This window comes from Canis lupus, chromosome 6 (genome assembly GCF_048164855.1).
Source record: "Canis lupus baileyi chromosome 6, mCanLup2.hap1, whole genome shotgun sequence".
NCBI classification, from domain to species: domain Eukaryota; kingdom Metazoa; phylum Chordata; class Mammalia; order Carnivora; family Canidae; genus Canis; species Canis lupus.
Window position 1 is genome coordinate 60,630,403 of NC_132843.1, and position 209,754 is coordinate 60,840,156.

At 41.6% G+C, this 209,754-nt stretch overlaps 4 protein-coding genes, 1 long non-coding RNA gene and 1 pseudogene across 20 annotated transcripts; 4 read left to right on the top strand and 2 right to left on the bottom strand.

Moving 5' to 3' along the window:
- Nucleotides 1-5,359: 5,359 nt before the first annotated feature.
- Nucleotides 5,360-17,283, bottom strand: LOC140635743 (large ribosomal subunit protein eL31-like). Of its 2 annotated transcripts, none has more exons than XR_012033083.1 (2): nt 17,042-17,283; nt 5,360-6,418 (listed from the first exon to the last, which is right to left on the bottom strand). XR_012033083.1 is itself a non-coding variant. In XM_072830826.1 (2 exons), the coding sequence occupies exon 2, from the start codon at nt 12,187-12,189 to the stop codon at nt 11,815-11,817; it is 375 nt and encodes a 124-aa protein (XP_072686927.1). In that variant the 5' UTR covers nt 12,190-16,272; nt 17,042-17,183; the 3' UTR covers nt 10,422-11,814. The 2 variants fall into 2 exon arrangements, 1 of the variants encoding a protein (XP_072686927.1); XM_072830826.1 differs by lacking the exon at nt 5,360-6,418 and adding an exon at nt 10,422-16,272 and having other exon boundaries at nt 17,042-17,183.
- Nucleotides 17,264-58,121, top strand: FAM20B (FAM20B glycosaminoglycan xylosylkinase). Of its 5 annotated transcripts, none has more exons than XM_072830819.1 (8): nt 17,264-17,302; nt 30,567-31,076; nt 36,304-36,390; nt 39,707-39,816; nt 49,342-49,513; nt 49,924-50,115; nt 51,822-51,881; nt 54,237-58,121. In XM_072830819.1, exons 2-8 carry the CDS (start codon nt 30,700-30,702, stop codon nt 54,466-54,468), a joined length of 1,230 nt encoding a protein of 409 aa, XP_072686920.1. In that variant the 5' UTR covers nt 17,264-17,302; nt 30,567-30,699; the 3' UTR covers nt 54,469-58,121. The 5 variants fall into 5 exon arrangements, with proteins under 5 accessions (XP_072686920.1, XP_072686918.1, XP_072686922.1 ...); XM_072830817.1 differs by lacking the exon at nt 17,264-17,302 and adding an exon at nt 17,407-17,539; XM_072830818.1 differs by lacking the exon at nt 17,264-17,302 and adding an exon at nt 18,147-18,285.
- A 3,201-nt stretch (nt 58,122-61,322) lies between these two features.
- On the top strand, nt 61,323-74,094 carry TOR3A (torsin family 3 member A). 3 transcript variants are annotated; one of them, XM_072830822.1, is made up of 6 exons: nt 61,323-61,601; nt 62,422-62,535; nt 63,151-63,416; nt 65,186-65,364; nt 72,611-72,735; nt 73,217-74,094. In XM_072830822.1, the coding sequence occupies exons 1-6, from the start codon at nt 61,343-61,345 to the stop codon at nt 73,465-73,467; spliced, it is 1,194 nt and encodes a 397-aa protein (XP_072686923.1). In that variant the 5' UTR covers nt 61,323-61,342; the 3' UTR covers nt 73,468-74,094. The 3 variants fall into 3 exon arrangements, with proteins under 3 accessions (XP_072686923.1, XP_072686924.1, XP_072686925.1); XM_072830823.1 differs by having other exon boundaries at nt 73,221-73,398; XM_072830824.1 differs by lacking the exons at nt 72,611-72,735; nt 73,217-74,094 and adding an exon at nt 69,833-71,651.
- Nucleotides 74,095-76,394: 2,300 nt separating this feature from the next.
- Nucleotides 76,395-191,617, bottom strand: ABL2 (ABL proto-oncogene 2, non-receptor tyrosine kinase). 9 transcript variants are annotated; one of them, XM_072830813.1, is made up of 13 exons: nt 191,203-191,617; nt 106,246-106,308; nt 104,895-105,065; nt 99,450-99,745; nt 96,340-96,612; nt 95,177-95,261; nt 93,684-93,861; nt 92,873-93,057; nt 90,848-91,000; nt 89,494-89,583; nt 86,627-86,800; nt 85,850-86,083; nt 76,395-85,540 (listed from the first exon to the last, which is right to left on the bottom strand). In XM_072830813.1, exons 1-13 carry the CDS (start codon nt 191,357-191,359, stop codon nt 84,360-84,362), a joined length of 3,240 nt encoding a protein of 1,079 aa, XP_072686914.1. In that variant the 5' UTR covers nt 191,360-191,617; the 3' UTR covers nt 76,395-84,359. The 9 variants fall into 9 exon arrangements, with proteins under 9 accessions (XP_072686914.1, XP_072686915.1, XP_072686909.1 ...); XM_072830814.1 differs by lacking the exon at nt 191,203-191,617 and adding an exon at nt 111,512-111,681; XM_072830808.1 differs by having other exon boundaries at nt 76,395-86,083.
- Nucleotides 112,986-113,502, top strand: LOC140635744 (cytochrome c oxidase subunit 6C-like; annotated as a pseudogene).
- A 126-nt stretch (nt 191,618-191,743) lies between the features above and the next one.
- LOC140635745 (uncharacterized) lies at nt 191,744-204,647 on the top strand. Its single transcript, XR_012033084.1, has 3 exons — nt 191,744-192,064; nt 199,508-199,541; nt 200,812-204,647. It is a non-coding gene; the product is annotated as an uncharacterized lncRNA (long non-coding RNA).
- Nucleotides 204,648-209,754: the final 5,107 nt, after the last annotated feature.

Consider the following 209,754-nt stretch of genomic DNA (forward strand, 5'->3'; position numbering starts at 1 on the left):
TCAGGTCGTGATCCCAGGGCCTTTTGAGGAGCCTATTTCTCCCTCCGCCTATGTCTCTGCCTCTCTCTGTGTGTTTCTCATGAATAAATAAATAAAATCTTTTATAAATAAATACAGACAGATGGACAGACTTGTCTTTGTAGAACCCTGAGTATCGACACAGCTAATGAGCCACTCTCCCGAACTCCATTTCCTACACCCACCTGCTCAGACCCAATGCTCTGTAATACTTGGTGATCTCACGGGAACCCCCCCCCCCCAAGCAGCAGGGGACAGGAGAAGAGCATCACCTCAGTTTTCTGGCTTGAACAACGGGGTGAGTGGGGATGCCATTCCAAAGCACAAGAAACACAGTGGGAAGAGCAAGCTCAAAGAAAACATGGCAAGTTCACGCATGGAGACTGTTACTGTTCACTAGATGGTCCTCCTTTACCGTGGGTGATGGCAAACCTAGAAGGAGCTTACTCAGGTCCATGACAGGGAGCAAGATTCCATGACTCATCACCTTCAGAGGCAGGATCAGAGACCGGAGCCACACACAGATACACAGAAGGGTGGGTCCAAGAGTCAAGAGAGACAGAGTTTAGGGAAATTAGGATGCATTGTGGCAAGCTTAAAACTTCTGAAGTGGACGCAAGAAAGGCACTAGAGAAGAAGACACCCAGATGGTAAACAGACATGCAAGAAGACGCTCAACATCACTCATCATCAAGGAAATGCAAATCAAAACCACAATCAGATATCACAGCACATCTGCAGAATGGCTAGGATCAAAAAGGCAAGAAATAGGGGCACCTGGTGGGGCTCAGTTGGTGAAGTGTCTGCCTTCGGCTCAGGTCATGATCTCAGGATCCGGGATCAAGCCCTGCATTCGGCTCCCTGCTCAGTGGGAAGTCTGCTTTTCCCTCTGCCTCTGCCCCTACTTGTTCTCTCTCTCTCAATAAATAAATAAAATCTTTCTTTAAAAAAGAGAAAAAAATAACAAGTGTTGATGAAGATGTGGAGAAAAAGCAATGCTCAGGCATTGTTGGTGGGATTATAAATTGGTATAGTCATGTGGGAAAGAGTATGCAAGTTCCTTAAAATATTAAAAATAGAAATACCATATGATCCATTCATTCTACTACTGGATATTTACCTTCCAAAAAAGAAAAAAATGTTAATTTAAAAAGGTATATATACCCCTATGTTTATTGCAGCATTATTTACAAAAGCTGACATATGGAAACAGTCTAAATGTCCATTGAACAACGAATGGATTAAGTTGTGTACACACACACACACACACACTCACACTGAAATGTTACTCAGCCATAAAAAAGAGATCTTTCTTTTCTATTTGTGACAACATGGGTGTAACTAGAAGGTATTAAGTGAAATAAGTCAGAGAAAGGCAAATACCACATGATTTCACTTATGTGTAGAATCTAAAAAACAAAACAAATGAATAAACAAATAAACAAAAAGCAAAAACAGACCCATAAACACAGAGACAAACTGATAGCTGCCAGAGGTGGGGGAGAGCTGAGGGTTGGGCAAAATGGGTGAAGAGGTGCAGGAGATACAGGCTTCTAGTTATGGAATAAGTAAGTCACAGGGATGAAAGGTACAGTAAAGGGAATATAGTCCATAATCCTGTAATAGTGTCATATGGTGACAGATGGCAGCTACACTTGTGGGGAGCACAGCATAATGTAGAGACCTGTCAAATCACTACTTTGTACACCTGAAACTAATGTAACATTCTGTGTCAACTATAATTCATTTTCAAAATGTATGTAGTAGGTAAGTCATACACAAAGAAAGTGAAGTCCTTTGACAGCACATCTTTGTCCAGGAATGGCAAAACTTACACACTTAATGATCTCATGTTCAGAAGCTGACTAGCTTCCACTAAACCATGCATTTTTTGAGGACAGTCCCAACATCTTACCCACAACTGTACAACAAGCCCCAGCACGTCTACTTCAGAGCAGGTGCTGAGTCAACGTATGAAACATTAGTGAATGACATGAACGCACTTGCAGTGATATTGACTTGAGCTCCACCTCCAGGCTAGAATGACTGGAGGCTTTACCTTGCAGCCCTCATCTGCTTGGGTGAGGCCTATCAGATATGGGCCTGGTACCCGCCTCACAAGCTACTTCTTTCTCTCTTGGTGCTCCCTCTTGGGGTCTCTGGTCCTCATTTGCTCTCATTCTTCTCTGGACTTCTCTGCTGCTTGCTCTGCTAGCTCCCAGCCACATTTCCTCACTCCACATCCAGGTCTATGGACTTCAAATTTAGGAGTAGTGAGATTGGTGCCCTTTGAACCATGTTCATTCATTAAACAAATATCTATTGAGCCCCCCAAAATGTACGAAGCACTGTTCTGTCAAGCATTGAGAATATAGCAGTAAACAAAACAGATAAGTTCCTGACATCATACAGTTCATATTCCGATGGGAAAATGCTGTATTATTGCTAAACAAATGAACATGCCCAAAACTTTCTGAAACCTCTGGGTGCATCCTTAAAGGCAATCATCTACTCCCTCACCAACAATGTTAAATGGGTAAAGCCTGATCCTTGTGAACTGCTATGACAAAGACCACCACAACCATGGCCGACATTTGGCAGAGCTGGGATTTGAACCCAAGCAGTCTGGAGGTGGCACTCATGGATTTGCCTTTCTGCTACACTTCCCAGGGACAGGAAAGGAAAATTATCTCATCAAGAGATAATGTGCAATGTTGAAATGGTGAAAGAAAGACTTTGGGGTCAGGGGTAAGTAAGAAGGCATGATTTCCCTCCATTCTAAACCACTGGTGCACATGCGTGTGGGTATGGGTGTGGTATGGGGTGTACAGAAGCACAGATGCACACATGTTCCTTGAGCCTTACACCCAGAACTCATGGCCCAGAACTCATGGGCAACCCCATCTCCTTCTCCATGGCTTTGGCTAATCCTTCCTAAAGTTGGGAAGAGAGTAGGGCACTCAGGTGACTGGCTGGTGAACATGTCATTGAAACTAGTCTGCTCAGTGACATTTGTAGGGCTAATGTTAGTTACTTGAAGCAACTACCATATTCCTTCTATAATAATTTAAGATGCTATTTTTACTAATGAAAACCAACACGGAGTATTTACTATGCTGGGCCTCCTTTAAATATGAATTATGTATTATCTTTAGAAAAGGCCAACCTGGCTTTAAAAGGTTCAAGAGAGCCTGCTAAGTCCTTATTCCAACCTATTTAGCTACATTACTTATGCTAAATTTAGAAATTAAATTACAATTTCAAGGCCATTGCCCATTGGTAAGTGGAATTGCTAGATGATATTTAATACAGGTGAGGTTGGCCATCCCACAACTTTTGCATGGCAGAGAGAAGAGAACCAAGAAGATTAGTACCAGGGGAGTAGCTTCTGAAATAGCTCCAGCTACCTACCTTTCCCTGAACCCTATCCCCACCTTCAGGAATCCTATGTAGATGGAACTGGGTTGGTGTTCTGACACACTGTCCCATTAGTTGTCACAAATGAAATGTTTAAAAACCATGAGTCCCACCAGAACGGCTAAAGATTGAAAGTTGACCATAGTAAGAGGAGCAATAGGAACTCTCATGAACTGCTGCTGATCAAAGCGTAAATTAGGACAGCCACTTTGACAACTCTTTGGCAAAAGAGTGAACACATGGGCAGCCCCGGTGGTGCAGCAGTTTCCTGGAGACCCAGGATTGAGTCCCACACCGGGCTCCTTGCATGGAGCCTGCTTCTCCCTCTGCCTGTGTCTCTGCCTCTCTCTCTCTCTCTCTCTCTCTGTCGCTCATGAATAAATAAATAAAATCTTTAAAAAAAAAAGAGTGAACACATGTACATTTTATGAGCTAGCAACTCTATACCTAAGTATAGATCTATATGAAGTTCATGATTATGTGCATCAAAAGACATATACAAGAAGGTTCATAGCAGCACTTTTTGTAAGAACCCAACTGGAAATAACCCAAATATCCTACTACAGAAGGATAACAACTCTGTGGTGTAGTCACTCGATGGAGTGCTCTATAGCAAGCAGAATAACTGGTCTACAACCACATGCAATTATGTGGATGGCTTAGTCAATATAATGTTGAGCGAAAAGGTTAGAGAGAAGAGAAATACAACTGCATGATTCCATTTATATATCCCTGCATATAAAGTTCAAAAACAGGCAAAATTCATCTATGCTGTTAAAAGCCAGGATAGTGGTTACCTTTGAGAAAGACCAAACATAGATTGGGAGAGGGCAGGTAGGGGTTCCTGGGATCCTGGAATGTTCTATTTCTTGACCCAAGTGGTTGTTACCAGGGTGTGTTCACTTTGTGCTAATTTATTTATCCATAAGCTTAGAATTTTTAAACTTTTCTGTAAACATACTTCATTTCAATAAAAGCTTTAATGATTAGACTATATTCCTAAAAAGACAGATGATGTACATATAACTTACATAGTCAGATAGGATCACAGGCCCAGGGGTATAAGCAAGTGAAGTCTTCTGGCTGTCCCATAAGTCCCCTTGGAGAGACTGCTGGAGGACCCAGATGTTACAACTCCCTCAGAGGTGTCTCACTGCATTAAAGAAGCAGTTATGTCGCTGGGCAGAAACCTGTCTCATTCTGCCAATCAAAAAGTCTTTACTCAATAAAGAGCCTGGCCAGTTGTGAAAAGCAGTCAGCCCTGTGATCCAGGAGGAAAGGCCAGTCCCTTCCCAAATCCCAATCTCCTAATATTTACCAAACACTGGGAGGACCTTTGAGGTGGGAAGGCCAACTATACAGAAACTTCCAGGCCATGCAAGTTTTCAGAGGACAGCTCCTCTCTCTTTTCTTCCCATTCACACCCAAAAAAGCATCATTTGCCCCTGGTCCAATGTCAGTTTTCTCTCTGAGGTGATCACTAGCTAAGTTTAGATACTTCATACAGCTTCCATTCTCCTGCAAAGAAGTGTCAACACAGATAACTTAATTTTTAAAATAGACAAAAGATTTAAACAGGCACCTCACAAAGGAGGATATCCAAATGGCCAATAAACATATTAAGATGTTCAGTATCTTTAGTCATCAGGGTAATTAGAATTAAAACCACAATGAGATCCTGCTATCTTTTTTCCAGAATGTCTAAAATGAAGGCCTGACGATGCCAACTGTTGGGATGCAGACCACTCTTCCACATTCCTGCTGAGACTACAAACAGGTCCAGCCTTTGGAATACAGTTTGGCACTTTCTGCTGATACTAGACTTACACAGTCATTCTACTCTTGGGTATATACCCAATGGAAATGAGCGGTATCCACCAGAAACACAGAAACATATAGATAAGAATATTCAGAGGAGCTTTATTTCTACCAGCCAAAAACTGGATCCAACCCAAGTATCTATCATAGGAGAGTGAATAAATTATTTGAGGCATATTCCTATAATGTAACATTACTCAGCAATACAAAAAAGCCTGAGATGCTGCACTACACATGAATCCGGCGAATTTCACATTATGTTCAGTGAAGTGAAGGCAGACACAAGATTATACCGTATGATTCCAAGTAAATGCAGTTCTCAAACAAGCAGCACTAATCTATGGGGATAGAAGTCAGGATAGCAATTCCTTTGTGGGACTAGGGGGTATTTACAGGGAGGAGGTGCTAGAAATGTTCCACATCTTCACCTGAGTAGTTGCATGGATGTAACTGTATATCTAGTTTTACAGAGAAGGTGGCACATAAGCTATGCTTCAATGAAAATATGAAAGAAAGAAAAAACAAAGGAAGATAAGTAGAAAAGAAGGGATGATTGAAAGAAGGATCATCTGAACTCGGCCCTCTCAATTGCAAATGGTACAGCCACTTTGGAATATAGGCAAATTCTTTTTTAAAAAAAATATTTATTTTATTTGAGAGAGAAAGAGAGATTGAGAGAGCACAAGCAGGGGGAGGAGCAGAAGGAGAAGCAGACTCCCCACTGAGCAGGGAGCCCGACATGGGGCTCAACCCCAGGCCCCTGGGATCATGACCTGAGCCAAAGGCAGATGCTTTTAACCATCTAAGCCACCCAGGTGCCCCCACAGGCAAATTCTTAAGAAGTTAAACTTTCACCTCTCATGTGACCCAACAACTCACTTTTGGTATCTATCCTAGAGAAATGTGAATTTATGTCACATTATACCCTACATGTGAATGTTTATAGCAGCATTATCCACAACTGCCAAAAACTGGAGACAATGAACTATCTTTCAATGATGAGTGAGCGAACCATTCCATCCATACAATGAAATGCTTCCGCAACGCAGAGAAATGGGTTCCTGATGCTTGCAGCAACGTGGGTGAATCTCCAATGCTTTCTGCTGAGTGAAAGAAAATCCAGCTTCAAAGGCTGCATACTACATGATTCCATTCACAGGACATTCTGGAAAAGACAAAAATGTAGGAACAGAGAATAGGTCAGTAGTAGCAGAATTCAGGACTAGGGGAGAGGTCTGAATACAAAAGGGGCAGCATGAGAGAAATCTTTGGTGTGTGGGAAGTGATCTGTATCCTGCTGGAGGTAGTAGGTACGAGAATCTGCATGTGTCTAAAAAATGCATAGACTCTACACCAAAAAAAAAAAAGTGACTTTGACTCTATGCAAATTCAAAATGTTCATAAAAGCCCAAATAGACAGGGAAAGCCCACAGCAAAGCTCTGCCCTCTCCTCATGGACCCTGGCCTTCACTCCAAGCTCAGAGAAGGGGGCAGAGGCCTTCCAGGACTGGGCCGGTGCCTGACTCCGAGCAGCCTGTCAGGAGCTTACTTTCCCCTCCCACTCTTCCTGCGATTCGGGAATGATCACTGTTCTCTGAAATGCCATCAGCCTCCCGCCCGCCCCGGTGCCTTGGCTTTTTAATTCTTAGTCCTCACCACTCAGGCACAGCTAAACTGCCTCCATGGCTCCCTAAGGGAGAATTTGTCCTCTGAGATCATGGGGAATGCAGAGTCCTCTTGGAGGCACGGAGGAAAACTAGATGCATCTTACTCACAGTGCAGGCCTCCTCCCCGCTTCTGGGCCCAGGACGTGAGCTGTTACTGATGCACACGGAGAGGCCCGCAGGGCAGGGCCTGCAGGCTCAGTTAGCCTTGGCCGTACGCCCTCAAGCGCATTCCCTCCTGGAAAAACCCAGGCCAGGCCTCCCCTGACCACCATGCCCTCCTTCCATCTCCCAGGGACATTTCCTTGATTCAGCAAAGAGTTGCCGCTTCCTGGGCATTAGGACAGTGAACAGGATGAATAAGGACCCCACCCCGGAGGAGCTTGCATTCCCCTGGGCGATGCTGCTGCTAACTAGGGACACATGCACTGGAGTTTCAGAGGAACTCAGGGGCGGGGCTGGAGGGCGCCAGGATGGTAGTGGAGGCCTTGCCGGGAGATGCCTTGGAAGCCCCTGCTCCCTGGGTGCTCCTGAGCACTTTGCATTCTCCTCCTCTCCTTGGGAGGCCTGCCAGTCTTAGCAAATCGAATTATTGCCTGGGACATACTTATACCAAAGGCCCGTGATTTGTTGATCTGAAATTCAGATTTAAGCGGCTGCCCTGTATTTTATCAGGCTACCCAATGTCTAGGGGTTTATACCCTCAGGATCCAGCACTGGGGCTAGGGGTTTATACCCTCAGGATCCAACACTGGGTTATTGAGTACTCAATAAACAATGAAAGAATGATCCAGTAAATGGATTCATGAGCAGCACTCATTTCCCTTTGTTGCACTTTTTATTTGCATAGTAACTCCTCGGGACAAGGTAATGTCCTCCCCTGGGCCTGGCTACAAGCAGCCTAAGGGGTGGCTTAGGGGGGTTGTAACTACCTCCCACAATCTCCACCAAAGCCTCCTCTACTTCTCCACAGAATAATAAGACAAACATTTTTAAATGCGATGACAGAGGTAATATGGAAAACTAACATTTTTTTCAATCTTAGGCCCATGAAAGCATCTTTGGAAATCTTTGCTATATTTATTAGTGTGTAGTGTGTGATGTAAGAAGACACTGTTCCATGCAGTTCCCTGGCTACCTGCTTCCAACCAAAGCTTAATCTCAACAGCGGAGGGGCTCAGGGGAGCCCCTTTGGTTGGCACAAATAGCTTGCGGGTAGGTGCTTGTCATATGAATGGGCAGCAGGAACAGACCTTCTTGTGATTCTGGGTGTATAGGTCTGTCTCCCCACCCAACTGGTGGCCTTCATCATTGCCAGGCCCAGCATGTGGCAGCGGCTCAGGAAATGTGGGTTGGAAGGCTGGCTATCAAGAGCAATACCTGAGAGCTGACATTAAAGCTTCCACCTCCGTGTGCTTCCACAGGGGAAGGTTTCTTCAGAAGCAAACTCCATATTGCCCTCTGGAGGTCAGCAATTAAGGCCCAGCCTGAGCCCCGGATACAAGCAGCAGAGCAAAGGTGTGGTCTAACTGTCCAGAAGGTTCTATGAATAAGCCCAGTCTTCACTCACACTTCATGAAAGGAGCACTGTCCCAGAGCAGCCTCAGCCCCTGTTGGTTTCAACTCAGAAGGAGAGTGTTGTTGCTGGAGCCTCTTTTGAGTTTTAAAAAGGACAAGGAAAGGCACTGTATAAAGTGTTTTTACTTCTGACTTTTTTCTTCACTACTCCAAACTGTTGGACGTTGAAAATGCAAGCATATACTTGTGAATTGCTAGTCTGTGTTTGTGTATGGAGGAGGGTAGAGACTTGAAGGGACAAAATTATTTTTGTTTTCCTTGTAAGTCTCTCCATAACTCAGCTTTCCAACTGAGCATTCTACATTTATTTCTGTGTAATTATGTCATTATCTGGTGCGTTTTATAACTGGAGATGTTGAAAGCTGCTTGCTCTCCCCCCACATTATGTGCTCAAGTCAGAAGGGCCAAGATGGCGGCCCAGAGCCCACACAGAAGCCCGCCACCCGTGCAAGACCATCCCAGATAGACACCCTGACTTAGCTGGGAGAATGAGCACGGAAACGATGCATGTGATAGTGTCAAAGACTAACTCTAGACATTGAATTAATTATCAACACACTGTTTACTTGTGTATGAGGGAAGCCAGTAATTGATTTGTTTCATGTATTGAAGGCAAAATTACGAGTTAAATGAGAAATAGAGGAGAAAGGGGAGAAGGAAAAACCAAAAGCAAGTTGAAAATGATGAACTTTGCCTTTTCTTGGGTAAGGCAGCTAACTATGAAGGTGCTCAGGATGTTCTGTCTTTGGTAGCTGGATGGGCCATCAGAGAAAATTCTAGTTGTTTATGGATTCTGTAGAGCTCCGGGGAGTGTAACTGTGCCGTGTACGTGACAAGCTGCCTCTGTCTTGTCTGTCAGAGTCCTGGGTGAGCACCTCCACCTCTGTTATGCTCCACGACCCTCATAAAAATTTCTCGGTGACAAATGCCAACAGCCTAAATATCCAACAAAGGGAAACCTGCTAAATAAATTACAGAATATCCTCAGGAGGGAATGCCAAAGACGTTTTAAAATATCATGGTAATTTAAGGAAATACTGTAGTAAAAGAATATGTAATAATGTGGGAAACTGTTCGTGATATACTGATAAGTTAAAAATTAAAAATAGACTTCAAAAGAATATATACAAGGAGTTTTAGGTAAAGATGGCACAATAAACAGACATGTGTGCTCCTTTGGTCCCTCCCGAAACCCTACTAAAACAACAATAAAAGGATTTTTTCCTAGCTATAATAAGCTCTCTGTTAGAACCATAGCAGAGATATTAATAAACATAGATTCTGTACAAAGGATAAAAAATAAATGAAAATTTGCTTTAAAGCAAGACCTAAGAAACATAAACGTGGGCCTATAAGGACAGCCTCAAAGGGTATCTTAAAAAATATACACCTGTGGGGTGCCTGTGTGGCTCAGTTGGCTAGGCATCTGACTTCAACTCTGATCATGATTTCAGGGTCCTGGGATCAAGCCCTGGGTCAAGCTCCCTGCTCAGCGGGGAGCCTCCTTCTCCCTCTCCCTCGGCTATTCCCCCTGCTTGTGCTCTTTGGCTCTCTCTATCAAATAAATAAATAAAATCTTAAAAAAAATACTCTTGCAAAGACGGTGAGGAAGAAATAGACAAAAATGACAAAATCTGGAAGCATGTGGATGAGTGATCCACATTGCAGGGTCCAGGGAGATGCCCAACATGATGTTGACGGGCAGACCAGGTAAAAAGGACAAAAAAGTGGTGTGGGAATGAGTCCAAGGAAAGATTTCTTAAGGTGAAGCTTAGAATAATTAATATGTGTGGTTTACAAGGAGGAGATATAGTTTACTGGCTGATATATTTGGATTGAAATAATAATAGTAGAGAAAACTAAGAAAAATGAAAAACTATATATCATGATATATCATGTTTTTAAAGACTTTATTTACTTATTCATGAGAGACACACAAAGAGAGAGGCAGAGACCCAGGCAGAGGAAGGAGCAGGCTCCTTGCCAAGAGCCTGATGTGGGACTCCATCCAGATCCTGGATCCCAGGATCACACCCTGAGCCTAAGGCAGACGCTCAACCGCTGAGCCACCCAGGCGTCCCAAAACTATGTATCATTAACTCAAAAAAACAAAACAAAACCAAAAGCAAAACCAGTAGCACAAGCAGAAGAGGGCTCTATCCATCAGAATCCAATCAGAGTAGAAACTAGACAGTAATTTGAACAGAGAAAGTTTAATACAAAGATTTATTAACTGTAACAGTGGGTTGGAGTAAGGAGGGGTTGGCTCATAAAAAAGTAAACAGAACTCTACAGAATACAAGAGAAGCAGCTATAAGGGGCAGCCGCCACCCTATCTAGCTGAGTTAGAGCACCAGGGCAGCCTCTCCTGTCCCAAGGCTGTGATCCAGACCCGGCTGCAGTAGGCATAGTTGGGGTTCACAGAGTAGCAGCAGACAAGTCATGGCAGTGCTGCAATGGAGGACTTGCTAGAAATTGCTAAACTTGCTCAAAACCCACCCTCTGGGCTGTTAGCAAAAGCCACGTATGTGGCCATCAGGAGGGGGAGGGGTACTGGGTGAAGCAGCTGGCCCCTGGGCTCTTCAGTAGTCTGCCCAGCTGAGTGGATCACACCAGAACCCGGGAAGAGATCTCCCCAGCTTGAAGTGCCTCGCCAGCGCCCTCTACTGACAAAGTTCAACATGATGCCATCAGCCAAAGAAAAATACATACAAGGTCTGATCTGCTTTTCTTAAGAGTGGGCAACGAAGGGTGGCTTGGAGCTGAGAGGCCATAAATGGATAACGGGCACAAAAATCTTCTTGAGATTGTTGTGAGAATAAAATGAGATATGTGTGGCCCTTAGCACAGGGCTTGGCAAACAAAATGACTTCTCAGTTAACGATAGTTACTATACTGGGTGATTCATTGGCTGTTAGCAAAGAAGCCATTCAGTATATTTTTGGGCAGTCAAATGGGTTGTCAAAGAAATAACTTCAGTTGTTTTTGGATCATCCAGAAAACCTCAGAAGTTCAACTGAGAGGTATATATGGCAGTTAATACCACTAGTGTATTGAGGTATGGATTGGAGTGGGAGAGCCCCAGATGAGAACACCCACTAGCAGAGTAAGCAACAGTCTAGGAAAGAAATGAGGAAAGCCTGGACAAGCGGTGGCAGAGGTAATGACAAGGAGGGAACATACATGCCACTCCCAAAGGAGACACAAATGCTCTGCCCCAGTGGGGGTGGGTGACCCACACGTCAGAAGATGGTTGGCTTGCCTTTTTTTTTTCTTTTTTTTTTTTTGCAGTTTTATACCTTTATTTGACAATCAGCGATTAGTTCTCATCCACATTAACAGTCTGTAGATTTTTGAAAGTGGTGACAGGTACGTAGGTAACCAGCGTGTAGAGCTTCTTTGGTGAATCTTCATCCTTGTTACGTTTTCTGGACAACCGCACACGGATACGGTATGGAACATTCCTTATTCCTTTGGCCCAAACAGCTTTGTTGAGCCTGGTGTCAATGTGGACATCTGGAGTTCCCATCTCCTTCATGGCAAATTTCTGGATCTCTTTGAGTGCCCGAGGGGCACGCTTCTTGAAACCCACTCCATGGATACGTTTGTGAATGTTGATGGTGTATTCTCTGGTCACTACCTCGTTGATGGCAGAACGGCCCTTCTTCTCACCACCCTTCTTTGTGGGAGCCATTCTGCCGGGCCCTAGTTGGAAAGGAAGCTGGCTTGCCCTTGTAGAGTGCCTTAGCAGAAAATTCTGAGCTGCACGTAACAGAAACTCTGACTAGCCATTGCCTAAACACTCAAGTTGGAAGTAGACAGTTTTAGGTTCGGTTAATTCAGTGGCTCAGAAAGCATTCAGGTGGCAAGAATGTGGAGCTATTGCCACTCATACACTGCTGATACGGGTATATATTGGTTCCACCTTTTGGAAAACTGGCACTTTCTATTAATGTTGAACATAAGCAGACCCAATGACCTAGCACCTCCAGTTGTCAGTAAACCCAAGCATTCTTCATGGAAGAAAGAATGCTCATGGCAACACCATTTGTAACAGACAAAATCTGGAAACAATTCACATCCCCATCAAGAGTAAAAATAGAGAAATAAATTGTAACATTCTCCCAATGGAATCTTTAGCAATAAGGATGAATCATCTATAACTCTACAACATGGATGGCAGTGAGGTGTTGGCTCCTTTCTCCCTGGGTTCATAGTTCTACTGTGTTAAATATCTTGTCCTCCCCTGTTCTGAGCCACCTGTCTGTGCCATGAACATCCATCTTCTAGGATAGGGTCACAAGCTGCAGGCATGAACACCAGATTTCCTCTATCCATGTGATTTATTTGGCCTGCCCTGTATTTAAGATTTATATATTCTTAAATGTAAATGCCTATGAAAGAGGGACCAGATTCTCCTTGTCATGTTCCCTCAACACTTCTGGTTGTCTCACACCTCAGCCCACTCCCCTCATTTCCCTCCCTGCATGGCAACCACGGGATTCTGAATGTTTAATCTCCACTGGAAGGAGAGATGCAGGGGGTCTGGTCCACCAAGGTGCAGCATCTTGACCACTCAAGTCATTGGCTTCCCAGTCACATCTTTCTCACCCTCACGCACTACATAGCAGGGGTTTGGAGAGAAATGACTGGTTTCCTATGGAATACCTTCTGAAACACCAATCTCAAAATAAACACCTACTCAAAAATAAAAACTAACTGCCTGAATATTAGGTCGAATCATACGAAATTGCCAATATTCAACTGGGTTTGCCCTACAAAGATGACCATTTCACACAACTCAACATGATGCTGGCTTAGTCCTGGGAGAACAGCTATCCTCAGCATGGGTTGGAAATGAGAATAAGCTAGGAGCTTTGTCAAAAGATGAAAACGTCCTAGGCTGTGGCGATAATTGCCCAACTCTGTAAATATACTAAAAACCACTGGATTGTCCAATTTAAACAGGTGAGTTTTATGGTACATAAGCTATATCTCAATAAAGCTGCTTTAAAAAAATACTAGGATGGAAAGAAATAACTGAATGATTTGCACCACTTTCAGATGTACGTATCCCGAACAATCCTTTAGCAGAGTGGCGGGGGGCATGCGGGGAGTTGCCTTATAATGCTGACCCTGGAGCATAAGAGGTTCGCTCAGATGGCATTGACTGGTTAAGTGGGCAGCCCCACTGCTCTGAGCAAGGGCTGGACTAGGAGTGGTTCTGTAGAGCAGGTGGCAAAGTGAGAGAAAGGAGTTTGCCCAGCTGGGAAAGAAATGCTGACCCAGCAGTCCACAGAGAGCCCTGTGCAAAGAACAATCCTGCCCTGAGGCAGCAGAGGCAGAGCACAGGCTCCTGCTCCTGTTCCTGCTCCAGGGAGGGACAAATGTGCTCTTTCATTCTAATCCTCTCGTCTCCCTCTCCTGGCTCCTTGGAATGGCCAGAACTTTTCTCCAGCTTCCTTCAACTTTCTTGATGTATTAACTTCATTCGTTTCTGTAGGATCTGTCATTGTGGGTGCATTCTCTTAAAAGGAGTGTGTGTGTTCATATTCTATTGGTGCTGGTGTATATGGGCACCTTCAGACAATACTCCCCTCATACCTTGGGATTGTTGAACTGTCATTTGAGTCCTGGGGCTTGACAAATTGGCAGAGACCTGGAAATTCTGAAGCAGGTTAAGGAAAACACAATGATAAAGAGGCCAAGAAAGAAACCTCTGGTGCTTCTCACTTCCCATGTCTACAGGACCTGTTCTAAAACTTCTTTTTCAGGTGCGGAGTGCTCACCATGGGCCACATACACTGTCAGTGCTAAGGAAGATACATATGTGAATTAAACACTGCCCTAAAGGGTTTACAATCCAGGGGAAGGGGTCAGACATATCCCCAAAGATATCAATCCAAACCATACTGCAAAAGAGGCAGAAAGTACTGAATCTTAGAAGACCAGGAGTCCATGGACAGTGGCAAAGGTCAGGAAAGTCTTCACGGGCAAATGGTATTTGAGAATACATGACATTTTCACAAGTGGAGACAGGGGTGGGGTGAGGTGGGAGCCCCAGAGGAAGAATCCGTTTGATTACAACCATGGGCACAGAAAAGGGGATGTTCTCAGAGCAAGTGGGTCCTTCAGGGTGGAAGGTAAAAAGTTAGTAGAACATGGGCCTGGAAATGCCAAGTAGAGGAGTTACTATTGAATTCTGCAGGCTGTGGACAAGCCACTGGAGGATTCTTCACTGGGCTACTAACCAAGATTCCTCTACTGAGGACATATGTGCACCACCCGGGGCTGGAGGGGGACAGCCAAATTCCTGCTGTGATTTCAACTCAATGCATTTCAGCACATCAGTGCAGAGAAAGCACTCCATGGAAGGAAATAAAGACGAAATAAAGTCAGTTTGTGTCTTTAAGAGCTTGCAGTTTGGGGACAGGGAAGAGAGAGGCAAGGGGTGGGGAGATTAGCCAAGGAGACCTAGAACTACCTCCCAAGTTCTGAAAGAAGCATCACAGAAGCTTTGGCAAAGTCTCAGACCTTCCGAATGAGGGCTCTTTCTGGGCTTTTGCTCTATTTCTCAAGACTAGATTGTCAGCTTCTCCAGGATGAGAACCAGGCTTTCTTTGGCCCTCCCATAGGCTGGGTCCAGCTCAGTGTCTGGCACTTGGCAGACATTTAGTGAAGGATGGGAGGAAGGAAGCATTCTCCTGTTCTGTATCATTGACTGAGGATGTCTGCCTTTAAGCCCACGAGGCATGACCTAACTTTGGTTCACACGGGCTGTCTCTTTTCCCGCCCATATTTTGCTCACCTTGATCCCCCTTTGCTGGCAATGCCAGCCCACACTGTCTTCCTGGACCCTACTTCTCTCAGTGATCACAGAGTGCATGCTGTGTTATTTAAGTCGGCCGTATCCTTTGCAGCTGCTTCCTGTGTGCCAGTCACGTCAACTGTTTGAAGGCAGAGTCCCCGTCCTAAATGACTGCATCCCCCAAAGCACCTAGAATATATCAACCAGCTGGGAAACAAGGCCCATTCCAGAAAGAAAGGGCAGAAATGAACATCGTGGAGTGTCAGGACTCTGCTGGTGCTGTGCACGCACTCACAGAGAGCCTGAATAATGTGGCAAACTGGCAAAATGGGGCAGAAATTTTGCTGTCTGAAAGCACAAAGGCCCTGAATCCCCTGCTTGCCATCTAGGAAGACAGAAGAGGAGAGAGAGTGTCTGTCCTGTAGCATATGGGGTGGATGGAGGGATCTGATGGATAGGAAATTAAGCACTGGAGCAGGTTGTCCAGGGAGGCCCTGAATCCATCCTCCTCCATGTCCTCAGTGCCAGAAGGGACCTCTCACCCCAGAAGCAGAAGCTGCATGAGCCTTCTCCTGAGAAGTACAGCTGGACAGTCTACCTTCACTACCTTCATTGGAGTTCCAGGCAAGAAAGGAGGAGAGTCCTTTCAGGTAAAGTATCTTAGAGGAACTGTTGCTTTGTGCTTTTGGTTTATGATGGCAGTCAGACCACTGTTCCTCTGCAGAGAAATTCGGTAGCTCTCCTAACAATCCAGCTTGTTTTCCTAAGAATTATGTATGCCATGGTCAGAAAATGATCCCCAAGACCTTTCAACTACATCCAGTAAAGAGCTGATACAACTTCTTCTGTTTCTGACTGTGTACCCCTTGCAGTGACTGTTCGGTGCGCAGGGGCTGCCTCCCCAAGCAGACGGTCTCGGACTGGTGTCAAGCCCAATTATTTCTCTAGGCTCTTCTGGTGGTAAGTGCTCTGTAAATACATGCATGAATAATAACTCATGTTATACAATAATGCGAAAGTACTTTCCCCACACATTTCCTAATTTGGACCTCACAACGACCTTGTGAAATAGGTACTATGATTACCTCTCATGTTCCAGATAAGGAGAGGTACTCTGAGTGGTTAGGGGACACACCCAATATGACGCAGCCAGAAAGGAGGCATTCTGTCCACTACACCCTATTGCTTAAATGAACTAAGTAGCCTGAACAAAGTGTCAGCTTGGTCTTTCGCCCCGCCCCCCACAATCGTACCCCACAAAGCAACCTACATTATATTTCAGACATAGACTAAGTGCAAGCTTAGTACGTGGCGGAAAAATGAGAGGGTGCCTTACGCACTGGATGATCTGTAGGCAGTCAATGGAAAGGAAGCAACTTAAGGGGAGAATCTGTCATGCAAACCATTTACAGGGAGTCTACTGGGTGTGGGGCATCGGAGACAGGGACAGACTGCCCTGCCTTCATGGGGCTTACAGTCCCATGCAAGAGACAGTAAACGACTAAGCAGTTTTGCTAAATGCTCCCAACTGTAGCAGGGAATTTGCTCTGGTCCCAGGGAAGGGCGACTAGTGCGCGCTGTAGGAGGGCTGGCCTCTTGAGCAAGGGCGACACACTGACAGGCAGAAGCGTCACTGGAGGCAAACTGAATGGGCACAAGGAGTAGGGAAATTGCTTCTCACAAGCAGAACTGGACCTAAAGGACCCCAACTCTCCAGTCCCGCTGCCTGGTCTCCTACCTGCTTACGAAAGTCAGATGAGGGAAAGCAAAGGCAAGAGAGAAGTCGGAGGTCAGCTTCTGCAGGCGGGGCGGGCGTCAGGGAGGAGGCGGAGAGACGGGAGCCGGCGCCGAGGGAGTTAAGCGGGGCCGGCCCGGGGCGGGAAGGGTTAAGGGGGGCCGTCCGGAGCGAGCCCGGTAGCCCCGCCCACCAGAGGGCGGGGGCGGGGCCTCGCGGAGTGAGCCCTGGGATTGGCCGCGGGGAAGGCGTTACGCTAGGACGGTACCAACAGTCGCGCGCCGCGGAGGCGGGGGGGGTGGGTGTGGGACCGGCGGCTCTGCGCGGGGAGAGGGGCCAGGGAATGGCCGGGCCGGGGGTGGGCGGGAGCCGCAGCGGCGGCGGCGGCTGGGGGCGGTGAGCGCGGCGTGGGGCTGCCCCTCCCCGGAGGCGGCGGGGGCGGCCGGGCCGCGCCGCACCGCACCGCGCGGGCGGCCATGGAGCGAGCCTAGGGCCCGGCAGGTGAGCGGCGTGGGGGCGGGGAGGGCGCGCGACCCCCGCCCCCGGCGCGGCGGGCGGGAAAGTGCGGGCGGGGCGCGGTGCGTGGCGCGCGCCCGGCGGGGGCCGCCTGGGGGCGGGGCGCCTCCCCGGGGGGCCGGGCGCCGGTGCCCGAGCGGCCCCCGAGCGGCCCCCGAGCGGTCCCCGAGCGGGCGGGTCCCGGGCCGGGCCTGGCCGCTGCCCCGGACGCCGGCCCGGGCCGCGCGCCCCGCCTCGCCGGCCCCGGGGCGGGCTCCTGTGGGCGGGCGCGGCCTCACCTGGGGCGCCGCGAGCCGCCGGGGGTGCTCCCGGCGGCCACCCCGGGCGCCCGGCGCCGTCCCCGGAGGCGACTGGCCCCGGTGCCGCCCTCGCGCCCCGCCGAGCGCCCGCGGCGGCGGCGGCCCGGGGAGGATCGCGCGGCGGCGGGCCCACCTCGTGGCGGGGACGGGCGAGCGGCCGCCAGGCCCGAGGCGGGAGGCGCGGTGGAGCCGGCGGCCCCTCGGGGTCGAGCACCCCGCGCTCGCGGCCGGGCACAACTTCAGGAAGGGACGCGGTAGTCCCAAGTGGGTTGCGCTTGAGATTTCATTTCCGGGTGTGATGGCCCCGCGATTCACAGCGACCCGAGACGTCGCCGTTCCTGAGGAACGTGAGCAGTTGTCGGGCTGCGCCCTTGCCTGGGCTCTGATGAGAGTTTCCTTCTGCCCAGGCTTCTGTTGCCAGCTAGTCCTCCGGTAGGAAGCCGCGGGGCTGGAAGCATGTTGGAGGGAAAGTGGAGAGGACGGGGCAGGAGTGGTGCTTACGGGGTTTTAGCCCTTTAAAGGGCTATGCCCTCGCTTGGTTGGGTGAGGAGTTTATAATTTGGGAACATTAGAGACGCTTGATGCTGCGACTCATGGTTGGCTCGGGCCGGGCCGGTGTCCGGTGTCCGCGTCCTCCCGGCTCAGCCAGTTTCCCTCTGGAGATTTGACTTGTCACCTTGAAAAGAGGGAACAGGAATGTGGGATCTTTTATTTAGCTTTTAAATGGTAGGACCTGATGCGTTTGTGATCTGGGGATGAAGATTGATGTTTGCTAGCTATTCCCATCCTCCTGGTGTTATAAATTAATGCATAAATTCCATCGAGGTTAATTTTAAAAAATTGAAAGAAAGACCTCAGTGTGCTGACTCCTTGAGTTTATGCAGGACCTTTGAGTGAAGCCTTAGAGCACTTCCACATACATTATTTATCATCAAGACATGGCTTTGGGACGCCGAGGTACAGCTGCTAAAGATGCTAAATTATTCCCCTAGACTCAGAGCCAACCTAAGGGAGATTTAAAATTAATGTTCTGTGTTTAGTTACTAACTTTCCTGAAATCTGTGAAGTTGTTGGACTTTGGTCCCCAGAAGCATACAGTGGAATCGAATCACTCAAGAGGAGGGGCTTCCACGTTTGAAAGGACTTACCAAGGGAGAATAAAAAGGCAGGAGCAAGTAATTCAGATTCTCAGCCTCACTCAAAATAAAGTGCAGTGACAGAATGGATGTGGCAAAAGATCAAATCTTGGAGCCCACAGCTTTTCAGTGTGGCTGGTGAGAATGTGTTGTGGATTTGGTCTGTTGTTTCTCTGAAGCCAGTAGGAAACTAGCTACGATTCGGTTAAAGAGTGAAAACTGGAAAACACATGCCCTACTCTTCTTTCTGGGTACTTTGAATTAGGGAGCAAACAAATAAATCACCGTTTGTATCGTCTAATCCTTTACATCCTAGAATTCTTTTATGTTGTATTGATAACTCTGGCTTTTAAGTCCATTCTCTTCTTTTCCATATGTAAACTCCAGCTCTCTCACATAGCCTAAAAGCTTTTGCTTACGGTCTTTTCCGAATTTTGAATTTTTAAATGAAATATGTTTGTTTGTTTACTTGCAGGGCAGACGTCAGCTTCGTACACTTTGACCATCATTTCCCTGTTGTAAAGCCCTGAAGCCAGATACCTCGGCTCTTGAATTGATAACTTTTTAAAATAGCAACCACCGTGGTTGCCTCTTGATTGGTGCAGTCTCATAATAGAGGCAGAGGCTCCTCTCTCTATTCTGTGGCCATGGTTGCAAACAATAAAACGGAGACAGTCTTCTGAACCTGATGTCAGGTCACCCTGGGACTAAGTGCCCTGTGGTTTTGTAGATTGAGGTAGGAAGTATACCAACAACAAGGTGCTGCAGTATGTTGTAACAGTATGATAATTGGCATACTTTTCTCTCTACACCTAAACTGCATAGTGCATAGTAGGTGTGCAGGAATTATTTGGTGGCTGAGCAAATGAATGGAAAACAGTATCAAAGAAGAGGAAATATTCTAGTGCATAAATTGGTTAGTTCCTCTTTTCATTAAGAAAAAAAGGGCAATAAACATGTTGCAGATTATTGTTGAAAGTTGCTGTGAAGATGGGTATCTGTAAAGGGTGTTACTTACTGGAGCTGCCTTGAGATTTGATTCTGTGATGATATTTTAGCCACTTGCATTCTAGGAGCAGCCTTTGGTCCTCTGGTCAGGCACAGCTTCACTGACTTGGCTCCTGCAGCCTTTTCTGGCTATACTCATTGAGCAGTTGGATTGGTGGTCAAAATTTTTGCCTTAATAAAAGAACTGGAGCTCTTGGCAATGGCCATGCCATTATCATTGACCCTGATGGTCCATCTTCTCATCCCTTACACGGCAGGATGGGAAAGGAGAGCTGTCCCTCCCTGAAGTGCTTGTCCAGCAGCTCCTCATTCCAAACCTCTGTATCTCAACCTCTTTTCCTTACTTGAGCTGTGTCTGTAACGCCCAAGAACTAATGAGTTCATTAACACAGACCTGGGGTACAGGAAACCTTCTTTTGCAATTGAAACTAGCTTCTGACCAACTTAAAATGTCAACATGACTGCTAGAGTCCTCTCAGAGAAATGTTAAGATCTCACTTGTGATTTTGTCTTTCCTATTCAAAAGCAGAAGAGAAAAGAAAGGCCTAGCTGCAGGCCTTGATGAGTCTTAGGAGTGCATCTGTCATCCCAATAGGAGACAAGAAATGGAGCCTGATGGAGAAAAGAGAGCTTTGGGGTGTGTGTGTGTGTGTGTGTGTGTGTGTGTGTGTGTGTGTAGGTTTGTACATGGAGGGGAAGATGTTACTTTGGGTACATGATAAAGGTCAAAGGATATGAAATTATGAAGTGTATCAGAACTACATATAGGGCAGTGCTTCATTTATCTTGTTTTTAAGGAATAAGGTGTTAACGTGTGGGAATTCTTGTTTTGGCTCTAGCCATTGTGGAAAAAATTCCACTGTATATTAGGTGCTTTGTTTGCTTTTTAAACAGTGTAGTTTCACCTTTTATTGCCCTGAGCTTGTGGTACTAGTATCCATTACTGACCGTGTTGGAACAGGGCTTTGAAGTGACCGAAATACACAGGTTGTGTGCCACCCCCTCTGCTTTTTGAATTCTGGAATCTGCTTTTAATAGTCTGTCTCTTCTTCCAGAGGTGGGAAAGCTGCACTTTTGCTGTTGTTAGTGTCCCTGCTGCCGTGTGTTAAATTGGCAGCTTCTGATCTTCTGTGGGGCAGCCCGGAGAACTCTGCTTTCTGGTTGAATGTGAAACAGCTAACAGGGCTGACCAAGGGACTGCCACTCTTCTCCATTAGTGGGTGAACTGTGGGACTACTATTTAGGCTGCCCAAGACCTTTTTTTTTTTTGGCTGCCTTATCCGTGGTTTATATAGCAGACTTGCACTCTTGTCTAGGTACATTTATGTTCCTGTGGGTCCTCTTTGTAGAAAAGAGAAAATGGTATGGAGGTACTAGTGTCAGTTCTCATTTTAGAAAGCATCGCCAGTAATACTTGAAGATCTGGTTCCAGCCCTGTCTTGTGTCATTCTTTGGCAATGTCTTGGACCATCTCCAATCTTTCTCTTAGCATTTGCATATCATCTTTACTCCCAGTCCCAACCAATGGCAGGAACAAGGTTGGCAGTAGCAGTTGCCTTGAAAGGTGGAAGCAGGATGTATAGAGGCAGCAATTTAAAATTGGATGTATAAAATTGGTACATATATTTGGTATTTCTGCATGTTTTACTGTGCTATATATCTGAATTCATTACAGGACTTAGTTTCTCTTTGTCTGTAACCATCTTTAGACCAAGGAGCTGAAGAAATTTTTATAACCTTTAAGGCTTCTTTCCCTTGCTCTTCACTCCTTTTATTCAATAGGCATTTATCGAGTACCTCTCCAGCATCCTGCACTGTGCCAGCCTATGTGGAAGTACAAAGAGAGTAAAAGATATTCCCTGTCCTCGAGGAACTCACAAAATAGTAGAGACAGGCATGCCCAGTGTGTGTATTTATATTCATATTATAACAAAAGGATCATGCCTGGAGCCACTGAGCCTCAAATTCAGTCCAGACCTGCCTAGGGGTTCTGCTGTTGCTGTTTCTAGAGTGATCTGTGGCCTGTCAGCTTGACATACCTGGAATATAAGGTTAATAATGTGAGGTATTACTGTTGCATAAAGCTAATATACCTTTCCAAAAACTAGTGAACTGAAATGTAAAGATGGAAAATGGGAAAATCTGGAGGAAAATTTTATATTCTTTGAAATTCCGTGTTTCCATGCTATATGAGTATTAAATTCTATAATATAGTTTTAAGTGGTGGTTATATAGTGACATTTGAGCAGTGAAAGACCTAGAACTTGGGAAGGTTCATTTTACCTGTCCCGTTTGAAACAGAATGCAGATTCTTAGGCATTTCCACAGACTTTCTAGATCAGTGAACACAGCTTATGTTGGTTTTTTAGAACAAACTTCACTAGCAGTATGAGCTAAGGATTTTTTCTTTTCATTTTTCAAGAATAGGGTTAGAGAGCTGCCCTAAATCAAGGCTTAAGTGGAACAGGTTGTAGGAATTAAATTTTTTCTGAGGGAGCAAACAGTCCTTTTTTTTTTTTTTAATTTATTTGAGAGAGAGAGTGAGAGCATGAGTGGGGAGTGAGGGACAGGGGGAGAGAGAAGCAGACTCCCTGCTGAGCAGGGAGCCCGATTTGGGGCTCCATCCCAGGACCCTGACTGAGATCATGACCTGAACTAAAGGCAGACACTTAACCAACTGAGCCACCCAGGCATTCCAGGAGCAGATATTCTTTATTGCCCATTTCATTTTTGCTCTCAACCCCCAGAAGAAGGCTACTTTAATACCTTATTAATGCCTAGTAATCATTTTAGTTGGCTTTCTTCAAGAGAAACTGTTAGAGGATTTTGCATAGGGGATAGTGAGTTTACAAATAAATCTTTAAGTGGAAGTGAAAACAGCAAGGAAAAATGTAATACTCGGAGTAATTTGGACTATATGGGAATTCGATTTTCTATACCTGTAGCTTTAAGTTACTCTTAGTGGTTATCGTAAGAGCTTTAGAACGGGGGCACCTGGTTGGCTCAGTAGGTTAAGCAGCTGACTCTTGGTTTTGACTTAGATCATTACCTCAGGGTCATGGGATTGGGCCCCACATCAGCTCTGTGCTGAGGAGGGAGTCTGCTTTGAAGATTCTCTCTCCCTCAACCCCTTGAACGCGCAAGCTTTCTCTCTCTAAATAAATCTATCTTAGAATTTTAGGACATGCAAAGCTGTCATCTTTAAAAGAGCTAGGGATTCCTGGGTGGCTCAGCAGTTGGGTGGCTGCCTTCGGCTCAGGTCGAAATCCTGGGATCCTGGATCGAGTCCCGCATCGGGCTCCTGTAAAGAGCCTGCTTCTCCCTTTGCCTATGTCTCTGCCTCTCTCTCTGTGTCTCTCATGAAAAAATAAATCTTTTAAGAGAGCTAATTTTCCGACTGAAGAAATGCCTTGTGAAGGCATTTTATTTCAGCCTTTGTCGTAGAATAGAAGAATTTCATGCTTTCCATCATCAAACATGGTAGAATTGAACTTTGTAGAGAAGAGAAATAGATTGGTCCGATTAGTGACCTAGCCTCCCAGTGTTCCACTTCACACGATACCCACTTTGAAGATACCTACTTGCTGATAGTCTTAGCTCCTTTTCCACTTGAGACAAGGATTTGGTTCAGGAATAGAAGACCACTGGAACTCTCTAGAATGTGACTTGTGACTTCAGCCCCTCATTCTGCACCCCCAGAAGACTGCATCACTAGGGAGGGTTATTTTCTTTATCTTTCTCCTTTCAGGTCATTATCTTTGGGTTTTTGACCAGATAGTAATGACTAACAAGTGATCACTACAGGTTGTCCAGGCACTGATTTTCACACAGTATATGTGGTAGTGTCATTCATTTTTAGCAACTCTGTGAGTTAGGGAATAGTGTTCTTATTTCACTTTTCATATGAAAAAACTAAGGGCCAGAGAGGTTAGACGTTAACTCACTTTCCCAAGTCCCACAGTAGCCGGTAGAGCAGGCATTCTGAATCCAGAGCACACCCTCCTAACCCTTCTGCCTCAGAAGAGTTTACATTTAGAATAAGCAGGAGAATTAAGAAATTTCTTTTTTTTTTATTTTAATTCCAATGTAGTTAATATACAGTGTTATATTAGTTGCAGGTATACAATATAGTGATTCTACAATTCCATACATTACTTAGTGCTTGCTCATCTTGATAAGTGTACTCTTAATCCCCTTCACCTATTTCACCTATACCCCACCTACCTCCCCTCTGGTAACCATCAGTTTGTTCTGTATAGTTAAGAGTCTCCTTTTTTGATTTGTCTCTTTTTCCCCCCATTGTTCATTTGTTTCTTAAATTCCATGTATGAATGAAATCATATGGTATTTTTTTTAAGAAGCTGCTGCTTAAGCAGAAAATTGGCAGAGAAAACTATACATAGATACTGATGAATATTATGTGGTTTTATTATTTATTTTTGTTGAAGACTCCAATTTGAAGATGAAAAAGAACATGCTCTTGTGGTAGGCAGTGGGTGGCAGTGCAGGAATGGGCTGGTGTTCTGGGGAAACTCAGGATTTGTTCAGGTAATAAATACTTGATGCTCTTTGGTATTGGTGGTTTTGACTTCCTGTGTAGAAAGAAGCATACAGTGCTAAGTGGAAAGATTCCTGAATGCTCTTGATTTTACTTAGAATTGCCAGTAACCATCAGGATAAACTGCATTTACTTCTAGGGGACAGTGAATAATGTTGCATAATGCTCTGATGTCACTACCAAATGAAAAACAAAAGGGCATTATATCAGACTTTGCCCAGGGTGAAAGTATATCTCTCTCTTTCTTTCTCTTTCTTTCTTTCTTTCCTTCTTTTCTTTCTTTTTTGGTACTAAAAGGTTGTGATTTTTCTATTATTTATGCTTTGGCTTGAAGTACAAATGCTAGGTTTTATAAACTGGGCATGTGTAATTGTGTGAAGGTGTGAAGTTAGCCTTGATTGTTCTTTTTTTTTTTTTTTCTTTTTTTTTTTAAATTAATTTATTTATTTATGATAGTCACAGAGAGAGAGAGAGAGAGGCAGAGGGAGAAGCAGGCTCCATGCACCGGGAGCCCGACATGGGATTCGATCCCGGGTCTCCAAGATCGCGCCCTGGGCCAAAGGCAGGCGCCAAACCGCTGCGCCACCCAGGGATCCCCTAGCCTTGATTGTTCTAAAGTATGTAAATAGATTTTAGTAAATGATCCAGGTGAGAGTCTTCTTTTTTTTCTTGTGCTACCTTAAAGAGCCCTTCATTATGTATCTTTCTAAGCATCTACAACGAAGACAAAATGAGTAGAAATGGTGTGTAACTTCCATAATGAGTTTATTGCTCTGTAGAAGGCATTAATAATCATTTACAAATATGATCTAACAATTTATCCAATATTTATTTATATTTAATGGTTAATTTAATGTTTCCTTTCTTCCTAAGAGAATTGTTTTTGTCACATGATTTATTTCCCTATGTCTTCTCCCTCAATATTTTTTTTGTCTCCAAAGTAGTTAATAAGGACAGAATAGATGAGAAAATGTTGGATTTTATAAGCCACCCCAAAATTTAGGGACTTAAAATAGTGATTTGTTATTTCTTACAATGTTGCAGGTCAGCTGGGCTCAGCCTATTGGTTCTTCTGCCCACATGGTTTATAGCCTGGGATCACATGTGTGATCCCATTCAACTGGGACCTCAGGTGGATCTGGAATGGCTTCACTTCTGTGTCTGGCACCTCCCCTGGAGTGGCCAGAATAGCTAGGGGCTGGCCAGGCCCCTCTCTCCATCATTCAGTAGTTTAGCCCAAGCTGCTTTACATAGTGGCTAGGTCCCAATTGGAAGCTGCTAGGTCTTTTAAGAATTAGGCCCAGGCTGGGCACACAGTCATTTCCACTGCATTCTGTTGGCCACAGCAAGTTACAGAGGCAGCCCAGGTTCTGGGGGAGAAAAAATAGACACTACTTCTTGATGGGAGGAATTGTTGGTATCTGTCTTTGTAGATAATCAAGCAAAAACTCTTAAGTAAATTCAGGTCTTACCTCTTCTTAGACTCATCAGACCTTCAGAGCTTTGCTGAAACCAACAGTTACTAAAAGGAGAAGTTTATAAAATGATCCTACTCAGGATCAAGGGCAGGGAGGTTATGTGAGTAAATATGATTATATACTAGTTTAATAATAAAGTCTACCTGCTGTGCCTGAAATCTCCTTTGTTGATAGCCTTCTGCATGAAATGGTCATACTGAACATTTTCCCTGTGGTACTATACTCACAGACATGTTACATTCCATTTATGTGGAAAGAACTTGATTTGGCCACTGAACTGAAAACCCAAGAAAGGATTAGTCCTGAAGCTTTCACAGTTACTCTGTGCAAAGGTTGGGATTTCTTCTCCATGACCTGAGGAAAACTAGTGTGAGGATGTCAGTTGATGAAAGGGAGATTCGAAGGGGTACTATTCCCAACAAGACCTGGAACCTCACTCGTGGCTTGTGAGAGTCCCTAGTAAGGTAGTAGGTGAGGGGCCAGGTGTTCTCATGTCCCTCAGCAGCCACATACATTGTATTTCATCACACAGTGACTTAGACCCATGCACCAACATGGTTTTCAGTAGAGTTCCTCCAGGACTGAATGGAGGACCTCATACTAAGACCTCACTTTTGTTCTGTGGCATCTCTCTCTTCTCCCTAAGCAGCTTAATAGTCATAAGTTTGTCCTTATAACTGTCAGATGTGTAGGTTGGTGTGTGTGTGTGTGTGTGTGTGTGTGTGTATGTGGGAGTGAGTGTGTGTGAAGAATGACAGCAAATAGCAAGCCTCATTGAACTGATGGAGCTGCGGGTGAAACCGGGGTTCAGGAAGAAGATTCCTCATAAAGGTCTACCTTCCAGAACTCCAGTTAGAGAGCTCATGCCAGCTTTTAGTGTGAAGACTACCCTTTGCATTGCCTTTTTTTTTTTTTTTTTTTGGTACTTAACATTTTTGAGTTATGTTATTGCCTTGAGTCTGTTTGTTCTTTGAGGTGGGCTCTGTTCCACATAATAGAACCATTAAAATAAATGACCATAATATAAACTGGACAGCGTTACAGTGTTGGAAGCATTTATGGGAGGAAGTGAAGGTATGAAATAGAGCAGGCAGGCTCCTCTGGGAGTGCAAGTGAAGTTTTCATTAGTAATTTGGAATATACCCAGTGATCTTGCTTTAATTTCCTTAGTATCTGAAATGGGGTATCTTAGAAACCTTCAGTTTGCACAATGTATAGCACCCATACTGTTGTTTCCAACAAGACAAGGGGATGACACTGTGGAAATCCCATCCTGGGTATCCTTCCTTCTCAGGCCCACAGGAATAAAGAGGATTGTTGTAAAGAGTAAGAAATGCACTCGCTAGAGGATGATATGATTCTGTATCATGCATTTCATACATTTTTCTGGAACAGGAGAGACTTTCCAGTAGAAATTCTACTATCTCTACTTTGTGGGTTTCTTAAATCTCTCTGCTTGCCTGTGGGCCGAAGGAATAGCAGCTTTTTAGCTAAAAGAAGACCTCTTTCTGAAGTGTCTGTGTTTCTCCAGAAAACGAAACTATACTCTGAACTAAACCGAGAAGTTAGAGCACCTGTAGAGAACTAGATTGCCAAACAAAGGAAGAAAGCTGATAAAGGAGAGCCAACACGAAGGTGCCACATGCTCAGGTGATACTGCATACTGAAGGAAGTTAACACCAGAGTCCCAAGGTATTGGTAGTGGTTTGTTCAGTTTAGGTGCATAAAGCCTCTCCCCTTAACTATATGAGGTACTATAGGGATCGTGAAGACAGTTGAGATCTCCAAGGAGCCAAGTTTCTGAGAGGGTAGTTGGAAACTATGGTACGAGAAGACACTGGGCAGGGCAGCATGTAGTTAAATGCTGGTCTAAAGGAAGAAGGTTACTGTCAGTTGTGAAGAGGGACCAGAAGTGGCTTTGGAAATGGCCCTTGAAAGTTGGATTAGGCTTTAAACAGGAGAAGATGGGGGAAAAAAGGGTAAGAGCAAGAGGAATTTTGAGGGAGGCCCCACATGGGGAATGATGGGGCAGAGGTCAGCCCCACACGAGCGTGGTCATGGTCCATTTGGTTGGAAGGTGAGAAGAGTGATGCGTAGTGAAGCCGACTCGCTGAAGCCATTTAGGGTAGGGCTTTAATGTCATGCTAAGGGATCTGTAGAAATGAGAAGTGGTGAGTAATCAGAACAGTGAGTGTGGTGCATCATCTAGTTTGCATCGGAGAACCTGGTGGCCCAGAAGGCAGTTCTTGCAGTGATTGAATAGATTAAGTTGGTGGCTGTGGGCATGAAGAGCAGTGGTTAGAGAGCTAGGCCAAATTGCTGTATTCCTTGTTCTATCAGGATAGGGTGACTAATCGCAAACACAAGAACTCCCTTAGCCTCTTGCAACCTGTGCTCAGACCTAACCTACCAGAGGTAAATGGTGAAATAAAGTAATAGTTGAACTCTTCAGTTCACCTCACAAAAACTCCTATCCTAGTTGAGTGGATGCATTGTTTGCAGCCCCAAATTGAGGAATGTTCTCCAGAGACCTATTCAAAAGGTAATGAGATTTCAGAACTTAAAAGCAAAGACTGCAGACTCGGACAATTCATTTTGTCTGAATTTTGGAGCTGCTAGAACTTCTATTGCATTAGTGATTTCAAAAAACAAAACAAAAGCATTGAACACCTCAATAGCCCTAGCATTTATGGTAAGTGTTTGGATCTGATATGTTTATATAGCATGAGGGAGGAATTTCTTTATGATAGATGAAGTGGGCAGCAGCATTAGAAGTTTAGGGGTTGACCAGACTTCAGTCCTGAAGAATGTGGTATGGGGGAAGGAAGGCCGCCCCGCTTACCCCTCTGTGCCACAGTCATCCCAGTCCTGTCACTCATTGCAGTCAGAGGTGCTGAGAAAGGGATCGCTGGCGCAGCGAGATTTCCACGTTACCTTCTGTCACTACAGCCACGACATGTCCCAGAGAACAGACCATTGAAGGAGTTGTGTGGTTTAGGTCGTGTAGGGACTAACAGAAACTTCTGAAATCTGCTCTCCTGGCACCACCCTTACTGGTAATCACCCAGACCTATTGTACTGAGTTTCACACTAAACTTGGTACTATCACAGTTACATTGTGGGTGCAGTTGAATACCGTTGCTTCAGGTTAAAGTGTTGTGTACTCCCTGGGGGAGGATGATGATGACACAAAACAGGTGGCTGGAGATCATCAGAATTTGAATTCGACTCTCACTTTCCACTTCTCCGTGAAAACGAACGGGGAGAGGAGTGGTTAATCACGGACAGTGAACTGCTCAGCAGTAGGCTCACCACGAGGTGTTGCCCTTGGAGCACACTGTCACCCTGGTAGCTGTTTGGAAGTGTTCCCGGCTGCTGTTAGGAGAGCAGTCTCCAGTTGGGGTGGGAGTCCACCCTGTCTTTTATATTGGTGTTACTTCTTTGATTAATGGTTTGGGTTGTTAAATGAATTGGAGAGTGAAGCCCCTCCCTGTCATCTTCCTGTCACCTTTGTCTCAGACTAGTGCTGTGCTGTCGGTAGGCACACAGCAGAGCAGGCTCGTTCATGTTTTTAAATGGCCTATGGACTGGCAAGCAACCTGTCGGCATGCAAATGAGTCTGAACTGTATGTTCTTGACACCCTTGCAAACATCTTGTGTTGGGAGTCTGTTAGCTTGAGAATGGACCAGACTGTGGTCAGCTCCACACTGGAAGCAGGGCTGCTTTATGTCCGTGACATCAGTATCTTTGTTGCGTGCCTGCCCAGTCCAGACTCTGGAGTGTTGCTATAGTACCAGGTTCCATTAGTTTTCTCATCATGTTCTACTAATAGGCAGATGGTATAGGGATGTGTTTTTCCTTTACTTAATTTATCCAGATTTGATTATCCCTATTTTACAGGGATTTTAATTTTGAAAAATAATTAGTGGAAGACTGATTAAATAGAGATACGTGTCTGGGTATTGTATTTAAATATGCGAGCAACAGATACGGCATTTCCAGGGTTGCTGGGGATTGGGATTTGGAGGAGTTATTGCTGTCCTCTGTATCCTCTTTGGCATTTTTAGGAGTTCCTGACTTACAGCATGTCATAAAACTTACATTTAGAGAAGATAAGGACTGGAAAGTTTCCAAATACTAGTGGTTTTGGATGTTCAAAAGTCCTTTATGAAAGGCAAAAATGAAAGTTAAGGAGTTATGTATCTCTTAGTGTTGCTTTTGTTGTGCTTTTTCTTGTTGTTTTGGTGTTTTGGAATTTGTAGCCAGTCTAGTGGCTCCTAGATGACTCTGCACCCTATTCAAACAGGAGTATTTGCTTTAAAATCTACATTGTACCTGGTTCTTACCTATGAAGTCCTTCCCCACACCAGTTAGGTTTAAATTCTCAAGCATAGGATTAGCAAGAATAGGTCTTCTCAAGCATAGGATTAGCAAGAATCAAAGAGTGAGTAATGTGTCTGAGGCTTACAAAAGATTCAGGAGTGGAAGGACAGAATTTCTGACTGAATTTTGCTTTGTACTTGGGCTTGCAGGAATTGTGGGAGGCGCTCCAGTGAAGAAATGGACCAGTGCACATAATCATGGCATCTCCCTGCTAACCATCATCACCTGCTCTCCTTGATAAGTGAGAGAGAGTGGGTTAGGGGAGAAGGAAAAGAGGTCAACATGAAGCTAAAGCAGCGAGTCGTGCTGTTAGCAATCCTTCTTGTCATCTTTATCTTCACCAAAGTTTTCCTGATTGACAACTTAGACACATCAGCTGCAAACCGAGAGGACCAGCGGGCTTTTCACAGAATGATGGCCGGCTTGCGGGTGGAGCTGGTGCCCAAGCTGGACCACACCTTGCAGTCTCCCTGGGAGATCGCAGCCCAGTGGGTGGTTCCCCGGGAAGTGTACCCGGAAGAGACACCAGAGCTGGGGGCAATCATGCACGCCATGGCCACCAAAAAAATTATTAAAGCTGACGTGGGTTATAAAGGGACACAGCTGAAAGCCTTACTCATACTTGAAGGAGGACAGAAAGTTGTTTTCAAGCCTAAGCGGTAAGTCTTCATCTTGGAAGTTCTCTGTGCTTGTCGGTTGATTCACATAATGTGGGATTTCTCTAAGACTGCTCATCTCCTGCTCTTGGTAGTCTCTTCAATAGAATGAAGAGGGTAGACCACTGGATCTCTGAAGTATTTTCTAGCTCTTAATGTTGTATGATTCTTTGAGTAGGGGAGATTTACAGGAACAGGTTTTGGTTGTGGAGAAGACTGAATGTTTTATACTTTGAGCTCTCCTTGATTTCTAAATTTATCAAATATGTGCTGTGTGCCAGATGTCAGAGATATAAGATAAGCTGGTTAGGAAATAGGCGACTTGTGACCAAAGTGTCCCATTAGAGGCTGGATAACCAACCACAGGTTAGGATGCAGTAGAGTAGGAGTTACCAGAGCTGGAGTGGGTTAGGACAGGGCTTAAGTCCCTTTTAAGTACTGAAGCTATGATTCTTTCACATGGGTTTTGTTTCAATTAATCTTTATTTCCCGGAGCAGTTCTAGGTTTACAGAAGAACCAAGAGGAAAGTATAGAGAGTTCCCCCCACCCCACCACACACACACATGCCTACCCCCAGTGTCCCCATTATTTACATCTTCTATTAGTATAGGATATTTATTACAGTTGATGAGCCAGTATTAATTTAGTAACTAAAGTCCATTGTTTGCAGTAAGGTTCACACTGTGTGTGGTACATTCTGTGGATTTTAATAAACATATAATCTCAAGTATCCACCATTAAAGTATCCTACAGAACAGCTTCCCTGCCCTAAAAATCCCATGTTGCACTTACCTAGCCTTCTATCTCTCCTCCAAGTCCCTAGCAAAGATCAAGTCCCTACTGATCTTTTTACTGTCTCCATAGTTTTGCCTTCTCTAAATGCTATATAATTGGACTCATGTCTTTGTAGTCTTTTAAGATCGGCTTCTCTCACTTAGCAATATGCATTTAAGTTTCTTCCATGTCTTTTTGTGGATTGAGGTTCATTTCTTTTTATTACTGAATAACACTCCATTGTCTGGATATACCACATTTTGTTTATCCATCTACCTACTGAGGGACATCTTGGTTGCGTCTACACTTTGGCATTTTTGAATAAAGCTGCTATAGACGCCATGTGCACGTGTTTTGTAGATGGAAGTTTTCAGCTCATTTGGTTAAATACCAAGGAGTATGATTGCTGGATCGTATGGTAAGGGTATATTTAATTTCGTAAGAAACTGCCAAACTGTCTTCCAAAGTAGCTGTACTATTTTACATTCCCACCAGCACTACTGTTACTCTACATCCTCATCAGCATTTGGTGTTGCCGGTGTTTGGGATTTTAGCCATTCTGATAGGTGTGTAGTGATGCCTCATTGTTGTTTTATGTGTTTAAAGGAGAGAGCTGAGCCATTTTAGTTACCTCAGTCCAAAATCTGAGAAAGTGAGCTGAATCGTATGTTGTTAGACAGTGATCCCTTGGGGTCTTCTCTAAGGCTCTACAGAAATAATTTGTGTAGCAGTTGTATAGTATGATTTTTTTTAAGTTTTCTGTGAGTATATGAATTTGAAATAGGTTAACATGATGGTGATTCATATTCTCTTGCCAGGAATTAGTTACTAGTGGATTTTCTCAAAGTTGGTAATATCTAAAATTTTCTGTGTACTCAATATTTTTTTCATTCCTTAAAAGAGCTTTTTGAGAGAATTACAACACACACCTTTGGGTCTCTTGCCAGGGTGGGAAAGAAATACGGAGTAAAGATGTACAGAATTCAGCTGTGACAAGACCAGTTAATTTAGCTGTCTTCATGACCCTACCATCAGTAGATGATGGGCAGCCAGAGAGCAAAACTGTTGGAATCCCAGAAAGGGAAGAAGTCTGCATTTGCCTGGAACAGGGAGGTGTGATGTATGGAAGATATGGAAATTAGGAAAGTTAAAAATACAGTATGCTTTTGGAGAATAAAAAGGTCTGATTGGCAGGTAATGTGGAAAAAGTATGGTTATGGGGGCCTTACGAGGCATTTTCCATTGGATACACATCTCTCACCAGGCACCACACTAAGTACTTTTGTCTCTGTCAGTGCTTTCAGCCTGCATCACAGCTGTGGGCAGTTACACTTCTTATTTCTAGAGCAAGAAACCGAGGCTGCAGGAGAGTCACTTACTCAACAAGGTCACCCAGCCAGAACTGGTGTTTGGATCTGAGTTGGATCCGAGTGGCTGGTGTTCCGCCCACACACGTAATTACCTTCAGCTTGCTTGCTTTCCTGTAAGTGTGATAACATGGAGCACCCATCATCAGAAATAGAGAGCTGAGTTTTGAAATGTAGTCCTTGACCTCTTGGTTTGTGGCCTGGGCCATCAGCAGTGTTGATGGAAAGGCAGGCTAAAAACAAAAATGAAATTCGTGTACAGAGATGAGTTGTGGGTGTTTCATGCTGACGTGAGAGGATGTCCCATCCACGACCATTGTCTGTACGGCGGGGGGAGTCAGGGGTAAGATGGGCCAGCAGGAGGTGTTAGAAGGCAGGTATCCTGGCACTTTGCAGGTAGGCCCAGGGTATGCAGACCAAGTAGGAAGCGGGGAGAGGGGAGGCCCAGCTGTGACTAGGGGAGGGGGAGCAGATAACTGCACAAACTAACCTAGTCATTGTTGCTTCAACTCCTATCTCTTACCACCTCTGCAGCTATCCCCTTACCTTCCTCTCCCACACCCTCCTGAGGGGCCACTTTCATTCCTCCTCCAAACGCCCATTTCAGCACCATGTTCCCAGCTTTAAGACATCCAGGGACCTCCCGTTGCTCTCAGGACAAAACCCAGCCTCCACAGCCTAATGGTCAACCCGTGGCAGTCTGGTCCTCCTCTCTATACCCTGTTCTCTATCCCCATCACACTGGTCCCTCCCAGCTCCAGGGGACTGCCCCCACCCCATGAGCGGCTGGGTCCCCAGGGTAGGGAGCATATGCCAACCTGCACTAGTTATACCTGGCACTGTGGGGGGCTGCGGAGGGTGGGTGCACCTGTAGGTGCTTGGAGAAATTGCCTCTAGTCCCGGGCCGCCCAGTAGATTGCTCTGCTGACCCTGGGGGCCCCGTGGCTATTTAGTCCTAGTGTAAGCACAAATTAATGTCCTTGGTCAGACTCTGATGCCCTTCACCAGAAGGATGGGAGTGATTTATTGGCAGTAACTGTATGAATTTTGCTGCTCTGTCAGTGACTGAAGATGGATCACTCTCTGCTGAGAGGAGGCTCTGCACCCCTGCTGCTAAGGCGACACACGCACCCTTTTTTACGAGCCACTTGTGGTTTCCGCACTTCCGGAGCCTGGTTGGCCATGTCCTCCTGTCAGAGATAGGAGACGCGTGTGGTGGATGGGATTTATAGGAAGACGGTGATGCTTTTATTTGCACATTTTGCCTTACATTAGAAAAGTGGTGGGTTGTTTTTTTTTTTTTTTTTCAGTGTAGCTATTTGCATTCTGGAAGTAGATGGGCTTTCATAGGCAGAGCCTACAGTTCTGGTAGGAAGGCAGCAAGATGGCAGGGGAGGTCTGGGAGTGAGAAGTGAGTAGTCATCCTAGGAAGTCCTGGAAGGGACCTTGGAGATTGTCCGGGCCAGCTGCTCCTTTGATGGGGGAGACACAGAGTTCAGACTTGCCACATTTCACAAAGCCCATGGGGGAGCCAGGGAGTCAGGCCTCCAGACTGCACCAGCTCTTTGATTCTTACTCCTTCCCCTCTTTTCCTCCCTTTCCTTCCAGGTCACCCCCAATGCCCTCTAGCCCTCTAGGGTTTAACATTTCACTCTGAGGTGCCTTTTGAGGTATTAGAAAGTTCTCTAGCATTTCACTGGAAGGAATGGACTGCACACCGCACATATGTCCCTGTGGCTCCGCTGGAGCCCCAACAAAGAAAGTATTCCGGGACTGCCCCCCAGATTTACAGACAGCCTACAGCTGTGGTGAAGAGAGAAGTGCTTGACTAGTATCCACTTTTATTGCAGTTCTATTTGAAAATTGAGACTTTACTGGGGAGGCAGCCAGTGTTAGGTAGTCTGAATAATGCTTTGACGCTAGAAATGAAAAACGTTTGAGTATATTGACCATACTAAGAAGATACTGGCCTCCAACCCAGCGGTGACTCACGGCTATCTTCTGACAGAAGTGTTCCATCACTTTGCCTTGAAAATGTGTTTTGTGGGCATGGTTTGTTTCACTTTATACTCCAAGGTCATTTACGTTGAAGCTCACGGCCTTTGATAATACCGTCTCCCACTTCCCTGATCCAGGTGTCCCCAGCAGAGCAGCTCCTCTTTCCTCCAGTTTTGTTCATTGCTATTTTACACTTGCCTGTAAAACCTAATAGGTCTTTTGATTTGGGAAATGCAGGTAAACTGTAGAGGTCATAGGCGATTTAGTGTCTCTTTCTTTCCAATTAACTGTTAAATGGTACTTAGTGATTGGTAGAAAGAAATATGCCAGTTTTTATTATCCTTTGTTTATGTTATACATGTGATGTAAAATCATGAGTGGACTCAAAGAGATCTTAGAAATTGCCTCCTAGTTCAGCCCCTCATATGTTGTAGATGAAGAATCTTAAGACCCAGAGAATGGTTTTCTTCAAGGTTACCCTGACAGGTAATGACAGAACTGTATACCTAGCTCTCACACTGGTCCGGTATTCCTGCCACTACATCATCATAAATGTAGACAGAGGGAAAGAGGGTGGTTATTCAAATAGCTTTTTACAAATGTGCCTTTGCCTACTCATTAACAAACACTGAGGCATATCAAGATCGTTTTTTTCCCTTCTCTTATAAGCGTTGCCATAGCCATTCTGGTATAAACAGACATTTTAATTGTATGTTTTCCTTCATTTCTTTAGTTCAGTCTAATAAAAATGTTAGTAAACATTTATTAAGCACCAACTATAGGCTTAACATCATGGTAGAGATACAGAGATAGAAAATGACCTTAGAGTTTTGCTTAGACGACATTGAAAGTCTTTTAGAGGGGTAGAAATAACAGCTTGCATGTTTTATTCAGAATGATTGCCGATAGAGCAATCTAGTTTTCTTCTCCACTTCCTCTTCACCCCATCTGCTAGGAATTCATCCAAATCCACAACCGTTCTCAGGTTTGACAGTGGAGGTAGAGTCAGGTTTGCTAGTTTCTGTTGTGTTATCAGCTCTGGTGCCGATATAATTCATGTCTACATCTGTGCTTCCCATTCACTCTGCAGGTATAACCGAGACTATGTGGTAGAAGGGGAGCCATATGCTGGTTATGATAGACACAATGCAGAGGTAGCAGCCTTTCATTTGGACAGGTATGTCATTACAGAGGATTGCGTTTGTTTCCTTTTAAAAATATCTTCGAGAGGGCTTATGGGCTAAGGGAGCAACACTTATAACTTTGACTTGGTACCTACTTGAGAAAGCTGATTGACAGATTCCATGAAATTTGCATGAGTCCTTTGTAATCTGGGTGGTATTGGGAATACCAGAGTAGATATCTTCACTCTTTAAGATCATTTCATTCTGGTATGCCCTCTGCCATCATGCACGAAGATGTTCTTGGTAAATAAAATGGCAGGATGAAAACCAGAGTTGGAACTCAAGTCTCTGAATTGATCATTAATTGGGCCTGACAATATTGTTTTTTGTTTGTTTTGCTTTATTTTTGTTTTAAGTGATACTTATCCCCATATGCTAGAAGCATATAGCATGACATATATAGTGAATTTTAGTGTTCTTCATACAAAATATGCTTGGTTTCAGTAACCAGAATAATTCCAAAAGAAAAGCCTAAATAAATTGAACTGTATAAGCTAATTGGAAAATTAGTATTTTTTCAGCAAGTGACTAGTTGGGAGCCTGCTAACTGAACTGTCTGGTAGCTCACTTGCTCTTCTGAATAGGTCTTTCATCAGGGCATATTGACAGACTTTAAAAGAAATATTCACAATATTTGTTAAATGAATATAGAAGAAAATAAAGGTGAATTTTTGTCTCTTTCTGGATTAGGAAGGATTTTCCAGGCATAAAAGCAACAATTGAAAAGTTGCAAAGGAAAAGCTATTCAGTAGACTCAGCTAAATACAGTTAACTCCTATGTCAGTAAACAAAAAAAAAAAACCAAAAAAAACAAACTTAAAAGCAAACTAGGAGAAAATACTTGAATCTAATATAATCCAAGCATTAACAACCTTAATATATGAATGTACAAATCTATATATATGCTAAAACTTTAATAGAAAATGATCTAAGGTCAAGGTTGACTAAATAGAAATTATCATTCGTTAGTAAATATGACGGAGGTTCATCCTTACCAGTAACAGCAACAAAAAATCCAGTTGAAACAATGGGATACAATTTTCTTCTGCTGAAAATGGCCAGAATTTTTTTTAAAAAGTACTTTATTTGCAGGAATGCATTGAAATTCTCATGGAGCTTGTTGCATGGTTAATCGGTTCAGTCTTTCTTTTTAAGAACTCTGGCATTATGTATCGGAAACCTGAATGCTCTTAACCCTTTGGATGAGTAACTACCTTTTACACAAATATTTAAGATCTTTCTAGGAAAGTATTTCTAAGAAGTACCCTGGAGAAATAATGAAATTCAAAGTTACATATATCCAGGATCTTAGCTATGCATTTTTAGTAGTGAAAACTTAGTAGCAGTCTAAATATCCAGTGATAATGGAAAAGGTTAAATAAATGTTTGTTCACAATACCATGAATTTTCTCTGCCTCTTTTAAGACTTGGCAGTAGAGAATTGGGTAAATCCTGCTCCTCACTTAAACACATGCTAAAATCAGTCTTTCCAAGACCCCATTTGTTTCCCGGTTTTCTTAATTCTGAAACCCTATCTCCTTGCTGATAGACACCAGAAAGGTATGAAGATCATTTTCCATGTCTATACCAATATTTCATATTATCCAGCACACTAATTTGTGTTCATCTAATATATGTAAAATGATACCTCATTGTTAGTTATTTTTGTTTTTCCCCAGTGATTAGCAAAATTTAACATCTCCTTATCGTTTCACAGCACAACACCCATTCATTAATTTGAAGTAGTCTTTGTACAGAAATCACTACCTTTGATGTTAATTAAATATACTGTTTGAATTCATGACTTGTGCTTTGGCAGTGTTGTGTTCAAAAGTCCCTCCCTACCTCAAAGTCTGAAAGTTACTTTCTAGCCTGTCCCCCTACCCATTCTATTAAATGTCCTCCACCCTCACCCCACCCCAGCCAGGCTCAGGTGGCCCTATGACATGGCCTTTTAGCACTACACTGGCTGCTGTTCTTTGGCCTGGTGGTGGTCCATAAGCAGAAAAAGGAATTCCCAACTCTCTTTCCCATCCATGGCTCCTGAAACTTTTCTGCTCTGGGGTGCTGTTTCTCTATTACAATAGAATTTTAACCACCTTCTCTGGCCTCAGGAGAGAGGTTCTCTCACTTTTTTGTTATTTTGACACATCTGTTGATCTGCTTGCTTTTGTGGCTTTTCAAAGATTGAATTTAAGACAGTCAGCAGCCCTGAACAATGGATTATTTGTTTCTTCAGCATTTTTAAAGGTTTTATCATGACGTGAGAAAAAGCTCATAATATAACAATGAGTGAAAAGCAGGATACAAAACTTTGTATAGCATAATCTCAGTTGTGTGTCTATACACAAGAGCATGTATGTGTTTCTACGTATGTGTAAAGGAAAAAATTCTCCTAGGCCAAATGTCAGTAGTTATTTCTGGGCTGTGGAATTACGGATAATCTTTATTTTCTTCATCCTAACTTTTATGTATGTTCCAAATCCTGCCCCTCCAACCTTTCTTCAGTGAGATATATATATTTTTTAACCAGGAAATTTCATTTTTTAAAAAATGATTTTGCTCAGCCATAAGGTACTTTTAGACCATTCGAAGTATCTTTAAGTATGTCTGTATTTAGTTGTCCTGTGGGTTTATCCTTTTAGATTAATCTGTATAGTTTTCTACCAAAATGCTGTTTTATCTAAAGCTTTGAACCTATGTATGGTTCAAAGCCCATTTTTTTAATGCTTTGTTAAAATATACTTAAAAGTTTTTTTTAAGCCCATTAAGCCCATATTTTAATGCTTTGTTAAAATTTACTTAAAAGTTTTAAGTATTTTTTTAACAAAAAATGCATTAAAAAGTTTTTGTAAGCCCTTAAGCCCATTTTTAATGCTTTGTTAAAATTTACTTAAAAGTTTTATTATGAAAAATTTCTAACAAATTAGAATAAATGAACCCATATACCCATTCCCCAGATTGAGCAATTCATATTTTGTCAGATTTGCCCTATCCTTTTTCCTGAAGTGCAAAATAAAATAAACTACATACATCTTGATAGTAAACTCATAAATATATGTACCTTTAAAATATATTTACCTACAAGGGCGCCAGGCTGGCTCAGTCAATAGAGCGGGCAACTCTTGATCTCAGGGTTTTGAGTTCAAACCCCATGGCGGGGGTAGAGATAACTTTTAAAAAAATAAAATCTTTAAAATACATAAAAATATACATATACCTGCCAATCAACAGTATCTTTTCTAAGACTACTTCATAAAATACACCCCCAAAGATTTTTCTCTTCTGTTCTTCAACCTCCCAAACCAGGATTCTGGGTTTCCGCCGAGCCCCCTTGGTGGTTGGCAGATTTGTTAATCTACGGACAGAAATCAAGCCTGTTGCCACGGAGCAGCTCTTGAGCACCTTCCTAACAGTAGGTAAGATTATAGAGGACATTTAAATAGGGGAAGAGTTAATAAGTTAAGTGGGACATCATTGAGCAAGCTGGTTTGTGATTTATAAGAATTGAAGAACTCGAGAATACAAAAGCAAATCAGGCCACTTGTCCTCAGGCTACAGGGGAAATGGATCTAATGGTAGATGGCCAGAAAGTGAAAGTTTTCCTTTATGTGTACTTGGTTGTGTCTGTGAAGTTAGGAAGTGAGGTAATTTGCTGATAGCCTAAGTAGGTAATAACTTTATTTTCTTTTGCTTGATCTTGAAGTAAATTTCAAACTCAGAATTTGGCCTAAATCTGTGGTGTGTTTATCATTGACTTGGTGTTTTTTTTCACATACATGTACTTTCTTGGGAACTGTCTCCCTAGAATTGAGGAAACCATAAGGCAGCTCTGAAAGAGGGTCAGAAATGCCCTTGTATGGTTGCGTTCGGACCTGGAAGATCACCACTGCCTTCTGCTACCCTGCAAAGGGGCAGCCTATGACTCAGTGTGCATGGACATGGCTCTGGTTCCTTTGGCCTCTGGCCTCTGTTCTCTCACTCTCAGATAAGGCTGCTGAGCTAAAATTCATACTCTTGTTCTTGTGGGCACAGTGAAAATGGGAAGATTTTAGAGTTGCTGTGGTCTCTTGTCCCAGCCTCATCACATTGACATTCTCAGTGACACAGTGCTCTGCATTACAACTGTTGAAACAGACATTGCCAGATGAATGTCACCTTGCTTTGCTAGAATGAATGGATTTATATTTGAAATGAGGTGAAATTGAATATTTAAAGGCCCTGTGACAGAATCATCATTCAGAATTTAAACCTACAAGGCTAAGGCTAAGGCTGTTCTTACAAATAACCCAGTGTCACTGATTTGTTTCATGTGTTTTCTAATCACTTTTGCTTGTCCAATTTTATGCTCAGGCAAACGTGAATTCCTGAAGGATGAGAGGAGGTCAAGAAGAATAGGCCAGAGTCTCTGCTCTCTGGAGACTCTTAGAAGGTTAACTCTCATACATGGTGCCAGGTGTGGGGGAGGGAGAGGCCAGGAAAAGGTTTGTAGAGGAGGTTATTAGCAACTATACTGAGTATTGAAGAATCAGTAAGAACTACACCCAGGTAGCAAAGAAGACGCTCATGAGGCAAAATGATAGGAAGTAATGATGGGAATGAGGGTCTAAAGACCTGAAAATACACAGGATTGGTACAGGAGTGAGCTTCTGGATACACCTTGCAGCACAGGGCAATGTCTTAGGGGGAGCTGTCATAATAAGACATCATGGACTATGTGACTTAAACAGTAGAGATTTATTTCTCACAGTTCTGGAGGCTGGAAGTCCGAGATCAGGGTACTAGCATGGTTGGATTCTGGTCAGAGCCCTCTTCCTGGTTTTTAATGAGCCATTATCTTGCTGTGTTTGTCTCACAGCGGAGAGAATGAGAGAGGAATTGTCGCTTCTGTCTCTTCTTAGAAGGGCACGAATCCTATCATGAAGGCTCCTCCCAAAAGTTCCACCTACAGATACCACTGTACCACAGTACATAGATACCACTACACTGAGGATCAGGGGCTCAACATAGGAATTTGGGGGTACATAAACATTCAGGCAGGTAGAGGGGTTGCACTGGAGATAGGTTTTAAATAATCAGCTGACCTTAGCACAATTTTTAAAAATATGTTATTAGATAACTTGACATAATAACTAAATCCTGTGTAACCCTTGCAACTTGACAAAGCACTTTCACACAGTTACCTTATTTTGCTCCTCTTGACAAAAGAGTACAGTAAGTAAGGGAGATTTACCCACATTTTATACTGAGAAAGAGACTTAGAATTCAAGGGCTTTCCTGAGTCACATAGCTACTGACTGTTAAGCCAGGATTCAAACCTGGATTTTCAGATTTTCAAATATTTCATCTGCTTATATTCTTAGACATTATTTCAAAAAAAATTTATTTCACTTCTGTGTGGTAGGCTCTGAACTACGTGCTGAATATCCAGAGATGAATGACACCTCCTTGCCTTCCAGGAGTTTCATCTGATGGGGAAGCCAGACATGTATAGGGTGCCCATGACAGCGTGGAAGGGAAGAGGGATGCAAGGGTTATGGTTCCTTTAGTGAAGGTGGTGTTTCATCCAGGTCTTAAAAGGAGAATAGCAATCCCCCAGGGAGGTACAGTGGGAAAGAATGACCTAGGTGTTTAGACTCTTAACCTTTTTAATATTATAGACTCTTGGCATGCTAGAGAAGCTTAGAGATCTTGTCTCACAATAACATTTTTTTTTTCACAATAACATTTTTAAATAGATTAATTCGAATACATAGACTTATAAATGAAACCAATAATACTGAAATCTAGTTTTGTTATAAAAAATTTGAAAAAGCGGGATGCCTGAGTGGCTTAGCAGTTAAGCTCCTGCCTTTGGCCCAGGGCACGATCCTGGAGTCCTGGGATCAAGCCCCATATTAAGCTCCCTGCGTGGAGCCTGCCTCTCTCTCTGTGTCTCTCATGAATAAATAAACAAAATTCTTTTTAAAAAATTGAAAAAGGACGTTTGCAATATACTAGCATGAGCTTTGTTATTATTTAACATGTTAAATAACAAGATCTAGCAGTAATCTAGTAACTGATAATTTCAGGCTGTGAGTATAAATGATACTTTTTGCAGTGTCTGCTAACATATGAAAGTCTGTGATTTCTTCTGGTGAAAAATCACAGGTAATGCTAATACCACCATGGTTTGCTTCCAGCTATCATAATTGAAGGAATGCTGTTTCAGATCAAAGTTAATAAAAATAAAGGGGTGCCTGGGTGGCTCATTTGGTTAAACATCTAACTCTTGGTTTCAGCTCAGATCATGATCTCAGGGTCATGAGGTTGAGCCCCAAGCTCAGCATGGAGTCTGCGTAAGACTCTTTGCTCCCCACCCCCCCCACCCCCGCCAACACGCATGCTGCGTGCACTCTCCCTCTCAAATAAGTAAGTCTTTAAAAAGTTAATAAAAATGTAATTTTGTTCCCATCCAGTGTACAGGTTCTCGTTGACCCTGTTTCAGGTGGAGGACAGCTTGGAGACAGGGTTGAGGAGAAAAGCCTGTGGGAAGCTCAGGGGACTGTGTAGTTCAGCTGAAGTAAAGGGAGGTGTGGGGCTGGTGAGGGAGGAAGACACGTGGTCAGGACAGTGTCACCAACGGGACTCGTGCACAAAGCTTAGAAATGGAGACTTGCTCCTCAGACACTGGGAGGCCATTAAAAGAGCTGGTGCGTGGGAAAACCAGATTGGAATTTTGGGAAACCAGCCACAGCAGCAGCAGCATCATGGAGGATGTACTGGGAAGGGGGTGAGGTGAGAGCCGAGAGCCTGTGGTGGCGGCTGCACTCACTGCATGTGCAGTAGGAGCCACAACTCAAGCAAAGACTGGAAAGGAAGTGTTAAGAGACACTCAGGAATTAGAATGGAACAAATTTGATGAACATTTGGGCTGAGTGGGACAATTGAGAGAGAAGGAAAAAATAAAGAATGATTCTCCAGTTCCTAGATTGGATGACTCAGTGTATAACAAAGCTGTTAGCTGTCTTAGGAATGTATGAAAGGGGACAGACTCAAGGAAGTGAAGAGGAGGAAGATAATGAATCAAATTTTGGATATTTTGTTTCCTTATGTGAAATAATAAGAGATATATATATTTCTTATGTGCCTGGCACAGAGCTTCCAAAACCCTGGTAAATTCCTAAGCCATAAGAACACAAGAGTATCTCTTGTTCTAATAAGGTGACTCTGAGTGGGCTGATCAGCAGAAAGACACGCCATAATTAGAAGGTTGCAATTTACAGCTCTGTACCCCCTCATTCTCCAGAGATGGGGGAGGGGTTGAGAATAGAGTTAATATTTAATCATACCTACATGAAAAAGCCTCCCTAAAAATCCCAATAGTATGGGGTTTAGAAGTTCCCAGGTTGGTGAACCAGGACACTTCCATATGCCATTGACCAGGCCCCAAACTCCCATGAGGACAGAAGCTCCTTTGTTGGGAACTTCACTCTGTGTATCTCTTCGTTGGGCTTTCAACATGTATTCTTTGTAATAAACTAGTAATCTAGTGAGTAAACTGGTTTCCTGAGTCCTGTGAGCCTCCCCAGCATTTTTTTTTTATTGAGGTATGATTAACATACACATTTTTATTAGTCTCAGGTATACATCATAATGACTTCAATTTTTATATATTGTGAAATGATCACCACAATGTCTAGGTTAACATCCATCACCATACATAGTTGGGGATTTTTTTTTTCTTGTGATGAGAACTTATAATATTTATTCACTTAGCAGCTTTCATTATAGTAGTATTAACTATAGGGGCCATGTTATACTTTACATCTCCGGGACTTACTTATCTTACAACTGGAAGTTTGTGCCTTTTGACCCCTTCATCCATTTTGCCCACCTCTGGCACCCACCAGTCCGTTCTGTGTATCTACAAACTTGGTTTTGGATTGCTTTTGTGTTTTGTTTTTAGATTCTACATATGAGTGAGATCACATGGTATTTGTCTTTCTCTGTCTGATTTGTTTCATTTATTAAAATGCCCTCAAAGTCCATCCAAGTTGTTGCAAATGGCAAGATTTCATTCTTTTTTAGTGGCTAAATAATATTCCATTGTGCATATATAGTACATTTTCTTCATCCATCAGTGGACGTTTGGGTTGTTTCCATTATCTTGGCTGTTGTAAATAATGCTGCAGTGAACATGGAGGTGCAGATATCTTTTGAAGTTAGTGTTTTTTTCCCCCAGATACTCAGAACTAGGATTGCAGGATCATATGGTAGTTCCATTTTTTAATTTTTTGAGAAACTTCCATAGTGTTTACCATAGTGGCTATACCAATTCACATTCCCACCAATGATACACAGGGTTCCCTTTTCTGCATATCCTCACCAACAGTTTTTATTTGTCTTTCTGATGGTATCTCATTGTGGTTTTGACTTGCATTTCTCTGATGACCAGTAATGTGGAACATCTTTCATGTACCTACTGGCCGCTTGTATGTCTTCTTTGGAAATGTCTCTTCAGATCTTTTGCTCTTTTTTTTTTTTTAAGATAGCTATATTTATTTATTTGAGAGAGAGAGGAAGCATGAGCAGAGAGGACGGGAAGAGGGAGAAGGAAAAGCAGACTCTGCTGAGCAGGGAGCTCAACTCGGGCCTGGATCCCAGGGGCCTGGGATCATGACCTGAACCAAAGGCAGACACTTAACCATCTGAGCCACCTAAGCATGCTTTCTTTTTTTTTTTTTTTTAAGATTTTGTTTCTTAGAGCCTGTGAGCACACAAGCAGGAGCAGACAGAGATGGAGAAGCAGACTTCTCATGGAGCAGGGAGCCTGATGCAGAGCTCAGTCTCAGAACCCTGGGGTCAGGGCAGCCTGGGTGGCTCAGCGGTTTAGTGCTGCCTTTGGCCTGTGGCCTGGTCCAGGAGACCCAGGATCAGGTCCCACATCGGGCTTCCTGCATGGAGCCTGCTTCTCTCTCTGCCTCTCTCTCTCTCTCTCTCTCTCTTTCTGTGTGTCTCATGAATAAATAAATAAAATATTTTAAAAAAAAGAAGAAGAAGAAGAACCCTGGGATCATGGCCTGAGTCAGCCACTTAACTGACTGAGCCACCCAAGCACCCTGCTTCTGCTTATATTTTTTAATCAGATTGTTTTCTGCTTTTGAGTTGTATGAATTCTTTATATATTATGGATATTAGCCCCTTTTCATTTTGTTGATAATTTCCTTTGCTGTGCAGAAGCTTTTTACTTTGATATAATACCACTTGTTCATTTTTGCTTTTGGTGTCACATCCAAAAAGTCATACATAATCCAGACCAATGTCAGAGAGCTTACTGCCTCTGTGTTTTTCTAGGAGTTTTATGGTTTCCTGTCTTCCATTCACTTTTGAGTTAATGTTTGTGCGTGGTATGAGGTAGTGTTTCAGTTTCATTCTTCTGCATATGGCTATCCAGTGTTCCTAACAGCATTTATTGAAGAGACTGTCCTTTCCACACTGTATATTCTTTTGCCCTAGCAAATGAATCAAACCCCAAGATGGGGCTCCTGAAAAGCTCTAATTTATAAGCCAGCCAGTCAGAAGCGCAGGTGACAACCCAGACTTGCAACTGGCATCTGATTTGGAGTGCAGTCTTATGGGACTGAGCCTCTCACCTGTGAAATCTGATGCTGTCTCTGGGTAGAAAGTGTCACAATTGAGTTGAACTGTAGGATACCCAGCTGGTATCTAAGAATTGCACTTCTACACAGTGGAATTGAGTACAGAATCAATGTTGGTCTGAATCTTACCTTGACAGGAACATCCAGGAGTAAATGTTGGCTAGTCATTTTGGTACTTAAGACTTTAGTTTACAGTTTAGGGAAGAAGTGTGGGCTGGAGGTATAGACGTGATCATTATAGGTGGTAGTTTGTCTAAGGAGAACATAGAGACCAAGGTGATAAGAAAACCAGTTATAAAAGTCATAAAATCCAGGAAATAATAAAGGATTCAGAGCCTAGGTTAATGGCAGGAAACAGAGATATTGAAGTCTGGAAAGATAGGTTGGCCAGGTTAAATAAAATAGCCAGCATTGATTGGTCTCTAACATTGTGTAAGGCTTTGTGCTGAGCATTACCATGGATTATCTCACTTACTCCTCACAACTCAAAGGTAGGAGACTAGTATCCATTTTACAGAAAAAGCTTAGAGAGATTAAATTACATGCCCAAAGTCTTATGCCTGATAACTATTGATAGTCTTTATTTTAACTCCAGAAACTTGACCCTACTTCCCACTCAACCAATACACCATACTCTATTCACTTATGAAGGTTTCCTACCAAAGCAGTGTTTTGGTTTGTTTTTTAATCATTTTTTTATTTAACTCTGCCATTTTATAAAACATGTCACAGTGTACATTCTTCTACATCTTATTCTCTTACCTAATATATCTTGGAAATCCATCTATTATCACATAAGAGCTTCTTCATTCTTTTGTTGTTTTACCAGCTGCAAAGGGCTACATCATATGGATCTACCATAATTCATTTAACCAGACCTTTATTGGACATGTAAGTTCCAATACCTTTTTTTTTTTTTTTTTACCATCAGTGTTGCCCAGAATTAATGTGTACCTATGTTACTTCATATGTAATCAAATATATCCAGAAGTGAAAGTGCTGGGCCAAAGGGCACATGCACTTTTTACGTAGATTTCGAACCAGTTTACATTCCCCAAAATGATGTGTGAGAATACCCCTCTTCCACTAGTGTCACCAACAGTGTGTCACCAAACTTTTGTCTATTTCACATGCAGCAATTTTTTTATTAAAGAGCCATTTGTATTTTCTTTTGCCTGTGTTTGTGTATCCTTTATTCATTTTCAGCTCTGCCACTGGTCTTCTCAATTTATAAGAGCTCATACACAGGGAGGATAGTCCTTTTTGATGTAAGTTACAGAGATGGTCCAGAGTCCCCTGGATTCCTTAATTGTTAACACTTTTGAACCATTTGAGAATAGTGTGCAGACATGAATACTACATCAGTGAATGTAGAGGAGCCTCTCTTCTACAACCACGTTCAGTCATCAACAGCAAGAGACGAACATTGGTGCAGCATCTGCCCCATAGACCCTATTCAGATTTGCCACTTGCCCCTGTAATGTCCTGTATTAAGTCAAGAGTTCAGTCTAGGATCCCAGTTGGGTTACTTGTCATGTCATTTTAGCCTCTGTTGGTCTGGAACAAATCCTCACTCTCCTTATTTTTTTGACCGTGACACTTGGTAAGAGTACAGGTCAGTTACTTTATAGAGTATCTCTTCATTTGAGTTTGTCTGACATTTCCTCATGACTTAAAAATGTTGGCAGGAATGCCAGAGCAGTACTGTTGTCATCTTCTGGGTACATCCTATCAGGAGGCACATGACGTAGATATATTGGTGTGTTCCCATTATTGATGATGTTAACTTTTATCCCATGATTAAGATGGTAGGTATCTGCAAGATTTCTTCAGTGTTGAATTAATAAGTATTTTATTAATTGAGTACTTTGTAGTGAGATAGTCTAGAACTATGTAAATATTCCACCTTCATCAAACTTTACCCTGCCAGTTTTAGCATTCATTGATAGCTCTTGCCTAAATCAATTACTACTGTGATAGTTGTCAAGTCGTTATTTGCTAATTTTATCATTCCTTCTAGACTTTATAGTTGCCTTTCTGTTAAAGGGGAAAACTCTCCACTGTGACCCACATTTACTTAGTTATTTGTTTGTTTATATCATATAAACTCTCAGACTCTTGATTTACTTGGAGTTATGATTTGCTATTATTTATTTTGATGCTCAAACTGTCCCAGATTTGACTAGCGGGAACTCGCACAAACTGTCTTATATGTCATTTGGAGTGTCCCCATCATTCTCTCAGTGCTTCCTTACATGTGGCATAGCATTATGACCCAGGCTCATCTTGTACTTTCTCTGACCAAGCCCTAGAGTCACCTGTTTCTCCAAAGAGCCCTGGGTTCTTTTAATATAGTAGTAAAATGATCATTAGAAACTAATATGTGAAAAAAAAAATAGAAACTAATATGTGGGGCAGCCCAGGTGGTTCAGTGGTTTAGCACCGCCTTTGGCCCAGGGCGTGATCCTGGAGACCTGGGATCGAGTCCCGCATCAGGCTCTCTGCATGGAGCCTGCTTCTCCCTCTGCCTATGTCTCTGCCATTCTCTCTCTCATGAATAAAGAAATAAAATCTTTAAAAAAAAAAAAAAAAAGAAACTAATATGTGAGTGCTAGGTGTGTACTACCATTACTACCTGATTGCCATTGTTTCCAGGCTCCCTTTAGGGACAGAGGTAGGATAGCTGTATACACACACACACACACACACACACACACACACACACCTGTATCTTTTTCTATATCTCTGTTCAGACTAGTAGCTCCAGTTCTAAATCAATACCATAATATTTATTCTGGCTTTCTCTCTTTATGTTAATCTCCCTTCTCCATCTGTGAGAAACCTGGTTCCCATTATCCTCAGTGTGTTTATTTACATGCTTGATACCCTACCCCCACCCCCAAGCACCCAAATTCCCAGCCCATAGTCTGCTCCATATAGGTCCACTCTCCCTCCTCTGGGCACCCTGGCCAGTGTCAGCCCTGACAGAAGAGGAGAGGGCATGACTTTACTTAAAGTGAATTCAGAAAGATCTCCATGACACCACTTTACTCCTGGGAGAGGGACTGGGTAGCAGGGACAAAGTGCAAGGATACTTTCATAGATATCCCCTTCGTGCCTTTTGACATTTTTTTCACCATGTCCTTTTTTATTACCTGTATAGAAAATAAATGGATGTTTAAATATTCAGGATCATTGTTTTCACAGTATCTGTTCAACTTAGCTGCTCCTTTCTACATCATTAGGGAGTACGTAGAGTCTTCTTTTTGCCTTAAGTGTATTTGGCTCCTTTCTCTCCTGTAGGAAATAATACTTGTTTCTACGGGAAGTGTTATTACTGCCGGGAAACAGAGCCAGCTTGTGCTGATGGAGACACGATGGAAGGATCTGTCACACTTTGGCTCCCAGATGTGTGGCCTCTGCAGAAACACCGACACCCATGGGGCAGGACTTACCGAGAGGGCAAACTGGCCAGGTAATTGCTTCTGTGGGCTCCGCCTTGTTCTGTCCCAGGCCTAGCCAGCTGCCAAGCCTGAGTAGGAGCCAGAGGCTTTGTCCACAGAGTTAGGGGTTTGGGGCAAACCTGTCAGGCATGAACGTCTCTGTGTTTAAAACAGAGCCAGGTACAGGGGTGCCTGGAGGGTGCAATCAGTTAAGCCTCCAACTCTCAGTTTCCACTCAGGTCATGATCTCAGGATTGTGAAATTGAGCTCCACGTCAGGCTCTCTGCTGACTGTGGAGTCTCTCTCCCTCTGCCCCCCTCTCCTGCTTGCATTTTCTCTCCCTCTCTCTCTCTCTCACTCTGAAAACAAAACAAAACAAAAAACAGCGCCAAGCACAGTGCTGGCACTCACTCAGTAACCCTGTGGTGCTCCTTGCCTTCAGGTGGGAGTACGATGAGAGCTACTGCGATGCTGTGAAGAAAACATCCCCATATGATTCTGGACCCCGCCTCTTGGATATCATTGACACCGCTGTTTTTGATTACCTGATTGGCAATGCTGACCGCCATCACTATGAGAGTTTTCAAGATGATGAAGGCGCTAGTATGCTCATCCTTCTTGATAATGCCAAAAGGTAGGACCACAGGACTATCCTTGTCAGTTAGGGCTTTCTGTGTATACAAGGAGGACGTTTTCTAGGGTATCCCGGGAAACATTGAGAACACAGTTGACAGAAGGTGTCCTTCCCGTTTCTGGTAAGGGTCTTTGCTTTTGGCGCCCATGCTTCCATCCCATTCAGGGTTCATATGCCCTCCAGCCTCAGGGATCTGAGGATTTTAAAAAACGAAGTGGGTTTTTTTTCCCAAGGAGTCAAAGACTCCGTGATTCTCAACACAGACAGCTGGATATGCCAAAGTCGTCTTTGATGTGTTGCTACTTGTGTCATCCTTCCTTGACTATGATGTTTAGAACCTTGAGAGATACATATTTAATAAAACATGAAATTTAATTCCTGTTAAATTGATTCTATCCAAAGGTTCATGCAATTTAAAAAACTAATTTGTTTGATAGGATGTTTTGCTATGTTTATGGCATTGAGGCCCAGACTTATTGCAATCATGAGAAGAGAAGTTCCTTTTGATATAAAAAAGCAAGTTACTTTTATCTTAAGACAATCTTCCTTATTTTGAATAAATGGATGGTCCCTAATTTTTTTAAGCGTGACCTTTTTGAAGAGTATATTACATTTCCAGTTTGCCCTTTGCATTCTCTGAGGCACCCAATTCAGTACCATACTTAGTTACATTTAATTGTTTGCTAAATAGAATACTTCCTTGGAGCCCAGAACTGTCCAGGCTCTAGGTCACTACCACTAACGTTGGTTGCTGAAAGTAAGTTGGGACCTGGGTCCTTCGCAAAGAATGCCTGAGTGGCCCTTGCTGATGGCACCATCGTATTATACTGAGCTCCCTGTGCCTCGTGCTCTGGGAAAGGGGCAGACACCTGCAAAAACGCAGGAAGAGTTTTCAAGATGATGAAGGCGCTAGGAGAGGTACAGTGTTGCACATGTTCCTGAAAAATCTTTACCTTGACTTACAAAAATGAACTTTTTTGTTTAACAATCATGTGCACTGTCTTTGCCACTTATTGCTTGAGGGCCTGCACTGTACCCAGGGCTCCCAGACCTTCCAGCTATGAAGGTGAGCTTCCAGGAGAGGAGTAGAAAGTGGAGCTTTTTCCCAGTGCAGTTCTCCTTGTGTAACTCTGAATTACGGCTAAGATCACTTTTACATATGCTTTGAATCAGTGTTTTCTCAGCCCCTGTGAGCCGTTTATCCAGTTTGAATCTAGCCACATACTTCGTTGATGGAATAGGATATTCCTACTCTTTTCTGATTGGTGATTTTGAAGTAGAACAAGGGTAACTTCTTGTCACGAGGGACGACCATCTGTGTGTGTTTGTGGAAACCAAGTTAATATCCTGCATTTCTCTTCCCCTCTGCCTCAGAAAACCTTCAGGTCTTCGGGTCCCCCCCTTTAGTCCATGGGCTCCACACTGTGTTATGTGGTTATGCTTCATCACCTTGCTGTAGCTGGCGGGAGACTGGAGCCTTGTAAATGAGGGCATTTGTTGTTTGATATCGCTGTACAGACTGTTGGGAACCTTGTGTCTAATCAGTCATGCCCCGTTTATTTTTAATTTAAGCGATTTGAGCCGTGGGAGCATGAAATTATCTAGGATCACATTTGGGTCTTCTTAGAGAATTTGCTTGTGCTTTGATGCTAAGAAGGCAACTGATGCCACTAACTAATTCACTAAGTTTTAATGTAATTTTTCAGCTTTGGGAACCCATCACTGGATGAGAGAAGCATCCTTGCCCCCCTCTATCAGTGTTGCATGTAAGTTATGCACATCAAATACATTTTCCTGTATCATTTTCCTTTCCAGGCTCAAGTAACAGTATATCCGTTTCCTTGCCCTTAAAACTTCCTAATACCTGAGCAAGTGCTTTTCACACGTTTCCAACCTAGAACCCCTGGAGTTCAAAATTCATTTCAAATATTGTACAAATAGAAATTTTCAGTCTTATTCAGTAATACATGTTCATGTTTGTTCTAATATGAGAATACAGTCCTATCCCCTCACCACCAGAAATCTGGTACAGTCTGCAGTCCCTGGCATCTTGTACTGTGTTTCTTGAGGTCTGAAGTCCTCTTGTTCCCCAACACACACCACCTGTGGTTTGTATATCTCAATTTGAAGTTGTGTAAACCAAAATAAGACTTTTTCATAGGCATTTAGTAATTTATCTTTTTAAAATCTGTCTTAGAAAATAAATGAAAAGGTAAATCAAAATGAGATAAAAACCAGGCTCCAAAGATTTCCCTCTCAGAGCAGTATTGCTCATGTAAATCTGGAGGAGGAGCATTAAGAATTAGCTGCTTGCACCTCACTCAGCTCAGCTACACAGCTACGGGAATCCAGGAGCACCACTCCTACTGGTTAACCACCAGAGACACTCAGATCCCATATGACTGCCCCTCCTGGCAACTGGACTGTTTCTCTTCTCTTCTTTTTTTTTTAATAGCAGCAGTACAGAATTGTGCAGAAATGTTGACTGAAGCAACCCTTAATTGTTCTCGTTAATAGGAGGCAGTGGTATGGCAAATCCAAAACCATGTCTTTGAAAGAAGATGTTTTTATGGTAATGGTCAGTGTTATCAATCTGATCCAGTCAGAAGATAGAAAAGATGTGGTAGGTTAAATGGGAAAGTTTAGTATAAAGAAGCTCTGGTGTGAGAGTAACTATAAAAGGAATCTTTTTAGGGCCAACGGAGAGTACCCAAGGAAGGACAAACTTGGAAGCAAGCCCTCTGATTGCAAGACTAGGGTTTGGACCTCAGTGGAGAAGGATAGTTCAGTCCACCGGACAGCAGAGAAGTTGGCTGGTTTGCAGGCACGGGGCGAGCAGGAAGCAGCCATCTGGGGTGCAGGTTCAGGCGATGAATTACAACTGGAGTCCTGGTGTAACAGAGGGGTGGGACTGCTCAGGAGAAACAGTCTGGGCTGCAGACAAGGCACATTTGTGGGCCTGCAAAGGGTGCCAGCAAGGGCAGGTGGCCCTTGGGGCTCAGGTTTCCATGTCAGGAGGGCCTGCTTATTCTGGGAATGTGGCCAGGGCACAGCGCTCTTTGATGATACCCTCTCCCCAGCTACTGACCCACTTGTGCAGCAGCCAGAAGGGTCTGGAGAGCCTCTTCCTTCTGCAGTATTACCCAGTGACCTTCCACTGAGAAAGCTTGATGGGAGAGATGCTTCGAGGAATTCTCCCCGTTATAGCAGCGCATATATGGAGAGTGAATCTGGGGCTGAGAGGCAAACAAGTGATGCCTTAGTCACACAGGGGGAGCTCTGATGCTCTGGGCATTTGTTGTGTTCTTTAGAATAGCAAAATTGTACTGCCGCTGTGCCTGGCATGCTTTGTCCACAGATCACTCTTCCTTTTTAAATAGATAGAGGACAGGCTGCCTCTTGCAGAGTCACACTTTTGTGTATACCTAGTAATTCCCACATTACCCAGAGGAAGTGAGTAGAATACTTATAATTTAATTATTATATTAATGGTAGGGATTTTATAAATTCAGAAGCACAAAAGCAAAGTTAAAATTACCTATTAAGATGTAAGGGTAATGTAAGGGTCACTTACATTGCGGTGACTTCGTTTTAATCATGTGTATGAAAAAAAAAATCGTGTGTACGTGTTTATATATAGGTGTGTTTGTACGTATACACACATTTTCTTTCCCCACAGATTTGGAGTAAAACTTGCTCCTCCAGCTTTCTCCCCAACCCAATATTAATTATATCACGGGCATTTTTCAAGTCACTAAATTTTGATAACAGTTTTGCATGGTATTCCCTTGAACGGATAAGCCATAAATTGAACCATTTCCCAGTAGTTGAACAGGCAGATTGTTTCACATTTTTCCTGTTACTAATTTATTTAACACATTGGAATGAACATGTGTAAAACTTTGCATATATCTGTTATTTACGTAGAAAAAATATCAAAGTGTGGTAATGTGACTTATTCATAATGTAGAGGTACTTCGGAAAAAGTTTGGGTTTTTTTGTTTGTTTTTTTAGTTGAAACATTTTACATTATTATTTCTTGACTTCTGCCTGCCAAGTAGGCTTTAAACTTTTGATAGTATGAGGTTTCATGTAATCTCCCTTAAAACTTCTTCTTCCAGCATTCGGGTTTCTACATGGAACAGACTGAACTACCTAAAGAACGGTGTGCTGAAGTCTGCCTTAAAATCTGCCATGGCCCATGACCCCATCTCCCCTGTGCTGTCTGAGCCTCACCTGGACGCTGTGGACCAGCGGCTCCTGAGCGTCCTGGCCACCGTGAAGCAGTGCACTGATCAGTTTGGGGCGGACACTGTGCTGGTAGAAGACAGGATGCCTCTTTCCCACTTGTAATTCGCAACACAAAATAAGTGAAACTACTTTTTACAAAGCTAGAAAAACAGCACAATCACTTCCAAATGGTTTGAGATGGATTGGAAACGGCCAGCAGGAAGCTCTGGTGATAGGGGACAGGGTGGCCTTGGATTCTTTTGGTGATTTCTGTAGGAGAAACTAAAGCAAAGACTATGGGTTTCCGACCCCAAGAGCGTTCCCACCGAACTCCCTGACTTCTCGGTGTTGGCCCGTCCTGTGGGGGGCCTCCTGGTCAGTCGGCCCTGACTCGCCTGCCACAGGACAGATAGAGGTGTGACATTTGGGTAGTTAATACTGGGACTGGTTCTGGAGTATGTAGTTGGAGTTCATCCTTCTAGTCCTTTCTCCACACCTGTGGATCTCCTGAAAACCTTTGGCAATCTCTTGAGTCCTTTTTTAACCAGGACTAGTCCAGTTGGGAATTTTACTGCCTCCTGATGAGTGGCAGCAGGTAAAACCTGGCATTCACTTGAGCCAAAATAGCTTGTTCTGTTGGAAGGGATATCTTTAGAATAGAATTAGTGGGAAAGACAAAATCAGAAAAGGTGCTGGGCTTTTAAGTGATTGGCTGGTAGTGCTTTTCAGGATATCTTGGAGGAGAGAGGAAGAGACAGAACCAGAACTGGAGTACCCTCCCACCCCCCATATCTGAGTTTGCAGGTGTGGAAAAGCAAACATGACTTGAACCTAAGATCTGCATTCACATAGTTGTATCCAAATCAGCCCCCAAATCATCTAAGCAGGATTCTCTCATGGAGAGGTTATTTTTCCCTCTTGGCCAAAGCAGCCAAATCCTTTCTGAATTAAAGCAAATTGAGCTAATAATGCCTTGAATAAGAGTTAAGTTGCCTGTGACCGCTGCCATCCTGATTTCTCATCTGCAATGAATTTCCACCTCAGCCTTTAAGGCATTTGGTCGCTGAAGTGGCTGCTCCCGAGAGATGGAGACATCAGAGACGGAGAGATCGGCAGTCCTGCCTGTGCCATTGCTCCCTCAGCTGAGCATGCTCCGATCTGCTGGTGGCTCCACCTGTCTTGTGATACGGGCCATGCAGAAAACTGGGAACAAAGATTTTAAGCTTTCTGAGCCTTAAAATGAAGGAGGTTACCAGGAAGAGCCTTAAGATTTTGATTTACGTCAAACCCTAACTTTATCACTTAATTTCGATGGGTGTTCTGAGCCGGCGGTGTGGCACTATTGTCCCCGTCCAGGTGGCACTCGAAGGTTCCAGGAGGCTAAGGCCCAGACTCATTCTGTGTTCCACCAGTGCGGCTAGGACCTAGGAGCAGCTGCAGTGCAATATAGGGTCTGAGGACAACAGGCCCAGTGTGCCCCCTCCCCGGGCGCACCTCTCCTGCATCCTGTCTGGATGCCGGTCCAGCCTTGCACTTCTGCCGAGCAGAGACTAATATTTAAACAGTATCGGGGAGCGATTTAATCCAGCCATTGGAGAGCAGTTTGGGGCAGCCACCCTTTCGAAAACAGCTTAGAATTTATATCCTAATATTTTCACATTGAAAGACAGCTGAGTAACCTGTAACTCTTAACAACAGTATAAGGTCAGGATGCTTTTGTACTCTACATTTTGAGACATCTGCAAAAATGGGCTGAGTGATTAAAAAAAAAGTTGTTGAATTTAAGACAGGTATTAGCACAAAACACTGAAACTGTGTTAATAAAAGGAGGCTTCAGATTCCAATTTTAAGGCCATTTACTGTGTAAAATTCACAGTTGAGCTTGAAAATACCGTGTTTTGTGCTCCCCCCAGAGTGTCAGGAAGCTGGCCAGCGGGAGACAGCGGGCATGAGGCCAGCACACTCGCCTGAAGAAACGTGAGTGAAACCAAAGGGTGGGCTAGTATTCTCGCAGACATATGGGATGCCGCAGTGAAACGAGTGAGAATGGTTCTCAGACTGGGAACTTCTTTCACAACGTGGAAGGCAGAGGTACTGCTAAGGAAAAAAGCAGGAGGGAAAGTCGCTATGAAAATGTCACATCCTTTCTTTCAAAACAGGGCAGAAACTGTATAATTTCATTCTCTTTCCTACTTTTTCAAAATTCATGACCGTAAGAGGTGAATGTTCAGCTCTCTTGTGGTTAAAGTCATATATCAATAGGGTGCTGCTGTGACAGGACTCTTAGGACATAGATTTATGTTCTGATCGGGATTGGATTAAACTTGGAAGGTATGTGTAGGCATATCTTGGAAAAAAAACAACCATAAGCTGATAGCTCTAAAATGCAAGAAAACCAAAATCTGTTTGAGAAACAGAAGCAGGTATCTTTCTTTTAAAGTTTTGTCACTGTGTCCTCTTTGTGGATTCTGTAGCACTAAGATACTCCAAGTCACTGAGGGGTTCCTGGTCAGCCCTAGGGTGGGTGTGCCTAGCCAACATCTAGAGGTAGATGTGGACACATTTTAATAGTATCAAATGAACAAAATCAGAACTGACTACCATTTCCTTACTCCTCCCACTTCTTAAATACGTTTATTCCAGAGTTTAAATGGGGAAATATGGATATAGAAGTTTTATTCTAAATTGTTCTTTAATACGAGGCTATATTGTGGGTTTGGGTGTAAATAATTTTCTGTGCAAAACAAATTAATAGACAGGATCTGTGGTTTGCTCAGAGTATTGTTCAGTAATATAGTAATAAGACATTTCTCCCTGTTGCACTCAGGACTAAATATATCAAATGAAATTTAAGGAGGAAATGGAAGAATTCAGGTACATCCATTGCATATTATTTGAGGAAAGATGAATCCTACACATGGCAGTTTTTCAGTGTCACCTGAACACGTTCTTCCAAGGAAATTCATCTTTTCTTTTCCTTAAAAAAAAAAAACTTCTGGCTTTTTCCTTTGCACCCACCATATTCCTTCAGCATTCATTCTCCATGGTCCCTGTATTCTTATTTGACCAGTAAATGACCACACCTCAATGGCAAGAAAACAGCATCTGTCGGTGAGCTGTCTGATAGGAGTTACCTTGTGAGCTTGAGCTTCAGGAAACATGAGTAAAGGCTTATGGATGTATATAGTCATATATGTATTGTAGCGAGAAAAAAAATGTATTTATTTTGACACAGGGAAACACTGACTTATGTTGCTGAAGAACTTGAAGCTAGTGATAGGGTCTTTCCTCAGTCTCTGAGAGTGGCCCCAAGTGACATAAGGACCATCCAGCAGGCAGCTGCTGGGTAGCTCTGGTGAGCCAGCCATGGCTTGGCACGGGAGTGAGCGACGTTGTGAAAGTGTTGTCCAGGGGAAGGCCAGTTTTTCTCCCTTTGAGGCCTCGACTCCGGGTTGAAGGGGCAGGGGCCGGGTACTCCACTGCCACAAGCTTTTAAGGAACGAAGGTGTTACAAACACAAAATGTAAGGGGGGGTGCAGAGAGCTGGGAGTAATTGACCAGGAAGCTAATTTATTTGCTGAAAAGGATGGTATAGGAGTCACTACCCTCTGTTTTGATCTGCCAAGGATTTCCTCTCAGAGCTGTTGCACAACTAGGGGTTGGGCTTGGTAAGACACCAAATGGGACAGACAACGCACCTAAATTTCTAATGTGTTCTGTGGGTTTCAATTCTGAAAAAGAAAAAAAAAGAAAACGAATAAAGATTTTAATAAGTATTGGTGTATCATCTTTTATTCCTTTTTCCCCTTCTTTGAAGCGGTTTTTGGTGTTTTCTGTTCCAAATTTCCTGTGTTTTTAGGGGACAGAAAAGGAGGACATCTTCTGCACCTACTTCAACTTCCATAAGGATCGCTTCACGGTATCTGATGGGGAAGACCTTTACACTGCCTCACTAGTCTTCAAAAGGCCTATCCCAGGTTGTGACTCTAGAAGTTTACATTGGATAATTCTTCGGAGCTTTTTGTATACCTAGTAATTCAGCCCATTCTTGCAGCTTCTTTAGAAGTAAAGAATTACAAATGGTGAAGAACTTGTCAGCACAGTACCTTAAAGACATGGAGGAGACCAGGGCCCTGATTATTATTCTTAGGAGAGCCACATTTTTAAGTTTTGAAATAGAAATCCACCATCATAAACCTCAACTAGATAACAAAGCGGATTTAAGTTTTTACTTGGTTTGTCACATTTTTGTTGACGCTTTTTGTCACGTGCACATGGATGCCAGTGGAAGGCTGCGCCTAGGACATGTTCTTCGCTGACTGACCACTTCTGACCTTTCCCCAGGTGCGAGTCAGGCGTTGTTCACTTCTCAAGCATATTATCCGAAAGACTGGTATTAAAGCTTGAAAAAGGTAGCTGGGAATAGGGAGGGTTCATGAAGTATTCAGACCTGAGTAAACAGTGGGGCCTGGAGTCCCCTCAGAGAACTGACAGTCCCCACACAAGGGAACCAAGTGTGTCAGATGATATAAATGAGTCACAGTAGAAATAAAAAGCAGAAACGAATCATCCTCCGGGGTCAGGAGGGCGAGCGAGCGGGAGGCAGAACCTACATTGAGGAAGGGGAGGGTGATGTGGGCCTGACGTGTGTGCAGAGGCCGGACTTCCATAGCACACGGCCTCCGGGGCCTGTACCCTGTTTGAGCGCGTCGGGCTATGGGAAACCCTGGGAAGCTTTTCATCAGATGTGCCCCGTCTGGAGCGTCCAGAGTGGTGTTTCGGTTGCTCCTTAGTGTAAACGTTAAAGGAGCCACTAGTGTATAGATGAGCTGTGGAACATTGCTTTTATATTTTCAGTTTGCTTTTAACATGCCAAGTTTAATTGGAGATAAAGGTTTGACTTTACACAAAGGCTGTTTTCAGGACAGAGTTGACTGCCTCCAGCAGGTCGGGAAGCTATCTGTGGCAAAGCCTGGTGCCATTTCGATGACCTTGGTATGGGTGTGTGTGCCCGTTTTCTCTTAGACTTTGTTAAAATGCAGATTTTGATTGAGTAGGTTTGAGGCCAGAGATTCTGCGTTTCTAACAAGCTCCTGGGTGATATCAATGCTACTCGTCCCTCGACCACACACGTGAGTAGCACCAAGAGGAGTTTACTTGCTAAGCAATCGGGGTGACGGCGGATAGTTCTCACAACGGCCTCTAGAGGTCGCCATCACCTGTGAGATCTTGCTCCTCGACATAGAACCCAAGCCCTGAGAATGAAAGGTTAGCAGTTTATTGAAACCAGAGGCTTGTCTAAAAACTGGTTTTTGGATCTATTGTTTCTATGTGGAACTGACAATGGCAAAAAAAAAAAAAAAAAAAAAGTTTACCCTTAGGAAAAGAAAGCGTTTTCTTAATATTTTTATTTATTTATTATTTATTTATTCATTCATTCATTCATTCAGAGGCAGAGACACAGGCAGAGGGAGAAGCAGGCTCCATGCAGGCAGCCCGACGCGGGACTGGATCCCGGGTTTAGCAGGCTGCGCTAAACTGCTGCGCCGCCAGGGCTGCCCAGAAAGCGTCTTCTTGAAATCAAAATGTCCAAGATTTTTCCAGCTACCTACTTTATTTACCACTAAATCCTAAGAAATTCAGATCAGAACACTGCAGAAATTAGCAGTTAGTCCTACATGAAAGTTAAGAGTAAAACTTGTAAAGTTTTACCTAAACTTGGGGTTTTAAAAGAAACTAGTGTTACTATTAGTTTGATCACCATAGATTCACTTGTAAGCATCGCTACTATAAGTCAGTTAAGCCTGTGTAGACCATCCAGAGCCTTATCCAGGGTAGGGGGCGTATATAATAAAAATCATGGGGGGATCCCCAGGTGGCTCAGCGGTTTAGCGCCTGCCTTGGGCCCAGGCATGATCCTGGGGTCCCGAGATCGAGTCCCGCGTCGGGCTCCCTGCGTGGAGCCTGCTTCTCCCTCTGCCTCTGCCTCTCTTTCTGTGTCTCATGAATAAATGAATAAAATCCTTAAAACAATAATAATAAAAATCAGCATGTAACTGAACGAGCTCATTAACCCTCAGCCCCCGTCGAGGGGCTGCTTTATTAGGCCATCGGGCGGGTGGGGAGTCGGGCGGGCGTGGGGCAGATAAGGCCGAGGCCACACGGAGAAGACGCAGGAGTCTGAATCGCTATGCTGGGCTGCCGATCACGCCCCTTCACGGAATAGGAGTCCGTGTTTTCTGGTCCCGAATAAGCACAAAAGTGTGTTCCCTGTGACCTGCTCCACGGCCTGGGGCGGTGCCGGTGAAGGGACCTCCTGCGAGGCTTCGCCGCACCACGTCCCGACACGTGCCGACCCGCCTCCTGCTGCTGTGGGAGCGTCGGGCGGACACGGCCCCGGCCCCGCCCCCGCCCCGGCCCCCGCCCGAGGGTGCTGAGGCCCGGCGCGCCCGGTCTCACTGTCCGCAGCGCCCTGCCCGGAGCCCCCGCGCCCGCGCCACAGTCCGGCCCCACGGCCCCACGGGGAGGTCCCTCAGGATCTGGAAAACTGCCCCGAGCCCCTCCGGGTGTGCCGAGCGCGCGGCAGGCCGCTGTGGGGCAGACGGCGCTCGGGGCGGGCGCCCGGCCGCACTCGGCTCCGGCCTTCCGGGCGCTGTCCCGCAGCCCCGCCCCCGCCCGCCGCCCGCCGCCACGCGGCTGCCCGCCCCGCTGGGCCTGGCGGGGGGGGCCGGGCGGAAGCGGCGGCTGCGGGAGGGGCGCTCGGCGGCCCGGCTGCTCCCTCCCGGCGACCGCCCGCTCCGCGCACGAGCGCGCGTCCGGAAGCGAGCCCCGGCGCTGGGCGGCGCCTGCGAGCGGCCTCGGGCGGGCTCGGGGCGGGCTCGGGGCGGGCTCGGGGCGGGCCTGGGCCTCGCTTCCCGCGGCGGCGGCGGCGGCGGCGGCGGCGGCGCCCACCCCGGCCCGGGCCCGGGAGCGCCAAGAGCCGGGCGGCGCGAGGGCCATGCCGCGCCCACCCCCCCTGCGCCCACGCCCCTTGCGGCCGCCGCTGCCGCTGCTGCTGCTGCTGCTGCTGCTCCTGCCGCGGCCCGGCGCCCCGGGAGCCCGCGACGACGCGAGCCCGCCGGACGGGGCCCGGGAGCCGCTCCGGGGCCTGCGCGAGCAGCTGAGGGCGGCCGCCGCCCTGTCCCGGCGCTACTGGGCGCTCCTGCGCTGCCGCGTGTGGCCCGACGACTGCGAGCGCGACGCGGAGGCGCCCCCGGGTGAGAGCGGCCGCCGGGCTCCGCGGGGGGGGGGCGGGGGCGGGGGAGGCCCCGGACGGCCCACACCTCCCCGAGCCCCAGCCGGGCCTGCCCTTCCGCGCCGGCTGCTCGGCTTGGAGGACGCGACCCCGCACCCCCGCAGCCGGGAGGCCGAGCCGCGCCGGGAGGCCCGCAGCCTGTCCCTGACGCGCGGGGCGGGCGGGCGGGGCGTCGCCTCGCTGCCAAGGACCAGGCGACCCCGGAGGCTCCTCGCAGCCCGTGGGGATGATTCTAGGGCCCTCGTGCTGGGGGATGCAGTCCTGCGGGGCGCCGGGAACATCTTTCATTTACATCGGAAGATTTCTAAATCCCAGTGGCTTTTGTGGTGTTGCGTTTCTTTTGCTAACGCCGAGGGTACTCACATTGGCGTTTGACGAAAGAACGGCGAGGCCCCGGGGGTGTCTGTGGTCACGTGGTCTTGGAAGTCAAAGCAAGTAGGAGGAAGGACCATCACCAGCTGCTGTTCGCCTCCCTGCCGGACCGCAAACTCGTGGGCGGGCCTGGGGCTTGTGGCGCAGGGCTTGAGGCACATTAGTGGAGTAAGTTGAACCTTTGAGGGAGCTGCACTCCTAACAAGGGCCATCTCCCAACTCAAAGTTGGGGGTGCCCACTCCTGCCCATTCCCCCGCAAGGTGTGAGGAAGGCCCAGGGAAGAGCAGGGAGGAGTAGCGCTGGAGGGAGGACAAGGACAAGAACTGCTCAGCTTGGTTGCAGGGAGACAGTGTCCACCTTCCCCGAGGCTCTAGGCTCCGTCCCGGTCTCACAGCTCCCACCTTTCCAGGCTGGAGCCTTCCCCTGTTGGGCCAGCAGTACCTGGCCATCCTGACCTCGTGGTACTGCAGCTTCCAGGATTGCTGCGACAGTGAGGACTGCAGGATCTCCAACAACTTCACAGGTTGGACCTTGCGTGGCCCTAAGGCTGGGGCCAGGGGCACTGCCAGGGTGCAAGGGACTTTGCATCATCCTGCCCATAGCCGACAGCACATCCTCCGTGCCCCACTGTGGCTCCCGGAGCCCCCGTTTCCAAGCCCTGTAACCTCATAGCTGGAAGGAAGGAGGGGCTAGCAGAGGACTTGGAACACACTCGCTGTCCTCGACAGGTGTTTGCTGAATTGAATGTATTTGTGTGAGGGGATCCCCACAAAGCAGTTGGGGGGTCCTGAAACATCTGGGTGGGAGCACCTTCATGGGCCGGGGGAATGGGGTTCCTTCTCCAGGCAGGATTCTGCCAACCATTCTGGGGTGTCTTCAGGACCCTTGGAAAAGGTGATTCCCTTCTCTGCCTAAATCCGATCTTCCAAAGTAGCCTTTGAATCCCTCCAGGCTGCAAGGTCTGCCCAGTGGTTTCTTATTCTGAGGCCAGGCAGTTTGAATAGGTGACCGCCCCCCCCCCATGCCCCCTTCCACCCAGAGATGTTCAGAGGTACCCGGTCTCTCAGCCGTTGCTGAGCCTGGTGGTGGGGATGGCACTTGTATGCACCTCACCGTGGCTCCTCTTCCCGGCTGCTAGGCCTAGAATCGGACCTGAGCATACGACTGCACGGCCAGCATCTGGCCCAGGAGCTAGTCCTGACCGCAGTGAAGGGCTACCTGGAGCTGCCCCGGCCAGACAAGGCCCTGGCACTGTCCTTCCACGGCTGGTCTGGCACAGGCAAGAACTTCGTGGCGCGGTTGCTGGCAGAGAACCTGTACCGGGACGGGCAGAGGAGTGACTGTGTCAAGATGTTCATCGCCACCTTCCACTTTCCTCACCCGAAGTACGTGGACCTGTACAAGGTGAGGCCGGCCAGTGCTGGGGAGCTTTGCCGGCACAACTGGGGCTGGAAAGAGGCTCCAACAACCCGAGTTGTGGGCTTCTGGCACTGGAGGGAAAGCCTTGAAATCAGCCCTGCCCTGCCAGGAAGTGGCCTCAGAGAAACGTGGGCATAGGGATTGGTGGCCCTTGTGATGGGACCTGTAACCCTCAGAGACACCCACTCCACAGAGATGAGGGCCTTCACATGTGGGAGGAAAGATTCACATTCAAACACCACGTGTCTTGGGCTCTGTCTCCTTACCGGCCGTGCTTGAGACCAGACGAAGCTTAAACAGAAAATCCACGCATTAGTTGTCCCTTCCAGAAGTAGTGGTAATGTTGCAGGAAATGTAGAACAGAGAAAAGCAAAAACCTGATCATTATCGCCACACACAGACACAACCACGGTTAGCATTTTGGTGTGCTTCCTTCAAGTTTTATATCATTGTGATTAATGTTAGTGAAAAAGTTGCATATTCTGCTTTGAGGTGGAGGTGGGGGGTGAGAGGGAGGGAGAGGGGGAGAATCTTAAGCAGGCTTCACACTGGGTGTGGAGCTGTGATCAAGAGTCAGATGCTTAATGGACTGAGCCACCCGGGTGCCCATATCCTGTGGTTTTTGTTTGTTTGTTTGTTTTTTTAAAGGAAGCCATAGCATGTAAGGTTTTCCATGTCTTCTCCAAGTGACCAACAAGTAGATGAACAAAAATTGTCCTTGCCGCCTCTGCTATTTTGGGTTCCTTCCATTCAGAGACATAGTATTTCAAATAAGCCAGACGATGACCAAAGCCCCATTGCAGTGGGACAGAGGTCAACACATCTCTCTTTGGCTTGCGGGCCCACTGTCCGTGGTGCATTAACCCAGGAAGATGACGTAAGCCCCCGAGGATAGAGACTGCCTGAGTCACCTGGCAGCCGCCGCGCGGTGTGGGAGGGCAGAGTTTGGGTGAAGCGTCCTCAGGGCTGGTGGCTGGCGACTAGTCAGCCAGGCCTGCCCAGTTAGAACAGACTGGCTTTGTGCAGAACTGCTGTGGATCTCAGCTGCCCCGCTGTGAGAACTGACGTGTGCACGCTGTCTCTCACCACTGCACATCTTCTCATACACACACACATTTGGGTCAGAATCAGGAAGGTTAGAGGTGGCTAGAGTGTGTTCTCTGCTGACACCCACACCTGGCACAGGAGCTGGCCCTGTTCTCCTGGCGAAGCCGGCAGAGCGGCATGTGTTCAGCTGAGAGCTTTCAGCGATCTTGCTTGGGGTGGGGTACCCCAGGTGCCAGTTAGCCAAGTCCCAGACAGGTCTCACCCAGGCTTCTCCCCTGAGATCTCAGCCTAGCCCGGGTGCTAGGGAGCACTCTGCTCCTGGGAGTTCCAGACGGGGGACTGTGCCACGTCCAGGCACTTGCACCTGCTCTGCCTACCTCCCCTATATTAGAGCCTGACTCCTACCCCTAGGGAGGGTGATTGGACGTTTGTTTTGGGATGGGACCTCATCTGGAATGGCAGGGAGCACAGCTAAGGCTGGGGCCTGTTTCCAAGGCCAGCCAAGCCCTCTTCCTCTCCACAAACCTCAGGGTGCATGAGAATCACCCTGGAAGCTCATTACAGATGTGAGCCCTAGGCCCACCCCCAGAGGTCTGGATTGATAGTCCTCAGATAGGACCCCAGGTGATCCATTCCAGATGCCCAGCCAGGGCCCTCAGGGCTGGAGGGTGGGAATGAACTTCCCCTGTTCCCTGTATTCCCTGCAGGAGCAGCTAACGACTCAGATCAAGAAGACGCAGGAGCGCTGCCACCAGACCCTGTTCATTTTCGATGAAGCCGAGAAGCTGCATCCAGGACTGCTGGAGGTCCTCCGGCCACACCTGGAACGCCAGGCTCCCGAGAACCACAGGGCTAAGTCCCGGAAAACCATCTTTCTTTTTCTCAGGTGAGGTCAGGAACAGTAGTCCGGAGGGCTGGGGAAGGGGCAGGGGAACGCTCTGTCCAGGTATGCCAGCTGTGACCTGGAAGTCAGCTGACGAGGAGGGCTTCCACGCATTCCCAGGCCGCAGACCCTCTTTCACAAGAGAAACCCAACACAGGCTCCAGTACAGAAAACACAAGCCTCATTGCTTGGGTGGTAGCAGCGGTGGGGAGCCGGAGGTCTCTGGGGTCCTGCCCTGATCCTACCGCCAAGGCCCTTGGAAGGACTCTGCCTCCCACCCCTCCCCTGCCCCATCGCAGACAGACCACCTGAGGAGAGCAGCTGTCCGTCATCTATCCTCCCCCCTCTCCATGGCTGTCTTAAGTGCTGAGGCTCCCTTCATACTCCCTAGGGTGCATAGCCCCGCCCCGCCCCCCCCCCCAGGGAGGGACCATTCACACACTAGGAATCCCCTCTTAGAAGGGCACTTGAGGGTTTTTTTTGTCTTTTCTTTTGATGTATGATTGACACACAGCATCAGTTTCAGGTGTGGTACGTGAGTCAATACGTAAGTCACGTATTATGAAATGATTGCAGTAAGTCTGGTTAACACCCATCATCATACATAATTACACAGCTTTTTTCCTGTGATAAGAACTTTCAAGATCTACTCTCTTAGCAGCTTTCAAATATACCATGCGGCATTATTAACTACGGTCGCCAGGCTGTGCTCTACATCCCCCGACTTACTCGTTATTTATCGCCACCGGCCTCTGGCAACCAGCAATCTGTTCTCTGTATCTGTGAGCTTGGGTCATCATCGTTGTTGTAAGATTCCAAGTATGAGTGAGATCATACGGAATTTGTCTTTCTCTGACTGACTTAGCATGACCCCCTCAAGGTAGTTGTTGCAAATGGCAAGATTTCATTGTTTTATGGAACTTTATGAAATACCCGTGTGTGTGTGTGTGTGTGTGTGTGTGTAGCACATTTTCGTTTCCATTCATCAGTAGGCATTTAGATGGTTCCCATATTTGGGCTAGTGTCAAAAATGCTACAGTGAACATAGGGGCACGTATATCTTTTTGAATATTTTCGTTATCTTGGATAAATCCCCAGAAGTGGAACTGCTGGATCATATGGTAATTCTACCTTTAGCTTTGTGAGGAGCCTCCACAGTGTTTTCCACAGTGGCTGCACTAGTTTGCATTCCCACCACCCATGCACAAGGGTTCCCTTTCTTTCCTCCACATCCTCAATAACACTTGTTACTTCCTATCTTTTTGGTTATAGCCATTCTAACATGGTATCTTATTGTGGTTTTGATTTGCATTTCCCTGATGGGGAGTGATGTTCAGCATCTTTTCATCTACCTGTTGGCCGTCTATATGTCTCCTTTATGTCTATTCGGATCCTCTGAATAGAGGATCTATCCATGATTTGCAAATATTTCCTCCCATTCAGTAGGTTACCTTTTCGTTTTGTTGGTTTCCTTTGCTATGCAGAACTTTTTAGTTTGATGTGATCCCGTGGCTTATTTTTGCTTTTGGTGTCAAATCCAAAAAATCATTGCCAAGACTGATGTCAGAAAGCTTACTGCCTAATTCTGAAGAGTTTTATGGTTTCAGCTCTCACATTCAAGTCTAATCCATTTTGAGGTTTGTTTTTGTTTGTTTGTTAAAGACTTTACTTACTTGTTCATGAGAGAGACAGAGACAGAGCAGAGAGAGAAGCAGGCTCCTGGCAGGGAGCCCAATGCAGGAGCCGATCATGCCCTGGGATCATGCCCTGGGATCATGCCCTGAACTGAAGGCAGATGCTCAACCGCTGAGCCACCCAGGCATCTCAATTTTGAGTTAATTTTTGTGCATGGTGTGAGGTGGTCATTCAGTTTCATTCTTTTGTATGTGGGTGTTCAGTTTTACCAACACCATTTATTAAAGAAACCATCCTTTCCCTGTTGTATATTCTTGGCTCCTTTGTCACAAATTAATTGACCATTTATGCATGGGTTTATTTCTGGGCTATTTTGTTCCACTGATTTATGTGTCTTTTTTTTTTTTTTTAAGATTTTTTATTTATTTATTCATGAGAGACACAGAGAGGGAGACAGAGACACAGGCAGAGGGAGAAGCAAGCTCCATGCAGGGAGCCTGATGTGGGACTCGATCCCAGGACTCCAGGATCACGCCCTGGGCTGAAGGCGGCGCTAAACCACTGAGCTACGGGGGCTGCCCTATGTGTCTGTTTTTAAGCCAATACCATACTATTTTGATTATTGTGGTTTTGTAATATAGAATATAATTCATATACTGTGAGTCCTTTCTTAAAAGGGCATTAAGTTTTCAAAGCAGCACATTTGTTGAAAATTAAGTACAAACTGTCCTTGAAAATTCCCAAGGTAGACCCAGTTGGATGATAGTGTCCCACTAAGTCCAGCATGGCCGGTTCTTTCTCCAGCCTTGGTAGGTCTGTTTCTCCTCTGATCACAAGAGGAAGTCAAAGTCACTGGCTTAAAATCCAGGGTATGATGTGTTGAATGAAACACTTATACTTTCACACCTGTGCTGAGATCTGCACCCTGACCATGCAGGACTCGTCACTTAACCATTATACAGTATTTCAGTTTTGCGTACATTTGCAAACATTTGCATATGTTTGCATATACATGTCTGTAAGCTCTGGCAATGGCTTTGTAAAAAGTGGATTGAGAAATCAGCTTGTTCAATCCTGTCTTTTTGTGGTGGCTTCAAATGGGAAAGTCCTGCCCAAGGTCTGTTAGAAGTCAAGTTTGCCTTCCTGTTGGCCCAGCCCAAAATGCTTCACAAGCCACTTCTTCCTCAGAGTGGAAGAGTAATCAATTGCTCCTCTGCCCGCAGCCCCCTTCTCACTGGTGACAGGCCTGTCCCTGCTGGTAGGGACTTTGCTTCAGTTTTGTGTGCACCCTGTGAAGGTGGAAAGATAGGGAGTCTGGATTTTCCCCTCGCTTGGACATGTCTGGAACATGTCGAGGAGCAAGGAGTGGAGGCAGATCTTGTGTCATTGTGAACCCACAAGACAAGATGGAACCAGTTGAGACTCCCTGCTGGGATTTGTGTGTGCTTACTGGCCGTGTAGGAGCTCAGCATCAGGGAGGGGGTGCCCCCGAGGTGATTTGAAAAGACAAGCAGAGAGAAGCTGACCTTTCCCCAACTTGAGCTGCAGTGCCAGGGCACTGATTTCCCACTGGGTTCTCAGCTCGAAAACCCTCACCCCTGCCTGTGCCAGCATTTCCTAATGCGACCCGGGTGACCTTGTAGTCTCTAGGCAAACGTTTGCCTTTGTGGTATTTTAGTCATTGACCTGCGGGCAGTGTCCTAGTCCCCTCTAACCCTGCCTTTCCCCCAGTGACCTGGCCTTCATGCACTGTCTGAGGCAGGGTTGTCACCAGTGAATGGACAGGAGGCTGGGGAGGGAGCCACCAGGGGAAAAGACGTCCTGTGGGCCTGTGCTCAGTGGGGGATGGAAAGGCCACGCCAGCCTCTGGGGAAGATGTGCACCTGTGACAAGGACATGAGGATGTGTCCTCCACTGTGCCGGCCTTGGAGAGTCAGTGGTCTTTGACAGGCCCGGGTGCCCACCACCCAGAGCCCTCGGGTCAGCCAGGCAGACCACGTGGCTCAGCGCCATCCCATCCAGCATGCAGAGAGCAGTTACTTGTAAGTCCTGAAGGTTTCTGGGTACAGATCTTCCCGTTTGCAGGGGGATTATGGCCCAATAAGCACGTTGTAAGTTGAAAATGTATTTTAACACGGCTAACCCACCAAACACTATAGCTTAGCCTAGCCTCCAGTGCTCACAACACACACATTAGCCTACAGTTGGGCAAAATCATCTAACACAAAGCCTGCCTTATAACAAAATGTTGACTGTCACATGTAATTGATAGAACGTCGTACTGACAGAAACAGCATGGTTGTGTGAGTGCAGAATGGTGTAAGGGTATCAGTTGTTGACCCTTGTGATGGCGTGGCTGCCTGCTGCTGCCCAGCATCATGAGGAAGGATCAGACTAGCTCAGGAAAAAATCAAAACTTAAAAGATTCCTTTGAATGCTTACTGCTTTTGTACCATTGTAAAGTAGAAAAATCCTAAATCGGTGACCATCTGTATTCTAGGGATGGGTCGGGGAAGACAGTAGTTCAGTCTCCGGGCTTGATTTCTACAGTGGCCTCACCCGTGTGCTGAGGACTCTTATGTTTGAAAGAAAAACACAGCTAATTTGAACTGTTGGTGGGAACAAGTCCCATTAGTTGAAGGCCAGCAGTCCATTCCCGAAAAAACTCCTAAACCTGCTGCTTGAAGTAGGGTGCTAGTGGCTCTGCAGTCCTGCTGCCATGGTGGTGGCATGTGATGGCAGGAGGGAGGAGGCAGCAGCTGAAGCAGGGTATCCTGGGCAGTAGGTCGAGGGCCTACACTAACGCTGATGACTTTTATCTGTTTCTGCCAAGTAGAGAATGTTCTTGGGGACGCCTGGGTGGCTCAGCGGTTGAGCATCTGCCTTCAGCTCAGGGTGTGATCCTGGAGTCCAGGGATCAAGTCGCACATCGGGCTCCCTGCATGGAGCCTGCTTCCCCCTCTGCCTGTGTCTCTGTCTCTCTGAATAAATAAAATCTTAAAAAAAAAAAAATGTTCTTGGAGGGGGTCTTGGAACTCTGGAGATCAGAGCTCTTGTCCTCTTCTCAGTGAAGCAGTAAAGGGAAAGGGTAAATAATGTCTGTTCTCTTTGGGCTGATATCAGGGAAAGAATAGAAAGAGTTCTGAAGAATTGAGAGAAAAAACAAAATGTAAATTGTTCATGGAATCAAAGGCCTTGTAAAAAAATTAAGAAAAAAATAAAAAATAAAAATAAATAAAATAAAGGCCTTGTACCCCAGCATGTGGAAGATGCTTATAGAAATGTGTATTTGGTTAAGATTTTATTTATTTGAGAGAAAAAGAGAAAGCACAAGCTGGTGGGAAGGGGCAAAGGCAGAGGGAGAAGCAGACTTCCCACTGAGCAGGGAGCCCCACATAGAGCTCTATCCCAGGACCCTGGATCATGACCTGAGCCGAAGGCAGACACTTAACCAACTGAGCCACCCAGGTGCCCCAAAATATGTATTTTTTGACCACTGAATTTAAGGTGACCTAAGGGGTCTGGTCCAATTCTCTTATTTTACAAATGAAGACACTGAGGCTCTGATTAATAATTGGGTGTTTATATCTGTTCTTTTAAGAAAGACTTGGCAAATTAGGTTTAGGGTTTAAGAGTTCTGGAGAGGCCTTTGAAGTCCCCTTCGTTTGGGATGTTAGGGCTAAAGGCTGGAAGAGGACATGTCCTGTTCCAGAGCCAGGGGACTGCTGGTCTCCAGAGGTACTTCAGACACCTAGGCAGCTGGTGACCTGGGAGGATATGGAGAACGGAGGTGCTCCGGGAAAGCCACATCTCTCTAAAGGAGCAATCCCGGTGTCTTGGTGGGGGAGATAAGAGCCACCCCTCACAAAGATGAAGACGACACAGGCTATGGAGGAGAAATTGAGAAGGGAGATGGAAACAGTATAGACAGAGGAGTCGGTTTGTTTAGTCCATGTTTATTGAGCACCGGATATGCACTGTGCTAAACACTGCAGCGCACTGTCCTGGGGCTGAATGTGTGCATCCCACTCCTCTCCCCGGATGCCTGCCCTCCAGCCCATCCACAGGTGCACCTGCCCATGCCTCCCTTGGGGAATGCAAGATGGGGCAATCCCTTGGCAGGGGACGGCTCTTGCCTCAGCTGATGTAACTGTGGTCACTCGTGGCATGTGGGGCAGCAGCTTCCCTACATGCAGGTGTCAGGGGCAGTCTGGCTGAACTTGTCCCTCCTGGACTCTCCTGCTGGGACTCCGGTCCCCTGGGAACATGAGGGGCACACAGGCACCTAGGGGAGGGAGGCATGCACTGGAGCACCAGGCAGTCCTGGTTCATCCATTGGCGGAGGCAGGGAGAGAACCACTCAGTTCCTGTGTCCTGGAGCCTCGCACAGAGCCTGGCACACAGGACACACACATGTGCTAAACAAGCAGGTAAATGGATTACGTACCTGCAGGTGTCAGCTAGCCAGAGCTTCCTGAGGAGGGAATGGGGCTACTCCCTCCCTCTGAGGAGCACAGAGGAAGTGCTGCCAGCCCCAGGTTTCCACCTCTTCCTCCCAGCTTCCCTGGGGGTGGCTCTCTCTTTTTTTTTTTTAAGTTTTATTTATTTAAGTCACCTCTACACCCTACCTAGGACTTGAACTCACAACCAAGAAACCAAGCAAGGCAGCCCTGATTTCTTCTCTTGTCTTCGTTTTCTTTCATCTCTCTAACCCAGTCCTCACTCTTATGCTTTGGCCTCATAATTCCAGTGGCCTAATGACATCACAGCCCCTAGAGAGGTTGTGGGCGGCATAACACACTCGTGTGTGTAGATCCAAGCTTTCATCAGCACCCTTCTACGTTCCCACCACTTGTCAGCAGCTGGGGGCAGCTCACAAGAAATGCTGTGTGCCTCGAGGACTTCTTTTCCCTTGCTTCTCCCATCCATCAGTCACAGGGTCCTGGCAGTTGGGCCTCCTAAACCAATTCTTAAATCCTTCTACCTCTCAAAATGGACTGTTGCCAAAAGCTCCCTGATCTGCTTTCTGTACCCATTCCACGCCTCTTCGGTCCAACCCCTGCGGCCCTAGAATGAGGGTCACTCCACCCGTACACTGCCAAGTTCAAACCCCTTCAGTGGTTCTCTGTGGCCCGTAAGCTAACTCCTGTGTATGTGGCACAGAGGCCTCCTCACAGCCCACGGGCCTGCACCTGCCTTCAGGCCTCCTAGTCATCCCTGCCGGGACACACAGGCTGCCCAGCTGCGCTCAGAAGCCTCATCCTCCCTCTTGAGTCTTCTCCTTGGGCCTTAGGTGCTCCTACCGTAGTGGCTGCTTTGCAGTCCTGGAGTCACAAGCCTCTCCTTCCCCACAGAAGTCAAGGGAAAGAACTACATCCTACCATTGCGGTGTTCCGTGCACCTAGCACAGCCTGTGTGTGTGTGTGTGTGTGTGTATGTGTGTGTGCGCGCGTGTGTGTGTCAAAAGGGCGCAAGACAGAACAGCATCTTCCGTGCAGACTTTGGATTCGGACAAGATCTCCCGGAGAAGCCCCATCACCTGTGCAGTGGCTTCAGTGGTCAGTGTCACTAAATATAAAAATCAAATTTGTTAACAAGCCCTTGTCTCTTTCAGTAACCTTGGCGGCAATATCGTCAATGAGGCTGTTCTGAATCTGCTTCAGGCCGGAGGGTCCCGGGAAGAAATAAAATTGGAACACCTGGTGCCCCGGCTTCGGGCCGAGATCGAGCAGTCCACAGGTAAGCGGCTCCTGGCCACACAGAAGCCAAGTCTCTGGTGACGTGTCTGTGTTGGAATGTCGGCTTCTGAGGTTGACAAGACACGCAGGACACACCATATGCTCGTTGTCAACTCCAGGCAGACACAAGAGAAGGACTGAGAGAGCTGAACTCCTTTCCTGAAATGCTTTGAGGGTAGTTGCCCCAGCCCTGGAAACCCAGGCAGTGGTCTGTGAAGCCTGTGGACCCCTGAGCAAGAGCGTCTGTGAGCTCGGTGGTTCATGCCTCCACCTTCTGCTGTTGAACAAAACTGTAAACCTGCAGTCAGTGTCCCAGTGGCCCACTTCACCTACAGCACATGTTCTCAGTTAGCCACGGCACGCTTTCCCACAGGAGACAGTGCTGGGTAGTTCTTGACACGGGCTTTAGGGTTGGGGACACCTTAAAACTCCAGCTGGGGTCAGCCCCAGTAGGCGTCATGTAACTCTGGTCTTGGTTTCAGATAGTGGCTTTGGCCATAGCTGTCTTGTCAAGGAGAACCTGATTGACTTCTTCGTCCCCTTCCTGCCCCTGGAGTACCGCCATGTGAGGCTGTGTGCACGTGACGCTTTCCTGAGCCAGGAGCTCCTGTACACAGAAGAGGCACTGGATCAAATTGCCAAGATGATGGTGTATGTCCCCAAGGAGGAACAACTCTTCTCTTCTCAGGGCTGCAAATCTATTTCCCAGAGAATTAACTACTTCCTGCCTTGAGGGCTAGAGGAAGACTTCCTGAAGCTGCCTGCCTTCAGCTCACAGGACCCTGGGGCCTGTCAGGGCACTGTCTGGGACTAGGAGGGCAGGAGGGGCGGGGTGGCCTCCAGCCGTCACACACAGAAGGTGTATAAAAAGGAAGGCCTTCAATCAGAAGCAGAGCCAATGTTTTAAATCACTTGGTGCCTTAAAGAGCCACGTTCCAAAATGCGGGCCAGGTGGTTGGAGAAAACCACATGCAAGATAAATCCCAAGGACTTACTAGCATCTCAGTTCTTGCTTGCAGATGCCTGGACTTGGGTGTGAGGCCTGAGGTTGGAGGACCCTTGCTGACAGGAAAGGGAAAATTCAGTTCTGCTTACGAGTGGCAGGCTGTGCACCTCAGGTTTGCAGGGCAGGTGGGTCAGCTTCAAGTTGTCGCCAAAGGGAAGCTGAGCAGCTTCTGTCCGTGAGCAGAAGATCAGCAAAGAGCCTCAGGCTGAAGAAAGGGTACGTGGAGGAAGAATATATACACAGGTCAGTGTAGGTTAAGACTTGTTCTCTTGTAGATTTAAAAGAAAAATTTAAGCTAGGGGCTTTGACACGGCTGTGTCACATGTAAGGATTAAATTTTGTATTTTTCTAAAACCCTCGGCTTGCTTTCTTACTGAGACCTGGTAATCATGCTCACTCAGTGAAATTCCAAAAGTGGGGTCATACTGACAGCGGAGCCAGGACAGGGGTGCACGCTGGCGCTCACAGAGCTGACGGGGTCACCACCTGCTCTGCTAGTTCACTTCACTCGACTTCGGGAAGTCGGCTGAACTGGGTGAAGAGGCTTTCACAGCACATTGCTCTTAGGTGAAAACGTCACTCCCGGGCTCTCAGCTCTAAAAACAGAAAGTCATTTTTGAGGTTTGAATGGCCACGTATAAACGCGTACATTGTGTTTCTAGACACATGGGGTGTGTTCCGTGTCTCTTCCCTTCTCTCGGTTCTTCACTTTTGCTTCTTGGAATTGCACAGGGGTCTCTGCTCTTACTTTTGTCATCACCTAAAGTATCCCCTCTTCATTAAAGCCCTCCCCAACCCTCTTACCTTTAGCCCTGGAAAAACAATGATTTGGGCTCGTTCCTCCCGTTTAGCCCTTCATCGGACTCATTTACCCAAGTGTCTCGAGGTCAGGGTGTATCTAGCCTGAGCCACATTATGTGCTCAACTTTCAAATATGTGATGAAAGGAACTTTTCTCACCACCCGCGGGACAGAAGCAAGTTCAGCCTCACTGCACAGTAACATGGGGGGCAGTCTAAGCCACGAGCTCGTTGTCTCAGTCTGGAGTATCTCGGAAAGATGCAGGCCACCTGATGCTGTTACTACCCCTGCTCTACACTCTGTGAGTACACACTAATTGATTTTATTTTGAGGGAGGGCGTGAGCAAGCATAAGTTGGGTGGGGGCGGGCAGAGGGAGAGGCCTGATCCCAGGACCCTGGGGACCCTGAGATCAGGACCTGAGCCTAAGGCAGAGGCTGAACCAACTGAGCCACCTAGGCGCCTCACGTAATAATATACTTTAAAAGGATATACTCTCTTCAGGTTTCAGAGCCACACAACAGCTGACACCCTTTTAGCACTGGTGTGCCATGTTTGATGTAGTAAATACAGGGTCTGACCCTCTTATACCTCAGGGACGAGGACAGGCAGCAGAACGCCATGGTTCTGCACACTTGTCTGGAGCCCGACTGCCTGGACCGCAGTGCTGTGGCTCAGTGACTTAGCCCCGTGAGACCACAGAAAGCTACGAAATGCAGCCGAACCTTGCTCTCTACCTTTGTAACAGGGAGCATCACTGTACTTCCCTCATAAAGCTGCTATGAGGATGAGACAAAGTCATCTTTCTAAAGTGCTTAGGACTCAGAGCTTGGGTGTTTAATAAAGTACAATCTAAGAAAACTGCTGTCACTTGGCCCCATACTCCAAGCCAAGGCAGGGGCCTCTCCCTCCATGCTAGTCTGTGCAGTCCGGTTGAAGTCTGTTCTAGGTACTCACCGTCTGAGAACTTACCATGTGCCCCGTGTGCCCTGTAGCCATTACCTCGTGTCAGTCTTAACAATGACTGTGGTGACAAGGAGACAGAGGCTCTGAAAGGGCAAAAAACTTGCACAAAGTCACCAAGCTAGTCAGTGGACTGGAGAGGTTCGACCCAGGCAGTCTGACTCCGGCTCCAGCTCCTATGCTTTCCCGCAGCCAGTGACACAGCCTCAGCTGTGCAGAATGTTACAAATAATGCAAAAGAGGCAGAAAATCACAATGGAAGTTTCTCCTCAGGAGACTCAAAAATAAGATTTCCCTACACCAAAAATGGGCAAAAGGAAAGGACAGCAGGGGGAGCGAGAGGAGCTGTGTTAGCGGATGTTCAACAGCTCTTCCAACGGGACCGCACCTGTGTGCCAGGTGAACCCAGCCTACTGCTACCTAACCACAACGGCACTTCTAAAAGCAAGGACTCACATTTTTAAAAAATTGAAGAGTAAGCAAAACGAGAGTAGAACGTTCTCTGTGACATTCTACATGTGCTCTGTTAATGCTACTTTGGCTTTAAACTTTTGCAGAACCTATTTGGAATTGTCCTCAGAATAGACTTTGAGAGAATTAAGGCTCTCTTTTCACCTTATGTTAGCCAGATATACACGCATGTACACACATTACCCACCGTCTGTACTTGCTGGGCTCCAGATGCTGCCTTTAGCCGTTTCCAAAAGGCATAATCCATTGAAGAATGAGTATTCTCTCCTCCGGGAGGAGATGCTAAAGAATGTGTCAGAGAGATGTTGCTAAAACCAGCTTCTTTACCTCACACACTTCTATCTTATTGTAAAGAAAGAAAAATTCTGCAGATTCCCGCTCAGTTAAAATTGGGGGAGAAACACTCCAATCACAAGCCTACTTTGCCAATAAAATATTGCAACCTTTATTTAAAATAAAACACAAGTTGGCAAGCCTTGTGAGACAACAGGCAGACAGCATTCCCCTTTCAAGGGCCTCGTTTATTTACATCAAGTTTAACACTGTTAGCAGTTCACAGTCAGACAACAGGGTGAGAGAATTAAATTAGAAAAACAAAACACCTGAAAATATATTACAAGAACAAATACCTGACAACACTGGTAGTGTGACCCATGATTGATGTGTTTTCAGTTAAATCCCATATTGTCTCACTGTGTCCCCTCCGCAGTGCACACCAGGCCTCACCCCGTGTGCACCCACCATGCATACACCTGCAGAGCGTGACCTTTGGTATAAATGTTAAACAAGTTTTAAAGAATCCTATGTTTTAGGGCAAAGTTCTGTCAGCCACCATGAAATGTTCCAACTTGTTTTTGTCAAGCAAGCATAAAACTGGGTTTCTCCACTGATAGTCATTACAGAATCGGATTGCAAAGAGGAAGAGTGTGGGGTCCGCCCAGGAGACCGGGGGTTCTGAGGATGCATAAACAGCTCAATCAGCCTGTTCATGGCAAACACACCAAACCAGGGCACAGCTTCTATTCACCACAGGGAAAGATCTGGGTAACTCCTCTTTCACCTACTCCTCTCCTTTCTTAGCACGACAACGGTGTATGTACAAGACGTGGACATAACACATACCCTTCTCTACAGATCTGAGATCTGAAGGTTTTCAAACATATGCCCTAAAGAACTCTAAGATGAGTACCTCATTGTCCTTTCTAGTTTCTGAATACTAATTTCTCTGAAGAACAATCACCCTAAATCAAGGGGATTTCTCAAGATCTCAGAAAATTTCTCTCATAACGGAATCCCAAGAACAGTGGCCACAGTGAAAAACGGCTTGTCGAAATGGAGGCAGGCTTGGCTTACCTGGCCTTCAGCTACCGGAAACCTCTCAGTCTCTTGGCATTCTTGCCACTTTCAACACATGGTATGGTACCTCTGAATTGTGAAGAACAGTATCTGGGATTCACCAGTGAGGACACTAAAGCACTACAGGATCCTGCAATATCTTCTGAATCAAGAATAAATTTATTTGGCATACCTGTGTTACTGTTGTGTTACACAACTGATGAAAATTATCCCTACATGTGAAAATTTTACTAACTAGAAGTCCTATTCTCCAGTTCAAGTTTATGGTGCTTAATTACATGATTTAAAATTCCTATTCTGATAAAATTTTCTATTTCCTTTCTTAAAGCCTGCTAGCACTGGACAATTCACCTCCACCATGTCCTAAAGAATTGACCAGAATGCTCCCAGACCTCAAGTCCTGCATTTATAGCTCAGTAGTCTGGAGTGACATGCAGGACCCAGAAACTTGCTCCTTTGAGTAAAACAACCAAGAATTTCACAGAACAGACACTGAGGGCACGTATGGGGCGCGATCTGAGGACAAAGTGGCCTAAGCTTTTGACTTAATGGAGACAGCCCTTCCTTGAGATGATGTGCAGGTTACATCAGTTCACATGCCATCTGTGACCATGGGCTGCTCCAGGGCCTTGCTACTGTGTTCAGTATGTGTACTCAACAGTGGGAAAGTTAAAGGATGTAATTCTTCTAAAAGAGGTAAACAATTTCAAATTCGTAATTGTACATAGGAGCAAAGAAATGCTCTTGGAAGGAGGGAAGGGCCAGTTAGAACAGCCTTCCCCCAGCTCACCAATCAGGATGGAGAAAAGTGCAGTCTCTCACACACCATGTGTGTGGGGAACATCTCAAGCAGGGATTCTCACCGACCAGGGCTTTGAGCCACCGCCACCCACCTACCAGTTCTAGCTCACTCATCATGCAACATCAACCCAGCTTACAAGTCTCTCCTCCGCAACACACAAAACCCATCTCTGAAGGCACAATCCTCTGAATGACCTAGAATCAAGATGACCTGCTTTGGCCTCCTCACTCAGGGGGAAGCATGCAATCTTCTTACCCTGATTATCACAAGGTGGAGCCTCCCCTAATGTCCTGTCCTATGGATCTAGGATACTGAGTTAGAAATGAAGGAAATATCATCTTATATATGTGTTATCTCAAGAGGAAATGTACACCTCTGGTATGGCATGAGAAACAGCAGCCCCAGAGCAGAAACTCCTCTTTTTGGACACTGCAGTAAACTTCACATAAGACAGACTTGGAGCCAAGACAGTCATCTGGGTAGATGCTCTGCGCAGGAGGCCCATTCCACAGCCCTGAAATCCACCCACGCTTTCCAGTAATACAGGAGGACAGGGAATAGCAGTGAAGTTCTGGCTGGAACAGAGCAGGTAACAGCAATCACTGTTACTGGAGGCACTTGCCAGAAAAAAACCAAAAAAAAAAACAAAAAACAAACCTTGCATTTTTTAAAATTCTGGTAGTTGGAAAACTGGAACTCTCTCCAAAAGATTTAACTATCCTAACTGTTAAGAGTGGGACAAGCTTTCGAACCAGCCCAAGGCTTCTCCTCTCTGACTAGCAGGGCTATGGCCAGCAAACGGTTTTCTGGGTTGTCACACAGAACGTACAGGCATCTGTGGGGCTACCTTTGCCTGCCTTTGTCAGAAGGGCATAGGTCCCTTGGAGCTGCCTTTCCTTCTCTCTTTCCTGCTCCCACACATCCCAATCCAAAGCGGACATTTACAAAAGAACTGAGCCACTGGCTTGACAGAAGCTGAGACAGAGATATAGACAGCTGGAGGTCTATTAATTCATAAGAAGAAACTTCCATCCAGAGACCCATCTACATAAGAAAACTGGTTGTAATAAATGCTTAGGAAACAGAGATGGATCCCAAACCAAGGTAAAACAAGTTAATGCCAAGCGAGATAAAACCCAAAAATCGTTATGAACAAAAACGCAGACAACCCTGTCAGCTCAATCTGAATTCCTGTGGAAGCATAGCCAGACAGTAACAATGACAACAAGAGCTAAAACTGGAAGGGAGAGGTCAGAATGCAGTGTAGCTAGAACTCAAAAGTGGCCACCAATGCAATTTACTCTGGGGTATTTTATAATCTAATAGGCAAATTGTGTTTAGCTACTCATTTTAGGAAAAACACGCACATACAGATGATGAATGTCAAGCTCATTTCTAACGGGAGGAAATCCTAGAAAACTAATTCCCAAAGTGCACTGGTTGTATGGCCATCCAATCCCACCTGTCCCCTCCCCACCCAAAAAATCCCAACGAAACCACGCTGGACATCGGTTAAAAAGACACTGTCAACATTAACAAGTAAGAGTCTGCTCCCACCATGTTAGGATGCTAAATGGCTGAACATGTTGTGGACAAGTGTTCAAGGCTAAGAAGAGGGCTTTAATTCTTCCTGAGTCAAGGTCCCTGGAAGAGCTTCTTTATTCTGGAGTACATATTACTATTTTTTAATGATTATAATTAAACCAGAAAGTTGGTCCGTAGTTTTCTGAAGTTATTCGGCGCTGAGCCACAATTTTAGCAAAACACTTAACTATACCTGCACATATTCATTTAGCAGTTTCATATTTACAAATGTGGTAAGTCACGGGGGTGATTAGTCAATCAGCATCTAACTGTCTGATCTTCTAAACAGACATTAATAATACAACCTTACAGTTAAATTACATTTGATACTTTCCTCAAAGTGCTTTCATATACATTACCTCATAGCCATTAAAATGATATGGAATAAAGTCATTTTGTTTTTAAGAAAAAGGAATGTAGGACTAGGTTTTTTTAAAACTTAACTTGATATTTCTTTATAGCAAAGTACAGACCACTGCTGTGTTGCTGAGGTCTGTCCAAAAGAATAACCCCATACATTTTTTTTTTTATATCACTGAGCTCTACTGAATGCCTGCTTTGCTAGTGTTGCCATTATTCAACATTCAAGGCCCTCGAGGTCAGAGTGCCAGGAGTGTGTGTGTGTGCTTTAGAAAGTGTGCGGCACTGTGCAGGCTGATTGTCTATCTGAGCCACTTTTTTTTTTTGGCAGTGTCTCACAAGGCAGCAGTAAGGGCAGAAAGACCCCACAACCAGAAAGTCAAGGGACCTGACCTTAGCCTTGACTCTGCCACTAATTAAGATAATGGGCAGGTAACTTCACCATCCTCTCTTCCAATTTCTGAAGCTATGAAGAAAAGGGTTGGGGTACCAATGGTGTTCCGGCAGTGCTGAATGTCTAAAACACTTGGAGGAATTCTTGGAAAATACACTTGCTGAGACTTCACCCCACTGGGAATTCTGATCTGGGATGAGCCAACACATCAGACTGTTTGTTAAATTCCAGAGATTCTGTTGCACATCCCTGGCTAAGACTCACTAGACTAAGTGTTAATAATAGTAGTAGCACTGAACATGTATGGAGTGCTCATTATGTGCCAGGCACTCGAGCTAAGAATCTTATATACATTATCTCATTTAATCCTTACAACAACCCTGAGGTAGTTACTATTATCATCCCTGTTTTCCAATGTGGAAACTAAGGCTCAGGAAGGTTAAATGACTTGCCTTCTAGACTGGCTTCAGAGTCTCAACTCTTAGTCACCAGCTATACTGTATCCTTTGAAACTCAAAAGCTCCATGACTTTAGTTAACACGGGCTATGCCTTAGCAAAGTCAGCATCTTTTATTAACTGGGCACTATCTTACCAGCCAATTTTCAACTGAATTGTAAGAAAATTCTAATTTAAACCCCAAAATGCAACTGGGAAAGGATCTCTACTCTAATGATATCAATGAACAGAGGTCATTTGGAAAAACACTAAATTTCTTAGGGCCAATCTTTTTTAAGGCTATTATCTCTGAAAATCACAATGGAAGTCTGTAGGAAAATAGACATGCTTTAATTTTACACAAAGCCTTTTATGAAAATACTTCATGTAAAGCACAATCAAGATGTATTTTACACAAAACACTGCATTTTAGGGTAAGAAATAGAAGCTGAAATCATATTACCTGTACATGAAAGGACTCAAGCTGAGACAGCCCACTGTAGGCATATATACCCACTTTAGAAAGTTGTCAACAACTCATAGAAGGGCTTTTGCTCCTGCTTTGCTTTTAAACTAGACAGGTCATGCTTTTAGTCTTGAGCAGTTTTCTCTGCTGTGAACTCAAAACTTTTAAATTTATATAAGGTTACTTTAAAAAATCTGGTCCTTTTCAATTAGAAAAAGGAGCAATCTAAATGATACTTTTATAGTGAGTTGACAGTGCCTCTTTCACCTGAACCCTGAGCCTTCAATACTGAAGTCACACAGTTCAAGCATCATGTGGACGGGCTGTGCTACAATAGTTAATGCCGCTCTGGACAGTGTTGAACAAAAGCAATTTATTTCATAACTTAGTGAGCACCTACTGTAGGCAAGACAGAGAGCCAGGTGCTGCCCCTGAGTGAGACACAGTCCCCACCCTCAAAACTGTTCTGCGGTGAGAGAACCAGGGAGCTTACATACACTCAGTAGTGTTCCTCCCAAGGCTTATTTTCAGAGCTCTCAAGGAAAGATCCCTTGCTTTAAAAAAAAAAAAAAAAAAAAAAAAAAATCCCCTGAAAAAACAACAATTATAATTAATCCCTCAAATTGCATCCCACAATGACGGATAAACTTAAAAAGCAGCATAATATTCTAAAGTTTTAGCTGTCCCTGCCCACCCTTAAAAGGCAAATTGCTAAAACAATTTCAAGTTTATGGAAATGACTGATGAAGGGGAGTGGCGAAGAAGGAGGTGGGAGGACCATGGGCCGACATCCAGGTTAAAGGGAACTCTGGTCTTCTCGACCGACCACTCAGGGAAGGTCAGCCAGATTGCTCACTGCCTGTGCTGCATCCTGTAGGTAACCTACAGTCAGGGCTCACCCAAGCCCTGCCAAGCTCAGGACTGTCTCTTCCCTTCTCATCCTCCTCCTGGCCTGAACCTCCTCTGGAGCAGCCACAGCAAGAATCAAGGGTTTCCTTTCTTTCTAATGAAAACTCAGTTTCCTCCTCAGAGAGGACAAACGCTGTCCAAAACATAGTTTTGCCTCCTCAGTATTCTAGCCCCGTTAGCATCATCTCAGCAGTTCCACATTTCCATTATCTGCTACTGAGCAAAGAAGAGAATGAAAACCATTGAACGCAACAACGCTGCACTGAAGTGGCTCTCAAAGGGATAGCTATACACTTATTCGCAAAACACCCTGGAGAAGATGTAGCATTACCTTCCTTTAACAGATTAAGAGATGGGGCTGTGGCTTGACAGTGGAACGATAACAGAGGCAGGAAGAAAACTCACAGATCACCAGTGTTCAACTCCTATCTTCCTAAGCTAATATTCGTTTGGGAGGAAAAAATTATTTATTCTTTTGTATCAGGTTCTCCATGGGCAGGTGAGGGGTGGTGGTCATAAAGCTTTAAAAAGAGAATGAAGTATTAAGATTAGACCTGATATCAAGAATATTAATAATATCCAACTGCTTAGGTTCAGTTCAATATGATCCTAATTAGCTTCCATAACTATAACTAAATAGGAAAAGGCCTAGTTTTCAAAGGCAAAACATATTTTGGGGTTAAGTCATTATGTTTCTAGGGTTTAATCAGTATTTCCTTGAAATGACCTGCCCCTTCGATTATGCATTCTTCAAAGAGAGGTGAAGTGACAAAATAAATATCAAAGAGTATTCCCAGTACAGTATTTACAGACAAGCACAACCATGAGGGGGAAGGGGCTATGTGAAGGGAGAAGAGTAGGTGGGAGTAATTGGGGGCAATTCATCTGAAATTCACGGAGAGTGAAAGAATATTTCTCCTCCTCCCTACCTAGCCTGGGTCTACGGTGATGAGGGAGGTGAAAAGTACAGAGAAATGGCCATTGGGACCAAATCAGCTTCTCAAGAACACTTAAAGTCACAGACCTCTGGAGCTGGCCAATGGATTCCAAGAAGAGACCTCCTTCCCTGGCATGTTAACCGATAAAGAGATGCAGAGCTGCTTAATTCCTTGGCCAGTATGTCGGTTTGCAGGGGCACGGCATCAGAAAAGGATTCCCAAGAGAGCCTGTACGTGACCGCTGTTTTCCATATCAACATTGATTAATGCCCTGAATACTGCCAGATATAAAGGAAGATGGCCCACCCGGAAGAGAGCAGAGAGGAACCACGAAGGAGACCCCTATGCCTACAATTTATAGATGGGCACCAGCGAGCTAAAAACCAAATCCCGGTCCACTAGGAAATAACCTATGAGGGGGAGAAATGACTTCTGCTCATCAGTGGAGATGTGAGGAGGAAGTTTCAATCTCCCTGACTACTTCCTAGCATTCTTTACTTCCTGCACCAATTAACATGCCCATGGTAAAAAGGATGGGAGCATGCCCTCGCAGGCTGACCTGCAGCTTCGACTATGGCGGTGAGCTCTGGAGAAACAGCTGCTTTCAATGGCCTCAAAGGAAAGGTTCCCCTCGGTAACATTCCCAGCTTTCCCTTCTTCACTCCCACCCGATTCATTAGGTGAGGTGGCACGTGACCACCCGCCAGTACCTCCTGGAGCCCCAAGTCAGTCCCCTTCTGTGGGGCGCGGAGTGAGCACCCCGGCCAGTCCACAGTCTGCACACAGGCCTGCAGCCTGGCCCAGAGCAGCCCTGTTTACCCACCACACATCATCCCAGGTAAGAACGGATTGGACTGGGTTCTCTGTGGCCTGGCAGACACATGTTCCCTGATGTTCCAGGGCAGCTTCCAATCCTGTCCACCACTGCTCTGCCCCCATTTCATTTCCCTGTCCTATGTGTTTTGCTTTTTGTTATTTTTGAGATGAACCTGTAAACGTGAGAACTCAGAGATCTGAGGTACTTCACATAAACACACTCAAGTATCAGTCTTTCATTTTTTGAAAACAAGAACACAGGAAAACAAGCCCCTTTCCCTCTCCCCTCAGAAATGTGAGCATCTTCCCCTGAGGCTCACAGTGGCTACCTCTGCACCACATCACTGATTTCCTGGACACATGACAATAAGTTATTAAGGACAGGGTTTGCCCCGGACACCCCGGCAGCAGCTGAAGACACCTGCAGCTCCTGCAGGCTGAGTTCCAGTTTGCTCACAGCCTCTCGGAAGGCAAATTTGTTGCGAGTTTGAGGGATGCAGTCCACATAGCCTGAGCAGTAGTCGAGTAGCTGGTGTCCCGTGTCCACCAGCTGGCTGTTGGGCACAGGTTCCGTGATTGCACTGGACAGTAGGTCAGCACATTCCAGCAGGGCCTCTTTGCTGATTTTGTCTGCTGAGATTTTCTCAGCCACCTGTTTGGTTTTTCTCAGAGCCACTTTAGTACCTGCTGTGCCATTAGCCATTTTGGCTGGTGAGATGGAAGATGTGGGCAGAGGCACTTGAGGTGGAGGCATCACTGGCCTCCCAGCTTTCCCACCGATGGGCACTGCCCCCGGAGCTGCCTTCTTCCCTCCTTCCTGTGTTTCTGGCGTGGGCTGTCCTGCAGTCGGGGCAGTGGGCTCTTCCGTGGAGTCTGAGCACATGGACGGATGCTGCAGTAGTCTCATCACTGGGGGTGGGGGTGGGGCACACTTTGGTTTTACCCGTCGGGGTCGGTCCTTGTCTCCAGAGGATGTGACCTGATGCTCAGATAAGAGTTTGAATTTATTGCCCTGAGAGTCTGTGCCAATGAGCTGCACGTCAGCTGGAGTGTGCTTCAGAGTGGGTGAGATAAGGACTGGCACTTTGTGGTTGTGAGTGGTTGGGAGGGCTGCTGCAGCCTTGGCTGGAGAAGACCAGCCTGTCTGCTCGCCATCCTCTGGGACTCCAGCCATGCCAAGTCGTGCTCCACCATTCCTCTCCTTGCTCTTTGGGGCAGCTGCCACTCCAGCCACCCCCACCGCTGGAGAGTCCTTCTCTGTAATGGCTGGGTCCCCAGAGGGGGTTCTGAGAGGAAGAGCCGTGGCTCCTCTGGGCAAAAGTTTGGCTTTTGGTCTCTCCCTGCTTGGAGCAGCACCTTCCTCTGATTTTTTTGGAAGCATATCATTGGCCCTGTCCACATTCTCTTCTGGCTGAGAAGAGGTGGACACTGTCCTTTCCAGCTGGAGTTTGGACCTCTGGCAGTTCCTGGGAAGGGTCATTGCCATCCTATCCTGCTCTGGAAGCCCTGAGGACATGGAAGATGTAGAGTTTGACCTTGGAAAAGGCTTGGAAGTGTCATCACTGGCTGTGGGTTTACCCGCTCGTAAGCCCAGTGTCTTTTTGATTAAACGTGGTGTAAAGAAGCCTGTGATGCCAGACCACCCACCCCCAGCAGTGCCACTGCCCCCGCCCCCGCCACCATCGTCATTACAGAGGTTCCTCTGTGCAAAGCTCCCCCCATAGCACTTGGGTGGCACCAGATTCGCCTCTTGCTGGGCAGGAGTGAAAGAGAACCCATCAGCATGCTGTAGAGAAGCAACAGATGAGAAGTTACCCGTGAGTTCATATTTCTTGTGGGGTTGATTCTCCATTTCTCGGAAGGAACTGCTGCGTTTAGGGGGTGTGGGAGCATTTCTCTTTTTCATGAAGGAGCTGAAGAAGCCTCCCTTCCTATCCCTGGTGAAGCATGTCTCTTTGGCATCTTCCAAGAGGCTGCTGGGTGACTTGTCTCTTTGTTTTCGAGGCAGTGCTGGGGACCCACTAGGGGCCTGTGCACCTCTAATGAACCCTGATAAGAAATGGCCAATCAGTAACGTTAAAGACAAACAGTGATTCCATTACACTTGAGTAACTATGGTTAACTATAAGAGTTTTGTTAGTATCTCTTAAATGTCAGGTATTAGTAGGACTCAGAAGAAATTAATAAATATGTTATCATTTTACACCGATGAGTGTTACAAATACAACATGTGATATAACTGGGAAGAAACAACGTGCTGGCTTTCACCTTGGCTATTGTCTATTCTCTAAAAGCTACAGCATGCCCTGGCCTCATCTATCAGGCTCAATGAAGCAGTTTTTCCCAGAAACTGTCAAGAGGTAACTGTCTGAGATTGGAGAGTTGAGGAAACAGGGCGAGAAGCCAAGTAGTAGAACGGACGGAAGAGATCAGGACTAACGACGCTGGCACCCCAGAACCAAGGACAAGAGCAGGAGCTGGTTTAATGCTGGCCATTCTCTCCTTGGGGAAGACGGACAGCAAAGTGGAAATAAAGGATCAAACCCCAAGGTTCTGGAAACAGTTTAATTCTACCCGCCTAGTGACCCATACCTGGTGCTGAACTGGAAGCAGAATTTTCTGTGGTGTCCTGTGCCCCTTCGATATTCTCCTTGTTCTCCACCTGCTTCTTCAGCGTCCGGGTCTTGGAAGGAAGTATTGGCAGTCGGGGCAGGTATGGAACAACAGATGAGGAGGAGGCAGCTCTCCCAAGCTCCTCAGCTACCTCTGTGAGGAAGATAAAGGGACTGATGAAAAACAATTTCAGGACACAGAAAAGGTTTTATTTTCAGAAAAAGTATACAACAGGAAAAAAACTGGAGAAAAGTACTAAAATATACAATGGAATCACAGAGTATGTACTCTTTTATGTCTGGCTTCTCTTGCTCAATATTGTGACTGTGGATTCATCCACATTGTTGCATGTGGCAGGGGCTTTCTCTCATGGTATATTGTTCAAAAGTGTGAATATACCAAAATTAATCCATTCCTCTTTTGATGGATACTTAGGTTGTTTTTAGTTTTTGGCTATTGTGAGTGAATATGCTGCTAGGAACACCCTGCTACGTGTCTTTTGCTTCAGAATTGTGTGATTGTCTGCTGGGTATATACCTAGGAGCAGGACTGGTTATAGGGTGCACATAATTCAGCTTTGTTGGATTGTGCCAAACAGTCTCCCAAAATGGCTGGGCCAATCTATACTCCCATTAGCATTGTATAGTAGTTTTGGTTACTCTGCATTCTTGCCAGAGTTTGATATTATCAGGGGTTTTTTTGTTCAATTTTAATTTGAGCCATTCTGGTGTCAGTCTCTATGGCATCTCATTGTTCTATTTTGGATTTCTCTGATGATGAGTAATGTTCAGCATGGTTTCATGTGCTTCCATATCATTTGGATATCCTTGTTTACTGAGTCCTTATTCAGAGGCTGAACAAAGCAGACAGATTTCTGGAGTTATTTTTATTTTTAGATTGTACCTTATACCAAGAAGGAGGGTAGATGCATTTCATTTCATTCAAATGAAGCAAATGAGGCTCCTGAAAAAGTGGTCACCCTTTTGAACATGGCTATGCATTTTGTGGCTTCTACTGGGGCAAAGACATACTTTGCTACTCATTCCTGAACAAAAATGAAGTGGAATCAATGAAATTGTGAAATAGTGTGTTTATTTTACATTTTTTGGCAACTATTTAAAAAAAATCGACTCTTCCACAAGAATGGATATACAGTATATAACCCAAGCACTGTCAGTGAGATTCCTTTCCTACGCTGCTATGTACAGCAGCTGGCAGACACAGACGTAAGCTATAAAGATATGACCTCAAGGATGCTAGTAACTGTGCCCCGTGCCTCTTGGAATATTCTGAGGATGAGATCAATGTAGAAGCAAAAGTGAAGTGATACTGGGTGGGAGTGGCTGTGGGAAGTAGGAAGTCCCAGAGCCCCTTGAGTCTGTGGCTTCTACTGACTCTGAAGTTCACACCATCCCTCCTTTCCCATGGTTTGGTTATGAGCCAATAAATCCTCCTTTTATTGCTTTCGAAAACTTGAGTTAGGTTTCTGCCACTCACAACTAATAAATACATCTTTTTAAGGTAGGAACTGTGTCTTATCCCTATGTCTTCGGTATAGTGCTTGCCAAAGATTAAATGCTTAATAAAATGTGGGTTAAATAATTTTAAATTTCTTGTTTAGCAATTCTGAATTGCAATTACCTTTAAGAAGTGATAATGGCTGATTTTCTAAAAGGACAGAACATTTTTGAAAGAAGCAGAAATATTTAAGCAAGGATTCAACAGAAGTTAAAAGGTGACACAGAAGCATCAGAGAAGTGGAGCCTGTGACTTCTATCACTCCAGCTCTGCTGTGGTAAAGCACAGAGGGGCCGAGACAGGCAGCTGCTCAAACTGGCCCAAAGGTTGATGTGCAGAAGTTTCAGCTAAGCAAAGGACAAGGAAGAAAATACTTTTCATTCAACTTCAGTGTTATACTTTTCCCTTCTTATCTGAAATGATACATTGCTAACGAAAGATGACAAAATTCAACTTGCCTGATTTCCTTTTCTAATATTTTAAAACCTGAACTTAAGTAGTAAGCTCTGTGTTCAATTATGAAGGAGAAATTTTAACAAATATGTGTGAAATTCTGGAGCTATACCAAAGAATCTAATAATAAGCACAAATAACTAAGAATTCGATGTTTTTAACTCTCTAGGAATAGCCTGTCTATATAACAAGTTTACTGTCTGACTTCTGCATGTAATTGTAGAGGCACTGTCATGCCTACGTGCGCCTATACATTTGTTTTTCAGATACGAAAAGGCTTCTCACTGTTCATAGCTTAACATGCTCATTTTAAACTATTTTCCATGTCAATATATTTAAGAATATCATTTTAAATATTCCATTATATGAACATAATAATTAGATTCTTAAATTGTTCTTAATTTTTCAATATTAAAAACTACACACTGATGTAACATCTTTGTAGCTAAATCTTTATTCATATTCTTAATTATTTCAAGATCTATTTCTAGAAATGAAATTTCTGGATATTGCCTTAATAACTTGATTCTGTCTTTGTAGGTATGGTTCAGGGAGGTGGAATAATCTTCATACTCATTTTTTCTTCCCTTCCATATATGGTAAGTGTTGGTGGTTAAAGAACTACCAAACTTCTTCTCTTTATGAAGAGACTGAATTCCTAATTAAAATACAATTTCAATATTAGAAATGAGCAGAGACATAGAGACATTTAAAAATAGCAAAAAAAAAAAAAAGCAAAGCGAGAATAAAGGCCAAGAATTAATTCAATATCCCGAAATGGAGTCACAAACTAGAAGAATCTACTGTTCTTGAAATATTACCACCCCTAACACCACCCAGAACTGGCGACCAGCTGTAAACTACCAGATTCCCACCTTCAGAAATACTGGAGTCATGAAACATGGTTTCAAAAGCCTGATGTGTTTCAGCGAAAGATGGCCTGTCAGCAGGGCTCCACTTCCAGCCTATGTAACAAAAGAAGAAAATACTGAAAGCTCCTTTCAAAAATTAAATATCCAATGGCACACCTGCAAGCGAGTCCCAAACATCATGATGGAGGCTACTGAAGGACAGTGAGGCAGCTGCTTCTCAGTTCCAGACTTAAAGCTGTGATAAACCCACTTCCTAGGGCTGGTCCTTCTATGTAGCCTCAGCTTCTATTTTCTCTACTACGGGGATAAAGAGGGGTGGGGAGATGCTTTATAAAATGGAAAGTTGGGGCGCCTGGGTGGCTCAGCGGTTTGGTGCCTGCCTTTGGCCCAGAGCATGATCCTGGAGTCCCAGGATTGAGTCCCACCATCAAGCTCCCCACATGGAGCCTGCTTCTCCCTCTGCCTATGTCTCTGCCTCTGTGTCTCTCATGAATAAATAAATAAAATCTAAAATAAATAAAATAAAATGGAAAGTTGTTTTCTACTAGAAAAATGAAAGAAGTAGAACCTGTATTCAAACTCATTCTAACCTTATAATCAGCTAAGTATAATCAGAAGTATAACAGGATATCAGAAAGGAGGAAAAAAAAAAAAAGAAAGGAGGAAGTTAGAGTTCACTTTGACAAAAACAGGACGGTAAGGAAAATAACAAGACATATGCTTAAACACAATGCAATCTAATTCACCACTCACCTTCTAGCTTTCTCATCTGTTAAGAAGTCAGATGCTTTTGTTTATTCAAAGTGGTTACTTTCAGGTATTCTCCAGTCTTTAGCAATCATTTTTATCTAGTTGAAAGCAGCCATCTCCAAACCCAGTTTCTTATTATCCTATTAGAATATGCAAGTGGTTTGGGGAAACCACTTATATGCAATATATGGGCCATGGACAACTGTTATTAGAATTCCAATTAAGACTCAATGGTTTATTATATATGCCAACTGGCTGATCAATGACCCTTTTTTAAAGATTTTATTTATTTATGAGAGAGAGAGAGCATGCACATGAGTACGGGGGGGAGAGGGAGAGGGAGAAGCAGATCCCCCACTGAGCAGGAAGCCCTATTCAGGCTCGATCCCAGAATCCTGAGGTCATGACCTGCACTGAAGGCAGACTGAGCCACCCAAACACGCCTGACCAACACTTTATATGTCATGAGATTGGATTCAATCTAACACTGAGAGGAAAACTGTTTTCTTATTTTGTTAATCACCCTGAATCACTGACTTAACCCTTCAAAATTAAAATACAAAAAAACTCAAAAAACAAAAACAACAACAAAAAAAAAACCACTTACATGCTCTCATAAGTTCATAAACCTTAGGGGGGCATCCTTCAGGTTGTTCCATTCGATATCCTTTTTCCAGTAGATCATACACCTGAGACAGGTCAATACCTGGATATGGTGACATTCCATATGTAGCAATTTCCCACAACAGTACCCCGAAAGCTGCATAAGGGATTTAAAAAAAGAAAAGTTGAATGTTTCTTCTCTGATCTTTTATTTTATACCATTAGGTAACTTTTCTTTCAAATTTTGGATAACATTCACACTGTTACAACATTAGTGTACTCTTCTAATTCTTATAGCTGAACTTGTCCTTCTAAGGTATCTGCCAGAAGACTGCTTCAGGTATAACCTCAAGACAGTTTTCTATAAATTTGCCAATTTTTTTTAAAGATTTTTTTTTTTTTTTTAATCTGAGACAGCAAGTGCATGAGAGCACACACTCACACCAGTGGGGGCAATGGGGGGAAGGGGTGGGGAACAGAGGGAGAGGATGGTTGAATCCCAAGCAGATTGCCCACTGAGCATGGAGCCCAACACAGGGCTTAATCCCATATCACAAAGATACCAAGATCACACCCCGAGCCAAAACCAAGAGTCTGATGCTCAACTGACTGAGCTACCCAGGCACCCCATAAATTCCCCAATTTTTATTTGGATTTCCTTTACTGTAGTGAGGGAGAATAAATTATGACCATAGAAAGTCTGGGACATAACCCAACTACTCTTAGAACAATCTATGATCCATTTAATGAATTTCAGTTTTTATATCAGCGAATATTAAAGGAGTCAAAAAGAAATAGACTGGGATCCCTGGGTGGCGCAGCGGTTTGGCGCCTGCCTTTGGCCCAGGGCGCGATCCCGGAGATCCGGGATCGAATCCCACGTCAGGCTCCCGGTGCATGGAGCCTGCTTCTCCCTCTGCCTGTGTCTCTGCCTCTCTCTCTCTCACTGTGTGCCTATCATGAATAAATAAAAATTTAAAAAAAAAAAAAAAAGAAAGAAATAGACTAATTTAAAATCAGAAAAAACATCACACTAGTGGTGCCAGGATGGTTCAGTTGGTTAAGCATCTGCCTTTGGCTCAGATCATGATCCTGGGGTCCTGGGATTGAGGCCCGTATCAGATTCCCTGCTCAGTGGGGAATCTGCTTTTCCCTCTCCCTCTGTGCTCTCCCTCTCTCAAATAAATAAAATCTTTGAAAAAAGAAAAAAACAAAGAAAATAATCACACTAGAAAAGGAAATTTGCTTGACTTTGTCACACATTATTTCTGAGTTTAAGATTTCTGGTAAAAAGTGACTCAGCATCTTACAACTATTTCTGTTGGTCTACAACCCAAATTTCTTTCTTTCTTTTTTTTTTTTTTTTTTTTTAAATTCAGAGGCAGAGAGAGAGAGAGAGGCAGGCAGAGAGGTAAAGACACAGGCAGAGCGAGAAGCAGGCTCCATGCAGGGAGCCGGATGTGGGACTTGATCCCGGGTCTCCAGGATCACACCCCAGGCTGTAGGCGGCGCTAAACCGCTGCGCCACCAGGGCTGCCCCCAAATTTCCATAGACTTGTTCAGTCCATGAGCCCCTGCTAAATCTGCTTTTCATGGCAACAGAAACAAGATGAGTTAGTTACAAGGACAAAGTCTAAATGCAATTCCATCATGCTTTCCTTGAAAAGAAGAGGCTACTCTGTGTCACAGTACTCTGGAAACGAGCAATAAAACCTAATATGGAAAACAGGAAGCTTTGCAAAGAGAGGATCAATAAAATTCCAATGCAATCCAAGATCTAGACTGTGAGCTCTTTGAAAGTGGGGACTTTTTCTTTTCCACTTTCTTCTTTACACTACTTTCTATGCTAAGTGACTAACACAATGCCTGCCAGATAGTAGGTATTATTAAATTTTTGCTGAATGACTGATAAAGGATGGAGGATAAAGGCAGAGTTTACTGATCACACAAATGAGAAGCTCTAAAGAACTAAAAACATTTATTAAAAACATAAAATGTCAGACAAAGAAAAAGTCCCTTCCAACCTTACCCCAGACGTCAGATTTAATTGAGAAGGTATTGTAGGCAAGACTCTCTGGTGCTGTCCATTTAATAGGAAATTTGGCTCCAGCATGAGCAGTATACGTGTCTCCAGTCATCAATCTACTTAAGCCAAAGTCAGCCACTTTTACCACATGGTTTTCTCCCACTAGGCAGTTACGGGCTGCAAGATCTCTGTGGAAAAGAGAACCCTAATTTCATTCATTCAGATGGTGAGAAAACGACCACGAATGCTCTATTCTTGGTCCTTTGTGCTACAAGTAGAGTTGGTAAGTCCATGCTGACAGATATAGTATTATTTTATGATAACTGCTAACATGGTAAAAAGCCACGAATTATATATCACTTGTAAAATAGTCACCAACAGACAGTTATCTGATACTAGAATAAAAAAGACTTCAGAAAATGGGTTCCTATTTAGAAGTACACTGGGACAGGTTGCAGAGGTGAGCAAAAGACGCTTTTCTACAGGGGTTTACTTTAACTTCTTTAATAAGACAGAAAGCTATTGTTAAAATTAAGCCATTAGATGGAGAAAAAGACTCTTGGATATGGCCCGACAAAATAAAAAGCATTCTGTTCTGAGAATTAGCAAAAGCCCCTCATTAATACTTTCACCAGAATACAGCAGATTTATAAGTTGGAAATGGCGTCATAGTGGGCAGGTCCTGTGAAAGAGAAAATTGCTTTTCTGAGTCATCTGGAAATTTCCGGGAAGGCTCTCACATTCTTTTCTGTATTTGCACATCAAGCAAGGTTGCTTCATGGTTAGTCATAGGCAATAATCAGGCTTTACGAACCTATGGATGAAATTCTTCTTCTCTAGATATTCCATTGCAGAAGAGATCTGTGTGGCCATGTACAGCAGGACAACTGCAGTCACTTCTTCTCGGCTGCATTCGCGGAGATAATCGAGCAAGTTGCCGTACGGCATGTACTCAGTCACAATGTAAAACGGTGGCTCCAAAGTACACACACCTGATAGTTGAAGAAGAGAGCTTGTTTTATTAGTATATATCCAAAAATTCCCAACCTCTTCAGTAAGAATAACAGACACATTTTAAACTCTAGCTCAGCAGTAATCTTTTCCCTTCTTGCTACCACATTCCCTGAAAATAACACAGCAAAGTTAAGAAAAAGGTGGTTGGTAAGGGAGTCTTGTCTTCCTTGACATCATTCTTTGGAAACCATATGCATCTGAGTATGTGCCTGTTTGGGCAAAAGCATTAATTCCATAAGGGGTCTAGAAAACTGAACTGTCTTGAGTTCTATATGTGCCTGTGATTCCCATCCTCACCAGCACACTAACAATGTTTATCGAAAAGTAACAGCAATTGTATGTATGTTGAACACTGTGTGAGCCCGTCCTGTATCATCCTTTGTAAAAAGACTGTTTCCACAGTCAAGAATTTCAATGATACATGGCAAATTCCTTGTAAAAAATCAACAAGAAACTCTTTCCTTTGGGATAGTTTTGGCTCAATGTGAATACCCAAGGAAACTGGCCCTCCTTTATAAAGGGCAAGGGGTTCAGTCAACAGTTTCTTTGTGACCTGAACAGGTGAGAAGCCATTGTATCGCAGCACACCACTTTCTGCTGAGCAAGGTAAACCAATCAGTGTGGTCACAATTTTTATCCGCTTCTTTTCAACTGTTTTTTCTTTAATGTCTTTTTATTTTGTAAAAATATTTTGCGACAGTATTTGGTTTGGTATAATTCTGAGTGATTCTGAACTTGAACTGGGGCAGTTACCACAAGCTAGGCAGTTTTATTTATTGTAATCAATCCAGGCCGTTTCCCAGGCAATTTTTATTAAAAGTTTTTTTTTTTTTTTTTTTAAGATTTTACTTATTTATTCATGAGAGACACAAGAGAGGCACAGACACAAGCAGAGGGAGAAACAGGCTCCATGCAGGGAGCCTGATGCAGGACTCGATCCTGGGTCTCCAGGATCACACCCTGGGCTGAAGGTGGTGCTAAACTGCTGAGCCACCCGGGATGCCCCTCACTAAAAGTTTTAAAAATTAATTTATGTATGTATGTATATAATCTTAATACCAAACATGGGGCTCAAACTCGAGACGCCAAGGTCAAAAGTTACATGCTCTACTAACTAAGCCAGCCAGGTGTACCATTCTAGGGCAATTTTTGAACACAGAGCCTGCTGATTAAAATAACCACCATTTGCTGAAGTATATTTGTACTTGGAGCTTCCACCATGATGATTCGGAAGCAGCATCTGGAGATGACAGGGCCAGGGAATGCACCTATCATTCAGGCAAGCTTCCTTACCTAAGAGTTGGACCAGATTAGGATGCTTGATTTCCTTCATCACTGCAGCTTCCTTCAAGAACTCCTCCACTTCCATGGTGTCTTCCTGGAAAGGGGGGGAAAAATTAGAGAAAAACAATAAGCAAACAAAACAGAAGAGGGACAAACCCCCATTTTAATCATTTGAGTCAATTCACAATCCTAACACTACAGCTTTAAATGGGGCTATCTTTTGAATATTTTAGCAGATTAAAGAAACTTTATCAGAACCTAATAATATGCCCCAGAGACATTCAATTAAGAAAGAAAACATCCCTAAATTTACCCAATTGGAAAATGGAGTGAAAATTAGCAGGGCAAGCAAAATTCAGCCATCATATCCCATCACAAGTGAGGCCTGGGAGAGCTGGATGGATTACTCAGTTCTGAGAGTTTACTTCCCTAGATAGCTCAGCCTTCAAAAGAGGAGACAGAAGAGTTAGCTATTCACACATCTGTCTTCCTGACAAATTCCTTAAGGAGCAATACACATTTGCAAAGCCATGCATATTGTCTCACACTCAAAATATGCTTAAACGCTTGCTGACCAGAACTGATTACTACTCATAGCCAAAGAGCAGCCTCTTACCCATGATATGCCAGAGCTATGAAGGCACATGGGAGATGTTCAGAGAATGGAATGACAACTCTGTCATTAGCTAGCTACTAGGATACTTAAAGATGACAGCAGTATCAGGAAGATTTCTGTGACTACTAGCAACAAGAAGAAGGGATCTAATCTTAAAGAGATGGGGAGAGTATGAGACAGCTCAAGGACAGGAGAGAGAACCCATGATTCTTGAACACTGCATGAACAATTCCGTCCAGCAGGGGTCATTCTCAAAATAGTTTCTTTTGCTTTTCTAACTTATAATCTGCTCCTAACCTTCCACTAAGACCTACATCAGCAGCCTTCAGAAACATATCTTCCCCACATGTGGGTTTCACTGAATTGCAGTGAATAATCTGCCCCTGCACTGTCAGCTTTGGCACTAAGGTTTATCACCAATTTGCTGATGTGCTTGGCATCAGTGGGTGGAAAGTGTTCCAAAGTTAAAGAAGGACACACTCATATTTCCAAGTGATTCAGCACAAAAGGAAAAAAAAGAAAAAAAGCCTGGAAACTGTAATTCTCAGCAACTCACCTTCAATGTTTTCACAGCAACCGTAAGGCTGTATTTCTTCCAGACGCCAACATAAACTTCTCCATACTGACCACCCCCAAGTTTGTGCTTCATGGTAATATCTGTTCGTTCCATTTCCCACTTGTCATGGATAGGGGACACACCATAAACTGTGGGCTTATTACACTTGGGTGCTGGGTAATGTAATGTTGTCACCAGCCCATCAGCCACCGTGGAGTGATGGTGCACGAGCTCTGCCAGGGTGCTAAAGCGGCTCTCGGCAGTGACATACACCTGGTGAGAAAGGCAGGAGAGATGCTAAAGCAACTTGAAAAGTCAGAAAAAAACTTTTTCAAAGCCCATTATTTCACTGATCTGAAGACATGAAGATAGGAAGTTATCTTATGGAGGTAAATATAAGAATTAAATGATGAGGAGAGGAGTGCCTGGGTGGCTCAGTGGTTAAGTGTCTGCCTGTGGCTCAGGTCACCATCCCAGGGTCCTGGGATCAAGTCCTACATCCGGTTCCCCAGAGGGAACCTGCTTCTCCTTCTGCCTAGTTTTCTGCCTCTCTCTCTCTCTGTGTCTCTCATGAATAAATAAAATCTTTTTTTTAAATAAATAAGTAAGTAAGTAAGTGAGAAGGGGAAACACAGAACTTCAGTTTAGTACTCTTTATATGACTCTTTCCAGACTTCCTAAAGAAGTTCCAGTCTCGGGGGAAAAGCTTCCAAGCTATCATTCTGGATCACCAAGATCACTGGTCTTCAAGTATTTTGAAGCAACAAGACTGTGAAACCCAAATACATAAAACAGAGATACAGATCCTAAAGTAAGCAAGGGGAGTGACTTGGCGCCTCTGAAAGGCCATGAAATCCCACCTTAGAATCTTGCATAGAACATAACTTGAGAACCACTAGTTTCCATTTTTTTGGTAGTAAGAAAGTATTGAAGGATCTTTTAATTTTTACTTAATTAGGATGTGCTTTTGAGTAGCTAGGCCATTTTTTAAAAAGCCACAGTTTTATTTCAGAGTTGTTAACAAAATAGTACTTAATTTGTGACAACTAATTAAAGTATAAAAGATGAGCAGTCTCTGAGCCCCATCTCCCAAGGGAGCTAGCTTGCTTATTGTTTCTTAAGAAATCTGTGTTGTACACAGAAGAATATGTAACACATGCAGAATTGATCACTTTTACAAGGTGAACTCACCCACATAAACCTCTCCCACATCAAAAATTATAATAGCTAAGCTATTCACTCCTTCAGATAACCACTCTGCTGACTTCTAACACCTTAGATTAGCTTTGCCTGCTTCTGACTTAAACAAATGGAATCATATAATACACACGTTGTGCCTGCTTTCCTCCAACTTTTATTTACTGTGATATAATTCACATACCATAATATCCACCATTTTCAAGCATACAATTCAGTGGCTTTAATACATCCACAAAGTTGTCCAACCATCACCACTATGTAACTCTAGAACATTGCCATCAGCCTACAAAGAAACTCCAAATCATCAGCAGCCATTTTCACTCCCCTCACACCCATCCCCTGACAATCACGAATCCCTTTCAGTCAGCTTTACATGTGTGAGACTCACCTACAACACAGGTCAACACACTTTTCTGCAGAGGGCCAGAGAGGAAATATTTTAGGCTTGTGGCCATAGTGCCTCTGTCATAACTACTCAAAAAAGCTGCTCTAAGAATGAGAAAGCAACCATAGATAATACATAAATGGGTGTGGCTATGTTCAAAAACATTTTATTTATAAAAACAGGCAACTGGGTGGGCCACAGATTTTCCTCAGACCATACAGCAGTACCACATTCATTTTTTTGTTGCTGTATGAGATTCTATTTTATGAATATACCATAATTTATTAGTTCATTCTGTTGTTAGACAAGTATTTCTAGTTTGGGGCTATTACAAATAATGTGATTATGAACATTCTGTACATGTCTTCTGTACACATATGCACTCATTTCTCTTGGGTATATAATGAGAAATAGAGCTGCTAAGTCTCTCCTGCATTATCACTTATCTGATTCTATGTGGATTCATCAAAAGACAATATGTCTGTAGGGTAATGCAAAAGAGAAAGAGAATTAATAATTATTTCCTACTATTGTACCAGCCATTATGTCTTAAGGAAATTATTTCATTTAATCCACAGGACGAGCCAAAAAAGAGGATGATGGCAGCCCGGGTGGCTCAGCGGTTTAGTGCCGCCTTCAGTCTAGGGCATGATCCTGGAGACCCAGGATCGAGTCCCATGTCAGGCTCCTTGCATGGAGCCTGCTTCTCCCTCTGCCTGTGTCTCTACCCGCCTCTGCCTCTGCCTCTCTCTCTCTCTCTGCCTCTGTGTGTGTGTCTCTCATGAATAAATAAATAAAATCTTTAAAAAAAATAGGATGAGAAATTGGAAGCTTATGTAAGGACACAAAGTTAGTAAATATAAATGGTGGAGTTACACAGCAAAGCAGATCTGCTTGCTCCAAAGTCTGTGCTTTCCCCTACTATGCATATCACATAGATGGAAAAAAAAGAACAAATGATTTAATGTAAATTTACTGTTGAATAGAACTGACATAAATCTATGCTTCACAATGTATAAAGCAAAACAGCTCCATTCTAACACAACCACTCTACAATGGTTAGTCTTTCCAACATGTACATTGCTAAATGTGTGATTAATCTACTTATATTAACATACATGAATGATCAATCCCAGTCTCAGAAGCCAAAATTCTTACTCTATGAACTTTCTGGTAGAGATTATAATTTTCATAGAGCCAAGGCTTAATTTATCAATTCTGTACAACATATTGGATGTACCTGCATATATCTATGTGCTGATGATGACTAGAACAGCTACCTTAATCAGAAGTTTCCTTCATTCACCTTCAAATCTATCATTAAACTATTAATGTAATACTGTTTTTAATTTCCATTACCATATTTTTGAAAAGAGCAATCTTTCACATGCCAAACAGCCCAAACTTTACATCAGTGATTATTTCGTTTCATGTCTGACATAAAAACAATATTCTTTAGTCATTCTGAGTATTTTTTCTAAAGAACAGCCAGTCCACACCTAGAGGAGGTGCTGGCCAGTCTTACCTTGCCATCTGTGGTGGTATTGATCCTGTAGTGATACACGCGCCCCTCATACCTGAGCGAGATCGACAGCTGCCCAGGGCTGCTCTCACTTTCTCGCACCAGGAAACTGCCATTGATTAGACTGCTGAGCAGATACTCTGCTGCACTGCGCGACACAGGTCCATGGTACCAGGAATGTTTTTCCAAGCTGTTCACCGGGGTGATGTAGTTGCTTGGCACCCAACCTTGTCCATTCTTGGAGCGAACTTCACTCCATTCACCATTCTGGTTGTAACCAAGGACTCGTAACTTTTCACCTAGCCATAAAGTCATCAGAAAAGAGATATTAAGGGCTTTATCTCAAACAGCAGCCTACTGTCAAACTCAGACCTCAGTGAAAAATAATCAGTAACTTTCATGCCAACGTTTAAAAAAAAAAGAAAAGAAAATAAACTTGGCTGCTCATCCTATCCTGATTGATTTCTTTAGCTTGTAGCTTAAACAAAAGCAGCATAGTCAGAAATAACCTTCTGGCATTTACTAACAGTTTTTACACCAGCTAAAAAAATGTCATTAGGAAACTCCACATGTGGCGTAGTACAATGGCATACAAAGAAAGAAAGGTTATGGACCCATAACAACAGAGAACACACTGATAGTTGCCTGAGGGGAGAGGGTTGCCAGAGGGCAACCGGCAAACGGGTGAAGGGGACTGAGAATCCCTTTAGAGAATGAATAAATCATCAGGATAAAATATACAGCATAGGAAACAGTCAATGGTACTGTAATATACTGCAATACAGCATTGCATGGTGACAGACGGTAGCCACACTTGTGGTAAGCACAGCATAACATATAGAGTAAATCACTGTATTATATACCTGAAAGTAATGTAATATCGTATGTCAACTATACTTCGATTAAAAAAAAAAAAAAAAGACAGAAAGGTTATTCTGGAAAAGGAGAGAGTCCTATCCCTCAAAAAATTTTTCTTTTTTTCTCATAACTGTTTGTCAAGGAATGTATCTTATTTATGGTTCAATGCTAGTAACAATCAAGGATTAGGGATAGTGAAATAAGAAGTTACTTCTAAATTTCAGTTAGCACCATGGCAACAAAATCATCTACGTAAAAAACAAACAAAAAAAAAAGAAAAGAAAAGAAAAGAAAATAGAAGCACGACCACAGGGCTTTCAGCAATGTTTTCAGTAGGAAAACTGCTTGGGGGGCAGGCAGTTAGAACTCCCAAAGCACATTCCGGGACTCAAGTTTTAACAGTTATAATTTCCCAACTTCCCTCCCATTCCCCATGAATATGAGTCAGTCCTATTCATTCCTCTAAAATTAGTGTGTGGGAAGGGAAGCTGACACTGAAGCTGGAACCCAAGACAAGTTACTCAGAACGTCTTTGCTTGTTATCAACGTCAATGTCCTTGACTTCTCTATTAAAGTTATGAATGTCAACTTTAAACTCCTAATAGACATTTTGCCCCTAAAGCTGCAGCTCAGACAAAACAGGAAAGATGAAAGACATATCATTAGTAATAACTAATAATCTAAAGAAATATTATAAGGCCTTAGGCTCTGATCTCTGAGAGATGCAAGCCTTCCTTCAGAGTTCACACCTACTTCCCCGTGTCTGCAGAAGAAAAGCAAACCCATTACAAGCACATGGTCCACTAGTTATCAGGCAAAGGCCACTGAGGAAAAGCTCAAAATCATCATTCTGGCAGTCATCGAACTTTTCCAGCAGTCCACAGAAATGTTTACCATAGGATAACTTTATCAGCTCCCACTGTCTCACTACTGACACCTGGATGTGAGACGTTCAATGACAAAAACATAGGAGTATTTACTTATAAAACATACATATGTACAGCTGGATAGATAGGAATATGTGTGGTATGGTTGTGGAAATACACCAGTGTGCAGATAAATACACTTCCCTGAAGGGGGAAAAAAACCAAAACTCAGTGCTACCAGAAAAGCTAAATAAAACTTGTTCCTCTAGAGCTTTCTCTACTGTACCACAAGAACTAGAAAAAGTAAAGATCAAGTATATCACTATTGCTTCCTTATAAATAACTGGTAATGGCAGGTCAAAAACCCTAGGTTTTTGTTTTCCTCTTTTTTTGGAAGTTAGGAGGAGAATTTTCTATTCTGGAAATTTTGAGTCCCATGGGAATTGACTAGTGGAGATGTATACATTGGCCCTACTGACACAGAAATGCTGGGAGAACTCTGTTTTTTAATTCAAGCAAAAAGCAATCTTCAAAGAAGGAACTAAAATAAGTATCCTTATTTTTCAAATATATTTTCTTATCCTTTAAGATAAAATAGCGTTAGTATGACACCATTTTATATCAAAGAAAAAAAAGGGTAGAAAAATCTGGCATTTCGTGGGTTTTAAGACAAACCTCTGTTCGCCAGGAGAGAACAAGAATCCTAGCCCTTGAGCTGCACACTAACAGTTGCCATAACTGGTAACTGAGGCATCAACAGACTTTCTTTATCGATGTTTCCTTGGTAACTGAGTTATCCTGGAAAATAGTGACATGAAAAGTGTATCTAGGAAAGAATGTTCTGAGTCACTGTTTCACAAAGTTCTCCACTGAAGTATCAGTAAAGGTAAAAGAATGTGTTGTAGCCCAAAGAGACTACTGCACAGTATAAAATTCTTTGAAGTCTTTTATTTTATCCTAGAACTTTGTGTAAAATTTTCCCTTGATGCATCACACACACACACACACACACACACACACACACTATCACACTATCATCACTATCCCTCCCCCAAAAACTTACCCAAAGCCTTCAAGTAACTTGACATTAGGAAATCACACACATTACTTTTTCTGTACCTTTGAAACTTCCGGGCACAGGTACATGTATGTGCCTCACACCTACTCTGGGACACATCTACACCCCAGTTTGAGTTAAGAGTTTCTACTTTTGATTAATGTGGCTGGTTTTAAAAAAACAGATGCATATAAAAATTTTATTAAAGGATAACATTCGCTGAAGGGAGGCCTGTCTTAATTTGGTGTATTCACTCCCATTTAATACCTCATTCTGAACCTTACAAATAAAAGGTATGTGTTTGACAAATTATTTAAATTATGATTTCATTTGGGCAGCTCCGGTGGCTCAGCGGTTTAGCACCACCTTTGGCCCAGGGCCTGATTCTGGAGACCCGAGATCGAGTCCCACGTTGGGCTCCCTGCATGGAGCCTGCTTCTCCCTCTGCCTGTGTTTCTGCCTCCCTCTCTCTCTCTGTGTCTCTCATTAATAAATAAATTTTTAAAAAAATTATGATTTCATTTAAGTTAAATTATAATTATCCTGATGAGGCGCCTGTGGCTCAGTCAGTTAAGCATCTGCCTTTGGCTCAGGTCATGATCGCAGAGTCCTGGGATCAAGACCCAAGAGTCCGAGCTCCCTGTTCAGGAGGGAGTCTGTTTCTCCCCTTGCCCTTCCCCGTCCCTTCATGCTGTCTCTCTCACATATATTTAAACAAAATCTTTTTAAAAAATTATCCTGAAATAGGGACTCCTGGGTGGCTCAACAGTTGGGCATCCGCCTTCAGCTCAGGGTGTGATCCCGGGATCCAGGACTGGGGTCCACATCGGGCTCCCTTCGGGGGGCCAGCTTCTCCCCCTGCCACAGGCCTGTGTCTATCTCTGTCTCTCTCTGTGTCTCTCATGAATAAATAAATCTTTAAATAAAAAATTATCCTGAAATATATTTTTTCCCAGTAGGAGGCTTTCATAGTTTCAAAAGAACAAATTTACTCAGATTAGCAATCCAATTCAAGGACATAATGAGAATGTCCCATGCTTCTTTCTTTCATTCATTCTTTTTAAAGTAATCTCTACAACCCAATGTGCGGCTCAAACTCGTGACCCCAAGAGGCACAGACCTCTTTCTCATACAAGTTCCACATTTTCTATCTTTGTTCAAAAACTAATAATGGAGGGGATCCCTGGGTGGCGCAGCGGTTTGGCGCCTGCCTTTGGCCCAGGGCGCGATCCTGGAGACCCGGGATCGAATCCCACGTCGGGCTCCCGGTGCATGGAGCCTGCTTCTCCCTCTGCCTGTGTCTCTGCCTCTCTCTCTCTCTCTCTCTGTGACTATCATAAATAAATAAAAATTAAAAAAAAAAAAAAGAAACTAATAATGGATTATTTTACTTGGTCATGTTCTTAAAGCTTCCTTTTAAAATAATAAAATAATAGAAAATAAGAAAAATAATAAATATAATAAACTACTACCCTCTTGAGAGCATTACTACTAGAAATCCTTCCTATTACTCCATTCACTAAGCCATATAAACACAAATGAGAGATTTGTCTTGGCCAGTGCTACTCAAAGCAGGTCCACAACAAGACATGACACTTGTGCTGGAATATGTAATCACTGGAATACTTTCTTCTTGTTGAAGGTCTTGCTAAAAAAGAAGGAGAGGAGAGGAGAGGAGAGGGGAGGGGGAGAAGAAAAGAAAGAAAGAAAGAAAGAAAGAAAGAGAAAGAAAGAAAGAAAGAAAGAAAGAAAGGAAGGAAGGAAGGAAGGAAGGAAGGAAGGAAGGAAGGAAGGAAAGAGAAAAGAAAGAAAAGAAAGAAAGAGAAGGAAGGAAGGAAGGAAGGAAGGAAGGAAAGGAAAGGAAAGGAAAGGAAAGGAAAGGAAAGGAAAGGAAAGGAAAGGAAAGGAAAGGAAAGGAAAGGAAAGGAAAGGGGAAAGGAAAAGGAAAGGAAAGGAAAAAGGAAAGGAAAAGGAAAGGAAAGGAAAGGAAAGGAAAAGAAAAGAAAAGAAAGAAAAGAAAAGAAAAGAAAAAAAGAAAAGAAAAGAAAAGAAAAGAAAAGAAAAGAAAAGAAAAAAAGAAAAGAAAGTCAGCTGAACTAAGTGGGTATACTTAGTGATGTAGTTGGTTTACATACTGGGAACAAGTTCTTTATCTTAACAATGAGAACTGGTAACGAACTATTCTCAGACAGGAAGTCAGCCACAGACAACACTTTGAGTAGCACCAGGCACTGGCAACATGACTCATCTCAGCCACAGCTCAATTAGAAGAGATGTACATAGTAAATCTTACCATCACATAAGATGAATGCTGGCATATTACATGTAGAACTGAATTCTGAGAATGAGAAAATTATATATATATATACATATATAGACAATATACATATACATACAATTATGTGTATTTATATGTGTTGTGTGTGTGGTGTGGCTGACCAGTATATATATATTTATATATATATATATATATATATATAATACACACACACCATGTGGCATTTTTTCTAAAGTACTTTATCTCCTCTTACCGTTAATAAGCCGTATAAAGAAGACAAACTAACATTATCCCATACATAGGTATTTTTAAAAAACAAAAACAAAAACAAAATAAAACAAAAATAATGAACCCTGAAGTATCTGGGCCAAAATCACCTAAAATCTCACCTTTAGTGATGCTGAGTGTGTTATCACCACTTGCTACAAAATCATAAAGTGCAACAAAGAGATTAGGGTCACTCTCAGTGGCTCCAAGTAAGTTCTCCTTGGAGCTCCACCTGATGGCTTCGTTCAGCGCCTGGGGTTCAACATCACAACCATAGGGGCGGTGCAAGGCTTCTGAAAGACAAAAAGAAAAAGGAATTCACAGTAAGTTCAGCAGATAAAAATTCATTTGAATTCAGTACATACATAGTATTGTAGCTGCTGGCTTGCATATATTGATGGCTCCAGGGTGGAAAAGAACTATATAATATGGAGTCATGAAGAATAAGCAAGTAACTCTGTCTCCTAAGCATGAGACAAATCTATTTGTTGAAAATGTGACAAGACAAAGAAAAGATCACAAAATGAGCATTTACTTGTGATTTATATGCATTCACCAAAATAAGAAATAAATAGAAACAGCAGTTTCCTCAAAATGGAGAAAAAAAAATGTCAAAAGAAATAGCAATTCATTTTATAAAACATATAGGCTATTTTGTGGTGGTGGTGGTGGTTTTATAAGTCCTCCCACACTACCCTTCCTCCCTCTCTCCACATAAAACAAACTGTGGAAAAGATAACAGACTTTAAGAAATATGTACATATTGCATAAATTTAGATCCTCTATTTACATATAGAAAAATTATATAAATAGTGCTTCCAGAAAAAAACAAAAATACAAAAATAATATGTTAACATAAAAATGTTTTGGTTTAATACAAATATTCTTGGCACTCCAAAATACCTTTGTATTATGTCTATAACAGCTTCCCATTGTTAATTGTTTTAAAAGTTTTTACCTTATTTTCTTTTCCTAGGTGGTACATTTTTCTAAGTATCTTAATTGAGAGCTCATTGAAGGCTCTAGAAAATATCACCAACAATAGCCATTTGAGTGACTACCACGTGTAATGATTGAAGCCTTGTAAAAGACCTGGTTTTTTCCTCAGGCTTTATGGGTTCCTAAATTTAGTCACATTACACAAACAGGTCATCCCTATAAAGATCACCTGCTTCTCATAGCCCAGGTCACTTGCACAAAAAATACACTATGCCTTCAGTAATGATTTTCTCAATAACAGGAACTTTATAGCGGCTATCTGCCACCATCCAACTACTTATTGTGATATAACAACACTTTTCTAATCGTGTCTCTCTCTCCTTCTCCCTCTACTCATTTTTTAACTTAAAATTGACTTTATTATATTTGAAGGAGAAAACCCCTTGAATCTGTGGTTTTATTTCTTTTCAAACCCACGCCCTCCTCTCCATCTCTACTGCCAATGCCTCAGATCAGATCCCCACCATCTCTCACCTGGACTACTGCCTCCAGTCTTGTCTCCCTCAAAGCCATCCTCCACACAGCTGGCAAAGTGATCTATTTAAAACAAAAATTTGACCATGTCACTCTTCTTAAGATCCTTCAACAGTTCACCACCAAGCTAAAATCTCTTTAATGGCCTTTAAGGTCTTTATGATCTCTTCTCCAGCATTACCTTTCGCACTCTACATCTCAAATTCTAAACTTTAACACATACCATGACACTTCCTGCTTCTTTGTGTCTTTGTTCAGGTGACCTGGCTACCTGCAATGTGATCTCATCCCACCCTTCTTTTGACGGGCTCACTTCTACTCATTTTATAACACTCAGTTCCAATGTAACCTCATCTGGGAAACCTCACCTGCTCCCTGCTCCCTGTGTTCTCCAAAGCATTACACTTGCTGCATTTGTACCCTCTATCTTCATCTTTACAATATCCTCAATTGATGTTTATTTCCCAAGCCTTACAATGTACTCCTTGGCATAAGAACTGTATCTTTTTCCTAGCAAGAATACATAATATGTATTCAATACATGCTGACTGAATGACCAAATTATACAAAAATATAAGTAATGGGAAATAATGAGATGTATTTTAATCTTAAAACATCATTAACCGGGGATCCCTGGGTGGCTCAGCAGTTTGGGACCTGCCTTTGGCCGGGGACGTGATCCTGGGGACCCGGGATCAAGTCCCACATCGGGCTCCCTGCATGGAGCCTGCTTCTCCCTCTGTCTATGTCTCTGCCTCTCTCTGTGTGTCTCTCATGAATAAATAAAATCATCAATCAATCAATCAAACAGCATTAACCAGTGTTTTAAAAATGGCTTCATGACGGTCTACAGAAATTTCTGTAGTAGGTTAGATGTGTAATTTTCCTAATAGTTTTAGAGTTTACTTCATCACATTTCTTGCTCCTCTTAAAAGGAATTTATTTTTACAATTTCAGAATTAAATTTTGTTCACATTAATAATACTATGACATGTCTGAAGGTATGCCCAGATGTCCTAAAAAGTTAAGGTGAATTAGATATATTGCTCCTTGTTTAAACACAGTTAACCAATTAGGATTACCAAATAAACAAAATACCATATTATGTGAAACATCCTTCAAACAAGTCAATGTACTATGTTTTTCTTTATTCTAATGAGAAAGTATCCACTCTAGCAGAATTTCCATGGAGCTACAAAATTCCAATCCTTTATTAAAATGAAAAGAACTGCCGAAGAGTATAGAGAATATTTGTAATATTTATTAGGTTCTATACTGAGTATCACATGATCCTCTAATAAGTGTTTCTTTCCAGTGATCATGTTAACATTATGACATTTTGTGATTATTACTCTGTTTAATGATTATCAAACAGTTCAAGTACATTTTCTTCCTTTGGGATAGACGTCCCCCTTGTTTGAAGGGTAACAAGAACTTTTCTACTATGGTGACCAAGTTAGTTCTTGCCTCAGCAGCACATATAGTAAAACTGTAGTGTCAGTGACCGAGTTAGAAATAATAATTAAGCAGACATTGAAGGCAACTCTTAAATCCTAGCAGGCCAAAACCAGCAAATGCCAGACAATTATACCTTACTTTGTGAAACCCAATATAGAACACTTAAGGTTTACAAAACCAATAATTTTAGTGAACATCTACCATATGTCATCCAGACCTTCAGAATATAAAGATCATAAATCATTAATAACACTACTTGAACTTACTACAAGAAACCACTCTCCGTTCTTTCCCCCAATCTCCTTCACCGACAGAATTCCCCAACTCAGTTAATGGCAATTCCCTCTTTTTAGCTGCTCAGGCCAAAAACCTTGAAGTTTGAATACAAACTTCTAGCTATTAAATGAATAAATTCTGGGTATCTAACACAGCACATAACATAGCACAGTGATTATATTACTACTGTATTATATACTTGAAAGTTATTATATTACTCTTGAGAGCAAATAATAAGTGTTCTCACCACAAAAAAAGAAATAATTATGTGATGTGATGCAGGCGTTTACTAATGCTGTGGTGGTAATCATCATGCAATATGTAAGTATCAAATCAACCACACTGTACATCTTAAACTTACACAATGCTTTATGTCAATTATACCAATAAAGCTGGCCGGGATGGAGCAGGGGAAGGGGGCAGATGAAAAACCTCAGAATCACTCAGGACTCCTTTTTTTTTGCTTTCACATGCCACAATTAATCCATAAGGAAATCCTATTGGCACTACCTTCAAAAATATACCCAGAATCTAATCCATTTCTAACCCCCTCCACCACCACCACCCAATTATCACCCTCATCTCTGTACTGAGTTTCACCACGCTCCTGATTTCCATACTTCTATCCTTCCTTATTCTCTATTCTCAACACACCAGCCAGTTTTTATTTTTTTATTTTTTATTTAAGATTGTATTTATTCATGAGAGGCACACAGAGAGAAAGAGGCAGAGGGAGAAGCAGGCTCCATGCAGGGAGCCCGATGTGGGACTCGATCCTGGGTCTCCAAGATCCCGCTCCGGGCTGAAGGCGGCGCTAAACTGTTGGGCCACCGGGGCTGCCCACCAGCCAGTTTTTAAAGCATAAGTCAGATTGTGTTACTCTTCTGCTCCAAACTCTTTGGTGACTCCCTACCTTAGAGTAAAAGGGCAAAAGTCTTACAAAAGCCTGCAAGGCTCTTCACAACTTGTCTTGCCTTTACTTGTCTGTGCTCTTCCCCTAGATTACCTCATTCTGGACACTGGCCTCCCTGCTACTACTTGATTGAACAAGGCAGGTATACTTCTGTCTAAGACATTTACGTGATACTTCACTCAAATGTGAACCCGCTTGGTACAGCATTCTCTGACTATCCTATTTTAAAATACAGCTATTCCTGACAACACTCCCACATCCCCCCATGTCTCCTTCCCTATTTCTCTCCATAGCTCTTATCACAAACAATATAATTTACTTATTATTACATTCATGTATTATTATCTCATTCCCTCCAACTAAAATATCAATTTTATAAGGACAAGGATTTTTGTCTGCTTTATTCACTGATAAATTCCAAGCACCCAGAACAGTGCATATATATGAGAATCTCTCAAAAAACATTTGTTAAATAAATGAATTGTGTACTGTTACACTCACATGCTGTACCCGCTATAAGACGACAGAATAAAAAACAAAACTCTAGATCAGAAAAGGTTTCAGAGAAAGCACTTAAATTTTGATGAGCAGGAATTGTGCACTGATGACAGAGTGACAGGCTGTCAACGTGCAAGGACATGTCTACAATATGCGATTCATCTGTACTGGAGACAAGCTCCATCAAGTTCAGAGGAGGTTTGCTAAAAGCAAGTTCAGCTTCTTAAAAACCACATTATTTGAAAAAAGGCGAAAAGCACAATTTGATGTAAACTTTATTTTTTCTAAACATTTTATTTATTTATCTGACAGAAAAATAGAGCCAGAGAACACAAGCAGGGGGAATGGCAGAAGGAGAGGGAGAAGTACACACCCCAACACCAACAGGGAGCCTGATGTGGGATTCAATCTCAAGACCCTGGAATCATGACCTGAACCAAAGGCAGACGCTCAACCACTGAGCCACCCAGGCACCCCTTGGTAAACTTTAAAAGATGTATATAGGCCAAATAATACTGTACATTTCTCACATATACAAAATAACAAATACAGGATAAAAGTAATTTTCGAGGCCAAAGTACTAAAAGAACCATGACTTGGAAAATAATATTTTCATTCCCCACTCCCCTTCTTCCCATCTCTGCTTCTATGATCTTTTCGGTCACGTCAAAGATCTTATTTCCTTCCTTTCTTTTTTCCCACTCGTGCTTTTGTTCTCATAGAACTAAGGGTCAATTTCCTGCACAATCTGTCTGCACAGGATATCCACTTAAACACCATCCTATCCGCTAGCACCAAACAAAAGGGAAAATGTTTCAAAGACAAAAAACATCCTAACATTTTCCTGAGGCCAAGTATGAACATGTACTGAATCATAAAGAGTTAAAGAACTAAATGCAAGAAAACAAGCTAAGGAATAAAAGCAAAAAGGGGAGGGGGCTATCGGAAGAGCAAGTAAATGTCACAGTGTTACCCAGTAGGTCTACTTTATGCCACTTTCCTCATCGGCCTAAAACAGACACATCTGGATGATTCAGATGTACTTTGCTCAAATGCAAGTGTGAAGGCTGGGAATGGCTTTTTTTTTTTTTTTTTTTAACAATGTGAGGTGACTACTATGTATTGGGTACTTTAGTGGGTTAATCTTTCATTAATCGCTATTATTGAGGTAGATCATGGGCTTCAGATAAAACAACAGAAGACTCAATTTTCACTTATGCGATACAGAACCCAGGTAGCAAAAATACGACTATTAAGTAATTTTATTACTTTTTTCCAATAGACTTGCAGAAGACAATAAAAATAAGGCAAAACAAAGCAGTTTGTACAAAGTAAGTTACCAGGATTAAACATGTTAAAAATCCAGAATAAGACTCAAATTCAGAGATAATTCCTAAATTTAATTTTTAATTTTATTAAAAACCATTGTCACCAACTAGTTGTTCAAAAACTTTTATCAGTTTAATTAGAAACTTGTCAGGTAAGGAACTGGAGAAATAAATATAAAAAATTTTCAGTTAAGGCATTTATTTCCAAGCATTCTAAAAACCTTATCTTGCCAGAATTCTACTTTATCTGATTGCACATTCTCTAAGAAGCTACTACTTTTTAATACCTCTTTTAAGAACTATGTAAGGTGGTTGGATAAATCATTCAACAGTTCTCAATATAGCTTAACTCTTCATATCAAGCCATATACATCTTAATATCACAAAATATTACATATTATTCATTTATTCTTTCTTTCAGTAAGTACTTACTGAGATCCTACTATGAAATACCAGAAAAGGGGGATCCCTGGGTGGTGCAGCGGTTTAGCACCTGCCTTTGGCCCAGGATGCGATCCTGGAGACCAGGGATCAAGTCCCACATCGGGCTCCCTGCATGGAGCCTGCTTCTCCCTCTGCCTGTATCTCTGCCTCTCTCTTTCTCTCCCTATCATGAATAAATAAAATCTTAAAAAAAAAAAAAATGAAATACCAGAAAAAAAAGCACATAAAACATCACTGGCCAACAATGAAGACAGTAACAGTAGCTGAGAAAATTTTTTTTGAAATCTCCACTCACACTTGATTACTGTGATTCTCTCTCCTTCCCCAACCTATCACTTTTGAACCATACCTGTCAAGTTGGGTACAGCAGTTTCTGAGGCTTCATTACTACACAGGCAGCAAAGTGACGATGTGTCCTGATCCCTGCCATAACTATTGGGTGGAAGCAGGACTGTTCCAAGGACCATTCCTCTGCCTTGAAGCACAAAAGTTAAACTGTTCTATGTAGAGGAAGTCTTAGAATTCCACTCCCTGACAAGCAATACCACATGCATGTGGCATTTACTCATGTACTCAGTGGCCAGAGGAAACCAATAGGAGGTTAAGAATTTACAAGTCCCAAAGTGGGTGGAGAGTAACCTACAGTTAAATGTCTAGTAATCAGCAAAGACTGAGTCAGAACGGTTCTTCAGAAGAACCTTTGGGAACGTTTTCAAAAAACAAGTAAAATAAAAACCAACACACATAAGAGTAACAAATAATAAAAATATGTAGGGATCAATATATATACATGGGATTTTGTTCCTAAATGGATGATGAAGTAAGACTGTAGAGAAAAATTCCCTTGGAGAAAACCTGTTTACAATAAAATACCAAATATGCTTTTAAAAGAGGAAACGCCCTATGGAGACTCATCTTTTGCATCACTTAAATTAGCTCAAGTAACCACAAATCCAAAGTCAAAGAAATAGTTACAATCTGATTCATGAGCACAGAAGCCAGGCAATAACTGCCTTCCACTAACATTTTGGCTCTACAGCTTAATATGGTTTAAAATATGGCATGACTGTGACAACATGGATAGACCTAGAGGGTATTATACTAAGTGAAATAAGTCAGACTGAGAAAGACAAATACCACATGATTTCACTTAAATGTGGGATCTAAAAAACAAAACAAACAAAAAGCAGAAACAGACCCATAAATACAGAGAACTGATGGTTGTCAGAGGAGAGAGGGGTAGGGAGATGGGCAAAATGGGTGAAGAGGAGTGGGCAACACAGGTTTCCAGTTGTGGAATAAATAAGTCACAGGGATGAAAAGGTACAGTATAGAGAATACAATCAATGGGATTACAATAGCACTGTGTAGTGACAGATAATAACTACACTTGTGGGGAGAACAGCATAGCATATGAACTTGTCAAATCACTGTTGTACACCTGAAACTGATGCAACATTAGTGTGTCAATTATACTTCAATTTAAAAAAGAAATAAAATTTTAGGGGCACCTGGCTGTCTCCATTGAGAAAGCATGCGACCTTTTTTTTTTTTTTTTTTTTTTTTTTAAGATGTATTTATCCATTGGAGAGAGAGTGAGAAATAGAGAGCAGGAGCAGGAGGGGCAGAGGGAGAAGGTATCTCAAGCAGACTCCATACTGAGCAGGGAGCTGGACGCAGGGAGCTGAAACCAAGAGTTTGACACTTAACTGACTGTACCACCCAGACGCCCCAAAAGAGGATGTGATTCTTGGTCTTGGGGTGGTGAGTTTGAGCCCACGTTGGATATAGAGATCACTTAAATAAACTCTTAAAAAATTAAAATAAATAAAATTTAAAAAATAAATAGCATGACAGTGTTGAAAACTCCAGAATGTTAAAACTTTTAAAAGCAAAAGCCAGTCCATTTCTGTTAGGAAGGACGTTGGATTTGAGGAGAATAACTACCATGACTTCAAGTGTTTTGACGAAACCTCAGATGCGAGGCCTTCTGGCCAAACATCTGTGATTTCATATTGTTGGAGCCTTCGCTGTATCCCTGGGCTACATTCTATAAGTTTGCTGTGGCCGAACCAAGAAAGAAGGCATATGCAGATTTCTACAGAAATTATGATTCCATGAAAGATTTTGAGGAGATGAAGGAGGCTGGTATCTGGGCAGCCCCGGTGGCCTAGCAGTTTGGCACCACCTTCAGCCCGGGGTGTGGTCCTAGAGACCCGGGATCGAGTCCTACATCGGGCCCCCTGCATGGAGCCTGCTTCTCCTTCTGCCTGTGTCTCTGCCATTCTCTCTGTGTTGGTCATAAATAAATAAAAAATCTTAAAAAAAAAAAAAAAAAAAAAAAAGAAGGCTGGTATCTTTCTTTCAGAGTACAAAATGAATTTGGAATATAAAGAATTTCTTTGGGTTGTGTTCCATTGAAGTTTGTCACTGACTGTCCTGTGTTCCTGAACTATGAAACACAAACACTGGGTTATGGAATAGTTTTTCTTGTTAATAAACTAAAAAAATTTTTTTAAAAAGCAAAAGCCAAATCTTTATTAATATATAGGAACAAAGTTAAATAAATGTAAAAATCTGAAAATGAGAGTACTTTATTGAGAATTAAACTAGTAAAATTTGCAAAAAGAGTACTTTATTGAGAATTAAACTAGTAAAATTTGCAAATAATACATTATTTAGTGATATAATCTATAAAAATAACACAAGAATGTTTCTAACTGTACAGTTAAGAACACTCATTGATCAATATTTAACAAGCACTGGGACACCTGGGTAGCTCAGCAGTTGAGCATCTACTTTCAGCTCAGGGCATGATCCCAGGGTCCTGGACTCCGCAGGGAGCCTGTTTCTCCCTCTGCCTATGTCTCTGCCTCTGTGTCTCTCACGAATGAATAAATAAATAAAAACTTTTTTTTTTAATTTAATAAGTACCTACTATGTACCAGCCACTGTGCTAGGTTTCAGGCCGATAAAGGAAACAGAGTAAAAGTATAATATACAAAGACTTCCACAGAGTTGAAACAAAACTATAACTTAACCTTAGAGAAAGAATGTCTGACATAGATAATTAACCACTTAAAAATATAAAGCTTATACTTTCAATGAAATTAACCTTTATAAGTCAGTATTGTTAACGTCAATAAAGCAAGAGTTAAATGACTAATAGTTATGTCACTTAATGACTCAATGTTTCAAATACCAGGTTAAATTTCTCCTTCCCTCAGTAATCTAAAAAAAAAAATAAGGAAAAGGAGCTGCATAATCCATATTCTATACAAATATATATTCCATATCATATAATTTACTATTTAGTCAGTAAATCTGCTCTTCAAATTACCAAATAATAGTTACGACTCAGAAAGCTAGAAAAACTTGGTTTAAAAAAAAAAGCTAGAAAAATTAAGACAGGACAAAAGTATAGTATAAAGAAAATGAATACTTTTGTGATTCTATGCTGCTTTTAACTATCTAAACAACTGAATAGCTTTTAAACATTTTAAAGAAAAAATGAAAAAGAATGCATGCAAAAATAACCAAAAAATGATATATGAAACCCAAGATTAAACTCAACAAAACTATTAGACATGTTCTCATTTTTAAAATTCTTTGTTTTCAGTTTATAAAAGTGACACATGATTATAGAAAATTTGGGAACTATATATAAATAGACAACAACACATACCCATTTCTACAGCTCCACTTGTTAAATTATTAAAATAATATTGATACCTTTGCATTTGGCCCTTTTAATCTGCATGTTTCATTCATTCAGCCAATATTTCTTGAGTGGTTACTATTTGCAAAGCACTTCACTAGGCAGGAAATATCAGGGGTTAGGCAAGAAATAAAGTCCATAAGAAATGAAGATAGTGGGCTGGGGAGGGGAGGAATTTCACTACTTTAAAGAAGGTGATGATGGGTGCCTAGGTGGCTCAGTTGGTTAAGTGCCTGCCTTTGGCTCAGGTCATAACCCTAGCACGCTAGGCTACCTGCTCACGGGGGAGTCTGCTTCTCCCTCTCCTTCTGTTCCTCCTCCAGCTCATGCGCGCATGTGCACGCTCTCTCATAAATAAAATCTTAAAAAAAAAAAAAAAAGGTGACACTTAAGCAAATGCCAAAAACAAAAGAATCTAAGCAGGGATAATGCAGCCAGTGCAAAAACCTGAAAGCAGGAAAAAACCTACTTGCTATGCGGAAGAAATGAAAAGTGTGGCTGTAATTGAGAAAGTCAGAAGAAAAGCATGAAAAGAAGTTAGTAAGATAGAACCAGCCATATGGCCAGATCAAACACATAAGGATTCTTTTCCAAGGACAATGGAAATCCTATGAACAGTTTCAAGCATGGAGGTCATATGGAGGTCATATATTCTGTCTCCCATTTTATAAAAGACCAGTCTGGCTACTGGGTTAAAAAAAAAATGGATTTGATAAGAAACAAAATTAAAGATAGGCAAATATGTAGCAGTTCAGGAATGGGCTCCAGTTGGCTTGGATGGTGTCATGAAGACAAAGTGGAAGAACTTAAAAATCCAAATTCCAAAATGGAATTGATAGGCTTTACAGATTACTTGGATATAAGAAGAGACAGGGTAAAACTAAAGAATGGCTGCCAAGTCACAAGCTTGAGCAAATGGGCAGATGGCCATGTAAATTACTCCAAAGCAATAGCAGTATAAATCAAAAGTTCCACTATAGACAAGTAAATTTGAGGGAGATAATTAAACACCATGATATATAATTTTGAACCTCAGAGAAGATCCTGGGCTACAGACATCAATGTATAGATGATATCTAAAACCATGAATCTAAGAGCATCTGGGCGGTTCAGTAGTTGAGCATCTGCCTTTGGCTCAGGGTATGATCCCGGGGTCCTGGGATTGAGTCCTGCATCAGACTCCCAGCAGGGAGCCTGCTTCTCCCTCTGCCTAGGTCTCTCTCATGAATAAATATATAAAATTTTAAAAAATAAAACCATTAATTTAGGTGAGATCATTTAGGAAGAGAGAGACGTGCAGGATCATGCTTATAGGGGAACAATGATTTGAATACTGTGGATTTCTCACTTGAAACCATACAGGCTAGAAAGAAGTGAAAAAACATTATTATCTTAAGTGCTTAGAGAAAAACTGTCAATTCAAAATTCTTTGTCCACAGAAAATATCCTTTAGAAATTAAGATGAAATAAAGACATTTTCATTTGAAGGGAGGAATGTGCTGCCAGTAGACCTGCTTTAAAAGTATTCAATTCAGACACAATGGAAATTATACCAGAAGTAAATTTTGGGTCATTAGAAATAAAGAAAGAAAAATAAAGATGGTAAATAGACTGTTCTTCTCTTCAAGTTCTTAATATAGGATGGTTGGAAGCATACAGTGTAACGTCATCTGTAGGGACCTTTCAATGCATGTAGATGTAATATATGACAATTATAACATAGGGAAAAGAAAAATCTATATGATGGCAAGGTTCCCATATTTCACCTGAGGCAGCAAAATATGGATTCAAAGTAGTGTGAAAAGTTCAATATGTATATTAAAATCCCTACAGCAACCACAGGAAAAACCACAGAGATATGGTCAGAAACAACAGATAAGTGAAAATGGAGTACTAAAAAGGCATTTAATAATCCAAGAGAAAACAGGAAAGAGGAAAGAAATAACAAAAAGAATAAAATACAGACCTAAAACCAAACATCAATGACTAATGTTAAATGAAAATGGTCAAAATATAAGGTGGTTTATCATAATAGATATGTATAATCCAACTAGAGGCTATCTAAAAGAAACTCACTTCAAATACAAACATAGAAGCAGGTTAAAAATAAAAGGATGAAAATATGTGTCCACACAAAAACCTGTATATGAACCTTCACAGCATTATTCATAACAGCCAAAAGTAGAAACAACCAAAATATTACTGAATGGATAAATAAAACGGAAATACTAATACATGTTATAACATACATGAACCTTGAAAACACATGCCAAGTAAAAGAAGCCAGTCAAAATAAACACATGTTGTGTGATTCCATTTAGATGAAAGGTCTAGAACCGGTAAATCCATAGATACAAAAAGTAAATTAGTGGTAGCCGAGGGTCAGGATGTGGGGAGGAATATGGAATGATTGCTAATGGCTAGGGGGTTTCTTTTTGGGGCGGTGAAAATATTCTAAGAGTATACTGTATTGATGATTGAAGAACTCTGAATATACTAAAACCACTGAATCATACACTTTATTTTGATTTATTTAATTTTTTTAAAAAAGGAAAGAAATCATGACCAAAAAGATAGTAGTTAACCCCCACCCCACCCCCAAAGCTCTAACCAGTCACATGAGCATCACCCACTTTCCACTAGGTGCCTGGCATTCAGCTGGTGGCACACTCTGCCCCCACCGGACTGACCCGAAAGCACTGGGGCAACAGGTGCCAGTATTCACACTCAGCAGGTTAGTCAAATCAGACAAACTGGTGGGCTAAAATTCAGAAGTTCTCTCCAGGTTTTCTGCCCATCGGCTGAGCACATACAAACTATCGTAAGCCTATAAAATTTAAGGGGGATGGGAAGGGTAGAAAAGCAGGAAGTTGGTGGGAGAAAAGAAACTACAGGTCACTCAAGCTTTCTCCTTGGCTAGTGGCTCTGGACACAGACTTTGAGAGACCAGGAGAGGTAGGCTCCAGATTGCTTGCTTGCTTCAAGATTTTATTTATTTATTCATGAGAGACGGGGCGGGGCAGAGACACGGGCAGAGGGAGAAGCAGGCTCCTGTGGAATTCAATCCCAGTACCCTGGGATCACAAACTGAGCCACAGGCAGGCACTCAACTGCTAAGCCATCCAGGCATCCCTGGGCTCCAGATTTCTTATAGAAGAAAAAAATCCTTTAAGAAGGAGCTAAGACATGCCATGCAAAATAATTCTTCTTACAGAGGGCACAGGAGACAGGGCAGCTGACTCTCCCATCTAGGAGACAGGAGAGCGGTGAAGAAGTTCTTATAGTACCATGAAGTAAGACAAAAGGCAGGGGGAGAATATTGAGGTTCTGGCCAAATATGAGACTGGTACACACACAGTTAAAGATTAAAAAGCCATCAGTCACTCTCAAAGCCGAATCCTGCCTGCAAACACTGGCTATAGAGTGCTGCAGAAGATTCTTGCTGTGAACCAAGTCAAGTTAGTTGCCTGGCTAGAGGTGGTGGGGAGGGATAAATGTTTTTATTTTCAAAGGGATGAGGTAGGAAGAGCAGCCATGATTAGTAAAAAGAGACCTGTACGAAGCAGAAAATATTTAGACAGCATTTTAATATGTATTTTCATATATATATTTAAAGTTAAGAGAAAACTAATTCAAGCCATGCCCTGTGCAAAAAAAGGGGGGGGGTGAAAAAGACAATTTTTTGGAAAGATTTTATTTACTCATGAGAGACACAGAGAGAGACAGAGACATAGGCAGAGGGAGAAGCAGGCTCCCTGCCAGGAGCCTGATGCAGGACTCCATCCAGGACCCTGGGATCACGCCCTGAGCAGAAGGCAGATCCTCAACCACTGAGCCACCCAGGCATCTCATAAAAGACAAATTTAAAATGAGACCTCTGTCTAGTGCTCTAGTCTCATCTATCACAGCTTGTTACTTTTATTTTGGAAGAGGAGATATAAAAGTTTCTTTCCATCACTCAGAGGGCAAGTGTAGCCACTTATAAAAGCAGAATGACAGGGACAGACTAGAAGAGTCAGAGGTGAAAGGGAAGAGCAGGAAAGGAATTTTCAAAAATAAAATTAAGGTGACTGTTCCAGAAGGGTGCGGTAAAGAGGACATGGTGGACCAAAGTCTGTTAGTCAAATAATGTTTCAACTTTTAAATTATTCTCTGTTCTGTTTTGTTGGGTGTTTTGTTTGTTCAAGTCTAAGATCTTTGTTAACAAGCACCAACAGGAAATATAGGATCCTTTCCCTCCTCTGGCCTGCCTCCACCGAAGCCACCACAATCGCCTGGTTGGCTGGATGCTAGAAGAGTCCTGTGTGTGTGTGTGTGTGGACCCAGAATGAAGGGCAGCCTCCTCCTCTGATGGCTGGGCTTGTGAACAGTGCAGTATCTTTTGGCTTTCCACATCTCTAAAATGTTTTACAACCTTACTAACACTGAATGAAGCTAGGGGAGAAGGGGTTTCTGTTCAGTCATTAATTATTTCCACTTCTGAAACATACTGTAAGTTTATGAGCAAGATGTCTGCATGGTTCGGCTTTCCACTGAAAGAGGAACATTTTAAAGCCAGCATTTTGGACTGGTAGTCAAAGGCTACCACCTCATCCTGCAGCCGCTTCTCCTGGCACGTCCAGCACAACACGTGGCTCCCAACACAGAACTACTTGCCCGGAGGAGCTGCTTGTCTTGGGAGAGCAGCCACAGCTGGCCTGAGTCCTACATTTTAAATGGGTTAATTTTGTATGTCAATTTATATCTCCATAAAGCATTAAAAACGTTATGCTGTGTGGAAAAGGCCAGATCTAAAGTCTACATATTGCATGATTCCTTTCACATGAAATACCCACAAGAACATGTGTATAGAGACAGAAAGCAAAATGAGTGGTTACCTGGGATGGGTAGGAATGCCAACTGACTATAAAATAGCACAGGAACCTTTTGGGTGATGGAAATGCTCTAAAACTAGACTATGGTGAGAGTTACACAACTATGTATATTGTTACAAATCACTGAATTGTACATCTTTTAAAACTTAAGTTTTATGAAATGTAAACTATAGCTCAATAAAGCAGTTTTTTTTTAAAGCACAAAAGGCAATAAAAAGCAAATTCAGACTTTTGTTCTCTGAAAGATATCATTAGGACGATCAAAAGATAAGCTATAGACAGGAGAAAATATTTGCAAATTTTATATCTGGCAAAGGATATATATCCAGAAGATATCAAGAACTCTCAAACTCAGTAGTATGAAAACAAACCACCCAATTTAAAAATGGACAAAGATGGGGATCCCTGGGTGGCTCAGCGGTTTAGCGCCTGCCTTCGGCACAGGGCATGATCCTGGAGTCCTGGGATCAAGTCCCACATCAGGCTTCCTGTATGGAGCCTGCTTCTCCCTCTGCCTGTGTCTCTGCCTCTATGTATCTCTCATGAATAAATAAATAAGAGCTTAAAAAAATGGACAAAAACTCTCTGCACCAAAATTAATGATCAATAAGATACTCAACATCAGCAACCATTAAAGAAATGCAAATTAAAACCACAATGAGATACCACTATACATGTATTAGAGTGATGAATCTAAAAATTCTAAGAATACCAAGTGCTTACTACAGATGCAAACCAACTGGAACTCTCATAAATTGGTGGGTGGAATGCCATATAGTATAGCCACTCTAGAAAGCAATTTGACAATTTCTTATAAAATGTCACTTATAGGATCCAGCAATACCACTATTGCAAGTAATTGTCCTGGAGAAATGAAAACTTCCATTTAAGCAAATACCTGTACGTGAATGCTTATGGCAGTTCTATTCCCAACTGTCCCTAACTGGAAATAATCTAAGTGTTCTTCAGTGGATGGATGAACAAACTGTAGTATATCCATACAATGGAATACTACTCAGCAATAACAAAGGAATGAATTACTGATACACACAATAACCCGAACGGACCTCAAAGGCATTATGCTGAGCTTCCCAAAGAAGCCGTTATTGAAAACATATATTTCCCAAAAGACAAAACCATTGTGGTTCCCAGGGGTCAGGAGTAGGGAAGGTGTAACTAAAAAAGTGAGCACAATGGGCTTCTGGGAGAAATGATGACTATTCTGTATCCTGACAGTGGTGGGGGTTACATAAATCTATGCATGGGCTAAAATTCATAGAACTGTATATGCCCAAAAGAGCTGATTTTACTGTATGTTAGTTTAAAAAATAAAAAATGTTAAAGTTTAGGATCCAGTACTAAGCCCTAAGGAACATCTACATTAGGGGAGCAAAGAGAAAGAAGTCAGCAAAGGAGATTAAGAATAGTTGGCAAGGAAGGAAAACACCTAAGGCTGAGAAGGGGATTCTGTATGTGGAAGGAGGGAAGATCGACAGCATTAACTACAGCTGACGTGTTAATAAATGAGTATATAAGCGTATTCATTGCTTTTGTAAACTATGTATCAAGAACTTTCACATATTCTTATAAATCTTCAAAAGCCTTCTTTCTAATGGTTATATATATTTCATCTTGCAGAGGTACCACCACTTCTAATAACACTTATGCGTACCAAATTACAAGTCACCTAGTAATAACACTTATGTGCACTTTGTATCCCTCCCAATTTTTCTCTGATTAACATGATCTCAGAACAAATTTTCAAGTCAAAGGACACTTTCAAGACTCATGATACATACTTCCAAATCACTTTCCAAAAAATTTTACCACTTTATACTCAGTGACATATAAATGTTTACTTCATCGTCTCTATGTATCTTTTTTATAATTTCAAAGGCAAACAACAGTAACTTGTTTAAATTCACAATTCACTTTCCATTTCTTTTGCTAACTACATAGCAATTTATTCCTCATGACATAAAGCATTTTCTCATTGCTTTTGCTGTTTGTGTTTCCTACTTTGTAAGTTGTTAGAGGCACACACAGTAAATTAATATCAACAAATGGGAAATATAACCTCCAGTGGCACTCTTACTTCTAGATATGACAAAAAATTCTGATCCTTCTCTATGTGTAGGCCCTCAATTTCAAACACCTCACAACTGGAGCTGTCATTTTTATAACAGCATGTATTCTTAGAGTGGATGGCCATCTCAGATGAACTATCCCCACAACAGACCACCTATCCCTTTTTCCTACCAGCATGAAACAGACAGCATTATAGAATCCAATGCACAGAAAAGTACTTCTAAGACAGGGGTCTTTCAGTTAACATTTTGGGATCAAACAGTAGACCTTAAAATATATTCAATTCCATTATTATTGAGATGAAGAAACAAAGCTAGTGTCAGAACCAGATGGTCTCAAGGATGGCAGCTGCCATAGTCCTGCCTTCTATTAACCCTCGCTACTCAACCTCCCAACACAGCAGCTGACTATTAAGTCTAAGAAAGCAGAGCACCAATTCCATATCATCTACTTCATCCTTCGTTTTCACCTCCTTACCTTTCTCCTTTGTGAACTCAAGGCTTTAGGAACAAAAACTGGTCTCTCAAAACAAAAACAATCTCAATGTTAAGGTTTTTTAGACTTTTTTTTTTTTTTAAATCAAAGGACTCAGGCTCTGTATTAAGCAGCCCTTGCTCTGCCATTCAAAAGGTGAGGTGTCAAGTTGAAGAAATTATTTACAATATCTGAGTGTACAATTTTCATTTGTAAAACAGGAAGGAAATGGTAAGTACTTTTTACGAATCCTTAAATGAGATTAAGCATATAAAATGCTTAGGGGAAAATCTGACACCATTACTTAAAACTTTAATTCTTTCAGTAGTCTAAAAGGGGTGCCTTCCTACCTGGAAAATACATCTATTAAGAGATAAGAATAAATGTGTTGGGCTCAAGTTAGAAGATCTGCATGGATAACAAGAAGTCTGAAGTACAGAAATAAAAATAAGCAACTCTAAATTTTTGCAAAAATAACTCTCTTTAGATCAGTTAGGAATAGTAGTTATAATCCCCCTAGCTCTCATACAGTCTCACATTGGAGTATTATCACAAAAAGTCACAAAAATCAAAATGCTATTTTAATTAGGACCATGCTTACCCTCCTCGTCTATTCAAATCCTGTATTATCTTTCAAAGTGTAGCTAAAGTTCCTAGATTCTCCCTGAACTCGACCTCTCTGACCATTTCTGATTAAGTAATCTTTGCCTTTGCCTAGAACAACAACTGTCACACTATATTGGGACATCTTCTATAGTGTATTTACTATAATTTATTACTTCCTTTTTTGTGTGTCTCTTTCTCTCCAATAAGATTAAGTTTCTACATGTATAGAACCATCATGTTTCTCTACCCAATGAAACCCAGCAAAGTGCTTTACTAATAAATGACTGGTAAAAAAGGATTAACTCATTCAAAAAATTCAGTGTGAGACTTCTTATAACAAAAATAAAACCTATTTAGCAGCATCTTTTCCCTTTCTCTACACTAGCATTTCCCAAACTTTATTTTCATTTACCACTACTCTAAGGACTAAAATTACATTTAACTTAATAATTCAACTTAATTCAATTTCTCCCCATAAGACAAAGTATAAAAGGATAAGATTTTGCAAGGTAGCACTGAGCTTTGGAGGGTCACAAACCACTGTAAATACCTAAGTTATTATCACCCCTGTTGAGAATGCATGCTCTATACTTAACCAAATCCTCTAAACAGGACTCATTTGTTCCTGTTAGAGTAGGAGCTTTTTCTAATTACAAAACCATAGATGTCAACATACTTTGGACTCAAAGTTTTCCGTTACAGAGGAAGGAAGAGCACCTTTTTCTAAGCAGGGGTTAAAAACATGAACACGGCAGCCCGGGTGGCTCAGCAGTTTAACACCACCTTCAGTCCCGGGTGTGGTCCTGGAGTCCTGGGATCAAGTCCCACATCGGGCTTCCTGCATGGGGACTGTTTCTCCCTCTGCCTGTGTCTCTGACTCTTTCTGTCTCTCATGAATAAATAAATAAAATCTTTAAAAAAAAAAAAAAAAAAAAAAGGCAGCCCTGGTGGCGCAGAGGTTTAGTGCCGCCTGCAGCCCAGGGCCTGATCCTGGATCAAGTCCCACGTCAGGCTCCCTGCATGGAGCCTGCTTCTCCCTCTGCCTATGTCTCTGCCTCTCTGTGTCTCTCTCTCATGAATAATTAAATAAAATCTTAAAAAAAAAAAAAAAAAAAAAAAAAAAACATGAACACACACACACAATATAAACCAAGGCAGAGAAAAGGCTTTGAGTATTTTAAGTTTTACAAGACCAGACCAAGACACGTCGGAACCTAGGTAGGCTAATAATTAATACATCTTCAAAACAACAGTCTTTAAATATGTGTTCAACATTTACTTAGCAAGAAGCCTGAAATTTGTGCTAAGGGAGAAGGGAAAACAGAAAGGAAGAAGTGGTCCTGAATAATTCATCTCTGGCCCTAAACTCAGGAGTCCCTGACTCAGCAAAAGACCCTGCAGCTAACCAGAATTACCCACCTCAGCAGGCACTTTCCCATGCCCATTGGTGGTCTCAGGCTCTAGCCCAAACAGTTTAGGAAAATATTCCCCAATACCACAGATAATACTCCTTATGAGAGGATTTTTAGAAAACAATTTCTTCTCCCTGTTACACTTCCAGAGAACCTTTAGAAATCGACACTGGAGAGGAGCCCAGCTGGCCCATTCCTTAATCCAGTTCAGTGATTTTGCTGCATGAGAAACGTGGCCTGATTAAAAGAAAAGCTTGGAAATATATGTACGTCTTAGTCAAGTAATGTGAGATATTTGTGAGGCAAATGACAGACAACCTTGACATCCAAACAAAAGAATTCAGACTGTATTGGGATACTATAGGTAATCACTGTAGATTCTTGAGAAGTAGTAACACACTGTGCTATTTAGAGAAGACTGCTTTAGGACACCTGAGTGGTTCAGTCAGTCAGCCTTCTGGTTCTTGATTTCAGGGTCCTGACTTCAAGCCCTACATTGGGCTTCACGCTGGGCATGGAGCCTATTGCGGGGGGTGGGGGGAGGAAAATTTGGGGCGCCTAGGTGGCTCAGTCAGTTAAAACATCCAACTCTTGGTTTCAGCTCAGGTCATGATCTCATGGGATTGAACCCAATGTCAGGCTCTGTACTCAGCGAGGAGTCTGCCTGAAGAGGCTCTCCCTCTGCCCCTCCCCACACACATGCACTGTCTCTCTCTCTAAAGCAAAAAAAATACATCTTTAAAAAAAAATAAATAAGACTGGTCTATAATGCTTCTAATGGACCCCCTGCAGATAGAACAATTATCTAAAAGTTTGCTGCAGAAAACTAAGCAGGGATGATAAGGGCCTGTTTGTGAAATGGACAATGATAGATTTAAGAAATCTCTTGAAGAAGGGAGTAACAGAGGATATAGAAAAGGAAACTAATAAATCTCTCTCTGGTTTGGAACAAAAGGAATATAAAGTAACATCCAGATTTCAAAGACAGAGTTATAAGACTAGAATATAAATGAAGTCTATCCCAATGGACATTAAGAGTTGTCAACACGGTTCAACATTTTATACAAAAGACAAAGGAAAGTAGTAGTATTCCATCAAGACATTTTTTTATCAACCAAAAAAGTGGCAATAATCACAAAGTTTTGTATTCAGTTGACAAAATACTCTTTAATTCAAAATCATTTATTTCTGGATGGTACTAGATAACAGAAACATCTATCCTCATTTTTTCTTTCCTTCTTCCATGCATCCTCTCTAGGTGAAATCATTCACATCCATTACTTTTATTTATAAACTCGAGGCTATCAGCTCCTGTATTAGTTTTCTGTGGTTGCTATTAACAAACTGCCACAAATTGTTTGACTTAAAAAACAGAAACACATTCTCTCAGAATTCTGGAGGCCAGAAGTCAGAAACTGGTATCACTGGGACAAAATGAAGGTGCTGACAAGGCATCAGCTCCCTTTAAAGGCTCTAGGGTAGAATCCATCGCTTGCCTCTTCTAGTTCATGGTTGCTACCAGCATCCCTTGGCTTGTGGCCACATCACTCCAATCTTTAAGACGAGCATCTTCAGATCTCTCTGCTCCACTATCACATCATCATCTCCTCTGCATGTGAAACCTCCCTCTGTCTCCCTCTTATAGAGATACTGATTACATTTAGGGCTCATTTGGATAATGCAAGATAATCTCTCCATCTATAAAGACATCTCCCCTCCCCACTTTTTTGCAATGTAACATTTACAGGTTCCACGGATCAGGGCATGGGTATCTTTTGAGAGGGCACTCTTCAGCCTATCACAGCTCTCAAATCTCACCAACCCCAAATCACTCTCTTGACCAGCTGACTCCTATAGCCTATGGCTAAGTATACTTAGATATCCTAAAAGAAACAAAAACCCATTTTGTTCCTACTTCTGCGTTTTCAGTTTAGCATGTGTGCATGCATGTGTGTTCTGGTTGTTGTTAATGGCATACCCATTCACCCAGGTATCCAATCCAGAAACCTCATCATCATTCTAGAATCCTCTTTCTTCCCTAATTCCCTCCAACACTACTATCCTATGGACTCCAGCTCCCAAATCTCTCAAATCTGTGTACTCTACTCCCTTACCACTGTCCTCATTTATGCCCTATTTCCTTGCCTGCATGGCTATAACATTCATCTACTGATCTTCTTGACTTTAGTTTCATTCTGCTCCAATGTAATATCCACATTGCCTCTAAACTGCTATTTTGAAAGGGCAAGACCACTTCGAGTTACGTTCCTACTTAAAACCTTTAAGAGTTTGGGGGGTGCCTGGGTGGCATAGTTAGTTGAGCATCAGACTCTTGGTTTTGGCTCAGGTCATGATCTCAAAGTCCTAAGATCGAGTCCCCTGTCAGGCTCCACGGCAGAGTCTGCTTGAGTTTCTCTCTCCCTCTGCCCCTCTTCACCTTTGCTCATGCGTATGTGCATTCTCTCTCCAATAAAAAAAATAAATCTTTGGGATGCCTGGGTGGTTCAGTGGTTGAGCATCCATCTGCCTTTGGCTCAGATCATGATCCCAGGGTCCTGGGATCAAGTTCCACACTGAGCTCCCTGCAGGGAGTCTGCTTCTCCCTCTGCCTATGTCTCTGCCTCTCTGTGTCTCTCATGAATAAACAAATAAAATCTTTTAAAAATAAATAAATCTTTAAACACACACACACACATACACACACACACACACACATACACCTTTAAAGGTTTGGGCTCTCTACCGCACAGAGTTAAATTCCAAATTCCTCAGCATGGTATGAGAAACATCTGCCATGATCTGGCACTTAGCCTTTTCAGCCTCTCCTACCTCTCCTCTCACCAGTCTTTCTTGTACCTTATGTTCATCTATGTACAGCTCTACCAAAAGTTCTCTGAATATGTCCATTTGTTCAATCTACAAATTCTTTCCTTCTACATTCTCCCTTTCCGGTTACCTAGTGAACTAATTGAACACAACTCATATTTCTTCTCTTCAGTTTCTCAAAGTATTTTCCCTCACACCTAAAATAAAGTTTCTAACTCTACACTGCATCACAGTCACACAGATTTTTCTAATTATTTGTTATTAGTTATTATTAGTTATTATTCTATTAGTTATTTGGGGAGGAAACCCTGCACAGCACAGAAAAATACACAGTACTATTATTTACAATGTGTGACTCCAGCTTCACCCTATGTATGGATAGGGATTACATCTTACACTTACCTGTTTTCCTAGAACATGTATTCAATAAATATTTGTTGACATGCCACGCCACTTTTTCTTAATTATAGAAACAATACCTGCCCGTTTTTAGAAACTAAAAGAAAAATGAAGGGGGGTGGAGTAAAAAATAAATAAAAATAAAAGAAAGATGAAGACAATTAACAGCACCCATGAGGGGCACATGAATGGCCCAGTGGTTGAACATCTGCCTTCGGCTCAGGTCATGATCCCGGGGTCCTGGGATAGAGTCCTGCATCAGGCTCCTCAAGGGGAACCTACTTCTCCTTCAGCCTATGTCTCTGCCTTTCTGTGTCTCTCATGAATAAATAACTTCTTTTAAAAATAAATAAAATCAGCCATGATCTCATTACCCAGAAATAATTACTGATAACATTTGCCATACATTTTAATCCAGTCTTTTCCTTATCTTGTTCTTCAAGATGTTTCCTAATACATACTCTTAGGGCAATTTTAGCCTTAAGGCTAAAATTAAAACATAACCTACCAATTTTTGTAATTTAAGATTTGGAACTTGGCAAAAGAAGGAACTCAGTGCATAGATTTGTTTGGGAAATGTGCAAATTTGATTTATTTCATTTAGATTTCTGTTCTAGTTATTCAGATCCCTAAGATTCAAGATCTGTAGAAGTGATATGGTTTCAAGGAATTTCAAAGCAAACTCCATCATAGGTAGCTAGTTTTTATACATTTACAAAACATAAACAATTTAAATTTTCAAGGATGAACAAAATTTAAAATAAAACACAAGATATAATCCACTCCTGAAGTATTTTACCCATTTTGTGGCCAAAACACCAACTACCCAAAAGTATAAACAGTCCTTACATGTTGTCAAAATGCAAAGTTTTCAAAGTGTTTCAGAGATTTATTCTAATGAGCTTATAATTTTATTTTTAAGTGGCATACTTAATTATGCACTGGTCTTTATGAAAGAGAAGTTGAAGGCTCCCTAGATCTTGCATTTCCTCACAAAGCTGAATCAGAAGTGTGGCTTTCAATTCAACTCTCAAGGAAACAAAGGACTTGTTATAATTTATTATATTTGAGATACTGAGTAAGCCACATTTTCCCCATCTGCATTTTCCTTGTGTTTCTTATTAGAAGATAGGGTCTTTTCACACAGCTAGAGACAAAATCTATAAATTGGTCCTAATTGTAGTTCTTCAATGGGGTCTGAAGCCAAAACTCTTCCTAACAGAAAGTGTTATCCTGCCTTGTGTAGTTCCACCTGCAGACGTCATTCTTGAAAGAGGATCTTGTATGAAGAGAGTGATATAATGTGGGAATTAGGAATCCTTGTGTTCTAAGAGTATCTCTTCAATATTATCTCCCTAATAGCATCTACTTCTCGTCATTTCTCACATCATCATTTTCCTCTTTCTGAAGGCATAGTCGTCTTGAGATAATATTAGGATATATGCATTTGGGAAAGAGTCACCGAGCCATAGTCAGATCAGACTATAAACAGATAGCTGTTTGCATTCAACAATATGATCACTAATTTTTCTCTGTATTAATCACTTTATCTTGCACATAGTAGGCCCTCAAGTATTTTTAAATTAATGTGCACAAATGTCTACCATCACGAAGTTTTCTTTTCATTTATTTATTCATTCATTCATTCATTCATTCATGACAGACTCAGAGAGAGAGAGGCAGAGACACAGGCAGAGGGAGAAGCAGGCTGCATGCAGGGAGCCTGACGTGGGACTCGATCCTGGGTCTCCAGGACCACACCCTGGGCCAAAGGCAGCGCTAAACCGCTGGGCCACCGGGGCTGCCCACGAAGTTTTCATGCAAATTAAAATTGACTCAAAGCAATCCTAGTCCTCTACAGTAGGACTGTAATGACAGCTACCATTTATGCAGTACATACATACCAAGCACTTTACACACCTTTTTTTTTTTTTTAAGATTTTATTTATTCATTCTTGAGAGACAGAGAGAGAGAGAGAGGCAGAGACAGGCAGAGGGAGAAGCAGTCTCCCTGCGGGGAGTCCGACATGGGACTCGATCCCAGGACCCCAGGATCACACCTGAGCCAAAGGCAGACACTCAACCACTGAGCCACCTGCACTTTACACACTTTAATTGATGTATAATTTATAATATCATTACCTACAGCTCTGAAAGACAAGCATTATTATCACCAACATATAAATTCTCAGAAATGTTAGGTAACTTATTCAAGTTCCAGAGGTGGTGAAGCCAGTGTACAAAATCCTTGCACTTGTCTAACTCCAAACCCCATGCTCCTTTCACAATTTCAGGATGCCTCCCTCATTCAATAGAGAGTGATATAAAAACTGGAATACCTGGAGAAGGTATCTTTCCCTGGAGAAGAATTTCAGAACAGCCAGACTCCCCAAGTGAATTGACTTTGATTCCTCTGTCCATATTTAAGAATGACATTTAAGAATCAAACCAGAGAGTAATAAGAATGATAAACACATGCTTACCATCTAGTCCATTCTATCACAGAAAACTGGACATCTCTGCCATTTATTCCTGGCAGAATAATCACAAATTTTTCCAGAATTAATGCATAATGACTCAGGGAAGAGTTCTAAATATTTGTATAGGTCATGCCAGAATCCCAAATGCACCAAAAACAGAACCTCTTCTCTCAGTAACTGGACAACTTTCACCTCTTCTTTGAACAATCTTATTTAGGCCAAAATAGAATAGATGGTGTCTTTTCTTTTGATTTGTCCTCAAAGACAGGAAGAGCCGAACAAAAGTCTTCCCTTAATGTATGGCTCATCTCATACCACACACAAAAAATGTGTATGTGGGTATTCATTAGGAAATAATTCTTATAGTTCTTAAGGTTCTCTAACCTTATCCTTTAGGACACCTGTCACTGACCTGAAGAGAACTTAGTAACTTAACAATCCTTTCATATAATGCTTAAAAAAAATAAATAAAAATTAAGACACTGGTTTTTCCTGTATCAGATCCGTGGAGCTAATCTTCTAATATGTCTGAAGAGACATGTCTATGTGCATATACTACACTCCCTATACTTGGCTCCTGGCTGCAAGCTATTTCCTGCTGAGCTCAGGTATTTCCAATTGCCTTAACTAAGAAACAAAGACCTTATTCATGACCCTTATTTCAGCAGCTACTAGTTGTCCAAAGCAACAGAATCCTCCCTATAGTATGAGCATTAGAGCTAAGAAAAAAAAACACCATCATTCAGCAAAATTCTTTGGGGTTAATGCTTATATTAATATATACTTTTTGTTCAAATAATCTATAAAAAAAAATGCTCAGAATGCAATCCCTGTGATTTCATTGCAAACTATCTCCAGCTTAAAACAAGACTACCATTAAAATTACAAAATTATTGAAAATTTTTAATACACCTTTGTTAATAAAGCTCTCCATTTAAGTTACTTTTATTTGGATATCTGTCAGCATCAAACTGTGAATCCCTAGTACTCTACGTACTACATAAATACTGTGTATTCACATGACTATGAACAATTACTCACAGTAAAGCTATTATCACTGGCTTCCTTTATCATGCGAGGTAAAAACCATAGGACAGCAGAAAACTCTGCATTAACATTACTACAACTACCGAAAGTCTTCCCAGACCACTAGTCCAAATATTAGGTGAGAGCTACAGAGACCTTAGGAAAGAAAGAAAATGAATACTTTAGAGGTATCTAAAGATAAAAATACAGAATCCTTAAGAGCAGGAGCCAGCGAAGTTTCTTCACCAAGATAGCTGGGCCCAGGGCAGCCTGGGTGGCTCAGCAGTTTAGTGCTGCCTTCGGCTCAGGGCCTGATTCTGGAGACTTGGGATCAAGTCCCAAGTCAGGCTACCCGCATGGAGCCTGCTTCTCCCTCTGCCTGTGTCTGTGTGTGTGTGTGTGTGTGTGTGTGTGTGTGTGATGAATAAATAAAATCTTAAAAAAAAAAGAAAAGATAGCTGGGCCCAGGTCAAGAAAGGAGTGGCTTTGTGTATTTAAACTATCGCAAAGAGTATGACTAATTTCAATTCTCCTTTCAGTTTTGCTAGATTTCCACTGATTCTATCCTGATGATAGAAGGGCAAAATATGGTGCTCAATAACATCTACAGGACAGACCAAGAAAGAATATAAATTAGACATCAAAATTCTTCCTAAATGGTAAGCAAGATTGTGAGGAAAAGGAATAAGAGATAGGTATAATAATAAGAGGCAGGGAGTGGGAGGTTAGGGGAAGCAACATTATACTAACGCCATAGGAACAAAACTTAAAGTCTGGATTTTTGAGCACCATACCATCTAGTAGGGAAAAGAAGACAGGAACAGAAAATTAGAATCTAACAGTTTTTGAGTACTTGCTTATATAAGCCAGGGAATTCATCTATATTATCACTAATTCTCCTCTTAACACTGATATTATAGAAAGATACTATTATCCCATTTCTCAGATGAATGGCTATGTGCTATAACGTAGGGAGATAATTTTGTGAGTTTTTTTAAAGATTTATTTATTGAGAAAGAGAGTACATACATGCATGTAAGCAAGGGAAGGGGCAAAGGAAAAGGGAGAGAGAATCTCAAGAAGAGCTCAGTCTCACAACCTTGAAATCATGATCTGAGCCAAAATCAAGAGTTGGACACTTAACCAATAGAGCCACCCAGGCACCCCTTCAGAGAGACAATTTGGAATAAGTTCTGAAATTCTGCCTCTAGCACTTATGAACCTTGAAACTATGGGTAATTAATAACTAAAAATAAATCCACCCTATTATCAGCAAGGCACAAAAGAACCGTAAGAGTCTTGCAAAAGCATATGTGCCTTATTAAACATCCTCCAATGCCAGGGATCACTTGCCTTGTGCTGCCAAAGTCAAAATGTTTTAAAGGTCCCCATAATTGCCTGAGTATTTGGCTTTCTGCATTCATGAAGTGAAACTGACCTCTGATCTACCGCTAGAAATGGGTGAGTAAAATAAAGCCTCTTCCATGACCAGGGCACAGAGGGTAGAGAACAATTTTAAGAAAAGATAAAGCCAGACAAAGATATCACAAGAAAAAAAAATACAGACCAATATCCCTTATAAACACAGATGCAAACTAAAATCTTCAATAAATCACTAGGAAACCAAATCCAGGAGTATATTAAAAGAAATATTCACCATGCCATGTGGGATATATCCCAGGAATACAAGGTTGGTTCAACACACAAAACTCAATGTAATACATTAAGCTAATAAAATAAAGAAAAAAAGTATATGATTTCTCAATATAACTCCTTATTATGTGGGGAAAAAAATTTTTAAGCATGAATACCTGATTTAGATATGTAATTTCTGGGCTTTTTAAAGAGATGTTTAAAAGGGATGCTTTGCAGAACTCTTCCTAATTGTGTTTAACAAAAATATATAATAATATCATTTCTCAATTACTGAGTACCTAATACATGAAATTTGATTAATCACAACCACCCTGCAAGGCAGCCGTTCCAGGGAGTATGAACAGGCAGGCAATACACAGTAGTTAAGCACAAACTCTACAGCCAGTCTCTGGGTTTGAATCCTAGTTGTACCACTTACTGTGTGACCTTCACCAAGTTAACCTATCTGTGCCTCAGTTTCTTCATCCAAAATATATAAAAGTACTATTTCTCTAAAAATGAGATAAGGGGATCCCTGGGTGGCACAGCGGTTTAGTGCCTGCCTTTGGCCCGGGGCGCGATCCTGGAGACCGGGATCGAATCCCACATCGGGCTCCCTGCATGGAGCCTGCTTCTCCCTCTGCCTGTGTCTCTGCCTCTCTCTCTCCTCTCTGTGTATTCTCATGAATAAATAAATAAAATCTTTAAAAATAAATAAATAAATAAAAATGAGATAAAAATTAAATACTGATTGTATGTAAGGACCATAAAACAGTGTCTGATATGAACAGCTATATAAAATGTTAGTGAAGATAAAATAGAAGAAATATACACCAAAACCTAACTTCAAACCTTAACAATAAAGTTTATGCCTTTTCTAATTAACAGATCACATGGGATGCTTGGACGAAAACTGATTTCAATTTAATGCAGATAATATGCACACTCTAATTACAGATAGTCACTTTAATCTGGAATTCTTAGAATTTTATATAAAAGAACAATTAATTTTCCAGTTCACAGAGAGGATCTATGTTAACCCCTTCCTTCATCACAAGATAATGCATGGTAAAACAGTCACAGAGCACATACAGATTAACACATCTTGCTGGTGAAGGACTGGTAAGCAGTCCTAGAAAAGACCTGGCTCAAATATACTGATGGTAGCTTCATAAATTACCAGTGACAGATGTTTATAATGGAATTTCTGGTGCAGGTGATATCTTGATTTTCTGACCATGAATTTAAGATTAATCTGTCTTAGAGCTAGAAAACAGAGGGAACTGTGCCTATCCCTTCTAACTTTTCTGTTTGTGGTTGCTTTTATCACAGATTATCATTACCCTATAGCCTTCCTGAAAATCTGATTAAAAGCTGTAGGTAGCTACACTTTTTATATTTGGGTAACACAGAATAATAGAACTATATTAATCTCTTAAGTAATCTGGATTGATGTAATGTGTTTAAATGTAGGCTTCTCTGGGCAGCCTGGGTGGCTCAGTGGTTTAAGCGCCTGCCTTTGGCCCAGGGTGTGATCCTGGAGTCCCAGGATCAAGTCCCACGTCGGGCTCCCTGCATGGAGCCTTCTTCTCCCTCTGCCTGTGTCTCTGCCTCTGTCTCTGCCTCTCTCTCTCTCCTCTTTGTCTATCATGAATAAATAAAAAAAAATCTTAAAAAAAAAAGTAGGCTTCTCTGAAGTTGTTTGTATTGATAAAAAACCTTTTCTTATACTCTACTTCCTGCACTGCTCCCATGTATCAAAACATTACTTAAATAGAATATGAGGCTTTGAAAAATCTATCAGTATATATCTAATTATCATATCAGTATATATCTAACTGATACAAATCTAATTATCAAATTCTCATAGTAACTATCAGGTAAAGAACTTAACAAGATTATACAGATTTGCTCCAATTTCCTTCTATATTTTATGATAAAAATTCATCTTTGAAAGATAATACTGAGACACAGGTCAGTATTTTGAAAATACTTAGATACAGGGCACCTCAATGGCTCAGTCACTTAAGTGTCCGACTCTTAATTTCAGCTCTGATCTTGATCTCAGGGTCATGAGATCAAGCCCTGTTAGGATTCTCTCTCTCCCTCTACCCCCGCCCCCACACATACTTTCTCTCAAGAAATAAACAAAAATTGAAAAATAAAGTAAAGTAGTTAATGAATCATGCATATATATGTATATATATATATATGTTTGATAAATTTGATAAATAATGAATATTTATCATGTGCCACACTGTTTGGGATAACATGCTAAGTCAGTATTTCCCAAAGTGTGTTCCATAAAAGTAGGTTAAGTAGTTGTCGTAGGCCAAGTATTTCCATAGTTAAATAAGATTAGGAACTGTTTTTTTTTTTTTTTAATTTTTTTAATTTTTATTTATTTATGATAGTCACAGAGAGAGAGAGAGAGGCAGAGACACAGGCAGAGGGAGAAGCAGGCTCCATGCACCGGGAGCCCGACGTGGGATTCGATCCCGGGTCTCCAGGATCGTGCCCCGGGCCAAAGGCAGGCGCCAAACCGCTGCGCCACCCAGGGATCCCAGGAACTGTTAAATAAAAGTAGTTCTATAACAAAATCTAACTTCTTAGAGCCAATAATATACTCATGTTCATAGTAGCCCTTCAAAAAGCAGCTACATCATATAGTGTATCCCAGGTGTCTTTTCACTGAGCATTTCAAAACCCTAGCATTCTAGAGAATGCACTCTAAGATATGGAGGGAAAGAAAGGTTTAGATACAGCTATGTGTCAAGCACTTCATGTACATCAATTAAAATTTTCTAATTTTCATAAAAATCCTGTCAGGTAAATAATATGTCCAAGATCACAAGGTGATTTACAGAGTAACCCACATTTAATACCCAGCTGATGGTCTATCTCCAAAGTCCTGTGACACTATCTTTTAATAAGAAAATAAGTAATGGGAACAAGAAACATTACTTACAGAGGATATATAAAGGCCAAACAAAAATGGGTAGAGACATTAAGAAAACACACAAAACAACAACAGGCAAAACTCTTTACTGAAGAGGTTATATGAATAACAAATAGGCATATGAAAAGATGCTGAACTGTAGCCATTAAGGAAATGCAAATTAAAACCACAAAACAACACTATGTGCCTATTAAAATAGATAATATAAAAAACACTGACAGTTATCAAGTGCTGATGAGGATGCTGACCAACTAGAACTCTCATACTTTGCCAGGAAGAACATAAAATGATATAGCCACTCTGGAAAACAGTTTGGCAGTTTCCCATTAAGTAAAACATATATTTACCACATGACCCAGCAATCCCACTGGTGGGTATTTACCCCAGAGAAATGAGAACTTATATTCACAAAAACCCATACAGAAATGTTTATGGCAGAGGCGCCTGGGTGGCTCAGTCAGTTGGGCATCTATCTGCCTTCGGCTTGGGTCATGATCCTGGGATCATGGGATCAAGCCCTGCACTGGGCTGGGCTCCCTGCTCAGTGGAGAGCCAGCTTCTCCCTCTCCCTCTGCTGCTACTCCTCCTGCTTGTGCTCTGTCAAAAAAATAAATAAAATCTTTAAAAAAAAAAAAAAAAAAGAAATGTTTATAGCAGAGCTGTAACTGCCCTAAACTGCAAACAACCTAAATGTCCTTCTATAATAGGTGAGTGGTACATCCACACAATGGAACACAAGCAGCAATAAAAAAAGAATGAACGGAACTATTGACACACACAGCAACTTAGATGAGTCTCAAAGATAGTATGCTGAATTTCCAATAGAAGCCAATGTCAAGACATTACATGCTGCATGGTTCTTTTTAAGTGACATTCTGGAAAAGACAAAACTATAGTGACAGAACAGATCAGCAGTTGCCAGAATTACGAGGTGGGGAGAAGATGAGACTACAGAGGGAATGCACAACAAAGTTTTTTTGGGATGATGTAATTGCTCTGCTGACTGTGCGGTTAAACAAATCTACAGAGGTTAAAATTCATAGAACTATACAAAAAGTCAATTTCATCACGTAATTTTAAAAATAGAGAAAAAAGGCAAAAAATAGGTTAAAGCACATTTCACACCAGTTACATGAGAAAAATCAAAACCATGTCATAAATACCACATGCGCAAAATACTAAAATTTAGCAATACCTACAGATGAGAAATTGTGACCTAGGAACTTAATATTTCCATACCTATTTTTAGATATAAATATCCTTCTGTTCAGAATCATGACAGAAGTTTAGAGGAAAGATCCTTCCTAAACACATGAAATTTGTGGAATTTAGCATTCCAAGATCTTTGCATCTTAGCAGAGACACATCATTGCTTAGGTTGTTATGGCAAAAGATAATGAAATATCTGAGGGATGAAAGGAATGTGCCAATCCTCTTTCCCTCGTGGAATTCCCAAAGTCAATGTAGCTGGCACCTGGTACAATGACTTCAATGCAAGCTCAGAGCTGACATTCCTAGGGAGGGACTCTCAAATAAACCTAGATCATTCCTAAAGATCTACAATACAATCCTCTGTAATCCAAGCAGTCAGCTGTTTGAGACTATAGAAGTATGTAACAACTGCTTTTACACACACACACACACATTTTCTGTGCATGGAATGTTTATGAATGTGTCTGTGCACCCAGAAAGTGGTACACCAATCCATAGGAAATACTGAAATGCCAACTCTGAATAATTAATACACTGATTACTGAAATATTTATTAAACATCCACTTTGTAACAAGCACATTAACAAGCACTGGAAGGCTCAGTGGCTGAACTCTTGCCTTTGGCTCAGGTCACAATCCTGGCGTCCTGGGATCAAGTCCTGCATCAGGCTTCCTGCAGAGCCTACTTTTCCCTCTGCCTATATATCTCTGCTTCTCTATGTCTCTCATGAATAAATAAGCAAAATCTTAAAAAAAAAAAAAAAAAAAAAAAGAGTACCAGCAATATATCAACAAAGTGGAAAGATGAAATCTGGCTCTCGCATATCACCTCCAGGCAAGTCTTCTGTGTCAACCATCTGAAGCAGGTAAAGTGAATGAACATCAAAACATTCCAAGTAAAGTACGATTAATAAGCTGGATAATATATTTTATAAACTGGGGGGGGGAGGACAACACCATAGTGTAGCTCAAGGGTTTGAGTGGGTGGAGGGGGCACGTGCATGAAATGAAGTGCTAAGAAAATTAAAGTAGGAAAGTAAGCAAGGACCAGATCTTAAAGAACCTTGAATGCCACACCAAGAAATTCTGATTTATTTGTTGGCAGTAAGAAGCCATTAAAGACCTGTAACAATTTCAAGAGTTTTTCTCTCAAACAGGTGATTTGAATTTTCTATATTATGGAGGAAGAGAAAAATGGTTAAATCAAGGAAATAAAAAACACACAATACACACTAGGTCTGAGATAACAGTATTTCTCTAGCTCCAATAAAATAATATATTCACATACTAACTCTTTTCCCAAGGAATTAAAACAATGAACATCCTGCATAATATTAACAATTGGCATCTGTATTAAACATTACTATTTACAAAGCATTTTAAATATACATTGTTAATATTCAGTTTCATAAAATTAAAGACTGATGACATATATTAATTGAAAAATTGCCCTTGTTCTAATATTTAAATTATATATAAATGAGAAGATGTGATCAATGTACTTGTTGGCTGAAAACAGCTGGAATTAGTTCTCTATGGCTTAACAACACATTTTTCCAGCCCTAATTCCACTCCCTTACTTTAGGCCACCTTCATTCCTCAACTGGCTTCCTACAATGGTCTCCTCACTGGCCTCTCAGATTCTGGTTTCTCTAAGAACATTCTACTATGCATAAACAGCCAAGAGGATTTTTTTTTCCTTGAGCACAAAAAAATCTGATCACATCACTACTCTAAAACATTCCAATGACTTCCCTACTGCATTCAAGTTAAAGTCTAATCTCTCACATGGCATAAAAGGCTCTTTTTCAGTGATGAGGCTCTTTTTCAGCCTTACTCTCCAGCTCATTCTCTCTCTCTCTCTCTTTTCTTTTTCTTTTTTTTTTTTTTTTTTTAAGATTTTATTTATTTGTTCATGAGAGACACAGGGAGAGAGGCAGAGACACAGGCAGAGGGAGAAGCAGGCTCCATGCAGGGAGCCTGATGTGGAACTTGATCCTGGGACTCCAGGATCACGCCCTGGGCCAAAGGCAGGCACTCAACCGCTGAGCCCCCAGGCATCCTGGCCTATTCTCTTTTTGATAAACACCTGGCTTCTTATCCTATGCTTTGGACGTACTCAATTCTCTAGTTTCCCACTCAATTCTCTAGTTTCCCAAACTCTTTCTTATTTTGGCAAATACTATTCCCTCAGCCCCAAATATTTTCTGCCTATTGTCCCCACTGCCACTCTGCCTAACTCCTACTGCTTCAGACCTCAATCAGATATCTACTTCTAGTAAACAGTATCCACATATAGAAGAAAAAATATCTCTTTAAAAGATGCACAAAATAAGTTAGATTATTGTTCCCAATTTTTCAGTTCCTCACTGTTACAGAATTATACATGCATATATTTGGCCAAAATACTTTGCCGTTACCTACCAGTAGAATGGGCAAAGTATATTTCCCTTCCCCACTGATGTTGGGCTTAGTCATGTGACTTTCTCTGCCCGACAGTGTGGATGGTGTGCCACTTTTGAACTGGGGCTTTAACAGGCTCCATATATGTTTATATCTCACCCTTCTTGTGCTCCCACTATTTCCAGGAGATGACTGTGAGACACACAGAGCAGACCTGTGAGCGTGCAGCCAAATGTAGCTGAACGTAGGCAAGCTCAACTGGGATCAACCAAATCCCAGCTGACCCAGAGACTCAAGAGGGGGAGAAAAAAAAAGAAAGAAAAAAATGCTGTATTAAGCTACTGAGATTCAGATAATCTATTACTCCATTACATAGCATTTCTGCAGCAATGGCTCATAATACTGCATTTCCAATAAAATTTTACTTTTAATTATGAAAATATATTCTTATATTCTCTTGGTTATGTACTAAGTTAAAATCCTAAATCAATCATAAACATTTTTAAACAGAGATACCAAAAAGAAAATCTAATTTCAATTTATATGCCTATCTTAGTTGCAGAGAATTATGATGTGGTATTTGGGTAGTCAAAATACATTAGGATAAACTTCTATGAGAGAAGTGGAATAGAAATATAAATCCATAGGAAAAAAAAGAGTAACTTACAACTTTCAGCTATTAAAAAGAGAGCCTGTTCATCTAATTTGTAAACTGGATTACAGTAATGATGAGTCACTAAAGTATTTAGATTCCTAGATGCATTTTTTAAATGAGGTCATTTATAACACACCAAAAATTACATAATCTGCAATTATTTAAACTTATGATGAAAGTCGTGTTTGTTATCACCCAAAAAACATGTGCAAGAGAGTAGACAGCTATCTTCTCTTGGTGTACAGTTCTATAAATTTTAATATACACAAAAATTTATGTAGTCAATATCTGTATAAGATACAGGACAATCATCCCCCTCATGATGTCCCTTCACAGTCACATCCTCTTCTCACCTAGGTTTTTTTTTTTTTTTAAGATTTTATTTATTTACTCATGAGAGACACAGAGAGAGAGGCAGAGACACAGGCAGAGGGAGAAGCAGGCCCAATGCAGGGAGCCCGATGTGGGACTCGATCCCGGGTCTCCAGGATCACACCCTGGGCGCAAGGCAGCGCTAAACCACTGAGCCACCAGGGCTGCCCTCACCTAGATCTTTTAGAAGTTCTTTAAGGAAATATGTGAACAATAAAGTTTGAAGAACACTGCTACACAACACTAACTAGCATGACTTAGTAGCTCAGTTACAGAGGCTTCAAATTTTTTAGCCAAATTCAAGTTTGTTCACTAGTATCAGTAATACCCAGAATACCCAATAATAATATATTCAAGTCAATCAATCTTGAGTTGGTTAATATACTCATTAATAGTCCACTGCAGTCAAGATTTAAAGTTTCTCCACAATACTCATAGAGGATGATACAGACTATTTTAATCTGGATACTAGTCTTATCTTTAACTAGATCTGCTTGTATATACTGGACAGTATTAAAAGATCTCTGAGGGACAGCCTGGGTGGCTCAGCGGTTTAGCGCCACCTTCAGCCCAGGGCCTGATCCTGGAGACCCAGGATCGAGTCCCGCATCAGGCTTCCTGCATGGAGCCTGTTTATCCCTCTGGCCTATGTCTCTGCCTTTCTCTCTCTCTCTCTCTCTTTCTCTCTCTGTGTCTCTCATGAATAAATAAATAAAATCTTAAAAAAAAATTAAAAAAAAGATCTGAGTTAGAATTATCTTCCATTTCTGCTTGACTTAATTTTACAGAAGTTGAGACTTAGATAAATATCACTTCTAAAGAGCAATTCCAAATGAAAATCATAGAAGTATAATACAAACAAGAATAAACTCTTTTGCACACAGAAGGGTTTCAACCAGTCTTTCTCAAAACATCAAGCATACCACCACTAGAAGAGACATCAAAAGTTAAAACCAAGCAGGAGCTCCTGGGTGGCTCAGTCAGTTAAGCATTGGACTCTTGATTTTGGCTCAGGTCAAGCTCTCAGTCCTAAGATTGAGTCCCATGCCTTGGGCTTCACGCTCAGCATTGAGTCTGTGTGGGATTCTCTCTCTCCCTGCCCCTCCCCCTCCTGCATGCTCGCTTACTCTCTGTGTCACTCGCTCTCAAACTAAATAAATAAAACTAAATAAAATCTTTTTAAAAAAGTCAAAACCAAAGGACTTCAAACAATTAAGAAAACTATAAGCAGATGAAGTCAAATATACGACATACCTTAAAGTAGTTCTTACTGAATTACTTAAAAACACTTTTTCATTTTTTAGATTTTATTTATGTATTCATGAGAGACACAAAGAGAGAGGCAGAGACACAGGGAGAGGGAGAAGCAGGCTCCTCGAGGGGAGCCTGATGCAGGACTCGATCCCAGGACCCTAGGATCATACCCTGAATCGAAGGCAGACGCTCAACCACTGAACCACCCAGGCATCCCAAGAACACTGTTTTAACTCAAACTAACTCCACAAAACAAAAACCTGGTAATAAGAAAGAATTAAATGGAAAGTGGGAACTTAATAATCTCTTATTAGTATTAATACAAACAGAAATGCTCATTCAGTCAAAAAATTCTGAACTGACTCTGCTCAAGAGACTATAGTTCTGATACACTATGACTGATGACTATGTTTACTGACCATACTGATAATTTTACTAACTTAATTATACACCACATTTTAGACTCCATTTACAATAGGGTTCTATACTGTTAGATACTGTGGGAGAAAGATGAAAGATATGGAGACAACTCTCAAGGGGCTTCATGTCTGAATTGGAGATTTACTTAGAATAAGTTCATTTTATACTTATGAAATAAACATGTACTTAACTATGCTACCTCTAACTACAATGAAATAGAAATACAATTCTGTAAGGAGCTATATGAAACTTCAGAGAATGAGCTTTTATGTTCATGTTTTCCTATGCCCAGAAAAGTCCTGCATAATTTATTTCTAATTTCTAAAAAAGAATAAATACCTAAGTACCATTGATCACAAATGTCCCTTACTGATGCTATTTTCCAAGAACAAAATCCCAGCAGAGACTTTTCTCCTCACTAAAACTGATCACAGAATTAGAACAAAAGAATTCATGACAAAGTGAAAAAGCAAATCAATTTACCTCAAAAATAATAAATAACAGGTAATCAGTATTTTCAAATAGCAGACTAGAATTAAAAATTGATGTATGCTACACTTCCAAGATAAGGTAACTCCTTAATCTTATCCTACAGAAGATAGTAAAGTAGGTCTTGACAGGCAGATACCCTCCTTTCCTGACCTCTCTTCCTATTTCCCAAGGACTTTAACTGCTCCTGATACTCTTACTACTCTGTATGTACACATATATGAATGCACATAAGACTGCCCCAAGTCAGTCTTTTTCTATCTAAAGAGCTGAAGTTATTTTATCTTCATTTTTTGTTTGTTTAAAGTAGGCTCCAATGCGAGCCTTGAACTCACAACCCTGAAATCAAGACCTGAGCTGAGAGTCAGATGCTCAACAGACTGAACCACCCAGGTGCTCCTATTTTATCTTCTATTGGAGGGTAGTAATAGGAAGAAGAGAGTGGATTCCACTTATTTTAATTTTAATAAAGATCTAAAGGGGGGGAGGGCGATGGGTGCCTGGGTGGCTCAGTCAGTTAAGCATCAGCCTTCAGCTCAGCTCAAGATCAAGCCCAGCACTGGGCTCACATCAGGCTCCCTGCTCCACGGGAGCCTGCTTCTCCCTCTCCATCTGCCTGCTGCTCCCTCTGCTTGTATCCTCTGTCAAATAAGTAAATAAAATCTTTAAAAATAAACAAATAAAGATCTAAAGGTGCTTACTCCTCCAAGCAAGGTCTTCAGATTGTGCTCTGGAGCCTTAGATTTTAATCTATGAAATTTGAAGATAACTTGGTAAGTAACATCTACAAGAATAATGGTACTGAATCCCACCAACCACCCAACCACTCCACCCCACCCCACCCCTGCCAGCCACTATAATAATATTTACATCTTAGTAGGTTAAGTAGTTAAAAATAAAAGAAATTTCCCCAAAGAAAGAACTTTGATCGTTAATAAGTAGGCAGAGAGACACTGCCGGTGTTCCTCAAATCACACCATAAAGCTTATTCTATCCCTTTTAGACATATACATGGGCTAGTTCTGTTTTAACTCTGGCCATATAGCAAGCAAATCTCCACTGAAGATACCAAATTAATGGGGTCAAATATCTACCCAGAATATTATGAGGAAATTTGCAGTGTAAAATATGGATATAACAAGCCCCATCTGGACATTTTTAGAAGAAAAGTTTAAGAAAAATTTCCATATGCATTCTTCCAAAACCATTAAGTATTTTGGAAGCATGTTCTAGAAAAAGTTGATTTAATTAGAGTAATGAACAAATTTTATTTTATTTTTAATTTTTTTTTATTTATTTATGATAGTCACACAGAGAGAGAGAGAGAGAGGCAGAGACATAGGCAGAGGGAGAAGCAGGCTCCATGCACTGGGAGCCCGACGTGGGATTTGATCCCGGGTCTCCAGGATCGCGCCCTGCGCCAAAGGCAGGCGCACTAAACCGCTGCGCCACCCAGGGATCCCAACAACAAATTTTAAAGCTACAAAAGGCTTTAGTGGCTTTTCAGAAATAATAGCCTCTTCCTTTGTGCAAAATGAAGAATGAAGGTAGAAAACCTACAGATCAGAGATTTGAGATACTTATTAATCTCATTCAATATATCATTAAATAATTATATCAATTATTAAATATATCACTGACAAATCTCATCTGAGTATTAATTCAAATAAACTGAAAAAAGAAGGAAAAAAACTGAAAAAAGAATGACATTAGAATACTAACTGAATATGGAACTATATAAATGCAAAACAAAAAAATTTTTAAAAAGGATAAATTACAATGACACTGTCAAAAAAAAAAAAAAAACCGGAAGCGTGATATTGTTACTTGCAAGAAAAAAGTTTCAAATATACTGGCAAATCAGCATTTTTATAATAGTTTTCCCATATCATTGTGTGTATGTTCATATCAAATTTTAGGTGAAGAAAAAAATTTGCATTTTTTATATATCAGACCTATGTATATGTCCTAAAAGCAGCTGTAGAGCATCCTTCTTTCACCCCATCAAGTTCTGTTCCTTTGTTTCCCTCTGACTTTCTGTCCCCCTCCCCTGCATGCCCTGGCAACATATGATGCCCCCCCTCTCCTACCTTCTCACTTTAAATCAGCAATAAGAAGCTTACCCTACCACTACTTACAACAGATGAAATGCAAAGCCTTTCTAGTACTATAGGTCCTCTTTGATACTGCTCACTGAAATTTCCACATCTGTATATACACTTGAAAATTAGTCTGAAATACTTTATAGGTATATATATGAATATTATTTCATTCAGTCCACAGTGTAGTCTTAAAACTTTCTACAACTTTATACCCTCAACTTTTCTACTGATTCTAAGCAAAGAGAGAGAGAGAGAGAGAGAGGCTTAGAAATATAAAAAAAGAGAGATTATCCTGTCATCCTCTTAGTGTCTTTACCTTTTTTTATTCCCTGTGAAATTTCTTAGAGCACTTATTACCTCAGGAAGAGGAGAAAAGATAGGAGATGGGGTTTGTTTGTTTTGATTTTTGGCACAGACTGGCAAAGTAGGAAACAGAGCAGCAAGAAAGCCAGGGATGCCAAAGCCAGAGACAGAAAATCAAGGACAGAATGTTAGTCCAAGCTGAAAAATGTCCAGCTAGCTCCTCTACCCTATTCCCTGGACCCATGAATTGACTTTCTGTCCCCTGTCCAACTCAGAAAACCCATCACTAGTCACTTGGAGCTGATAGAGACCAGACTTCTACTCCTAAGACTGTTTCACAATAGTAGAAAGCTTAATAAATATTTATTTTGTGGCGTATTTAGAATATTAGCACAGACAAGTGTGAAGCTACCCAAAAGAAATAAATTAGCTATTTGAGGAGTGGGGTAAGAACAGGAGGAACTACTCTCCTTAAATGGATGTCCTTAAGGAATAAACATCTAGCTCTTAATTTTAGTCTCCCAGCAGACAGATATCCTAGGAAGTTTTACTACTGTCTGGCATGCCACTGTCTTGTAAGTCCAATAAATGGGAATGTGAGCTCATGCCCGAGGCAGTAACACATAAACGCTGATGAAAGGGAATGATGAAGCAAATTAACACAAGAGATCACAGGCTAGACAAATTCCTACCACAGTCTCTACAATCAAGTTACAACAAATTAATCAAAATCAATTATCACTCCTTCTAAAATTATATGTATAAAAGAATTTTTAAGTTCTAAGAGTATTCCACTTGGGAGATAAAGGCAAGTATCTGGAAGAGTCAAGTGCTATTCAGGAAAACAAAGTAATAAGCCTGTTACTAAACTAGCCAGTTTTAATACTTTATTGTTGTTATATTTTCCTATCCTAAGAAAAATACAGCAGGTGAGCATTTTTTTTTTTTTAGAAGTAAAACTGATTCTGAAGAACCAAGCTTAGGAGTAAGTATGCCAACAGAAAAAAATAAGCTAATTTCATACCCTAGCCCAGGGGAAGAGAAGAACTAGTAAGGAGGCTTCTGTTCAAGAAGAAAAGGATTAAAAACACTGGAAGAGTGTTGTGTCAAACCAACAAACAAAAACACTGCAAGAAGACTGAGCCCTGGATGCAAGCTGGGCTGCCACACTAAGCATCTTGATTATTCCAAAGATGCCCTGAGATCCAACCCAACCCTTCTGGCTTCTGCCAGAGAAGCACGGTTAACAGCCAAGTCAAGTTCCAAGAATAGTCATGACATACCATCCCCTTCTAACTACAGTTATCCTCAGGGAGACTGTCAGTCTTGGGAACTAAAATGTCCTGGGACTAAAGGCACAATCCACTGAAACCCAAATAAACAGAATAAGAAACCTTACCTTTAAGAGCAATTAATTCATTTAATTTACTAGCAATTACTTTGTGTAATTTATTGGGGATGGTGAGAATAGGCTAAAACTATTACTTCTTTCACAAATCTTATTTCAGGGGCTACCTGGAAAACATTAAGTGCTAAAATCTACTTTTAAAATACTTAATTAGGGATCCCTGAGTGGCGCAGCGGTTTGGCGCCTGCCTTTGGCCCAGGGCGCGATCCTGGAGACCCAGGATCGAATCCCACGTCGGGCTCCCGGTGCATGGAGCCTGCTTCTCCCTCTGCCTGTGTCTCTGCCTCTCTCTCTCTCTCTCTCTCTCTCTGTGACTATCCTAAATAAATAAAAATTAAAAAATAAAATAAAATAAAATACTTAAATTAGGGGGCAGCCCCAGTGGCGCAGCGGCTTAGCGCCTGATCCTGGATCCTGGTCTGGATCCTGATCATGGAGACACGGGATCGAGTCCCACGGCGGGCTCCCTGCATGGAGCCTGCTTCTCTCTTTGCCTCTTTCTCTCTATGAATAAATAAATAAAATCTATAAAATAAAATAAAATAAAATAAAACAAAATAAATAAAATAAAAAATAAAATAATAAAATAAAATAAAATAAAAAATAAAATAAAATAAATAAAATAAAATAAAATAAAATAAAATAAAATAAAATAAAATAAAATAAAATACTTAAATTGGGATGCCTGGGTGGCTCAGTGGTTGAGTGCCTGCTTTCGGGCCAGGGCATGGTCCTGAGGTCCCAGGATCAAGTCCTACATCAGACTCCTGATGGTGGAGCAGGGAGCCTGCTTCTCCCTCTGCCAATGTCTCTGCCTCTCTGTGTCTCTCTGGAATAAATAAAATTCTAAAAAAAAATTTTTTAATTTTAAAAAATAAAAGATTTAAATATAAAAGGTAGCTCTTTCACTGCAAAGTTGAGGTAGACTATCATATATTAACAGGTTACATAATCAGTTCAAAATTGGCTTTGGGGCCCCTGGGTGGCACAGTCAGTAATTAAGCATCTGCCTTCAGCTCAGGTCAGGATCTCAGGGTCCTGGGATCAAGCCCCACACTGGGCTCCCTGCTCAGTGGGGTCTGTTTCTCCAGAACTCCCCCTGCTCATGCTCTCTCTCTCTCTCTCACTCACACTCTCTCTTTCTCTTTCTCTCTCAAATAAATAAATAATTTTTTTTAAAAGTGGCTTTTATTCGGGGAAGAAGGACTACACATAGTGTTCTCCCAGTTCAGGCATCAGTAGCCAAGGGGAAATTTTCTACTAAAACTTCTTTTCTGGGCAGCCCAGGTGGCTCAGCCGTTTAGCGCCTGCCTTCGGTCCAGGGTGTAATCCTGGAGACCCAGGATCAAGTCCCGCGTCAGGCTCCCTGCATGGAGCCTGCTTGTCCCTCTGCCTGTGTCTCTGCCTTTCTCTCTGTGTCTCTCATGAACAAAAAAATAAAATCTTAAAAAAAAAAAAAAAACTTCTTTTCTATAACCCATTAGACCTACTAGGGCATTGTGGCCTTCTCACAGGATGCCTGTAACACAAGATGCTAGACCCCTGGTCTCCCTACTTGTTGTACCTACATTATATTCTGGTATATAATTCAGGTGCTATGCAAATATATTTACTTATATACCATCATCATATAATTACACAGAAAGAAATAAAATTTTGGCAATGAAAGGTTCAAGTTCCAACATGCCAAAATTCTACTGAAAGCATCAACTGTATTAACAAGCTTATACCGACTTAAGTTCTCCTCATATGTCAACTAAATATACTTCTATTTCAAAATTTCCTTTTCTTATTATGAGAACTACTCTTCATTCAGGTTTTAAATTTGCAGTTATCCTTAATTCCAGTCTCACCTTTATTTCAAGCTTTCATTAAACATTTAGAGATAATTATCTTTATGCAAATGATGCTACACTCTTAAAAATAACCTTTCTTATAAGTATTATTCTAAATATATATTATGTAACATCTATACATATTTATATATGTAAATTATAATTACATATGTTATATAAATAGAATACATATTTTTATATATATCACTAATATAGAATAGTGGATAGCAAAGCTTTTTGTGACATTAATTGTGCAAAAATAATTTTTTTGCCCAAGTTATAGTTTTATATCCACAAAGTACAAATTAATAAAAGCTATGATATTTCAATGAAGATGTACCTGGAAAAGTCTTCAATAAACTTTTTGAAGTGGTTCATACATAATGGAATAAAAATTAAAAAGTATTTGGAGACTTGAATACACTTGTATCACCAGGCATTTAAAGGCTCTGCCTCCCACTATATAGTCAAATTGCTCATTAAAAACAGGGGAAGGGGATCCCTGGGTGGCGCAGCAGTTTGGCGCCTGCCTTTGGCCCAGGGCGCGATCCTGGAGTCCCGGGATCGAGTCCCACGTCAGGCTCCCGGCATGGAGCCTGCTTCTCTCTCCGCCTGTGTCTCTGCCTCTCTCTCTCTCTCTATCATAAATTAAAAAAAATATATATATATATATATATTTTCACTCTCCAGAAATACTTCTGGACCATCTACTATGTGCCAGGCACATCATATTTAGGGAACTGCATGTATTTTAGTATGGCTGGAACCTAGAGAGCATGTATGAGACTAGGCCAGGCCCCAGATGATGAAAGCCATGGACAATGCTCTGCTAAGGCATTTAGACATCATCCTTAAGATGGTAAGAAATGAATGAAAACTTAAGAAAGTAACAAGATCAAAGCCATCTCACTCAGACTTAGGTTTTCCTATATATTCTCTCCGAGGAGCTGGCATGAAGGCTCCAGAGTGAAGGAAGAAAAGAGATACAACCCACATTTCACAGCTACTATAGGAGGGAGCATCAGCTGCCAACGTCTACCACTTCTCTACCCTCCTGTTCTGTCGAGAGACTCCATTCTAGTGAGGTGAAAGACTTTAGTATCAATAGCAGGTAGGAGATAGAAAAGTGGTAACAGATAGGAAAGGGGAGTTTCTCTGGCCAAAGTGCATTTAAGGGTCATCCATAGGAAGCTACTCCTATTTTAAACAGAATATTATATGAACAAAATATATATAATCTAAAATGTATTAAAACATTAACTGAGAAGATGAGGAGTTTGATGTCATGTGTATTTTACCACAATTAAAAAAAACTTTTTAGAAAAAAAAATGTGAAATTTGGGCATCCTATTTTTATACTGTCAAACATTAAAAGTGGTAAATATAAGTTCATATTATATTTAATTACAATTCTTTCATTCTTCCTTCACAGTTAAAGAATTCTTCAAAGTCTACTCCCAAACACATAGCTATGTACAAGAACACAAAGAAAAAGCATATTTACTATACTACTTGGGGACAGAAGACAATCATATCCCAAGCAGACATTATCCAATAGCCAGCTATCCTTTCTAAGAGACTTGTAATGGTGCAAATTGCCACCATAAAGAATGTACATGGATTTGGGCAGACACATTTGACAGCACAGCTGTCTGTCCAGGCATGCTGCTGAAAGAATAGTACATTCCTACTTGTCCTGCCCCCCACCCACCTTAAGTCTCCTTACAAAAGGAATTTTAAACAAAACTGCCATATTTAAGCCTCGTGTGTGTGTTTGTGTTTTCAATAAGACCAATTAGGTAATAACAGAAGCAATGAACTATTTAACATCACTCTTACCCCAAAGTTAGTCTCTGAAGATTACTGAAGAACAAAATAATTTTGTTCATGTACATTTATTTAAAAAGTCTTGATTTGAGGGATCCCTGGGTGGCACAGTGGTTTGGCGCCTGCCTTTGGCCCAGGGCGCGATCCCGGAGACCTGGGATTGAATCCCACGTCGGGCTCCCGGTGCATGGAGCCTGCTTCTCCCTCTGCCTATGTCTCTGCCTCTCTCTCTCTGTGACTATCATAAATAAATAAAAATTTAAAAAAAAAAAGTCTTGATTTGAGATTGCCCTTTAGTTTCAAAGGGAAGGTAATAAACTTTCAGAAAATGGATACAGTAGAGAAGGGCATATTGATAATCAGAGTAATAGAGTATGAAGCCTAGCTTTGTGACCTTGGGGCGACTGTCCAACCTCTCTGAGCTTCAGTTTTTTTCATCTATAAAACATAAAAAAAATGATGCTTACACTATTTACATCACAGAGTTGCTTTAAGATCAAAGAACTAAATGTAACTCTACCTCAGCCACACACTGCAATGCACCATTCTCAATAATTTCAATTTCATGCAACCTCTTTTGAATATATCTTCTATTCTACTAGCTCATTCTTTCTCATACATGAACTCCTGCCATCATTTGATCCCAGCAGAACCTCATACCCACCAACTCAACAATTTTTTCACTCTCCCTCACCCCTGGGAAGTCCCCTCTTCTCTCCTTACCCAGTTTCAATTCCATGATGCACCATCATGATCATTCACTCCTCTCTCACTTGAACATATTCACTATGTAAAACCACAATCCTGCTTAAATTCAATTCTCTGTCTGTTCCCCTACCACTAAAGGAGAGTGCTGGAGCAAAAAAAGCACACAGGTTAACTAGCCTTTTAACTCATGACCTTTAACCTCAAATGAACCCTGATTCTGCCTGATAATCATACTCTCTTTTTTTTTAATATTTTATTTATTTATTCATGAGAGACACAGAGAGAGAGAGAGAGAGGCAGAGACACAGGCAGAGGGAGAAGCAGGCTCCATGCAGGGAGCCTGATGCAGGATTCAATCCCAGGACTCCAGGATCAGGCCCCGGGCCAAAGGCAGGCACTAAAACGGTGAGCCACCCAGGGATCCCCATACTCTATTTCCCTAAGCCCATTCACTCTCCCACTTCTCTGAACACTTACATGCTCTCTCCTCTCTTCTCAAACTCCTAGTACCTTCTTCTGTGCCCTTTCTCACCCTCAGCTGATGACTTGTTTAGAAAATTAGAGCAATCAGAAGAGGATTTCCAGGAATTATCACATCCACCCACAGTATCAGCACCTACCTGTACCCATATGCTCTGTCTTCCTTATCGTCCTAATAAACGAACTATGTGTTCTTTTATCTAACCCCTTCCCTCGTGCACAGCTCACCCCTACCATCAACTCAGCAATTCTTCTCTCCTGTATCATCAGCTTCTTTCCTTCCCTTCTCCCCATCTCTACCACATCACTTCTATGACCTTACAAAATACATATGAAAATGCGATAACTCCTATCATAAAAAACATATGAGCAGAAACACTGCCAGGTTGAACTTAAAAGAGACACAACGCAAAATGAAAACAGGCCTTAGGATCCCCACATCTCTGAGCAGGAAACAAGCTAAAAAAAAATAACCCTGCTGCAAACATAGACTTCCTTTATAGAAGACTGAAGAGGACTGAACAAAGGAAGCTAAGAAGGGTTACATAACTTTTACAAGGTCATACAACTAAATAAGCAGCAGAATTGGGATATGAACTCAGAAAGTCTACATTGTTTGTTTTCCAGGCTTTAATTCACTTTATATAAAACTGTGTGGGGACAGCTGGGTGGCTCAGCAGTTGAACGTCTGCCTTTGGCTCAGGGCGTGATCCTGGAGTTCCAGTATCAAGTCCTGCATGGGGCTCTCTGCATGGAGCCTGCTTTTCCCTCTGCCTATATCTCTGCCTTTTCTCTGTGTCTCTCATGAATAAATAAATAATTAATTAAATAAATCTTATAAAATTGTGGTGGCCACAGTTGGGAGTCTGGGTCCTCTGCATCCAGAGTCAGGTGTGAGTCTTTACAAGATGGTCAGTGAATCCCTGATAGGGAGACTTGGTGAACAGTCTCTTTCCAGAGGTGAGGGGTGAGACAGCTATAGGTCTTGGAAATGGTATCCAAAGCAGCATTGGCAAAGTTGCCCAGGGTGGCAGTGCAGCCCCTGGCCGAGGTATAGAAGTTATCAATACCAGCAATCGGGAGCTTCTTGGGCATAGGAGCTAAGACAATGCCAATGCCTCTGGGAACAGGAATGAGGCACACAAGCACAGAGCCACAGTGGCAGGTCACCTCACCTGGGACAGTGTAGGGCTTGCTGATCTTGTTCCCTGGTAGCCTCGCTGCATGGGGACGATGGAAGGCTTGGCCAGGATGACGACCTCATGGATGGCAGTGAGTATCTTCTTGGAGCACTTAACACCCAGGCTGATGTGTAAATTGTACTCTCCGATGGCAACAAATGCCTAGAATCTGGTCTATTAGGCAGCTCGCACGGGTCTGCTTCTGCACAATAATCCTCAAAAGCTCATCCTTGGAGGAATGCACCCAGGAAGAGTCCGTGATCTCAAATTCCCTGATGGGCTGGGAGAAGAGATCTCCTCCAGGGGCTTTTTTTAGTTTAATATTTTATTTATTTATTCATAGAGACAGAGAGAGAGAGAGAGAGAGAGAGAGAGAAGCAGAGACACAGGCAGAGGAAGAAGCTGGCCCCATGCAGGGAGCCCGATGTGGGACTTGATCCCATGTCTCCAGGATCACACCCCAGGCTGCAGGCGGCACTAAACCGCAGGTGCCCCTCCTCCAGGGACTTAAACTTCATGTCCTTGACCAGGCAGCCCAGATTTGTGACTGGGATCTACTCCTTGTCCTGGCCAATGCCTCGGCCCTGGCCCACCCATAGCTGCAACTCCACACCCTGGATATGCCTCCACCTCCCAACATCATCACCCTTCGCCCCCCTTCTCCAAGTCTTCTAGCAGCATCAGCAAAATCCGCAGTTTGGTGTTTTCTCAAAGAGAAAGTCTACATTCTTAAGACATATTATCTCATTAAACTTTTACAATGCTATGACTTAAGTGCTAGTATATTCCCATTTTACAAATGGGGAAACTGAAGTAGCTAGATACGGTGATTTAACACATATCCACAAGAAAAAAAAAAGGATTTAATAACTACACTACATTCAGAATTGAGGGAAAGCTTTAAAAAGATACACAAAATATACACAAGACATATACTGCATTTACAATCATCTTAAGTATGCTTTTACAAGAAAATTTCCTACATCAAAATTTATTGATTTTTAACAGCCTCATTACCTCAAAGCTTTGGAAACTGTAAATATTTTATTAGGAATTAATAAAATTTGTTTCTACAAATCTTAAAATTTGACTTGCTAAATAATCATAACAATATTTTAAGGATAAAGTTATTTTAAATTTAAAAGTTAAAGGCATGTTCTCTAATTTAAACTATTAAGCAAATTAAAATGGTTCCAAAACTATCCTTAGCTATATGTTAAAATCAAGTGTCCCAAAGATTTTTACCAGAAAAATCATGATGATCTATTTCCAGTTATTTCTACCTCAAAAAAGTAGCAATGAATGCCCTAAAATATTCCATAAATTAAATATCCTATAAAGACAAACTAGTCCTTCTTACTAAAATTATTAAGGTTAGGGACACCTGCGTGGCTCAGTGGTTGAGCATCTGCCTTCTGCTTAGGTAGCAGTCCCGGAGTTCTGGGATCAAGTCCCATATCAGGCTCCCAGCAGGGAGCCTGCTTCTCCCTCTGCTTCTCTGTGTCTCTCGTGAGTAAATAAAATCTTTAAAAATAAACAAAATAAAATCAGTAGGGTTCTAGAAGCTTTTAACAGATAAATTTCTACTTATAATTTGCATATTTAACTCTTCTAAATAAATTTAACTATGTAAAATACTAATTCAAATCTAAATAAATAAGGAGGCAATAAACAATCATAAATCTGGCAATCAAGACTGAAAGTTTACATAACGTATTCCAACAAATTACAGGTCAACTTTCACTTGGAGGAGGATAATCACAAGACTGTTATCTTCTTAGCAATTTAGTAACAAAATTCCTGTCTTTGTTAATATTCAACTGAAAAAGTCAAAACACTGTAACAAAACAAACATAAGGCACAACATTGTAGAAGAGCACTGAATTAGAAGTCAGAAGACCTAAATTCTAATCTTTCCTCCATCATAACTGGATATGAGAATTTACCACTGTGTTTCTACTTCTCCAATCTGTAAAACTAAGGGGTGGGGGAAGAGATAACTCTAAGGTTATTTTGAGCTCAAAAACTTTATGATCCTATGAACCAAACTGAGGTATATATTTTGTTTTCATATTTTAGGAACTCCAGACAAGCAGATCAAATCAATAGAAACTAAGAGTAAATATATTATTGATGCCCTTCTAGTATATAACTACAATTATGTTGTTATGCATAAATTGTGCAAGATAGGTTTAGTATTCATTTTCAGAGTTCTTTTCAAGTATGTACATTAAGTAATTTTAACACATTCTCTAAACTTGACTGGATCCAGGAATTCCTTATTTAAAAGTTTTCCTAAACTCTCAGTATGCTAAGCTTTGCCTTTAACTTTCATTTTCTATTCCTCTTCTCTTTCTAGCACTATTTATATGAAAGTATGCTTCACAGTGACCATTTTGCTTATCTATGTCCTACACCTTTACCACACCTGGTTTTTATGATCTTTTATCCATGATTTCACTTTTCGTTTTAAAAGTGTGCACACGTGTACAAATGTAAGAGGATGGGAGAGGGGTAAGAGAGAGGGTGAGAGAAAATCTCAAGGTGGCTCCACACCCAGCACAGAAGTGAGGCTCAATGTCCCGACCCTGAGATCATAACCCTCAGATCATGACCTGAGCCGAGATGAAGAGTGAAGTCATCTGAGCCACCCAAGCAGTCCTATTTTTTATGCAAAGTGCCTCTATTCCAAAAAAAGAAAAAAAAAAAAAGTGCCTCTGTTGACCCAGTTAAATTTTTTTTTTAAGATTTTATTTATTCATGAGAGATCAGAGAGAGAGAGAGGCAGAGACACAGGCAGAGGGAGAAGAAGAGGGGCTTCCCCACACAGAGCCCAATGTGGGACTTGATCCCAGGACCCCGGGATCACGACCTGAGCCAAAGGAAGACACTCAACCACTGAGCCACCCAGGAGCCCGACCCAGTTAGATATTAAGAGTTCTGAGGGCAGCCCAGGTGGCTCAGCAGTTTAGCACTGCCTGCAGCCCAGGGCATGATCCTGGGGACCTGGGATTGAGTCCTACGTCTGACTCCCTGCATGGAGCCTGCTTCTCCCTCTGCCTGTGTCTCTGCCTCTCTCTCTCTCTTTCCCTTCTGTGTATTCTCATGAATAAATTTTAAAAATCCAAAAACAAAAAAAGATTCTGAGATCCTCAAATTTCAGATTTCCTACGATACAATATGATAGCAGGTTTGCTAGCAAATTCAGACATATTATTCAGTCATTCAAAAGTTTAAATATTTTATGTTGGCATTTTTATATTCTATTTGTTTTCATCACTAGCAACCTGCTTGCTTAAAGTCAAAATTCTTTGACTTCAAAGAATTTTGACTTTTAAATACTTTTTAGCATATTGACACATGCTGGAGAAACCAAAGCAGTTTCAAATTCAAAATGTCACCTAGTAAAAGTAGATAGGAAAAAATAGCACCCAATATTTAATTTGTCAAAACTGCCACTCAGCCTTTTTTTGGAAGGCCTAAGAAAAAAAAAAAATTACTGCATGCTGTAACTATAAAAGGTATTGAAGATTTTCCTTTGGAATCTCACCACATTTCTTCAAGATCCAACTGATACTTAGGGGATCTATACAAAGTTAAATGATTATAGAGTTTAACTATAATTCCTAAAATTACCATTTAAAAATATAAATACTTATTATGAATTCACTTTTATATCATACCCCTTTCTTCATACCCCTTTCTTCAAATCCCAGAGAGAAATGACACCTAACTAGATTTGATAAAAACCCACTCTAGCAGAACACCTGGGTGGCTTAGCAGTTGAGCGTCTTCTTCAGCTTAGGGCGTGATCCTGGGTCCAGGGATCAAGCCCGGCTTCAGGCTCCCTGCAAGGAGCCTGCTTCTCCCTCTGCCTGTGTCTCTGCCTCTCTCTTTGTGTCTCTCATGAATAAATAAATAAAATCTTAAAAAAAAAAAAAAACAAAACAAAACACTGTATCTAGTACAATGCTACATATTCTATGGCTACTTTAGATTCATTATGTATCTCTCTTCTTTCATCCTTGTTTATTCTCCACAAAGCAGTCAGACTAAACCTTTTAAATATAACCCCCATGGCCCAAGATTCCCATCCTACTCAAAAAAAAGTTCTATTCCTTATGATGGTATGCAAGCCTTCTATAAACTGGTCCTCAGCAGTCTCCCTCATCCCATATGCAACTTTTACCTTCTTTCTCCTACAGATTATCTCCCAACAATCTCCCACCAAGTCAGTCCTCCTCTACCACTCCAGAGGGATACCTCTGCCTTGAAAATATTCTCTAAAACTTTGTCCTCGATGGTCCTCTCCCTGGAATACTTTTCTCCTGAAAACCCTAAAGTCTCATTCCTTCAGATCGTTCAATTCTCTGGGGAGGTGCTGTTTTGAATAGGGTGCTCAGAGAAAGCCTCTGGCTGGTAAGGTGACCACAAGCTTTCTCTGAGCAATCCAAAACAGCACCTCTTCTATGGGTCTATCCTCTTACCCAGCTTTATTTTTCTCCCAGAACTCATCACCACATGAAGTAGTAAATAAATAAAGGTCTAGTTCCTGTCTCCCCCCACTACAATGTAATCTCCACAAAAGCAGAGAGTTTCATTTGTCCAATAACATACTCCTAGAGACAAGAAAGTGCCTAGGAAGTGCTCAATAACTGTTAAATAAATGAAAATTTGAAATGCCTGACTCTAGAAGCCATGCTGTCAACTTTAATTATTCATACATACTAAAGAAGTTCTTTAAATAATAATGTTAAAAGTGTTATTTAAACTAGCAATGTTGCTTGCCTCTAAGGAAGAAAACTGGATGGCTGAAGTCAGAGAGATGTAGGGCAAATAAATGTATACCTCTTAAATCTTGAACTGTATTAATGTATTAATACTATATTAAAGGCAGCCCCGGGGGCCCAGCGGTTTGGCGCCGCCTTCAACCCAGGGTGTGATCCTGGAGACCCGGAATCAAGTCCCACGTCAGGCTCCCTGCATGGAGCCTGGTTCTCCCTCTGCCTGTGTCTCTGCCTCTCTCTCTCTCTCTCTCTCTCATGAATAAATAAATAAAATATTTTTAAAAAATACTGTATTAATGTGATAACTTCATTAACTGTATAACTGTATTAATATATTAAATTTTGAGCTATACTAACGTGCTTTTTCTTAATTTTAATAAAATTTTAGGGGATCCCTGGGTGGCGCAGCGGTTTAGCGCCTGCCTTTGGCCCAGGGCGCGATCCTGGAGACCCGGGATCGAATCCCACGTCAGGCTCCCGGGATGGAGCCTGCTTCTCCCTCTGCCTGTGTCTCTGCTTCTCTCTCTATCATAAATAAATAAATAAATCTTTAAAAAATAAAATAAAATAAAATAAAATAAAATTTTAAAATTTAATAGTAATATTATTGCTTGAGTTATGTAAAACACTCCAGTCCTGCATTTTCAAGATATGGAACACTAATGGAAAAATATGACATTCTTTATGTTGTTCTGGGATGTTTTCATAAGATTCTTTAGGAATTTCTCAGACTACAAGAAGTTATTCATTCCTTCTTTAATGTTCCCTTAGTCTTATATTAACTAGCAATCACCTTATCACTAGGAAGTTGTTAGCTATGCTCACTAGTTCACTAGAAAAACAGGCAAAGTATGAATATGCCTTTACTAATTATAGGGTTGTATGCCAAAGATATTGTTATCAGAAACTTTGTCACTAAAGACAGTAAGAACAAAGAATAATTTCAGGACACGCTCTAGGATATCAGGAACTTAAAGTCCTAGCTCTGGTAATGGGATTGGGTGGGAAGAATGTTCTAAAAGGAGAAGTGAGAGCAGCTATTGTCACTTCCCATTATCCCTTATCACAGCTAAAATCCCCTAGTTAGCCAGAAAGTCCCTCCCAATTCTCTTGAAAACAGTGCTCCTCTCAACAGGATGTGAAGGACACATGAAGGAAGTTAACTTTGCAGAGGAAACCCTGCAGGATAGAAACTCCTTCAAGGACCAATACTAGACTTAATGGTCTTCCCAGTACTTTCTACTTGTATTATATCACAAAGTACGAGAATTATAAAACCAGCTTGGAAAGAATAAGCACTAATTTATGCCAGCTATAAGGTAATAGACTATTGTACTTAATTTTCAAATTCAGAAAATGCTGCATACTTTTCCAACTCTTGTATATCGATATGAGGTATCGATATACAGTATGAGTATGAGAGTATGACAAACATAATCTTTCTGTATTTAATCACTTTATATATATATATATATATATATATATATATATTCCCCCAACATTTAAATAATCTCTATTATTAAAAAAACATGACTTCCCCCCTCGAATTTCTAAGAAACAACCTACGCAGTATTACATGAAAGATGGGACCATTAATTACTCCCTAAACTGAAATTAGAGAAAAGATTTTAACAATCATTGGAATCTGTCATATAAAAATTAAGTTCAACTATACTTTAAATAAATAAAGTTTAGACCTAAACAAAAGCACCATAAATGGTCTTTTGTTTCTTTTCTTTGAAAAGAAAAAAAAAAAGGGATCCCTGGGTGGCTCAGCGGTTTAGTGCCTGCCTTCAACCCAGGGCGTGATGCTGGAGACCCGGGATCGAGTCCAACGTCGGGCTCCCTGCATGGAGACTCCTTCTCCCTCTGCCTGTGTCTCTGCCTGTCTCTCTGTGTGTGTGTGTCTCTCATGAACAGATAAATAAAAAAATCTTTAAAAAAAAATAAAAGAAAAAAACATACTTTATTGCAAACAAAAAAAACAAAAACAAAAGAGCAACTGTTACACTCTGGACATTATGCCTTTTCTCTATAGCCAAAATAAAACATAACATGAACCAGTCATAATTCATTTATTGATGACTCTGTATACAACAGAGAGCTTATTAACTAGACTCAGTAGTTTTAGACCTAGTCATGAAAAATGGCTCATAGGACTATTTTGGCTCTCACTATACCACAGGTATTATGTAGAACAAGCATCAAGGTCATGCTAGTCAATCTATCCAGAAGCACAACCAAAAAGCCTAATTATCCCAACACTCTCCATTTTGCCAGGAAAACAGAGATCAAACAAAAAATATAGTATCAGAATGTTAAATATAATGCTTCTATCCAACACTGTTATTCCTTTTTTTTTTTTTTTAAGATTTTATTTATTTATTCATGAGAGACACAGAGGGAGGGAGAGAGAGAAAGAAAGGCAGAGACACAGGCAGAAGCAGGCTCCATGCAGGAAACCCGATGTGGGACTTGATCCTGAGACTCTGGGATCACACCCTGAGCCAAAGGCAGATGCTCAATTGCTGAGCCACCCAGGCATTCCCAACACTGTTATTTCTATAATATCCTGTGAAATTATCACCCAAACTCTAATTTTAAAAAACTGAATAATTTCTGCACTGCCTTTATTATCAATGGACAATAAATACACTTGTTCTTATCCCAGAATGCCTTTCCATTTCCTAAATCCATGCTGTCACAATGGCACAGAATTTCACCCATTTGTTGTATTTATAAGTAGCAGAAATCAAGTAAATTGAGGAGTTAAATCAGACAAGTCACTTAACCTAAACATATGTGTGTAGACACAGAAAAGTCAAGTACATGCTATACAGAAAAGTCAATCATATAATAGACAAAATTTTAAAAAATGAATAAATCTAGAAAAAAAAAGAATAAATTTCTGGTTAACTGAAGTACTTTCTGAAACATTAAGTCTTGAACCTTTTCCTAATTCAAGACTAAAATTTTTGAGACTAAATTTCCTGAAACTTTACTGTTTTAAAAATAGAACTCAATTTTTTATGTATTTTTGAAAGCATTAAGTAATTGCATGTGTCTACTTAAACTACTAGAAAGAAATCAAGATAATACTAAACTGTTGAATACCTTTAATAGCAGCATGAATGGTCCTGTGTTCTGTGTATCTAAAGTCTTATTTCATTTTTCTAAGGTAAATGTTTAAAAGAACACACATGATATAATGGAGAAAATGTTAAACTCAAACTAAATATCAGCTTTCCTGCCTTTCCAAGGAAAAGCACAACTTAGAAAATAAATGAGAACCCTTACCTTCCTGTACTAAGAAACAAAAATAGTTTTTCCAAAGCGCCCAAAGAAATAAGTTTAAGGCACTACCATCAGAAAAAAGAACAAAACAAAAAACAAAAAACACTGGCCAACAAATCACACTGAATTCCATACTTTAATAATGAAGCAAATCCCATTATTTCATTTATATGTGCAGACTAAAATAGTCAAACTCAGAAACAGAGAGTAGAATGATGGTTGTGCTGTGGAGAGGAAGAGAATGAGGTGCTGGTCAAAGAGTACAAAGTTTCAGTTATGCAAAATGAATAAATTCTAGACAACTACTGTCCAACATGGTGACTACAGTTAATGTGCTATATACTTGAAATTTGCTGAGATGGGGCACCTGGGTGGCTCAGTGGTTGAACATCTGCCTTTGGCTCAGGTCATGACCAGGGTCCTAGGATGGAGTCCCGCATCAAGTTCCCAGCAGGGAACCTGCTTCTCCTTCTGCCTATGTCTCCAGCTTCTATGTGTCTCTCATGAATAAATAAATAGAATCTTTAAAAGAAAGAAAGGAAGAAATTTGCTGAGAGTAGATCTTAAAAGTTCTTACCATACCAAAAAAGAAATAGAAATGTTGATTAGCTTGTTTACTTTGCTATACATATATCTATATACCTATCAAAATATCATGTATTGTCAGCATACAACAAAATATAAACATACACCCTAATGGGTTTTTTTTATATTTTATTTATTTATGTATTTATGTATTTATTTATTTGAGAGAGAGAGAGAGAGCAAGAGCAAGCAGGAGCAGGACAGGGGGAAGGGGCAGAGGGAGAGGGAGAAACAGGCTCACCACTGAGCAGGGAGCTGGAGGTAGGGCTCAATCCCAGGACCAAGATCATGACCTGAGCCAAAGGCAGACATTTAACTGACTGAGCCACACAGGGGCCCACAACTTGATGTTCTACTCAAATGTACACAATTTCTATTTGTTAATTATACCTTTAAAAAGTAGGAAAAAATGCTGCAAATTCTTCCACAGATAACTATTATCGTCCAATAGCCCAAATCAGACCTAAAAGTGTTTTCCATGTAAACAAATAGGAAAGTAGTAACTTTATTAAGCAGGAGATAATTTTAAAAACTATGTATAGTAGCAACTGGATTTTCTAAGTACTGGAGTATCCCCTAGTGGACTGGTAAGGAACAGGTGTTTTTGCTTATTAAGTTAAAATTTGTTAAGCCTCTGATCATAACAAATTCACTAAAATACTAACTCAAAAAGTATATATTCTTCCAATCTCCTTTAGCCATTTATTCATAATATAATTTAAAACAAAGTTATTTTGGAAATTACTCCTATCACCTCACTGATCTAAATGTCAACAATCAAATTATGAATATTAAGTATAGTGCTTCCTAAAGAGCCAGAGGGTGCCAGAAATGAATCTGAGAAACTATGAAAGAGGTTTGAAAATTATTCTTTTAGATACTATAAAGCCAACCTCAAAGAGGTATCTGTATATGTTCACAGCAGCATTATTCACAACAGTCAAGATGTGGAAGCAACCCAATGGTCCACTGATAAATATGGTACACGTATACAATGAAATATAATTTAGCCTTAAAAAGGAAATTTTGAGGGACGCCTGGGTGGCTCAGTGGTTGAGCATCTGCCTTCGGCTCAGGGCGTGATCCCACGGTCCCGGGATCGAGTCCCACATCGGGTTCCCTGCATGGAGTCTGCTTCTCCCTCTGCCTATGTCTCTGCCTGCCTCTCTCTCTGTCTCTCTCATGAATAAATAAATAAAATCTAAAAAAAAAAAAAAAAAAAAAGGAAATTTTGATACATGCTACAACATGGAGGAATCTTGAAGACCTCATATTAAATGAAATAAGCCAATCACAAATGGATAAATATTGTATAATTACACTTATATGAGGTACTTAGTGTAGTCAAATTCATAGAGACACAAAGTAAAACAGCAGCTGCAGGAGAGTCCCGGAGAAGGGGCAATGGGGAGCTATTTTGTTTAATAAGTATAAGAGTTTCAGTTTGTAAGATGAAAAGAGTTCTGGGGATGGTGGTGATGTTTACACAATGTGAATTATGCCACTCAACTGTATATTTTTAAATGATTAAAATAGTAAATTTTATATTACATGTATTTTACTACAATTTTTTTAAAAGGCCAGATATTGGGACGCCTGGGTGGCTCAGCAGTTGAGCATCTGCCTTTGGCTCAGGGCGTGATCCAAGTTCTGGGATCAAGTCCCACATCAGGATCCCTTTGAGGAGCCTGCTTCTCCCTCTGCTATGGTTCTGCCTCTGTCTCTCATGAATAAATAAATAAAATCTTTAAAAAAATAAAAATTTACAAAATAAATAAAGGTCAGATATTTTTTTTGAAGGCCAGATATTTTAAAGAGAATCAAAAAGAACTTTACAGAAATGAAAAATATAGTAACTAAAATTAGAAGTTAAGTGGATAGATCAGCAGATCAGACCAGCTAAAGACCATTCTAAAGAAATACACAAAATGTAGCACAGTGATAGAAATGAAAACATGGAACAGCAGTTAAGCAACATGAGGACAAAATAAAAAGTCCAACATATATCTAAACAATGTTTAAGAAAAGAGTACAGAAAATGGGGAAGAGGCAATATTTGAAAATATAATTGCTGAAACTTTTCCAGAACTGAAGTTTTAGGAAGCACAAATAATCACTAGGAGGATTAACAGTAAGAAATCTACACCTAGTTATTTGTGGTGAAAATGCAAAATATTAAAGACAAAAATTTGATTTGTAAAACCATTGCATAGAAATGACAGACTGTCTCTAGGAAAGATAACACTGACAGTTCACTTCTCAATAGCAATAATGGAACTCAGGGGATAATAAAATAATATATTGAAAGGGCTGAACACTGAATCAGATATACTTCACAGCTGTACAATATAGCCTACTTTGAGGGCTCCTCCAGCCCCACAAAAAAGAAAATAAACTCTCGTCATCATGTTATAATGAACTACAGATCTTCCTCAACTTACAATGGGGTTACATCCCAACAAATCCATCATAAGAGGAAATACTTTAAGGTGAAAATGCACTTAAAACACTTAACCTACTGAACATTACAGCTTAGCCTAGCCTACCTTAAACATGCTCGGAACACTTACATTAGCCTACAGTTTGGAAAAATCATCCAACACAGAGCCTATCTTATAATAAAGTGTTGAACAGACAGCTCATGTAATTTATGGAATAGTGTACTGAAAGTGAAAAACAGTCTGGTTGTATGGGTACAGAATGGTTTTAAGTATCAATTGTTTACCCTTGTGATCACATCACTGACAGAACTCTGTGGCTCGGCTCACTGCCACTGCCCAGCATCACAAAGTATCAAACTGCATATCAAATTCAAAATGTGCAGTATGGTCTCTACTGAATGGTACCACTTTCACATCATGGTGGAGTTGAAAAATCCTAAATCAAATTATCATAAGTCAGGGACCATCTGTAACTCTTCACCTGATGTGCATATCCAAATCACAGGGAGGTTGTTTTTTCTTCAGAATACATTTGCTTGGTTAAGAAGGAACACTTTTTTTTTTTTTTTTTTTTTTTAAATATTCTAGAGGTGGGATCCCTGGGTGACGCAGCGGTTTAGCGCCTGCCTTTGGCCCAGGGCGCGATCCTGGAGACCCCGGCTCCCTGCAATGGAGCCTGCTTCTCTCTCTGCCTGTGTCTCTGCCTCTCTCTGTGTGTGTGTGTGTGACTATCACTAATAAATAAAATCTTTTAATAAATAAATATTCTAGAGGTGATTTATATACACTCCTGGTTAAGGAAGGAAGGAGAAGAGAAAGAAGAAAAGGAGGAGGAGGGGATCCCTGGGTGGTTCAGCGGTTTGGCGCCTGCCTTTGGCCCGGGGCGCAATCCTGGAGTCCCGGGATCGAGTCCCGCATCGGGCTCCCAGCATGGAGCCTGCTTCTCCCTCTGCCTGTGTCTCTGCCTCTCTCTCTCTCTCTCTCTCTCTCTCTCTCTATCATAAATAAATAAATCTTTAAAAAAAAAAAAAAAAGAAGAGGAGGAGGAAATACAAAACAAATGAAACAAAGTATTAACAACTGGGGAATCTGGGCAAAGAGTAAATAAGAGTTCTTAATGTTTTCCTTGCAACTCTTCTATAATCTTGAAACTTTAAAAATAAGTTATTTTAAAAATAAATAAATAAATAAGTTATTTTTAAAACATTTTTTTAAATAAGCTCTATGCCCACCGGTATGGGGCTTGAACCAACAACAACCCTGAGGGTAGTAGTACCCTCTACTCTGAGGGTAAAGGCTCCTGCTCTACCAACTGAGCAGCCAGGCACCCCTAAAAGTTATTAAAAAAAAAAAAAACACATATACACACCAGGATTATACAATTCTGTTTTAAAATGTCACTATCGGGATCCCTGGGTGGCGCAGCGGTTTGGCGCCTGCCTTTGGCCCAGGGCGCGATCCTGGAGACCCGGGATTGAATCCCACATCGGGCTCCCGGTGCATGGAGCCTGCTTCTCCCTCTGCCTGTGTCTCTGCCTCTCTCTCTCTCTCTCTCTCTCTCTCTGTGACTATCATAAATAAATAAAAAATAAAAAAATAAAAAAATAAAAATAAAATGTCACTATCTTTCTAAACACTGATTCTAAATATTCTAATAAGGTAATATACCCATAAATTAATCCAAATTATCCATTACCTGGAAGAATTCATGATAAGAGAACAGAGGTTAGAGGTGTTTAGTCAGTTATTAAATCATCCTAACACACAGCTGTCAACTAACTCATGACAAGCTCACCATAAAAGGTATGGAAAACATTCATAAAGTTTCTGTGTCTCCCACCTCCTTCTTGACTTTGTAACTTATGATATTCTCAGTTCTTTTTTTTCGAGTTTTTATTTCAATTGCAGTTAGTTAACATACACTGTTATATTAGTTTCAGGTGTACAGCAATTTACAGCAATTTAATAGTTCCATACATCACCCTGTGCTCATCACCCAAAATTCTTAATTCTTAAAATATTCATAGCTCTTAAGAATACATATATATTTTTAAAGATTTTATTTATTCATGAGAGACAGAGACAGAGACAGAGAGAGAGAGAGAGAGGCAGAGACACAAGCAGAGGGAGAAGCAGGCTCCATGCAGGGACCCCGACGTGGGACTTGATCCCAGGTCTCCAGGATCAGGCCCCGGGCCAAAGGCAGACGCTAAACCACTGAGCCACCTGGGCTTCCCAGAAAAATTGAATTTTAAATGTATCTCTAAAGTTCCCCAGCGGAACTTTTCCTAGTTTAAGAGCTATGACTATATATATACATATATATACACAAACACACACACACACACATATATATATATATATATATATATAACATATAATAACATATATTCTTGGGCAGCCCGTGTGGCTCAGCGGTTTAGTGCTGCCTTCGGCCCGGGGCCTGATCCTGGAGACCTGGGATCTAGTCCCACGTCGGGCTCCCTGCATGGAGCCTGCTTCTCCCTCTGCTTGTGTCTCTGCCTGTGTCTCTGCCTCTCTCTCTCTCTCTCTCTCTCTGTCTCTCAAGAATAAATAAAAATCTTTAAAAAAATAAATAAAATTCCATTTTCTAAAACTTAATGTTCTAAACTTTAAACTTCTAAATATCTAAAGCTTCCTCTTCTTTACTCACTAACCTTCCTACACAACCTCACATCAAACCAATAAAGAGAAATATAAACTTTTCCAATCTCTCCACATCTTGAAGAGCAGAAAAAGACTAGTAACAATTTTTCAGTCTTTATATATGTAAGATGTAATGGCAGAAGCTTTACATACATTTTTTTATTTAATTCTCAAATCACCCTATACATGAAGTATTATCCTCATTTTATAATGAGGAAATAAAAGAAATGCAATCACAGGTAAACCAGAATTCTAACCCAAATCTGCCTAGTTCCAAAACCCTGTACTTCTACATCATAGTGTTTTGAGTCACATTTGTGTCATGTTCAGTTCTCCTTGCAGAATAACATAGTTCTATAAATTACAGAACCTTAGCAAGTAGCCTGACACCAAGATCCACTTTCACAAAAATAGAACCTTAGGCAGAAGTTTCTCAGTCACAAATTAAGAACTTTTTTCCCTTTCTTACAGACCCCAAACTTATTTTTAGTTTCATTCGTTCTATTCCCCTATCTAGGCATAACTTAAACCAAAAACTATCATCTACCTATTTGGATACTTCTGTCTCTAGAGGCTTTACATGAATGAGCACAGTGACCCCAGTTATAAACTAACCTGACCTACTGTTGTGTTGAGAAGGGTCCCATTACACCCTTAGCTTTTGATGATTCACTAGGCAGACTCAGAGGACACACTGTCACACTCATTATTAAAGCAAAAGGAAACAAAGGAAAAGCAGCAAAAAGAAAAGGCATATGGGATAAAGAATAAACAAACAAAAGATTCCAAGAGTCTTTTCCCAGGGGAATCACACAGATACATGTAACCCCTCCAGAAATGAATTATAACGTGTAAAATACGGTCTACAGGGTAAGCTCATTCGAGATTCAGCAAGGTTTTTCTTAGGGACTGGTCAGGTAGGTACCCTCTACCTATCACATACCAAAATTCTAGACTCCTAGGTGGAAAGCAGGTGTTTCACATAAACCATATTGTTTGTACAAACAGCTTAGGCACAGTGAGTCACTTTTCTGAGTTCTGGGAATGATGGAAACCCTCTTAAAATCCAAGTTCCCAAACATCAGCCAAGAGTCAAACTTGTGGGGTGCCTGGGTGGCTCAGTCAGTTAAGCGTCTGCCTTTGGCTGAGGTCATGATCCCAGGGTCCTGGGACTGTGCCACATGTCAGGCTTCTGGCTGAGCCAGGCTCCCTGCTCAGCCATCCAGGGATCCCCCGCTTCCTTCTTCAAAGAAATTAAACAACGCATGACATTTAAAAGGAATAGAATATAACCTTGCTGTCCTCCTCCACATTTTATTTTCAAAAGAGTTAATGCCTCAGACTAAGTATGTTCTGTTCAAAGGATCATACAAAAAATTATAACAGGAATATTTTACTCCAGCTTAAAAAAAGGAAAAGATTCTAAATATACGCATACAAGTTTGTATTTAGTTTTTGGTTATATCAGCAAACTGAACAATGCTGAACTATAAGTGAATTAATGATTGATCTATATCCTGCAATAATTGCTGAAATGTCTTCTACTTGTTTCCCTACAATCTCCTCCACTAATGTACATCCTGTCCTTAAATAAACTTATATGAGCTCAGCAGAATGAAGAATTCAGAAGCCTTCAAGAAACTTTATCTGAGGAAACAGGAATAACAATAAAAAACTTTAAGACAGGGACGCCTGGGTGGCTCAGCAGTTGAGCGCCTGCCTTCGGCCCAGGGCGTGATCCTGGAGTCACGGGACTGAGTCCCACATCAGTCCCACATTGGGCTCCCTGCATGAAGCCTGCTTCTCCCTCTGCCTATCTCTCTGTGTCTCTCATGAATAAATAAATAAAATCTTAAAAAAAAAAAAACTTTAAGACACAAAGTATGGATATTACATAGTGTGAGAAGTAAATACAGAAGTCCTAAAGAGAAGCCCCTAAAAACTCTTTCTCCTTTAAAATTTATGAATACAGATTTATAACTGATGACCCTTGATCCACATGGAATTGAAACACATGGGCACACTTAGACATGGATTCTTTTCAATAAATACAGTACAGTACTATAGATGTATTTTCCTTAGGACTTTAATTTTTTTAGTATAGTTGACACACAATGTTACATTAGTTTCAAGTGTATAACTCTATACATTATGCTATGCTCACCCTCAACATAAGTGTAGCTACCACCTATCACGTAACACCATTGACTATGTTGTCTATGCTGTGCCTTTTATTCCAGTGACTTATCCTGTAACTGGGAGCCTACACTCCCACTCCCATTCACCCATTCTGCCCATCCTCCCATGTTCCCTAGACTCTAGCAACCATCAGTTAATTCTCTGTATTTATAGGTCTGGTTCTCTTTATTTCTTATTTTGGTTTTTAAATTCCACACTGGGGGATCGCTGGGTGGCTCAACGGTTTGGCGCCTGCCTTTGGCCCGGGGTGCGATCGTAGAGTCCCAGGATCGAGTCCCGCATCAGGCTCCCGGCATGGAGCCTGCTTCTCCCTCTGCCTGTGTCTCTGCCTCTCTCTATGTCTATCATGAATAAATGAATAAATCATAAATAAATAAATAAACAAATAAATAAATAAATTCCTGCTGAAATGAAATCATGATAATTATCTTTCTCAATCTCACTTATTTCACACAGCATAATACCCTTTAGGTCCATCCATGTTATCACAAATGGCAAGATATCATCCTTTTAATGGCTGCATAATATTCCATTTTGTACCTAAACCACATCTTCCTAACCCCATTCATCTATTATGACATTTAGGTTGCTTCCATACCTTGGCTATTATAAATAATATGGTTTTCTTAACATTTTCTTTACTTTACTGTAAGTATACATTATATAATACATGTAGGGCAGCCCCAGTGGCTCAGAGGCTTAGTGCTGCCTTCAGCCCAGGGTGTGATCCTGGAGACCTGGGATCGAGTCCCACATCAGGCTCCCTGCATGGAGCCTGCTTCTCCCTCTGCCTGTGTCTCTGCCTCTCTCTCTCTGTCTTTCATGAATAAATAAATAAAATCTTTAAAAAAAATATATATATATATATAAAACACACAAAATATGTATTAATTGACTATGTTATTAGTAATGCTTTTGGTCAACAGTAAGCTATTAATAAATTTTTGAGAAGTCAAAAGTTACACTTAGATTTTTAACTGCAGGGGGATTAGTACCCTTAGCCCCAAAATGGTTCAAGGATCGAGTGTAAGTGAAAAAAAGCAACAAAAAATTGCATGTATGTTTTATATACATTTTGGTTAACAATACAAATTATATGCATAAAAGAGGGTTTCAAAGGATACATACCAAAACTTTAATGGTTGTTGTCTCCAAATAGGAAGGTGGGTTTTGGGGTTTGTTTTGTTTTTATTTTTTAAAATTTTTCCCCCATAATGAAATACATGCTTTTGTAATAAAAAAATGTTTTCCCTTTCCTTTAAATAAATCAAAGAGTAGTAAATTAGCTTTTTTTCTTTTTTCTAATTTAAAAGATGAAGCAAGGAATTTATAATTTTTTTTAAAGATTTTATTTATTTGAGAGAGAAGGTGTGCACAAGTCAGGGGGAGCAGAGGGAGAGGCAAGGGTAAAGAATCTCAAGCAGACTCCAAGCTAAATGAGGAGCCCAATACGGCGCTCAATCACAAGAGATCGATGACTGGAGACCAAACCAAGAGTTGAACACTTAACCAACTGAGCCACCCAGGTGCCCCACAAGGGATTTATATTTCATAAACATGTTATACTTGGACAAATAATAATATAAAACATAAATATATTACACTTGGTCATTCTTCTGCTGGCTTTATAAGCTGTCCCTTAAAACTCAGTCAAAAATAAAACTAACCCTCCAGGAAAGATCTTCAATGAGAAACCAATTATTATGCACCATCACATTCCCTGTTAGTATAAACTACCTTCTTACTGAGGTCCTCGAGGTAACTTTTTAAAATAATTCTTTGTTTCACTTCTATTATTTTCCCAAAGATCATCCTCTTCAAAGTAAACAGTTTTTCTTTTTTTTTTTTTTTTAAGATTTTATTTATTCATTTGAGACAGAAAGATATTGAGAGAACATGAGCAGGGGGAGGGGCAGACGGAGAGGGAGAAGTAGACACCCCACTGAGCAGGAAGCCCAACATGAGGCTCAATCCCAGGACCCCAGAATCATGACCTGAGCCAAAGGCAGGTGCTTAACCGTGTGAACCACCAAGGTGCTCTCAAAGTAAACAATTTTCTGTTTATTGCAAATAGCAAAAAACATTTACATTGTTTTTTAGAAAGCTATATACAACCCCATGTGTTAAAAGTAGCATCCTGGTATACTAGAAAGCATATTCCAGCTCTGGCTGTGCCATCTATCATACATCATTTAATTTAGTATGAATAGGATATAAGAGGATCCTTTTGCGGTAGGTTGTGTTAACATTTCTCTTTGAAAGAAATTCAAATAATATAGACGTATGTAGAGTTAAAAGTGGAAGTTCTCTTTACATATCCATTCCTACCACCCAGCAAGGAGCCTAAGAAAATACTAATAGGATGTCTTGTGTGTGTATATGTGTTTTTTTTTTTTTAAACAGACAGCTAATTGACCTGTTTCATTCATAGCTGTAAGGATCAAGAAGAATCTCCTCTGAATCTAACAGATTCTGAACATCTCTCAGAGATTCTAGTTTGAGGGGCACCCAGATGCCCCTTAACTGTCTGCCATCAGCTCAGGTCATGATCTCAGGGTCCTGGAATCAAGCCTTGTGTCAGGTTCCCTGCTGAGCAGGGAGCGTGCTTCTCCCTCTCCCTCCTGCTTGTGCTCTCTCTCATTACCTCCCCTTCTCTCTCTCAAGTAAATAAATAAAATCTTGGTGGGGCGGGGGTGGGTGGTGGGAGGATATTCTAGAGTTTGAACTCAACATAGTTACTACAGAAATTAGGGCTTTCTAAGGGCAGGGGTTAGAGTGTTACATATAACACAAACAGTTACTCAATATTTAGCAAACATAAAGCGAACTATAGAAGTCTAGCTGCCCTCCCAGACATATGGCAAAACTCCACCTTCCCCATTCCCTTGACAAGATTTAAGGCCATACAACTTGCTCTGGCCAATGAAATAGAAGAAGAAATGATAGGAGTGTCTGGGTAGCTTAGTCAGTTAAGTGTCTGACTTTTCATCTCAGCTCAGGTCTGGATCTCAAGGTCATGAGCTTGAACCCTGCATTGGGCTCCATACTGGGCATGTAGCCTACATTAAAAAAAATTTTTTTTAATAGGTTATATATGTCTCTTCCAACTTTTTTTTTTTTTTTTTTTTTTTGAATTCATGAGAGACACAGAGGGAGGCAGAGACTCAGGCAGAAGGAGAAGCAGGCTCCTCACAGAGAGCCCAATGCGGGACTCGATCCCAGGACCCCGGGGTCATGACGTGAGCCGAAGGCAGATGCCCAACCACTGAGCCACCCATGTGCTTCTCTTCCAACTTTTAAAGTTTCTACTAGTATTTGGTTCCTCATTCTCTTCTTCCTTCCAATGGCATCTGCCAGTATTCCAGAAAGATAGGTGAAGACTATCAGTCTGGATTCCTGGTTACAAAAGATGAGCATAACCCCTCTCCCACCTCTCACCAAGCCCCTCCACCAACACACAATGATACACACTGAACAGAGTTTGAACTAAAAGTTTGAGTGACAAACTTCTTGTTATTCCACTAAGATGGTGGAAGGGGATGCTATTGTTACCAAACCATAACCTAGTCTACCCTAACCAGACAGACCAACTGATTCTAACGTTAATGTAAAAAAAAAATAAAAAATAAAAAAAAAAAATAAACACCAGCAAGCAAGAATAGCCCGGAAGGGGCGTCAGGGAGGCTCAGTTGGTAGAGCATCTGCCTTTGGCTTGGGTTGTGATCCCAAGGTTCTGGGATCGAGTCCCGCATCGAACTCCCTGCTCCATGGGGAGTCTGCTTCTCCCTCTCCCTCCTGCATATGCTCTCTCTCGCTCTCTCAAATAAATAAAATCTTAAAAAAAAAAGAAGAAGAAGAATAGCTAGGAATATTCTGAAAATGAAGAACTAGCTCTACTGGACAGTAGCAACAATAAACTAATACAACAACTATAAAACTATATGGTGAATACTGTTCTAAGCACTTTATATAAACGAACACATTTAATCCTCATAACAACCTAATTAGATAGGTATTATCATCATCTCCAACTTACAAATAAGGACACTAAATTATAGGGATGTTAAGTAACTTGGCAAAGATCACACAGCTAAGGAAGTGGTAAAGGCAAGATTTTAAAGGCAGTTTTTAGCACAAGTCTACATTCTTAACCACCGTGCTATGCTGCACATTATAAAAAGTACCAAAATCAGGGGGCATCTGGGTGGCTCAGTCAGTTGAACGTCCAACTCTTGGTTTGGGCTCAGGTCATGATTTCAGGGTCACGATATCAAGCCCCACATAAAGCTCCACACTTGGTGCAGAGTCTGCTTCAGATTCTTTCTCCCTCTACCTCTCCCTTCGCCCCTCTCTGCTCACGCATGCACTCTCGCTCTCAAATAAATAAATACAATCAAAAAAAAAAAAGTACCAATATTAAAACAGTGTGATACTGGCACATAATTAGGCAAATCATTAGAACAGAAAATCCAAAACTAGAATTAAACATATACAGGATTTTAGTATTAAAAAAGGTGAATAAAAGATAGTTTATTCAATTAATGATTATGAAACTCATATCCTTTCTTATCAGCAAGTCCAATTAAAGGCATTTATCCAATAGCTACACTAACATGTTTGAAATGAAACACAAGGTTTTTCACTGCAGCACTGTTTGAAAACAACCTAATTATAGAATTCATCCCTACAATGAAATGCTATGCATTCACTAAAAAAAAGAAAAAGGGAAGTTCTTTACTTACTAACATGGAAGAGTCTCCAAGATAAATTAACTGGGGGAAAAAAAGCAAGGTGCAAAACAGTGCATATAATATGCTTCCACTGGTCTTAAACAAAAGGAGTGGGGAGATACACAGACATACACATATACTATCATCTCTGGAAGTATACACAAGAAAGTGGTGAGCGGATTCCCAAATTTTGAGTGGTCAGGGGAAAGGAAGTGGCAGAGACACTTCTGCACCATGAATTTTAAACCATGAAAAGGTACTGACCATTCAACAAAGAGACAAATAATTTAAAAGAGAAAGACTGAGCCATTTAGCAGCAAAGATTAATGCCAAAAGAATATATTGAGAGTTTTCATGATAAAGAGAAGCTCAACAGCCATTACACTCCATATACAAGCTAAAACGGAGAAAGCCAGCTGGAAGAAAAGGAAACCGAACAGATGTACACAGCAAAAAAGATGCCAAAACCTTGCAGCCTCTGAAAGAGAAAGATGGAGTCTGCAGCCTTAATTTCTAATTGCTTCCCAGCTCCAGTTTCCATGAGGCCCAGCTGCACAGTGATTCCCATCTATGCAGTGTACCCACACACAACACTCCCTTCTACCACCTTCTGGAGTTAGCGTCACTGATTTGCCATTCCTTTTTTTCTTACAGCCCCTAGCTAGCTTTTCTATATGAATGAGAAAATACTTTAGGATGATTTCCAAGTGCCCTTTATAGAGACGAAAGATTATGATTTACTTAAGTGCTGGAAATAACTAATCAGAATGCTGATAACTGTATCAAAGCAGAATAAAACTACAATTATACTTACCTTACATATCCAGCACTGAAATCTGGTAATTAAACGTAAGCACAGAACAAGCCTAAGTACAATATATACTCCTTTGTATAAAGGCCTCAGCATTACCATAGTTGTCATTTAAATGCATTGAGAACTTTTAAAAACATATTAACCAATAAAAATGTCATCTATTTTTTTAAGTTGCTTTTCTGTGACTTTCTTCTACTGCTCTGCTGCTTTTCTATCACTCTGAGCACTTTTATCATTCACCATGTACTCTGGGAATTTTACACATAATAATTAATTTTCACAACTCTGTAAAGTAGGTACTACTAGCATGACTATCTTACAGAGAAAGAAATACATAGAAAATAAGTAATTTTTCCAGAAATACATAATTTCCAAGGTCTCTTAGGGTTCTGAATTTTTCATACCCATGTCAAGCTACCAAAATCATAAACGTAATCCAAGCTTTAAACCCACATGGTCTAACACCAGAATCCTTGCTGTTAACAGCATGCTTAAAAATGGTTGCAGCTCTGACTGATGTTTACAGTCGAAAGCATTCAAATAGGGAACCCAAATGCTTGGAGAATTTCAAGTGTAAAAAAATCTGTTTACATCAAGATCAGAGGGCAAAAACAGTCATTCTTGGTAGATCAGTATATATATTTTTAAAGGAATATTTTCCTGCTAATAGTAATTATCTGGCTTTTTTTTATTAGTATTTCTTTCAAATTAAATTCTAAAAAATATCTGGGGAAGGCATAAAAATAATACATGAAGGTTAGTCCCAAAATGAAAAGTAGTATTTATGGGACGCCTGGGTGGCTCGCAGTGAAGCGTCTGCCTTAGGCTCAGGGCATGATCCCAGAGATCAGGGATCAAGTCCCACATCGGGCTCCCTGCATGGAGCCTGCTTCTCCCTCTGCCTATGTCTCTGCCTCTCTCTATGTGTCTCTCATGAATAAATAAAATCCTTTAAAAAAAAAAAAAAAGTATTTAGTAATCCTTATTAAAGTGAATTTATACATGTTATATTTTCTTTTTCCTTTTATTGCATTATAATGAAAGCTTTAGGAAGACAGTGGAGCATCACTGGAGGCTATCTCCCCACACAGGTGCAACAGATAATTGGAAAAACCACAAAACCTAAGCCAAGCTCTGCTTCCTACTAATTCTGTGGATTTTTTCTTTTTTTTTTTTTTTAAAAAGAATACGAGATTTCTGGGACATCTGGGTGGCTCAGCGGTTGAGCGTCTGCCTTCGGCCCAGGGCATGATCTTGGAGTCTCAGGATCGGGTCCCCGGTCGGGCTTCCTGCATGAAGCCTGCTTCTCCCTCTGCCTCTCTCTCTGTGTCTTTCATAAATAAATAAATAAAATCTTAAAAAAAAAAAAAAAAAAAAAGAATACAGGATTTCTAAGGTCTTGCTCAGCTCTAAATTTTTATACCTATGTCTGTCTGGCTACCAAAATCACAAATTTTAGATTAAAACAATCAACACCCGGGACTCCTGGGTGACTCAGCAGCGCAGCATCTGCCTTCGGCTCAGGGCATTATCCTGGAGTCCCGGGGATCGAGTCCCACATCAGGCTCCCTGCATAGATCCTGCTTCTCCCTGCCTATGTCTCTCTCTGTCTCTGTCTCTCTCTGTCTCTCATGAATAAATAAATAAAAACCTAAAAAAAAAAAAAGTCAACACCCTGAGGCACCTGGGTAGCTCAGCTGGTTGAGCATCATCAGACTCTTGATTTTGGCTCAGGTCATGATATCAAGGTTGAGATCAAGCCTCAAGTCAGCTCCGCACTCAATGGAGAGAACCTTTGAGATTCGCTCTCTCCCTCTCTTTCTCCCCACCATGTATGTGCCCACGTAGGAGCCCGCTCTCAAAAAATAAATCTTAAAAAAAAAAAAAAACTCACGCATATAAACACACTCTTAGGGAAAAGAAAAATCAAGAGATTGAGAAATTTAGAGATTCAGAGAAATGGCCAAAAATGGCAAGCTCTACAACTCCAGCTGAAGTTTTTTTTAAAAAAGATTAACTTATTTGCTGGGGGGGCATGCAAGCATGCACATAGTTGGGAGGGGCAGAGGAAGAAAGAGAGAGAGAATCTCAAGCAGACTCCCTGCTGAGCAAGGAGCTGACTGACCCAAGGGCTGGATCTCCTAACCCTGAGATCATGACCTAAGCTGAAATCAAGAGTTGGGGCACTTCACTGACTAAGCCACACAAGCGCCCCTCCAGTTGAAGATTTTAATAAAAATCATGCTGGGCGCCTGGTGGTTCAGTCGGTTAAGTGTCTGCCTGGGGCTCAGGTCATGATTCCAGGGTCCTGGAATTGAGTTCTGGCATTGGGCTCCCTGCTCAGTGGGGAGTCTGCTTTCTCTCTCTGCTCCGACCCCCTGCTCCATGCTTGCTCACTCTCTCTCTAAATAAAACCCTTTTTTAAAAAAACCATGCTAATGCCAAATACTTTAAATGAGAAAAAATATATTTTTTTAAGTTTATTTATTTATAATCTCTACACCCAAGGTGGGGCTCAAACTCATGACCCCAAGATCAAGAGTCACATGCTCTACTGACTGAGCCAGCCAGATGCCCTGAAGGGGAAAAAAAATCCTTTTTTTTTTTAATCTTTTTAAAGTAGGCTCCACACCCAGCTTGGAGCCCAACACATGCTTTGAACTCATGACCCTGAGATCAAGACCTGAGCTGAAATCAAGAAGTAGATGCTTAATTGACTGAGCCACCAAGCACCCCTTAAAAAAGACATAGCTAAAAAGAATGAAAAACTCAATTTATAGTTGCTACAAAAAAAACCTGAAATTTTTTAATCAGATGTTTTGAGTACCTACATACATCACAATGGCTCTCCTGAAGTCCTTCTCATACATGATATGCCCACAGCAGTCAAATACATTCTAGGTCAGTGGTTCTCAACCAGGGGTAATTCTACCCCCAGGAAGATACTAGCAATATCTACAGACATTTTTTAGTTTTCATAATTAGGTGAATGCTGACATTTAGTTATTGAGGCCCAGAGATGCTGCTAAACATCTACAATGCACAGGACAGTCCCCACAACAGCAACAACAAAAAAATCCAGCCCAAAATGTCAATATTATGGAGACTGAGAAACCCGGTTATAGGTGATCTGACCACCAATCACAATGACTGTCCTGGGAGTTTGGACCTGAGAAACGAAATGAAAATTTACTATAAACCATCTTTTGATCGTAGAGATTTTTACAAATTGGCAAGCATGATATGAATTGAATGTCTAAGAGGGAAGAGTAAAACAAATAAATAGCCAAAAGGAAAAACAGAAAATAAATATTGCCTGAGTTTCTAGCAGCCATTCACTTTCTGTTTCTGGGCCAGCCTAGCTACATTCCTGTCATTGAGCATCTACTGTCCTCATATAAATTTTCTATAGATTACATATCTGGAGTTGGTCTCTACTACTGTTAGCCAAGAGTCCTATTCACACATATCACCCACAGAAAACTGCTAAGGCAGAAGACTTGACTACAGTAGAGTATATAATAGTTTAACACTATTAAATCAGAAACAAATAGTAAACAAGTAAACCAAAAATAAATTTGGTGAAATTTTATAATAATGAAAACCAATGGTGAGATATAGAAACAAATCAATGAATACTAATCTATAAATATATGGATATCAGAGGAAAAAGATTAGAAAAATAATGTGAAAACCAGAAAAAAAGTCAAACTTCCTAAACTAGACAACCAAAATGCAAAGATCTTATGTAAAGATTCAAAATAATCCTTTAAGATGGACTTCTCAAAGATCTACCCATCAAGTTCTTGAGCTTTAAGAGGAAGAATTTTATACAACAGTACAAAAAATTCTATCCAAAAATGGGCAGAGGAAATTAACAGGCAATTTCCCAAAAACAAAGAGCCAAAAAGTACATGAAAAGGTGCTGAAAAATCACTAATCAGGAAAAAGCAAACCAAAACCACAAATGAGATACCACCTCACACCTATTAGAATAGCTATAATCAAAAAGATAAGATAATCAGTGTTATCACACTTGTTTTTTGTTGGGGGGAATATAAACTGGTATAGCAACTATGGAAAATAGTACGGAGGTTCTTCAAAAATTTTTTAAAAATACAACTATCATATGATCCAGCAATCCCACTTCTAGGTTTATATCCAAAGGCAATAAAAATAGGATTTCAAAGAGATATCTGCATTCTCATGCTCACTAGGCATTTTTCACAATAACCAAGAAATAGACACAATTTATATGTCCCTCAGCAGATGAATGGATAAGGAAAATGTGATATACACATACAGTGAAATATTATTCAGCCATGAGAAAGAAGGAAATTCTGCCATTTGCTACAACTTGGATGCAACCTGAGGTCATTGGGGATCCCTGGGTGGCTCAGCGATTTAGCACCTGCCTTTGGCCCACGGCATGATCCTGGAGTCTCGGGATCAAGTCCCACGTCAGGCTCCCTGTATGGAGCCTGCTTCTCCCTCTGCCTGTGTCTCTGCCTCTCTCTGTGTGTGTCTCTCATGAATAAATAAAGAAAATCTTTAAAAAAAAAAAAAAAAAGGAACTTGAGGTCATTATGCTAAGTGAAGTCAGAGAAGGACAAATACTGTATGGTCTCACATGTGCAAAAATTGTATGCCTCTATTCTAGGTACTCATCACCAATGACATTTCTTTATGCAAAATGTGGAGAAATAATTTCTCTACTTGCCCCACTAAAATATACCAGTGAGGGGCACCTGGGTGGCACAGTTAAGCCTCTGACTCTTGTTTCAACTCAGGTTATGATCTCATAGGGGTCTGGGATTGAGCCCCATGTTGGGCTCTGCACTCAGCCCAGAGTCTGTTTCAGATTATTTGTCCCTCTTCCTCTGCCCCTCCCTGCTTGCATGCTCTCTTTAATAAAGATTTAATAAAAAAAAAAAAGATTTAATAAAATCTTTTAGGAAACTGAGTGGGGAAAAAGTAGAGAGGAAGACAAACCATGAGAGACTCCTAACTCTGGGAAACAAAGAGTTGCAGAAGGGGAGGGGGGTAAAGGGGTGGGGTAGCTGTGTAATGGATACTAAGGAGGCACATGATGAGATGAGCACTGGGTGTTCTACTATATGTTGGCAAATTGAATTTAAACAAAGTATTTGAGCAGCCCCGGTGGCTCAGCGGTTTAGCCCAGGGCCTGATCCTGGAGACCCGGGATGGAGTCCCACGTCAGGCTCCATGCATGGAGCCTGCTTCTCCCTCTGCCTGTGTCTCTGCCTCTCTCTCTCCTTCTCCCTCTCATGAATAAATAAAATCTTTTTTAAAAAATTAAGTATTTTTAAATATTCGTAGAACTGTAAGACAGTGAATCATAACGTAAACTATGAACTTTAGTTAATATTTATTCCAAAAAATCTTTTTAAAAAAATATACCAGTGAATTTCTCTAGATATGCTTATAACATGTATGTACATATACACATTTCTACTTTATATATATACTTTAGACATGTGTACTATAAATATATACATTTCAGATATTTTATAGAAAATAGACAAAATTGGGACGCATGGGTGGCTCAGTGGTTAAGCATCTGCCTTTGGCTCAGGGCGATCCCAGGATCCGCGATCGGGTTCCACATCAGGCTCCCTGCACACAGCCTGCTTCTCCCTCTGCCTATGTCTCTGCCTCTCTCTCTATGTCTCTCATGAATAAATAAATAAATCTTTTAAAAAAAAAAGACAAAATGTGTTGTTATACTACTAATAGCCAGATTTCATTAGGAAATTTATATGATCTTTCCCTCTGAAGCCTACCCCTGCCTCAACTATTCCTACGGCAACCAAATGCCTTACAAAATATTCTGTATCACAGAAATGGGATCGTGATAATAGCTTAAACACGCTTTCAGAATAATCCTTACCAAAAAAAAAAAAAAAAAAGTTCTCTAGGAACAACAGCTTTAAGAAAATTAAAATGTTGGTAGAAAATTACTACTGCAGGGGATCCCTGGGTGGTGCAGCAGTTTGGCGCCTGCCTTTGGCCCAGGGCGCGATCCTGGAGACCCGGGATCGAATCCCACATCGGGCTCCCAGTGCATGAAGCCTGCTTCTCCCTCTGCCTGTGTCTCTGCTTCTCTCTCTCTCTCTCTCTGTGACTATCATAAATAAATTAAAAAATTTAAAAAAAAGCAAAAACAGTAAAAGAAAAAAATCTCTTTAAAAAAAAAAAAAAAAGAAAGAAAGAAAATTACTACTGCAGAAAATATGACTGCCCACCCAGAAGAGAATTAAAGGAAAAAAAGTACACTTAATTTTTCCTTTAATTCTCTTCTAGGTAGGCATGGAGTCTGCTTGTCACTTTCCCTCTGCTCCTTCCCGCCCCGTCCTGCTTGCACGCTGTCTCTCTTTCAAATGAATAAATAAAATCTTAAAAAGAAAGATGGACAGCCCGGGTGGCTCAGCGGTTTAGCACCGCCTTCGGCCCAGGGTGTGATCTTAGAGACCCGGGATTGAGTCCAGTGTCAGGCTCCCTGCATGGAGTCTGCTTCTCCCCCTGCCTGTGTGTCTCTCTCTACTCTCTCTGTCTCTCATAAATAAATAAAATCTTAAAAAGAAAAAAAGAGAGAGAGACAAACAGATGGGTGATATGAATTGTGCCTGTTAGTACTGCTACTTTAGGAAAAGGTTTTCTTAGTAATTATCTAGAACCACAAAATGCTAAGAGGCAATCTTCAGTCCTAACTCAATATTGTTATTTTAATTTGCTGGAATTAGCATAGAGAGAGGAACATGTTAACAAATTATATACATAAATACTGTATATTATATGAAGCCATAGATCATTTTCTTTGACCTTGGTTTCTAAACCCTCCCACTCCTTGGAAAGGAAACCAGGGAATATAAATTGCTTGGGCCTGCTGAGCTTTGTGTTCTGTTGGATCAAAACCCCATTCTGGCAGAGTTTACCACAGAGAAGCCAGCAGTACCATCAACAGAGATTCAGCACATTTACAGCATAAAGCAAAGGGGCACGGGGAGAGCTTAATAGATTCCTATGTTTTTAGCAACCAAAATGAAATCTGCCACAGTATTATATTTAATGTGTATCAACCTATGCATTTGAGAGAAAGTTCAAGCAAAAACAATACTGAGAAATTTTTCTAACTAGTGTAATGATCATAAATTTACATACAAAAATTATGCACTCAACCCAAAAAAAATGAAATTGTTAACCAAGGGTATTATAAAATATCACACTTCCGTATAAGGAGACGCACACACCAAGTTTTGTAGTTGTTTCATTAGGATGTTCACCAGTATCTATTTAGGAAGCATCATTCTCTTAGACAGCAGTTCTCTATTACAACTAAAAAATTCTCTTAGAGGCTTTAGAATAAGCAATTACCACAGAATCAATGAGTTAAAAAATAGAAAGTACTCGAGTATTAAGCTAAATTTTTCTCTTAATTCTGTCCTATTACATACAAAAGGGGAAAAAAAAGTCTTATAAATTGCACATTACAACAATAAACTAAATATATCACTTTAAGTGGCTACATGGGTTGAAATACCACGTTATGGGGGCACCTGAGTGGCTCAGTGGTTGAGTGTCTCTGCCTTTGGCTCCGGTCATGATCCTGGGGGGTCCTGAGATCAAGTCACACATCAAGCTCCCAGGAGGGAGCCTCTCTCTCTGCCTATGTCTCTGCCTCTTTCTCTGTGTATCTCATGAATAAATAAATAAATAAAATAAAATAAATACCTGGGACGCCTGAGTGGCTCAGCGATTGAGCGCCTGCCTTTAGCCCAGGGCATGATCCTGGAGTCCTGGGATCAAGTCCCTCATCAGGCTCCCTGCATGAAGCCTGCTTCTCTCTCTGCCTGTGTCTCTCATAAATAAATAAATAAAATCTTAAAAAAAAAAAAAAAGATGTTTGGAGTACTTCATTTTTAACGTTAACACTCTTTAAGATAATATTCCCCTAAAAATATTTCTTTTGACTCAAAACAAATACCCTAGCATATAAGCTTCTACATGTGGATATTCTATACATCTGGGTATATATCTGGATATAGAAAAAAAAATAGTTACCAACAGTTTTATCAGTAAAATTATTACTAATCAGACATCTTGTCATTTAAAATGTTTTTCACCAACAATGACTGGTATATGACTGTATAAATATATAAAAAGATGTAGAATAAGTAAGGAAAAATTGTTCCACAATTACTCAAGAACATCCTATGTGGTAGATACTATATGTGAAGGATACAAAGAATTAATTCTTACAACATAGTATCTTAGAACCTAAGAGTCATTTACACACATATTTATGCAATTGACATGATATTGTCAGTAGTTTTCTAAAGACCTTTTACTAGTGTAGCTTAATAAAACTGTTATAAATATTAGAGAATATATACGGCTAATATTTTATACTAATTTCCACATTCATAGAGAAACATGTCTTAGTGCATTCACCCTCTTACATACTATCGCTGATATCTGTTAAATCTTCTTAATTACTAAAAAGCCAAGAGTTGTAATCTATAAGAGGGAGAAAATATAAAACTACAGAAATATAAAAGACATGTATTTATATATTAATAAAACTTCTAGATTAAGTTATATAAAATATAAAATTTTAAGTATGAAATATTAGTAACACTAAACCGAGAATTTAGGATCATAGTTCAACATTACTGAGATTCCAAATAGCATCACAAGTGCCTGCTGCTCCCTTTGTTATGAGACCATAGTATCTGAGTCTCAATCCACAGCCACAGAGTATACAGATGTAACTCTGGCCTATCATTCCAATAACCTCATCACCAGTCTCAAGAGATTTTTTAAAAACCTAAAACTCTCTGCATATACACACTCACACACATATATGTACATGTACACATCCTCCAAAAGGCCCAACATACACCAAAAATATAGAATTACAAATAGGTATCCCAATTTCTTTGGTCTCTTAACTCTTTCAGTCGGCAAGAAGGGTTTTATGGGTTTACCTGACAAAACAGATAGTAAGTACTTAGAGCATGCCTGGCACACAGCACTCAATAGGTGGCAATTATTTCTTCACCATTTCCTCTGGGAACTGAGGCCCATCCTAAATCTGTCAGCAGAACCCTATGTCCTACCTCCTTTTTCTCTGATACTCCAGAGTCTTTCAAAAGTGTATCTCTCAACAGACCTCCAAACATATCAACTTTCAGAGATTAAAAAAAGTTGAGGGATCCCTGGGTGGCACAGTGGTTTGGCGCCTGCCTTTGGCCCAGGGCGCGATCCTGGAGACCCAGGATCGAGTCCCACGTCGGGCTCCCGGTGCATGGAGCCTGCTTCTCCCTCTGCCTGTGTCTCTGCCTCTCTATGTGTGACTATCATAAATAAATAAAAATTAAAAAAAAAAAAAGTTGAGGCCAGAGGATCCCTGGGTGGCTCAGCAGTTTAGCACCTGCCTTCGGCCCAGGGCATGATCCTGGAGTCCTGGAATCGAGTCCCGCATCAGGCTCCCTGCGTAGAGCCCGCTTCTCCCTCCGCATGTGTCTCTCATAAATAAATAAATAAAATCTTCAAAAAAAAGTTGAGGCCAAAGCACAAAGACACCTCTTCTCCACCAAAAGATGGTGTAAGACAGTGGACACTTGCATGTGGACACATTTGACTTGGAACAACGGACTTTTGAGCCAGTTTTAAGTAGAACAGAGTCAATACATTATGTTTTTTGACACCAAGACAATCTTTGAATAACCTTGATCCATTACTCTTCTTAATCTCACATTATTCAAAGTGTTCTCACAGGTCTCACAGTGTTCTCACAGCAGCATCAGTAACACCTGGAAATTTGTCAGAAATGCAAATTCTTAAACCCCACCTCAGACGTGAATCAGAACCACTAGAGATGGGACCCAGCAATCTGTGTTTGAGATTGCACTAAAGTTTGAGAACTATTCTATATAATCTGGTGAAGAATCTACAGTGAAACTCCAAATTTACCTATTCCAGAAGAAATATGTTAATATGGATAAGGTTAACATTCTCAAGTATTCTGAAATCTCCTCTATGTACTATCTGACAAAAAGCCCATCTGATTCACAAAATCAATATAAAGTCCTACTAAAACATGCTTTTTAAAAAGAAATTTTTATAATCAAAGGTAAAAATAATACAGAGAGGCACAAAAAGGTCTCAAAGGATATTAGATGATGAAGTTATATCATGAAAAGTCATTAAATATTAACCAGAAAACAAATGTGCCAGCTTAGAATTGAGGTCTGTACCTGAACGTTACATTTGCATTGGCCTGTGTTTTTGGTTCACCTTCTATGAAGAAAAAACATTCCTATGAAAAGAGTGAGTGAAAAAGAATCATGGACTGTGTGGCCTCTGACTGACAGCCCCAAAGAAAATCATTCTAAGAAGATAACATTTAAAACAGTAATTCAGGACAGCCCGGGAGGCTCAGGGTTTAGTGCCGCCTTCGGCCCAGGGCGTGATCCTGGAGACCCAGGATCAAGTCCCACATCGAGTTCCCTGCAAGAAGCCTGTTTCTCCCTCTGGCTGGGTCTCTGCCTCTGTGTCTCTCACAAATTAAAAAAGAAAGAAAAGAAAGAAAGAAAGAAACAGTAATTCAAAAATATATGTGCACCCCTATGTTTACTGCAGCATTATTTATAATAGCCAATATATGGAAGCCCAAGTGTCTATCCATAGATGAATAAATATGTGGTATTCATACATACACACACACACACAGACTAGAGTATTAGCCATAAAAAAAGATGAGATCTTGCCATTTGCGACAACATGGGTGGATTCAGAAGGTATTATGCTAGGTGGATTAAGTCAGAGAAAAACAAATATGATATGATTTCACTTACATATGGAATCTAAAAATCAAACATATGAATGAACAAAAAGCAGAATCAGACCCATAAAGATAGCTGATGAGAGAACCAACAGCTACCAGAGCAGAGGGAAGCAGAGGGTGGGATAAGCAAAATGGGTGAAGGGGAATGGGAGATATAGGCTTCCAGTTATAGAGTGAATAAGTCACAGAATAAAAAGCACAGTATAGGGAATATATTCACTGGTCCCGTAATAGTGCTATATGGTGACAGATGGTAGTACACTTACGATGAGCATAGCATTAATGTATAAAGTTACTGAAACCACTATGTTGTACACCTGAAACTAACATAACATTGTGTGTCAACTACAATTCCAATTGGAAGAAAAGAAAAAGATTAACAGGGGATGCCTGGACGGCTCAGGGCGTGATCCCAGGGTTATGGGCTCAAGTCCTGCATTGGGCTCCCTGTGAGAAGCCTGCTACTCCCTCTGTTTATGTCTCTGCCTCTCTGTGTCTCTCGTGAATAAATAAAATCCTAAAAGAAAAAGAGAGTAACATTTACTTTCTGAGAAAGTAAGACCTTGGGGATCCCTGGGTAGCTCAGCGGTTTGGCGCCTGCCTTTGGCCCAGGGAGCGATCCTGGAGTCCCAGGATCGAGTCCCGCGTCGGGCTCCCGGCATGGAGCCTGCTTCTCCCTCTGCCCGTGTCTCTGCCCCTCTCTCTCGCTCTCTCATTCATGAATGAATGAATGAATAAATGAATAAATAAATAAATCTTAAAAAAAAAAAAGAAAAAGAAAGACCTAATGTTATTTCAGGTTCCCAAAATTTCCCTACTTTTTTGATGCTTTCTGAAAGTTCTTTAACAATCAAGAGTCACTTAAGAAGACATAAAAAAGACTTAGAGAAAATAGAGACTTAAAATATAAGTCTACACTTAGCATGCCCTCAAGATGACAATAGCAGTGTTTTAGTTTATAAAACATGTTCATATACAACTGGTATAATCTCTACAACTGTCTCAAGATAAATAACACTGCTACTTACATAATTTTATGAGCCTGGGAGTTGTAAACTCTTTACCATTATCAGACAGAAAACAAGATTTCAGTCTAATTCTAATTCTAGGGGCACCTGGGTAGCTCAGTGGTTGAGCATCTGCCTTTGGCTCAGGTCATGATCCTGGGGTCCTAGGATCGAGTCCCACATTGGGCTCTCCATAGGGAGCCTGCTTCTCCCTCTACCTATGTCTCTGCTTCTCTGTGTCTCTCATGAATGAATGAATGAATACTTTTAAGATTTTATTTATTCATGAGAGACACACAGTTACATATCTGTAACTTCTGCAGATTTGTAGGTTAATAAAAATGTAACAACTTATTTCTTTTTAAAAGTTTAGCTTCTCATAAGAACCAATGACTACATTGGAGTACCTGGCTGGCTCAGTCAATAGAGCATGCAACTATTGATCATAGAGTCCTGACTTCAAGCCCCACACTGGGCGTAGAGATTACTTTAAAAAAAAAAAAAAAAAAAAAAAAGATTTAGTAACCACTATACTAGGCCATAGCCTAGTATAAAATTAAAATTCTTTTGCAACAGCCTTCCTATTCTTTTCTACAATATCATTTTCAACCTGGGATGTCTACATCTTTCATTCAGCAAAAATTAAAACATCAAGTATAGATCCAGAGTAAGCAAATAAATCACTCCACTTAAAATGATGAGTTTAAGGGAATATTTTATTATTCAAAACTTCCCAATTTAAGGTTAATCTTTTTTAAAGATTTTATTTATTTATTCATGAGAGACACACAGAGAGGCAGAGACATAGGCAGAAGAAGAAGCAGGCTCCATGCAGGGAACCTGATATGGGACTTCATCCTGAGACCCCAGGATGATGCCCTGAGCCAAAGGCAGACGGCCCAACCAACAAGCCACACAGGTGTCCCATTTTAAGGTTAATTTTTAATAGTATTTTCAGCAAATGAGAGAAGTTGAAGTGAAATCACTCAATTATTGCAATGTCTGACATAATTAAAAACAAGAAAGTATCCAACCCTAGATTACTAGTCACAGAACATCAGCTCACTAAAATGGTTTAATAGCTGAGCTCAGAAAAGTCATATAGCTCTGACCCCTTTCATATCAAAACCAGCCCTATTATATTTATTCCTTTTAAATTATTTTCATAAAAACCACTTTTGGCAAGGCAGACTATTACAACTTACCATATATGAATAATAAAAAATACCATTTCTTTCTACTGAAGAAAAATCATGGACTCTGATAAGCCATTTCTATAAATCTGTACATTTTTACTGATTAACTACAGGCTGTGATCAATTAACTATAAACACCACTGCACTTGGACCAGTCTACAGATTAACTACAAACAATTTTTGATCTACGTTTAAACCTACATATAAACTCAAAAGCCTGCCAGATCTAATAATTTTTTAAGACTTTATTTATTCATGAGAAACACATAGAGAGGCAGAGACATAAGCAGAGGGAGTAGCAGGCGCTGCACGGGGAGCCCAATGCCGGACTCAATCCCAGGACCCCAGGATCACGACCTGAGCCAAAGGCAGATGCTCAACCACTGAGCCACCCAGGTGACTCAGAGATCTAATAATTTCACATAAGAAATTATGTACTAATACTTCAAGACAGCTATTTGTACACTAGTTCCAAGATCAGATTTTTTGTGTAAATATCAAATGATAGGTTCAGGAGCTTTTGAATCTGATTCATTTATTTTCAATTCAGAATCTACAACTGTTTGGTTTTTTTCAAGATTTTAGTTAGTTGAGAAAAAGTGAGCAAGACAGAGAACCCACGCACAGGGAGAGAAGCAGACTCCTCCCTGAGCAGGGAGCCACATTCAGGGTTGATCCCAGGACTCGGTCACAACCTGAGCTGAATGCTGACGCTCAACTGACTTGAGCCACCCAAGTGCCCCTCTATCACGTTTTTCTAAGCAATTCTCAACTAGGAGCAATTCTGCTAAATGTCCTGGGGGAGGGGGGGATGTCTGGAAACATTTCTGATTGTCACAACTGGAGGGGAGGGTTGCCAGGAAGGCGTGCTACTGGCATCTAGTGAGGCCAGGATGCTGCTCAACATCTTACAAAACACAGGAAAGCCTCCCACAATAAGGAACCATCCACCCCGAAATGTCAATACTGCTGAAGCTGAGAAACTCTAGACCACAGAAAAGTTTATAAACACGGGATCCCTGGGTGGCTCAGTGGTTTAGCACCTGCCTTCCGCCCAGGGCGTGATCCTGGAGACCCAAGATCAAGTCCCACGTCCGGCTCCCTGCTTGGAGCCTCCTTCTCCCTCTGCCTGTGTCTCTGCCTCTGTCTCTCATGAATAAATAAAATCTTTAAAAAAAAAAAAAAAAGTTTATAAACACTCATCTGTCTAGAAACAGTATTCACTTCATCTTTGTTTACTGTATTACTATTTGCTAATGACTGTCTTTTCGTACTAGACTTCGGCAACAAACTTATCCTATCCCTGTCCTTTCAATCAGCTTCTAACTCCCAAACTTGTCGATAATCATTATCTCAGCCAATTTTAAAATCTCCTAGTCTTTGACACACCTCTATTTTTATAATAATAGTGGTAGTAATAACAGCAGCTAACACATATTAGCTCTTACTATGTGTCAGGCACTAAAAGTACCTTCCGTATATTGACTAATTTAATCTAGGTACTGGGGATCCCTGGGTGGCTCAGCGGTTTCACGCCTGCCTTTGGCCCAGGGCGCAATCCTGGAGTCTCGGGATCGAGTCCCGCGTCGGGCTCCCGGCATGGAGCCTGTTTCTCCCTCTGCCTGTGTCTCTGCCCCTCTCTCTCTCTCTCTCTCTCTCTCTCTCTCTCTCCCTCTCTATCATAAATAAATAAAAATAAATCTTAAAAAAAATTTAATCTAGGTACTATTATTATTAGGTGCTCTTATCCCCATTTTACCAATGGAGAATACAAGGCATAAAAAGGTTAAATAACTTGCCTAGGGTCACAAAAATAAACAGTTAAGCCAGTTTTCAAACCCACACACAATGGCCCTTAATATTCCAAAACAATCTCTATTCTTTCATCTTCTATACTGAATCACGAAGTCCTTTAAGTTCTACAAGGACAGGGTCTCTTATGTTTAAAGCAATATTCCCAAAGCTCAGTTACATAATAGGTACTCAAAAAACTTCTGTTTATTGGATGAATGAAATATCTCTCGAACTTTCCTGTCCTATTTCCTTTGCCTCCATTTAAAGCCAGTCTTTCAGCATTTCATACTTGGGTTTGTTAATATATTCTATGAATTAGCCAATCAGGTAAACTGATATAAAATCCTCTGCCACATTTTCCATCACCCATGCCCAGTTAAACATATCTAAAGCTTTCTTGGCACTGCTTCAATTAGAATAATAAAATCTTAAGAGTCAGAAAGTACCTTTGGGATCAACCAGTCCAGTATTTTGCAGATAAACCCAAAGATGGCAAGTAACTAAATCTCGCAGCCAAGTAGAGCTAGGACCAGAACTTGATTCTTGCAATTTTTCCTCTAGGATTCACTCCTGGAGGACTTGCTTCACTCCCAACAGATGTCTCCTCACTATCCCATCAGCAAATCATGTTAATTCCCATTGTTCATGCTCAAGTTGTTTCTCCTGCCCAGCCTGCCTTCTTTTCCTTTTTCAAGAGATTCGAAACCTATCCACCCTTCAAAATCTCTTCTTATTCCATTCTTCATGATATTCCTCCTTCTCTGAAAAGTCTGTCTTCAGTAAGATCCTGGAGGAAGAGAATCACTGTCGCCTACTGGGCCAAGTTTGATGTACACTAGCACTTCCCACAAAACTAGGCTAACTTGGATGATCTTCCTTGAAAACTTATTATCCATTCTTTCCTCCAGTGCTTTAGAAAGTGATTTTAATAAAGACTAACTCACATATAGCACCTTCATAAAATGTTCATAGATCTGGAAGAGAAGCTCACTCACATCTTTAATAGTACACATGTAACACCTGAAAGGCCCCAAATCACTTAACTTCTCCATTTAGAAACAACTCAGCATATTCACAAAGTCCAAACCCAGAGCTCTCGGATACAACTCAGCCAAAAGCCACAGTTCCTTGGGTTCATCTCTTTCTTTGCACACTACCATCTATCATCACTTCCTCCAAAACTCCATTTCTAACAAATAATTCACACTTCTTTTTCTTCCTCTTCTTCTGTACATTGTGTATTATAGAACCATGTCTCTTTTATCCTTTATTACTTAGTGAAAACTCCAGTTTGCTACCACTCATCCAACCTCAACTACCCAGTCCTCTTTTATATATTAAGTCACATCTACCCCTTCAGCCTGAAGTCTCATGGTATTCCAACCCCATGAAGGTCAATTTTCTTTTTCCCCCTTCTCCACTCTTCCTTCCTCTAGAAAAGTGGTCTCAAAAGTGGTGTGGGTGCAGCTCAGATAGTGCAAAAGGATCCACTGGGCTGCAGGGAAAAAAAAATAAATTAGAACTCTCATTACTTATTTTTTTCATCTTACCCTTTCTTAAATTCTATTTGTGTGCATTCATAAGTTACATAACGTACTGGTACAGCAGAACAAGTACATATATAATTAACAGATAACGAATTCTTGGAGTACGTGCTCTTTTACTGATAAAAGGGTATGATCAAAAGAGTTCGGAGACAATCATTCTAAAAATACCTCGATAATAAGACCAAAGTAATAGGTTCCAGACTGCAGAGGATTTATGTACACATGCACAGACTGCAGGAAGAAAACTCTTGTTCATATCCAAAGTCCTAACCATGCCCACCAACCTCTAACCCCTGCCAGCTTCTCAGAATTGAGTCCTACCCAAGAGCTCAGAACATAGGACAGCCTGGCAAAGCCTTTCATTTCCAGTTTGGGGGGGGGGGGGGGGGCGGGGAAGGGGGGTGGAATCTCAAAAGCGCTGAGATACTACCTTTATCTTTGCCATATTAGAGTATTTCTGGTCACTGCTCTCTCTTCTGACACTGCTCATAGTCTGACTTTATATGTGTGTATACTTTATACGCCAGTAGCTCCTGAGATGCGGTTCCTATTTCCAAATCCCTGGAGGCACAACCCCATTCCCTTCGCAGACGACCGGGTTACACGAACACCTACTGGACTGAGCTCACACCTCCCAGCATCCTTGCCTCCCCTGGCGATACTATCCTCCGGCCTCCCCGAGCCACACAGTCTGTCCCAGGGGAGAGGACAGTCCCTCCACCGTCCCTGAGCCCACTGCTCTTTCCTTCTCCGCCCCCGGGAGCTGCCAGCCAGGCTGGAGGCGGGAGGGGGGAGGGGTGTGACTCGACTCCCGTGACTGGCCCAGATGGCAGCGGATTCCGCCCCCACTCTCAGGCACCCCGCCACCCCCCGACCCCCCAGGGCCGCCTGTCTCCTCCCCACCCCGCCCCAACCCCACCCCCGGCCTCCCCGCGCCCTCACGCCGCTCCCACACACACTCACCGTGCTGGGTGAAGATATTGAAGCCGGCCTCCGCGGTGCGCCCCGCCAGGTCCCGCCTGCGGCCGGAGGGCCTGGCCACACTGCCGACCCGGATGCCGCGGGGCTGCGGCTGCTGAAGCCCCGGAGCCTCCCCGACGCGGCCCACCTGCTGCCCCATCCCTGCGCTCGCGTACTCCCGCGCCCCCCGCCGACCCCAGGTCACATTCCTCCTCGGCTCCGGCCTCGGGCTCCCGGCGCTGCTCCGGCCTCTCCTTCCCAGTCCAGGCCCCGGCCCCGAGCGCTCGGGCCGCCGGCGGCTCCGCACGCGGACTCCTCGCAGCAGCCGCCGCGCTGCCTCTGGGCGACTCACAGACTCTCCCCCCGCCTCCTCCTCCCGCGGCTCCGCGCCCCCAACGCCGCCGCCGCCGCCGCCGCCATCTTTAAACCACCGAGCGCTGGGAGAGCGTGGGACAGAGCGTCTCCCGCCCCGCCCCGCCCCCCCTCCCGGCCAGTCACCTCCGCTTCTCCGAGGGAGGAATTCCCGGAGGCCCCGCCCCCGGCCCCGGCCCCGCCCCCGGCCCCGCCTCCTCGCCGGGGGGTCCCCCTCGCGCCCACCTCGTCCGCGCGGCCTCCTCCACGCCTTCGGGTCTTTCGGGTCCTCCCGCCCTTCGCGCCCCCCGGGCCTGCGGGGTCTGGATTCGTCTCCGCCGACCCCTCCCACGTCCGGCTCTCCGTGCTGCCGCCTTTCGGAGGTGCACGGTCGAAAGCCTTCCCGGTCCCACCTCCACCTGTCAAGTCCATCAGGCGCGCGCGGAGCGCCCCAGGTGCACAGCAGGCACAGTTGGGACAGGAAAGCGCAAGGCGTTTGCTGCTTGCCATCCAGGTGAGCATCCCTGAAACGCCCGGGAGGATCCTTTTCAACACCGTTCTCAGCAGGCCTAGTCTAAGATTATACAAAATGTACATGAGGGTCGTACAAAAAAGGTACGTTATTTCATTGTAATTTTTTGAGACCCTTTCATGATGTTAAATTGTCCTCGCCTCCGTTGTCTGCACTCTGCAGCCTCATTGGAGAGACACTTACGGCCCCATTCCTCGTATTACCATGAATTCCTTTTGAACTCCTTTACCGTCTAACCACGTGTTGTTACCCTTACAGTGCTCGACAGTAAAGCTGATGGTGCCACTGGTGTGCTTTATATACCGTGCCCGTGGTCTGGTCTTCCTTTGATGACAAAGGAGAAAAAGAAAATTTCTCTTTGACCCTGAACTTACTCATCATTAATTTATTTTGTCCCAAGAGAGTGACTCAAGCAGCAGTGTTTGGATACATGCAAACACATGTGTATGTACAAATATTCACAAATCATTGTCCCACTGCACACGCTTGCATCTTAATATTGATCCAGTTTTTTAAATTCTCAAGGAACTTGGTAACTATCTTCTTACTCTTCCTTTCACTTCCTTATTTACTTAATACAAAGTATCTGTTATTACAGGTTCCACACAGAAAATATGCTTAAAGTTAAAGCAGACAGGATAGGAGACATTTCAAAGAAGCAACAAAACATTCACTAGGAAGGTAGGTTTAGGGGGGAAAGGCGGATGCGGCTCTCCTTTACACACCTTTCATAGAACCAGGATGACCTTAAAAAAAAAAAAGAAAGAAAGAACCAGGATGACCTTAGATGGACCATCCATTGACATTGATACTATCAGAGCACTATGGAATTATTCCATTGTGATCCAGGGTAACCCCAAATAACTGAAATTGCCCCTCCCCCAAATGGTAACAGAAACACTGTGCTTTAGCACTAGATAGAATATGAATTTTCCATTTGGATCAAAGCTTTCCTGTGTTTAAAATATTTTTTTCCTTTTAATTCCTGAAGCATTTGCAACTACTGGGGAAAAAAATCAATTACAAGGGATAAAGGTTATCATAGAGGTAGAACTTGGTGTATTGTTTGGTTTTTATTATCTGAGAGAATACTAATTTAAGCATAGCAGTCTGGCTTCTCTGCTAATTCATGCATGGTACATAATAGATGAGTATAGTACAGTGGCTAAGGGCAGGGATTCTGAAGCCAGACTGAGCTCAAAACTGGGCTCTGATACTTATTAGGTAAATACTTAACCTTATCCATGAGGTGATGATGATGACAATAATACCCACCTTATAGAGCTGTTGTTAAAAGTAAACTGGTTAGGGATCCCTGGGTGGCGCAGCGGTTTGGCGCCTGCCTTTGGCCCAGGGCGCGATCCTGGAGACCCAGGATCGAATCCCACATCAGGCTCCCGGTGCATGGAGCCTGCTTCTCCCTCTGCCTATGTCTCTGCCTCTCTCTCTCTCTCTCTGTGACTATCATAAATAAATAAAAATTAAAAAAAAAGTAAACTGGTTAACAGAAAGCACTTAAAACAGCATTTGGCATTTAATAAGTGTCAGATAGCATTTACTACTAGTACTCAAAAAAATAGTGTTATCAGAAGTCCATCAGATTTTCCAAGCACATTTTTTTCAAGTGGTGTAGCTTAAATTATGGAACAAATGTTACAGTATTTATTCGGGTGAGGCTCCCTCCACCACTTGCCACCAGCTAACAACAAAAACACCAACCAATAAAAACACGTGGAATCATATTGCCTTATTAGTCATCCCTATGTGATTATGCATATGTGGACTATTATATAATACCTTTGTTTTGTATGTGAAGATTTTTCTACCATTGATTCTTAAGATCCTATCTTGACTGCAACAAATATCTTTCAGGTGGAGACTTAAGATATGCATTATCTTGTAGATATTTTCCATTCTTTCATTTTCATTTATTTAAAAGATTTTATTTATTTGAGAGAGAGCCAGAGAGATCACAGAGGGAGAGGGAGAGGCAGAGGGAGAAGTAGACTTGCTGCCGAGCAGAGAGCCTGACGTGGGGCTCTATCCCAGAACCCTGAGATAGTGACCTGAGCCGAAGGCAGATGCCCAACTGATAGAGCCATCCAGATACCCTCATTCTTTCATTTTCCAAGTGAAATGGGAACTTTAAGAATGGGGGATGGTGACATACTAAGGAGAAACCTGTTTCATTAGGTGTGGGAAATGATTTCATCTCAATGTAAGCAAAGTACCTTGCCTGAGGATTACATTTAAAACAACTAGGGATCCCTGGATGGCGCAGCAGTTTAGCGCCTGCCTTTGGTCCAGGGCGCGATCCTGGAGACTCGGGATCCAATCCCACGTCGGGCTCCCGGTGCATGGAGCCTGCTTTTCCCTCTGCCTGTGTCTCTGCCTCTGTGTGTGTGTGTGTGTGTGACTATCATAAATTTTAAAAAAATAAAAAAATAAATAAAATAAAACAACTAAAACATTTAAACGATCCCAAGTAGTACCATCTCCAACTGAACTGAGGGCAGCTGTGAGCTCCAGGCAGGGGCAGAAACCAGGTGAAAAGAAGTAGCTTGGATGGTGCAAAGTAGCTCAGGGATGATTTCAACCAACTGATAGCCAGGGGCACCAACGTTAACAAAGCAACGTTGAAGGCACAGATGCTTATCATCTTTACCTTCTCTGTTATAGGAGCAACAACACTATTTCCAGAAGCAAGGGACTTGTGAGCAATGCTTCACTGATCCCTGTCTTTACCAGTCTGCATTTCCAGACTATTGCCACATTCTTACATTGTCTTTTCCTATCTACTTTTTTCTCTACATGTGAATGAACAGTGTTCATTTAGACTCAGCTCATCTCAGCTGCATTCTGCTGCTGTAAGCCTTTCCTTCCTAGCTTCCTTTCCTTCCGAGTAACCGACTAACACAAAAATATTTCTTCTGCTCATCACTTTGACAACAGTGTTTCCCCTCCCCTATTATGTACAATGTCCAAATTTTTCACCTGTTTCAAAAATTATTTTCCAGGACCCCCTGGATTATAATTGCTTGATATATGTCATCCTTTGTTCCTCAAATCTCCACCTCTCCTATGGCAGGCATATGTGTTTTATCCAATTAGCCTGTTTCATGATGTCTTCTTTCTTAGCTATGACTTTTGCAATAATCATATTCTCCGCAATATGGTTCCCAAGTGACTCCTCTTACAGTACTCAGGATTCTGCTCAGATCCTGTCTTCTTCATAAGAGAATCTCAGACTCATCCACAGACCCTTAACAGTTTCCTTGGATTCTACTCAGTACCTAAAACAAGCACAGCTGGTAATAACTCTTTGCCTTAACATTTGATTACCTTCCTCTAAGGTAGTTGGAGGGGAGGTGGTGTTGCAAGGCTCCACAATGATCCCTGTCTTTACCAGTCTGCATTTCCAGGCTAGTAAAGGTGTGAAATTTTGACGTGTGGCTCAGCATCACAGGGTTGGAAAGAACCTTAGAGGTCACTTAGGCTAGTCTGGAATTCCCTCTACAATAACTCCAGGGAGGGAACTCATTTACTTTGAGGAGTTCTTTTTTGTTTTTGTTTTTGTTTTTTAAGTTGGGGGGGGTGGGGGTGCCTGGGTGGCTCAGTTGGTTGACATTGGGCTTCAGCTCAAGTCATAATCTCAGGGTCCTGAGATCAAGCCCCGTGTAGGGCTCCCTGCTCAGTGGGGAGTCTGTTTCTCTCTCCCCTCCACCACTCCCCCAACCCCCACAGCTCATGCTCTCTCTCAGGCCTGCTCTTTCTCTCTCAAATAAATAAATTAATTGTTTATTTAAAAATAAAGAGAGAGACAAAGAGAGAGCAAGAGAGTGCACGAACAAGGGTAGGGGCAGAGGGAGAAGCAGACTGTTCGCCAAGTAGGCAGCCTAGGGCTCCATCCCAGGACTCTGAGATCATGACCTGAGCCAAAGGCAGATGTCTGCTCAACCAACTGAGACCCCAAGATGCCCCTAAGGAGTTTTTTAAAGATTTTATTTATTTATTCATGAGACAGAGAGAGAGAGAGAGAGAGAAAGAGAGAGAGAGGCAGAGACATGGGCGGAGGGAGAAGCAGGCTCCATGCAGGGAGCCTGATGTGGTACTTGATCCTGGATCCTCGGCATCACGCTCTGGACTGAAGGCGGCGCTAAATCGCTGAGCCACCGGGGCTGCCCAAGGAGTTCTAATTGTTAAAAAGTTCATCCTAAGGATAAACTGACACATGCCTCCTTGAAACTTCTGCCTTTTTCACCCTGGTCCTAGTTCTACCCAGTCGATGAACAAAACAAATCTAACCGTTCTTCTATAAAACTGCCCTTTAAATATTTGAGAACTGTCACATTTCCCCAGATCTTTTCTTTTACTGTTTGTATACATGTATATGCTTGTTTAGTTACATTTATCTCTGTTTATATTATCTATGTGGGCTAAAAATATTTATGTAGATAAATTGGAAGAAAAAATGTCATTTGATATGTAGCAGTTTTTCCTTCTTTCCCATTGCCCCCTAGCTTTATTGAGATATAATTGACATACAACAAACATATGATTTAAGTCATACAACATGTTGATTTGATACACATATTTTGCAAAATTATTATTATTATAGCTTTAGTTAACACTTGCATCACATCATGTAATAACCATTTCATTTTTGTGGTGAGAACATTTGAGAGCTACTCTTTTAGCAACTTTCAAGTATATAGTACAGTATTATTAGGTATAATCACCATGATGTATATTAGATCCCCGGAGCTTATCTCCAAATTAGATGTTCGTATCCTTCAGTCAACATCTCTCCATTTCCCTTCACCTCCACCCTTGCAAACCACCATTCTAGTTTCTGTATCTATCAGTTTGACTTTTTAATTTTTATTTGATTGTTTTTTAAAGATTTTATTTAAAAAAAAAAAGATTTTATTTTTAAGTAATCTCTATGCCCAACATGGGGCTCGAACTCACAACCCCCAAATCAAGAGTCACATGCTCTGTAAATGAAGCCAGTCAGTGCCCTGAGTTTGACTTTTTTAGATTCCACATTTAAATGACATACAGTATTTGTCTTCTCTCTGACTTATTTTACTTAGCATAATGCACTCAAGGTTATTTTGTTCCAAATGATAGGACCATATTCTTTCTCATGGTTTTTTTTTAATTTTATTTATTTATTCATGATAGACACAGAGAGAGAGGCAGAGACACAGACAGAGGGAGAAGCAGGCTCCATGCAGGGAGCCAGACGCGGGACTTGATACCTGGTCTCCAGCACCAGGCCCTTGGCTAAAGGTGGCGCTAAACCACTGAGCCACCAGGACTGCCCTCTTTCTCATGGTTAAATAATATTCTCGTGTGTGTGTGTGTGTGTGTGTGTGTGTGTGTGTGTATCACATCTTTTTTTATCCTTCTCTAAGCTGTTTGTGCATGCAGTACTTTAGATTTGTTTATGTGTGGTCTGTCTCTGCATTATTCTTATATTAAATCTTTAAAGGCCTGTACAGTGCCAAATACAGTTCCATTTATAGATTGGCACTTTAAAAGTTTTTTTGGATGACAATGAAGAGGAGGAGAATTCTTATCTGGCTAGGATAGAGTCATTCGCTTTGAAGATAAGGAGTTGGATTAAATGACCTCTTGGTGTTTTGTGGGTTTTTTTAGCCCCAAGGGTCTATGATTCAGTATTTCCTTGATTAAAAAACTTTGTAAGTTATTAAGAGACCATTTCAAACAATTAGCAAAGTGCTATATAAAATGTTACAAGTGGCAATAATAACATCTATTCATTGTAAATTAATAAATTAGTACTCACTCCTTTTCTATGGTAACAATGAATAGCTGACTAAATCATCCATTTGACATGTAGCCCATATGTAACTATAGTGTAGTAGAATTGGACCTGGTTTACAATGTTACAATCTATGTGTCACTATACACATTGTTTCAATTGGGTCTTCAATGAGGTGCCTGAGTGGCTCAATCTATTAAGTGTCTACCTTCAGCTCAGGTCATAATCCCAGTGTCCGGCTGTGTCCTGTGTCAGGAGCCCTGCTTAGGGGGGAGTCGGCTTCTCCTTCTACCCTTCCCCCTGCTCATGATCTTTTTCTCCCTCTCTCTCTCTCTCACTTTCTCCCTCTGTCTCTCAAATAAATATTTTTTAAAAATTGCATCAAGATCATTCATTACCCAAGTTGAAGGCAAATGCTCAACTGCTCAATACACACACACATTGTTTCTTTTTTAAAAAGATTTTATTTATTTATTTGAGAGATAGTGACAGAGATCAGGAGTGAGAGCATGAGTGAGGAGAGGGAAGACAGGCTCCCCGCTGAGAAGGGACCTCGACACAGGACTCCATCCCAGGACCCTGGAATCATGACCTGAGCCAATGGCAGACACTTAACAGAGTGAGCCATCCAGGCCCCCTTACATGCATGTGGTTTCAATTGCATAACAAACCATCCCCAAACCTAGGGCTCACAATAATGATTTATTACTTCTTGCAATTCTATGGATTGCTGGACAATTCTGCTGCTGAAGGCACCTAGGCTCACTCATGTGACAGCATGGGGAAGGAGGGTCCGCTGAGCTAGAAAGTTCACAATGGCCTCATTCACATATCTGGCAGTTGGTGCTACTGTAAGTAAAAGTGTCTCCATTCTCCTCCATCTGGTCTCTTATGACCTGAGCTGTGTCCTCCCCCAAATTCATATGTTGAGGCTTACAACTCTATTTGAAGATAGGCTCTTCAGGATGCCTGGGTGGCTCAGCAGTTGAACATCTGCCTTCGGCTCAGGGCATGATCCGGAGTCCTGGGATCAAGTCCCACATTGGGCTTCCTGAATGGAGCCTGCCTCTCCCTCTGCCTGTGTCTCTGCCTCTCTCTCTCTCTGTGTCTCCTATGAATAAATAAATAAAATCTTAAAAAAAAAAAAAGAAGATAGGATCTTCAAATAGGTGATTACGTTAAAATGAGGTCATTAGGGTAGACCCTATTCCAACATGAGCAATGTCCTTATAAGAAGAGGCGGTTGGGACACAACACGCACTGGGAAAGATGTGAAGACAAACCAAGGAGAGGTGTTGGAAGAAACCAACCTTCCCGAAACCTTAATCTCCTATTCCCAGCCTCTTGAACTTTGACAAAGTTGATGTTTGTTGTTTAACTCACCCAGTCTGAGGTACTTTGTTATGGCAACACTAGCAAACTGATACAAACAGTCTAGCCTAGTGGAGAATAAGAGGTGTATTCGTTTGCTAGGGCTGCCATAACAACAGAGCACAGCCAGGGTGACTTACACAACAGAAATTCATTTTCTCTTAGTTCTGCAGGCTAGAACTAAGGCCAATCCAAGGCCACAGTGTCAGCAGCGTTGATTCTGCAAGCTATGATAAAGAATCTGTTCTTTGCCTCTCTCCTAGATTCTGGTGGTCTGCTGGTAACCTGTGTTTCTTGGTATGTAGTAGCATCATCCCATCTCTGCCTGCATCTTCACATGCTTGCTGTTCTTTCTGTATTTGTCTGCATCTAAATATACCCCCTTTTTAAGGACATCGATCATATTGAATTAGTGCCTATCCTAATGGCCTAATTTTAATCTGATTACCTCCCTAAAGTCTCTATTTTCCCAATAAATTCATATAGTGAGGTATTAGGAGTTAAGACTTCAACATACAAACTTTGGAAAAATATTCAACCTATAATAACACTGAACTTCCTCATAGCATGGTGGTCTTGGGATTCTAAGACAGCAAGAGTAGAATCTGCAACATCTCTTGAGGCTTATGCTCTAAGACTCTCACAACATCATTTCCACCACATTCCATTAATCAAAGCAAGTCACTAAGCCAGCCCAGACTTAAAGAATGGGGAAAGAGACCTTATGCCTTAATAAAAAGATTAGCAAAATATAGCCATGGTTTCAATCTTCCATATGGTCTTATCCCTTTTTACAGTTAACTATATGGCCTTGGGCTAGTCACAAAAGCATAGATTCTTAGATTCAGAAGGGACCGAAATGAAGCTTATTCCCCCTACTGCATATACTTCCTCTGCCCCTTTCTTTTCTCAGGCTCTCCTTCTCTGTCCACTCCGTGAGCTATTCCTGCATGAACTCATCAAGCTTCTGTGTCTGTGCCTATGCTGTTACCTGTTTTATTTTTATTTATTTATTTTTATTTTTTTAATTTTATTTATTTATGATAGGCACAGTGAGAGAGAGAGAGAGAGAGAGAGAGACAGAGACACAGGCAGAGGGAGAAGCAGGCTCCATGCACCAGGAGCCTGATGTGGGATTCAATCCAGGGTCTCCAGGATCGCGCCCTGGGCCAAAGGCAGGCACCAAACCGCTGTGCCACCCAGGGATCCCCTGTTACCTGTTTTAAAAGCCAATTACCTGGGATCCCTGGGTGGCACAGCGGTTTGGTGCCTGCCTTTGGCCCAGGGCGCGATCCTGGAGACCCTGGATTGAATCCCACATCAGGCTCCTGGTGCATGGAGCCTGCTTCTCCCTCTGCCTGTGTCTCTGTCTCTCTCTCTCTCTCTCTCTATACTATCATAAATAAATAAAAAATTTTTTAAAAAGCCAATTACCCCTTCCTTTATTTCTATCTCTTTATAAGAATAAGCATGAGTCCTGCTTGATGAATTTCATGAACAAAACACACCCATGTCATCAGCATCCAAGTTTTTTTTTTTTTTAAGATTTATTTATTTATTCATTCAGAGCAAGAGACAGGCAGAGAGAGAAGCAGGCTCCATGCAGGGAGCCCGACGTGGGACTCCATCCCGGGTCTCCAGGATCACGCCCTGGGCTGCAGTCGGCGCCAAAGCGCTGCACCACCGGGGCTGCCCAGCATCCAAGTTTAAAAGCATGATGTTAACAGCATCCCAGAAGCTGGGATACCCCAGAAGGTATGAACATTCATACCCTCTATCCAGTCTCTACTCATACTCTCCCCACTCCATAAAGGTAACAACTCTGCTGACTTTTAATTGCATGTGTTAATTTTTTCATGTTCTTGCACTTTATGTAATGGAATCATACAATATGTAATCTTTTGTGTTTGACATCTTTTACCCAAAAAATGGATGTGATTCATTTCTATTTTTGTTTATACCTATACAGGTTTTTTTTTTTAAGATTTTATTTATTTATTCATCACACACACACACACACACACAGAGGCAGAGACACAGGCAGAGGGAGAAACAAGCTCCACGCAGAGAGTCTGATGTGGGACTTGATTCCGGGTCTCCAGGATCACACGCTGGGCTAAAGGCGGCGCTAAACTGCTGAGCCACCGGGGCTGCCCACTTTTTTTTTTTTTTTTAAGTAAACTCTAGGCCCAACATGGCTCTTGAACCCATTACTGCAAGATCAAGAGTCATACACTCTTTTGACTGAGCCAGCGAGGCATCCCATATATTTGTAAATCATTTTTTATTGCTGTATAGTATTCTATTGTATGAGGATATGCTATACTTTATTTATCCAATCTGCTGATAAATGTTAGGGTAGTTTTCATTTGGGGCTATTACAGATACTGCTGTTATTAATATACTAGTACATGTCTTCTGGTGACCACAGATAAGCATTTTGTTAGATATTTACCCAGAACTTAGAACTAAGTTAGAGCTAGATACCAATATTCCAATGTGCTTTTACCAATTTATTGTTCTGCAAGTAGTATGAAAAAGTTTTAGTTGCTCCAGATCATTACTAACCTCCATCCTTTAAATTTTTAATCCATTTCACACTTCTTTTGCTGCCTAACTCCTATTTGTTTTTTTTTTTTTTAAGAAGGAGGAGGATTTACCTCCTACCTACCTACCCACTTCATCAATTAAGATCAATTAAGACACCCAGATGCCCCTTGTACCCTAGTTTTTAGAAGCTATCTGGTTAGAGTTGTTGGGGTTGGTATGAAGAATGACAAATTGGCCCAAGTATAAACTGAAACATATCTTTGGTGAGCAATTTAGCAGAATCTATTACTATCTCTACTCAGTATATGTACACGGTATATCAATTCATACATTTGTTTACCTAGTAATTCCTACAAATTACTTTTATATGTACACAAAAACACATGTTTAAGTGCGGTCACAGTATTGTTTTTAATAGCAAAAAATTAAAAGCAGACTAACTTTTCACCAATATAGAAATATTTAATGTAATGCTAACCCCTGGTTTAAAAAAAAGAAAGTGGTTGAAATAAGTATATATGTAAAGATTTAGGAAGATCCAAAGTATATTGAAAAAAAAACCAACAAGTCACAGAACAATATCAAAGCCTTTCTGGGCACAGTATTAGGGAACAGATCCCAGAATGAGAAGTAGTGTTGATAACCAGGCATACTACCATCTTGTTTGGACACACTTCAACATTTGCTACTATGTTTATGCCTCCTTCTGAAAACTTCTCTCTCAGTTTCTTTATCTATAATATGAAGTCAATAACATCTATCTTCAAGAGTTATATGAGGAGAGACCCCTGGGTTGAGCGTCTGCCTTTGGCTCAGGGTGTGATCCTGGAGTCCAGGGATTGAGAGTCGCACATCGGGCTCCCTGCACGGAGCCTGCTTCTCCATCTGTCTATGTCTCTGCCTCTCTGTCTCTATCTCTCATGAATAAATAAATAAAATCCTTTTTTAAAAAAAGAGTTATATGAAGAGTTAATATATATGAAGCTCCAAGAACAGCCACAAGATATTGGTCTAGGGATGGGCAGCTGACCCAAGCTTGGCAAATAAAAATCCTTCCCCAAAAATGTTGGCATTGAAATTAAGAGAGGCCAGGCCCTGTTTGAGAACCTGAACCAGAAGATGTAAAGAACAAGATATTTTGGCAACTGTGTGTCCTCTATTTGGAGTAGAGAAGAGGGAGCTGGTATGCAAGGAGAAAACCAAGCATTTATATTTATAATCTATTTTTTGCTTCAGCTAGCTTAAGCTGATTTTCTGTCATAATCCTAACCAATACAACCAATACAATAAATCCAAATGCTATGCTACAACCATGTTTTTTTTTTAATGCAAACTACCTATACATAATTGGTACATTGGAGAATATTAGTAAAGCATATAAGTTGTACAACTTTATTCGGACCTTTTCCCAGCATGTTAATGTTTTTAAGCGATTAGTAATAATCTTCCTCACAATTAAAGAGAAAGCTTTAGCAATAAATGAAGACTTAATAAAAGAAAAAAAGCTGAAAATCTCACAGTCCTTTACTGTAAATACAAGTGCCTTCCTTTATAAGTGCTTTCCTTTAGTGGTCTAGAGACTCCAGGAACCACTGTGTTTTCCATTGAACTGTCTAGAAAAGCTCCAAGCGCTAATGAAGGAGCTGCAAAGGCAGTTTCACATGTTTTCCTTACAAGGGCTTGACAGGCCTACCCTAGCTTCTAAACTCTATGAGAGCACAGAGAGAGTCAATCTCATTCACTAGCCTCATTTGCCAGCAACTAGTACAGTGCCTGGCATGCACAAAGTGCTCATTAAGTATTTACTAAATAAAATAGAACATTAGAAATCTATTTTCTATGTTTTCCACAAATAACTGTTCAAATATATATATATATTTTTAAGATTTTATTTTTAAGTGATCTCTACACCCAATATGGGGCTCAAACTTACAACCCCAAGATCAAGAGTCTCATGCTCTGCTGACTGAGCCAGCTGGGTGCCCCCTCAAATATATTCCTTTTGAAAATTCAAGTAGAAATCTATCGGAGCAATAAATTCCTCACTTTAGGAGATTTGGAAAATGTAGAAAATTATAAAGAAGAGTGGCAATGTTGTCTATAATCTCACCATTCAGAAATAAATATTTTTGGTAGTTTTCCTCCCAGTTTTTTCCTTTGTGCATATATACACATGCATTTAAGTTTTTCTTATTTTTTATTTTTTATGTTTAAAACAAATAATATGCAACTTACTCCATCCTAAGAATTAAAGTAATACAGGTGACTCAGAATAGGTTGTCAGAACTCAGGAAGGGTGGAAAGAGAATCCATGTTGGAAGAGCATCCAGCCAGTGGGGAGGAGGTGTGTCAGAGCTTAAGTGGGGTGAGGATGGCATCTCTGTGGAGCAACAGTCTTGCATGAACTGTCAGAACCCAAATCACATGAGAGCAACCATGTGGAAGGGTGGCCCTGTTTTTTTGTTTTGTTTTTTGTTTTTAAGATTTTATTTTATTTACTCATGAGAGATACAGAGCGATCAAGCGAGAGGCAGAGGGAGAAGCAGGCTCCACGCAGGGAGCCCGACGTGGGACTCAATCCTAGGTCTCCAGGATCAGGCCCTGGGCTGCAGGCGGCGCCAAACCGCTGTGCTACCAGGGCTGCCCCCAGGGTGGCCCTGTTTGAGGTAACAGAGCCAAAGTGTCATGAGGAGAGTATCCATATAAGGGAAGAAGCAGCAGTACTCATGGGAGATTTATGACATGGAAGGCACATTTATTTATAAATAAAATAAATTTATTCAGAAAAATCAGCCACGTTTCTTACTATCAGAGAAAGGACTTAACCTGATATAGAAAACAAAAAAACTAAAAGGAATCCTATAGTGTTACATTACAATGGAAGTACAATACATTACAATGTTAGTATATTCAGAACAGACTACTTCGTTAATGAGGCCCTTGCAAAATTGAAATGTGGGATCCCCTGTTCAAAATTAAGAATTTCAGGGGCACCTGGGTGGCTCAGTCAGTTAAGCATATGCCTTCAGCTCAGGTCATGATCTTGGAGTCCTGGGATCGAGCCCCACATTGGGCTCCCTGCAAGGAGTCTGCTTCTCCCTCTGCCGGTGTCTCTGCCTCTGTGTGTGTGTGTGTGTGTGTGTGTGTCTCTCATGAATAAATAAAAAGATCTTAAAAAATAGCAAATAATAATAATAAAAAATAATAAAAACAAAAAAACAAGTTCAGCGTCCTTCTTATCGCAGGACTATGTAGTCTATGTGACTACAGGTCTCATGCCCCTGATGACAGTCCCAGGTGTTTTCATGGTTTTTCTATCTATATAGATGGAAATGTACATCTATATTTATTTACAATTATTATTTACAATTATGAAATGTGATATATAATTTAAAATATATAATATTCCTCACTTTTATCCATGAAAAGATGTGAGATTAGCAACACCCCAAAAGCAGTAGCGCCTCTAGTGCCCAGATTTTGGCTTCTGAATATCATCTTCTACTGAAAGGAACCAGAGGTCTTGGAGAAGTGGTCTGAAATGGGTTTGGTGCAGGAAAATAGCTGACTCTGGGACTGTGTCAGAAGTTAGAAAAATGCTCAAAGAAGGGTGGGGAACATCAAAACAATATAAAGGCTAGCTCAAATGTACTCTCATTCCCAAATCTGGAAAATTTCAGCATCAAAATAAGCAATTTTGGAAAAAAGTAAATATATTTAGGATAATAAGATCCAGGTTTCTCACTGTTGGATAAGGATGTTACAGACATAGAAAGGGAGAAAACTATAAAACAGGAGACCATAAATCCATGCTGATATAAATCAATATATAAATAATTCAAAAATTTAAATTACACATTATGCATATGTTTCAAAATATCTCCCCACAAAACATGGATTAATACGTACTTATTAATAAAGAGACACTACAATGGAGAAGACATACAGATTCCATTTTAATCAAGTAATTGAAATAAACATCATTGTGAGACTTATGAAAATCGTGTTCCAACGAACAGGTTGCAAGGAGAGAACATGGATCCTCCTACCAAAAATAAGTAATCTGAATCTAATCAGGAAACCTAAAACTGAAAGCCATTGAAATCCCAAATGAGAGACATTCTACAAAATAACTATTCCATAATCTGCAAAAGTGTGTCATGAAAGTCAAAGACTGGGGAACCATTTCAGAATGAAAAGTCTAAATGCTAACAAGACATTGCAACATAAAGCCATGTGGTCTGGATAGATCTGTTTATCAAAAGGGACGTTTGACAAAATATGAATGAGATCTGAAGTAGAAAGTACCAGCATATGAGTATTAACTAATTAATTTATTGTGATTATGTAAGAGAATGTTTGTAGAAAATGCACACTAATGCAGTAAGGAATAAAGGCACATCAAATTGGCAACTCCTGGGATCCCTGGGTGGCGCAGCGGTTTGGCGCCTGCCTTTGGCCCAGGGCGCGATCCTGGAGATCCGGGATCGAATCCCACATCAGGCTCCCGGTGCATGGAGCCTGCTTCTCCCTCTGCCTGTGTCTCTGCCTCTCTCTCTCTCACTGTGTGCCTATCATGAATAAAAAAAAAAAAAAAAAAAAAACAAATTGGCAACTCCTTCTCAAATAGTTCAGATGCCTTCCCCCACCAAATCAAGATATATAAGTCTATAATAGACCTCTCACTGACTAATCTAATAACCTTTCCAAAAAAGAAACAAAGTTACATTAGAATGACTTATTTTTAATGAACACTGGCAATCTGTCTGTTGCAGGATTGTCCAGCTCAAAGGCCAAGAAAGAATTCTTGAGATGTTGTAAGTTTATTTAAGCAGCACAGGTACAGGACCTGTGGGCATCAAGGGCTGCACTTTTGCTGTATGAAGCTGGCGATTATATACTTAGTGCTCAAGGGGGAAGGGACATGCAAGGATTATTAAATCATAAATGTTTTCTTCAAATTTCTACTCGTAAAACTACTTTTGCAAGATTTCTCTGATGTTTTTCATTCAGTTTGATGTTAACTATCAGTGAAGTATACAGGCAATTGTGAGATCCTTTAAGAATGTAGCAACCAGGGGTGCCTGGCTACCTCAGTTGGAAGAGCATGCAACCCTTGATCTTGGGGTTGTGAGTTCAAGTCTCATGCTAGGTATAGAGACTACAAAAAAATAATAGTAATTTCAAAAAAGAATGTAGCCCCTATAACCCAGCAATTGCACTACTGGCTATTTTCCCCACAGATACAGACGTAGTGAAATGACAGGACACCTTCCCCCCAATTTCATTGCAGCAATGTCCAGGGTAGCCAAACTGGAAGGAGCTACTAGGTCCTTCTATAGATGAATGGATAATGAAGATGTGGTATATATACATAATGGAATATTACTCAGCCATTGGAAAAGATGAATACCTACCATTTGCTTCAATATGGATGGAACTGGGGATGCCTGGGTGGCTCAGCGAGTGAGCATCTGCCTTCCACCCGGGGCGTGATCCTGGAGTCCCAGGATCGGGTCCCCGCATTGGGCTCCCTGCATGGAGCCTGCTTATCCCTCTGCTTGTGTTTCTGCCTCTCTCTCTCTCTCTCTGTGTGTGTGTCTCTCATGAATAAATAAATAAATATTTTTTAAAAAATATGGATAGAACTGGAGATTATTATGGTCAGTGAAATAAGTCAATCAGAGAAAGATAATTATCATATGGTATCACTCATATGTGGAATATAAGAAATAGTGAAAGGAGTCATAAGGGAAGGGGGGAACCTGAGTGGGGAAAAATTAGAGGGGAAGACAAACCATGAGAGACTCCTAACTCTGTGAAGCCAAGAAAGGGTGGTAGAAGGGGAAGTGGTTGGGGGGATAGGGTGAATGGGTGGCAGGCATTAAGGAAGGCACTTGATGAGATATGCACTGGGTGTTATACTCTATGTTGGCAAATTGAATTTAAATAAAAATAAATTTTCAAAAATGTAGCAACCAGCATATATTTGATCTTTGTTGAAACTATGCAGGCTACAGGTCAACCCTCTGGGCTAAAGGTAAACATTTTTCTGCTTCTAACCCTCCCCATGTCGTTAGTGGCTAGTGTGTATGTGTGTGTGTGTGTGTGTGTGTGTGTGTGTGTGTGTGTGTGTTCTGACAAATTATCTATTAATTACCTTTTAGTCGGGGATTGGGATTACAGTCTCAAAGAGACATATTTCTGAAAATTTCTCCTTGCCAGTCTCATCACCATGTCTCTGATATTTTAGGGATTGCTGCCCTAGCTAGGATGATCAACCTTCCCAGTTTGCTGGGTACTGTCCCAGTTCTAACACTGAAAATCCCACTTAAATTGGAAAGCTCTCATGGGGACATGAAAACTCCTGGTTGTTCCCCACTCCTGCAGCAGGTTTGGGGAAAGGTGTAAAAGCCATGTGGCAACCCACAAAAATAGAGGCTGAAAGCATTTAGTGTCTAAAGGCTTGGACTCAACTTACCAACCTTCTCTAATGGTTGGTAGCTGTTTTTCTGCTGAGGCTAATGTTGACAACCTTGATTAGCCGTTCACAGTAACAGATGATCCATTGTTGCCTTACCCCTAGTGATGCAATCTAATGGGAAATCTAAATGTCTTGTGTAACAATCTCATTTTGGTTTTGCCTGTGCATTAACTATTGTGCTTTGTATCAAGATAGCACTAGTTTAATTTTTAACATTGTGAATATTGTGACCATACTTCCTAAGAATTCAGATAATGAAAAAGAACAATTATGATGGGACACCTGGGTGGCTCAGTGGTTGAGCATCAGCCTTCGGCTCAGGGCATCAGGTTCCACATCAGGCTCCCCGCATGGAGCCTGCTTCTCCCTCTGCCTGTGCCTCTGCCTTTCTCTGTGTGTCTCTTGTAAATAAATAAAATCTTGAAAAAAAAAAAAAAAAGAACAGTATGGTACCTACACCAGCAAGACCTACACATCACTGAAAAAGAAAGCTCAACAATGGTGTTAATTTAATGAAAGTAGGTAGGAGGACCCATGTAATAGCATTAAGGATGTAAATAACCAAAACAGGGTGTACTGCACAATTTGCAGCAAAGAATTTGAGATTGAACATGGCAAAGAGCAAGTAAAAATACATCATGGCACAAATCCAGGATAAAAAAAAGGCAAGTACTTCTAAATCAATAAAAGTTTTTCATCTCCTCAAAAGACATCAGTAAGTCAGTATAAAATAGTTGCTCTTTAATTAGCTTGGGTACACCAAACTAACTTGGATTAACATGCATTATTGTATCTTTCCTTAATTGTTTTATGTAACTGGATGAAGTTATATTTCCTAATTCAGAGGTTGCAACTAAAATATCTTATTGGCAAACCAAAGGGAAATTTTAGATGACAGATATGTTGGACCCTTACAGTGTAGAGCAGAATCATGCTTTCTGCAGTATATCAAGGGATGCCTCAAATCGCAGGAACAACAAAACGTTCTCACTAGCTCTTAGGCATTTTGACTTTAAAAAGGAGTTTCAAAAGATCTTCCTGATTTGGATGAAGACTTTAATGAAGCAGCCTAATACATAAAAGATTGTTTATATCTTGCCTAAATGCAAACTACACTTGAGTCATCTATCTGCATATTCAGTAGACAGTTAAATGTAAATGTTGGCAAATTCCATTCAGTTTATAAACTTCTTACCAAAAAAATGAAAAAAGTTCACCTACTAAATATTCTGCGTTGCATACCTTGTACACAACAATGCTTCTTTTTTAAAAAAAGTGATTTGTTTACCTGTGTTAACAATTTTATTGTAAAAGTGTTTCATGAATTTTAAGTCTCCTTTACAGAAATGTAAAGTGATAGTGTCCTTGAAACATATGCCTTCAAGATGACTATTGGCCCACTATAACATCGTATTTTTATTTCTTTTTTTAAAGATTTTATTTGTTTGAGAGAGAGCAAAAGAGAGCAGAGCACAA

Coding starts and splice junctions, on each gene's coding strand:
- LOC140635743 (XM_072830826.1), bottom strand. CDS start 12,189: ATGGCTCCCACAAAGAAGGGTGGTGAGAAGAAGGGCCGTTCTGCCATC.
- TOR3A (XM_072830822.1), top strand. CDS start 61,343: ATGCCGCGCCCACCCCCCCTGCGCCCACGCCCCTTGCGGCCGCCGCTG. Junction 65,365..72,610: donor ACCATCTTTCTTTTTCTCAG/GTGAGGTCAGGA, acceptor TGTCTCTTTCAG/TAACCTTGGCGGCAATATCG. Junction 72,736..73,216: donor CGAGATCGAGCAGTCCACAG/GTAAGCGGCTCC, acceptor TCTTGGTTTCAG/ATAGTGGCTTTGGCCATAGC.
- ABL2 (XM_072830808.1), bottom strand. CDS start 191,359: ATGGGGCAGCAGGTGGGCCGCGTCGGGGAGGCTCCGGGGCTTCAGCAG. Junction 95,262..96,339: donor TTGCTGTGAAAACATTGAAG/GTGAGTTGCTGA, acceptor CCCCCTTTCCAG/GAAGACACCATGGAAGTGGA. Junction 93,862..95,176: donor TAATCTGGTCCAACTCTTAG/GTAAGGAAGCTT, acceptor TTCAACTATCAG/GTGTGTGTACTTTGGAGCCA.
- FAM20B (XM_072830819.1), top strand. CDS start 30,700: ATGAAGCTAAAGCAGCGAGTCGTGCTGTTAGCAATCCTTCTTGTCATC. Junction 50,116..51,821: donor CTTCTTGATAATGCCAAAAG/GTAGGACCACAG, acceptor GTAATTTTTCAG/CTTTGGGAACCCATCACTGG. Junction 51,882..54,236: donor CCCCTCTATCAGTGTTGCAT/GTAAGTTATGCA, acceptor TTCTTCTTCCAG/CATTCGGGTTTCTACATGGA.